Here is a 288,358-nt window from a genome sequence, read left to right as displayed (position 1 = left end):
GATCTTTGGCCCAGAACAGTGCTCCAACAAATACTCGTAAGTGATCAGCAGTAGAACCCAACGTTGGGTGTGTATTGAAGCAATAGGGGATTTGCCCTGTCCTCCCAAAGTGTCCCAGCAAAGGCTTGTATTCCATGAGCACTGTGAACGTGTGGCCATAAACGTACTGGTGAAACTTCTTGACTCCGAACACTATGAACGGACCCTCTTTTTCGACATGGGTGCAGTTACACCTGTTTTTGCCGAGTATCCTGGAGGCAAAAGCAATCGGGTGCTATGTCCCATTGTCCATGCGCTGGGCTAGGGTGGCCCCAACTCTGTATGGCGAAGTGTCGCACGTGAGCAGGAGTGGCTTGGCAGGGTCAAAATGGGTTAGCAAGCGTGATGATAATAGCTGCCTTTTAACTTTGGAGAAAGCTGCACCTTGTCGCGGATCCCATTCCCATGGCTGGCCCTTTTTCAACAACGGATGGAGGGGGATCAGCAGTGATGCTAGGTTGGAGAAGAATTTCCCATAGTAGTTCATGAGCTCCAGAAATGAACAAAGGTCCATCGGCTCTTCCAGGATGGGTGCCTGCCGGATTGATTGCACCTTGTCCTCGATCGGGTGGAGGCCGTGCTAGTTTATGCGCTGCCCCAAATAAGTCACTTTAGCAGCATGGAACACGCATTTCTCCCAGCATAGACGGAACCTAGCTGCCTCAAAACGTCAGAGAACCTCGGCCAGGTTCTGCAGATGTTCTTGGTCGGTGGCCCCTGTAATTAGCACGTCATCTAAGTAGGCCACTATGTGCGGTAAACACCACAGGATATTCTCCATAGCCTGCTGAAATGTAGCACAATTGAAGGAGACCCCAAAGGGCAAATGGGTGTTTTTGTACAGTCTCTGGTGTGTATTTACCGTAACTAATTTTCAGGACCCCGGGTCCAGAATCAGCTGGAGGTATGCATGGCTCATATCCAGCTTTGTAAATGTTCAGTCGCTGCTGAACTTTGCATAGAGGTCCTCAATTCGCGGGACAGGAGAACGGTCCAAGAGAGTTACGCTGTTCATGGTCATCTTATAATCATCACAGAGACGAAGGGAGCCAGCAGACTTCATTACGGGCACAACCAGGGCCACCCAATTGGAGAAATGCACGGTGTAGATTACGCCCAAGGTCTCCAAGTGGTCGGGTCCTGTGTCCACCTTCGGTCTTAATGCGTACGCAACTGGGCGGGCATGAAAATAGCACAGTGGCACCGACAGACTGACTCTGATCTTCACTGCCACCCCTTTGATGGTCCCCAGACCTTCTGGGAACTTAGCCAAAACACCCTCTGGTCCATTTGGGTATATGCAGCAGAGTTGCTGCCAGTCGATGCGGAGGTGCTGCAACCAATCATGGCCCAGCAAGCTTGGCCCGTCTTTGCGCACCACTACCAGGGGTAGACTGGTCAAATGTTGCCTGTATTTGACTGGGACCACCGAGGTAGCCATGATGGCCAATGGCTCCCCTGTGTACGTGATCAGCCTGGCATCCGTATCTCGCAAAATCAGGGCCTATATTCCCAATCTGATCTGGTCAAACATGTGGCGGCTGATCGCGAAGACTGCTTCCCTGGTATCTAACTCCATCCGGATGGGGTGCCTATTCACTTGGAGCGTTACTTAGATTGGCACTACCCTTGGAGCTGCAATGCAATGTAACTTCTGGTATGGGTCATCCTCACCATCCAAATAATATGCCTGTGCTCTGGGAGGGCACTGTGCCTGGCGAGATGGCGGGAGTTGGGCCCCCTGCTCTGTGCTTTGGAAACCTCAACTGCTCGCTGCAAATCCAGATGTGTTTCTGCTTGGAACTTCCATTGCGTTACTGCGTCGAGGATCCCGAAAACTAAACAATCTCTCAAAGTTTTGTTTAATGCCATCCATTTTGTTTAATGCCAAAAATATTGCATCCGTTCAACATATTGCCCCCAGTCACTTGTATCTGCATCAAATGGCTCCAGTTTCCCTATATGTGGTATGTTGGCTGGCTGAAGAGCAGCCTCCTGAGGTCTTTGAAAAGTGGTCTGAGGTGTCAGCACTTGGCAGTGACGGCAGCTCCACTTGATCCTCGTTGCCAGAGTATAAGTTGCACAGAGTGACCAAATGGAAATGATGGTAGGATGCTAAAACTGGGTTTATGGACATAGGTAAGCTAGACTACTCCACTCCCTGAAGGGTTCTCCTGCCTCAATCTTAGGCCAGGGTGTTTATACTGCACAGGCTCCCCTTGTTAAGAGGAAGCCCTAGCCCATTACTGGGGAAGTTTGTACTCAGCAGAGGTCACGAGAACCAGATGGTCCACACCCCGTGACCTCCGTGGGGGTATTAACAAATAGGTGGCCCTCTCTTTGTTTTGTAATGAATGCCTGTTGAGCTGGAGTTGCTTGGAATTAGAGCCGGCAGAGTGCTGGCTCATTTGCATGTCCTGACCCGCTTTCCGAATACCGCCCCCAACTGGACCGCACACAATTCAGTCCTGGCAACAACACTTGGGGCTGGATTCTCCGATTCTGCGGCTAAGTCCGCAGGATCTGTCTGGTCTTACGACCAAAAATACGTTGCCGCCCTCATGCTCCACCCGGTGGGGAGCTAGCAGCCGCGCCACGCTTTACCTGTTGATCCGTCACAGAATTGCTGGTCCGTGGCTGCGCACATGCGCGGCGGTGGCCTGTACCGGCCGTGATGTACAACATGGCACCGGCCAGGCGTGGACCCGCCCTGCCAAAAACTGCCCCCCAGTAACCCCCCTCGCCACCCCCGGACCACCACCCCCACCAGTCCCCCCAGCCCTGGCTGAGCCCCCCCTGCCAGTGGAACGATCCGTCCCCATCCCCCCCCCCCCCCCCCCCCCCCCCGACTGTGGTGGTGCTGCTGGACAGCCGCCATCCGAGGTCCCTGAAAAGTGAGAGGACACATGCCCTACACCGCTGGGGACTCAGCCCATTTGGGGCGGAGCATCAGGGGAGGGCCTCAGGTGACGTCCTGAGGCCGTTGCGATGGAATGGGACATACTCCTTGAGTACACTGGGCGGGATTCTCCGCGAACCGGCGGTGAGAGCCACTCCGGCGCCAAGGAGTGGCGTGAACCACTCCAGCGTTGGGCCGCCCCAAAGGTGCGGAATCGTCCGCACCTTATGGGGCTAGGCTGGCACAGGAGTGTTTGGCGCCACGCCAGCCGGCATGGAAGGGCTTGGCGCCATGCCAACCAGCGCCGAAGGGCCTTGGCCACCTGGCGCGAGTTGGTGCATGCGCGGGAGCGCCAGCGTGTGCTGGGGCCATCACAGCGCATGCGCAGAGGGGTTCTTCTCTGCACCGGCCATGGCAAAGGTTAACAGCGGCCACTGTGGAGGGAAAGAGTGCCCCCACGGCACAGGGCGCCCACGGATCGGTGGGCCCCGATCGCGGGCCAGGCCACCATGGGGGCACCCCCCCGGGGCCAGATCTCCCCGCACCCCCTCGAGGACTCTACTGGCCGCCCGTGGAGCTGGGTCCCGCCGGTAAGGACCTGTTGTGATTTACGCAGGCGGGACCACGGGCGGCCACCCGGCCCATCACCGGCCGGAGAATCACCGGGGTGGGGGGCTGGGGAATACGGCAGCCGGTGAGGGCGGAGCACTGGAAAAGCGATTCCGGGGTAAAAATAGATTCTCTGCCCGATCGCCAAACACAATTTTGACGTCGCCACTCAGAGAATCCAGCCCTTCATCTCCCAAACAGAAAATCCTGCCTCTTGTACAAGTTGAAGTTTGAACCAATTAGAGTGATATAGTTTCCTAATGTTCTGAAGCATGTTTTTAGATCGGTCCCTACCCTTCCATGTAACATTCCGAAGTGAGAACCTTGCTCCTCTATCAAAGCAAATACCATTTGTGAGCAAAGGTTCTTGAAAGGGACTGAGGTCTGTTATGCCCTATACTGTAGCTTTCTTCCCTGTAACAAAGTACATCGCCTGATATTTCCTCTGGCAGTGAAATTTACCAGAAGGTTCATTTGAGAGTTGACCCATATTCTACCTTCATATAGCGATGTGATGCTTTCTAATCTTTGCGTGAATGTTCTTGGTACAAACATGCTACATTTCATCACAAAACTGCAGAAATCAGTCTGACAAAATGTTGCTTTGATTAAAAGAGTCAATTCACTTGAGTTCCCCTAGCAACAGGCTTCTTATGTTATCAGTAAATTTCACCCTACCTCATCCATCATAATTAGTGAATCATTGCCCTGAGCTAGAAGGTGCGTCATGGAAAACTTAACTATCTCTTTGGTAAGACTTATGTTTTCTTCACATGTAAATCCATATCCCCACCCGATTTTTAAAAAGGTGAAATTCGAGTTGACGCTTAGAATGGGGCACAGCTTTCTCTAAAAGTGGCAATTTGGTTAATTTTGCGACAAAAAAGCACCTGCTGCTTTTCTCAACTGCTGTTTAATGATGTCTCGAATAGAAAGTTGACGTCTGTAATCCAGTTTTTCTTGCTCAACTTTTATCTCCACTGCCCATCCTCCAAAGCTGCTGCTGAGTTATTTTCTGGATGGGTTGCTAATGAGTTCTGTGTTGCTCTCCAGTCGATCCCTCATCTCTGTTTAAAAGTTTGTTCAAGACCCACGGCAAAATATTGAGCATGTAATTTTGGCTTCCACTTGAGCTCAGGACTGAGGAAGAGTGCTGCACTGTTGGAAATGCCACCTTTCAGATGAGACATTAATTTGGAATCCTGGCTGATATTTATGCCTCAAAACAGCATCACTAAAGGCAGATTGTCTGGTCATAACCACATTGTTGTTTGCGAGAGCTTTCTGTGCAGAGAATGGCAAAGCTGGAAGGTGGAACATGGGTAGAGTGTCCAGGAAGGGCAGGAAGGGTGGAGTCCATGGCATCCTAGGGGGAGAACTCAGGGTGATGATGGGAAGAGAGACCATTGACAGTTAGAGGAGGAAGTGGAATGCAGCAGCTGGTTCAGGGTGTGCGTTTGGGAGGTGTAGGTGTCATTGGATACGTCACATAGGAGAACAGGAAAAATGCCATGGATAACGGGAGTGGGCGTGGTCGGCTTGGGCATGGTAACAGGTGTGGATTGCGAGGGGAGGAAAAGTGAATACTAAAAGGGTCCAGAGTGATGGGGGCGAGGGTCAAGGGTGACAGAGGGGAGAGTAAAATGTGCCTGTATCTCCATGAACACATATGGTGGATTAATGATGAGAGGCCTAAATTGGTCAGTGATGGGGGAGGGTAAAATGTGATGGAGTGTTCTTCGAAGAAAACGCGAACCATCTCTCCAAGGCAACGGCCTGGATGTCAATCTGCAATACATCAAGGTGAAAGGAGAGTCTTTTCAGTTGGGTGGAGCTCAAGGGCAGTGCATTTGGCTGAGTAAAGGAACACCCCAAGAAACATGAAGAAACCGCATGAGAACATTGCTCAGTTGTGACTCTAAAAGTGTGGAGAAGTCGACATGCCGGGCGGGATTCTCTCGGGGCCTCCACCGTGGCCTGGCCCGCGATTGGGGCCTACCGATCGGCGGGCCGACCTCTCGTGGTGGGGGCCTCATTTGCTCCGCGCCAGCCCCTGTAGCCCTACGCCATGTTGTGTCAGGGCCAGCACGGAGAAGGGAGCTACCACGCATGTGCGCATTCGCGCTGGTCGCCTGCTGCACCCATTTGACGGCAATATCGGCAGCTGGAGCAGCGTGGGTTGGTTCAGTGCCGTGCTGGCCTCCTGTAGGGCTCAGGCTCACTGCTCCTGGGGGCCTGTTGACGCCGTTGTGAAGCGTGACGGCGTTTACGATGGCGTCAACACTTTGGATCAGAGAATCCCGCCTGATGTCTCAATACACAATTGTGTGTGATTTGCCTTTGCCTCAATGGAACAAATGTGGATACAAAACCTTCTCAGTGCGGTGAGATTGTGTGGGAATCAATGGATTTGAAGTTCCATATGGAGGGCAGGGTGGGGGTCCATGTTCCACCCCTAACTGGATATGCATCATATTATCACTGTAATATCCATTGAATCCATGAGACTTGGAGAAGGAATAGAGCAAAATATATTTACAAAAGTACACAATATATATAATGATTGAACACCTGTGCCACCAGTGTGAATTTAAACTTTGAACATTTCCCTACTGCACCGCTACAATTAGGTGCAGCACCAACATTTACAGCAGAGTTGGAGGCAGCCTGCTGGCTACTATACCTGCTGTCTGAGATGACTTTGGAGGGCCCAACCTGCTAAGAATGTCTTCCTCTGGGGCACCCTCCTCAACCTAACCTTCTAGGCCTAATCATCCTTAACTGGTTCACCAATGACCTTCCCTCATGCGGGAGGTTGTGAGTGGGGATGTTTCCTGACGAATGCATAATGTTCAGCACCTTTCGCGACTCCTCAAATACTGAAGCAGTCCGTGGCCATATACACCAAGGCCTGAACAAAATTCTGGCTTGGGCTGATAAGTGGCAAGCAACATTCATGCCACATGTGCCAGGCAAAGAGTATCTTCAACAAGAGAGAATCCAACCATCACGGCTTTACATTTAATGGCATTACTGTCACTGAATCTCCACTTATCAACATAATTAGGATTTAGTATTGACCAGAAACTGAACTGTACCAACCATATAAATACATTAAGAAGTCTTACAACACCAGGTTAAAGTCCAACAGATTTGTTTTGAATCACTAGCTTTCGGAGCGCAGCTACTTCCTTCACCTAAGGAAGGAACTACGCTCCGAAAGCAAGTGATTTGAAACAAACCTGTTGGACTTTAACCTGGTGTTGTAAGACTTCTTACTGTGCTCACCTCAGTCCAATGCCGTCATCTTCACATCATAGAAATACATGAGCAAGTTGAAGGCTGGGAATTCTGCAGAGTAACTTACCTCCTGTCACCAAACATTGTCCACCATCTACACGGTAGAAGCTAGGAGTGTGATGGAATACCCTCATTTGCCTGTATGAATGCAGCTCCAATAACAATCAAGAAGCTCAACACCAACCAGGACCAAGTACTTCTTTGCTTCTTTGACAACCTACCCACCCACCACCTTCAACGTTCCTTCCCATCACTGCTGATGCACAGTGGCAGCAGTGTGTACCATCTACAAAATGCATGCCAGAAACTCAGTAAGGCTCCTCCGACAACACCTTCCAAATCCAGGACCTTTACCATCTAGAAGGACAAGGGTAGTAGATGCACCACTACCTGAAAGTTCCCCTCCAAGCCACACATCACCCTAACGCGAAATCCAGTCAACTCCTGTTGCTTGTGGTTGTGGGGCCCATTTCCATGAAATCTCGCAAAGGGTGAAATTGCAAGCAGTGAACTTGCACATACAGAGAGACGGTGTGCATGTTCCATGTAGGAAAGAGGAGGGAAAGGTGGAGTTGAACAGTCAAACAGTTTATTATCAAAGTCAAAATCGCAGTTCAGCAAAGTTTGTTGGCCGCAAACCGCGATGTGGTGTACATACACATTCACGCTGGGGAAGGAATTCACAATAGAACGAGTCATGAATAATGGGGGTTGACTGTATATCATTGTTACTTCATTGTCGCTGGGTCAAAGTCCTAGAGGTCCCTCCCTTACAGCAATGTGAATTATCCATACTACATGGAATGCCATGCCAATCAAGGGCATTTAGGGATCGACAAAAAAAAATGCTGGTCTAGCCAGCAATGTCCATATCCTGTGAAATAATTTTTTTAATCAGAAATAGGACCTGCCGCCTTTCTGGAACTGGCTGGGGGAGAATTCCCAGGCAGGCATCGCTGAACTGTAAGGCCAAAGGTTGCTGCCTCCTCCTGGATATTCTCTTTTACAGGATCCTGAGGTTCTGGCGGGCAATGAGTGAATAGCTGTCCAGGGGCTGTTTAAATGTGGTGACCAAGCATTGGAGCCTATGAGGAGTTGGCCAGGTGCGTGGTTTACTGCCCACCCTGCTATGACATTTGATGTGCACCTCGTGGCTGCATAATTAATGAGCTGAACAGTGCAAGATCTTGATTTTCTCATTTTGCCTCATTTTCCAACGGAATGCACTATGGTTTCTGCACCCACTGCTCGACTTAATCTGCGGAACGGAAAATTCCACACATGATGACCTTCTCATTTATTGTTCTTGTGCAATAGTAATTATTTCTAGCTGAACATTTAACATCGTATATTAAATCATTGAGGAGATTTTTTGCTTTATGCAATTACTTATACATTTTATAGAATGCTGGAACAATTAATGGCCTATTTTGCTATAACTGATTTGGCTGGTGATGGGTTTCTTTTGCAAGCGTTGATGATTTGACTCCAAGGATTATGGGCGCGATTCTCCGCACGCACTCCCGACGGTGCGGAGAATAGCGTGGCTCGTAAACTTTTACGGCCACGCTGTTCCGACGCCCTCCCGCTATTCTCCCCTCCCCCACGCCCGACTCCCGACACGAATCGCTGCCGCCGTTTTTTTACGGCCAGCAGCGATTCTCAGCTGATCGATGGGCCGAGTTCCCAGCCCTTTACGGCTGTTTTTACGAACGGTAAACACACCTGGTCTGGCCGTTCGTAAAAACGTCCGTAAACTCTCGATTTTTAAAACCATGGCACCGATTGGCACGGCAGTACCACGGCCGTGCCAAGGGTGCCATGGGCCCGCGATCGGTGGGCACCGATCGCGGGCAGCGGGCCCGATGCCCGCGTACTCTTTGTCCCTCCGCCGCCCCGCTGTATCACTTCGCGGGGCGGCTGAGGGGCATCCCGGCCCGCGCATGCGTGGGTTTCGCGCAAATGCGCGATGACGTCATCCGCGCATGCGCGGGTTGGAGTCTTCCAATCCGCGCATGTGCGGCTGACGTCATATGATGCGTCAGCCGGCGCTAACTCTGGCAAGCGGGCTTAACGAAATTCGTTAAGCCCGCGATGCTGGAGTTTACGGCGTCGGCATGCTAGCCCCGACCGGGGACCAGAATCGGTTCCCGGTCGGGAAGGGGGGGGGCTGGCGTCAAACCCGCCCGGATTTGACGCCAGCCTTACGATTTCTCCCCATATGGGAGAATCGCGCCCTATGTCTTTCAGTTCCATTGAATGATTGTTTAAAATAAACAATACCATACCAGTAATGCATAGAGGGCTGATAGCTGCAATCATTGCGAAAGAGGAAATGGTGGTCTCCTACATGTTAGCGATTTGCATTCAAACAATTTCAACTGACTGTCCAGCTGGGGGTAGTTGAGTTTTGAGATTCTTGATGATTTCTTCAAAGAAAAGCATTTAGGTTTCGGGGACGAATTCTACAGAGGCTCTCCCAATCTGGTGAACTACCATGGCCAAGCTCAGCAAGGAGGTTGTGTACACTATGGCAAGATCTTCCGGCTGGTCACGCCACCGGGACTGGTGGCGCACCTCCACCACTGGCTTCCCGGCATCATGGGAAATCCCACTGACAGTGGTGGAACCAGAAGATCCATCCACCGGCCAACAGGGGGCCCGCTCTGCCGCTGAAAAACACGCCGGGGGATACCAGAGAATCAGGCCGTAAGCTCGGTCATTGGGCTTGAAAATATAGAACTGGTAGAATCCATAAACAGGCATTTCTGCTGCCTCCAGCCTCTGCAGGTCTGTCTGACATTTTACAGTGACGGGGGCGTCGGACTGCTCATTTGCCTTTTGGTCTATTGAGGCCCTTAAGTAGGCAATTAGTTGCCACTTAAGGGCCTCACTGCACTGCTGCCGATGTTATATCTGCGGCAAGTGAAGGAAGTCTGTCTTTGGGCCAGGTTGAGGGGTACTGCTTTTGAGGGTTCCCGAGTACCATCGGATACATTCCCACCCCCAACGTGATCCCCTCTTTAACCCTGCCCACTGACCTGTTGAATCTGACACCCTCCACAATTCCCACCCCCACCCCTGCCATCAACAAGCCCTCCAACACTTCTCTTTGACGTGGTCGGGCAGCCTATAGTCCCAGCACTGGCCATTGCTACCAGCTGGTGCTGCTGGGACCTCAGAGCTGCTGGTCATCTAAATAACTGGCAGCTCTGTCAGACGGGACGTTTCCTGAGAAAGAGGCAGAAGCCTCACCTTAAAGTAATTTGCTCCGTATCCTGATGCCTACTGGGTGTCGTACTCTTTGGTAATGTATCTTTACTCTTTGCTTTATATATCCGGAATGGTCTGATGGTGTGATTCTCAAGAAACCACCAATCTTCAACTTAAAGCAAAACAGATTTAATGAATAATGAATTGATAAATATTGAGTTTGCACATTTGTACAGAACTATAATTAGTGATCAAGTACTTCAGAATAGAATATTAACTAATTTAAACTGCACGTGCTAACTATGCTGTTATCTATCTCTCTCTGACACTCTGTTGTCTAGTCACTCCTGGTTCGAAGAGTCCCAAGATCCTTTGAGTTGTCATATTTATACAGGAATCTAGTGCTGCCATCTACTGCGAAAGGGAAAATGCTGGAAAATCTCAGCAAATTTGGCAGCATCTGTAGGGAGAGAAAAGAGCTAACGTTTCGAGTTTGATGACTCTTTGTTAAAGCTGCCATCTAGTGATTGTGTTACAAGAAAATGTAGTCATTAACCCTTTATATATCTCTATATATTGTAGCCACCGAAGTTGGCCATTCCCTAAATACAAAATGGAGGAACGCAAAGCTTGCAGGTTAAAATGGACAATGTTTACAGCACAAGCAGGCTGCAACAAGCCAATGTGTATTCTGTCTGCTGAGAGAGCAGACAGCATTGAAACGAACATTCCGCATACTAATGAGGCAATCTCCGGGATAGTTAACATAGTAATGGAACGATCCCAGGGACAATGGCCACAAATAGGGAAGTGATTGCAACAGTGTATGGGAAACCAGACACCCCGGCACCAGCGGGGTATGAAAACAAAGCACCTGAAGGCCTGCCCAGTAGCCGAGAGACAGCCTCAGTATTGGGGGGGGGGGGATTCAAACAAATCGATTGGGAAGAGACCCAATCGGTTCCGAGCAGGTAAAGGGGTCCGCCCAAAGGGGCGCGGAGCCCTGGGACCTATAAAAGACAGGTCCCACACTTAGTTCGTTCTTCTTAACCAGCCCTCCTCTCTGAACCAGCATTTCGACCAGCTTTTGCCAAAGAAGACCTTGAACGAGAGAGAGGAGAGGTTTGGGACAGCAGCCGCCAGCAAGTAAGTCTCACAACGATCGCTACCAGAGATAGACACTCCTGACCCCTTTTAACCCGTACCAACCTGAAGTCTGCAGACCAGAGCAGAGCAAGAGGCCTTGTCCCCTGATCCGGCAGTTCCCTTTAAGGATAAGTATTGGTTTATTTAGCGGTAGGAATAGTTCAATCCTCTTAGCGTGTGCATGGGTAGTATTATAATTGTATTATAATAAACTCAGTTGTTTGAACTTACTAATTGGTGTATGGTTTTATTGCTTTGAACTTGACCTTGAAACTTGTGGCAGTAGCTTAACGATACCTGGCGACGCCAGAGCTAAGTAACGAAACAGAGCCAAATTGAGTGTTAAGCACACTCACCCAGAACGACAACATTTAGTGGCGACTCCGCCGGGACTTGATTAGAAGTGCCCCCACCCATACCAAGAGAACCCAGAAATTTTAATTCGAAATCCAATTGGGAAAAGGAAAAACCACAAGTGTTCAAGGAGTTCAAATCAATAGTCATAATTCGGAAGTGTGTTTTTGCATGCGTAACTAACAGGGCTGTAATGTTAAACCGAGAGATTTTTGTTGCGACAAACTGTCGGGAGTTTTATAATCGGAACATAGCGAAAGCCGTATCCGTATTTTAAGCATTGCCTTATTATCCCTCGTTCCAAATTAAAGAGAGCATAGAGAAAAAGAAATGGCCATGCAGGCAATGGAACGCCTCATGAACCCAGAGCAGTTCGTGGTCGCAGTGACCAACAGCAGCAGAGTAGGTCAGTGTCCCGTATGGGAGCTGGAACTCAGAAAGTACCTCAAAGGGAAAGTCCGGCCCCTTTGGAGTGAGTTTTGTTTGAATGGGGGGACAGGTCCCGGGAGTATAGGACATACTTGGTGGGAGAACCTATCTCAAATTCATAAAAAGAGTTTATGTAAAGCACGTAAGCCGAAGGCAATTCTGTCCTGTTTGGCACAATTGCGAGGCACAGAGGAGGTCATTCGGACGCTCCGCAAAGAATTAGAAGAGAGGAATAGGATGAGCAAAGTGGATGTCAGGGACATCGAAAAGGAGAATCTAGAATTAAGAAGGAAGCTGGCAGAGAATGATAGAGAGGTGGATGATGCCAAGAGGGCACATCAGTCTTGTCTAGCCCATCTGAGCAGTTCCCAAACCCAGTATGAGAAAGCCTATCAGGATGTGCAGTGCGCAGTTCTGATCAGGGAAAATTCAGAGAAGCAGTTAGAGGCACTGCAAAGGCAATGCTCTGACCTAAAGGCAGCTTTAAGAGCACTCCATGCTGCCACCACTGAGCAAAGGCAAAGCAGAGTGGATCATGCGAAATGTAGGAAGCAGATTGCGCAGCTGTAATCTCTGCTTTCTGTGCAGGATGGGTTCCAAGAGACATTTGGAACCCAATTAGATGAGGAAAACGCCCCAATTGGCAAGAATTAAGCAAAACCGCGCAGCGCTATGTTCAGGGAACATGTGCGCCAGCAGCGCAACAGAAAAGGAAAGCGCCCCAACCCCCCGCAGATCAGATAGCACCCGCACCTATGAACCCAGTCACCACCCAAAGAAAGGCAACCACAGAAGGCGCACCCGAGGTCACCTACACCACCCCCTTAACCGTAACACAACTAAGGGACGCATGTGAGAAAATCACCCTGTTCCTCCCCACTGCAGACCCCCACCAATTTTTTGCAAGAGTTAAACAACAGGCGACCATGTACGGCCTGGATGAGCGAGAGCAGGTAAAGCTCACAGTGTTGAGTTTAGACTCATCGGTTGTAGCAGCCCTCCCTGACCCACAGAACGTTGGAGGAGGCACCCTCGAAGAGATGCATACATCTATTTTAGACGCGATAGGGTACAACAGAGGAGACCCTCGAAGGCCTAAATAAGTGTAGGCAGAAAAGGACAGAGCATCCCACAGCATTCGCAGGAAGTCTGTGGATTCATTTCACTGCAGTTTTTGGCAATTTAGACCGCGCTCATTTAACCCGCGATAATATGGTTAAATGGACGCGCACCATCATCTCCCACGCCACAGATGCAGGACAGAATGTCTGCAGCAGTTATGACCCCTCAGAAGAGGCCCATAATGAAAAATGGGTATTGAAAAGATTGTCCCGCGCTTGGGAACAATCCGACCAAGGCAAGGTTAAAGTAAAGGCCCCAGAAGAAGCTCAGGCTGCAGCTGATATCCAGGCAGTAAGAGTGCACCAAAACCCCGCATGGGTAAATGAAGGAAAGAACAGCCTCCCACAGAAGTCGCAGGAATGTTACAACTGCGGACAGTTAGGGAATTTTGCTAGGGAATGCAACGCCCCACAGAGATCACAATATACATATCACTACACTGGGCAGCTGTCGAGATCATGGGCAGACTCACTCCTGACTCTTTATCCAAGGTGGCAGGCACCATGGCACCCTGTAAAATCCAGGCCGATCTGGCAAATGCTAAGAGCACATTGTCTGATTAATTAGAGATTGAAGGCCCACAGAATTGTTTTACAAATTTATGTAAACCCAATCTTAGGACATAATTTCTCCTCACTTACCTTTCCACTTTAAATGTCCTGGCATCATTGCTGTAAAATTCGAGAGGTCAGCGGGGAATGTTAAAGCGGGGATGATTCAATGGAGACTGAGTTAAGACTGTCCAAACTAATTTCACAATGACAGAAAGAATACTTCCAACACCATAATCTGGGTTGATCTTGTCCCTGGCTCCTAGAGATTGACTGTGCTGTGTCACCTCACCATGCCACTTTAGCTCTGTGGTCTCTTATTTGAAGATAGCCAACGTACCTCCCGGAGTTAAATGGGTAGTTCCAATTTTGCAGTTAGATAAACAATCGTCTGACATAACTTTACATTACCACCAGTTATCAGCTTTGTTTTACGCTTTACCCTATTACACAAATAAAACTTTCATGATATTTATATCTTGCTGGAAACTGTTGCTGTAAAAATTCCTTTGAAAATTTGTTGGAAACAGTTCAGAGGAGGTTTACTAGCTCATTGCCTGGAATGGGTGGGTTGTTTTATCAGGAAAGGTTGGACAGGCTTCTATCCACTGGAGTTCAGAAGGATAAGAGGCAACTTGATTGAAACAGGAAATCCTGAGGGGACTTGACAGGGCAGATGTGGAGAAGATGTTTCCTCTTGTGGGAGAATCGCGTTTGCTGGGGGGTGGCTGCAAGGGTCCGGGGGAGTGGTGAGGCATGACTTGGTGACAAACCCATAGACTCGAGGTGCCCCCCCCCCCCGAAATCGCGGTGGCCTGCCACAGACCGCCATTGCTGCAGTATGTATTTTAAATGCACCCATTTGGTGCTACTTGCAGGCCCCTAGCCATTCACTCTGTTGACGACTTGCTGTGTCCTGTAAATGTTCACAGAGCCTCTGGTCATCTGGGAGTCCACCCAGGCAGCACCTCTGGAAACTCTCAGACCCCAGCAGTATCATCAATGGGATGGGCGTGGCCAAGCTCAATCAGCAGCACACCAGGTGCTGCCACTCACCCCTCATCAGAAGCGCAGCCCCACTGCACGGAAAGCAGGGGAATAGTAGAGCTCACCTAAACATAGGACACATGCGCCGTGAACTTTGGCACCGTCCCTGACACACTGCCCTTCTCAGGGCAGAGGTCTCACCAGTGACACCATCAGCTAGCCCACTGCGTAGGACCACCAGCTATCTCCAAGCCCTGCCTGCCCACTGTGCCCCTGCTCCCAGCCATCCTGTCCCCCGGTCAGGTTGTCACAACCTGCGTGTCACATCCAGGACCCACATCACATTGTACCTGCATTCCCAGCAGATGCACACTTTCCTCCCTCATCGGTGCTACTTCCCCACACACAAGCATCTAAACATGAACATCATTGGTGGCACATTGAGACCTTCTCAACCGCATAACCAGGTGCCACCCAGAGGCCACAGAGGAGGACAGAGGCCATAAAGTCCATCACTTATGATTGCCCCTGGGTGAGACGACAGATCGACTTCGGTGGCCCACCTATGGGCTCCATGTTCTTGCTTATCGTATATGCTCACTACAATTGGTTGGAAGTACACAATATAAAACCCACAACCTCATCAGCAGTGGTGGAGAAATTGCGACAGACGTTCTCCAGCCATGGGTTATCTGAGGTTCTGGGGCTGCTTTTACAAGTGAAGATTTCCAATCCTTTATGCGGACAAAGGACATCCAACATGTTTGAACAACCCTCTGCCACCCTCCATGAAATGGAACTGCTGATAAACATGTCCAAGGTCACCATTAAAAAGCAGTCATCATCCCCTTTGTACCTCAGATTGGCCTGATCTTTACACACCTTTGGGACGATGCCTCACACTACCATGGGTGCAATACCCGTCAAGCTGCTGGTGAGCAGACCAATCAGAACATGATTGGTCCTCACATTTTCAGGTTTTGCGGGGAAGGTGGAGACCAGGCAGAATGATCAGAAAAGACACGGCGATTCAAAGACTGTTGAAAGAACATTGGCGGTGGGTGATTTAGTTTGTGTGAAGAATTTAGGTGCTGGCCCAAATTGATTCCCGGGAACGTTTGTGGCCAAAGGAGCACCAGTGTCTGACGAGGTAAAGATTCTGTCATAATATCATAGAATTTACAGTGCAGAAAGAGGCCACTCGGCCCATCGAGTCTGCTCCGGCTCTTGGAAAGAGCACCCTACCCGAGGTCAACACCTCCACCCTATCCCAGTAACCCCATCCAACACTAAGGGCAATTTTGGACACTAAGGGCAATTTAGCATGGCCAATCCACCTAACCTGCACATCTTTGGACTGTGGGAGGAAACCGGAGCACCTGGAGTAAACCCACGCACACACGGGGAGGATGTGCAGACTCCGCACAGACAGTGCCCCAAGCTGGAAATCGAACCTGGGACCCTGGAGCTGTGAAGCAATTGTGCTATCCACAATGCTACCGTGCTGCACACAGGTATACGATGGTGCACAGACAGGGAGTGATTGACACACAGGATGACCAATGAACACACAGAACACAGCAGCCAATCACCAGACAGGACACGGCCACTATAAAGCCAGATGGCACTAGTTTTCCCGCTCTCTTGAGATCCAGCCTCTGAGACAGTCAGAGCCCAAGAGAAACAACTAGAACATCCACCATGTGGTAGTAAGATAGTCTGGTCAGGTTAGCCTCAGGTCTCCAGTCAACTCAGTACAGTGTCAACCCACAGTTAAAGTATGTATGATAGTTAAGAGTTCAATAAAATCAAATTGCATTCCTTCAAGTGTTGGAAACAAGTCTCTCCCACTGCTACAGTAAACGCAGTCCTCGCAGACCCAGCTTACCCAACACATCAGATTCAAGGGAAAATATAAAAAAAACATCGAGACCACTGAAAGAGGATTCAACCAAACACCGAGCTAGTGCCACTAAGTGGGCCTCGTAGACCTGTATGTCAACTGGATGTGGATGAAAGTAATGCTTCTGCGAGCTACCCCGAGGATGAACCCAGTATTGTTTTGGGGGGGACTGGGGAAACTACTTTAATGGAAACATCTTCAACTATCGAGAGTCATCCCATTGAGGGCCAAACAGCCGTCAGGTTTCGGTAACCCTGTTGACAGGGATGTAAGGTGCGGATAGTGGCTCCCCGCAGCACTGGTCCGCTACCACACTCAGATGGGGACAGGGGTGCAGTGCAGATGGCAACATATGGGGGGGGGGGGGGGGGGGCTGAGGGGTGGGGTTGGGAGGGGCATGCTGAGGGTGGCGCTGAAGTACAACTCAGGGTGACCATGCAACCTGGCAGTTTTGGATGGCAATGTTAGACTGATCTTTATAACATGTCTTCTCTTCTCCCACCCTTCTGCAGAGAATGAATTTTCGAGTACAGCCAGCAATGCTATCTACCTGGACGCAGCTGCTTTTGCAGATCTACGGAGGCTGGAGGCACGGGGCTTGCTCAGAGAGCACCCTGCACAAGAGGAGCCTGTTACAGATCCACAGGGGTCAGCCAGTGTGGCTCAAATGCTGGGCGTCCAGCAGGCTGAGGAGGAGGTGCAAAGGAGGCGCCGCATCAGGGCACATGTACACACCATGGTGTCCATCCTTTGAGGAGCTGCCGGATGGCCTGTGCCACCAAAGACTTCATCAAGGGGTGTCCTTCATCAATAGAAAGGAGTTCCACTCCCTGAATCTGCAGTTGGTGTATGACCACTAGGGCACATTATGCACATGTGCACCCAATACCCAGGCAGCATGTACAATCCATGCATCCTGGCGCACTCTGAGGCTCTCGGCACTTTCAAGGTGCTCCCTCGGGGTGAGTGGTTGGCTCATGGATGACAAGGATTACTTACTGAGGTCATGGCTGATGACACATGTGCGGAGTCCCCAGACCGATATGGAGACCCATTATAACGAAGCCCATGCAGCAACCACGGGCATCTTGAGCGGTACATCGGTGTCGTCACGATGTTCTTCCGATGCCTGGACCGCTCTGGTGGGTGCTCCAAGGTAGCCCAGGAGGGTTTGAGAATTGTGCTTGCTTCCTGTGTCCTGCACAACATTGTAGGAGGAGGAGGACGAACACTACGCCTTATCTGACGAGGAAGGGTGAGGAGGCTGTCCTGGACAATCCGGGTGTGTAGCCCGAGCTGGCAGGGCAGGCCGCCCAATGTGTGATCCAGGGCCACTACACATGGGACAACCTCATCACTTCCAAATTTACCAACTTGGAGGCCCAGCCACCTGCAGCTCCGCTGCATTATCCCACCTTTCCATGCCCCCTTCCCATAACTGCTGATCCCTTCCCTCTCCCTCAGTCCTTCACTACGTCTTCCCTCTACCTCAGCCCTTCACTTCATCATCCCCCTTGTGTTCCACTCCTTCCAACTACCAGAACGACCCCTCCCCCCCTCTGAGGGTCCTATCAGCATCACCACAGGTGATATGAGACACTGAGAGGTGAGTTCTACAGAGGGTCTGTAGCTGTGTGCAAGGCACCTGCCAAAGAGAACAGCACATGCGTTGGGTGAAGGTAGATGTAGGCAGGCAGGGTGCTGTTAGCCTTGAGGGGATTGAGGGGGTGATGTGAGGAATGAGGAAGAGGTATGATGCCAGGGGCACAGAAGTGGTGACTCACCCAAGCTGCTCTGAGGAGGTCATCCATCTTTTTTGCGGCACTGCTAGTGAGGCTGGCAGTACTCACCACCTCCAGCTTATCAGACTCTTCCGTGCTAATTCCTGCCCCGGCGAATCAGATACCAGGGGGAATGGGAAGTGCCCTCTATTCATGTGGGCAGAGTGCTGGCCCATTTGCATGTCCTGAGTCACTGAACGAATAGCACCCCCAATGGAAACGCGAAAACACGAATCGCAACTTATTCAGTCCTGACGTGATTCAGCGGACTCAAGTTAAAGTCAGCTGAGCGGCTACAGGACAGAGAAACACCCCGCTATCCAACGGGACTTTGCCATTTTTTTTGGCCTCAGGGAGTGTCGGGTGGATGTACCTTTAAGAAACGGGTGTTTATCAAATAGCAGCAGTGATGTCAGTGTGTGGGTGGAGCTGGGCTGTCTATCTTTCACTTTCTCTAAACTCTGGCCCATAATAGGGAGTTTCTCCCCGGTGAGGCCACACATAAAAAGGATTACAGGAAAGGCTGCTTGCAGATGGGTGTCTTGAAACGCAGCCCCGATCATCCCCCCATCCCTTTCAGGCCCTCCCACCCTGCTCTTTTGAACCCCTTCTACCTGGCAATCCCCTTATCCCAGGCCTGACCAAGTTCCAGGGTGTCCAGGCGCCAATTTGGCACTGCCATCCTGGCATCCTTGTAGTGCCATGCAAACACCCTGGCAGTGCCCCAGGCATCATGGAAGAGCCACCTGAGCACTGCCAGGGTACCAGGCTGGTAGTTACAACATGTCCATGTACCACAGTGCCAGGGTGAGCACCAGGGTGCCACCCTGCCCTGTCACCTGGAGGTCTCCAATGGCTTGCCAGGTCCCCCCAGGTGCCATTACGACTGGTCCACCTTTGTGTGGACCAGTACTAATCGGTACCCTGGCGCAGTCTCCCAGAAGTGCCAATGAGTCTTGGGCACTGGGGTGAAAGGCTTATTTAAATATTCAGATCAGGATCTCACCTGATATGGGGCTCGCGCGCAAGTCATCACCTTGATCCACACCAGCCGTAGCGTGGTCACTGAATCCCTGCCCAACGTCTCCCAGACGGAGAATCCAGCCCCGGATTTTGGTTTTCAGTCTTTTATTTCTTTTCCTTATTTAGCACATTTTTTAAAAAGGGGTGTATCTTTTGAGGACATCGGGCAAAAGCATAGTAAACGTGCCTTGACAAGAACAGTAAATGTATCTACAGCCTGGGGCAAGTATCGTTGCGCACACTGAGGCACGCAAACATTATTAATGTGACAGAAAATAATTGCCTTGTCTCTAATTGTTGCGCATGTTGCCAAAAAATCTGCTGAACACATTGATGTCACACTGCATCCTTGCAGACTAGTACTTTACTTGTTCTTTAAATGCCACATCTCCACATTGTTATTTACAGGTTGTTGGGTTCTAACTCGTTCTTGGACATATTTTGTTTGCTTGTTGTACAGTGAAACATACCAGTGATAAGAATTACAATATATCAGTTCCACAGAACTGTTTAACGTGACGTGCTATAAATCAAGTACAGAGTCACCTTATGTGCACTTAAGCAAGGGCAAACCCACCTTAGGGAGTTTGTCTCACATTAATAACTGCAGCCGCTGAGAAGCTAAGTTTAAAGAACTCTCAGATAACCATTAAAATGTCCAGGGGGTTCTCAAGCTCCAGTTTTGATATTGGTTCACGCCGAACATTAAAATTGAACCAGCATTCAGATTACCATGGGGCAGGAGGATTGGGGACATGGTGCTGCGGGGACCCGAAATGACAGGAGGACCAGGGAAATCCTCATTATCTCTAGATACTCCGAGGATGAGGCTGTGTCTGTCAGCTCAAAGCCCCCTCCCATATCCCCCACCTTCCCCCCCATTCCAGCCGCAAATCCCTCCCTCATGACATTGCCCCCTCCCCGACCACCCTGTTCCTCCCTCCAACGGTTTACGTAACAGCATGTCAGGGTGATGGGCCTGTATTGGCACTGCCAACAGTCAAGGCAGGAGAATGATGATAACTCGCTATGAGGAAATCTCTTGTGCTCTTCAAGATCTGGTACAGACAGCGACCCAAGCCGGGAATCGAACTTGGTACCCTGGAGCTGTGAAGCAACTGTGAAGCAACAGTGCTAACCACTGTGCTACCGTGCTGCCCATCTTGAACCACTGTGGTGCGGGGAAGTGGAAGGGGGGAAGCGAGGGGAACAGGGGAAGGGTGCAGTCAGGCCCGTTGTGAAGATTAACGTGACAGAGGCTTTGTATGTATCAGGCGTGAAAGTTTTAATGGTTTAATTGATTGATTGATTGACATTTATTATCACATGTACTGTGAAAACTATTTTTCTGCATCCAAGGGAACGTACACAGTACGTACATAGTAGACAAAAGAATAATCGACAGAGCACATTAACAAATGGTACATCAACAAATAGTGATTGGTTACAGTGCGGAACAAGGGCCAAACAAGCAATACGTGTTCTTACAGGGAACAGATCAGTCCAAGGGAGAGTCGTTGAGGAGTCTCGTAGTTGTGGGGAAGAAGCTGTTCCTATGGTTGGATGTGCGGGTCACCAGACTTCTGTACCTTCTGCCTGATGGAAGAGGGCAAAGCCTGGGTGGGAGTGGTCTCTGATAATGCTGTCTGCCTTCCTGAGGCAGTGGGAGGTGTATACAGAATCAATGTAGGGGTGGCAAGCTTGTGTGATGCGTTGGACTGAATTCACCACACTCTGCAGTTTCTTGAGATCTTGGGCTGAGCAGTTGCCATACCAGGCTGTGATGCAGCCGGATAGGATGCTCATCTGTAGAAGTTTGTGAGAGTCAAAGCAAACATACCGGATTTCTTTAGCTTCCATAGGAAGTCGAGACGTTGTTGGGCTTTCTTGACTGATGCATCAACGTGAGTGGACCAGGACAGACTGTTGGTGATGGTGACCCCCAGGAACTTAAAGCTTTCAACCATCTCCACTTTGGAGCCATTGATGCAGACGCGGGGGGGGGGGGGGGGGGGGGGGGGCTGTGCTTCCTGAAGTCGATGATCAGTTCCTTTATCTTTTCAACATTTAGAGAGTTTGTTTTTGGTACACCATGCAACCAAGTGATCTATCTCCCTTCTGTAGTCTGATTCATCGTTGTTTGAGATATGCCCCACCATAGTCGTATCATCCACAAACTTATAGATCGAATTGGAGCAGTAGATCAAGACCGTCTGGGAGGCTGGCAGTGATCCAATCCATCTCATAACTAGCCACTCGAAGCATTTCATGATAACAGACATTAGGGTCACCGGTAAATAGTCGTTGAGGCAGGCTACCTTGTTCTTCGGTACTGGTATTGTGGTGGTCTTCTTGAAGCAGGTGGGGACTTCGGAGCGGAGGAGTGTGGTGGTGAAGATGCCTGCAAATATACTCGACAGCTGGTCAGCGCAGGCTCAGAGTGCTCGCCAAGGGACTCCGCTGGGGCACATTGCTTTCCGCGGGTTCACTTCAAGAAGGCAGCTCTTACCTCTGAGGCTGTAATAGTGGGTATGGGTGTGTCAAGGGCTGTTGGGGCGGGTGGCACTGATGCATTGGCAGACTGTTCAAAGCGGGCATAAAACTTGTTCAGTTCATCAGGGAAGGATGCTCCAGCCCCAGAGATTCACTTGGCCTTGCTTTGTAGCTGTGATCTCGTGTAAGCCCTGCCATAGACATTGTGGGTTGTGTCATTGGCCTGGGACTCTAGTTTGATCTGATATTGACTTTTGACATCCCTGATGGCTTTCCGTACATCGTACATTGAACATTTTAACGTGACAGATTTCCATTTCCCCTAGCTGCGGACAGTGACACAACCCCCCTCCCATCAGTGCCCATTCAGTGCTTCACACTTCTTGATCCTCGTGGTGTAGCCTATTTCGAGATGTGCCACCCTGTTCTGCGCGCTGCTCTTGAGATGCGCCGGTGTCGAGAGCAGGGGGATGCCAATTCTAGAGGCTCCCATTGTCTGCATCAGGGTGTTGATGCCCTTAACAAAGGTCCTCAGTGACTGGGCTATGCTCTGGGGTACTTCAGCAATGTCAACCTGTGTCTGGAACATGTCCCTTCTTGAGTGGGAAACAATGTTGAGGCCCCCAGCCATGGGTTGCCATGGACACCGCCACTCAAGCTCAGAGGTCATGCTACAGATGTTCCACTGCGGTCATCACCCTAGCAGTGTTGGCCTGGGTTCCACGCATTGCCGGCACCATCTCCTGCTCCTGAAAGCTTTGGGACTCCTCCAATCGGCCCTGGAATATTGCTGGCATCCTCTCCTGAATGTCATGGTTCTGGTCTATCATCATCTATCAGCATCATCTCTGGGAGAATCTTGTCCAGAGGCTCGACATCTGGCTGGGACCCAGAGGAGTCCTGGGATCTAGTAGGCCTCAGACCTCTGTCCCCCTTGGATATTCCTGCTGCTACCTGATGTGCATCATCAGCCATGTGGTCCTCACCAGATAGTGGCTCCTGAAGCCTGTCCACTAATGTCACCCACCATGGTGTGTGTTTCTACATGGGTGGAAGATGTGGGTGAAAGCTGTGACGCATCGCTGGTGTTCTCCTTGGAACTCTCCTCCAAGGTGTTCTCTTGGGTGACAGGGGATGGCGGGTGGGGGTGAGGGGGGGGGGGGGGGTGGGGGCGGTGGGTGGGGGGAGGGGTGCACAACTCCAGATGGCCCAGCCTCATCAGATGGACAATGGCCATGTGGTCAGTGAAAGGGAAGAATAATTGTGCGCGACATGAACAACTCACTTGCGCCAGGTCATCTGGACGAAGCAAAAATGGATCCTCACCTGTCTGGTGCAGGCCGACCTCGCTGCCGGTCTCTGCTCTCTCCTCAGGAAACCCTGCGATCTCCAGGGCTCTTTCCTCATAGGGTGTGGACTCGGATCTCTGGGATACCTCGCCCTGTGTTCGCCCTTTTCCTCTTATTATGGACTATCTTCTGCTGCGGGGACAAAGACAGGGCATTGTGAGCCACAAGCTTGATAGGTAGGGGGTCTCTCGCAGAAGGCATGTGTGGGCACCGCACCTAAACATGACAGGGTTGCGCTGCTGGGTGCCGCGCGGGTTCAGAGGAACCAGCTTGAAGATCGGATGTAGGGAGGTTGCGAGATGTTAGTCAATGGATTGGGGGGAGGGGGTTTGGGAAACTGAGGGGTGGCAGGTGGGACTGTTGCCAGGGAAGAGGTGGCAACTTACCCCTGCAGCTCATTCAAGGGTGTCCCATCTCTCATCGATGTCATTGAGAAACCTGGTCAGGCTGGCATCTGCAAAGCGAGGAGCAGGTCTCCACTTGCCATCCTCATGCCTTAGCAGGGAGTGAGTGGTGAGGGAGAGTTTAAAAGCAGCTCCCCATGTTAGCGGTGAGTAGCAGAGGTCCGATTCAGGGAACCAGGCATGGCGAGATTCAAGTGGGGGCTCATTATTTTCATTAAGTGCAGTTATTCACCAATGCGGCCATCATGAAGCACTCTGCCACACTCGCGCAAAGTGACACTTTGATGTTTTTTTGCTGAATCATGCCCGAGAGCCCAAGATACAGTCAAGTTCCTACTACTTGGTCATGAGGTGTGACACGGTGGTGGGGGGAGTTTTGTTCAACCGTCATGTGCACTGAACACAGGCATCCATATGGTGGTCATGATGTCCTTGTTCCACCTGCTGTGGATCCAGCAATGTGATGTACTCACCAGATTTAGACCCAGAGGCTTGTCTAGAACTTGGTCCCACCAGGCTGTGTGTTTCTGGGCTGCTGGAGAGTCCACGTTTGTGTGGACCAGTACTAGACGGTGCCCTGGAGAGGTCTCCTAGGCACAGCCGGTGAATCCTGGGTGAATCAAGCGAATGCATATTTAAAAGAGTCTACTGGCTCATTTAAATATGCAGATCTGGATCAAACCCGGTGAGGGTGAAATCCAGATTGCAACATCTCGCAAGATTCCGTTAAATTGTGCAAGATGTTCCCCATCTCGTGAGAGGCCTCTTGTGGGATTCGACGTCCTCATCTAGACACCAAGTCAGGCGCAACATGGACATTGAATCACACCCCTCATTTGTTTCCAAGAGTGATACATAGAAATGTTTATTCATTTGACTGCCCCCCAACTTACTATACTTTCCACAAAGTAGTTGATGGTCTCTCCATCCCTAATATGATGATGTATTGAGCATCACCCCCTCCAGTAAGACCTCCAAGCTTTCATGAGTGAAAGGGAAGCACTTCTATCTCCACCACCGATCTTCTGAACACAACATTCATGCTCTATCAGAGGAAATGTAGCACGTTTAAACACAACAGCCTTTTAAGCAACTCCCAACAAGTCCTCCACCCTCCCCAGTCACCGTCTCCCATCAACCACTTCAATTGATTCAGCACCCCTACACACACATGAAAACATGCATGGAGCTTCAGGAAATTAATTCCACAGAATTGGCCACACTTTACTGAAGGTTCCCGCTTTCGCAAAAAGGGCCACTTCTCTTCAACAGGACTGTCGTGTATTCATCAATGTTCCAGAGTAGTTCTTGCAGTGGTGTCCATGACCATCAGAGTTGGCCAACCAGCTCTTTTGTCTGTCAGCACCATTGTTGGTTGAGCCAAATATGGTATCAGCTTCCATATCCTTGAAACGAACAAGAGTATTGAAATGGAATACTTCTCAATCTGTCAATTATCAAAATCTGATGTAAAGGCTAGAGCTGAATCAATCCAGTTGCAAGTGTAAGTGGATCCACAGTGTGACATTATGACACATGTGCAGAACTGTAAGGGTTAACGTTATGTCCAAATGAACCACTAGTGGAAGCTAGATGCAGAACTATATAAGGAATCAATGCCTTGTGGGTGAGAGGTTGAGGAGAAAGCTAGAAGATAGACTGTAAGAAAGATAATGTGAGTAAGAGCAGATCATAGTTAATGGGCTGGATTCTCCGTACCCTTGTGGCAAAATCGCGGCCGGCGAGGGAGCAGAGCATCAATGTTCTTGTAAGAAATAGGGACCGGTGATGGTTCGCCGATTCTGCGGGCCCCGAAAAGCGGCATATTCGGGGGGGGGGGGGGGGTAGACCGCGCCACCTGGAGCCATTGCCAGAGGCCCACTCAGCAATTCTCCATCCCCAACCGACCGAAGTTCCCACAGCGTGGAACTAATGTGCTCCAGCCGGTCGGGATACTCAGTCGGACTCAGTCCGCAGCCGCCCTGGTCGGGGGTGGGCGGATCGGAGGCTACGGGGGGCTAAACGGCGGTTGGCGAATGTTCGTGCGGAGTTTGAGGTTCGGGCGCACGGCCAATCAGGTGTCTCTTTCTTGGGTCTGGCTCCGCGGTCCAAGTCCGCCATGATAGAGCTGGGAAGAATAGGTTCTTTAAATATGCCTCAACCCAGAAACTGCTCTGATACTGTACAATTGTTCAATGCAATCACATCAAATTCCTCTGAATGCTTTCTGTAAGAATTATTCACCCATTTTGCTTCACACTTCTGTTACAATAACTGACAGGATTTTAGTAAGGCCCTGTTAAGCAATCGCTGTATGCCTTCATTCCAATTTATGATAAGTAAAATACTGAAAAAAAACGACTTTATAAACACTGTAGTTTATTAATCATTTTCCTGTTTTTTTCCTGCCTTTTAATGTAGGGGGTGTGAGGCGTAATAGAAAATTAAAGGATTACTTTCTGTACCCATAATGTGTATAATGTTGCCATGGTCTTATGCTAGTCGGTAGGTAGGTGTGGCTAAACAGAAGGCTAAACAGAAGGTGTGGTTAAAGTTATCAATATCAATGACTCCAGTTTCTTGCTACTTGCTTGATTGGTTGGAGCTGGTCTTTGCCAGAACTTTTCTCCTAATTGTGCACAATTCTTTTTGCCTCTGGTTTTGTTCTTCTACCAGGAAATTGTGTGGACTAAGTTGATGGATCGTGGAGTCAGCACTATGTCTGGATGGAACAGACTGAGTGGACCAGTTTTTAGTTCCTTTTTCAAATGTTGGTACATAGATTTCAGCTGCTGCTTGCATGCTGAGCCTTATAAAATGGAGGAATTGGAGGATAACAACTAGATGTGGAACAATGTATTGAAAGCCTCCGAGTCACCGCAGTATTGCAGTGTTGATCTGAAACCAGATTACGTTTTGGGCACTGGCAGAGTAAAGTTTTTTGTTGTGTTGGTATTTTAATGCCAGTGCGTAGACTGAACATGAGTGAATTTGATCACAGAAGTCGTGTACTGGTCTGTTCTGATGTATGATCCAGCATGGTACAAAATATTTGTGTAATAGATGGCACAATGATGGTGGTTGAGCATGACAACCAAATAGTGGAGACTTGTTTAATTTTTATTGCTTGTGCTAATCCTATGTTCTTTAGGGGAGGTTATCTTCAGATTAAAGGGGTGGGATTCTCCGCTCCTGAGAATAAGTGTTGACGCCGGGGCAGGATTCATGGAACTCCACGACAGTAAAACTGGTGCGCATCTGGACCACAGTGACTGGCACCACGTGGAACACAATCGATTCCAATGAAAAACAGTGCAGGATTCGCTGGGTCCGTGATTGACACTCGGGAAGCTGACAAGCTGCACCCGCACATACACATTACACTCCCCACACACACCATCCCAGCCAACAAGGTGGCACTGGTTGTGATGGAGCGTGCCAATCCCACTAATCGGTCGGCTGAGGCCAGAGGGCATCTGGGGAGGTGTCCTGGGGGGAAATCCATACGACCTGTGGCCCTACGTTCATAGTGGGTAGTCAGTAGTGTGCGCAGTTGCATGGCTGTCTTGCAGGCCGCAGCAAGGGTGCTCCATGCCCATCCACCCCAAACCCACAGTCCACCTCCTGAGCATCTCCCGATACTCCCCTCAGGCCCTGTAAAAAGCCCCTCGGCCAGTGGCACAACTGTCAGCAAACAGTGGCGATGCCGGACCCTTTCCGTACCTCTTCTCTCTCCCTCAGCAGCCTTGGTTCCTGTTTCTCGATTTTTAAAAGCAAAAGTGAACCTCGCCATCAGGAATTTGCCCGAGTGGAAGCGGAGAATCGGCAAGGCCCCAGAGAATACCGGGACAGGCCCGCTAATGATATGTCAACTGCATTTACTGTATGTATATTCTGGAATGTATTGACACCACTGTCTAGGCACCGGAGAATTGCGATTTGGTGTGAAACCGGTGCCCCTCCACAATTTTGGCGTCAAAATCGGTTCTCCGCCCAATCGCATTTCCCGATTCCGGCATCAGCCGATGGAGAATCCCACCTAAGGTGTTTGCACATTTTGAGTGGAATTCTACGGCCCAGGTCACAAAAGGAAAAGGGGCCAGAAAATGTAGAGAGTCTTTCAATCTTTCATTGACTTTGGCGGGACCGGAAGGTTCTGCCACCACGAGTGTCTGGAAAATTCCACCCTTGGTTTCCGAGAACACCACAATTGCACCATCAGATCATTATCCATATGAATCATCTTTACAATTCCTCAGAATGAACACTAGTTCGACAACATTTTGTACTCTGACCACAGACCCACTAGGAATTGGACTAAAATTCATAAGTTGTGTTATAACCTACATGAGAGCCACAGGGCCGGACCGATTAGGTTCCCTGTGTGTATCCCTCGCGGAATACAAGTTACCCTGCTGAGGGTCAGAGCTCCGTCATTAGCGGGGAACAAAACTGGACAAAAGAACCCTGGCCTGGTGTGGGCCGGTCACGGGAGTCCCTTCGGGGAGTGGTGGTGCATAGAGTTTTCATTTAACGTTTAAATAAAGCTTTGTATCTTTATGCTGCCTTGAATCCAACAAGTTCAGTTCGTTGAAGAACGTTTGGAGAAGGCGAATGCTTGATGTGAGATGAGCAATGGCATCACTTGTATTGAATTGTAATTCTGAAAAAGAGAGTTTGATAGATCTTTGGATGCTTGCTGGCAGTGGCGGACTGGCCAGGGTGTCAGCTTGCCCGATGGCAAGTGGGCCCCTGATGAGGTGGGCCCCCTATATCAAATAAAAATGCAATAAAGAAACAAACACAGACAACTGTTTTAGTAATAAAAAGGAATAAGGAAAAAAAGAGAACAGGACACAAATAAGCAGTGCATGAAAAGGAACAAATCAGGAGAGGTAGTGGAAGGATGTGGAATAGGGGGGCCCAGGTCGGGCATAATTAAGGAAATTCCATGTTTTCAGCAAGAGTGTGTGAATTTAAAGATAAAGTTACAATTCGTGATTTGAGATGGTCGGCATCTTCAAAGGATATTAAGCAGTAGTCTTGGTTCAGCCGGTACATCGGTCCGGGGCCCGGAGAGCCAGGAACGGGCCCGTGAATCTCTGAAGGGCCCTTAAAAATTATAATTAATTAGATAAATAAATCTCCAACTTCTTTCCTGAGATTAGAATTCTAACTTAATAAAATATAATTGTTTTTAAAAAGAGCAATACCAAATAAAAATGCAATAAAGAAACAAACAAATAATCACTCAGTGTATGAAGGAACGAAGCAGTGTTAAACGGATGTGAAAAGGAGTGGATGGGGGGGGGGGGGGCTGGTTCACCCGGGTCGGACATAGTGAGAAATCCACGTTTTCAGCAAGTGTGTGAATTTAAAGATAAAGTTACAGTTCGTGATTTGAGATGGTCGGCAACTTGAAAGGATATCAAGCAGTACATAGGGTCGTGAGGTCACCGAAAAGGAGAAGCGGTACCTTTGACCGTGAATCATGAGGTCAAAGATATTGAAGTGATAAGCCATGATCAGTAAACTCAAAGGGTTGCGACTTGTAACACTACACTGGTATCAAATTGGACATGTTAACTTTGGTCGTGGGACCATTCTTAATGTCTTACTATAGTCGGAGCAAACTTCTAAGTTTCAACAGTTGTCTCAGTTGTTTGCTGGTGTGAACACTGGACAGTGGATTGTCTCCTCTTCTGAAGCTGCATAGGCCACAGTAGTATTGACTAATGGACATAGCATATTGAAGTGTAAATGTTATTTTATATGTTTTATCAAGTAGGGGTTTATCTGGCGTTCCTTCAAGTTATTCTTGCAATCATCAATATTCATTTTTCCCAATGTGGGCTATTTTTAATTAAGTTTTTATTTCAGGAATATTACCCCTACCAGCATGGAAAAGAAAAAGTATAAATCTGGGTCACTAAAACGCAAAGAACAAAAAGAAGCAGAAAGGAAGGAATCAGCCAAGCGATGCAGGCCTATTACAGAGTTTATAATACCACAAGCACAATCCACATCAATATCCAGTTCTGCAACAAATAATCAAGAAGCAAGAAACAATGCTCATGGTGATGATGCAATGACATGCGAGTTACAAGAACAGAGAAGAGCTACTTTGAATATAGAGACAAATACAAGTTCATCCATTACTAATCAACCCAGGCCCAATATTTCTTCTGGCTTCCTTGTTCCGGTATCTGTTCTGCCTGTAGTTGCAACATCTGAACACATAGCTTCAACTAGTGACAGGGAATCAGATATTCCTTCAAGCATAAATGACTTGGTTTCTGAAGCATATCCTGTAAATGAACCGACGCAAGAAAATGAAAGATCAATTACTGGAATCTTCCAATATCCATCACGAGCTAAGCTAAAACAGTTTTTTGCTGAACATCCACTTCAGCCACTTGATGATCTGCCATTTGATGCTCGTTTGTATGAGAGGAAAATTATGAATGACTTAGTCCCAAGAAAATGGCTAACATATAACAAAGAAAATACATGCTTATATTGTTCATACTGCTTAGCCTTTGAGTTTCCCAACACTTGTAATCCATCGCCCTTTGTACATGGCTTTAGTGACTACAGGCGTATTAGCCAGAGCTTGACTTGACATGAATCGACAACAACACATGTCAGAAATGCTCACCAATATATCAGTGTGGTTAATGATGGCACCTCAGATAAATTTTTGCAGCATCGCTAATTAAAAGGAAAGAAGAAGTATTGAAGCAGAGAAGTATTGTCATGAGGATTATAGACATCATAAAGATGTTAGGCAAGCAAGCACTTACTTTTGAAGGTCACAGAAATGAACCCCCCCCCCCTCCACTCTAGATAATGATGTTCTGAAATTTGGCAATTTTTTAGCTACAGTGTAGTTGATGGCAAAATATGACCCCATTATGGCAGCTCATGTTTCTGCAGTGCAAAACAAGTCTAAATAAAGAATCAAACGATTAGAGCAACAAGGAAAGGCTCAAAGTAAAGGCCGTGGTGGATTTGTTACATACCTGAGTAAAACAACTATAAACATGTTAATCAAAATTATGAAGAATATGATACAAGAAAGAATTAGTCATGAAGTTTCTCAAGCAAAATATTCTATTCAGTTTGATTCAACACAAGATAATTCATCCATCGATCAGTTTAGCATTATTATTCGGTATGTGCTTAAAGGTATTATCTGTGAGCGACTACTTTCAGTTGTGCCAAGTAATGATGGTACAGGACAGGGACTTTTTGATCTATTGATTGAAACATTACAGCATCTTAGAATTGACCCCCAAAAATGTTTATGGATAGCACAGATGGCGCTGCAAGCTACCATGGCCAGTATAATGGTTTACAAAGTAAAATTGCTGATGTGGCTGATCAACATGTTCATATATGGTGCTATGCCCATGTCTTGAATTTGGTGATAACTGAAACAGCAAAATGTTGTGTGCCTGCAGTTTCTTTTTTCCGTTTGCTCCAGAATATAGCAACTTTTGTGAAAGCATCATACAAGGGAATGGCTGTATGGATAGAAGTTGTTGGAAAACATCTAGGACAAGAAAAAATGAAACGATTAAAGCTAATTGGTGAGACCAGATGGTCAGGAAAATCCAATGCAGAACAACTATATTTGGACGTTTTGATGATGCCGCTGCCAGTACTTTCGTAAATCTATTGACATGCTTATCAATGATACAAGATGCAGAAAAGTTTGATGCAAAAACAAAACATGAAGCAAATGTTTTACTTCAAAGTCTTCTAAAGTTTGAAACCATATTGACAGCATTTACTTACTTGTATATATTTGAAACTACAACCCCGTTATCAAGTTATCTACAGACAAGTGGTTTAGATATCTTTACTGCATGGAGTTTGGTAGATTCAGCTACAACAAAGTTGAAGGAACAGACAAGAACATTTGATAACGTCCACAGCAAGGCTTTGGAATTTGTAAATAAATGTAATGACAGGATTTCACAGATGAATATGGATGAAAATCAAACATTGGAAATTGATGTGTTGGAAACAGCATTGCCAGTTAAGAGGCAGAGGAAGAAGAAAAGAATGGCAGATGAGCTTATTGATGATGAAAGAAATTCCTCAGATTCTCTAGCTGATTTTTGAGTAAATGTGTTTAACCTAATAATGGATCGCATTGTCCAATCACTAGAATCCCGCTTTGTACAACACAAACAGTTGTATAAAGATTTGTCCTGCTTGGACCCAGCAAAGTTTAAAACTATTGCAGAGAAGGGCCTTGAAGATGAAGCATTGGAAGGTATTATTAAGTTGTTTCCACAAATCAGCAAAGATCAAATAATATTGGAATTGTTTTCTTTTGCTTCAAACTTTGATGTATTAAAGCTATTGCTTAATAATGGTGAGAATATGGATTCCAGTTGCAACAATTGTAAAATTTGCAGCACTTGCCCATCGTGTGTACTAAAAATTCTGGCATCCAACAGACTTCATGACAAGGCATATGATAACCTTTATGAACTTTATAAAGTCATCTGCACACTATCAGTTACTCAAGTCCAATGTGAGAGGGCATTTTCAAAGCTAAAGATCATAAAGACAAGGTTAAGAAATTCGCTGTCTGAGGAGAATTTGGAACCATACATGTTGCTATCCATTGAAAAGGAATTGTTAGATGAATTGGATGCAGAAGCAATTATTGGCAGATTCGCACAATCATCTAGCGAACACAAACGATTGCTCTTAATATAGTGGACTGCATGCAATGCTCTATTGTGCTTTTGAACTATCGGTTAATGTGTAAATTGTGCAGTAAACTATTTAAAAATATCAACTAATTACTTAAAATTTAGAAAAAAATTAAAAATTCAATTATAACATTCTGTATTTACATTTGGTATCTACTGCCAGTAATATGTACAGTACATGTACACTGTAATTACTAAGAAATACATTTTTTTCCACAAAAATTTTAATTGTACCCTTTTTTCCATATGTATTTTTTGAAAATTTTATTTATTCATTATGAAAATTAAATGATAGCATTGTAGTTGTGGGTGGGCCCCCTTTGTCTCCTGGCAACCAATATCTTTAGACCCAGTCCGCCACTGCTTGCTGGTGTAAAACAAGTGACAGCGAGTTAGCAACCCATTTCACATCTATCCCAATTTGCTCAAGTCAACTGGCAGAGAATCTGTGGCTTTGAGTGCAGTGCTGAGCCAGGTTGATACAGTTTTACAGCTGCACATGAGTGAAACCTGGGGCTGGATTCTTCCTCCCTGCCCGCCACAAGATCACTACGGGCGGGACGCGGACTATGTAAAGGTCCATTTACATCGGATGGAAGTTTCCGGTCGCCGGGCGGGCGCGGGTGGAGAATCCCGCCTCTGTTTTCTCTTTATACACTATCTCACAAAATCAATAGCTTCCCCAGAGAGAGAGAGAGAGAGAGAGAGAGAAACAGAGAGAAGGGAGGACAGATTACTGGAAATTAGATTCATTCAGAAAGGCCACTTTTTGGCCATTTGGTTTTGATCAGAAGCAATCAGTAAGTTTGAGTTCAATGCTGAATCAGCTTGGCATACGAGTGAAACACTCGACTGGAACCTGCAACCAGTGGCAAACATATGTCATGAACCATTCATTGCCCTTTTGCACTAGAACTCACTGAGATTAGAAAGCCATTTTGGTGATTAATCCTCTACAGTGGACCTCGGACATGTGTGCACAGGGCAAACAGTTTTGTAATTTCTTAGCCAATCAGGTTTAATAATTGTTACTGAAGCACACAGAGTCGGAACCAGGAAGTGTAAGCTAGTGTGGATAATTCAATACAAAATCTCGTATAGAAGCTGGCGAGGGAGAAAAGAAATATGGGATTAAGTGGGAGAGATAAAAGACTGTTAAAACTAACTCATTTTTAAAAAGCCTCCCAACATTTTTTTTAAATCTGAAGGAAAGAGATTGCTGCAGTTACAATAACCCAAGAGCTCAATATTCGTGACTTCTCCCATTAATTTCAGGGCTGAAAAAAATCATAAAAATAACTAAATCACAGCGACGGAAAGCTTGGTGTGGAACCATAATGAATAAAGGAAAATAAAAGCAGAGGACTTCAACTGTCTCTTCCCTGCCTACTTGACGTCTGGCAGTTGATCATGAAAGGGTCGAAGGGGCTGTTCCTTGAATGCTTAAAGCTAGCCTGATGTGAACTTCAAGGCCAGACAGGGGGCAGTTTGTACATGGAAACTGCTTCTCCATTGTTTGTAACACACTGTTTGCAATTTTCAGGCACATAGTTGTCGTGGTCTGTAATCTTGTCTTCCAATTATTCTACAGAACTGTTGGTGACTTAACCAGAATTATGTTTTATTGATGTGTGCTTGGTAAGGTAACGCTCAGACTGCTATACAGACCAAGTTATCATAGAGTATCGTTAGACTCTCCTGGAAGTACCCTTATCTGCGAGTGTCCTCATGTACGCCTTACTACCTTCTGCTGGTAGCCGGAAGTCACCTGACTGATGTATGATGCCACCTGCTGGTGGGAGTTTGCACTGCTGGGCACAAGTGATATTATCTACAGGCATATCACCACAATAGCTGCGCCAAAGATAGGGAGAAGCTGGGTATAGTGGCAGAAAGGCTAGTAACCAGAGAACACAGATTTAAGATTATTTCCAAAAAACGTTGGAGATGAGAATGGATGTTTTATATGCAGCAAGTTAGTATGATTTGGACCACACTGCCTTAAAACGTAGTGGAAACTGATTTAATAGTAACTTTCAAAACGTTCAAACGAGATAAATACTTGAAAAGGAGAAAATAAATTATGTGAAAATGGGGAAAGAAAGGAAAGTGTAACTAATTTGACAGCTCTTTCAAAGAATGGAGACAGGCATGGCTGTCCAAATGGCCTCCCTTTGTACTGTACAATTCTATAATTCTTTGAACAATGTTCAACATATAACAGTAATTACGGATTAAGCCAGTGTCATCATTAAATCTTTCAGAATCAATAAAGGTTCTTACCTTAAGCTATCTTTCAAAATTGCATGGCACAATAAAATCACAGAGTCAATCATCTTTGTATCCCATCTCAAAAGGCCCATAATTAGGATTGTTTTGGCGATCAGGTTTTTGAAGTTGTTGGGCAGCTTTTGTCAGTTTTCTGTGCTGCTAGTGCATATAATCAAAGTCCTTTCCACATTGATGTTGAGCAGCAGTCCAAAGCTGCTGTGAATGGCAAGTATCTGAAATGTACTGCAGTAAGAATTTAAATGCATTAAATGTAAATCGATATAACCTATGTGAGACATCTCCCCCCCCCCCCCCCCCCCCCCCCAACCCCCACCCCTGGTTCCTGGACTCAGACCCTGAGAGGATGCTTGAAGCAGTGGAGAAGAAGTGGGACACCCCTTTCCTCAAGGTGGGCAGGTGTCTGCAGCCTGCCATTGTGAACCGGGCAAAGGAGGAGGTGGCCGATGTGGTGAGTGCTGCCAGCCTGACCAGGTGGACCGGTATGCGGTGACATAAGAAGATGAATGACTTCTTTAGGGAAGCTCGGGTGAGTCAACACCTATGTGCCCCTGTCACCACTCCTGTCCCTCATATCACACCCCACTCCCCTAGAGGCCAATCTAAACCCTCCTGCCTGCATCTCACATCCCACCCTTCACCAAACCCTAACACCCGTATTGTACTCTTTGGCCAGGTGCCTTGCACACACATGCCACCAGCTCAGACCATCACCTCCCCACCCCCCCACTCCCCGCGCTCCCATGTAACTCACCTCTGTGTGTGTTACCATGTACTTTATGTGCACCATAAGAAGAGGCAGCCCGTAATTGCTGGGAGCAGGAGAAGACCGGAGAGGTCCCAGAACGCAACGCTCTCACCCCCGGGAAGCAGTATATGCTGGAGCTAGCCAGCGAACTTATTGAGAGGGCTATCTCTGATGCCAAGGTCAGAATACATCCACCAAGAAGCTTCTAATGCAAAATGGTGTCCCTATAGCAAGAGACTCACCCCTCTGCCACAAATCCCAAGATTTAAAAAAATTTATTTCAGGGATGTGTGCATCGCTGATTAGGCCAGCATTTATTGCCCATCCCTATTTGCCCTTCAGAAGGTGGTGGTGAGTTCCCTTCTTGAACACTGCAGGCCCTGAGGTGCAGGTACACCCGCAGTGCTGTGAGGGAGGGAGTTCCAGGATGTTGCCCCAGCGACAGTGAAGGAACGATGATATATTTCCTAGTCAGGCTGGTCAGAGTGGCTTGGAGGGGAAACTCCATGTGGTGGGGTTCCCAGGTATCTGCTGCACTTGTACTTCTAGATGACAGTGGCATGGGTTTGGAAGATGCTGTCTAAGGAACCTTGGTGATTTGCTGCAGTGCATCTTGCAGATGGTATTCATGTCTGTCACTGTTCGGCAGTAGTGGAGGGTTTGAATGTTTGCAGAAGGGGCAGCAATCAAGCGGGCTGCTTTGTCCTTGATGGTGTTGAATATCTTGAGTGTTGTTGAAGTTGCACTCATCCAGGCAAGTGGAGAATATTCCATTACACTCTTGACTTGTGCCTTGTAGATAATGGACAGGCTTTGGGTGGTCAAGAGGTGAGTTACTTGCCATAGGATTCCTAGCCTTTGACCTGCACTGATAGCTACAGTATTAATATGGCTAGTCCAGTTCAGTTTCTGATCAATGGATGCTGATTGTGGGGGATTTCGCGCTGGTAATGCTATTGAACTTCATTGGGTGGTGGTTAATCCTCTCATGTAGGAGATGTCGATTGCCTGACACTTGTGTGGTGCGAATGTAACTTGTCTCTTGTCAACCCAAGCCTGGATATTGCCCAGGTCTTGCTGCATTTGGACATGGACTGCTTCATTATCTGAGGAGTCACGATGGTGTTGAACATTGTGCAGTCATCCGCAAACATCCGCTTTTCTGATCTTATGATGGAAGGCAGATCATTGATGAAGCAGCTGAAGGTGGTTGACCTAGGATACTTCCCTGAGGAACTCCTGCAGTAGTGTTCTGGAGCTGAGATGATTGACCTCCAACCAGCACAACCATCTTCATTTGTGCCAGGTATGACTCCAACCAATGGAGAGTTTCCCCTCTGATTCCCAGTGACTCCAGTTTAGCTAGGGCTCCTTGATGCTATACTCAGTCAAATGCTGCCTTGATGTCAAGGGTAGTCACTCTCACCTCACCTCTGGCATTTAGTTTGTTTGTTTGAATCAAGGCTATAATGAGGTCAGGAGCTGAGTGATCCTGGCGGAATCCAAACTGAGCATCCATGAGCTGGTTATTGCTGAGTAAGTGCCGCTTGATATCACTTTGCTGATGTTGGAGAGTAGACTGATAGGGAGGTAATTGGCTGGGTTGGATTTGTCCTGTTTCTTGTGTACGAGACAGACCTGGGCAATTTTCCACATTGGCGGGTAGATGCTAGTGTTATAGCTGTACTGGAACAGCTTGGTTAGGTATGCAGCTAGTTCTGGAGCACAGGTCTTCAGTACTACTGCTGGAATATTGTCAGGTCCCATAGCCTTTGCAGTATCCAGTGCCTTCAGCCATTTCTTGATATCATGTGGAGTGAATCATATTGGCTGAAGACTGACATCTGTGATGCTGGGGACCTCCAGAGGAGACTGAGATGAATCATCCACTCATCACTTCTGGCTGAAAATTGTTGCAAATCTCTCAGCCTTTTGCACATATGTGCTGGGCTCCTCCATCATTGAGGATGGGAATATTTGTGGAGCCTCCTCTTCCAGTGAGTTATTGAATTATCCATCACCATTCAGGGTTGGATGTGGCAGGATTACAGAACTTAGATCTGGTGCACTTATTGTGCAATTGGCGGTCAGTGGTACAGTGGTTAGCACTGCTGCCTCACAGCTCCAAGGTCCCTGGTTCAATTCCAGCCTGGGGTGCATGCCTGTGTGGAGGTTGCACTTTCTCTACATGCCTGCGAGGGATTCCTCCGGGTGCTCCGGTTTCGTCCCACAGTCCAAAGATGTGCAGGTTAGTTGGATAGCCATGCTAAATTGCCCCTTAGTGTCCAAAAGGTTAGGTCGGGTTATAGGGATGGAAGCGTGAGCTTAAGTAGGGTCCTCTTTCGAAGGGCCAGTGCAGACTCGATGGGCTGAACAGCTTCCTTCTGCACTGCAAATTCAGATTCTATTATTTATTGCTGATGCTGTTTGGCCCACAAGAGGTCCCATGTTACAGCTTCACCAGGTTAACACCTCACTTTTGGTTTGCCTGATGTTGTTCCTGGCATGCTGTCCTGCACTTTTAATGAACCAGAGCTGATCCCCTGACTTAGTGGTATTGGTAGAGTGGGGGATAGGCCAGACTATGAAGCTGAAGAGTGTATTGAATACAGTTCTTCTGCTGCTGAGTTTCTAGGTCTGTTCAAATTCTATCCTATTTAGCACAGTGGTAGTGCCACACAACACAATGGAGGGTATCCCCAATGTGAAGGCGGGGCTTTGTCTTCACAAGGGTTGTGCAGCAGTCACTTCTATCGATACTGTCATGGACAGATGCATGTGCAGCAGGCAAGTTGGTGAGGATGAGGTCAAGCATGTTTTTCCCTCTTGTTGGTTCCCTCACCACCTGCTGAAGTCCCAGTCTAGTAGTATGTCCTTTTGGACCCAGCCAGCTCGGTCTGTGGTGGTACTACCGAGCCACTTTTGGTGATGGACATTAAAGTCCCCCACCCAGAGCATATTCTGCACCCTACCAACCTTAGTGCTTCCTCCAAGTGACGTTCAACATGGAGGCGTACTGATTCATCAGCTGATGGTGGCTGGTATGTGGTAATCAGCAGGAGGTTTCCTTGACTATGTTCAACCTGAAGCCATGAGGCTTCATGGGATCCAGCGTCAATGTTGAGGACTCCCAGGGCAACTCCCTCCCGACTGTATACCACTGAGCTGCTACCTCTGCTGGGTCTGTCCTGCCTGTGAGACAGGACATACCCAGGAATGGTGATAGTGCTGTCTGGGACATTGTGTGTAGAATATGATTCTGTGAGTATGACAATGTCAGGCTGTTGCTAAACTAGTCTGTGAAACAGCTCTCCCAACTTTGGCACAAGCCCCTTGATGTTAGTAAGGTGTACTTTGCAGGGTCTGCAGGGAGAGGTTTCCCATTGTTGTTCCGGGTGCCTGGTTCGATGCCGAGTGGTCCATCCAGTTTCATTCCTTTTCTGTGTTTTCATAATGGTTGAATACAACTGAGTGACATTTCAGAGGGCTTTGAAGAATCAACTACATTGCTTTGGGTTTGGAGTCACATGTAGGCGAGACCAGCTAAGGATGGCAGATTTAGTTAGTGAACCAGATGTGCGACAATCGACAATGGTTTCATGGTCATCGTTAGACTTTCAATTCCAGATATTTTATTGAATCTCAACCTGCCGTGGTCGGATTCAAACCCAGGTCCCCAGATCATTATCCTGGGCCTCTGGATTAGTTGTCCATCGACAGTACCACTCTGCCACCACCTTCCCTAAAGATCTCACCATGTGCCTTGCCTTTTGTCTTGCAGGATCACCATCAGAGCAGGTCGGCCTGTCCGGGATATCTCGCCCCCAGCCACAGTCCCAGCACACCCCAGAGGACCAGTCTGGGGAAGACACTGACTTCTCGGCACTGCATTCATCTGCATCCCCCACCATCACAGACATTGTCACCTCGGTGGGGAATTTTTGTGAAGAGGCTCGTGGTTCACACTATGATATGCACATCACATATGCTACGGCACATCAGGTGGAAGTAGATACTCCCAAGGGAATGGACAGTGGGAGGGCTGCCCAATCCCAGGAAGCAGCTGCATCCAAACAGATATCACACTTCTGGAAAGTATGGTCCAATCACTGGTGGAGATGCAGAGCCAGGATTTACAGAGGGGTGTGTCAGCAACTTTCCAGTGCCTTCAGGTGTGGGAGATCGTGCCGACAATACATGCTAAAGGGGAACCCAGTATCAGACAAATATGTATCGGGCCCACATGAACATTGCTGTGGTGTTTGGCCCATTCACAAAGGGTCATCGCTGAGGGCAGCGAGAGTATTGGCAAGATGCTGACTGACCTGGGTCAGTCACAGAGTGACATGACCGAGGCAGTTAGATACATGACTCACTCACCGAGGGACGTGGCCCAGTCTCAGTGCCCCATGGTTGAGGGCATTGACATCCTAGTTCAGATGAGGGCGGGCCTCCAGGCCTGGCAGCGGCAGGTGACAGTGGAGCCTTTGGAGCTCACTCGGCCTCCATCCTATGGAGTAGCCTGGGTCATTGAGCAGCCCGTGGGAGGAGGAAGTGAAGGGGCCCATGCCTCACGTTTTTTACACTGATTCAGCACCGGGCGTGAGCCACACTTGTTGCGGACACTTGAGGTGGGATTCTCCGTTCCTGAGAGGAAATTCATGAGCAAAACTGAGGCCAAACCTGGATCGATTCAGCAACTGTGGAGGCGCTAGCACCGGCGCCACGTGGAACACAATCGATTCCAATGAAAAATGGGGTGGGGATTCACCGGGTCCGTGATTGGCACTTGGAAGGCTGACAAGCCTTGGGCTGGGGCTGGGGCTGGGGCTGGTTTAGCACAGGGGTAAAGAGCTGGCTTTTAAAGCAGACAATGGCAGGCCAGCAGCACGGTTCAATTCCTGTACCAGCCTCCCCGAACAGGCGCCAGAATGTGGCGACTAGGGGCTTTTCACAGTAACTTCATTGGAAGCCTACTTGTGACAATAAGCGATTTTCATTTCAAGCTACAGCCGCATATACGCATTACAATCCCCACACACACTCATCCCAGCCAACAAGATAGCATTGGTTGTGCTGGAGCGCGCCCATACAACTGATGGATCAGCTGGGGCCAGCGGGCAAAAAGCCAGCCTGGGAGTAGACCTATATGATCCATGGCCCTAAGTTCATAGTGGACAGTCAGTGGCATGCGCAGCTGCATGGCTGTCTTACAACCTGAGGCAATGGTGTTCCATGCCCGTCTACATCGACCCCACAGCCCACCTCCTGGCCAACCCCCACTACTCCTCCCGCTGTGGTTGAAGCCCCCTGGCCAAGGGCAAACCTGTCAGTGAACTATGGAGATGTTGGATACCTTCTGTCATCCCACCTCTCCCTCAGCAGCCACGACGCCGGTTTCACGATTTTTAAAAGCACAAGTGAACCGCGCTGTCGGGAACTCGGCCCATCGGAGGCAGAACATCTCGGAGGCCCTGGAGAATATTGGAGGATGGGATTCTCTGTTCCAACACGTGCCCCCCCCCCCACCAGCTGTCAGCAGGATTTTCCGTCCCACCAGCCAGGCAGCCGTCAGGATATCCCCAGCATGGGTGCACTGCTGGCGCAACAGAGAATCCCAACTGCGGAGAATCTAGACCTGGGTCGGGCCCGCTAATGATATGCAAACGTTGTTTACTGTAAGTGCATTCTGCTCCGCATTGATGCTGCTGTTGAGGCGACGGAGAATCGCCATTTGGCGTCAAATCGGCATCCACCACGATTTTGGCATTGGACCTTGATATAAATCAACTTTTCTGGTTAGCTATAGATGAGAAAGATAAAAGGTTTAATTGAGAAATCATTAGGAGTAATTGACTAAATCATATTAACCATGAGAGTGAGGAAAGCCAACTAGCTGGGAACTAATTAGCTAAGACTCTAAATTTTCACATTTTGCAAGTTGCCAGAAACCAAGACCAGTGATAAAAAAAACTTCATTATATGTAGCTACCTTCCCAAGCCTGGACTGCTCCATTTCCTGTCAGCCTGGGTCATAATGACTTTTCGAAAACTGTGTTAATCTAATTAATGTTACAGGCACAATTGGCAAGCCAGGGTATGGAAAATTACATCAAGACATTTATCTCTTAAATTGACAGACAGACAGTTCGGTCAAATTGAATGAATTATAAATTAGTTGAAGCCAATCACAGCTGTAAAGAAGGCAAAACTTTAAGATAATGATCTTCTTACAAATCACTTGTCGGGATGGCAAAATCCATTCCAGAATCAATCTAACTTCTTTCTGAAACCTATGTCTTTGCTGCTTGCTTTTGCTAAATCACCATTTTTCTTTTGTTTGAATCAATCAGTAATTTTGTACTGTGTACCATGATTTGAAGAATTACCACGAGTTGTATTTTAAACTGAACCACTGTATTCGCTAAAGACAATCAATCTGACCTAAGTTTGTATTGCAACTAAGAGTTTACCAGTAGACACTAAAGCTGACGAATAAATTTCAACAAAACTTTGCCAAAAAAACACAGCCTGAATTTCTGTTAGTTGGGAACTAAGAAGGGATAACGCATATCCAGGGTTCCAAATAGATACAGAGATCCACCAGACCTATTCTTCACCCAATCGTGTTTTGTGATTTCGGTGTCTGCCATTGGAGAATCCAGCCCCTGATTCTCCACCCAATCATGATTTGCATTTATGGCGTAACAGACGGAGAATCCAGTCCAAAACCTGTGCTCCCTATTTTCACTGGCTTGGGACATATTCAAACATTCCTAGTTCATGAAGGCAACAATGCATTTAAAAGTGCATCTGCCTTCAAATAGAAGTCACTTTGGTCATCCAGGTTTCTCAAATTCTTCTTGTGCTTCAGACATTTGAGAGAAAGGCTTAAAACTATCTGAGTTATTTGGAGAGGAAAGGAATCCCTTTGGGAAATATCTGACATATTTTAGGAGGAATTAAGTACCCCTTGAGAAAGGTCAGGTTTCTCTTTGGGATTATTAAGAATAGGCATTCTAAAAAAGTGGATAAGGTCTTTAAAATTGTCAAGCGGTTTAAATATCCTGCCCTTTACATCTTGAAAAAATGAGCCAATCTGCAGTTAAAAAAATAGTGCTTGCAATTTCAATGACTGTTTGTTGTCATAAACCTGAGGGTTATGAGTATAGGATTCACAATTTATTATTGTGGGGAAGGAGGTGGGCAGCGCTGCAATTTCACAATTTAATTAGCAGATCAAAGGGATTTTTAAAGGGATTAGCTGTCTTTGATGTTGGGCTATGAATACAAATATTTGTTATAAGAGATTAGCTAATTGAAGGGATTTATTAAATGGGCTTTTAACAATTATAGCTTTTTCAATATTGTGAAATTTGTAAGAGATACTCAAAAAACCTTATTTAATCTCACCATGGCTCCTGACGTATGCCCATTGTAGACAGGTTGAGTTGGCATGGAGGGTGTAAGTAGAAAGGTTGGTGGGTGCGGGGCATGGGTTGACATGTCTTGGTACTAAGTTGGCATAAAGAGGTATTGGAATGAGTGGGGTATCATGGGTTGGCATCACCTAGCACAGTTGACAATGATGGTGTGAGGGACCATGGGTTTGCATGGAGGGACATATATTGGCATGGAGGATTTGAGGGGCCATGGTAATTAGTTAGGCTCATAAGATGGCAGGAAGGGTATAAGGGGCCATCAAGGTGCACAGGAGCTATGGATTGGCATGCAGGCTATGAGGGGCTATGGGGGTGGGTTGGGGGCATGAGGTGGCATGTGTTGGCATGGATGTGACATGGGAGTGTGTGGAGGGTGAGGGGGAGGTGAGGGCTGGGCTTTTTGGTTTTGCTACTTCTTTACAACGGGGTCAAAGTCCCAGAGCATCAAAGCAGGTATTTCAAACAGTTTGCCTTGGCATTGAGTAGCCCTATGTCTGTCTCCAAACACTTTACAGAGGAAGGGCCAGACTAGTTAAAAGCCGTGCCTTCTTTACACCTTTTCCAGGAATTTACACCTATGCTAAACATCAGCATGTGGTGCTTCCTCCTGCTCACTGTTCTCTGCCAGGCAATGTTCTGTGTGCTGCAGGAAGCATCACCTGACCCCCCCCCCCCCCCCTCCCCACCCACTCCAGATTCTGTTCTAGCACAGCATTGCCTCCCAGTACGAGACTGTAAACTGTCTGTGCTAAATTGAAATCTTAGAGGGAGGGTCAGTGTGCCCAGATAATGCGTTTTTCACAGGGCCCACGGGCAGGTGACACTAGGGTCTGAATTTCCTTGATGCCCAAGAATTCTTAATCTAGCTCTGGAAATAACTAACTTCACCAGACCTACACTTTCTCCTAAACACCGTAAATACTCCACAATACAGAGTTTGTGACACGAGGGTAAAAATGACTGAAAATTGCCCACACCAATACCATTATTTTATTTAGTAGTTCCTGCACCGAGAAATGTTTCACTTGATTCTTTACCTGAATCTGTCTTAGAGCTTTTAAGGAGTAATATTGTCGTGACATTAAGACATTATTGCCTTTAAACAGATGATGCCTCCACAGATTTATGGCCCAGTTTGTAAAATTACCATTTCCACATTTCTAGCAACATAGCAGACATTTCCAAATGAATACTTTGCAATCCCACAATCAATCAAATATCTGTCCAATTCTCCCTTAAATATTTCCACATTATCTATTCTCCTAGTCAGTACATTCCACACATTCATCGCCCTCTCATAATTTGGTTAACTATAAACTGTCTCTGTATTTTGCCTCTACTAAGCTTGAGATCATTTTCCTGTGGTCAACTTAAACTAAATTGATTTACTTCCTTAAGAATCTTGAATACTACTATATATTAATTTAGCACCAAGTTACTTCATAAAAAATAAGCTTACAGTAACAGTTATTAACCATATGAATGAGCCATAACTGGAATCCTTGTTGATGAGCATTGTTTTTTTTTAAAAATAATTTTTATTCAAATTTTCACATTTTCACAAAAAAGAAAACAATAACAGAAAATTCTAAGAACAAAAAAAAACAGAACCCTCCCCCGCCGTAAATACAAAAGAGAAACAATAAATTAACACCCGTCATTGGCAAAAAAACAGATATTCAACCCAAAACAAAAACAAAGAGACAACCTCCCCCCCCCCCCCCCCCCCCCCCCTCAACCCCCCGCGTTGCTGCTGCTGCTGACCTTTTGTTTTTACCGTTCTGCCAGGAGATCTAGGAATGGTTGCCATCTCCTGAAAAACCCCTGCACTGACCCCCTGAGGGCAAATTTCACCCTCTCCAATTTAATAAACCCCGCCATATCATTGACCCAGGCCTCCACGCTGGGGGGCCTCGCATCCTTCCACTGAAGAAGAATCCTCCGCCAGGCTACTAGGGATGCAAAGGCCAGAACACCGGCCTCTTTTGCCTCCTGCACTCCCGGCTCCACTGCAACCCCAAATATTGCGAGTCCCCAGCCTGGATTGACCCTGGATCCTACCACCCTCGATACCGTCCTTGCTACACCCTTCCAAAATTCCCCCAGCGCTGGGCATGCCCAGAACATGTGGACATGATTTGCTGGGCTCCCTGAGCACCTAATACACCTGTCCTCGGTCCCAAAAAACAGGCTCATCCTTGTCCCGGTCATATGAGCCCTACGCAGTACCTTAAACTGTATGAGGCTAAGCCTCGCACAAGAAAAGGAGGAGTTCACCCTTTCTAGGGCATCCGCCCACGTCCCCTCCTCAATCTCCTCACCCAGCTCCTCCTCCCATTTATCTGTTGATGAGCATTGTAATTTGTAATGCAATCCGTCAAAAGCATATGATGCTGACGAGAGGCATCTTATGTCCAAAAGGTCGAAGGAACCCTTTTATTATAGACCAGGAGGTAAAATTTATGATTTTAAGAAACGGCTACATTACATTTTGTTATGTAGTGAGCCTTTAGCTTCACGGTTGCATTTTCACTATTGAACCAGAAGGTGCAAGTTCAAACAATGCTCCACGAGCCCAAGTGAGTATAGACTGGATCTCCAACTCAAAGTTATGGATTTCCATCCAGCAGGATAATCATGGCTCCTGCTCCTTCTCACCCCATCCCACCATGAGGGTTGTGAAAGTCCATTGACACTCCTATTGTGTAGGACTAAGCAGGTGGTTAAAACAAGGTTACAGCTATAGAAGGACACTTGACAGCACAAACTGTTAGACTGCAAAAACATCCACTATGTTAGAGTCATTGTGCGCAATTTTACCCAATGGGAACAAAGTGCCATAGTGAGAGCGTTTAGCTGTGTGTTTCACAGTGCTCGCACAAGGGTATAAAACGCAACTCGCATTTGATAAGGCGCCTCAATGTGGTACTAACGGCCGAGGCCGCACATAGCCCCGGTTTGTACACTGAGGAGCTCCACTTGCCAGGGTGCCAGACTGGCAGTGCAAGTGTGCCCAGGTGGCACCAACAGTGCCAGGATGCCACCCTGCCCCAAGGGTATGCACCCTGTGACCTCCAATCCCCTAGCAGACCCACATAAGTGCCGTTCCATCTGATCCCCATTTCTGGAGACCAGTACTGAATGGTGCTCGCCCAAGGTCTGGGAGCGAAAGGAGATTGATCCCACGCCTCGGGTAACTTGGGAAACTGCACATTACAGTTAGACTAGCTGTTTCGCTGTAATATGCAGATTTGCTAAAAAGTGATCCCGCTCTCCTTACGTCTAACGAGATCGCATTAGATCTCGCAAGGCATTGCGAGCCAGGTAGATTCCGTGAGCGGGGTCTCCCAGCTAATCAGCCATCCTGCATCATGGCGAGCTGCTTTGCAGACGCAGTGTGGCCAGAATCATAGAATCATAGAATTTACAATGCAGAAGGAGGCCATTTGGCCCATTGAGTCTGCATCAGTCCTTGGAAAGAGCACCCTACTTAAGCCCACACCTCCACCTTATTCCTGTAACCCTGTAATCCCACTTAACCTTTTTGGACACTAAGGGCAATTATAATAATAGTTGCTTATTGTCACAAGTAGCCTTCAATGAAGTTACTGTGAAAAGCCTCTAGTCACCACATTCCGGCGCCGGTTCAGGGAGGCCGGTACGGGAATTGAACCCGCGCTGCTGGCCTTGATCCGCATTACAAGCCAGCTGTTTAACCCACTGTGCTAAACAGCTTGGCCAATCCACCTAATCTGCACATTTTTGGACTGTGGGAGGAAACCGGAGCACCCGAAGGAAACTCACGCAGATACGGGGATAAAGTGCAAACTCCACACAGACAGTGACCCAGCGGGGAATCAAACATGGGACCCTGGAGCTGTGGAGCAACAGTACTAACCACTATGCTACTGTGCCGCCCAAATAAAACTGTGGCCATCAAGTCATAGATTCATACAGCCCATCGATTCTGTGCCGGTCAAAAACAATCACCGACTAATCCCATTTTTTAGCACCTGGCCCATAGCCTTGCATACCTTGGGATCAAAGTGCACATCTAAATATTTCTTAAATGTCATGAGGGTCTCTGCCTCCACCATCCTTTCATACAGCGAGTTCCAAGATCCCACCACCCACTGGATAATAATTTTTCTCCTCACACCTCCTCTAAACCTCCTGCCACCTTAAATCTATGCCCCGTGGTCATTGATCCATCCATCAAGGAGAAAAGTTTCTTCCTGTCTACCCTGTCTGTATCCCTCATAATGTTATGCATCTCAATCATGCCCCTCTTTGCTCCAAGGAAAACAATCTCTCTTCATAACTAAAACTCTCCAGCCCAGGCAACATCCTGGTCAATCACCTTTGCAACCTTTCCAGTGCTGTCACATCCCTCCTGTAATGTGGATTCCAGAACTGCACACAATACCTAGCTGTGGCCTAACTAACGTTTTATACAGTTCCAGCATAACCTCCCTGATCTTAAACTCTGCTTCGGCTAATAAAGGCAAGTATACTATATGCCTTCGTAACCACTGTATCCGCCTGCTCTGCTCCCTTAAGGGACGGGTATACATGCACACCAAGGACCCTCTGATGCTTGGTGCTTCCCAGGTTCCTGCCATTTATTATGTATACCCTTGCCTTGTTTGTTCTGACCACGTGCATCACCTCACACTTATCCATCAGCCAATCTGAAGAACCCGTCTATATCCTCCTGCAATCGAGGCTATCCTCCTCACTATTTACTCCCCCACCAATTTTTGTATCGTCTGGAAACTTATTGATCAATCCTTCTACATTCATGTCGGAATCATTTATATGAGCCACAAACAGCAAGAGCCCAACACTGATCCCTGTGGGACCCCACTGGACACAGGCTTCCAGTCAGAAAAACAGCCCAGCCATCACCCTTTGCTTCCTGCCACTCGGCCAATTCTGGGTCCAATTTGCCAAATTTCCTTGGATCCCATGGGCTCTTACCTTTGCTGTTAGTCTCCCATATGGGACTTTATCAAAAGCCTTGCTGAAGCCCAAGTAGACTACGTCAAATGCATTTCCCTCATCTACAAATGTGGTCACCTCTTTGAAAAATTCAATCAAGTTGGCCAGACATGGCCTCCCCTTAACAAAACCATGCTGACAGTTCTTGCTTAATCTCTGCCTCTCCAAATGCCGATTAGGTCTGTCCCTCAGAATCACTTCCAATAGTTTCCCCACCACTGAGGTTAGGCAGACTGGTTTATCCCGTCCTCCCTTATTGAATAATAGTACCACATCCTCCAGTCCTCTGAAATCTCTCATGTGGCTAGAGAGGATTTGAAATTATTGCCAATGCCCCTGCTATTTCCTCCCTTGCCTCACTTAACAGCTTGAGATCAATTTCATCTGGCCCTGGAGATTTGTCTACTTTTAAGCCTACCAGACCACTCAGAATCTCCTCTCTGTCTATGCTAATATCTTTAATTTTATTACAGTTCTTCTCCCTGATTTCTATAACCACACCGTCCCTCTCACGACTGAACACCGACACAAAGTATTCATTCAGAAACCTACTTGCATGCTCCGGTTCCACAAACAAATTACCACTGCTCTTTCCCTAGTTATCCTTTTACCCTTAATGTGCTTGTAAAATAACTTAGGATTTTCCTTTATTTTACCTGCCAGTTTCCTTTCATGCCCCTGTTTTGAACTCTCAATATCTGTCATAAGCCTCCCTGTTTTCCTGATCAAATTCTGTATATCCCTCAATATCCAGGATTGCACAATTCTCCAAGGCAAATGACACCATTCTAAGTTCCCCCTCCCTCTATCCTAATGAAAAACTGGGAAAAAAAAAAGGAGAGCAGAAGAAGATTTTGTGATCCTGTACTGCCGGCTGGGCCCAACCTTCATCACTGTCCTCAGGATTCTGTCCTTTGCAACAACCATTTCCCACAGAAAACTGATATGACACTATGCCTTTTATTGAAAGTTGTGGGAATCTTGATGGATTGGGAGAGATTGTGTGGGTGGTGGGTGGGGGCAGGCCCATGTTGCCCTGGTGACCGGTGCTGAAATAATGCCTCCTTTGGTTTTGGTGCTAGTGTTCCACCCTTCTGGGTGTTTGAACTAGTAGAACAAGGTGGAAAAAAACAACACCCTAAAAACACGTAGATCTCTGGATGGATGCTAATATCATCAATTCTTTGCAACTCCTTTAATATCTTACACATTGAAAACATTTGAAGTTCAAAAGGTAAAGGGAGATGGCTCTCCCAAATCAGGCAAAGAAGCACCCACTCACATAATTAAAATGACATTTCTAATAACAGTAATAAATCACATAATCTCTGGCAATTAGATGCCATGGTAACCAGAATTAGTAACAACCTGTTGAATGAAAACAGTGCAAGCAATGTACCAAACAGGTTTTGAATGATCTCTTCAAATTTATTATAGGGCCTACTCAGTAGAATTCAGCTGTAATGTTAAACATTCTTGAATCTACTTTGCCTACTTGATACGTCTAGATTGTGGTGGGATATGTAGAACCTGAGCAGAACCTAGCTATGTTCTTGACATTTTCCTATGTGCTAATTCTCTGCAGTTAGAATAATATAAGAGCTTCAATAGACCAAATGGTCTTTTCTCATCCTTGACTTTCCTAATCAGTGGGAACTCCTTATAAATATTTTACGTTTTCTATTGATTTCTACTGTGGGTGGTGGCTTGCCGCAGTTCTGGGACGGGCGATGTATGTCAGTTCTTCAACTGCCTTTTCCTGGCTGACTACCGAAGCGTGAACGCCGGGACCTCGGTCCTGGATGCAATGTCGTCCGTCTGCACGGATATTTCTGTGTTCATTTCCAAACCAGATCCATCCACCTCCTGCTGGTCCGGGCACTGGGATAGACTGCTAGGTTCCATGGCTGAAGGGTGGTTCTCGGCATGGAAGAGGGGTCAATGTTGCTGGTTGGGCGGCATGTAACGCAGGCTCCCACTTCTTGAAGTGGTCCACATGTTTCCGCTGAACTCTCCACTGAATTTAAATTGTGTATTTGACAGGCCCTGTTTTCTTCAGCACGATACCTGGGAGCCAAAGTGCCCAGCCTTCAAAAGTGCCCAGCCTTCAAAAGTGCCCAGCCTCCAAAAGTGCCCAGCCTCCAAAAGTGCCCAGCCTCCAAAAGTGCCCAGCCTTCAAAAGTGCCCAGCCTTCAAAAGTGTGGGCAGAGACCACGTCCCCGAGTGAAACTGCCGCATTGACATCCGAAGGTCATGGTGCCACTTCTGTGATTCCTGCTGCACCTCGACTTTTCTGCCGAAGTTGGGAAAAGTGAGGCTCAACTGGGTTCTAAGCCTGCAGCCCATCAGCAGTCCTGCAGGAGCTATCCCCATTGTCACGTGTGGCGTTGTACGGTAGTTAAAAGGGAACCTTGCCAGTCACGTGACAACGGAGCCCTCGGTTTGGTTTTTTATGCCTCTTGTGAAAGTCTGGACCATCCTTTCTGCCAGAAAGTTAGATGAGGAATGGTACGGAATGTGCTGAAGTGCTGGATGACGTTTCATTTTTCAAATATGGCAAACTCCTCCCTCGCGAAGATCGTCCCGTTGTCCGTCCCCAGGTCCTCAAGGATCTCACGGGTGCTAAACGAGCACCTCAACTTTCAACGGTGGCCCTTGATGTTATCTAGGCCAGTTTATGCATGCCAAGCCACTTTGAGTGGGCATTCATGATGATGAGGATCAAGGACCCTATGAAAGGCCCCATAAAGTCTGCATGCAGGCTCACCAATGGGATGCCTGGCCATTCCCATGGATGAAAGGAGGCCACCGGCGGAAGCCCCTGATGCTCCTGGCATGCCGGGAAGCTGTGTACCATCCTCTCAATGCCCCAATCGATGCCGGGCCATAAGACATAACTGCAGACCAGCATCTTCATTTTAGAGGCACCCAGGTGACTCCTGTGTAGGTCCTTCAGAAGGCATTCCTGACCTTGGAATTGGATGATGATGCGAGCTCTCCACAGTGTGACACTGTCCTCCACGCTGAGCTCTGGGAGTTTGTGGCCAGACAGCTGTGGGGTTCCCTGCAAACCGCTGTTCAAAAGCATGTGGCAGAGTTTTGCCAGTTTAGGATTCGGCTACATCAATGCTCACACCTGAGTAGTCGTCACTGACAAGACATCCATAAGTTAAGGGCTGCTACCACTTTATTCACCACTGCTGGGGGTGGGTACCTCATGGGCAATTGTAGATGACTGAGAACATTGGCATGGGCAATCTGCATCCCGAACGGTGTTGAAACAAATACTCGTATGTAGCAAGTAGAAGCGCCCAACACTGAATTCTGGCTGATGCAATGGGTTGGAGCCCTTGGGCTGGATTCTACACTGTTGGGATTCTCCATTCCGCCCACAACCTGGGGATTTCCCGACGGTGTGCAGGGCTGCTCACAATGGGAAACCCTATTGGCTGGCTGGCGAAACGGAGAATCCCGGGGACGTGCCACAACAGAAATCTGGTGTGCTGGGATGGTGAATTGCGCCCTCTATCTTCCCTAAAAAGGCCGAGCAAGGGTTTGTGGTCAGTCAAATGCAGGAGAGCCTCCCATAAACATATTGGTGGAATTTATTGACTCTAAATATTATCGCCAAGCCCTCCTTCTCGATTTGGGCATTCCGCCGTTCAAGGTCCTCAAGGTCAAAGTGATGGGGTATTCCGTGCCTTCGTCCCATCTGTGGGATAGCATCGCCCCATGCCATTGCGGGAGGCATGGCATGTTGATATTAGCGGCTGACCTAAATCTGGGTGAGTGAGGAGCTCTGTGGACGACCAGACGCTTTTTTACCCCAGCGAATGCTTCGTCCTGTAAGACACTCCAAAATCACTTCTGGTCCTTCTTCAGCAATATGTAGAGTGGAGCCAATAAGGTGGCCGGGTTGGCGATGAACGTTCCGTAATAATTTACCAGGCCTAGAAATGACCGGAGTTCAGTGGTGTTCTTCGGATTTGGGGCCCCTTTTATGCCCCAAACCTTATCCTCCACAGGGTGTAGACCATCCTTGTCCACCCTGTACCCTATGTAAATCACTGTTTTTGCGCGGAACACACACTTGCTCCTCTTCAGCCGGGCACCCACTTGGAAAAATCACCTGAGCATTTCAGTAGGTTGTCCATGTGTTCTTTCTCGGTGACACCCGTGATGAGTGTTATCCTGGGACAGTAACAGATCAATGGCCAGTTTTAGTCTAGAATCATAGAATTTACAGTGCAGCAGGAGGTCATTCGGCCCATCGAGTCTGCACCAGCTCTTGGAAAGAACATCCTACCCAAGCCCACACCCCCACCCTATCCCCATAATCCAGTAACCCCACCCAACACTCAGGGAATTTTGGACTAAGGGCAATTTAGTATGGCCAATCCACCTAACCTGCACATCTTTGGACTGTGGAAGGAAACCGGAGCACCCGGAGGAAGCCCACGCACACACAGGGAGAACGTGCAAACTCCACACAGTGACCCAAGCAGGAATCGAACCTGGGACCAGGGCCGGCCCAAGGCACCGGCAACTCGGGCAGTCGCCCGGGGCGCCATGTGCTAGGGGGCACCAGAGACTCGGGTCCCGCGCATGCGCAGTTGGGCCGGTGCCAACCAGCGCATGCGCGGTGGCCGCCCTCCCCCAGGGCGGCCCCCTCCGCCCCACCTCCGTCCGCCCTCCCCTCAGCCCCGCCCCTTGGCCCCACCCCCGTGCCTCAGGCCCGCCCCCCCTGCCTCGACCCCGCCCCCCCGCCTCGGGCCCGCCCCCCCCGCCTCGGCCCCCCCGCCTCGGGCCCACCCCCCCGCCTCGCCCCCCCCCCCGCCTCGGCCCCCCCCGCGCCTCGCCACCCCCGCCTCGGCCCCGCCCCCCTGCCTCGGCCCCCCCCGCCTCGGCCCCCCCCCCCCCCTCGGCCCCCCAGCCCCGCCCCCCCCCCCCCGAAGGGCGCCGAAGTTCAGCTTGCCCGGGGCGCCAGCAACCCTAGGGCCGGCGCTGCCTGGGACCCTGGAGCTGTGAAGTAATTGTGCTAACCACTATGCTACCGTGCTGCCCAATGTCTAAAGTGGGCTCCACCTTCAGTCGGCCACATTCTTTATTCTACAAAGCAGCTTATCCCTTAACATTTTTGGAGCAGGACGGCCCAAACTCTCAATGCTCTGCCAGTTGCCAAGTGGGTCAAAAGGTCAGTGACCGATTCACCTGGAGACCACACCGCTCTGTTAAATCTATACCGCTGCATGATAACGGAAGATTTAGGATCATAATGTTCACCCAACACTGCAACCAATCTGTCAAACGATTTGGAGTCTGATGCAGCCGGGTTCATGAGACTCTTTATAATTCTAAACATCAGGGCCCCGCAGGTGGTCAGGAGCATGACTTTCTAATGGTCTTCCCCCAAAATACTGTTAGCCTGGAAGAAGTTTCTCAAGGCTTCAGCATTCTGGCTCCAGTCTTCCAGGCGTGCATTGAAGGCTTACCGAACAGCGGCAGCTTTAACTTTATTTCCATATGTTCTCTGATATAATTGTCCGGAGCAGCTGAGCAGTTCCACAAGCAGGCCCGGAGTGTCCTTTGTTCTCATTGCCAGTTTAGTAAGCGAGGAAGCCAGCAGTAGTGGAGCAAGGATTTATTTTAAACTGTGTACAATACTCTGCCCATGGCAGTAACTCTGCATAATCACAGCTCCTTTTGGAACAACCAACGGCTCCGGGTCCTGCGTGGGCCGGCTTTTATGTCTAGGCCTAACGAGCTCCAGCTGGGTGGCCTCCAGCCACTATCTGGGAAGCTTATACTCCTCGAGTCCCATGGGGAGATCATCAATGGTTTCCCCTCGATCCTCGAGGGGGGTTATGACAGTTTATATGAGTTAACCACCTGAAGGAATGATAATTTGGCCTTTTGTTTGCTACACCTTCTGGATAAAAGGATTGGCATTGGGTGGATTTAAAAACATTGATTTGTAGGTTCCATTCAGGCATAACCGTTTAGCATAGATAATAGAGTTGTCGTTTGTGGCAGTGACGTGTATAAGGTGCACATTAAAGAAATTAAACTGCATAATATTTCAAGTCAGAACACATCATTTATATGAAGGCTGAAAATAAGCTGAGCAATTCATATGCATTCAGTATGATATACTAGAATTAACCATCTGAATAGCTGATTTAGTCAGTTGAGTCAATATTTGTGACTTATTACAAGAAGCATTAAAGCAAAATTTCAAAGGTTGCTACAATACTAATATTGATTATCATAGAATTTACAGTGCAGAAGGATGCCATTCGGCCCATCGAGTCTGCACCGGCTCGGAAAGAGCACCCTACCCAAGGTCAACACCTCCACACTATCCCCATAACCCAGTAACCCTACCCAACACTAAGGGCAATTTTGGACACGAAGGGCAATTTATCATGGCCAATCCACCTAACCACCCCATCTTTGGACTGTGGGAGGAAACCGGAGCACCCGGAGTAAACCCACGCACACACGGGGAGGATATGCAGACTCCGCACAGACAGTGACCCAAGCCGGAATCGATCCTGGGACCCTGGAGCTGTGAAGCAATTGTGCTATCCACAATGCTACCGTGCTGCTCCATGCATATCATTGCTTCATTCTATATAATTCATTATAAGTGACTGAACCTCTTGTACTTCATTTTAAACCATTTACCTGGATACCTTGATAATGTTTCAAATAAAGCTTATTTACCTGCCACTTATGCAATGTGATAGATGGATCTCTGGATACTTGTATGTTCAGAAGAGCACTCAAGTATACTTCATGCTTAATAGGCATCTGTTTTGAGGTTTTGAGGGAGCGACCATACGAGAACGTAAGGAAAAACAAACAAGGATTAATAAACACGAGCAAACTCTATACAGACCACTCCCCGAAAGGATTCCCGTGTCCCGGCTTACATCCGGGCCGGGGATTTTATATCCGGGTTGATCCCGCTCATGAGAGAAACTCTGTCCTCTTAGAGGAGCAGTTCATATTCTTCAAGGGCCATAGGGAACCTGATCGGTCCGGTTCTGTGACTCTCGTATAAATTATAACACTCCTCCCCCCCCCCCCCGCTAATCTGAAACCCTGTCTGCCAAGAGGGGGCATGAGGGTGGAAGCCCTGTACTTTGTTGCCCGCTCAGGTGTCGGTGGTGCGGGACCCAACATTGTATAGCGATCGGGGGATCGACACTTCTGAGCCGATCGCCTCGGTAGAACTGCCTCCATGACCATTCACTTGGGCCATCATCTCCGGCCTCTTCCGGTGGCTGTGTCTCCATCTCGGAGTCTGAGTCATCGGCCTATGTCATCTCAGCATCAAAATGCTCAGTGACATGCAGTGGGGGTGGCAGTATTAGCGGCAGCAACGTTACCAAAGACTGCATCAGACCTTCTACCGAGGGGTCGTGCAGTATGACTTGATCCAGGTGTTAGTTCCACTCCCGGACATTATACAACACTGGCCCTGTCCGCTGAATGACAATGACCAGAACCTAAATAGCACCATCGCCAAAGTTATGTACGTGGATATTGTCCCCAGGTATGAAATGTCTGAGTAGCATGTGTCCGCCAAAGCCATGTTCCTGTCCGTGGCGAATCTTCCCAGCGATATCACGCTGTACGAAACCAGCTCTGCTGGTGCAATGCCAGTGATAGCACGTAAGGCACACTCCGAAAACAAAAAAGAAAACCTGCCAACCACGTATCGAGGGACCCTGTCACCTGCTTATTCATCATGTTTGAATGTTTGGACCGCTCGCTCGGCTAACCCGTTTAACACACAGTGATACAGTGGGGTGCAGGCATGGCATAACCCATTCATCTGCATGTCAACACCAAATTCCGCACTGGTAAAAGCTGTTCCATTATGGTCTATCCCAAAGTTCATTCAGCAGTATTAAAGCGGTGGTGTTGGACAACATTGGACAGCCAAGGGCTGAAATGTTCCCCTAACTGGGTGACTAAATCCACATATGACCATGAGTCCGGGGGGTCAGGGAACATGAAGTTTGATTATGCCACAGGTGGGTATTCTGCAAGCTGTTAGGACGATAAGGGTTTGCCATTCATGCCCGATGATGGCGTCCGCTCGAAATAAATATTGTATCCGTTCAACATACTGCGACATACTGCGAATCGTCGGGACCTGCACCAAACGCCTCAAGCTTCCCTACGTGTGGCATGTCTGCGGCTGGTAAGGCTACCTCCTGGGGCCGATGAAGAGGCATCTGAGTCCAAAGGAAATGGCGCCATCTGCAAGTCCACTTTACCCTCGTCCTCAGTGTTCGGTTTAAGGAAGCAATCACATGAGAGTATAAGGAAAAACAAACAAGGTTTAATAAACACTAGCAACCTCAGTACATACCACTCCTTGAAAGGACTCCCGTGTCCCAGACCACATCCCGGCCGGGGTTTTTATATCTAGGTTCATCCCGCTCATGAAGGATACTCCGCCCCTTCATGGGTAACCCAGTCCGAAACCGTTAAATGTGCTTCTGCCGATAACTGAGATGAAGGTGCCCATGTCCATTTCCATCAGGATCGGGTAACCGTTGGCACAGATTGTGATCTTTATTGGCACCTGTGGAGATGCAGTTGAGCTGCAGAATGGTGATTTCTTATTTTTCTTACATTGGTTTCAATTTGATTCTATTTTTGTGAGAACTGTGATGTCCAATAAGACAGCAGACAGGGTGATCATTCAATCAGACTGAAGAATTCTCACAAACAGTAAAGAAGAAAATAGATTGCATTTGAATCATTGTATAGAAAATGAATTAAGAACTGGGACATACACGTGGGAATTTAAACAACAATGAAAACATTTTTAATTGATTTTTTAAGTGTTCTACTGAGGGAATGTTACTCCACATTTGCAAAATTAGCTTTTCAAGGCTAGAGAGATTGTCCAACACTAATTCTGGCTTCCATAGTTACAATATCCAGGATATTCCGGCCCCGCTGCATTGTGTCATTCCTCCCCCCCCCCCCCCCCCATTGGGGAATTCAGAAAGCCATTCAAATACCAGTTGGCTTCAGAAGGACCAACAGATTCTGCCAGCGAGAGGGGCTAGAAAATGCCACTCAATGTTTAAAAAAACTCAGTTATTCCAGATCGAATGAGGCTTAACATGTTCATTGGTTATGAAAGCAAGGAAGCAAGCAAATAGCTGACATTCAAGGCATATCAGTGATTGCTAATGATTTCATTTGTGAAGACTGTAACAGCGTACTCTGCGGAGGGACAGGATATCAGAGTAACTTCTGGATTTCCACGGTTAACTGTGCATGAGTAGACACCAGAGAATGTCATCTGTTTTTGCAGAGGAAAAACAGTAAGCACTGACATCCTTGTTCTTATTGCTGCTGCCAACACTGGGTCTATCTGTGTGTGTATCACTGACAATGGCCAGTAACCAACTATCTTGCTACACATAAACAGACAGTATCAGAATAGCACCGGCAGAAATGCCACCCTCATACTTGTGGCATAAAGTAGGGTAATTTTTAACCTCAAAAAACAGTCAGATGTGATGTTAGAATGTAAAAGGATCTTAAACCAAAATGCAACCAGCCTCAAAACCGACCACTCACAGTTTTACCAGATTTGAATGGGGAGTTCTGTGCGACGAATTCACTCCCAGAGGACAAGTTGTTTATTTAAGTATTTTAAAGTGGTTGTATGCTTAAGATTTTATCTCACTTCTGGCTGGCCAGCTGGAAGACCTCAGTAGAGACCAGAAAAAGCGAAGGGCATCAAGGAGCAAAGTGCTTTACATTGATTTCACTTGTCTGCCCCGCATTCCAGGACCAACAGCAAACTATGCTGTACCCAGGCTCCCCCTTTACAAACTCTACTCCAAACAACTGGAGGCCATCTTGCTCCTGGGCTGCAGCCTCTTCTGGAGTATTCCATGGGGCATTCTATGCCCCACATAGAACCAAGCCTGTCAATGAGACTGTAGCAGGAAACCAGTTTAAAAAACATACACACACTGAAGTCGAAACTGCAGCATTCAACTGGGTTCCCAGTTTGGAAATGCCTCCCCAGTAAATAGCAGTGTGTCAGCCTTTTTGCAGCAGAGAGCCTGCAGTGCCTTTTCATTCGAACAACTCGACAAGTAGCAGGGCATACTGAATCAATTTTTCCTTCATGTGAATAACACAAGCTCCAATCTGGTGTTTGTGGCAATACTGGTGCTGGTGAAATTCTGATATGAAGATGGGGAATGCCACGGTGAATCTTGTATTCAGTCATCTCATTTTTTAGACACAAAGGTCTTTCTATCACTTTTCAGTCTGTGGAAGGGTCAATTGACTCAAAACGTTAACTGTGCTTCTCTCTCCACAGTTGCTGCGAGACCTACCGGGGGCAAAAAGTATTTGAGTAAGCTTCGAAGGACTGCTGGTTTGTGATGCAGAGCAAGGAAAACTGCACGAGTTCAATCCCGTACCGGCTGAGGTTATTCATGAAGGCTCAACCTTGCCCCTCGCCTGAGGTGTGGTGATCCTCAGGTTAAATCACCACCAGTCAATTCTCCCCCTCAACGAGGAAAGCAGCCTATGGGCATCTATAACTCCAGTGAGTTTACTTACTTTCTTTACAGGTGCGCCCCTGATATCGACAGTAGGACTGGATGGAAGCCTGCTCACTACAAATCAATGTCTTTGACGACATTGGCAGGCATCATTTTGAAACCTCAAGGCCTTGAGTACCTGGCTTGTTTGGGTCCCCTGTTTTGCGGCAGTGTACCAGCTGTGGCCCGAGGGGCCAAAGTTGATGGGGTCAGCATAAAAGAGTTGAGAGTGGAGGTCATGAGGTGTCCGCCTGACATTCCTCCTCCCTTTGCATAGCTGAGAGCCTCTCCTTGACTCCTTGAGGCAAAGGGCTGCCTGAAGCCCTCCTCTTGCATTGCCACCCTCTTATGCCACTGCAAAAGCTTGCCCATGGCTACAGTAGGGGAGTGCAGATCCATCAGCAACTGGGCGTTCTGCTGAACTAGGTTCTCCCAGGTATCTGCCACCCTCCCCATTGAGATCTTGATGCACAAATATGTTGGCACCACTTCTTCAGAGAGCAGGCGAACAGACTTGTCCACCTCACATGCCATTTCATTGAGGGCTGCCAACACCTTTCCCTGATGTTCCTCTGTCTCTTGTTCAGGATTGCTCCTACAGGTTCATCAGCTGACTCAGACTTTGCAGGAGCTTCGTCCCCAACAATCCTGAGTGCCATTGACCTTGGCTGACCCTGCCCCCTCTCTTGCATCCGTGCGGTGACCAGCAAAATGTGAGACCCAGGCTGAACTCGATCAAGTACCCACCGAGGTGTGGGTTTCTCGTCTAGTTGACAGTGCAGGTGACAGCTGTACAGAATTTCTTTGTTGTTCTCATTATTCTTGCTCCTCTGTGGGCTGCAGTTGGTACTCAGTTTCAGGGTCTCACCCTCTTCTTGATGCCATCTGTAATTGACAGGAGAGTGACTGACTGCATGGACTACCTCCAACATGGCACAGAGCTTGACCATTCAGGTTCTATATAAAATCAGTAAGTATGGTTCCTTACAGGATAGAAGCTAGACACCAACCTTGTTGTCTGCAAGTTAACAATCCCAAACCTCCCCTGTCAGCTCGAATCCAGCCTTCGAATGGTGTGTGTGTCCAGAGTTCAGTCATGTGGCCCCTGCCTTCTCTCTCCTGCACGTGTGCATTAACCTGCCCTGATCAAGGAGAGAAAATGTCTTGAGAGCAATTAGGATACAGGTGGCATTTGCATGATGCCAGTCTTCACCAACAGCTCACTTGCTATGTGTGCCATGTGACAGATGTACTACAGATAGTGTGTGAAGGTTCTTCAGCAACACTCTCCAGAGTGATGAGCTTTACAGATAGAAGGATACAGCCGACAGAGACATGGTGTTAGCAGCGAATGATGGTGCTCTCCATGCCAATGTGCACCCCCCCCAACATAATATGAGCTCTCTGTGTGACACAGCCAAAGACCCGCACTCCTTTCACTCCTTACAGACCACATGGACTGAAGTGAGACTGTGAGACATCATCTCATCAGGTTGTGACATGCTTTTAGTATGGACAGCACAGATGGTGGCCTTGCCACTGAAGCCCATGTCCCAGTTCCCATTCAGTGAGGTGATTATGTGGAGTAGAGGCCTCATTTACCCTGGCAGCGTGGAAGAGATCACACATCCTTTTCCTGCACCGCACGACTGTCCTTTGGTGAATTCAGTCGGCACACACCAGCCTGGTGACTGCCTCCCATGGAGGGTTGGTGGGCCGGGCAGGCCACCTCCTTCCATCCCTCATGTAGAGGATGTCCCTCCTCTCCTCCACTGTATTCAGCTGTACCTCCAGCACAGCATTGCTGAATTTGATGTGACGCTTCCAGCTGATTATACTACTGGACACGTCAGATTCCATAGGAGTCCTGGTTTGATAGATCCCGGGTGGAATTCTCCATCGGTGTGATCCTTCGCTTCATCGGGCGGCAGCGCACTCACGGCTACGGATTTCCCGATGACCTGGGGATGGCCATAACCCCATTGGCCAGCAGCCGGGATGGAGGATCCCGCTGCGGCGGAGGGGGGGGGGGGGGGGGGTTAGAAAATGGATCTGGTGGGACAGAGAACTATTTTTTTTTAACTATGAAGGAAACTTGCTGAACAAATTCACAGAAGTCTTCTGATAAACAAAGAAAAAAACATTCACTCAACAATAAAAGTGAATTATATTCCATCAGACATAAAGGATGGAAAGATCTCAATACAAACACAAGAAAATGATTCAAACATTCACCATTACTTCACCTCAGCTATATGTTTACAGCCACGTGCAAATTCAGAAAGATCTATGTTATTATGATCCGGGAGCAGATCCAAATAGTTTCTTGCATACTGGGCAGAAACCCCAGTATTTTATTTAATTTGTAAGATTGTGAGGAAAGGATACTTCGGTCCAGGCGTGGTTCCATGCTCAAATAGGGATATGGTAGATTAAAACAATCTTTATTATTGACACAATGGGCTGGATTCTTCACTTTGTGATGCTGGAAACACCAATCACGATGCGGCAGAGAATCGGGCATCCCTCAAAAATCGATGCTCGCGCCCGACATCGATTCGGGCACTGTGCTCCGGCGCCAACAAGAGGTCTGTGCGTCGCGACGGACGGTGCATTCAAAACTGCCATTTTCATGCATTTAAATGTAAATAGCAACTTGGACACTTGATGCCCTGCCATTCAGCGATGCTCCGCATCTTGCAGGTGGAGGTGTTGCGGACCCAAATTACTATAAGTACGTACAAATGGGGACTGGGCGCCATGGCTGCGGAGGGGGAGCCAGAAGCTAAAAAAACACTGAAAAACTGTTGAAAACTTTTGTGCTTTCTGGGGGCTGCCCATACCAGGGGCAATAGTGGGGAATGACTTGGTGCCGAGCCTATAGATTCGGGATGCCCCCCGTGGCATTGGGGTGACCTGTCTCAGACCGCCATTGCTGAAGCAGTCTTTTAAATGCACCCCTTTTGGTGCTACGTACAGGCTCCTGGCTGCCCACACTGCTGAATGCCGCCTGTCTCTTTTGAATGCTCGGGAGGCCTCAGGTCATCTGGGAGGCCATCCAGACCTCTGGACACCCTCATTCTCCAACTGTTGCATCAATGTGATGGACATGGCCAAGCTCAATCAGGGGCCCACCAGGTGTTGGCACTTCTCAGAGTTCTCAATGCTGCCCCATTGCAGAGGAAGCAGGGGATTAGCAGAGCTCACCCCCAACCAGAGGACACCTGCACTTTGGCCTTTGGATTCCTCCCAGTTTCTCTACCCCCATTGAGGCAGAGGCCCCAAAAGTGACCTCCATTCCTTTGGATCACCAGCTGTCTCCGCCTGGTGAGGCTGGCAGTGCTGACAGCCTCTGCCACCACCTTCCAGGCAGTGTGCAGGAGGGCAGGCTTGAGTCTGCGGCTCACCCTGGGGAAAAGGATGCCCCTCCTCTCCTCACTAGCATGGAGCTGAGGGCCCACCTCCGACTCCCAACCAATGGGGCAGGTCTTCTGTGAGCCATCTTGGTGGCTGCAGTGAGTGTGTGGTAAGTGGACAGTGACCCAGTGGGGAATCGAACCTGGGACGTTAGCGCTGTGAAGCCACAGTGCTAACCACTGTGCTACTGTGCAGACCCAGTGGTTAGAATGCCCGTTGGGCTGGGAATTGCTCTGAATTCATGCTGGCAGAGAGCTGGCTCATTTTCATGTGCTGGCTCTCTTACTGAATAGCACGCCCAGCCGGAACACATTTCACTTCTTCTTTTCTGTTGGGTAGGGCCAGTTCCTGGCCTGAAGGCATGAAAACAAAGGGACTTTGTGCCTTTTAAATATGAGGGAGGGACATACCAATTTCTGCCCCCCCCCCCCCCCCCCAATAACACCAGAGGAAACACTTGGTTGCATAATTAATGAGTCCAGTATTGTGTGTATTGACACAATTTGGATTTTCCACTGGGCTCCACGGCGGACCACACTCTTGTTTATTGCCCCTGCCATGGGATTTAGGCCTGGGGTGGAAAATCCCATCCAAGGTAATTAACCTTTTTACTCTCTCAGTCATTCACTTGAATGGCTTCCATTCTTCCAGGTTTGGTGAGATAGGAAAAAAACATTCACACCTTCAAGGTCGCCTTGTCAATGAGTTTCTGTTTACCCTCATGCAAATGTTCATTAAATCTCAAGCGTCTTGACGTGCCTGATATGTCTGTTTGCAATCTACTTGGAGCTTTCTAGAAGCGTGACAAAACTGCAGTTAGGTCAGAAAGGTCAGGTGACTTTTGGAGGCCATTTTTAAGACTCCTTGTGCCCAATTAAAAGAGAGGTTTAGCTTTTCTTGCAAAATTCATAACAGCATAACCATAAATTTGTGACACATAGCGCGGCTCATTTCAGGTGTCAGTACTTTCATTCTCTGCTGTTTCCAAACCAGATTAATGCTCCAGATATTAAAATAAAATGCATGCTTGTCAGACTTGCTGGCAATGTTCAGATAGGGAGAGCAGTTGAGATGGAAGACGTAAGAAAAGATTTACGAAAGGATTAGGTTTGGTATGTAGTTGTGAAAACACATGCTAAGTATAACACTTAAATGTAAAGCCTTGCACAATGAACAAAGATATGCATTGTGATTCGACAATAAATGGGACTGACTTGGCAGGAGGAGATTCGGAAAGAAGCCGGGCTGCGATGGTAGGCAGATCAGTTTCAATATGTGCACATTGTAAGCAGAATTTAAAAAATACAAACAGAATTCTGGGATTTAAAGCAAGAATCTGGAATGCAGGCGGCCAGATGCCATCGCAGAGCAACAAGATAGTAACCAGAATACTTGGAGTATTGTGTTCAATTCTGGTGTTTGGTCAGAATCAGAGAATATACAGAAAAGGATACACTTTTTTTTTTTATAAATTTAGATTATCCAATTATTTTTTCCAATTAAGGGCCAATTTAGCGTGGCCAATCCACCTACCCTGCACATTTTTGGGTTGTGGGGGTGAAACCCACGCAAACACGGGGAGAATGTGCAAACTCCACACGGACAGTGACCCAGAGCCAGGATCGAACCTGGGACCTCAGCGCCGTGAGGCGGTTGTGCTAACCACTAGGCCACCGTGCTGCCCAGAAAAGGATACACTGATTGTGTGTACCGATGCTGAAAATTGTCCGGTAACAAATAAAGAGAGCATTCGGGCGATGCATGAAGTTATTGCTCATGTTAAACTTTGGTGTTAAGGGTAAGATCCTGGCATGGATAGAAGATTGGCTGACTGGCAAAAGGCAGAGAGTGGGGATAAAGGGGTCTTTTTCAGGATGGCAGCCTGTGACTAGTGATGTGTCTCAGGGGTCGGTATTCGGACCACAACTGTTTACAATATACATTAACGATCTGGAAGAAGGAACTGAAGGCACTGTCGCTAAGTTTGCAGATGATACAAAGATCTGTGGAGGGACAGGGAGTGTTGAGGAAGCAAGGGGGCTGCAGAAGGACTTGGATAGGCTAGGAGAGTGGGCAAAGAAGTGGCAAATTAAATACAATGTGGAAAAGTGTGAGGTTATGCACTTTGGAAGGAGGAATGGAGGCATAGACTATTTTCTAAATGAGGAAATGCTTCAGAAATCAGAAGCACAAAGGGACTTGGGAGTCCTTGTCCAAGATTCTCTTAAGGTTAATGTGCAGGTTCAGTCAGCAGTTAGGAAGGCAAATGCAATGTCAGCATTCATGGCGAGAGACCAGGGATGTACTTCTGAGGCTGTATAAGGCTCTGGTCAGACCCCATTTGGCGTATCGTGAGCAGTTTTGGCCCCGTATCTAAGGAGGGATATGTTGGCCCTGGAAAAAGTCCAGAGGAGGTTCATAAGAATGATCCCTGGAATGAAGAGCTTGTCGTATCAGGAACGATTGAGGACTCTGAGTCTGTATTCATTGGAGTATAGAAGGATGAGAGGGGATCTTATTTAAACTTATAGGATACTGCCTAGGTAGAGTGGACGTGGAGAGGATGTTTCCACTTGTAGGGAAAACTGCAAGCAGAGGACACAAGCTCAGACTAAAGGGACGATCCTTTAAAACAGAGATGAGGAGGAATTTCTTCAGCCAGAGGTGGTGAATCTGTGGAACTCTTTAAGGGCCTCGTATCTAAGGAAGGATGTGCTGGCCTTGGAAAGGGTCCAGAGGAGGTTCACAAGAATGATCCCTGGAATGAAGAACTTGTCGTATGAGGAACAGTTGAGGACTCTGGGTCTGTACTCGGAGTTTAGAAGGATGAGGGGGGATCTTATTTAAACTTACAGGATATTGTGAGGCATGGATAGAGTGGACGTGGAGAGGATGTTTCCACTTGTAGGAACAACTAGAACCAGAGGACACCATTTCAGACTAAAGGGATGATCCTTTAAAACAGAGATCAGGATGAATTTTTTCAGCCAGAGGGTGGTGAATCTGTGGAACTCTGCTGCAGAAGGCTGTGGAGGCCAAATCACTGAGTATCTTTAGGACAGAGATACATCGGTTCATGATTAATAAGGGGATCAGGGGTTCTGGGGAGAAGTCAGGAGAACGGGGATGAAAAAATATCGGACATGATTGAATGGCGGAGCAGACTCGATGGGTGAGTGGCCTAAATCTGCTCCTATGTCTTCTGGTCTTATGTTTGAATGGCAGAGCAGACTCGATGGGCCAAGTTGCCTAATTCTGCTCCTATGTCTTATGGCACAGAAATGATTGGTGCCTATCATACTGTACTTCAGAGCTGCAAGAAAAATATCTTGCATGACTTACACTAGTGGATGTGACTCCATTCTCAAGTAGGAGTTACTATCAAACACTGCAATACTTGTAGATAGAATGATAAAACTATAATTATTTATATTGAATGATTTCTGCCTGTTCCTCAGTTGAAATCAAGCTGGGGCAATCAATTGAGTAGACTTGCCATTATACAATTGTACTGATATTTTGATGGAGTAAATAACCTGAAGTTACTTTTGTTTCTCAAGTGGACCCTGGTGCTGTGAAGCAACTGGTGCTAACCACTGTGCTACCGTGCCACATCAAGAAAGAAGAAAAGGCAAATGCAGAACAATGTAATATTTTAGCTGGTAGATTTTAAACATGGTAATTATTCTGATGCCTAACTCCACATTTGTGCAATTTGAATTGATTTGATTTAGATTTATTGTCACGTGTACCGTGGTACAGTGAAAAGTATTGTTCTGCGTACATTCCCGGCAGATCGCATCATACATGAAAAACAGGACATACGATAAATACATAATGTAAATTCACAGACATTGGAATTTTAAACGTTGTGACTTGACATGTTCAACTGAGCCCAAACCCGTGGGTTTTAGTACAAGCTCTCCAAAGGAAAAATGGCAGTGATATGTGGATATGCACAAAAATCACGGGTGGGATTCTCCGACCTCGCGCCGGGTTGGAGAATCGCCGGTGGGCAACGCGAATCGTGCCACGCCGCCCCGAAGCTGGCACGCAATTCTCCGCAGAGCGGAGAATCAGCATCATTGGCGCCGCATGGTTGGCGCGGCGCTGGTCGCGGGCCACTCTACACGGCTGGCCCACCGATTCTCCGGCCCATATGGGAGAAAAGAGCTGAGTCCCGCCGGCACCGTTCTAACCTGCTCTGGGCCGGTGGGGGTCCGACACTGGGGGGGGCCGTCTGGCCCGCGATCAGGGCTCACCGTTCGGCGGACCGGCCTCTGTGGCTGGGGGCCTCCTTTCCTACGCGCGCCGGCCCCTGTTGTCCTGCGCTATGTTGCGTCGGGGCCGGCGCATTGAAGGAGGCCACGGCGCATGCGCGTGTTGGCACTGCGCATGTCCTCATTGGCGCCGGTGCAACTGTGCATGCGCGGATCCCGCGGCGCACAGTTTGCGCCGGGATCTGCAGCTGGAGCGGCACAAACCACTTCAGCACCGTACTGACCCCCTGGAGGGGGCAGAATTAGTCGTGGGAGAGGCCCATTCACGCTGTCGTAAAACGCGACGGCGTGGACAGTCTGCCACGGGATTGGAGAATCCCGCCCCACAATGCACTTTCACCCTTGGATCCTTACAGAAGAGGAACCAAAGCTTGTTCCACATGAAAAACCTTTCTAAAAATTTTAAAACGTAAAATGCTCTCTTTTGCAATATGAAAAGGATAATGTTGAATGAAAGAACAACCCGGGTTGCTACTCTTTCCTGCTTTGATGGAGATATAATGGGAGAGAATTCCTGATTTTTGGAAATTTTAATGCCAGAAAAAAAAGCAGGGGGAGACGAAGGAAGAGGCCGTTAGGTAAATTGACCTGCTAAATGCCAATTGAGATGTACCATTTTCCAGCAACTCATTCGCTGCCGATATTAATTCAAACATGTGACAGCTCAATTTAAATGCTCAGTTCCCTTCAAGTGACATTATTATGAATCGTCAATCAGAATTGTGTTGATCTGATGGCAGAAACTGGGTAGATAGGCAGGTAAAATAACCCCAGTTACTTACTCACCCTATGGCTATCAGGATTCTATCACCACTGATTTTAACTTGCTCTACTGAGCAGGTGGCAAGAACATCCATCCAAAGGTAGCAGGTGTTATGCCACTCAAGGAGTCCAAAATAATCACACTTTTAGACACAAATGCTGAAGCTTGTATTTAGTATATTTTTTACAGATCTCCCCATGTGGGAAATCTGTAAAAAATCTTGTTGCTTTGGTGCACTGATTGTAGTGCAGTAGTGAGTGCTGTGGCACTCTAGATATACATGTGTACCTACACATAATAATATAGATCAAAAATAATTTTGGAATCGTATAACAACATAACAGCAGGATCCTTCATTTTGTTTGGATGTTGGGGCCAGTGCTGTAATTAGGACCTATGTCACGGGATCAAAGTGCAATTTTAGCTCAGATCTGCAACTTTGTCAGTATTATTTTTTCTACGGACGTGATTAAATGGTCTTGTCGTGCCGGACACGGTGGTACAACAAGGCCGTTGAATCTCACAAGAGATCTCATGATCTGGATCTCGCCATGAGTCTCATTTGAATATGTCTACGCCCAATTATCCCAAGGCCTGGGATAAATGGCTGCACGTGGGAGATCTCACCATGGCACAATTTAGCACTGGTCCAAACATGGACCAGGCATAAGGGCACCGGGGAGGGGGGGTTTCTCCCAGTCAATCAGGTGCCCCAGATGATCGGGTTTTGGGAACACAGGTGCCCTGGCACTCCAGCTGCCACCCGTGCACCTTGACAGTGCCAGCGTAGCATTCTTGTCAGTGTCACCCAGCTACTCTGGCACTGCCAGGGAGCCCAGGTGGCACTTCCAGACTGGCAGTGGCACGTCCAGATTGGTAATGGCACTGTCAGGGTGCCAGGCTGGCATTGCCAAGGTGCCCGGGTGCCAGGGATTGGGCCCGGGGGTGCCTTGCTCTTAAGAGGTGGAGTGATGGTGGGAGGGGTTCGAGCACCCGCTAAGAGGTGAGTTGGGAGTTTCTGGAGACTTCAGTGGGGTGGCTGAGGGGGTCGAGAGATCGGATATGGCATTTAAAAATGGTGCTCCGATCTCTTCCTGCACTGACAAGCAGAGAATTAGGTAAATCCAGCTTAACTGGCGAGTCTCTGTAGAAGTCCAAAAAAGAAAAAAAGTCCTGTTTGATAACGGGGTCGTTCTCAGAGCTGCAGGCTCCAAAAACACCCCACTATACATGTCCAAAACGGGACTCCTTTTTCATTACATCACGCCTTTTATCTTTACTGAGATCAATCCTGCTAATCTTGCCAATTACTTTCCTGCACTCTGAGCATTGGAATATGTGCTCATCAGCCGAATACTCTCCTTTCATAAATCTTTTCCATCCAAACTAACATCTCAGTCCTTTTCTTTCTTGTAACTGGTTAAATTTATCTTCAACTATTCCTGTTTTATTCTTTCTGATTTATTTTTATTGCTGAATGTTTTATTATTTAGGTATTTCCACATCTACGACTACATTCCTTATTTGCTCTTCCTTATTGATCGATAAAGATAAAATCAATTTTAAAATGATCAAGTCCTAAATGAGCTCCAAGTGTAAAAATAATAGTCAGTCATCTTCTTGGGGATCAGTTATTTTGGTCCAGTCAAGATCTGTCCCCTTTTTGGAGCAATCATCGGACATATACTCAGGCTTAGTTAGAGAGTGTGAGATTCCGATTGTGAGATACTCGGAAAAAATTAGGAATGGCCAAGTTATGTCTGCATCCATCAAGAGCCCAAGCCATGGACGTGTGGTGTAACAGATTGAAGATAGTCACCTCTCCGTTCTACAACACTGGACTTGCTGGCATTTTTACATCAGACATAATCAAAGTAGCACTACGTTTTGTGTCAAATTCCAATCTGAAGATTGTGGGCGCGATTCTCCGCTGCCCACGACAGGTCAGAGAATAGCGGGAGGGCCTTCCCGACATTTTTCCCGACCTCCCGCTATTCTTTCCCCCCTCTCCCCCCCCCCCCACCACGGCCGCCCCACGACACGAATCGCTGCTCGCCGTTTTTTACGGCAAACAGCGATTCTCCCCTGGCCGATGGGCCGAGTTCCCAGGCCTTTACGGCCGTTTTCACGAACGCAAACACACCTGCTCTCACCGTTCATGAAAACGGCCGCAAAGTGCCGTCCCGGACAACCATCGCATCGACTGGCACGGCCGCACCACGGCCGTGCCAAGGGTGGCATGGGCCTGCGATCGGTGGGCACCGATCGCGGGCAGCGGGTCCGATACCCCCGCATTCTTTGTTCCTCCGCCGCCCCGCAGGATCAGTCCGCGGGGCGACTGAGGGGCATGACGGCCCGCGCATGCGCAGGTTTGACGCATATGTGTGATGACGTTATCCGCGCATGCGCGACTGACGTCATCGTGCGCATCAGCCGCCGTGACGCTTGGCGCACGGGCTTAGCGACGGTCGCTAAGCCCGCGATGCCGTGCTTCACGGGGCTGCGCTGCTAGCCCCGCCCAGGGGGGGAGAATCGGGTCCCGGGAGGGAGCGCGGAGGCTGCCGTGAAACACGGCCAGTTTCACGGCAGCCTTTACGACTCTCCGTATTTGCGGAGAATCGCGCCCACTATCTTTCTCCAACATTGGATTCAATTAGAATTTTGGATATTTCAAAGTGTTATGATCCTGTTAGGCATTTAAAGTGTTGACATTTAAAGTGGATGTCCAAACACCCAGCAACTGACTGACCAAACTACAGCACAAGATTTCCTGTTTCTTTAAACAAAACAAACTTTATTGCGTACAAAAGGAATCAAACTAAGTAAGCACTATTAATTTAACACATAGCTTACAACTATTGTATATATATTATGGACTCAGTTTTAATTTTTACTTCATCCCAAAAATTTTGATATACATTACAACAACCTTGAAGATTTATTCACTTTTCTTGGGACTAACCTAAAGGAATGCCACAGCACCCCAGAAGTCACTCTGATTCTCTTCAGTGTTCCAGTTATTCTCCAAGGTAAGATTTTATGGAGTTTCTTCCATTAGCTTTTTGGCCACGCGACTTTCCACATTTCCTTATGGACCTCACAGCTGTGGACGTCTCAGCTCCTTGCTTGGGTTGCCAGCAGATGTCCAATCGCCTTTCCACAGCTTTCCAGTCTTACTCTGTTTACTGCTTTCTGCCACAAGGTTCTGTGAGGACAAATAAAGGTTTCATCTATGACCTGAAAGCTAGAGTAAATCTTTCAGCCGCTGTTCCCTCAAAAAAAAATCCAAATTGAGGACAGCACGGTGGCGCAGTTGTTAGCACTGGTACTAGCCGCTGAGGACCCGGGTTAGAATCCCGGCCCTGGGTCACTGTTCATGTGGAGTTTGCACATTCTCCCCGTGTCTGCATGGGTTTCACCCCCCACAACCCAAAGATGTGGTGGTTAGATTGGCCATGCTAAATTGCCCCTTGATTGGAAAAAGAAAATAATTGGGTACTCTAAATTTATTTTTAAAAAAGAGAATCCAAATTGATTATGACGCTACCTGCATGCCACATGGTGAACAATAAAGTTAGTATTTTCTATGCTTAAAGGGAAAGTTTAACTGACTATCTCTCTCTCTAGGCTCTCTCAATATAGTGAGTAATAGCCAACACCACAACAAAGCTTCAACTGCCTCTGCCTGTTCCCCAAACTGAACTGCTTGCTCTTGCCAGCAAACACACAGACAGATAAATTAAACAAAAAAAGCTTCCAGTCCCACATGATGACATGGAATGCTTTGGGATGATCTCAAATAGAAATGTAAAAAAATAATTATAGATTCAACACAACTCTTTGATTCTGTAACACATGCAATTTTCTACTGAATGTATTGCCCTCGCTCTAGACTCTTGGTCTACAAAGGCATTCAGAGATGGGTCGCTCATTGTTTCAGGTTTATTTTTCACCATCAACCCTGACATTGTAGGATAAACACAGATTGGTTTTTAAATACAAGAATACCCAGGCTTGTTTAGTTGTATTCAGCTGAGCTACATACCAATTTTCTAACTAAGCATTCTAATTATCTTGCATTTAATACGATAACCTCCAACCTAAAGATTATCTTCCCGAAACAAAATGTTATATTCTAAAACGTAACTAGATATTTGTAACCAAAACATCATAAAAAATTAAAAATTAGTGATTAGATGGTTTAATGTAAATATTTACGATGTCCACTATTCAGAAGTGATGAAATATTTGACTGCATGTGAGGTTTTGAACATGACAGCCCTGAGATCGGCACACCATTTTAGTTTGTTTCCAATCCATTGATTCCAGCTGATATCAGATTTGATTCCCATACATAAACTAGAATCATAGAATTGCTACAGTGCAGAAGTAAGCCATTTGACCCATCGTGCCTGCACCCACCCTCTGAAAGAGCACCCTACCTTGGCCCACTCATCCGCCCTACCCTCGTAACCCCACCTAACCTACACAACTGTTCACATAGAAGGCATAACATTCACATGTTTCATTGTTTTCAATGAGCAGGTCCCATGCATTATTGCTCAACCATTTTTTCTGTTTAGGTAGCAGCAGCAGAATGCTAGAGCGCACAATTCATAGGTTGTACTATAGAGATAACGGGAACTATGTGGAAACAGGCAACATGTAAACCTTTGCTGTCCACAGTAACTTCATTGAAGCCTACTCGTGACAATAAGCAATTTTCATTTCATTTCATTTCATTTCACTCTCCCAGCTCACTGAAGCTCATACAAATCAGAACATTGTGTTCTCACTCCCTTCCTTTTCTTATATTAGTACTAGTTGATTACAAAATAGTTTCCTTAATTGGTAGATCCTTTGGCATGCGCCAATTTTAATCTGGTAACTTCTGTAATGTAGAGTAATATTCAGAAAGGAAATATTTCCCTGAGGCCTCTAGTTAGTTGTATCTCTGATAAAAATTAATGGCTTTCCATCTATCTCCTTGGCAGGTTTTACATTCAGATAATCACATTTTTTACTTGTAAGGTAAAATTATAGAAGGCTCTGAATATTGCTCTGTGTTTTTTTTTCAGGAACATTTACAGATTAAGTGGTTTAAGATAGAACAAGTAGTGAATCATTCCATTAATCCTGACCTGGTATAAATCTTGATATGGAATTAACCTGAAATGAACTGCATCCGCTGGAGAGATTTTCTCTGTTAACCGTGATAACGCCATCTGAAATGGACTGGGAAGATTTCATCTGCTGGATTCTTTTTGAATGCTCTTATGATTTCCTGAGAACCAGGTGGCATTAGAAAATCTTCCCACCATATTTTCAAAGTCATTAACTTACTTACCTGAGGAAAATTCCTTCCACCGCACTTGCATTTGCAATGCCGAATCCTATGGAAAACTTGTAAAATCTTTGGTTGAAGAAAACATGAAAGAATAATGAAATGAAATGAAAATTGCTTATTGTCACAAGTAGGCTTCAAATGAAGTTACTGTGAAAAGCCTCTAGCCTGTTCGGGGAGGCTGGTATGGGAATTGAACCGTGCTGCTGGCCTGCCTTGGTCTGCTTTCAAAGCCAGCGATTTAGCCCTGTGCTAAACCAGCCCCTGGTTATAAAGCACAACAAGAAAATAATACTCCAAACACAAGCAAATTTCAAATACCGATTCACAACAGTCAGGTGGACTAGGGAAAGTGCTTCAAAGCAATCTCTGTGTTCTGACATTCAGGGTGCAGCTTCTCGAGAGGACTACCTGGCCACTTTTTATCTTGCAATAATATGAGAGCAAAATTATTGGCAATTATCGTGGTTGATCTTAGAGGATACATTGTTTTGTTTGCTGCTGGATTATAACTGTTTCACAAGCCCTAACATTAGATTGTCATCTCCAAAGACTTTCATATTTCCCCCTTGCCTCTGACTTTACCTCACCTGTACTGTCACTGATGCCCTTATCTCTTCTTGTTACTTACAGGCTCAACAGCCCAACACTTTCATTGTTAGCCTGCTAAACTCTCCATTCTACATGACTCTAATCTGTCCACTGCCCATATCTTGTCCCGTGCGAAGACCTACTCACCCATATCCCCTGTCCATGTCTGTCTTTATTGGGTCCCAAACAATGAATTCAGAATTCATACCCTGAATTAAAAAATTCCCCTTCATACACCTGACCCTTTGACCCCACTGTAAGCTGAGTCAGGAAAACTAGAAAAGGATGCAGTAAATTCTACCATTCAATTTTGTAATCCCTTGTTCATGACCTTTGATCGTTTTGTTCCAGACTCCTTTGCAATCTGCTCCCCTTATGGTTCCAATAAGGTGTTCAGCCATCTCAATCCCATTCTTTGGATCTCTTTTATTTATGCATCTGATCGTGAAGAGATAACATACACACTACAAACCTGTGAAACAGTATCGATATCAACATGAGAAAAGCTACAAAAGTTCAAGGTCAAACTAGATATGCAATTAAAAGTAATAGCATTCTCCCATGAAGTATGACAGTCTCTGTGCACTTTATCATGCCCATTGTAGCCACTACCAAAAAAGGCACAACTTAATTTATTTATCTCCCTCCTGACTTCAAAAAAATATCTTTCTCACCCTGCTTTCAGCCATTTCCTCTGACCTCAGTTACAACTCGAGTTGTGTTTATCTTCTTTGCACTTTAAGTCATTTTACTACTGTATGACATAAATTGATAAAACCTTCTGTTTGAGGAGATGCTGCATCACTCCTATGCAATGAGGCCTGCACTGCGAAGGTGGCGTCCACAGTGGAGACCTTGGTGCAGGATGTGCACTCCTGGTGGAGGATGTCCACTCCATGGCTGAGGGTATGATCTAAATGGATGAGGACATAAGCTGAGTGGCGCAAGGCTTCAACTGCATGGTGCAGGGACGAGTGGGAATCCACAAGTGTCTGCGCCAGAGGACAGCCGGGCTTCTGGATCTAACTCCAGCTGCCTCTGTAGCCCATTGAGAAGCTCAGGGGCCCCCAGGCACCTAGAGGAAGAGGATCGGCAGAAACATTGCCTGGTGTCTTCTACCCAGCAGGCCCTGGGAGTGTCCAGCCCATCTGACACCCGCCTCCCTGTGAGCGACACACCTCTAGCCCCGCACACCAAGGAGAGTAGCACTGCAATACCCGTGCTGCCCGACAGCAGGCCGGGACCCTCAAGGTCCAGGCCCCCCAGGGGACACCCACTGAGCACATCCCTGGAAACAAGGCGTGGAAGTTAGCAGACCGCCTCAACCTTAACAGTGGATCCAGGGGATACAGCTTGACATAGCGGGAGGGGGAGGAAGAGTAAGAAACTATAGGCACCTAGTGGGCACAATTGAATCTCGGGACTAGTGGAGATAAGTCACCATTTTAATACAGCACTTGTACTAACAATCCCCTTGTTCACCCATACAGATCCTCCATGATGTCATGCCATTGTGCCATGCTCCATAAACCCCTGCGCATGCTCGTCACTTCATTCCTGTGGAGTGTGGGAATGGCAGGGCCATATCTCCCCACCTCCCACACTAGTGACGCAGTAAAGCTGCTCCTGGCGCAGGGTCCCAACATCCCCCACAAACATCCATCCATGGAAGGTTCACCTTCAACTATATCAATGCTCAGGCCTCTCATGTCTGACACTATTCTTTAGTGATGAGGATGCCAAGGGCTGAAAACGTGTAGAGGGTTTTTCCACCTCGTCCGTAGGTGGAGAAAAACACCAGGGGCGCGATTCTCCGCACCCCACACCAGGGGGGGAGAATCGCGGGAGGGCCGGGCGAATCACGACACTCCGCCCTGGCACCCCCCGCAATTCTCCCACCCCCCCAAAATGGCGTGTCGCGTTTTGCGACAGGCCGCTCGGAGAATCGCCGGTCGCCGTTTCTCACAGTGACCGGCGATTCTCCGGCCTGGATGGGCCGAGCAGCCTGCCGAACTCAACCGGTTCACGCGGCGCCAACAACACCTGGGGCGAAATTCTCCGACCCCACGCGGGGTAGGAGGATCGGCCGGCGGCGTTATTCCCGCTCCTGCCGGGTTTTTAAATCTCCGACCGGCCAAAAACCGGCGTTGTGCAAATCCCGCCGGCAGCCTCTGAGAACAGCTGGCGCCGGCGGGATTTCATTATATTTTTAGTTTCACCAAATCTCCGGCCCGGACAGGCCGAAGTCCCGCCGACGTGGCCACGGGTCACGTAGGACAGTACCGGCGTTTGTGGGGTGGTGGGGGGAGAGTACCGGCGTTTGGGGGAGGGGGAGAGAGAGTGTCCCAGCGTTGGGGGGGGGGGAGTCCCGGCGTTGGGGGGGGGTCCCGGCGTTGGGGTGTCCCGGCGTTGGGGGGGGGATCCCGGCGTTGGGGGGGGTTCCCCCCCTCTGCACGCCGCTGCCCCCACCCCACCACCCCTACCCCGCCCCTCCTCCCCACCCCTACCCCCCCTCCTCACCACCCCTACCCCCCTCACCACCACCCACACCCCCCTCCCCCTCACCCACACCCCCCTCCCCCTCAGCCCCCTCCCCCTCACCCACACCCCACTCCCTCTGAAGGCCGGTACCCACACCCCCCTCCCTCTGAAGGCCGGTACCCACACCCCCCCCTCCCTCTGAAGGCCGGGATCCACACCCCCCTCCCTCTCAAGTCCGGTACCCACACCCCCCTCCCTCCCTCTGAAGGCCGGTACCCACACCCCCCCCCCCCTCCCTCTGAAGGCCGGTACCCAAACACCTCCTCCTCCCTCTGAAGGCCGGTACCCACAGCCCCTCCCCACGCTGGTACCCACGCACCCCACCTCTCTCCTCCTCCCCCCCCTTCCTTCCTCCTCCCCCCTTCCTTCCTCCTCCCCCCTTCCTTCCTCCTCCCCACCTCCTTCTTCCTCCCCCCTTCCTTCCTCCTCCCCCTTCCTTCCTCCTCCCCCCCTTCCTGCCTCCTCCCCCCCACTTCCTTCCTCCTCCCCCCCTTCCTTCCTCCTCCCCCCTTCCTTCCTCCTCCCCTTCCTTCCTCCTCCCCCCCCCCTTCCTTCCTCCTCCCCCTTCCTTCCTCCTCCCCCCTCCTTCCTCCTCCCTCCCCTTCCTTCCTCCTCCCCCTTCCTTCCTCCTCCCCCCTTCCTTCCTCCTCGCCCCCTTCCTTCCTCCTCCCCCTTCCTTCCTCCTCCCCCTTCCTTCCTCCTCCCCCCTTCTTTCCTCCTCCCCCCTTCCTTCCTCCTCCCCCCTTCCTTCTTCCTCCCCCCTTCCTTCCTCCTCCCCCTTCCTTCTTCCTCCTCCCCCCTTCCTTCCTCCTCCCCCCTTCCTTCCTCCTCCCCCCATCCTTCCTCCTCCCCCCTCCCTTCCTCCTCCCCCCTCCTTCCTCCCCCCCTTCCTTCCTCCTCCTCTCCCCCCTTCCTTCCTCCTCTCCCCCCTTCCTTCCTCCTCCTCTCCCTCCCCCTTCCTTCCTCCTCCTCTCCCCCCTTCCTTCCTCCTCCTCTCCCCCATTCCTTCCTCCTCCTCTCCCCCCTTCCTTCCTCCTCCTCTCCCCCCCTTCCTTCCTCCTCCTCCCCCCATTCCTTCCTCCTCCTCTCCCCCCCTTCCTTCCTCCTCCTCTCCCCCCTTCCTTCCTCCTCCTCTCCCCTTCCTTCCACCTCCTCTCCCCCCCTTCCTCCTCCTCTCCCCCCCTTCCTCCTCCTCTCCCCCCCTTCCTCCTCCTCTCCCCCCTCCTCCTCCTCTCCCCCTTCCTCCTCCTCTCCCCCTCTTCCTCCTCCTCTCCCCCCCTTCCTCCTCCTCTCCCCTCCCCTCCTCCTCCTCTCCCCCCCCTCCTCCTCTCCCCCCCTTCTCTTTCTCAACGCGCCACTTCTGCAGTGCATTAAAATGACGTGTATCGCATCGGTCCGATGCTGGCCCCTCCGGGAACGGAGATTAGCGGCCTAAAAGAAAGCCCCGACGCCGGAGTCATCTGCACCACTTTTGCTCGCCGGAAATCGGCGTCACGACGGTCCGCGGAGAATTTCGCCCCTGGTTGCTGCCAGCTTGATCAGAGCGCGACCGGTAAATGTGGGGCCTGTGGGGGGCGGAGGGAGGATCGAGCACCACGGGCATGCTCATGAGATGTCTGGTCCGCCGCCGTCCCACAAGATCAAGCCGCCATGTCTTGCGGGGCAGCGGAGGGGAAGACGGCAACCGCGCATGCGCGGGTTGGCGCCGGCCAACCTGCGCATGCGCGGCTGACGTCACTTAGACGCCGCCGGCCGTGTCATTATTGGCACGCCGCTTTGACGCAAGCATCAAGGCCCAGCGCCCGAGATTCACGCACCGCTGCTCCTAGCCCCCCGGGGGCGGGGAGAATAGGGGGCGAGGAGCGGCCTCCGACGCCGGAGTGAAACACTCCGGGTTTCACTCTGGCGTCGGCTGTTTGTCCCCATTTCGGGGAATCACGCCACAGGACTTTTGACCTCGTAGGAGGCAATAGCAGCTGCATTGTGTAATTCGGCCTTTCTGGGTTCCATGAAAAGCCCGTTCAGTGCAGATCGCATTCAGCTTCCTGTCAGGCAGGAGTCAGACATTTTGTTGACGATGTGAGGGTCATCACTCAGTCCTCACTGCAAGTCATCATTCTCCTGCAGCTTCCGGCCAATCACTTAAGTGTCCAGCCATCAATGTAGTCACCATCATGATGACCACCCACTGGCACCACAGTAGTGAGCAGATGTCAGACCCCATGGTGGGAGAGGTCTTCACAACTTAGGCCTGATTCTCAACAAATGGAGAGGCTGTGAGGTCATCCTTGCCCTGCACCACATGTGGGCCCGAACCATCACCTGAGATCCTTCCTCCTCCTCCGCAGATTGTCTCTCCCTGCCCTCCTCAACATCTTCCTCATCCAAGGAGATGTGACGCTGCTCCATCTCCTCCTGGTCCAGCTGCTCGCCCTGCTGCTGCGCTAGGTTGTGTAGAGTACAGCAGATCACCCACCCTCGAGATGGGCTCCCCGACTGGTCCAGGCACGAGATCCACACCTTGAGCAGTCCAATCGTCTGCTCAAGCAGCCCATACGTTGATGCATGTACCTCATTGTAACAAGCAACATCTGCAAACCAGCTGCCAGACCCCTTTAAACTTAAAGGCTGACAGAAATGATGGGCGACCCCAGCCTCTGAGATGCCGAGACTGAACTGCACTGGACCCGGGGTTGCAAGTATATGTGTCCCCTCCACATCCTCTCCATTGCCTCCTCTACATTTCGCACCCTGAAGGGTAATGGTGCCCTGAGCACTCACCTCAGATATCCACTTTAGAGGTGAGGTCGACAGGTTCCTGTTTTCACTGAGCTGTTGTAAAGAGTGCCGGCATGACATCACGGCGACGTCCAATGATTATTCAGAGAAGGAGGAAGTCCTGACAGGAGGCTCAATAATAAGATGCTAATGCATCTAAATGAGGTTATTGACATTCCTATGATGGATTTCTTGCTATTGCATGAGCAAGGGGCCTGGAAAATGGGAAAATGCGATCTCGCCCATAAGAATTGCGTTTCTCAATTCTCGCCGAATTTTACACCGGCTGAACACAGGCTGAAAGTAGCCCCTAATGGTAAGACTGTTATATAAATATAAGTTGTCGTTCTTGTCCCGTGTAACAATTTGGATATTTAAAGAGGACTATAAAGATGTAACTAGAGTCCTTGCTATCTTCTATTTAATTCCTGCAATAGCCTGATTGCATGGCAGTAAAAATCCTGATTCATGTATGTGGAGTTCTGCTCATGTTCTTGGAACCAGTCCCTTTCCTATAATTACCTTTAACAATTGATTTATAGCCTTCACTGGAACAACTGCCACATACTATGGAATTTGCACCATAATTTGTAAAAATGAATGAAAAATATTTAACATCGTTGCCATATCGTTATTATTAAATCGCATTTTATATTGAAAATTACTTTATTGAGTGGGCTGAAACAAAATAATATGTTTAAAAAGGATGAACAATAGCATTTTAAGTGACTTCAACTGTAGCTAGTAAGATGGCCAAATATTTACATGGTTGTACCCTACAAATTACAATGGCATCAGCCCAGAGACAAAAAACCAAGACAAGTGTGAATGACCCATCTTCTGAACCATTTACAAAGTATCACTTGTGTATTCAGCTGGTTCTGGACCAAGCCATTAGATTCAATCACATTGGCCAATGGATCCTGGCTGATAAAGGTACTCTATGGCCATACAATCCGAGAATTTTTGAACAAGGACCTGGAACCAGCCCACTATGACCATGTTTGGGTAACTGGCTAGTTTGTGAGAGGGCTTAATGTGAAGAGCAAGCTACCCTCTTTTGTGTTTTAAGAAACTGCTTCTTTCTGGGCTCAATCACATTGAGAGCAGAAAGTACTTTCACTCTTCAGCCAACCTGCAAGCTTATCCCCTGCCTGTTTTCTGACAGATAGCATTGAAAATATCAACTCAGCAGCTACGGACTTCAGAAGATAAGACAGAAATTGTCTGTCAACATCTCTAAATCATCTTGTGCAGAATTCAGAAGGACCATTGAGTCCATTCTTAAACCATCCAAGATAGCAATCTGCTGGATCTATACACCACTGACGTTTTTTTGGATTCTTAAACAATTTAACCTAAGCTCGCAATTTGGAACTTACTTCTGTGTGTGTGTGAACGCTTGATTGGATGTGACAATTTATTGGGGAAATCCCACTGAAGTAAAAGACATTTTGGGACTCCTGGGGTATGCCCCATCTGCTGCCCTCCCGCTCCGCTCTCCTACCCCCTCCCCCCCCCCCCCCCCCCCCCCCCCCCATCCCCCAAAAAAAGCCAGGAGTGGAAAACCTTTGCATTGAATCCAACTATGTTATAATCACAATTTCCCGTGCTTATTCCCTCATTATTTATATTACTTCATTTTCTGGAACTAACGTTTCCTTTGTTGGACTGGTAACATACTCATTTAGGCAGCTGTCTTGGATCTATTTTTAAAAGCATTACCCACTTTGACCACATGCGTAACATTTATTCCAGTATACAGTGGGATATTTAAAATGACCAAGCATCTTGGACTTGCTTTTTCAGACCTCTCAATTGTTTGCAGATCACCTGAATAGCCAGACACTGAGGCAGTCCATATACAGCCATAACTGGACAAATCAGGCTTGGACTGATAAATGGCAATAAAATTCACACCACACTAAAGCCAGGCAGTGATAATCTCCAATAAGAGAGAGTCTAATCATCTCCCATTGATATTCAATGGAATTATATTGGTGAATCCTCCACTATCAATATCCTGGGGTTACCATTGGCCAGAAGCTGAACTGTGCTAGCTATATTAATACCGTGGACACAAGAGCTGGTAAAAGGCTGGGAATTCTGTAGAGAATAACTCACCTCCTGACTCCCCAAAACCTGTCCTCAAGGCACAAGTCAGGAGTGTGATTTAATACTGTCCACTTGCCTGGATGAAAGCAGCTCCAATAACACTCAAGAAGCCCAGCATCATCTATAGGGAAGGAATTCAAGAGATTAAGGCCTAAACAGCTGAAGGACAATGATTGTCAGCAGGCTTTGCAACGACACAGTTAAATATCACAGCAGGAGCCAATCATTTACACAACTGATACCTACCGACAAATGCACACTTTCCAGCAGAGCTACTGAATAGTAACCAGGAATGAAGATGGATTCTTTATTCTCCTGTGTTTATCGTAGATGCATTGAGCCTCATTGTAACATCTCAGCTCCAACCCCAACTGAGTTCATCTGACTCAGCACAGACCAGAAACTAAATCTAGGTCTAGATTGTGTGGCTTGGGACTACACCTTACAATACATTTATCCATCAAGTCAGCAGGCAGATCTAACTTTGCTTAATATTAAATAAAAATAAATAATCTGTCACGCTACGCTCAAACGTCAATGCACAGGTATCATAAAATCATTACGGTCTCCTTGTTCTGACAAAGAATTCACCGTGGAGTCACCACCCTGTTAAATTCCATGAGGTTAGAATTGAAGATGAATGCTCACAATGTAATGTGTCTGATTAAAGTTTGCATTGTGCAGAGGAGTAATTATATGTCTGAAAATTGTCATCATTCTACTTGTTTTCAGACGAGACGTAGATGGAGATTATGGACTGGATCCTCCGGTCCCCAAGGTTTCTTGACGGTGTGCCATTCGCTGGTAGCGCCATTCTCTCTTCCTGCCACTTGTCAATGGGATTTTGCATTGAAGCCACCCCGCACCACTGGGATTCCAACAGGCGGGGATGTGCTGACAACGGGAAAAGACAATCCCAACGGTCGGAGAATTCTGGCTCACATCTTCTCATCCTATTTGCGTAACAACATCTCCACTTCTTGGACTAGACAAAGTAGAATTGATGCTAATTAAGGATGATAGATAGAGGGCGGCATCAGTTACCATTGTGTTTTAATTCATTCCAATCCTTTGTGTGGTTCCTGAAATTGAAAATAAAATAATTTGCCCAACAGCAGAGACAAAATATGAGACAATTAGATAATTAATTCCATATTTTCTCAGCTACAGCAGTGTTTTGCAAACTTTTTTCCCCGGGTCCTACTTTTGCCGACTGGTTGTGCTTTGGGACCACGTCACATTTCCTAACCCAGTCTATCCTGATTCAAGGCAGTGTTTGAGACATTAAAGGTTTCATGCCCCAGGCAAGGGAGGGAATGTAAAACATTCCTGTTTTTATTCACTATCCAGTAGCCTCTGGTGCATTGAATTTATGTCAACATTGAGTGAAGACAGGATTAGACATGCCTGTGATGTCCTCCCATCTATAAAAGTTCACTGTCCTGGGTCACACATGAAGGATACTTACTCATGAGAGATACTGGAGGGCTGCCAACAATTGTGAACCTGCATTCATAGTTGGATGCTGCCTTGAGGAAACAAGGAAGTAAAGGAAGAAGACTTGGGTGAGAAGAACAAATATCAGTTTGAGAGAGCCATTTGTGGTTCTTGTAAATGAAACCATCATGAACCTGAAGGTAGCGATATTAAAATTGATTTATAATTGGCTTAAGTAATTCAATTATTTGAGACACCTTTATTCAACTTTAAGGTGTACTATTGGAAATAATTTCACAAATATTGATTTATGCTGACAGCACAAAAATTGACCCACAGACAACTGACAAACTAGCTGTTGTCATTGTCATTAATTAATCAAAGAGCAGCACGGTGGCATAGTGGTTAGCACTGGAGCCTCACGGTGCCGAGGTTCCAGGTTTGATCCCGGATCACTGTCCGTATGTAGTTTGCACAATCTCCTCGTGTTTGCATGGGTTTCGCCCCCGCAACCCAAAGATGTGTAGGGAAGATGGATTAGCCATGCTGAATTGCCCCTTAATTGGAAAAAAAATTAATCAGACAAAAAGGACATTGAAAAAAGTTTTCTCAAATATTCATAATGTTCTCAGATATTCAATTGTGACATTGTGGTTTGTCCATGTCTCCCCACCCAGAAGACATGCCAGTGCAGTCACTTTATGGAGAATGTTGTCTCTAATAATGTAACTCTTTCCGCAATGGCAGCCGATTCCCTCCCACTGAATGTGCCTCCATGCCAACTCTGGCCCCTCAGCAGCAACCAAACTGCAGCAAGGTTTCAGAAGATTTTCCAGCTATTTCTCTGCACAAGGACATCAGAAACACACACAAGGGTTTCCTGTGCAGGTTTGTGCTCACTCACTGAGGGCTCTGACATACTCTGATTCTCCGGTCTGCTGAGCTCGGTGGTGAGTTCACTGATGGTCTCCTTCTGTTTCACGATGGCCTGTTTCTGCTTCAAGATGGTCTCCCCAGAGGAAGGCATGGTCCACTTGATGTCGGGTACCGGGCCATTGTTCTGCACTGGGGAATAGCACATGGGCCTATGTCCAGGGAGGCGGATGAACTCTTGGGCCATAGCTTCAGGCAGGAGATGTCGAAAAATCCACCAAACGTTTCACAGCACAAGATCTTTGAAGCGGAGTCGCCACGGGGAAGGGGTTGGTGGTGGTGGGTTGGGTAGGGGGCGGCGGAGAAGCGTGGCTTACAGAAAATCCGTCAAATAACTGCTCCCTCTAGAGGACTGAATTGACATTTCAGGCAGGATTTTCCCTGCAGGCTTCTGAATGCTGACGTTAGGAAACTCATTCGCGGCTGATGGATTCAGAACACCAGGACTCTTAGTTCCGTGACCTTTCTTATGCTCACCTGACCTTTTTTATGCTCACCGCGACCCACCTGTGGTCGCGACCCACTGTTTGAAAATCCCTGAGCTGAAGTACCGTCCTGAACTGAAAAGCAAGGGAAGATTTGTTTGAGATCTCGCTGGAGAGATTGCATTTCCCTATTATCCCCATCCCTCACTGGCAACGTCACTTGATTCACGGCCACACCCTGCTTTAATAACTTTGAATGAATTCCCCTCACTAAATATTCATACCTCACCATTGTGATGTAACATCGATGAGGTTTACATCAGGTTTGGCCAGGCGTGAGGCAGTCGAGGGGTATCTCCAGGAGGCAGAGCGGGTGGTGGGGGAGTGGGGGGGGGGGGGGGGGGGGGGAGTCATGCCTGAGCAGTGCTCTGGCACAGCCTCCATCACTGGTTAGCATAACCAACTTGGCAGTGCCATTAGCCTGATGGGAGCACCCTTTAAAGATGGCACCCCAATCTCTTTGGAGCCATTTCCTGGCTCTACGAGGCACTGTTCCACCAGAGTGATGGAGTAAACCGCGCCCACCCTGTTTTTGGCAAAGAGGCTCAAGATTCGTGAGAAAACTGGTCTGTGCAACTGGAGAGTTACACGCCAATTTTCTGTCTGAGCCTGACACTTTGCCAAATTCTGGTCAAATATTGTCAAGCACTTCACCTTCAACAAATTGTTTTGAAATGGTAATATATTAAACATTCTGCACAAACGTTCAACAATAATCCGCGATTCATCAAAATTAGGTGATGGTCAGGTGTTCCATTTTTGGTGGTGGCTGATTGAGGAAGGATTGTGGCCACAACATTGACAATTCCTCACTGTATTCAATTATTTTCATATTATTTTCAATATTGGCTTGTGTAGCCAAAGAGGATCTCAGTTTCACAATGTCTCCACTGATAACGTATGTTGTTTTATCTCCACTTCATATTTCAACTGAAGGATGCACCCTCAACAATGTTTGAACTCGCAAGTTTATATTCCAGAGACAAGAATGCTACCAAATGAATCAAGATCACACGTCAACTAATAAACCAAATGTGATGAAGAGAAGATCTTATGAAACAATTATGATTCCATCCGTATTTGCACATGCAAGATTCACAGCAATTCACCAAGGATTTTGTAGCTTTCATGCTAATATCCTTCATTTATTGATATGTTATTAATCAATACCATGATCTTAATAGTTAAACACTTTTGAATTCAAAATATCTTAACAATAATTCATTTTCTTGTCATAAATTTTAAAAACATCAACAATAATAACAACTTTTGGCTTCTTTAACACACCAAACATTTTGAGATGCTGCACAGCAAGGGTTGAACCCAAGCTGAAGAAGAGAAAGAAATTAGGAGACACAAAGATAATAATAATCTTTATTGTCACAAGTAGGCATACATTAACACTGCAATGAAGTTACTATGAAAAGCCCCTAGTCGCCACATTCCGGCGCCTGTTCAGGTAAACAGAGAGAATTCAGAATGTCCAAATAACCTAACAGCATGTCTTTCGGGATTTGTGGGAGAAAACCGGAGCACCCGGAGGAAGCCCACGCAGACACAGGGAGAACGTACAGACTCCACACAGACAGTAACCCAAGCCAGGAATTGAACCTGGGACCCTGGAGCTGCAAAGCAACTGTGCCAACCATTGTGCTACCGTGCCAAAGGGGGAATTTAAAAATGTGAAGGAAAAAGACGAAAAGGCAGAGTGGAATGTGGTGTGGGATGGTGGGGGAGAGAATGTGGAATACGCACTAGATTAGAATCAGATAAACTAAGCTGATTTTTAGCATTTCAGGGGACCAATGAGTTTCAATGCGGATTAGAATTTTAAAATCAAGTTGTTGGGGGAAAAGGGATTTGGGGGAGGTCAATGAAGACTGGGGTAGCAGAACGTGATGAAGTACAGGGCGTATCTGGTAGAGTTATGCAGGAGTTGGCATTAATGTAACATGGAGTTTGAGAGGCAGATGTAGAAGTCATTGGGAAGCTGATTTTGGATGTGACAAATACATGGATGAAATTTTCAGTGGCAATAAGAAACTTTTTATTTTGATCTTTTTTCTCGTTCTTCACATTGGTTTGTTAAGTTTCTGTGGCTACTTGTACATTATTTGGGTGATAAGATTTATTTGAAATTCTGGCACAGCATTGCTGACTAAATAGGCAGTTTGGAATGTGTATCTGCTAGGCAGCTCCAGGTACTGGAATGTTTCGTGGGTACTTATTTGCTCAATTTGAACATCCTAACAGTGAGAACACGTGAATAAAGTACTTTCTACCTGTTTAAAAATGCCTTGTAATCTGTCTTGTTGCTGTGTGCACATTTTTAAGTAGAATAATATAGCATTAAAACAGAAGAGATGAGATCACTCACACGGAGTTTGGCATAGTCTGCATTCGTTTTTGTGTCAGTAAAACAATCCAAGTCTTGAAAAGTTAATATTATTTTCCCTCAGATGTCTTGACCAACCAATTGCTTGAGGTCGAGAACTGTTGAATGTCTGTCAGCTATTGAACCATAACGTTTGAGCCAAATCGGATTCTGTCCTCGCCAAAATTCACAGAAAAACATAATCTGGCAGGAATCACCAGAAAGCAAACAAGAATGGGTACCCTTCCTGATATTTCTTCTCCCTCGTCTAGATATACCAAGATTAGTACAGCTGGGAGTCCAGCACGGCATGTAACTACATGAAGCAATGCAACTAACTGAACTACAGGTCTCCTCTTGCAGATCCCATCACTCCACATGAAATCAGGAACATTGGAATTCTTGCTGCCAACTGGAAAAGTGTTAGGAACAGTTGTGTATGCGCAGTCGACTCACATGCAGGTGCCTGCACATTTTCTTCATTCTTTCATGGAATGTGGGCATCGCTGGGAAAGCCAACATTTGCAGCAGTATTCTCCGTTCCTGAGACTAAGTATTGGCTCCACGACAGCAAAACTGGTGCTGCACCAGGACTGACTGACCAACCGTTGAGGGGATAGCACCGGCGCCATGTGGAACACAAACGGTTCCAATGGGAAATGGAACCGGGTTTCGCCACATTCGCAATTGACACTCAGAAAGCTGACAAGGTGGAGCTGCATATACACACAGCACTCCCCACACACACCATCCCAGCCAACAAGATGACAGTTAGGACAGCAATATCCCATTTTACAGACATCGAGCTTGAGGCCCAGTTAGGCGCCGTGGAGGAGAAACGAGCAACTCTGTACCCCAACCTAGGAACGAGGCTGCCGTGCTAGACTCCCATCTGTATTGATCTTGGTAGACCTAGACCAGGGAGAAGAAAAGTCAGTAATGGTACCCATTCTTTTTTGCTTTCTAGTGATTCCTGCCAGATTATGTCCTTCTGTGAATTTTGGTGAGGACAGAATCTGATTTGGCTCAAACGTTATGGTTCAATAGCTGACAGCCATTCTCCGGGTCTGAGTGCAGGTGACAGAGGTGGTCATAGTCGTGAGCAACACTTCCCGGGCCAGCCAACAGTGCCGGAAGAAACTGCACAACCTCCTCAGGGCGGCCAGGGTGAGTAGACAGCACTGTGCCCATGACACCAACCCCTGTATCACACAACCTAGCTCCCCCCCCCACCCTCCTCACCCTGCCCCAACCCAGAGAGTGGCCAAACTCCCTCCCTGCAATGCACGCTGGCACCTATAACAGCTGCCATAGCCAGGTGCTCAGGCCACTGAAGCCACCAGCTACCTGCCCCCTCGGTTGCATGAGCCAGGCTGTCCAACACTGTGTGTTTTTGCCCAGCCCCCCCACCCCAGGAGAAGGCCGCCCATAACCGCCAGGAGCAGGAGAACAGCTGGACCTGCGGCCCCTCTCCACAGCAAAGCAGAGGGTCCAGGACATGGTCAGCAGGCCTGATGAATGGGCAGTCGCTGGGGTGAAGGTGAAGTCGGCACCGGGTGAGGAAGTGAGACCCTGCTGAGTTACGGTTCTCCCTCACGTGTGTCACCCCACCTACCCCTTCCCCCACACCATCCTCACACCCACACCACACCCAACACCACCTGCACATGCACACCACACCCACTTCCCCGCTCCACCATTAGCACCACCCCTACTCCCCATCCCGAATACCCCCCCCCCCCCACCCCCCTCCCCCCCCGGGCCCATGGTCTAATCATGAGTCTTGTGTCTTGCAGAACCTGGTGGTGATGGGATGGGCCCTTCTGGTGTCCCCTGCCCCCGGCCCCAGCCACAGCCTGACCGCAAGAGCTGTCCAGCAATGAGGACAACACCGACACAGAACCCAGGACACCGTGGGACTTGAGTAGGAGGACGACACAGATTTTCCAACACGGCTCCATTCCAGAGACACACACCTCGGTTGGAAATGTTAGTGAAGGTGCTCCTGGGGCACTATCTGGTGCACACCACACACATGCTCCAATACAGCAGGTGGAGGTAGGAACTCCCGAGGGGGAGGACGGTCGGAGGGTGGGCCATACCCAGCAACAATCTGCCGTCCAGATGGGTTTCTGGTTTCTGGAACGGATGGTCCCTGCGATGAATGTACGTCACCTAATGCATGAGCTGTCTGTACTGCCTGTACAATAATGTGACCCATGACCTGGAAGTGATGATACGGGCTACTTCCAGGTACTGTACTGGAACCCGGTGGGCTCCGCCTGTGTCTCCGCCCTCACCGGGGCCATATATATTCCGGCCACCTGTGGGTGGTACTCATTTGTACAGCCGACTCTGGCAGGTGAGTTCATGGATATTAATGCCTAATGTTCACTCGTTCTCATGGTCTCACAGTGAATTAACAGTATCACAGTCCCACCGATACAGTCGCAGAGCCAGTGACTGCATGTGGGGTTCTCAGTGAGCATCCAGCACCTGCAGGTGCACATGGAGGAGTCCAACCAATTAGAGGAGCAGGAGGTACTGCCATTGAACTGAATTTGTTGCTGGGCCATTGCTGTGGTCTGGAGTCACATGTAGGCCAGACCTGGTAAGGGCAGCTACTTTCCTTACAACAAATGACAACGATTTTATGGTCACCAATACTGAGACTAGCCTTATGATCCTACTTTATTAATTGAAGTTAAATTCCACCAGCTGACATGGTGGGATTTGAACCCATGTCCCCAGCACATTTGCCTGGATCTCTGCATTACCATTACGCCACCATCTCCCCTGCACCATTTACAACCCTTTCTGATGCCCCTCCAGTCAGTGGCAGGGGTTTGGATTGGCAGAACAGAGAGAAAGATAATTTGCCATCAACAATTCATTCCAGTTCCCAATCTGTGATGGGATCTCAATCTCAATGAGATTTTATATGAGTGTTGCTTCCTTGAACTGGATCCAGTGTGTAACGAACAAAAACAGAGAATGCTGGGAAAAGTCAGCAGGTCTGGCAGCATCTTTGCTTGCACCCAGTAGATAAGGGCATTGTGCAGGGTGTTCCTGCCAGGCTCAGCTAGCTCATATGGTAAATATTAGGTCATCATTTTGAGTCCCATATTGCAGAATTTTATACTAAATGTTCAGTCAAAATATTTTTTATTGCCCATTTATTTACCAATAAGTGTACTTAAACTAATTGTTACAAACAATTCTCCATAGTGGAAATTGAGACTCTCATTTCAGGTTGCATTATGTTCATAATTTTTTTTAAATCATCAGAAGCACGTTTTACAAAGGGAACAGCTGATAAATAATCCATGGAATACATACAAGAACTTGTAATTGGTTAAAGACTGTACAGACCTTAAAATTAGTAACTTGAACTTTATTGTTTGTCTGTGTCAAGTCAACTTGGCAGGCCGCTGGCGCTCTGGCATTCACACTGAGAGTGCAACTGCTTAGGTGTTACAGCGCAAATAAACACAGCCTCTCAAGGAAGAGCTGAAAGAATAGGATTCAGCAAAGGCTATGGGCCCTGCTAAAATCCTGGCAATAATACTGATAGAACTTTGTTCTCATGCTTACATTTCTGTCTGCATGTTCCAGTGAAATCTGACTCAAGCTGAAGGAACACCACCTCACCTTCTGATTAAGCACTTTTCAGACCTTTGGTCTCAATACTGAGTTCAACAACTTCAGATCATGAACTCTGTCCTCTGCTTTCTATCTTTTTCCCTTGTGCAAATTTGCATCTTGATCTCATGTTTTGCTTTCATAGAATTTTTAGCGAATTTACAGTGCAGAAGGAGGCCATTCGGCCCATCGAGTCTGCACCGGCTCTTGGAAAGAGCACCCTACCCAAGGTTAACACCTCCACCCTATCCCCATAACCCAGTAACCCCACCCAACACTAAGGGCAATTTTGGACACTAAGGCAATTTATCATGGCCAATCCACCTAACCTGCACATCTTTGGACTGTGGAAGGAAACAGGAGCACCCGGAGGAAACCCACACACACACGGGGAAGATGTGCAGACTCCGCACAGACAGGGACCCAAGCCGGAATCGAATCTGGGACCCTGGAGCTGTGAAGCAATTGTGCTATCCACAATGCTACCGTGCGTTGGCCTTTTATTCTGCTTTTAATAAATACACTGAACCAATGCTTTGTTCATTGATTATTACCATTCCCAGTCGCTTTGCCATTAGCTCCATGGTGTCTTTGTAATTTGATCTCCACTGCCCTTGTTTGAGGTTGATCATCTCAATCCCAGGGCAACACTTCCTCAGGGAAGTGCCCTAGGCCAACCCTCTTCAACTGCACCAATGACCTGCCCTCCAGCATATGGCCAGAAGTGGGAATAATTGCCGATGATTCCAAAGTGTTTATTGACATTCACAACTCCTCAGATACTGAAGCAATCTGGACCCACATGCAGCAAGACCTGGATAGTATTCAAGCTTGGGCTGCTAAGTGGCAAGTAACAATTGTGCCACACAATAACCATTTACAGAAAAAGATATTATAAACATCAACCCTCTATGAATCTCCACCATCAACATCCTGGGGGGGGGGGGGGGGGTTAGCATTGACCAGAAACTCAACCACACCAGCCATATAAATATTGCAACTACAAGAGCAGGTCAGAGACTTGGAATCCTGCAGCAAGTACTTCGCCTCCTAACTCCCCAAAGTCTGTCCACCATCTACAAGGCACAATTCGAGAATGCGATGAAAGCTCTTGTCCGATGCACAACATCACTCAAGAAGCTCGAGATTGCCCAGGACAAAAGAACCTACTCAATCAGCACCCCATCCACCTTAAATCTCAAATGATCAGTCTCTCGACCGCATGCACGCAGTGACAGCCGTGTGTGCCATCTACAACATGCACTGCAGCAACTCACCAAGGTTCCTTAAACAGCACCTTGCAAACCTGCCACCTCTACCACCTGGAACCCAAGGGCAGAAAGGCAGATGGGAATACCAACACCGGTAAGTTTCCTTCCAAGTCACATGCCATCCTGGAATAATATTGTTGTTTCTTTACTACCACTGTGTCAAAATCCTTAAACTCCCTCAAAACTAGCACTGTTTTGAACCTATACCACAAGCACTGCAGTAATTCAAAAAGGCGGCTGATCACTACCTTCTCAAAGGTAACTGGGGGTGGGCAATAAATGTCAGGAATCCACATATCCCATGAATAAATATGAAAAACTCCCAGCCAACTATTAACCGGTTAAAAGACGAAACCTAAAATCTAGGTCCAACATGATTCTAAAAGGAACTGCCTCCCCTTTGGGCCGTGCCTCCAGGTTCAAGCTGCAGCTACATCATTACCGAATGCAGCTGCCTATCTTGTGTTGTGAATTAACCTTCAAATCACAAAGAATTGAGCTTTAATCCCTAAATGGGGATCCTGGGAACAGTTTTTACCCTGTGACCAAAAGCAACTTGTATATCCATCAGTAAACCGATATCACAGTGACACCTACTGGGGAAAAAATGAAACAAACCAATTAATTGTGAAGAAACTTATCACGTCAATTAACTTTTAAAAGTAGCTGCACACACTGATTATCTCCACCCAATGTGTACTAAATGCCTGGTCCAAACTTTCAGTCATCAGGTTTGAGCCCAGACAGTTAAATGTTCCTCTATATTGAGGAGGACTGCAATAAATTACAGAAGGATGTGAATAAAATTGAAGAAATGCAAATAATTGACAAATGAAGCGCAATGCAGATAAATCTGAAGTTGTCCATTTTGGTCCAAAGAATATTACTGGGAATGTGCAAACTTGTTTGGATAGAGAACCAAAGGACCCTCGGAGTACAAATACACCAAAGTTGCGCGACATGTTAGTGAGCCCATCAAAAAGGCAAATCAAGCAGTTTTATTTCCAGAGAGATAGAACTGAAAGGTGGCAAGCTATACTAAAACTGTAGTGAACCTTGGTGAGTTGCTGGTCTGGTTGCTATATTATAAGGATATAGTGGCACAGAAAAGGGTGCTGAGAAGATTTACAAGGTTGATACGAGTGATACATGGCTACACGATAGCACAGTGGTTAGCACTGTTGCTTCACAGCTCCAGCATCCCAGGTTCGATTCCCGGCTTGAGTCACTGTCTGTATGGAGTCTGCACGTTCTCCCCGTGTCTGTGTGGGTTTCTTCCTGGTGCTCCGGATTCCGGATTCCTCCCACAGTCCAAAGATGTGCAGGTTAGGTGGCCATGCTAAATTACCCTTGTGTCCACAAATGTTAAATGGGGTTACGGGGATAGGGTAGAGGTGTGCTCTTTCCAAGGACCGGTGCAGACTTGATGAGCCGAATAGTCTCCTTCTGCACTGTAAATTCTATGAATGTGTGGGTTTACATTATCAGGAAAATATTCACACGCTGGATGTCTTGGTCGGTCAATGGGGTTGCCCATTGTGGGGCAGCCCCACGCCGTCGGGAAATCCCGGGTTGCCGGCAAAACAGAGCATCTTGCCGGCGGAGAATCTAACCCAGAATGTTTCCTCTTGTGGAGAAGAGCATAATGAGAGGCCATCAATATAAGATAGTTACTGAGAAATCTAATAGGATAGTTAGCAGAAACTTCCTTACCCCAAAGAGTGGTGAGAATATGGAACACTCTATCAGGGGGAATAGTTGAAGTGAAATTGTATGGAGGCATTTAATGGAAAGCTTGACAAGCATTTGAGGAATGGGGAATAGATGGTTAAGATGGTGTTATGCCACCCTGGGCAAGTGTGCAGTCAATTCCAGTCCCACATGCCCTGGAGTCACAACACAAGTGAATTAACCAATAATGTTTATAAAAATACCCAAAGTCTTTGGCCCTTGGCTGCCCAATAATTTCAGTCACCAGGTTTGTAAGTTAAAACACAATTACTGTTTATTTATACCAAGAACTGTCATGAAATATGCAGTAAATACAACTGGATATCAAGTTAACATGTACCATCCCTTTAACTATCCCATCCTCTAACTACACACACATGACAGACAAACACAGACGGCGGCACGGTATCACAGTGGTTATCAATGTTGCTTCACAGCGCCAGGGACCAGGGTTCAATACCCTGCTTGGGTCACTGTCTGTGTGGAGTCTGCACGTTCTCCCCGTGTCTGCGTGAGTTTCCTCGGGATGCTCCAATTTCCTCCCACAGTCCAAAGATGTGCAGGCTAGGTGGATTGGTCATGCTAATTTTGCCCCTTAGTGTCCAAAGGTTAGGTGGGGCTGCTATGTCACGGGGATTGGGTAGAGGTGTGGGCTTCGGTAGGGTGCTCTTTCAGGGGGCAGTATAGACTCGATGGGCCGGATGGCACTATAAATTCTATGAAAAGGAGACTGTAGTCTCTGGATGGGAAGGGGTAAAAATAATAAGGATAAAGGTCAAAAGATGAGTCTTTTGCTTCAAATAATGGTTCGTTAGCACACTTTCCTCTCAGCATACTGGTTGTTTAAAGTCTCTGGCTTACAGCTGGTAATGGTCTTCCTTGCTGAGTCACTCATTCAGAACAACACTTACAGGCAGCACGCTTTCTGGAGAGATGCTTTATTCCTTATCAAACTTTGCTTTCAGCTCAAGCCTATATCTTTCTAGACACTTTATATAGACACTTTATTTCACATCAGACCTTGGTTTAAGCTCGTGGTTTGACTTCTAGCCTTTGCAGTCTCAAGAGAATGATAAACAGCCTAGCTGGCGAGAGAGAGAGTCAGCCCACACAGTGGCCTTAATGAGAGAGTTTAGCTGGATCTTTTGGGAGAGAGTTACAACCCTCCATGCAGACTACAGAATCAAAAGTGAAACCAAAATGGACCCTCGTGACTTTGAAAATATCCCAGTGGGGTCAGATTCAATCACTACCTATTACCAGGCAGAACACAGCCTTTTGGGCTAATTCATTGGCTGCCAGCCAAATCAATCACGCTGAGATATCGCTGATGTAAGCTGGTCTAAAACAGCATATCCTTCTGGCTCCTTCTGTTTGAATTAAAGGCACAGGCTGCCTTAAAGACACATGTACACAAATCATCATGGATCAAAAATGTAATAGCAAAACTAAGAGAATGAGGAAATATGGGAATAAACAGGGAGTTAGCAGGAACAAACAGGAAGGGCCCTTACAATGGTAAATTTAAATGAAAAAGCTTGGAGGCGACTCGAGAATGGGGCATAAACACATGCATGGACTGGTGGGCTGAATGTGCTTTTTCTATTCCATATATCCCATGTAACCCTATATAATTTAAAAGTGAGTAAAAAACTTTCAATTTGACTTTTGCGTGACAGACGTCAGCTGTAGAATCATAGAATTTACAGTGCAGAAGGAGGCCATTCGTCCCATTGAGTCTGCACCAGCCATTGCAATGAGCACCCCATTAAGCCCACCCTATCCACATAACCCAGTAACCCCACCTCACGTTTTTGGACACTAAGGACAATTTATCATGGCCAATCCACTTAATCTGCACATCCTGGGACTGTGAGAGGAAACTTGAGCACCCGAAAGGAAACCCACGCAGACACGGGTTGAACGTGCAGACTCAGCACAGACAGTGACCCAAGCCGGAAATCGAACCTGGGGCCCTGGAGCTGCGAAGCAACTGTGCTAACCACTGTGATACCGTTCTGCCCAGTACCCTTGGTTAGTTTGGCTGCTGAACAAGTGAAGAAACGGATCACAGCATGCATGACATAGACTAATTTAATAAAAGGTCCTCAAAAAAAGTGTTAAACTCCTGAATTACACATGCCTACTTGGTAGCTCCAGTCAATATGATGGGCAGCTCACTTCTGGTGCAAAGTGAGAACATGCACACTGCCTGCAAAAATTATGGTATGTAAATTTCCCATTTTTAAATGTTATTTAGTGAAGGAAATTAGGCCACGTTTCACAATTGTGTGTTTTATGCTACTGGCTGGCCATGTCAAATTATACCCCTCATCAATCTAATTTGCAAATTCAGTGTTTGGGTGTTTGGGTTGGCCATATACAGGTCATTCGTCTTTCAATGTATCATCTTATGGACTTTAACTACTTTACAGGTCAAAGAAAAGTTACATTCTAAGGGTCAGCACTAAGTTGCCAGCTAAGAGAAAGTGGTAGAACAAAGAGAGATACTTTCTATTGCTACGGTCAAAATTCTTAACATCATAAAGGTTCACATAGAGTTATAAGTTATTTATTTAAATTGACTACCATAAGCAATTAACCGTGTAGTATTTGGCCCTTGGATCGTTCTCTTCCATTTCAAAAAATAATTTATAAATACCTTTTTTGATGTTTGTCAATACCCCACAATATATTACTAAACATTTATATGTTTAAAGAATGCATCTGTAAAAACTGTCAAATATATCGATTTGTTGCCCCAACACAGACCCAGTGAAATTCTACATGTTTTCCATTGGTAAATTAGGGGAGCTACCAGAATGCAGACCTGTGCCCAAACAGTGAGGCTCCTAGTTCATCACTCCTCTCAATTATGCAAGAGAATTTAGCCTTAAATCTTTAATGACTTGACTTTGTTCATTTGTAGATGATGGGCAACTTGTTCTATTAGCATTGAACACAACAGACCACAATCCCACAATAGGGTTGCAGACATAGTTCTTTCATGTGAGCATCTTTATTATTTTACACAGTAACCTTGATCTGATGAAGCTCTCAGTTCCTTAGGTGTGTACTTAAACATATGATCTCAAACATTGTCGTCTGATTACAATTGATTGAATTGGTGATTTTAAAGAAAGCAGAGAAATTATATGAGAAAGGAGGAAGGTAATAACCGTGGGCATTGAGAGAAGCAGGTTCAATGGGTCAAATAACCTTCGCTTACTCCATGCGTTCAAAAAAAATCTGTTTTTATAAACTAACATTAAATGAGAAGTGTTCTCAAGTGAGGTTCTGATTGGATTTTAGAAGTTTCTGGATCAGTAAACGTTATTGAGCTGTCTTGTGTTGCCTTTAATCATATTCGATGGGATACATGCAGATGAATGGAAAGGGGGTCCAGCCACAATACTCATCACTCCATAAGCCAGGATCTGAAATATAAACATTTCATCAGAAAAAGTGTTACGACATCTCTAGAAAATCCATTTTAGTCTTCTTGTGCTTCACCTACGGGCAAATTTCCCTTTGGGAGACTACAGGTTGGACTCTCCATCGGCGGGATCCTTTGTTTCGCCGGCAGCACACTCCCAATGGCATGGGGGTGCCCACAATGGGAAACCCCATTGGCTGGTTGCTGCAACGGAGAATCCTGCTGCCGAAGGGTGCGCACCGCACCAGAAAAGGGGTGCGGCGGGACGGAGAATCCTGCCCCATGTTCTCCCACTAGAGGAGAAATGCTACCATGAGTTAATAAGACCATAAGACATAGGAGCAGCATGAGGCCATTCAGCCCATCAAGTCTGCTCCTACATTCAATCATGGCTGATATGTTTCTCATCCCCATTCTCCTGCCTTCTCCTCATTATCCCTGACCCTCTTATTAATCAAGAACCTATCTATCTGTCTTAAAGACACTCAGTAATTTAGCCTCCACAGCTTTCTGCGGCATTGAGTTCCACAGATTCACCATCTTCTGACTGAAGAAATTCCTCCTCCGCTCTGTTTTAAAGGATCATTCCTTCAGTCTGAGGCTGTGTCCTTGGGTTCTAGTTTCTCTTACTAGTGGAAACATCCTCCCCACTCTATCTAGGCCTTGCAGTATTCTCTAAGTTCAAAGAGAGTCCCCTCATTCTTCTAAACTCCATCGAGTACAGACCAGCGTCCTCAACTGCTCCTTATATGACAAGTTCTTCATTCCCGGTATCATTTTTGTGTACCTCCTCTGGACCCAATTTATGGTTCCCCTGGGAGCGCAAATCGGGAAGCAATTCCACAGCCCTTGTAATGCAAATTTATCCATGGTGAGGAATAGGCGCAATTCTCAATGGAATCCCACTGTCGGGCCGCCATTTTGAGCGGGTAGCCTGATAGTCCCGCGGCCGGCCAACACCCCTGCACCGCAAATCAGCACTTCCCCACCCCCGCTTCGCAGAGCAGTCCCCCAGATCAGCCATGACCTTGTTGAAGGGCAGAGCAGGTTTGAAGGGCCAGATGTCAACTCTGCTCCTACTTTTCACGTGCATGTTTCCCCAAAAGTTTGTTGAGGTTAAGTATCCTGAAAATTTCAAAATTGGGATTGGTGGCTTTTTATTCGGTTAAGGCATTAAGAATTACAGAACAAAGTGAAAGAATGGCTTCTGTTTTTACTCCATTCCTCACAACTAGACGTCTCAAAGCACTTTGCAGTCAATCAATGACTTTACAAGTGTAATCATTTTTGTAATGCGGGAAATGTGCCAACCAATGGCGCACACAGTATAAAGCAAGTGTTAATGACTGGAAAATCTCTTCTTGTGATGTTGCTGAAAGGATAACCACTGGCCAGGACACGATAACGCCCCCAACTCTTTGTCAAATAGTTCCATGGAATCTTTTACACCTAGCAAAGGAGTGGGTCTCACTTTAATTTTTCATACACAAGCTTTCAGAGCACTGCTCCTTCCTCACCTGCGGAAGGAGCAGTGCTCCGAAAGCTAGTGTTTGAAACAAACCTGTTGGACTTTAACCTGGTGTTGTAAGACTTCTCACTGTGCTCACCCCAGTCCAACGCCGGCATCTCCACATCTTAATTTTTCAACTAATAGATGGCACCTCCAACAGTGCAGCACCTCCGAAATACTGCACAGGGGTATCAGTCTTGATTTTTGTGCTCAAGTCCTGGATTTGAACCCAGAACCTTGAGACAAAACTGCTACCAAGCGAATCACAGTTGACACCCAATTAGGAAGGAATAAGGTGAAGATACCTGAACAACTATGAACTAACTGAGCAGTAGAATGGCTTATTCCTGTTCCTATCTTCATATATGTTGTTTAAAGAATTGGTATCTAGTCCATTGACAGCAGTACACAAACAAAATTAGGGGCGGCACGGTGGCACAGTGGTTAGCACTGCTGCCTCGCAGCTCCAGGGAACCAGGTTCAATTCCGGCCTCGGTTGACTGCGCGAAGTCTGCACGTTCTCCCCGTATCTGCATGGGTTTCCTCCGGGTGCTCGGGTTTCTTCCCACAGTCCAAAGATGTGCAGGTTAGATGGATTGGCCATGCTAAATTGTCCCTTAGTGTCCAAAAGGTTAGGTGGATTACGGGGATAGGGATTAAGTAGGGTTCTCTTTCCAAGAGCCGGTGCAGATTTGATGGGCCAAATGGCCGCCTTCTGCACTGTAAATTCTACGATTCGAAGTTACGCAAAGGTAAACAAAGCCAGGCTGTCATATCTCAGCAGGAACCAGCAGCGTCGTGAGGAGTAAAGCAAAGAATGAAAAAGCAGGTGGAATTCCTATGTTTTTCCAATGTCATGTTGTAACTTGGATGATCAGGAGAGACACCAGAGAAATAGAGTAAATTGCTGCTTATTTTTCTCAGGTTTTTGCCTTTCTTCTGCCAAAGTTAAAATAGGAGTTCGGAGAATCAGCATAGAAACTTAACCCCACTGTAGTCAGGCACACCAACTAACAAAAATAAACAGGCAGACAGAGACACAGAATGTCACAGAGTTAGATACTTAATTTAATTAGCAGTGTTGGAACCGTGCATGAGGGCGAGCAGAAAGTCTTCATTACTTTTTTAATGAGAAATATCCTACCCTCATGTATCAGCATTGTATTGCAGAAGATGCCTATATAAGGTCTTCCTGCAAGCCAGTTATAATAATCCCATTTAGATCCATCGGTCCAAAAACGTACACCATCCTGAGATAAAATAGTGGAGCAAAATAAATATTATTTTGAGAAATTATCCTAGAACTTTTGGTGGAATTTAGAATTGAAATTTTCCGTAGGAATTAATTATATTTACTTGGTATATATCAGAGCTCCCAAGCCAAACCCGAGAATGTGTTATATTCTCCTTTTGTAATAAATTCAAAACAAAGTTGTTATTTTGCTTGCTGTGTATGGAAACCAGGTGACCACCAGGCACAAGACTTTGACAGTACAACTGAAAAAGAAAAAAAGGTTCAAATATTAAACAGGAATTATACATTCATTAGATCTTACAAATTACACCCATTGGCAGTTTATTTGCGAGGATATTTATATTTGCTGCAACCTTTGAAGGGCTATGAATTGGCAGCTTCTCTCATGCAGATTCTGACTTTGGAAGTGCCTTCTCTAGCCTGAATGCGAATTGAGACAATTACATTTTCAATATCTCAAGTCTAATAAAATGAAGGCTGCTGTTGTACCGCTGTTCTGCCACTGTTGTAAGTCTGGTGGAGTCTGACCACAGATGCGCCAAGCACCAGCAATTGCTGAGGTACAAAGCCGATTTCAAAATTTGCAAGGAGTAGGATAACTCTATTTTGCACTTTTGCTTTACTGATACACACTTTTTTTTTATAAATTTAGATTATCCAATTATTTTTTCCAATTAAGGGGCAAGTTAGCGTGGCCAATCCACCTACTCTGCACATTTTTGGGTTGTGGGGGCGAAACCCACGCAGACACGGAGAGAATGTGCAAACTCCACACGGACAGTGACCCAGAGCCGGGATCGAACCTGGGACCTCAGCGCCGTGAGGCGGTTGTGCTAACCACTAGGCCACCTTGCTGCCCTACTGATACACACTTGTGCACACGCACGTGCAAAATGGGAACACACTTTCAAATTACAGCCCACGGTATTCACACTTTGAGAGGCTGAGAACTGTGATTTGACATCTGTGTTAAAACTAAAAACTATAATCAGGGTAGTGCAAATTCCTAATATTACCAAGCTGCTGATCTCAGCTACATAATAATGGGGAGGTGTTGGGGAGAGGGCGGGTCTATCCTCATAACTGGACAAGAAAAGATTTATTATATATTTCCTCTCAGCTCGTCCAGAATACTATTGGAAACAGCTGGCTGCAGGCATTTACTCTCAGGTTGAAACAGCTATGAGTATAGATTAGGAAACTCTTAAAATAGAGTAAAACAAATCTTTACTAAAAAGATTTAAAGAAAAATCACTACCCCATTCTCCTGCAAAAAAATCCAGCAGTGGGATTCTTTATTCCTGAGATTAAGCGTTGATACCTGGACAGGAGTTGTGGACTTCTACAACAGCAAAACTGGCACTGCACCTGGACCAATTCCGCTACCTTTGAGGGGCTAGCACCAGCGCCGCATGGAACACAATCGACTCCGATGAGAATCAGTGCGGGAATTGCCGGGTCCATGATTGACACTCGGGAAGCTGACAAGCTGCAGTTGCATATACACACTTCACTCCTCACACACGCCTATCCCAGCCAAAAAGATGGCACTGGTTGCGCTGGAGCGTCCCCATGCAGCTGATGGGTTGGCTGGGGCCAGACAGCACCTAAGGGATGCCCTGGAGGAACATCCATGTGACCTGTGGCCTTAAGCTCACATGTGCATCTGCAGGTGCACGGCTGCCTTGCAGGCCATGGCAATGGTGCTCCATGCCTGTCCATTCCCCACAGCCCACCTCCTGAACACCCCCTCTACTCCCCTGGCCCTGGCAGAAGCCACCTGGCCAGCAGCATGACTGTCAACAAACTATGATGATGTTGGACACTTTCTGTACCTCCCTCTCATTCCCTCAGTAGCCACGGCACCTGTTTCACGATTTTTTTTGTTTTAATAAACAATTTTATTGAGGTAGTTTTTGGCTTTATAACAGTTACAGACATCATCAGAAAGAAAGCAAAAAAGGCAAAAATGTGCAAACATCCACGTACTTTCAATACTTCCATCGTAACATATTGCACAAGCCTGCTCCCCTCCCACCGGTACTACCCGCCATATTTTCCCTCCTACTCTACTCTACCCCCCCTCCCTCCCCCCCACCCCCCTGCTAACGCTCACTCTCCCGCAAAGAAGTCAATAAATGGTTGCCACCTCCGGGTGAACCCCTGCACAGATCCCCTCAAGGCGAACTTAATTTTTTCCATCCCCAGGAAACTCGACATGTCCGCAAGCCACCACTCAGTCTTCGGGGGCTTTGAGTCCCTCCTCGCCAATAATATTCGTCGCTGGGCTATAAGGGAAGCAAAGGCCAACACATCGGCCTCTTTCTCCCCGTGGACGCCCGGGTCTTCCGAAACCCCAAAAATTGCCACCCCTGGACTCATCACCACCTTTGTTTTTAGCACCTGGGACATGATCCCTCCCAGTACCCCCTCAGCTCAGGGCATGCCCAAAACATGTGAACATGGTTCGCTGGTCCTCCCGCGCACCTAGCGCATTTGTCCACTATCCCGAAAAATTTGCTCATCCGAGCCACCGTCATATGGGCCCGGTGAACGACCTTAAATTGGATCAGCCCGAGCCTGCCACATGTCGCGGTCGAATTTACCCTACTCAGGGCCTCTGCCCACAGCCCATCCTCCATTTCCCCGCCTAGCTCCTCCTCCCATTTAAGTTTCAGTTCCTCTGTCTGGGACCCTTCCTCCCTCATAAGCACCTTATATATACCCGAGACTCTGCCCTCCCCTTCTTCCCTCCTAGAGACTATTCTGTCGAGGATCCCCATTGGCGGGAGGCGTGGGAAAGATGGGACCTGTCTACGAACAAAGTCCCACAACTGTAGGTATCTAAAATCATTTCCCCTTACCAACCCAAATTTCTCCTCCAAGCTCCTCAAACTCGCGAAGCTCCCTTCCGGGAACATATCACCCACCCTTCCCGTCCCTGCTCGCCGCCATACTCGGAACCCCCCATCCATACTGCCGGGGGCAAACCGATGGTTGTCGCAGATTGGCGCCCAGACAGACGCCCCCATCTCCCCCACATGCCTCCTCCACTGGCCCCATATCCGCAGGGTCGCCACCACGACCGGGCTGGTGGTGTACTTGGCCAGCGGCAGCGTTAGAGGAGCCGTGACCAGGGCTTCCAAGCTGGAGCCCCTGCACGAAGCCGCCTCCACCCGCTCCCAAATAGACCCCGTACCCACCATCCACTTCCTTATCATAGCGATGTTGGCCACCCAGTAATAATTGAGCAGACTCGGCAAAGCCAGCCCTCCCTCGCTGCGATTCCTCTCCAACATCGCCTTCTTCACCCGCGGGGATTTTCCCGCCCAGACAAAGCTCATGATCAGCCCGTTAACTCTTTTGAAGAAGGACTGTGGGATAAAGATCGGGAGGCACTGAAAAATAAACAAAAATCGAGGGAGGATTGTCATCTTTACAGTCTGCACCCTCCCTGCCAGCGACAGCGGGAGTGCATCCCATCTCCGAAACTCTCCCTTCATTTGCTCCACCACCCTGGCCAAATTTAACTTATGCAGCCTGCCCCAGTCTCGTGCCACCTGGATTCCCAAATACCGGAAATTTTCCTCAACCAGCCTAAACGGTAGCCCTCTCAATCTGTTCTCCTGGCCCCTTGCCTGGACCACAAACATTTCACTCTTGACCGTATTTAATTTGTATCCTGAGAACTGGCCGAACTTCCTCAGCATTCCCAGTATAGTTCCCATCCCGGCCACCTGGTCTGACACGTACAGGAGCAGGTCGTCTGCATAAAGAGAAACCCTGTGTTCAACCCCGCCCCTCACCATCCCCTTCCAACCCTCTGTGGCTCTCAGCGCAATCGCCAGCGGCTCTATGGCCAGCACAAACAGCAGCGGGGAGAGCGGGCAGTCCTGTCTGGTCCCTCGGTACAACCTAAAGTACTCCGACACTTCTCTGTTAGTCCTGATGCTGGCCCTCGGGGCCTGATATAATAATTTGATCCAATCCACCAATCCCTCCCCGAACCCAAACCGTCCGAGCACCTCCCATAGATAGTCCCACTCCACCCGGTCAAAGGCCTTCTCGGCGTCCATTGCCACCACTACCTCCACCTCTCTACCCGCCGGGGGCATCATTATCACATTGAGTAATCTCCTCAAATTGGCCGCCAGCTGCCTACCTTTCACGAACCCCGTTTGATCCTCCCCAATCATCTCCGGTACACAGTCCTCCATTCTACCCGCCAGTACTTTTGCCAGGAGCTTGGCATCTACATTAATCAGGGAGATTGGCCTGTAGGACCCGCACGCCTCTGGGTCTTTACCCCGCTTCAATATCAGAGATATGGTGGCTTGTGACATTGTCGGCGGCAGGGTCCCTCTGTCCCTTGCCTCATTGAAGACCCTCGCCAAGACCGGGCCCACCAGCTCAGAGAACTTCCTATAAAACTCTACTGGGTATCCATCCGGCCCCGGGGACTTCCCCGACTGCATGGCCTTTAGGCCCCCCAATACCTCCTCTACTCTAATCGGGGCCCCCAGCTCTTCCACTCGCCCCCCACCAACTTTTGGGAATGTTAACCCGTCCAGAAACCTTTTCATCCCCTCCGGTTCTTCCGGCAGCTCCGAAGTGTACAGCTTACGATAGAAGTCCCGGAATACCCTATTCAATTCTGCCGGGTCCTCCACTTTGCGCCCCCCCTCGTCCCTCACTCTACCTATTTCCCTGGCCGCCTCCCTCCTCCTGAGTTGCTGCGCTAACAGTCTGCTAGCCTTTTCCCCATACTCGTACACCACTCCCCTCGCCTTCCTAAGCTGTTCCACGGCCCTGCTTGTGGATAGTGCCCCCAGTTCCGCCTGTAGCCTCTGCCTCTCCCTGAGTAAAACCTCCCCCGGGGACTCCGCGTGCTCTTCATCTATCCGACCCATTTCCCTGACCAATCTATCCATCTCTGCCCGGTCTGCCTTGGCTCTGTGGGCCCCAATTGAAATCAGCTCCCCCCCGCACTACTGCCTTTAGCGCCTCCCACAAGGTCGCCGCTGAGACCTCCCCCGTGTCATTCACCTGCAGGTAATTTTTTATGCATTTCCTCAGCCTCTCGCAGACCCCCTCCTCCGACAGCAGTCCCACATCAAGCCTCCATTGAGGGCGTTGATAGCTCGCTCCCCCGAACTGCAGGTCCACCCAATGCGGGGCATGGTCTGAAATGGTAATTGCTGAGTATTCCGTGTTCTTTACCTCCCCCGTACAGTCCCTGCTTAGTACAAAGAAATCTATCCTGGAATATACTTTATGGACGTGCGAGTAAAACGAGTAGCCCCTTCCTGTTGGCTGTCTATCTCTCCAGGGGTCCACTGCCCCCATTTGCTCCATAAACCCTTTCAGCTCCCTTGCCATTGCTGAGAGTCTACCCGTTCTGGGACACGACCGATCCAAAGTCGGCTCAAGGACCGTGTTAAAGGCCCCTCCCATTATTAGCCTGCAAGAATCCAGGTCCGGGATCTTCCCCAGCACTCTTTTAATGAAGTCCACGTCATCCCAGTTCGGGGCATATATATTCACCAGCACCACTCTTCTCCCCTCCAGTCTGCCCCGTACCATCAGGTATCTGCCCCCCCTGTCTGCGGATATGCCCTCTGCCTCAAATTGCACGCGCTTGTTGATCATGATTGCCACCCCTCTGGACTTCGAGTCCAAGTCCGAGTGGAAGACCTGGCTAATCCAGCCCTTCCTTAGCCTGGTCTGGTCCGACACTTTCAGATGTGTCTCCTGCAACATAATTACGTCCGCCCTCAGGGCCCGCAAGTGCACGAACACCCGCGCCCTCTTAACCGGCCCATTCAGTCCCTTGACGTTCCAGGTGATCAGCCTGGTCGGGGGGCACATCCCACCCCCCCCACCCCGCCGGTCAGCCATAGCCTTTCTCGGGCCGGCCCCTGGCCCGTGCGTCGCGCCATTCCTGGCCCGCCCTTTGGCTGCCTCCATCCTCGACCTCCTTTCCAGTGCCTATTTCAAGTCCCTCTCCCGTCAGCAGAACAACCCCCCCCTCCCCTAACCCTATCCCCCGATACCCCCACCCCTGCCATCTACTGGCTGTAACTTCCCCCCCCATCTGACTCCCTTGACTAGCCAATCTGCTAGCCCGGTGACTCAACACTCCGGCGCCTTCCTGTCCCATTCCCCTTGTTTCCCCGTCCTCCTCCCAACCCACTGGGGCAAGCCGGCTCCAGTGTCTTCCGCGAGCTGCACAAAAAGCTCAAACCAGCCCAAACAGGAAAAAAAACCACAGAAAAAAGAGAAAAAACACATAAATATATACCCCCCCCCCCCCCCTCCCATAAGAAACAAGAGAGACCACAAAAAAACCCAAAAACCAAACAAAAAGGGGGAGGGAAAAGGGGGGGGTTAACCCCCCAAACCAATGCCCATGAACAAAGGAAAGAGTCTCAAATGTTCCGCTTGGCCCAGTAAACCGTTGAGCAGCAGTCCAGGCACATTCGGCGTTCCTTCCCACAGAAATCCTCAGGCCCTAACTCGCGTCCTTGGGGCCTCCTTTCGGGACCAGCCCCAGGTCCCTCACAAAATCCATCGCTTCTTCGGGCTCGGAGAAGTAGTGGTGTTGACCCTGGTGCGTGACCCATAGCCGAGCTGGGAACAGCAGACCAAACTTCACGTGCTTCTTGAACAGCACCTCCTTGACATTCTTAAAGGCTGCTCGCCGCCGAGCCACCTCCTGGCTTAGGTCCTGATAAATGCGGAGAACACTGTTGTTCCACGTGCTGCTCCTGGCGCTCTTTGCCCACTGCAGCACCCGCTCCTTGTCCACGAACCTGTGGAACCTAATCACCATCGGGCGGGGGGGGGTCCGCCCGGCCGCCCCTGCCTTGCCTGCACTCTGTGCGCCCCCTCCAGCTCCAGCGGTCGCGGAAAGGCTTCGGCCCCCATCAGCTGCTTCAGCAGGTCTGCTACAAACGCTGCAGCATCAGCTCCCTCCGCCCCCTCTGGGAGGCCGACCATCCTCAGATTGTTCCTGCGGACTCTATTCTCCAGCTCCTCCACTCTGTCCAGCAGTCTTCTCTGCCGCTCTTTCAGGCCGTCCACTTCTAGCGCTGCAACCGTTTGCGCATCCGCCTGCTCCTCCACCGCCTCTCCCAGCTCCTTAACTTTAACATCCTGGGCGTCCAGCCTCTGGTTCAGCTGATCCACCGCTTTCTGGATTGGGGCGGGTATACGGGTTACGTGGGTTTAAGTAGGGTGATCATTGCTCGGCACAACATCGAGGGCCGAAGGGCCTGTTCTGTGCTGTACTGTTCTATGTCTATGGTATGGCCGACCCTATCTGACGGGTACTGAAGGGCCCCTCCAGAGCGGTCCAGTCATCTGAAATGCATCTTCAGCAGCCCAAAGCACCTCTCTATCACACCCCAGGTCGCTGCATGGGCATCGTCGTAGCTGTTCTCCACGTCAGTCTGTAGCCTCCGTACAGGCGTCATCATCCACCACCGCAATGGGTACGCCTGTTGCCCAGCAACGAGCCCCGTACCCACACATACACCCCACAGCCAGGTGCCATGGGCTGCATGGTCGTGACATTTCGAAGCCAGCACCTGGCCAGGCGGACAACCTCCCCAACCCACCCTCTCCTCCCCGGCACTCGTCCTCTCCTCCCTCCCCGGCACTCTCCCTCCTCTCCCTCCCCGGCACTCGCCCTCTCCCCCCTCCCCGGCACTCGCCCTCTCCTCCCTCCCCGGCACTAGTCCTCTCCTCCCTCCCCGGCACTCGCCCTCTCCTCCCTTCCCGGCACTCACCCTCTCCTCCCTCCCCGGCACTCGCCCTCTCCTCCCTCCCCGGCACTCGCCCTCTCCTCCCCGGCACTCTCCCTCCTCTCCCTCCCCGGCACTCACCCCCTGCTCCCTCCCCGGCACTCGCCCTCTCCTCCCTTCCTGGCAATCGCCCTCTCCTCCCTCCCCGGCACTCGCCCTCTCCTCCCTCCCCGGCAGTCGCCCTCACCTACCCGTCACTCTATCTCCTCTCCCACCCCGGCACTCACCCTCGTCACCCTCCCCGGCACTCTCCCTCCTCTCCCTCCCCGGCACTCGTCCTCTCCTCCCTCCCCGGCACTCTCCCTCCTCTCCCTCCCCGGCACTCGCCCTCTCCCCCCTCCCCGGCACTCGCCCTCTCCTCCCTCCCCGGCACTAGTCCTCTCCTCCCTCCCCGGCACTCGCCCTCTCCTCCCTTCCCGGCACTCACCCTCTCCTCACTCCCCGGCACTCGCCCTCTCCTCCCTCCCCGGCACTCGCCCTCTCCTCCCCGGCACTCTCCCTCCTCTCCCTCCCTGGCACTCACCCCCTGCTCCCTCCCCGGCACTCGCCCTCTCCTCCCTTCCTGGCAATCGCCCTCTCCTCCCTCCCCGGCACTCGCCCTCTCCTCCCTCCCCGGCAGTCGCCCTCACCTACCCGTCACTCTATCTCCTCTCCCTCCCCGGCACTCACCCTCGTCACCCTCCCCGGCACTCTCCCTCCTCTCCCTCCCCGGCACTCTCCCTCCTCTCCCTCCCCGGCGCTCACCCTCCCCTCCCTCCCCAGCACTCGCCCTCTCCCTCCCCGGCACTCGCCCTCCCTCCCCGGCACTCGCCCTCTCCCCCCTCCCCGGCACTCGCCCTCTCCCTCCTCGGCACTCGCCCTCTCTTCCCTCCCCGGCACTCGCCCTCTCCCTCCTCGGCACTCGCCCTCTCTTCCCTCCCCGGCACACGCCCTCTCCTCCCTCCCCGGCACTCGCCCTCTCCCTCCCCGGCACTCGCCCTCCCTCCCCGGCACTCACCCTCCTCTCCCTCCCCGGCACTCTCCCTCTCCTCCCTCCTCGGCACTCACCCTCCTCTCCCTCCCCGGCACTCTCCCTCTCCTCCCTCCTCGGCACTCACCCTCCTCTCCCTCCCCGGCACTCGCCCTCTCCTCCCCGTTACTCTCCCTCCTCTCGCTCCCCGGCACTCACCCTCTCCTCCCTGCCCGGCACTCACCCCCTCCTCCCTCCCCGGCACACCCTCTCCTCCCTTCCTGGCACTCGCCCTCTCCCTCCCCGGCACTCGCCCTCCCTCCCCGGCACTCACCCTCATCTCCCTCCCCGGCACTCTCCCTCTCCTCCCTCCTCGGCACTCACCCTCCTCTCCCTCCCCGGCACTCTCCCTCTCCTCCCTCCCCGGCACTCGCCCTCTCCCTCCCCGGCACTCGCCCTCCCTCCCCAGCACTCGCCCTCTCCTCCCTCCCCGGCACTCACCCTCTCCTCCCTCCCCGGCACTCACCCTCCCCTCCCTCCCCGGCACTCGCCCTCTCCCTCCCCGGCACTCGCCCTCTCCCTCCCCGGCACTCGCCCTCTCCCTCCCCGGCACTCGCCCTCTCCTCCCTCCCCAGCACTCGCCCTCTCCTCCCACCCCGGCACTCGCCCTCTCCTCTCTCCCCGGCACTCAACCCCTCCTCTCTCTCCCCGGCACTCGCCCTCTCTCCCCTCCCCGGCACTCACCATCTCCTTACTCCCTGGCACTAGCCCTCTCCTCCATCCCCAGCACTCACCCTCGCCTCCCTCCCCGGCACTCACCCTCCTCTCCCTCCCCGGCACTCGCCCTCTCCCTCCCCGGCACTCGCCCTCTCCTCCCTCCCCGGCACTCACCCTCTCCTCCCCGGCACTCTCCCTCCCCGGCACTCGCCCTCTCCTCCCTCCCCGGCACTTGCCCTCTCCTCCCTCCCCGGCACTCGCCCTCTCCTCCCTCCCCGGCACTCGCTGTGGTGGTATGGATATGAGCACTGCCATTGGTACAGAGCACTGGCTTCCCATTCGTACAGAGCACTGGCTTCCCATTGGCTCTGGCTGGTCATGTGCCTCTCGTCCGATTGGTTGGGACTAGTCATGTGACTGTTCTCCAATTGGTTGAGAGGCAAGTAGCCCCCGCCTCCAAGGCGGGGTATAAGTACCCAGAGTATCCGGCGGTCGGCCATTCTCTGTAGTCGACCACCGGGCTAACAACCAGCTGATTAAAGCCACAGTTCGGATCCTAAATGTGTCTTGAGTCGAATTGATGGTACATCAATTTAATCAGCTAGAATTTTGGAATGGAGCTTCGCATCAAGCCTGACTGCCTCCGCACCAGCCCGCATGCTGCAAATGCGTCTGCAATTTTTAAACACTGGCAGACGTGTTTTAATAGCTACCTGACGACTGCAGCCGGCAAGCCCACCAAGGAGCAGGAACTCCACATCCTCCACTCATGCGTGGAGTTTTCAAAAACTTCAAACTCCTCATTCTCCCCCGTCTATGCGCTCCGGCACTCTTGGGCCTGGACTTCCAGTGCAACCTGCAGAGCTTGACCTTCCAATTCGCCGGCCCTATTCCCCCCCTTACTGTCTGCAGCCTCGCGTCCCTCAAAGTAGATCCCCCTTTCTTGTTTGCTAATCTCACCCCAGATTGTAAACCTGTCGCCACTCGGAGCAGACGATACAGTGCCCAGGACCGGACCTTCATCGGGTCCGAGGTCCAGAGGCTCCTTAAGGAAGGAGTGATCGAGGCCAGCAACAGTCCCTGGCGAGCGCAAGTGCTGGTATTTTGGACTGGGGAGAAAAACCGGATAGTCATTGATTACAGTCAGACCATCAACAGGTTTACGCAGCTGGACGCGTATCCTCTCCCCCGTATTTCCGACCTCATTAACAGGATCGCGAAGTACAAAGTCTTTTCCACGGTGGACCTCAAGTCCGCCTACCACCATCTCCCCATCCGCGCGAGTGACCGAAAGTACACCGCGTTTGAGGCAGATGGGCGCCTCTACCACTTCCTCAGGGTTCCATTCGGTGTCACAAATAGAGTCTCGGTCTTCCAACGGGAAATGGACCGAATGGTCGATAATCACGATTTACGGGCCACCTTCCCGTATCTCGATAACGTCACCATCTGCGGCCATGACCAGCAGGACCATGACACCAACCTCCAAAAATTCCTCCAAACCACAAAACTCCTTAATTTAACTTACAATAAGGATAAATGCGTGTTTAGCACCGACCGTCTAGCCATCCTTGGCTACGTAGTGCGTAACGGAGTGATAGGCCCCGATCCCGAACGCATGCGCCCCCTGATGGAACTCCCTCTCCCCAACTCCCTCAAAGCCCTCAAACACTGCCTGGGCTTCTTCTCCTATTACGCCCAGTGGGTCCCCAACTACGCCGACAAAGCACGCCCCTCATCCAGTCCACCTCCTTTCCCCTGTCGTTGGAGGCCCGCCAGGCCTTTAGCCACATCAAAGCGGATATCGCAAAGGCCACGATGCATGCTATCGATGAGTCCCTCCCATTCCAGGTCGAGAGCGACGCGTCTGACGTAGCACTGGCGGCCACCCTGAACCAAGCGGGCAGACCCGTGGCCTTCTTCTCACGAACCCTCCACGCTTCTGAAATCCGCCATTCCTCGGTAGAAAAGGAGGCACAGGCTATAGTAGAAGCTGTGCGATATTGGAGGCACTATCTGGCCGGCAGGAGGTTTACCCTCCTCACAGACCAACGGTCAGTAGTTTTCATGTTCGACAATGCACAGAGGGGCAAGATCAAGAATGACAAGATCTTGCGGTGGTGGATCGAGTTGTCCACGTACAACTACAACATCTTGTATCATCCCGGGAAGCTCAATGAGCCTCCTGATGCCCTATCCCGCGGTACCTGCGCCAGCGCGCAGATTGACCGCCTCCGCTCCCTCCACACGGACCTCTGCCATCCAGGGGTCACCCGTTTTTACCACTTTATTAAGACCCGCAATCTGCCCTACTCCGTTGAGGAAGTCAGGACGGTCACCAGGGACTGCCACGTCTGCGCCGAGTGCAAACCGCACTTCTACCGGTCCGAACGAGCGCATCTGATCAAGGCATCCCGCCCTTTTGAACGTCTCAGTATAGTCTTCAAGGGCCCCCTCCCCTCCACCAACCGTAACACTTATTTCTTGAGTGTTATCGACGAATACTCCCGCTTCCCTTTCGCCATTCCCTGTCCCGACATGACCACAACAACCGTCATAAAGGCCCTCCTATCCATCTTCTCCCTGTTCGGTTACCCCGCGTACATCCACAGTGACCGGGGGTCCTCTTTTATGAGCGACGAACTGCGTCAATTCCTGCTCAGCAGGGGCATAGCCTCTAGCAGGACAACCAGTTATAACCCCCGGGGTAACAGTCAGGTCGAGCGGGAGAATGGCACCATTTGGAAGACCATCCTGCTGGCCCTATGGTCCAGAGATCTCCCTATCCCCCGTTGGCAAGAGGTCATCCCCGACGCCCTTCACTCAATCCGGTCTCTCCTCTGTACTACCACTAATCAAAAACCTCATGAACGTCTTCTTGTTTTCCCCAGGAAGTCGTCCTCAGGATCCCCTCTCCCGACGTGGCTGGCCACTCCCGGGCCCATCTTGCTCCGGAAGCATGTGCGGGTGCACAAGTCCCACCCGTTAGTGGAACAAGTCCAGTTACTCCACGCCAACCCGCAGTATGCGTACGTGGAGTATCCCGACGGTCGGCAGGATACGGTCTCGCTCGGGACCTGGCACCTGCCGGCGTGTGGCTTACTCCTCTTCCATCAACACCTCCTCCCCAACCCCAATTCCCCCCAGCGCCCCCCGCGCCCCCACTACCCAGCGCACATGCCCCCTCTTCCCCGATTACAGCGTCTCCACCACCGGCCCGGGGTACGGAGATACATCTACATCCGACGCTCCCGGAGGCAAGGACATCGGCCCGACGTCACCGGCTCCACTGCGACGGTCCACCAGAACATCACGGGCACCCGACAGGCTGATCGTGACCATCTGATGCGGCCATGGGACTTTTGTTTGGACATTTTGTGTTATTCTGTTGTTAGTAGCAGTAGTATTGTTTTGCCACGAGCCAGTGGGCAGTCCATCTTTATCGATTTTCGCTGCTCATACCACTAATCCTTGGACACCCCCCCCCCCTCTCTCCCACTTACACCCCCCCTTCTTTCTCCACAAGGGTTGAATGTGGTGGTATGGATATGAGCACTGCCATTGGTGCAGAGCACTGGCTTCCCATTGGCTCTGGCTGGTCATGTGCCTCTCGTCCGATTGGTTGGGACTAGTCATGTGGCTGCTCTCCAATTGGTCGAGAGGCAAGTAGGTCCCGCCTCCGAGGCGGGGTATAAGTACCCAGAGTTCCCGGAGGACGGCCATTCTCTGTAGTCGACCACCGGGCTAACAACTAGCTGATTAAAGCTACAGTTCGGATCCTAAATGTGTCTTGAGTCGAATTGATGGTACATCACTTGCCCTCTCCTCTCTCTCCGGCACTCGCCCTCCTCTCCCTCCCCGGTACTCGCCCTCTCCTCCCCCCCCGGCACTCGCCCTATGTGATAAATGTTATCAGTAGATGATATAATGGTACCTTACCTTTAATGCATTGGCCTTTTAAGACCGGGCTTGGAATCCTGGGGGACTCTGCCTCTGGCTCCGCCCCCAGGAAACGGTATATAAGATAAGGCTCTCTCAGGTAACACGTGATGAGCACACTTCTCGGCTGCTGTGCAGTTCTCAGATGATTAAAGCTTTTGAATCATCTATCTTCTCTCCTGTGTCGTGATTGAGGATATCTCAATTTAATCATCTGATACATCAAGATGGACAGCGCTCTAAAGCCGGAGAAACTCAACCTGGACGCCCGGTCTTCGGAAGCCCCGGAAATTTTAAAATATTGGCTGCGGTGTTTTTAGGACTATATTGACTCCTCAGCGACTGAGGTCGACGGCGCTCGCAAGCTGCGTTTACTACATGCCCGGGTGGGCCACCGACTCTCCTCCGCGATCGAGAACGTGGCAAATTACGAAGCTGCGGTCGAGATACTGACGAAACGCTTTGTGAAGCCGATTAATGAGTTACGCCAGATATTTTCTCTCAACCTGCAGCCAGCGTTCCGGGGAAACTCTGGACGAGTACGTGGAGAGACTCACTGTGCTCGCGAGAAACTGCAACCACAAAGCAGTGACGGCAGAAGACCACAGGAACTTGCATATTCGCGATGCCTATGTGTCCGGTATCAGGTCCTCGTACATCCGGCAGCGGCTCCAAGAAGACGGGGCAAAGGATCTCCAGGGCACGGTAATGCTCACCTCCTCTCTAGAAATGGCTAACCGTAACCTCTGTACTTATTCCGCGGACCTTGCGAACCCCTCTCGATCCCCTCCAGACTCGGCCACGCTACAGGCCTGCGCCGCGCAGTGATCCGCTCACTCCGGGGATTCCCCATGCTATTTCTGTGGGCAAGGTCAGCACCCAGGCAGCGTTGCACGGCCTGCTCCGCGATCTGCAACGACTGCGGTAAGAATGGGCACTTCGCTAAAGTCTGCCTGGCTGGCCCCCAAAGGCCACAAACAAAATTCTCACCAGGCCCAGAAATCAAGCTTCCGGTCTCACAGGCCCTGCAACGCGGCCGCGCGGTGGCCGGACACGCCCACTTCCGGTGTGTCATCGACCTCGTGCGAGTCATGGGGGCGGCCATCTCGGTGACGGCCATCTTCGAACCCCGACACGTGTGACCGACGGCAGCGACCATTTTGTGGCTCCAGGTGGCCATTTTGTGAGTCCGACTTAACCGAGGACTCTGACTACCCGCAACTAGGAGCGATCACGCTCGATCAATCGCGGCCGAAACACCTGTGTAACTCGATGATGCGAGTGCGAATCAACGGCCACGACACTCCCTGCCTATTCGACTCCGGGAACACGGAAAGCTTTATCCATCCAGACACGGTAAGGCACTGCTCCCTGTGCACCCACCCCGCCTCCCAAACTATCGCCCTCGCCTCTGGGTCCCATTCGGTCCAAATCACGTATTGTGTCGCTGACCTCGCAATTCAAGGCGCTGAATACACCCGCTTTAAACTTTACATCTTTCCTCAACTCTGCGCCCCCCTGCTGCTCGGTCTGGACTTTCAGTGCAGCCACCGGAGCCTGACACTGAAGTTCGGCGGACCCCTGCCCCCACTCACGGTCTGCAGCCTGGCGACACGCAATGTTGCGCCACCCCCCCTCTTCGCGAACCTCACTCCCGACTGTAAGCCCGTCGCCACCAGGAGTCAACTGTACAGTACCCAAGATATGACTTTTATCAAGTCAGAGGTTCAGCGGCTACTAAAAGAGGGGGTCATAGAGGCCAGCAACAGCCCTTGGAGGGCTCAAGTATTGGTAGTCCGCTCCGGGGAAAAGCAACGAATGGTAGTGGATTATAGCCAGACCATAAACTGCTTTACGCAACTCGATGCTTACCCACTTCCCCGCATAGCAGAAATGGTGACTCACATTGCCCAGTATCGGGTATTCTCCACGGTCGACCTAAAATCGGCCTATCATCAACTCCCTATCTGCCCAGAGGACCGCCCCTACACGGCTTTTGAAGCAGCCGGTCGGCTGTTTCACTTCCTCAGGGTCCCTTTTGGTGTTACAAACGGAGTCTCCGTTTTCCAGAGGGCGATGGATCAAATGGTGGACCAGTACGGCTTACGGGCGACCTTCCCGTACTTGGACAATGTCAACATCTGCGGCCATGACCAGCAGGACCACGACGCAAACCTGAGGAAGTTCCTCCAGACGCCCGGGCCCTCAATCTGACCTACAAAAAAGAGAAATGCGTGTTCCACACAACCCGGCTAGCCATCCTCGGCTACGTCGTGGAAAATGGGGTCCTAGGCCCGGACCCTGACCGCATGCATCCCCTTAAGGAACTCCCTCTCCCCCGTAGCCTCAAGTCACTCAAACGGTGCTTGGGGCTTTTCTCCTATTATGCCCAGTGGGTCCCCAGATATGCGGACAAAGCCCGGCCACTCATTAAGACCACGGTTTTTCCCCTGACGGCTGAGGCCCAGTCGGCTTTCAACCGTATCAAGGCCGGCATCATTAAGGCCGCCATGCACGCGGTGGACGAAGCCATTCCCTTCCAAGTAGAAAGCGACGCATCAGACGTCGCCCTGGCTGCTACCCTCAACCAGGCGGGCAGACCAGTAGCGTTCTTCTCCCGAACCCTCACCGCCTCGGAAATTCGGCACTCAGCAGTCGAGAAGGAGGCACAAGCCATAGTGGAGGCCGTGCGACACTGGAGGCACTATCTAGCCGGTAGGAGGTTCACCCTCATCACCGACCAACGGTCGGTCGCCTTTATGTTCGATAACGCACAACGGGGCAAAATAAAGAATGACAAAGCTCTGAGGTGGAGGATAGAGCTCTCCACCTACACGTACGATATTAAATATCGCCCGGGGAAGCTCAACGAGCCCTCAGATGCCCTGTCCCGCGGCACGTGCGCCAACACGCACAAAGACCGCCTGAGAGCCATCCACGATGACCTCTGCCACCCGGGGGTCACCCGGCTTGCCCACTTCATCAAGTCCCGCAACCTACCCTACTCCACAGAGGAGGTCAAGGCAATGAATAAGGCATGCCAGATCTGTGCGGAATGCAAACCACAATTCTATCGACCAGACAGGGCCCGCCTGATAAAGGCCTCTGGGCCCTTTGAGCGACTAAGTGTGGACTTCAAAGGGCCCCTCCCGTCCATCAACCGCAACATCTATTTCCTCACCGTGATCGGTGAGTTCTTCCGCTTCCCTTTTGCTGTCCCCTGTCCCGATATGGCCTCGGCCTCCGTGATCAAGGCACTGCGCAGCATCTTCACATTGTTTTGTTTCCCCGCTTATATCCACAGCGACCGGGGTACATCGTCCATGAGCGATGAGCTGCGTCGATATCTGCTCAGCAAGGGCATCGCCTCGAGCAGAACGACCATCAATACCGACCGTATCCACGGCACCACCACCGGAGCAGAGAAAGACAGCACGGACAGTAAAACCACCCGCAAGACTGAACTTGTAACTCCACTTCACCCCCGACGGACTATGTGTTTTTTTTAAACAGGGGGTGAATGTGATGAATGTTATCAGTAGCTGATATAACGGTACCTTACCTTTAATGCATTGGCCCTTTAAGACCGGGCTTGGAACCCTCGGGGACTCCAACTCTGGCTCCGCCCCCAGGAAACCGTATATAAGATAAGGCTCATTCAGGCAATTTGTGATGAGCACGCTTCTCGGCTGCTGTACAGTTCTCAGATGATTAAAGCCTTTGAATCATCTATCTTCTCTCCTGTGTCGTGATTGAGGGTATCTCACCCTGTCCCTTCCAACTCTCCACACGCACCCCCCTCCGCACACACAGCCCCCCTCCGCACACACAGCCCCCCTCCGCACACACAGCCCCCCTCCGCACACACAGCCCCCCTCCGCACACACAGCCCCCTCCACACACACAGCCCCCTCCGCACACACAGCCCCCCTCCGCACACACAGCCCCCCTCCGCACACACAGCCCCCCTCCGCACACACAGCCCCCCTCCGCACACACAGCCCCCCTCCGCACACACAGCCCCCCTCCGCACACACAGCCCCCCTCCGCGCACACAGCCCCCCTCCGCACACACAGCCCCCCTCCGCACACACAGCCCCCTCCCCACTCACAGCCCCCCTCCGCACACACAGCCCCCCTCCGCACACACAGCCCCCCTCCGCACACACAGCCCCCTCCGCATACACAGCCCCCCTCCGCACACACAGCCCCCCTCCACACACACAGCCCCCCTGCGCACACACAGCCCCCCTCCGCACAGACAGCCCCCTCTGCACACACAGCTCCCTCCACACACACACACTCCCCCTCCACACACACACTCCCCCTCCACACACACACCCCGCACACACAGCCCCCCTCCACACACACAGCCCCCTCCGCACATACAGCCCCCTCCCCACACACATCCCCCTCCGCACACACAGCCCCCTCCGCACATACAGCCCCCTCCACACACACAGCCCCCTCCGCACACACCGCCCCCTTCCACACACACAGCCCCCTCCGCACATACAGCCCCCTCCACACACACAGCCCCCTCCACACACACAGCCCCCTCCACACACACAGCCCCCCTCCACACACACAGCCCCCCTCCGCACACACAGCCCCCTCCACACACACAGCCCCCCTCCACACACACACTCCCCCTCCACACACACAGACCCCCTCCGCACACACAGCCCCCCTCCACACACACACTCCCCCTCCACACACCCCCTCCACACACACACTCCCCCTCCACACACACAGCCCCCCTCCACACACACACTCCCCCTCGACACACCCCCTCCACACACACACTCCCCCTCCACACACCCCCTCCACACACACACTCCCCCTCCACACACACAGTCGCCCTCCACACACACACTGCCCCTCCACACACCCCCTCCACACACACACTCCCCTCCACACACACAGTCCCCCTCCGCATACACACTCCCCCTCCACACACACACCCCGCACACACAGCCCCCTCCACACACCCTCCACACACAGCCCCCCTCCACACACACACAGCCTCCACATACACACTCCCCCTCCACACACACACCCTCCATGCAACCCCACTCCACACACCCCCCTCCACACACCCCCCTCCACACACACACACTCCCCCTCCACACACACACACCCCTCCAGACACACACATACACACACACACCCTCCACACACACCCCCCTCCACACACACACACCCCTCCAGACACACACATACACACACACACCCTCCACACACACCCCCGTCCACACACACACACACACACCTCCGCACACAGAGCCCCCCTCCGCACACACAGCTCCCCTCCGCACACACAGCCCCCCTCCGCACACACAGCCCCCCTCCGCACACACAGCCCCCCTCCGCACACACAGCCCCCCTCCACACACACAGCCCCCCTCCGCACACACAGCCCCCTCCGCACACACAGCCCCCCTCCGCACACACAGCCCCCCTCCACACACACACCCCCCTCCACACACACACTCTCCCCCTCGACACACACACACCCTCCGCACACACACCCTCCTCCACATACACCCCCCCCTCCACACACACACTCTCCCCCTCCACACACACACACACCTTCCACACCAACTGCAGCCGCGCCATCATTTCTCCTGCGGTCACCCCACGCCGAGATCTCCCTCCGCGCTGGCTGGCGTCAGCCATCAGAGCTGATTGACGCCATTAAATAGGTGTTTTAATTTACGCCGATGCGACCACGGGACTTCGGCCCATCCGGCCAGCAAATTCGGGCAGCCCCGGGGCCCATAGCGTCGCGCCGGTCCCCACCATTCTCCGAGGCTGGCGGCGCGATTCACGCCGGGGCAATTTTTGGGGTGTCGGAGAATTCGGGGGACGGCGGGGGCAGGATTCACGCGACCCCCGACGATTCTCCGACCCCACGCCGAGAATCCCGCTCCTTTCTTTTCAATTTGTGTGCTGTTCACTCCGCTGCCGCCAAGGTTCAGGAAGCAAACGCAATAGGTCGTTCTGTTCCGTCATCCATCCCCTGTGCCAAGACAGCCCCAACACGGTGAGGTGAAGCATCGCAGGACAGGAGCAAAGGGTTAAATGGGTTGAAAAGAGATGGACACAAGGATAAAAGCTTCTCTTTTACCTCATCAAATGCATCTGCTACAGCGGGTTCTGAAACCTGCGCTGTCCCTTTTTCAGCATCAGATGCAGTAGAGCCGGAACGGTCAGCAAATTGGGGATAAACGTCCCATAATAAATTATCCGGCCCAGGAAAGAGCGGAGGTCTGTCGGGTCCTTTGAGACGGCGGCCTGCCGTATTGCCTGCACCGTATCACCTCCTGGGTGTAAGCCATCTCAATCCACTCTGTAACACAAGTAGGTCACCTCTTTGAAGTGAAAAACACATTTTTCCCTTCGCAGCCCTAAATCAGAGGTCTTGAACCGACATAGCATGTCCTCTAGGTTCTTCATATTGTCTCGGTCGGAGGACCTGGCGATCAGTACATCGTTGAGATAAACTGCGACCTGGGGAACTTCCTGGAGAATATTCTCCACCACCAGTTGGAAAATGGTACAGGCAGAGGAGATTTCAAAAGGCAGCGTAGTATACTACTGAAGACCCTGATGGGTATTGACAGTCACATATTTTCATGAGGCCGGGTCGAGGACTAACTGAAAATAAACATGGCTCATCTTGAGCTTGGTGAAAGTACACCGCCACTGAGCCTAGCGTACAGGTCTTCAATTCTGGGCACCGGGTAATGGTCCAAACTGGGAGCCCAGTTTACTGTCATTTCATTATCTCCATACAGACGGACGGAGCCATCAGGCTTCATGACAATTCGCGCCGCCCAATCCCCAAAATGTACAGGTCGGATGATCCCCAATCGTTAGGTGGTCCAACTCTGCGTACACCTTAGGCTTCAACGCATAAAGGACAGGGTGGGCCCAGAAATATTGTGGCTGGGCCTCGGGTCCAAAAGAAACTTGGTGGAGGCTCCTGGGATGGTTCCCAATCCGTCCCGAAATACACCGGGAATCATGCCAGCACCACGTTCGGGCCATCGAGGCACATGCCTGCCGTCAATTCAGTCGGAGACGTTTCAGCCAATCTCGCCCCAGCAATCTGGGGCTTGAACTCTGCGCAACCACCAATGGTAGATTGCAGTTTGTGCCTCATATTCCATGGGGAATGATGTTGCAGACCCCGTGGCCTCCGGCCGGTTTATAATAGTGCTGTTGAAGGATCCTTGGCAAGATGCTGCAGTGAACCTTGCTGGTTGTACATATGGCTGCCACTGTGTGCAGGGGTGGATGAGGTGTCAATCAAGGGAGCAGCTTTGTCCTGGATGGTGCCAAGCTTCTTCAGTGTTGTTGGAACTGCACTCAACCAGGCACGGGAAGAGTATTCCATCACATCCCTGACTTGTTCCTTGTAGATGGTGGACAGGGTTTGGGGAGTCAGGAGGGCAGTTACTCACCGCAGAATTCCCAGGCTCTGACATGCTCTTGACAAGCATTTATATGGCTAATCCAGTTCAGTTTCTGATCAATCACAACCCACAGGATGATAATATTGGGAGATTCAGAGAAGGTAATTCCACCAAATGTCAAGGAGAAATGCTTAGGGGCTTTTCACAGTAACTTGATTGCAATGTAAGCCTACTTGTGACAATAAGATTATTAATTTTTTTTAAATAGATTCTCTTATTGAATATTGTAAAGTGCTTTTAGTGCTTTGGGATGTCCTTAACTTCTGAATGACTATATAAATGCAAGTTATTTTTTTTGCTACTCTCAAGACTAAGATGAATTAAATGGGTACAATAAACCATGAAAGGTATTCCATTTGTGGGCTTCCATTCTCTTAAGACAATGGTATTACGTTCTTGCATTGATGAATCTTTTCATACCTCTGCCTCAATCCAAATCATTGTTGTATTGATGACCTGGAGACAGGTTAAGTTATAATAAGCCCAGCCAGAAAGGCAATTCACACTGCACAGGTCTTGGGCAAGCCGAATCATGCGAACATCAATCCGTCTAAGGGCTGAAAACAAAGAACATGCTGGTAATCCAAAATTCAATAAAGCAAAGTTTGATCAGTTAATTAAGTGAATCATTTCTCATCAACATTTTAATATATTCAATATATTGTTTTGCAGATATTTTTACTGCACTAGACATGTTTGCTTGATACAGTAATGCTTATTGCTCTATTATAATGGAAAACCTAAGCATATTAACTTGAGGCAGACCACTGTCTTTATTGAGATAGCAGTAAAAAAACAGTACGCCAATCTATTAAGTGTGTGCTAATGTGAACTATTTTCAGATTACATCAACATACTCTTGAAACTGGAAAATACTAATTAAGTTAACGTGCTTGGAAAATGTATTTATTGAGCTGAGAATTTGAGAGCCCAAACATCATTATGAAGTGAAGACAGGTTAAATTATAATCAAACCAGTCAGAAGGTTTCGCATTGGATCAGTGTTAATAAACCTGGCTCGAATTCGGAAGGTTTTTGGTAAAAGAAAATGGTGGGGGTGGGGGGGTTGGTTTGAATATGGGATGGTGGGGGTGGGGGAGTGGTTTGAATATGGGATGGTGGAGGTGGGGGAGTGGTTTGAGTATGGGAAGGTGGGAGTGGGAGTTGGTTGGAGTATGGGAAGGTGGGGGAGGGGAGTGGTTTGAGTACTGGAAGGTGGGAGAGGGGGAGTGGTTTGAGTGCGGGAAGGTACGAGAGGGGAGTGGTTTGAGCGCGGGAAGGTGGGGGTGGGGGTTTGTTTGAGTGCGGGAAGGTGGGGTTGGTTTGACTACGGGAAGGTGGGGTGGGGGAGGGGTTTGAGTGCGGGAAGGTGGGGGTGGGGGAGAGGTTTGACTATGGGAAGGTGGGGGTTGGTTTGAGTACGGGAAGGTGGGGGTTGGTTTGAGTACGGGAAGGTGGGAGGGGAGTGGTTTGAGTGCTGGAAGGTGGGGGTGGGGGGTTGTTTGAGTATGGGAAGGTGGGGTTGGGGGGTTGTTTGAGTACGGGAAGGTGGGGGGGGAGTGGTTTGAGTGTGGGAAGGTGGGGGTGGGGGAGTGGTTTGAGTACGGGAAGGTGGGGTGGGAGTGGTTTGACTGCGGGAAGGTGGGGGTGGGGGAATGGTTTGAGTACGGGATGGTGGGGTGGGGGACTGGTATGAGTACAGGAAGGTGGGGGACTGGTTTGAGTAAGAGAAGGTGGGGGTGGGGGAGTGGTTTGAGTGTGGGAAGATGTAGATGGGGGTTAGTTTGAGTACAAGATAGTGGGGGTAGGGGAGCGGTTTAAGTATGGGAAGGTGGTGATGGGGAGTGGTATGAGTACAGGGAGGTGGGAGTGGGGGAGGGGTTTGAGTACAGGAAGGTGGGGGACTGGTTTGAGTAAGAGAAGGTGGGGGTGGGGGAGTGGTTTGAGTACGGGGAGGTGGGAGTTGGGGTTGGTTGGAGTGCGGGATGGTGAGAGTGGGGGTTAGTTTGAGTACGGGATGGTGGGGTAGGGGAGTGGTTTGAGTATGGGAAGGTGGGAGAGGGGTTTGTGTATGGGATGGTGGGTGTGGGTGCGGGGTTTGAATATGGGATGGTGGAGGTGGGGGAGTGGTTTGAGTATGGGAAGGTGGGAGTGGGAGTTGGTTGGAGTATGGGAAGGTGGGGGAGGGGAGTGGTTTGAGTACTGGAAGGTGGGAGAGGGGGAGTGGTTTGAGTGCGGGAAGGTGCGAGAGGGGAGTGGTTTGAGCGCGGGAAGGTGGGGGTGGGGGTTTGTTTGAGTGCGGGAAGGTGGGGGTTGGTTTGACTACGGGAAGGTGGGGTGGGGGAGAGGTTTGACTGCGGGAAGGTGGGGGTGGGGGAGAGGTTTGACTATGGGAAGGTGGGGGTTGGTTTGAGTACGGGAAGGTGGGGGTTGGTTTGAGTACGGGAAGGTGGGAGGGGAGTGGTTTGAGTGCTGGAAGGTGGGGTTGGGGGGTTGTTTGAGTATGGGAAGGTGGGGTTGGGGGGTTGTTTGAGTACGGGAAGGTGGGGGGGGGGTGGTTTGAGTGTGGGAAGGTGGGGGTGGGGGAGTGGTTTGAGTACGGGAAGGTGGGGTGGGAGTGGTTTGACTGCGGGAAGGTGGGGGTGGGGGAATGGTTTGAGTACGGGATGGTGGGGTGGGGGACTGGTATGAGTACAGGAAGGTGGGGGACTGGTTTGAGTAAGAGAAGGTGGGGGTGGGGGAGTGGTTTGAGTGTGGGAAGATGTAGATGGGGGTTAGTTTGAGTACAAGATAGTGGGGGTAGGGGAGCGGTTTAAGTATGGGAAGGTGGTGATGGGGAGTGGTATGAGTACAGGGAGGTGGGAGTGGGGGAGGGGTTTGAGTACAGGAAGGTGGGGGACTGGTTTGAGTAAGAGAAGGTGGGGGTGGGGGAGTGGTTTGAGTACGGGGAGGTGGGAGTTGGGGTTGGTTGGAGTGCGGGATGGTGAGAGTGGGGGTTAGTTTGAGTACGGGATGGTGGGGTAGGGGAGTGGTTTGAGTATGGGAAGGTGGGAGAGGGGTTTGTGTATGGGATGGTGGGTGTGGGTGCGGGGTTTGAATATGGGATGGTGGAGGTGGGGGAGTGGTTTGAGTATGGGAAGGTGGGAGTGGGAGTTGGTTGGAGTATGGGAAGGTGGGGGAGGGGAGTGGTTTGAGTACTGGAAGGTGGGAGAGGGGGAGTGGTTTGAGTGCGGGAAGGTGCGAGAGGGGAGTGGTTTGAGCGCGGGAAGGTGGGGGTGGGGGTTTGTTTGAGTGCGGGAAGGTGGGGGTTGGTTTGACTACGGGAAGGTGGGGTGGGGGAGAGGTTTGACTGCGGGAAGGTGGGGGTGGGGGAGAGGTTTGACTATGGGAAGGTGGGGGTTGGTTTGAGTACGGGAAGGTGGGGGTTGGTTTGAGTACGGGAAGGTGGGAGGGGAGTGGTTTGAGTGCTGGAAGGTGGGGGTGGGGGGTTGTTTGAGTATGGGAAGGTGGGGTTGGGGGGTTGTTTGAGTACGGGAAGGTGGGGGGGGAGTGGTTTGAATGTGGGAAGGTGGGGGTGGGGGAGTGGTTTGAGTACGGGAAGGTGGGGTGGGAGTGGTTTGACTGCGGGAAGGTGGGGGTGGGGGAATGGTTTGAGTACGGGATGGTGGGGTGGGGGACTGGTATGAGTACAGGAAGGTGGGGGACTGGTTTGAGTAAGAGAAGGTGGGGGTGGGGGAGTGGTTTGAGTGTGGGAAGATGTAGATGGGGGTTAGTTTGAGTACAAGATAGTGGGGGTAGGGGAGCGGTTTAAGTATGGGAAGGTGGTGATGGGGAGTGGTATGAGTACAGGGAGGTGGGAGTGGGGGAGGGGTTTGAGTACAGGAAGGTGGGGGACTGGTTTGAGTAAGAGAAGGTGGGGGTGGGGGAGTGGTTTGAGTACGGGGAGGTGGGAGTTGGGGTTGGTTGGAGTGCGGGATGGTGAGAGTGGGGGTTAGTTTGAGTACGGGATGGTGGGGTAGGGGAGTGGTTTGAGTATGGGAAGGTGGGAGAGGGGTTTGTGTATGGGATGGTGGGTGTGGGTGCGGGGTTTGAGTACGGGATGGTGGGGGTGGGCGAGGGGTTTGAGTACGGAAAGGTGGGGGTGGGGGAGTGGTTTAACGTGCTTGGAAAATGTATTTATTGAGCTGAGAATTTGAGAGCCCAAACATCATTATGAAGTGAAGACAGGTTAAATTATAATCAAACCAGTCAGAAGGTTTCGCATTGGATCAGTGTTAATAAACCTGGCTCGAATTCGGAAAGTTTTTGGTAAAAGAAAATGGCGGGGGTGGGGGGGTGGGGGTTGGTTTGAATATGGGATGGTGGGGGTGGGGGAGTGGTTTGAATATGGGATGGTGGGGGTGGGGGAGTGGTTTGAGTACGGGAAGGTGGGAGTGGGAGTTGGTTGGAGTATGGAAAGGTGGGGGAGGGGAGTGGTTTGAGTACTGGAAGGTGGGAGAGGGGGAGTGGTTTGAGTGCGGGAAGGTGGGAGAGGGGAGTGGTTTGAGTGCGGGAAGGTGGGGGTGGGGGTTTGTTTGAGTGCGGGAAGGTGGGGGTTGGTTTGACTACGGGAAGGTGGGGTAGGGGAGAGGTTTGACTGTGGGAAGGTGGGGGTGGGGGAGAGGTTTGACTATGGGAAGGTGGGGGTTGGTTTGAGTACGGGAAGGTGGGGGTTGTTTTGAGTACGGGAAGGTGGGAGGGGAGTGGTTTGAGTGCTGGAAGGTGGGGGTGGGGGGTTGTTTGAGTATGGGAAGGTGGGGGGGGAGTGGTTTGAGTGCGGGAAGGTGGGAGTGGGAGTTGGTTGGAGTACGGGAAGGTGGGGGTTGGTTTGAGTATGTGAAGGTGGGGTTGGGGGTTGTTTGAGTATGGGAAGGTAGGAGGGGAGTGGTTTGAGTGCGGGAAGGTGGGGGTGGGGGGTTGTTTGAGTATGGGAAGGTGGGAGTGGAGTGGTTTGAGTGCAGGGAAGGTGGGGGTGGGGGATTGTTTGAGTATGGGAAGGTGGGGTTGGGGAGAGGTTTGAATGTGGGAAGGTGGGGGTGGGGGTTGGTTTGAGTACAGGAAGATTGGGCTGGGGTTGGTTTGAGTACGGGAAGGTGGGGGTGGGGGTTGGTTTGAGTACGGGAAGATGGGAGTGGGAGTTGGTTGGAGTACGGGAAGGTAGGAGTGGGGGTTTGTTTGAGTACGGGAAGGTGGGGGGGGAGTGGTTTGAGTGCGGGAAGGCGGGGGTGGGGGTTGGTTTGAGTACGGGAAGGTGGGGGGGGAGTGGTTTGAGTGCGGGAAGGTGGGAGTGGGAGTTGGTTGGAGTACGGGAAGGTGGGGGTTGGTTTGAGTATGGGATGGTGGGGTGGGTTGAGTACGGGAAGGTGGGGGAGTGGTTTGAGTACGGGAAGGGGTGGGGGGGGGGAGTGGTTTGAGTATGGGAAGGTGGGGCTGGGGGTTGGTTTGAGTATGGGAAGGTGGGGGTGGGGGTTGGTTAGAGTGCGGGAAGGTGGGGGTGGGGGAGAGGTTTGAATGTGGGAAGGTGGGAGTGGGAGTTGGTTGGAGTGCGGGAAGGTGGGGGTGGGGGAGAGGTTTGATATGGGAAGATTGGGCTGGGGGTTGGTTTGAGTACGGGAAGGTGGGGGTTGGTTGGAGTACGGGATGGTGGGGGAGTGGTTTGAATATGGGAAGGTGGGGTTGGGGAGTGGTTGGAGTGCAGGAAGGTGAGGTTGGGGGAGTGGTTTGAGTACGGGATGGTGGGAGAGGGGAGTGGTTTGAGTACGGGAAGGTGGGCTGGGGGAGAGGTTTGATTACGGGAAGGTGGGAGTGGGAGTTGGTTTGAGTATGGGAAGGTGGGAGTGGGAGTTGGTTTGAGTACGGGAAGGTGGGAGTGGGAGTTGGTTGGAGTACGGGAAGGTGGGGGTTGGTTTGAGTATGGGAAGGTGGGGTGGGGGAGTGGTTGGAGTGCAGGAAGGTGGGGTTGGGGGAGTAGTTTGAGTGCGGGAAGGTGGGGGTGGGGGTTGGTTGGAGTACGGGAAGGTGAGGGTGGGGGAGTGGTTTGAGTGTGGGAAGGTGGGGGTGGGGGACTTGTTTGAGTACGGGAAGGTGGGGGGGGGAGTGGTTTGACTGCGGGAAGGTGGGGGTGGGGGAGTGGTTTGAGTGCGGGATGGTGGGGTTGGGGGAGTGGTTTGAGTACGGGATGGTGGGGTGGGGGACTGGTATGAGTACAGGAAGGTGGGGGACTGGTTTGAGTAAGAGAAGGTGGGGGTGGGGGAGTGGTTTGTGTGGGAAGATGTAGGTGGGGGTTAGTTTGAGTACAGGATAGTGGGGGTAGGGGAGCGGTTTAAGTATGGGAAGGTGGTGATGGGGAGTGGTATGAGTACAGGGAGGTGGGAGTGGGGGAGGGGTTTGAGTACAGGAAGGTGGGGGACTGGTTTGAGTAAGAGAAGGTGGGGGTGGGGGAGTGGTTTGAGTACGGGGAGGTGGGAGTCGGGGTTGGTTGGAGTACGGGATGGTGGGAGTGGGGGTTAGTTTGAGTACGGGATGGTGGGGTAGGGAAGTGGTTTGAGTATGGGAAGGTGGGAGAGGGGTTTGTGTATGGGATGGTGGGTGTGGGTGAGGGGTTTGAGTACAGGATGGTGGGGGTGGGCGAGGGGTTTGAGTACGGAAAGGTGGGGGTGGGTGTTGGTTTGAGTGCGGGAAGGTGGGGGTGGGGGAATGGTTTGAGTACTGGGAGGTAGGAGTGGGGGTTGGTTTGAATATGGGATGGTGGGGTGGGGGAGTGGTTTGAGTACGGGAAGGTGGGTGTGTGGGAGGGGTAGAGTACGTGATGGACAGAAGTAAATCTTCGGCTATCCTGCGGCCGAGCAAGTGTCAAGGTGAGCTGTATAGAAGCATCCCGCACTCAAACCAACCCCCACCGCCAACTTCCCGTACTCCTGTTCTCTGGAACTTCAGCCCGGTTGTGTTGGAAGATTTTAGGGGCTCTGATCCTCACCTTTCACATCCTCTCACCCACCACCCACCCACACTCCATGTCAATACAATGCTAATTCCTGTCTCCAGTCACTCCACATGGAACCTCGTACTGTCTATGCCAATTCAATGCCTACTCATGTCCCCCGAGTATGGCCCGTCATGCCATCCATGTCAGTTTAAGCCCCTTCCATGCCTATTCACTCAGTACGTACTATTTATGTAACTAATGAGCCATGTAATAAAATTGGCAAGTATGGACCTGCTAAGGAACAAAACAACACTCATTCCTAAATCTCTGAACGACAACCCTATAAAAGAGTCAGTCAGGTAGACCATTAAAATGTCAATAATAGCGGCTTCAAACACCATCCCTTTTAATCATGTCCAAATAAACACTGAGACATTGACAAAAGGGATCAGAAATAACTTAGTACAACAACATAAAGATGTCAATCAAGTAAAGTCAACAATTCACTTTAGTTGTCAAACCCTCTGTTTGGTTAGTCATTTTACTGTTCTGGGCTCACAGCAAAGTCTCATGGAATCATAGAATCTCTTTAGTGCAGATGGAGGCCATTCAGCCCATTGAGTCTGCACCAACCCTGTGAAACCCTACCTCGTTTCATCAGATGTGCTAGTGTAAGGTCGGAGGTGGGAGGGATTCAAAAGCATTGAGGTGTTCCAGCACCTCCCCTGCTGGAGGCACGGCATGGTCCTGATCATTTCCTCCTTTCTCAGGGTGCTCAATTGGCCCTGGGCTACTCCATGGGATGGAGGTGAGGCAGGAATCAGCTGCGGAGGCTACACTGTCATCTGGCGTTGCGAGTCCTGGAGGCCCGCTATCGTTTCAACCAGGCTCTCGATGCCGTCAACCATGGTTCACTGGAACTGGGCCACATCCATCAGCGAGTGAGTTATGTCCCTCTGTGACTGGCCCAAGTGAGTCAGCGCGTAGCCAATACTCTCAACGCCATCACCCTTTATAACTAGGCCAAGCTCTGGAATGCTGCAGTAATGTCCAGTACATGGTTTCCTGTGACTGAGCTCCCCCATCCTGAGCTTCAACCAGCAACCCCACAATGTGCTCCAAGCCTTGGACGTCTTTACCCCGTGTGCGGACAATTCGCCGAAAGACAATTAGCCGACAGACAGTTGGCCGACAGACAATTGACAGACAGGACAATTCACAGACAGGACAATTGACAGACAGGACAATTCACAGACGGGACAATTCACAGACAGAACAATTGGCCGACAATTGCCTCGCCATTCAATAAGATCATAACCCCATAACAATTCCTACTTCCAGCTACTTGTCCCGGTGCCCCCTGAATGGTGAGACCAGGAAAAAAAATCTCACAAACGGGGGTGGAAAATCAAAATGGCAATAAGAACGGATCCTTATATCAACAAATATGTGAGTTCCAATGTCATGTACAGAAGAGTCTGCATTTCTTTCGTTTCGGTGAAATTTATGCTATTAAAACATTCAACAGAAAACGCAGCTAAAGATATTTCCACAAACCCACAGCAGCCAATACATATTAAACATAACATTGTCGCTCATTTTGCAATCAAACTGAAGCACCTGTAAAATGGAGAAAATAGCTCAGTCAAATTTGGCAAGTAAATACTGCGCCCCACCTGAATCCTGACGGATATAATTACAAGTGGCATTAAGAAAACAAAGTGTGCCGAATTATTTTGGAGTAATTCATGACACATTGGCACATCCGAGGGTTTGCTGCAATGAGATATGAGAAATGAGAGGGGACACATTCAGGACATGGTGAGATGCATGGAAGCAGGTTACATGGTGGTGTCTGTAACTGGTGTATGTGTGTGAACGGCACCTGGCCAAAGAGGACAATACACGTGTTGGGGTTGGTGCAGGGTGGGATGAAAAGAAGATGCAGGCAGGTGGGTTTTGATTGATCTCCACGGGAGTAAAGGTGTGATGTGAGGAGTGAGCGATAGGAGTGATTCCAGGGCCAAAGAGGTGACGCCTCACCCGCATTGCCCACAGAAATTTGTTCATCTTCTTCCGACTCTGCATGCTGATCCGCCTGGTGAGTCTCACAACACCGGTGGCCTCTGCCATCTCCATCTAAGCCCGGTTGAAAATCGTGAACAGCAGCCTCCTGTCCACCCTGGGGAAGAGGGTATTCCACCTCTCCTCCACCACATCCAACATTGTATCGAGCTCCAAGTCATTGAAACTTGGGTGCTACTCCTCTCTGGGCCATCTTCTTGGCTGAATAAACTAGTGTGGGCAGTGGTGTGCTTACAAGCAACTCCAGGGGCGGGATTCTCCCCTACTCGGCGGGGCGGGAGGGGTCCCGGCGGGATGGAGTGGAGTGAACCACTCTGGCGTTGGGCTGCCCCAATGGTGCGGAAGTCTCCGCACCTTTAAGGGCCAAGCCCTAACATTGAGGGGCTAGGCCTGCGCCGGAGTGGTTAGTGTTCCGCCGGCCGGCGGGAACGGCCTTTGGCGCAACACCAGCCGGGCTGAAGGGACTTCGCCGGCCGGCGGAGGTCCGGGCATGTGCCGGAGCGTCAGCGGCTGCTGACGTCATCCCCGCGCATGCACAGGGGAGGGGGTCACTTCCGCCTCCGCCATCGTGAAGACTATGGCGAAGGCAGAAGGAAAAGAGTGCCCCCACGGCACAGGCCCGCCGGCCGGTCAGTGGGCCCCGATCGCGGGCCAGGCCACCGTGAGGGCACCCCCCGGGGCCAGATCGCCCCGCGCCCCCCCCCCCCCCCCCCCAGGGCCCCAGAGCCCGCCCGCGCCGCCTGGTCCCGCCGGTAAGGTAGGTGGTTTGATTTCACGCCGGCGGGACCGGCATGACAGCGGCAGGACTTCGGCCCATCGCAGGCCGGAGAATCGCCGGAGGGGGGGGCCGCCGACCGGCGCGGTGCGATTCCCGCCCCCACGGAATCGCTGGTGCCGGCGACTTCGGAACACGGCGGGGGCAGGATTGACGCCGGCCCCCGGCGATTCTAAGACCCAGCGGGGGGTCGGAGAATCCCGCCCCAGCTTGTCAAGGTCTTCTGCCCCAATTCCAGCCTCAGCAAATCCGATGCCGGTGGGAATGAGAGGTTCTCTGGATTCACTTGGCAGAGTGCTGGCTCATTAGCATGTCATGAATTGCTTCACAAATAGCTCTCCCAACTGGAACACGAACCGCAAACAATTCAGTCCCAACGTCAACTCTTTGTCTCCCAAACGAAGATTTTTGCCCCATTTACTGCTTTTTAGGGTGTAATATATTGATGTATTGAAGTGAATACCTCCCATAATAGGAAGTACATTTGGACTTTGGCAGTGGTACATATTTTATTTCTGATAAATGTACTAAAAAGAAAATGTACAAAATGTCTAAAACAAAACTAAATGTGTGAACGTGAAATAGTTTATTAACTCCCAAACTGTAAGCCTACACTATGGGCGAAACATTCTCTTGCATAACATCGCCTCTTTTTGAAAGACCTTAAATTGGCACTACCCTGATGTTACACAATCTAACCAGCTAAAATGACACCAGTTCCCTACTTTGAACAATGCAGTTCCAAGCAGTGCTTCTTAGATCATTCCACAAATTTCCAACATTCTCTGTAAGAATGACTCTACTCTAACATTATTTCGCAGGTCAGGTATGCAAACTGCAAGTAAGGTGAATTGTAAGAACGTGTACTGCAAAGTGTCCGGAACCATGGCAGATGGAGTAGAGGCTGCAGAGGGGGGAACGTTCTGCGTGATGCCCTTGAACCAGACTCCTCCTTGTTACTTGACAACAATAGAATGTTGTCGGTTAGGCGCCCAATGCACCCAGCATCTTGGTTTGCCCATCTGTGCTCTCGTGCACGCTATTCATCAAGGTTCACAACGCAGTCCTCAGCAAGAGATCTCATATGCAACCTCTCTCTCAAAAACCTGGCACATGAACCATTCTCTCTCCCCCCCCCCCCCCCCCCCCCCCCCGGCTGTAAGCCACTTGTCCCGACATGATTCGCCACATGTTGATTCCAACTCTATACTGGCCTGCAAGGCACATGCAATGAACTGGTAGGTGTGAGTGTTCGATCAAATGATGAGACCTCTTCATCAACGCTGAGCTGTTGTTCTATCTCTTCCTCTTTGGGCAGCTGTGGCAGTCCTTGGGTATTTGAGAACAGGACTTCAGAGATGGAAATTTAATGTGTGTGAAGTGAAGTGGGCAGCAAGGGTCTCATGGTCATGCCATCAACAGTTTGCTCATCATGTCAGATTGTAAAATGAGGGTGTACTGGGATTGAGAAAAAGCGCCTCAATGCTCTCAGCTATACTCGATGGTAGGAGCCCCCATTGCAGCCAGCCCCATTATGGTGGGAACCTTGTGCCAGGTTCTGCAAGACAGAGGAAAGAATATTCGTGATTGTGTTGCACTATGTTTGGATGATGTGCCTGTCACAGCTGAATAGCTGGATGTATGTGGAGACAGCGAGATAGTGTGTGAGGCTGGTAGCATTGGAATGTTTGCAAGTGTAAGATAGAATATTTGGATCTCTGACGTGAGCCCTGAGTACCAGATGATGGCTGAGTGATGGGAGGAGGGCATTAGAAGCAGCATGAGCGGTTGGTGGGGTGGAGATATAATGTGACGATTCATTCATTGACCTTCACCACTTACATGAGTTCATCTGACTTCTTGTGATGCTATTGCCAGTTAGGCTCGAGACTCCTCTGTGGCCACCCGCTCCCACTCCAATCTAAGGGTGGTCCTTGACGGTCTCCTGAGCCCCTGTGAAACTGCATTGTCTCTCCTTCTGCCCACTTCTACCATAATGCTTTCAGTGTCACATCCTTCATCCTGAAATTCTCTCTCTGAACTGGTGTTCACTTTGCCATCAGTAAAATTGCAGCAAATGTTCTTCAATTGGCCTCCCTCTAGAGTGTCAGGCTGTCTGTAAGAATTGCAAGATGGCTGCGTGACTTTGTTCGGGCTCTGCTGATGAGAGTAGGTGTTGTTCACAACAGCACAGATCCATGTTTATTTAGCTGTTACAATTATTCAGATGAGGTGGGTGCACCAAATCTGCATGCTACCCACCTTGATCTGAATGAGCAGGTTACATCATACACCCTGTGTTTGAAAATCAAGGCAAACCAATTTCGAGCCCAATAAGTCTTTCATTTGCTTGGAAGTAAAGGATATAACATTTTTAGTCCCACTAGTGTATATTGCAGTCTAAGGAATCTTCCAAAGCTATTCTTCCCTGAACAAATCAATTTGTCCAATTGGGCGCAATTAGACTCTGTACATCACCAATGGATTTGCTCGTCATTTGGGAGTCCTTTCTGATTTCATGGTTTTTTTCATTAAAGATTGACCTAGTTACCAACAAGATAACTCAGGGAAAGCAGATAATCCGGTGATACACTTGATAATCATTTCACTCAATCGACTTCTGAGTCTTAATTCTTGAAAAATTTGCAAATTATTATTTGGAGCCACAGTCAGTCTTTGTGTGAGCACTTTATCAATCAGCCAAGTCTGATCTTGTCTTCATGTGATAGGGCGGCACAGTGGTTAGCACTGCTGCCTCACAGCGCCAGGACCCCGGTTCAGTTACTGTGAAGGCTATGGGTCCTGACAATATCCCGGCAATAGTACTGAAGACTTGTGCTCAAAAATTTGCCGCACCCCTAGCCAAACTGTTCCAGTACCGCTAAAACACCGGCATTTATCCGGCAAAGTGGAAAATTGCCCAGGTGTGACCTGCACACAAGAAACAGGACCAAGCCAACCCAGCCAATCAGTCTACTCTCCATCATCAGCAAAGTGATGGAAGGAGTCATAACAGTGCGATCAAACAGGACGTACTCAGTAATTACCTGTTCACGGACACTCACTTTGGGTTCCGTCAAGGTCACCCACTTCCTGACCTCATTGCAGCCTTGGTTCAAACATGGACAAAAGAACTGAATGCCAGAGGTGAGATGAGACTGTCATTGACATAAGGGCAGCATTTGACTGAGTATGGCATCAAGGAGCCTGAGCAAAATAGGATTCAAAGGGAATCAGGAGGAAATTTCTCCGCTAGTTGGAGTCGTAGCTGGCATAAAGGAAGATGGTTGTGGTGGTTGGAGGTCAGTCATCTCAGTTCCAGGACATCACTACAGGAGTTCCTCAGGATAGTTTCTAGGCCCAACCATCTTCAGCTGCTTTACCAATGACCACCCTTCATAAGATCAGAAGTGGGGTTGTTGGCAAATGACTGCACCATTTGCGACTCCTCAGATAACGAATCAGTCTACGTCTAACCGCAGCAAGACCTGGACAACATCCGGGCTTGGGCTGACAAGTGGCAAGTACGTTCACGCCATACAAGCATCACACTCTCTCCTAAAATACACATGTGGCAGATCCATCTTGAGGAGTCAGAACAATGGCATTATGCAAAAATGAAAGTAAGATTGGTTCTGTCTGGGAGGGGCGTGAGGCGCAATGTGGGAGGACTGCTACATTCAGCTATGGGATTCCTTCTTGGGGCGCACACTCACTTGGTGCTGCTACATTGGATAGGATCCAGGTCAGTTACAATTGAAAGAGAGCTCATTGCCCAGGAAGCAACATAGAACCAATCATTTCATTCAGCACTGTTAAAGGAAAAGGCAAAACTCAATGGCCTCACATCAAAGTTTCAACATCGACAGAGTCTGAGGTAGGAATGCAGTATTGCAGAGTGAAGGCAATAGTAAAGGGGGCTCAGCTGTCATCCCATCAGTCAAGGACAGTCACAGGTTGTCAATGAACTCCAGCCCTCAATGGCCAAATGGATTCCACTCATTGACCATGAGCAAGTGTAAGGTCATTGGTTCGCCATTTCAGAAAATGGAGTGCAGAGCTTGGGCGGGATTCGCCCATCCCTGCGCTGGGCCGGAGAATCCCCGCAACCGCGCCACACTGCCCCGACGCAGATTCTCCATGGAGGGAGAATCGGCGCCATTGGCACTGGCATGTTTGGCACAGCGCTGGTCGCGGGCCGCTCTACGCGACCGTGCCACCGATTCTCCAGCCCGGATGGGCTGAGCGGCCGTTCTAAAAAGGAAGAGTCCCGTCGGCACCATCCACACCTGGTCACAGCCGGCGGAAACTCTGCGCGCAGGGTCGGGGGGCTGCCTGTTGGGGTGGGGAAGGGGGCTCTGACCCTGGGGGGGGGGGGCTCCGATGGAGCTTGGCCCACGATTGGGGGCCTACCGATCAGCCCGCGCACCCCGGGGGTCCCCGAAGTTACTTCTGCGGCCAGCAGAAGCACCCTCGCCAACACTGCCCAGCCCGCGCTACCCTTTGCAAGGCCTGCGGCAAAAAGGGGCACTTTGCCACAGTGTGCTAGACCTGCGCAGTTGCCGCTATCGCCCCCACCCCTCTAGTCTACACACAATGGGCGCCGCCATCTTCACCTCCCCGGACCACGCGCGGCCAGTGGACGCCGCCATCTTCACCTCCCCGGACCACGTGCGGCCAGTGGGCGCTGCCATCTTCAGCCCCCCGGGGCCGCGTGCGGCCAATGGGAAGATGCCGTCATCTTCTCCCCCCAGTCCACGTGTGGACTCTAGTCTTTGTACAATTGATCGTGCATCAGCCCTGTTGTTTATAAACATTAGGGGCTACTGCTCAGGAGCCCATATAGTCACATGGATACAATCAATTGTACCCTGGGAAGCCTCAAATGGCAGCAAAGCTGGTGAATCTTTGAGGCTGGCTATCTTTGTCCAGAATAAATCTGATTTAATGTTGGACTTTCCTGTAAAGGGCATCGGTGACCTCCTTTATGCAGCGATGTGTTGTGGACTGAGAGATGCCACACAAGTCCCCTGTTTATTACAGGAAAGACCAAGAGGCAAAGAAATAGAATGCTGCCATCATCTTCAAAGTGATTAAAGTCCTTTCTGGCGTTGCTTGATTGTGGATCCAGCTGCAGGCGATCCGGTTTGATTCGGAGGTCAATCTTTTATTAAACCTTAGAGCAATAAATTGATGCACGATCAATTTTAGAAAGACTAGAGTTGGATACAACTGAGGCTTTATTGCTCTAAGATGTGTGGCCTCCCACAGCAGCTGGCGAAATGGCTGCTGAATGAAGGACACGCATATTTATACTCCGCCTACTGGATGGAGCCAGCAGGCAAGGACTACCGGCGAACCTGTAGTACAGGTCCTACCTTACATCCCCTAATACAAGTGTGACAATGGTTTACCACAAGGGCTACCATTCCATCAATGTGAAACTGGTGTGTGACCATCGCAAGGTGTACAAAATGATGAGGGATATAGATAGGGTATATAGGAGGGATTGCACAGATATGATGGGCCAAAGGGCCTCTTTTCTATGCTGTATACCTCTATCACTCATTGACATCTGTACTTGTGTGCACGGTATTCTGGGAGATGCCATGACCACTACATCCTCATTCACCGCAACTGTCTGGGATTTTGAGGGGCTGAAACGTCAGTAGCGATGGTTCCTGGGGAGTTATGGCTGCCCACTTAAACACTGGCTGATGATTCCAGTGTGCCATCCTGAAACCAGTGCTAAGGAAATGGACAATGCTGCTTTCAGCTCCACACACTCCCTCCTAGAGCCGACCATGGGGCTTGTGAAGATGTGCTTCAGATGCCTGAACCGTTAGGTGTCTCTCTGCAATACAGACCGGAAAGGGTTTCCTGCATGATTACCGTCTGCTGTGCATTTACAATCTGGCTATGCAAAGAGGGGGAACTATCAGAGGGGGAACTGGAGGAGGATGAGAGCTCGTAGGACGACGAAGATGAGGAGGTCCAGGAAGCCCAAGGGGCTGCTGAAGGGCAGTATGAGCACGTTGATGCCATATGGAGGAAGGAAGAGGTGGGCAAAGTGCCCATGATACTTTACTTACTGACAGCTTCCAGGAAGAGTAAAGTTACGCGAGGCCATCTGTTCACATCTCCCATGTGTCCAAGCTACTCCTTTTCATCGCAGGAGATAGCCGAACCATCGCTGAGCGAACGAGTCCTGCATTCTGACTTGCGTGTTCTAAGCTCATGACTTGCTAGGACATGGTCTTAGCTTTGGTCAGCGGTGGCCTGCTAATCCGCTCACTCTTGTGAACTTCAAGTCCACTGAGGAACGACAGTGATGTGAGACAAGGCTTGATGCGTTTGATGCCATCTAATGATGCAAGCACTGCCGTGATTGAGGTGCAGACAGCCAACTGCTCCAATCCAAAAGTCCATGCCTTGGGTACTGAAGAAATCCAAATGCTGTGAGAGTATCATTGCTGATCAGCTGCCCTCAACCACTGCTGTCCCTTGAGGAATAAGGATTCAAAACTTTCCCATAATACTTTCCCACTTAAGATTTAAACACACACCTCCCTGACAACAGTAGAGATGAATTCTACTGAGGTTAACATCACATGAATGTTTATCTGACAATGGAACACTGTCACACGACTGGTAGAATGGCCAAACCTCAAGATAAGAGGATTCCACAGTATAAAATCACAATGTTTTCAGTTAACCAGAACATTCAGTATACCCATCCAATGACTTTCTATAAGTAGATTTACAGAGATAGCATAACCTGTGAACCAGAAATGGCTTCAAAAATGTTTAACCTTCTTGACCCTACCCCTACACCTTGGTGTGGTCGGACATCCACATCAGGGATTGAGGCAGCCTGCTGATAGTTACTGCGCGGGTTTAAGTAGAGTGCTCTTTCCAAGGACCAATGCAGACTCGATGGGCCGAATGGTCTCCTTCTGCACTGTAAATTCTATGATCTATGATATATCCTGATAACTTATGATGACATTGGCAAGCGACCTGGAGGGCCTCGGCCTGACATGGATCTCCTGCTATAGGAACAGAAGAACCTTCAGGGCCTGGGTTGCTAGAGTGGGTGCGGACACAGGCAAAGGGGACTGTGAGTGGTTATACACGTGTCCTGAGTGAAGGCCCTGGGCAGTCCAGCTGACATTCATCCTCCCTGTGGGTGACAGAGGGGTCCTGGTCTGACTCGTGCAGGAGATTCGGTACCTGGAGGGAAATCAAGGTGCCTCGTCTTCCATGTCACCTACATCCCGATGGTGCCCAACTGGGTGTGTGGCTATAGAGTGCAGGGCCGAGCGCGAATCCAGCAAAACCTGCTGGACCAAGGTACCATTGTGTTCTTGAGGCACTGGCACGTTGGAGCTACAGCATCAGACAGAACATGGATTAATTCCTCCATCGTTCCTTCTAGTTTGCTGAGAGACTCACGAACCCCTGCTTGATGTTGTGCTGCATGTGGTTACATCTACACCTTTGAGCTGGTAGCCACTTCCAGAGGCTCATCATTTGGCTGGGGCTGAGAGGGTGATTGGGCTTCAGATACCTGGGCTGTCCCTGCCTCAGATAGATGTAGGGATGTGTCTGCAAGGTGGTGTCCAGAAAGTGATCCCGAGTCTAATATTGAGTTACACCTCACCAAGGTGTGTGTCGCCGTGCTGGTGGTGGATGCAATTGAGTGCTATGATTGTTCTTCATGAGTTCCCTCATCCTCAGTTGTGCTTTGGGGGCTCAGGCTATAGTTTGCTGATGCCTGAAAAAAAGAAAGAAGAGTTTTTAGTGGACGAGCTTAAACTATAATCAGAGTACATTTGACTCACTTTGATTGTCAGGATCTGATGTGATGATGTTGAGATCCGTACTAGGTTGTTGGGAGAGGTCAAGCTCCCCTTTCCCATAAGAGCAATCCCTATCCTCCCCAGAAAGGTCAGCTGCAATGTCAGTAAATGTCAGTATCTCAGCCGTCCCTCTCCCGATTTGGGCTTGCTCTCACTTGTTGTGTGCCAGCTTGGCCTGCATAAAGATTTAAGAAAGGCATGTGATCAGAGGGGATGGGGCAGAGGTTGGGTTAAATGCATGACCCCTGTGCATGGAGTGCTCTCCACAGAAGGAGCAGAGGACAGAGTGTGAGCAACATGATAGATGGAATGCTCTGATGTGAAACATGTCCATGAGAGAATGAGTGTTGATATATGTCCCCCACTAATGGATGTGTGAAATCTGTGGAGAGAGAAGCTATTTGGGTACATGATCCCATGATGAGAGTTTAATGGTGGAGCAAGCTGAGAGAGGACTTACACCGGTGGAGCACTGCACTGCGCTTCTGGCACGGTTGCTAGCCTCGCTGACCACCTGCGTGATATTCCGGTGCTTCCTGGAGCCAGCCCATGGGTAGAATACATGCCTCTATGCCCGGGCTCCTCAAATCAAGGCATCAAGGGCTTGGTGGCTGAAACAGGATGCTGCTTTCTTGTTTTGGGAAGTAGCTTTTTTGTTTCTGACTTCCAGGCATTGTGGACGGCCTTCTGAGGACAGATGGGCTGGAAAGAGTGAGGTGCATGTGTTGGTGTGACTTTTAAATATGGCGGCGAGACCTTCAAACCTGTTAGCTGATGGCGGGAAGATAAATCAGCTCCCAATCCGTAGGTGACTCGGAGGGATAACCACTCATACATAATTACTTAGGCTGTAACTGCGGAGGATGTAACTGTGGATTTGAGTGTGAGTTCACGCCATTCCGGCCAGTATAAATGGCGTTGTTGGAACTGCCTGCCACCACACTTAGACAAAAGAATGGAGAATTCTACCCATAGAAACTGGAGCAAGCCATTTTGTTCCTCGAACCTGTTCTACCATTCAATGAAGCTCCTGATCTGCCCCATAACTCCATACCTGCCTTTACCAGATCCCTTGATACCTTTGACTCACAAATAAGTATCAATCTCAGTTTTAACATTAATAATTGATTCGGCATCAATGGCTGTTTGCAGAAGAGAGTTCAAAAGTTATGCCTCTGTTTGCACAAAGGAGATTTTCCCAATTTCACTCTGAAGGGTCGGACTCTAATTTTCAGACTATGCCCCCTTACAAACGAAGTATGTACAAGAGATTTTTAAATAAAACCGAATTAATAGTGAAGATATAACAGAGAAAGAGATGGTGAAAGCAGAAAGGTGCGATATTTTTCATTTTGGTTTTGATTAATATGTTTATCACTCAACAAGTCTCCCTGTGAAAGGAAAGAATCGAAGGCAGCATGGCGGCACAGTGGTTAGCACTGCTGTCTCTCCTGGCCCTGGCTCACTGTCCGTGTGGAGTTTGCACATTCTCCCCGTGTTTGCGTGGGTTTCGCCCCCACAACCCAAAGATGTGCAGGCTAGGTGGATTGGCCACACTAAATTGCCCCTTAATTGGAAAAAAATGAATTGGGTATTCTCAAAAAGAAAAAAAAAGGAAAGAATCTAAACCTGGAGCCTATCCACTTTCGCTTTTCCCCCATGAAATTGATGCTGTGCTTCATTTTTAACCATCAGATTAGTTGCTAATTTTCTGCATGGCTGGATTGTTTAACACTTATGCTAATTGACAGCATGAAATTCAGTTTAGAAGTAATAGCATTCAGAAGTCTATTTAGAATCCATAAATATTGCCTTGTTATAGATCTTTGACAGGAGAAAACATTATTTGTGAGAGGACAAACTACCCTCCCATTAATGTTGAGCTTCTGACAGCCAGCTGGTGAAGGAGGAGACCTGAAGTCAGTCTTTACTCAGTTTAGATTTATTCACAAAATGAAATATTACAAATATACAGCTCCTAACTTTACAACCCACCACCAGTGTCAGTAAGTGTCAATAACTATCCAATGAGTGCCCCCAATCTGTCCGTACTTAACCTTAATTTATAAAATTAACAATTAAGCTAGGGTGTTTCATCAGGTTATGGCTATTCAGTTCCCTCTAACTGCAGGCCTCAATAACTCCTCCAGGTTTGCATTCCCCATTTAAACCATAATGTCAAAAGCCCATTAGATAGACAGAAATACACAAAAGAATACTAAGTTAGGGGCCTCACGGTAGCATGGTGGTTAGCATCAATGCTTCACAGCTCCAGGGTCCCAGGTTCGATTCCCGGCTGGGTCACTGTCTGTGTGGAGTCTGCACGTCCTCCCCGTGTGTGCGTGGGTTTCCTCCGGGTGCTCCGGTTTCCTCCCACAGTCCAAAGATGTGTGGGTTAGGTGGATTGGCCATGTTAAATTGCCCGTAGTGTAAGGTTAATGGGGGGATTGTTGGGTTACGGGTATACGGGTTACGTGGGTTTAAGTAGGGTGATCATTGCTCGGCACAACATCGAGGGCCGAAGGGCCTGTTCTGTGCTGTACTGTTCTATGTTCTAGTAACAATTCCCCTTTTAGGTTGAAACTGTGCAATATTAGTCACAAATGAATTAAGATATGCATATGAATTCCACTACCCACTATTTAAGTTAAGGTTTAAATGTTTTCCATGAAGAAGCACATTAAGTACATTCTTTACCCAATCGGGCAGCACAGTTTCAAGTTTAAAAAAAATATTTTTTCAAACAAAATATTAATCTGTGTGTTTAAAAAATAATAATTTCCCCAAATTCTCGATTTACATATTCTATTCTAAGGAATCATCTGCAAAAATAAATTTTTTAGCGACCTGACCCCAGCTGCATTAACAGTAAATCAAATGCTACAAAAGTTTCTGTTCTTGTAAATGCAGATGATTCTCTGCATTTTTCAATACAGGGATACATTTCCATATTTCAGCATGAAAACATGCAGAATTTGGACTAACTTTTTTCGTCTGCATCCACTGCATGCCTGATTGTTTGGTATTTTTTGTAACTTAAAATGCGCTGATTGGAAATACAATTTTTACAAACCAGATTTTACACATCAACTTTAGATGAAAAAGGTGCATTAGCATATTTGATCTTATTCTTCCTGAAACTGCTACCCGACAGTCTTCCCATCACAGTATCCAGCTGTTTTTTTTAAAGGAGACCAATATTCTGGAATTACCCAGGATTCCTGGCAAACTGTCCCACTGGTTGAAGACCAGGGAAGGGATTCTCCGCGAACCGGCGGGGCAGGCAACTCCAGCACGAAGGAGTTGCGTGAATCACTCCGGCGTCGGGCCGCCCTGAGGGTGCGGAATCCTCTGCACCTTCAGGGGCGAGACCGGCGCCGGAGTGGTTTGTGCTGCGCCGGCCGGCGCAGAAGGGGCTTGGCGCCACGCCAACCGGCGCCGAAGGCCTCCGCTGGCCGGCACGAGTTGGCGCATGCGTGGGAGCGCCTGCGTGTGCTGGCATCATCCCAGTGCATGCGCGGGGGGGGGGGGGTCATCTCCGCGCTGGCCATCGCAGACTGTTACTCCGGCCGGCGCGGAGGAATAGAGTGCCTCCACGGCACAGGCCAGCCCGCGGATTGGTGCGCTCCGATCGCAGGGCAGGCCACCATGGGGGCACCCACCGGGGCCATTTCCCCCCCCCCCCCAAGGACCCTGGAGGCCGCCTGCGGAGCCAGATCCCGTCGATAGATACCTGTTGCTACATACGCCGGCGGGACCGTCCAAAAACGGGCGGCCACTCGCCCCAGCGCGGACTGGAGAATCGCCGGGGCGGGGAGGGGGAGCTGCCAACGGCTCCCGACCGGCACGGCACGATTCCCGCCCCCGCCAAATCCCCGGCGCCGGTGAATGCAGCCGGCGGGGGCGGGATTGACGCCCCCCCCCCCACCCCAGCGATTCTCTGAACCGGCGGGGGGTCGGAGAATCCAGCCTCATATGTCATGGGTGTAAGTTGTCATAGACTGCACCACATTTTAGTTTTTTGCAAAATCTTTTATTATAGATTTGTTTGCACTTTCGCCCCCATCTCCTGATCTATGTACACCCGGTGTAAAGAGGGGCAGGGAGGAAAGAAGATCTCCTCGCGAACCTGGTCAAACTTGCCGTAAATACGTCCAGGCAGAGGGCGACCGTGGTGGTCATCCAACCTGACTGTCTTCCCCTCTACCACAGATACATTGGCAGCTGGGTGTCCCTGGAGGGGGGCATGCGGTGTCCATGGGCACCATTGAGGCCTTCTGTGCCAGTGGGCACAAGCAGGGTGTGAGGTGTTTTATTGACCATTTTAATCACATTTCAGTTCATTTGTCCCTCAGTTTGTTTAATTTAGTTTATTTGGATAATTGAAGACCTCTGCAAACATGCCCTCATCTCTTACTGCCTCCAGAAGTATCATACCTGGTTTACTTTTTGTATTTTCATTTTATACCAAGTGGGCACAAGCAGGGTGTGAGGTGTTTTATTGACCATTTTAATCACATTTCAGTTCATTTGTCCCTCAGTTTGTTTAATTTAGTTTATTTGGATAATTGAAGACCTCTGCAAACATGCCCTCATCTCTTACTGCCTCCAGAAGTATCATACCTGGTTTACTTTTTGTATTTTCATTTTATACCAAGTGTTTCAATATAACTGAGATTCTAATTAATGTTCACCTTTGATTGGTAGACCTAATCTATTTATGATAAAGCCTGAGGGATAGTTTTAGATACATTTTAAATAGGCTTAGTTATAATTACTCAGATTGATTACCTAACAGAATGCCACCAGAAAATAAATTAACATAATTTGCAAAAATCAGTTATATTTTTGCCTAATGTAAAGCCAAATCTTTCTTGAAATGCTATTAACAGAGTCTGAAGAGCTGAAGTAGGTAGTTGTGAAATATTATGAATCAACACAATCCATCCATAGTTATTGGGCGTGATTCAGCAACGGCGTTGCACCTGGCGCGGATCCAGGCGCTACGGGTGAATCGCGCGAGCCCCAAATCGGGCTCCGTGCCGGGCCGATCGTGAGTCACTCCACCCAGCGTGATCTGGATCACGCCCTTGCTGGGTGAGATCCAGACCTGAATATTTCCATTAAGCTCACTTAAGTATCTGGATGCTGGATTCACCGCGTGCCCGGGGGTCAACGTCCACACCAGAATGCCTTTTAGCACTGGTTTCCACAAATGTGGACCAGGCGTAATGGCATCTCGGCAGGGGGGGGGGGGGGGGGGGGGGGTCCCGCAGGCTATTAGAGGCCCCCGGGTGGTCAAGGACAGGGCAGGCTACTACCCATGAACTCCCTCTGGCACCCAGGCATATTGTCACTTCCAGGGTTCCAGGCTGGCAGTGTCAGGGTACCTGGGTGCCAGGTTGGAACTACCAGAGGTTGGACCCAAGGGAACCTGGGGAGGCGAAGGAGAGGGCTCCAGAAAATGATGGGAGGGGTGGGACTGCCGGACAAAATGGCGTCCGGCTCGCCAGCAGGAAATTTCTCTGAGTGTGGCCTCGGCGGAGAGAAACACTCAGCAGTCGAAAGAAAATGGCAAAGTACCGGTGATTAGCAGGATGAATCTCTGCACTGCGGCTGTCGAGAAGCACCCAGCCAACCGTGCCCCAAAGCGGACTTTAACTATTGTCCGCTGAATCGCACACGTTGTTTTATTCAAATCGTATTTTATGTATGAGAATAATTTCAAGACTGTTTAGAACTTGGAGCCAATGTATTTAATTTAAACAGTGATTGATGATAATTGGCACAGCATTGTTCATTTAACACCAGAGCCCCAAATTTTAAATCCGGAGGGTTTTGGATGGATGGGACATGCTGTGCATTAGAGATTCCACCTGCTGCTGCAGTAAGCTCAGCTATTTTAACTGCCAGGCCTTGTTCGATATTGCAGGCCAACATCCTGCCGGAACCTGCTGAACAATTTGCTCTCCAGAGCAAAACTGGCAAGTTCCTTCTTTATTTATATTTGTTGGATCCTGATTTTCTGACTTTACTTTAACTAGTGGGCCGAGCACAGAAACCAATTATAACTTCTCACAGACAGCTGGGAGAGGAACTAGGGCTACAAAAGAGCCAAATAGAGAAGTACTTTCCTCATGGGGACACAAAGGGGTTGCGCAAGGAAAGCATAGATGATCTCTAACTTCCCAGTCTGGAGACATCATTGAGATGGCCCCTGAAGCTTACTATGCCACCTCACTACAGGAAGTTTCCAGGCTGTGCAATTTTCTGCCTCTTACTTTGCTAATAAAGTAAATTTCCTTCATTGTAGCCATATGAAAATTAATTTCTATTAATCGAAAATTACAAATGAAAAATATACTGGCCGTGATCCAACAGAAATAAAACAGAGTCCACTTAAGAGCGCATTTAGCCAGGTGTTTCCCGGTACTGGCAGCGCTGAGAATGACCCTGCTATTGAACGGAACTTTGTTTTGTTTCGGGGCCTCAGTGGGGACGCCCTGCCAATGCAGCATTTAATCTAATTTCCTGCCCAGAGGAGTTCCGCTCGCCAGTGCAGGAAGAGATCACACTTCACCTAGTATGGGCAGGGCAGCCCTGGACCCGATCCTGATGTGACCTAAGTGCCACTTGGGCACTTTGGCATTGCCAGCCTGGCACATTGACAGTGCCCCTGCCAGGCCGACAGTGACAGGATGCTCAGAGGGCATCAGGGTGCCAGGAGACCACCCTGCTCAGAGCCCAGCCACCCAGGCCCCCCCCAATCTCCTGGGAAGGGAGACCTCTCTCCCCCCTCCCCCTCCCCCCCTCCCTCCCTCCCCCCTTCCCTCCCTCCCCCCTCCCCCCCTCCCTCCCCCTCCCCCCCCTCCCTCCCTCCCCCCTTCCCTCCCTCCCCCCTTCCCCCCTTCCCTCCCCCCCCCTTCCCTCCCCCTCCCTCCCTCCTCCTTCCCTCCCCCCCTTCCCTCCCCCCTCCCTCCCTCCTCCTTCCCTCCCCCCCCTTCCCTCCCCCCTCCCTCCCTCCTCCTTCCCCCCTCCCTCCCCCCTCCCCCAGTGCCATTCCTCCTGGTCCCTGTTTGTGGAGACCAGTGCTAAACGGCGCTTGTCTGGGGTCTTCGAGGCAAAGGAAGTCGATCTCAATGCCTTGGGTGATCAGCCGAGTGCATTTTAACGTGAGACTAGCTGTTCACTTAAATATGCAAATTTTCCAAATACGGATCCCACCTATTGTGGGTGGGAACCGGATCGCAACATCTCGAGAGATCCCATTAGATCTTGCGAGGTATGGCGAGCCAGGTAAATCTCGCGAGAGGCCTCTCGTGAGAGTTTTCCCGGCTGCGGGTGCCTCGAGCTGGGCGTGGTGCGGCCGTTAGATCTCACCCACTAATTTTACCTTATTAAAAAGAATAGAAACAATTAATCTTAAATAATTGTACTTGCAGCAAAAGCATAATTGCAGCCCAATCATACTTTGCCGCCAGTCGCAAGCAAGTATAAGGCAACAGATTGGCATTGTATTCATCATTCACACATCACTTTCACCAAGCAACAACAGATCTCTATACAAGTGCTGTTGCTTGTCTCATGCTAAAAATAACTTAATATTAAGGTTGAGCTAGACTGGATGCAATTAGACTGCAACCATTTTAAAAACCAAACAGTTGTGACTGCCTTTTGGAGCCAGGCTCACTTTTCTGTACTTTAAATAAGTGCTCCGTCATCAGATCGTCATGCCATCAGTTTTTATGTGGGCTGACATCTGAAACTGCTTTTACATCAATGCAAAAGCAGAAGGTATATCCAACCTATCACATCATCCAGAAGAAAATACATAATTCTAAGAAATTCTGTACTTTAAATAAGTGCTCCGTCATCAGATCGTCATGCCATCAGTTTTTATGTGGGCTGACATCTGAAACTGCTTTTACATCAATGCAAAAGCAGAAGGTATATCCAACCTATCACATCATCCAGAAGAAAATACATAATTCTAAGAAATTCACCAAATTTACAATCTAAGTACTGTACTGACCTTGAATATCATTGCAGAGTAATCCCCCAACTAATAAAAGAGTTTTCAATATAGAATTCATTTTGTGATGTAGATGCTGTTAAAGTGTAAAATGTTTGGAGCAAAGGTAAAAAAGCACCAGCTGAAACTATTGTGGCGTCCCTTGGTTAGCTTGTGTAATTTATAGTGTGATACTTGAAGCCACATTCACAGCTGAGTAAATCTAATGTTGTGAAAAGGCTTTTTGTTCAACATGGCCGTATGTTTCCACCACAAAAGTTTTAATCATGGATTAAATATGATGATATGATTTGCACATCTTTGCATATTGCTTCACACACTTGTGGCTATAAAGCTAAACTATGATCCTGCTATTCTACAGTATCTTGACAAATAGAACCTGTAAATATTGATGTTGAGCCTCAAATCTTTCCTTTCATTAATCTCAATCACCCAAATCTTGCGCATACATGCCAACTATTGATGGAACATCCAGCTGACTGCTCTATTGAACTTCAGCAGATCAAAAATAAATTAATTTTAAAAATCGCAGGTGTGTGAAGAAGATAATCAGCCAAGTATTAACACAATAGATTGCGATCAGATCAAAGACCAGGGTAACTATAGAGATTGTCTGTAGACAAAGAATATGCAACGCTGAGATAAATGCCTTCCCTCGACAGGTCCCAACATTTAGCAGAATCCTTGAGGTGATTCAATGTGGAAACAAAACATAATTGATGGTCTTTTCTTCTCCCACCTCCAAAGAAGCTTTCATCACAGACCTTGGACTAAATTACCGTAGTTTTCGGCATATAAATTAACCTTTGGACCTTGAATAAACTCTTCAAAAATGGTGGGTGACTTACATGTCAAGTATAAAGGGAAACATTGTCGTGGGTGTGGGTGGTCGCCATTTTGAAATGTCACCTGCTTCCAATGCAAGAATGGATGTGTCCTGTCCAGCTTCACAACATTGCTGGCTTGATCCTTTAGCCCCAGTTATAAAGTATCGGTCAATAAAACATGCACTTGTGGGGTGCAAAGTTCAGGTTGAGTATAGCATGTCCTGGCTGAAAAGGGTGATTGAATCATAAGCCAAGTGTATGCAAAATATGGGGCTGGATTCACCGCTGTTGGGATTCTCTGTTGCGCCACCAGTGTATCTGTATCCGGGGATTTCCCGGCTGTGTGGGGCTGCCCACAATGGGAAATCCCATTGGCTGGCTGGCGAGCCGGAGAATCCCGCTGCTGGCAGGGGTGCGCTGCATTAGAAAAGTGGTGCAGCAGGATGGAGACACTCGACCATGATATTTAGGGCTAGAATAATGGGATTATTTTATACCCAGCTTGACATATATGCCGCAGTTTACACTGGATCTGGACCATATCAGAGACATAGAGCACGATTCTCAGCCCTCCACGCCGGGTGGGAGAATCGCGAGAGGGCCGGGCGAATCACGCCACGCCGCCCTGGCATCGCCCGCGATTCTCCCACCCCCCCCCTCAAAATGGCGTGTCACGTTTTGCGACAGGCCACTCGGAGAATTGCCGCTCGCTGTTTCTAACGGCGACCGGCGATTCTCCGGCCCAGATGGGCCGAGCGGCCTGCCAATCCCAGCCGGTTCACGCCGGCGCCAACCACACCTGGTCGCTGCTGGAGTGAACAGCGCGCGACTTCTGTGTGTGGGGCCTGTGGGGGGCGGAGGGAGGATCGAGCACCATGGGCGTGCTCAGGAGGTGTCTGGCCCGCGATTGGTGCGCACCGATCATTGGGCTGGCGTCTCTAAAAGACGCACTCTTTTCCCTCTGCCACCCCGCAAGATCAATCCGCCATGTCTTGCGGGGCAGCAGAGGGGAAGGCGGCAACCGCGCATGCGCGGCTGATGTCACTTAGGCACCGCCGGCCACGTCATTCCTGGCGCGCCGCTTTGACGCAAGTGTAAAGGGCCCAGCGCGCAAAATTCACCACCGCCGCTCATAGCCCCCTTGGGGGGGGGGGGGGGGGGGGGGGATAGGGGGCTATGAGCGGCCTCCGACGCCGGAGTGAAACACTCCGGGTTTCACTCCGGCGTCGGCTGTTTGTCTCCCTTTGGGAGAATAACGCCCATAGAGTTTTAATCAGCTTGCTGTACGATACAAATAGTGTTTTCTATAAATCCACTGGCCTCACTTTATAATAAGTAAGGTGATCATAATCAACAAGTGATTTACTGACTAAAGGGACGCATATCCTTGTGGCTTCCAAATTGTTCTGGAAACTCCAGAAAAACAGCATAAAGAGCTCTGTTACATAGCCACCAACTCCATCCCTATTTCTGGGAATATCTGAGCTGAGGCTAGGCCAAGGGTCTGGGTTGCCACTCAGTGTCCCCTCATCCCGGTTAGTGCCGTTAGTGGGGTTCACTTTGGGACAGAGGGGCAGCTTGTTTGAGCCATGGCTGCCCCTGCATATCTAACTCTGCCAGCCCTAGCAGCTCACCAATGACTGCACCATTTTGTCAACGCCCTCGGTGATTCTCCTCAAAGCTGCAGTGCAAAGGTGGTGACACAGGTATACTTAGTTATAACACTTAGTTATTTGGCCTTTTTTTGGAGTTTTATTACTGTGTGCTAAGTGGTGTGCAGAACCCAGATACAGAAGCCTCACCCCCAAGGTCTGCTTAAATGTCATGTCTGAAGCTTTTAAAATTTGCTTATCTTTAAACATGGGGATAAAAATCCCATGCTCTTTAAACATAGGGGAGAAAAAGCTGAAACTGTCAGTGAGAGTTTTGAAAAACCCTCCGTTGAACAACATGTCATCTGGTGTAGGTTAGAAAACAATTTACCATCTGCTCATGCGGTTTCAATAATCAATAATCAATTATCACTCCCCCCAAGGACTATTATTATGACTGCATCCCGCTCCTTTCATTCTTTTCGTCTCTCTTGAGGGTGTTATTTCTAATCATGGTGCACTCTGTTGGTCGGGTTAGTTTCCCGGGGTCCCCCTGGCTGGGGCTGGAGTGATTATCCTTTTCCTCTTAATATGAATGGGGACAGTACATTTTCCCTGCTGGGACGGGAGAGGTTTGGATTTGGATGGGGTGCAGGTCCAATGATATGGCCAGTATCCTGTTGTCCCTGGGTACTTGGGATGTTCCTTCTGGAGGATGCTTATGAGGGGCAGTTCCCCAAGGTCTTGTTTTTCCTGCTGTATGATTTTTTTTTTCTGGTGCTGAAATGTCCTGTCGCTGAAAGGTCCTGGCGCTGAAACGGCAGCGCTGAAGCGGCGGCGCTGAAACGTACCGCACCCCTCCCCCAGGGCGCCCCCCCCCCCCCCCGCACGCCCGCCCGCCCGCGGGTCTCCCCCGCCCCCCCCCCCCCCCCTCCTCCCCGGCCCCAGGCCCCGCCCCCCCCCCAAGGGCGCCGAAGTTCAGATTGCCCGGGGCGCCAGCAACCCTAGGGCCGGCGCTGGCTTTAACACTGACACTTTGGAGAGCTTTTCACCTTTAATGATGCTCTGCCGCTGACTCGAAAGGGGGTGGTGGGAGGAGTCATAAAACAATTGCGCAAACTTCAAGCTGTCCGAGTCCACATGCACAACCATCCCAAAAACATTTCCAGTCAGTCGTAGGTGTTACAATGTTAGAAAAGCTTTTAAGACACTTGAAAACACTGAACTGAAGGTCGACTCAAGGGTCATGTCCTTAATTCTTGACAAGTGTGCATGGTTCTGTTTCAACCATTAATTTGTCACTAGGCACGCTGGCCCATCTCACCAATACACCCATGCGGCAGGCCGGACAGGAGGTTCCTGGTAAAAGATAAAAGCGTAATTTAAAAAGCAGTAAGTGGTGTAAGCCACAGCTTTAGCCAGTGACAGGAAGATACGACCTTTACACCAGTAGCGCAGCTTTAAGATTGCGGGTAGAAAATAGGAAGAGTAAATCGACCAGCATGAATGAAGGTCTCAAAGAGGGCACAGACAGGGCAGATGTCAACATTATTGAGAAGGTATGTAGTCTTTGATGGAGAGCTCGTGAGGTTGGATGCTCAGCTCAGGGTGGGATTGGATGCCAAAGTTGAGAAATTGACACAATTTCAAAGTATCTATTTTTATGTTTCATCACTCCCATTGGGCAATCTTGCCTAATAGGAGCACATATTGGGAAAGAGCAGCCATGGAAATTTGCGAAGGGCACAGCTGTGAGGGCTTAGATGCTTTATCACAACTGAAAGCTGTAATTATTCTTTTCTCGTAACATATTCAATTACTGACGAACACACGGGCACACATTGCAAAACAGCTGCATGCCTCACAATATACCGACAAGTCATTGCTGTTTGATTTATTTGCATAACCATTGTGACATATTTTTCTGTTCCATTGCTAATCAAATGTAGTCAAACTAAACATAAAGAAATGAAGAGTGAAGTAAAGTGATGGGAGAGATGGTGTGGCATAGTGGCATAGTAATCCAGCGGCCCAGGCTAATGCTTTGGGGACATGAGTTCAAATCCCACCACGGCACTGGCAGAATTATAGAACGAAAACTAGTCACAGTCATGGTGACCATGTATCAATTGTCATAAAACCCTTCTGCTGTACTTAACCGGTGGGGCCTACACACTCACAACAATGTGATTGACTCTAAGTTGCCCTCTGAAATGGCCTAAAAAGCCACTCCATTGCCGGCAAAGCTCACTTCCTAGGAAAGAATAAAAAATATTTTAGTGAAGGGAAAATAAAGACTGCAGGGATTTGCAACATGTGATTAAGGTAAGGCTAATTGTGATGAAGGCAACCTTTTGTGCTGGCTGCTCATTTATATGAGTGCAGCATCAAGCCAGTACTAAGTACACTGTTGAGTGATTCCACACTTGAGCAGGGGATGCAGAATTGTGAGGGGTTAATAGCTAGTCTGCACTATTCAAAGCCAACTTGCACTTCAGGGAGGGATATTTTGGCTGGAGCAGGTGCTGGGTTTAATTTTACTAGTGACTTTGATCTGTAAAAGACTGAGGAATGGCACAACACGGCAGAGAGCAGGTGCTAGGTTTCTCCAACACAGCACTGAGCAAAGAACAAAGAACAGTTCAGCATGGGAAACCTGTGCCAATCATGATTGTCATGAGAATGACACTTTAACAAATGTTTGGCTGCTCATGTTACTGCAGTGATGTCAGAGTGTGGGTGGAGCTGAGCTCTGGCTCTGCTTTTTAGTTTCACTTTCAGAAAAGCTTGGGTGTGTCTGTGTTTTTTTTTTGTTTCGTTTTTCAGTGTTGGAGCTGAAGCCAGACAAAGCAGGTGTACTGCTGTTCTCGCTGCCATGAAAAGACTATCTCTTGATAATTTGGTGAATTCAGAATGATAAATGTTCTCAGTAGTGACTTTAACCTGATGTGCTTCCGTTTAAAGTTTTTTAAAAAAGTCTTCTGGATGTTAAAAGGACAGTTTATGGGTTACTTAGTGTATTCTTTGGGGGTTGTATTTGAATTAATGGTTGCTAAGATGTTCACTGTTTGTTTTAAAAAGGTCAATTTGAGTTAATAGAATAAACATTGTTTTGCTTTAAAAAATACCTTTTCCATTTCAGCTGTACCACACCTGTAGAGTGGGTCGTGTGCTCCCCATACCACAATCTATTAAAAGTTGTGGGTCAGGTGAACTCTATGATACTCTTTGTGGTTCTCTGAGCCCTGGTCCATAACAAATTGGGGCTCGAGGGGGGTAAAAGTCTACCTATTGGATTGGCTCAGTGAACTTAAAGACAGTGAGTGGTGAACATATTGTGGTTGCTTTTCAAGTGTGGTATTCTAGTTTAGGTAGGGAGTGTGTTGTGGACAATGGCACTTTCAGAGGCTCAGAAGTTTTAAGGGGTGGAGACGGTCACACGCAGTACCTTACGGACAGAGACTAAAAGCAGACTGTTAGATTTGGCAAAAACATTGCCTGACAAAATGCGAAAAGGTGAGGTAATTATGGCGGTGGCTAAGCATTTAAAGTTGCCTGAGATACAGTTTGACTCATTGGAAATGGCAAAAATTCAGTTACAAATTAAACAAATCCAACATGAGAAAGAATTAAAGCAGCTTGAATACGAAAGAGATAGAGAGAAAAAAGAATGAGAAAGAGAGATACAGATCAGGGAAATAGATAGAGAGAGAGTTTGAACTTCAGAAAATGGCCATGAAACATGAGTCAGTTAAAATTGGCAGGCGTAAAGGGAAACATACAGTTGGATGATAATGATGAGGATAGTGAGAAAGAGCGTCATAATCGAAGGCTTGGTGGGGATCTATTTAAATATGTCCAAGCATTGCCAAGGTTTGACGAGAAGGATGTAGAAGCCTTTTTCATTTCATATGAGAAGGTAGCTGAGCAAATGAAATGGCCATAGGACATGTGGGTATTACTGATTCAAACAAAGCTGGTAGTTAGGGCTAGTGACGTGTTTGGATCACTATCAGTGGAGGTATCTGAGACATATGAGGAGGTGAAAAAATCCATCTTAGGTGCATATGAACTAGTGCTTGAAGCCTACAGGCAAAGGTTTAGAAATTTAAGGAAAGAACCACGTCAAACGCACATGGAGTTTGAAAGGATCAAACAGAGTAATTTTGATAGGTGGATAAGGGCTTTGAAAATAGATCAAACGTATGAAGCTCTCAGAGAAATTATACTTTTGGAGGAGTTTAAAAATTCAATTTCTGATGTAGTGAGAACTCGTGTAGAAGCGCAGAGGGTTAAAGCTGTGAGATTAGCAACAGAAAAGGCAGATGATTATGAATTAGTTCATAAATGGTTTCCAACATCAGTTTCAGCCTGTGAGGGATAGAAACTTGGGACATGAGAAATACTCAAGTGGTAAATGTAAAGGTGATCTGATAGGACATAATAAGGAAAGTGTATTTCAGATTAAAAAATAAATCCAGGAGGGTGGAAAAGACGAAAAATTTCAAATGTTTTCACTGTAATAAACTAGGCCATGTAAAGTCACAGTGTTGGTGGTTGAACAAAAGCATTGGGAAGGCTGATGTGGTAAAACAGCATAAAACAGTGGGGTTTGTTAAAGTGATAAAGGAAAGCCCAAGTGAAGCGAAGGAGGTGAAAAAGATTGTAAAGCCTGATCAAGAGGTAATTGATAAGAAGGTGCCAGATCTCTTTCAAGAATTTACTTGTGTGGGTAAATGTGTGGGTAAAGTTTACTCATGTGTATCAGGAGCAGCAGGTAAAGAAGTCACAATTTAAAGAGCTACGGGAGCTAGACAATCTTTAATGGTAAGAGATGAGGAGTTATGTAGTTTGGGAAGAATGTTGCCAGAAAAGGTGGTAATATGTGGAATTCAGGGTGAGAGGAGTAGTGTTTCATTATATAAGGTAAGGTTGGAAAGTCCAATGAAGAGTGGTGAAGTGGTAGTAGGAGTAATAGAGAAACTATCTTGTCACAACTCATACCTCACATTCTTAGCTTCACCTCATCTTCACACACTTTTTTTTTTTATAAATTTAGAGTACCCAATTATTTTTTCCAATTAAGGGGCAATTTAGTGTGGCCAATCCACCTATCCTGCACATCTTTGGATTGTGGGGGTGAAACCCACGCAAACACGGGGAGAATGTGCAAACTCCACACAGACAGTGACCCAGGGCCGGGATTCGAACCCGGGTCCTCAGCGCCGTAGGCAGCAATGCTAACCACTGTGCCACCGTGCTGCCCGCATCTTCACACACTTAACAGTTCTCCAAGCCTCACAACCACATTCCACATCTCACAAACTTTACCAGCTGTTCAACTACAACAGGCATATCACCTAAGTACATTGCATCACACTCACCAACAAACTTCCCTCTCCCTTGCAGGAAAAGGTGCCGCACAACTGGAGGCAGCAGCTAACCAGTGGTAGATTGGCATGGTTGCACATCCTCACCCTGATGTAGAGAACCATGCTCGCCATCACTGGAGTGTGCATGGTGAGGCCATGAACTCCTTTTCTCATCCCACTTGGCCCCTCATCCCACAATTCCTTCAGATTTCCAAGCTGAACATTCTGTAAGCACACACCTCTTACTTGCCCCCATTCCCACACCACAACCTTCCCTTTTAGCTTTTTATCCTTTAGACACTCTGAGGCTGTCATCTGGACAATCAGCATCACAGGAATAAGACGTGGAAGACGAAGAGGCTGATGAAGATGAAACACTTTCCCTCAGTCTCATACTCGCAGCCAGCAACGCAGATACTGACACTGTGTATATCTTACCATATGGTATAAAGTGTGGGATCTGTAGGGGCTGATTCCTGGGTCATGGGTAACAAGAGCAGGGGGTAGTGATAACTCGGTTCACTGGAAAACAAGGTTTCACACTTTCACACGTGTTCTTCTGCAGAGGACTCAGATGAGGAATTCACTGCATTGGTTACCAACAAGGTTGATGAATATGAACACTGAAATACTTGCAGCATTGGCATGTCAACCAAAAATCCTGCAGTCATTATCAAGAGGCATGGAGAAGTCCAGCACTAAATTGGCACACGGCAGTACACCCACAGAGGACGCCCGCCCACTGAGCTTGGAGCCATTTTGTTTCAGCATGGAAGTGATGGCCAACCACATGGGAACATTTGTGAACCCAACCATGAAGTGTCTGATGGTTATTGTCTGAGCTTTCATTTCAGCATAGGCAGAGGCTGCCTGATATCCAGTGACAGAGTGGAAGCTCAGACTAAGGCCCTGAAACCTCAGCTTTTTGCCTTGCAGGCTCAGGCTGCTGCCATCTTGGCTGTGGATAACAGTGTTCAAAGGGGCTCGTAGGGTCTCACAGTAGTCCAGCATTCTATTCTCCAAAGGTTACTAGTATTGCTGAGGTGCCACACCGAGAGGCTTCGTTTTCAGGGTAATTGCTCTCTGAAGACCCTGGGTGCAGAAGACCAGCTGCTGAGAGCTTATCTCCCCCTCATCCTCCTGCACCCCCTTCATCCTCTGCGGGAAGCTTATCCTCCTCTGTGGTGCCTCTGCTCATTCCCCTTGTCTTACTGCAGAGCAAGGCGGACGAAACTACCCATGACATGCAAGCGTCCTGAGGAGGACTCTTAAAGTTAGCACCACGGCGTTCGCCACAGGACACCACTCCTTGCAGATTTCATCAACCTTAAATGGCAGTATAAGCTACAAAACACTGCTGCTAACTCAGTAACAGCTAGTAGAAATCAATCAGTAGCTAACCTGAAGGCGACTATGATCCCAAAGAGTGCTGTTGGCGTTCTTTCCTGTGAGACTCAGAGGGGACATCAGCTGCAGTGTTGATAAAGAAAATGGCACATCTATAGCCAAAGCAGTGTGACTGATATCACAACCTATCTACTCTGCATACCCCTAGCACACAATTTCATCAACTGCACTAACACCCTCACCAAGATGGCATCTGCTGTGACAAGTAGCAGAAGTGTTCAACTGGGCGCAGGCACTTTGGGGGCGATTCTCCCATATGGAGCCCAAGTCTTCGTGCCATCCTGAACACCGTCGGCGTGAAACGGGCACGGGGACGACCGAGCACACACACACACACACACACACACAACACACACACCATTCCCTTGCAGCGCACTCCTTTATGGAAGGAGTCTGCTAATGATTTCTCCGCCCCCCTCATTGGGAAAGCTCATACTCCCACAGGATTGTGGGATTGTCATTAGTCCCCAGCCAGTGGTAAGCAGGCAGGTTATAACATCCCTCCCCCCCAAAGTCCAAGGAATCCACCGAAGACCCTAGCGAAGGAGGGCGTCGGACTCGTTTTGCCGCAGGCCGGAGCCCATTTGCACGAGGCGCTGGATTGGGCGGCATGTAATGAGATGGAGACCGGCGCTTCCGTGATGAACGGCGTAACGGTTGTCCATCCACGGCCCGTGGGCCCGAGGATTCCCCCTCTGAGGTGTCTTGTGTCTCCATCTCAGAGTCAGAGTCTGCTGCCTCCGTCATCTCGGTGTCTTTATCTCCACGTGGTTCTGTCACGACCTGCGCAGGCTTTGAGTGAGGCACCAGAGGAAGATTGTGAGGAATACTTTCCATTGTGTTTGGTCTCTGTGGCTGTAGAAATGAGCTCCTGGAGCGGGTAATCTTTGGAAGGGATAGTCTTCATGGTCTACATGTTTGCGCTGGAGACGACCCTGGGCTTGCACCTGGTAAGAGATAGAGCCCGTTTGGCGAAAGATTACGCCAGGGACCCACTGGGCACCACCAGCAAAATTCCGAATGAACACTGGGTCACCGGGCGTAAACTGCCGAATCGGCCGATGCCGAGAAAACCATGTCCCTGCCATTCTTGTGTGCAGCATAACTTTGCGCCAATGTCCGGGGAAACCATGCCAAGGCGGGTGCGAAGTCTCCGGCCCATTAGGAGTTCTGCAGGAGCTACCCCAATCACCGCATGGGGGGTGGTCCTATATGAAAACAAAAAACGAGCCAGTCTCGTGTCCATCGACCCGGAAGACTGCTTCTTGAGGCCTCGTTTGAATGTCTGCACTGCGCGCTCCGCCAACCCATTTGAAGCCGGGTGGTAAGGGGCAGTGCGGATGTGGCGTATGCCGTTCATCTTCATGAACCTCGCAAACTCCTCACTTGTGAACGGAGTGCCATTGTCCATGACCAGCACCTCTGGGAGGCCATGCGTACTGAAAGACAAATGCATCTTCTCGATTGTTGCGCAGGACGTTGTGCCTCCCATCTTATGCACCTCTAGCCATTTAGACTGGGCATCGATTAATAGCAGGAACATGGATCCTTGAAAAGGGCCGGCGAAATCTGCATGCAAGCACGCCCATGGCCGCCCTTGCCATTCCCAGTGATGTAGGGACACGGCCGGGGGAAGCTTCTGATGCTCCTGGCAAATGGGGCAGTTTTGGGCCACCTTCTCAATGTCGGTGTTGAGGCCATGCCACCAGACATAACTCCGGGCCAACATTTTCATTTTGGTCGCACCTGGATGCCCATTGTGCAAGTCTCTCAGTATCAGCTCCTGTCCTTTCTCCGGGATAATCACACGCGTCCCCCACAAAAGGATGCCGTCTTCCACGCTGAATTCGGACAGCTTGGAGGAAAATGCCCGCAACTGGCCTGGGAGCTGTCTATGCTGCCCACCATACAGGACTATGTGCCGAACCTTTGACAGGACTGGCTCCGTTTGGGTCCAATCACGGATCTGTGATGCCGTGACAGGCAAGGTGTCCATAAAATTTAGGGTTGCAACTACCTCACCGGTCATGGGGATCGACATGGGGCCGGTCGATAAAGGCAATCGGCTCAGTGCGTCGGCATTCCCTATCTGGGTTCCTGGTTTGTGCTCCAGAGAATACTCGTATGCAGCGAGTAACAAAGCCCAGCGCTGGATCCGTGTGGAAGCAATGGGCGGTATTGGCTAATCCTCTCTGAAAAGTCCCAGCAGAGGCTTATGATCAGTCACGATAGTGAAGTGGCGGACATATACTTACTGGTGGAAACGCTTCACTGCAAAGACCACTGCCAGGCCCTCCTTCTCGATCTGTGCGTACTTTTTTTCCGCTGCAGTCAGTGGGTGGGAGACGAAAGCTATCGGCCGCTCGGCCCCGTTCTCCATCTTGTGGGACAGGACGGCCCCAATACCATACGGGGATGCATCACATGTGACGAGCAAAGGCTTTCCAGGATCATAGTGGGTTAGTAACCCAGATGACAACAATTGTTGTTTTACCCGCCGGAAAACGGTTTCTTGCGACTGACCCCAAACCCAGGTGTGATTCTTCTTTAGCAGAAGGTGCAATGGGGCCAGTGTAGTTGCCAGATTGGGGAGGAACTTTCCGTAATAGTTTACGAGGCCGAGAAACGAACGAAGATGCGAAGTGTCAGTTGGGGCGGGGGCCTGTTGAATCGCACGCACCTTCTCTGCGACGGGGTGCAAACCTTCGCGGTCCACCCGATAACCCAGGTAGACTACTTCCTTCGCCTGAAAAACGCACTTTGTGCAACGTAAACGGACTCCAGCCTCCAGAAAGCGTCTAAGGACAGCCTCCAAATTTTCCAGATGTTCCTGCTCCGACATCCCTGTGATCAAAACGTCATCCAAGTAGACAGCAACACGCGGTAAACCTCTCAAAATGCCCTCCATAACGCGTTGAAAAATAGCGCAGGCAGAGGATACTCCAAAGGGCAAACGTGTATATTCATACAGGCCCCGGTGTGTATTAATTGTTACATATGTCCAGGAGGCAGGGTCCAGCTCCAACTGCAGGTAGGCGTGACTCATATCTAATTTTGTGAACGAGAGTCCGCCTGCAAGCTTCGCGTAGAGATCCTCTATGCGAGGCATTGGGCATCGGTCAAGTCGGGAAGCCGTATTCACTGTAAATTTATAGTCGGCGCACAAGCAAACTGTGGCATCTGGCTTCATTACAGGTACAATTGGTGCTGCCCAGTCAGCGAAACGGACGGGCCTGATGATACCCAAAGTCTCCAAACGAGTGAGCTTCCCTTCTACCTTCTCGAACAAGGCATAAGGCACCGGGCGTGCCCGGAAAAAGCACGGTGTGGCTCCTGGTTCGACTTGGATATGGGCTACAGCCCCTTTTATTTTCCCCGAACCGGGCTGGAATACATCTGGGTATCGTCCTAGCACCTCAGTCAACCCTCCAGAAACTGTTTGGAGGATATGCTGCCACTGCAACCGCAAATGGCGCAACCAGTCCCGACCCAACAGGCTGGGCCCATGGCCGCGCACCACGATAAGTGGGAAACGCCCCTCCTGGCGTCCATAAGCAACAGGGGTCATCGTAGTTCCTGCAATGTCCAATGGTTCCCCCGTGTAGGTGGCCAACCTGGCCTGTGTGTCGGTTAATGTAAGGGTCTGTATACCCTGCTTGATGCGGTCGAAGGTCCTCTGGGCGATCACAGAGACCGCTGCGCCAGTGCCCAACTCCATCTCAAGCGGGTGACCATTGATCCATACTGTCACTTTAATGGGGGCCACACGGGGAGCTGCCACACAATGCAGCTGCAGGCAGTCGTCCTCCGTCTCCATGTCCTTGGTAGTAGTCGCCGCAGGTTCATCCAAATGAAAGGTATGGCCACTGGGCTGGCCCCAGTTTCGGTCGGAACAATGGCACCTCTGGCGTCCCAAGGACCGGCGTCCGCAACGGGGTCGGCACCTACAAGTCTGACATGGACATGGCTCCTCATCCATTGGTTCTGGAGAAGGCTCCCTTCGGGGAGGAATGTCCGACGGCCACTGGTGTCGATCCGGATGTCGCCTCGCTCAAGGTACCGCAGGGGTGCAGGGGAACGCTTTCGGACGGTAGGGGTTGCACCCCAAGGCATGTACCTCCATTCCCTGTAGCTCCTGCACTCCTCGTTCTGCGCTCTCTCGGGACAATACTATTTGAATGGCCTGCGGAAAAGTCAATGTTGGGTCGGCTAACAACTTTCTCTGGGTGGCCGCATTGTTAATACCGCAAACCAAACGGTCGCTAACATTTCTGATAAGGTCTCACCATTGTCACAGTACACCGCAATCCTGCATAGCCTGGATAGAAAGTCGGCAAGGGATTCTCCTGGGTCCTCTCAGCGGTATTAAACCAGTAACGTTAGACTATCGTGGATGGGGTTGGGTTAAAATATTGCCCCACTAAATTCACAAGTTCATCAAACGTTTTGGTGTCCGGCGCAGCTGGGTACGTAAGGCTCCTAATCACCCCAAACGTATGCGGGCCACAGGCAGTGAGCAATATGACCACCTGGTTCTCGTTTTCGGTGATATTGTTTGCCCGGAAATAGTAACGCATCTGTTGTGCGTACTGGTTCCAGCTTTCCAGCGCAGCATCAAAAACATCCAAACGTCCATACAGAGGCATGGTGTGATAGAAAACAACTTCCAACCTGTATCCAACAAAAATCCAGGGAGGTGGCTTCAGCAGTGTAGACAGCTATTTACTTTAACCCTCGTCGCCAGTTTTGTGAGGGCCACGAAGAATTCAGCACGAGTCTTCAGGATTCAAAAGAAATAACATTTATTTACAATAACATATATAAACAGCAGCAGCAACTTCCCTTGTTGCTCACTCCTTTCTCTCTCTGCTGGTGCCAAACTGGCCAGCTCTATTTATGCAGGGAGTCTGCTAATGATTTCTCCGCCCCCCTCAGTGGGGAAGCTCATACTCCCACAGGATTGTGGGATTGTCATTAGTCCCCAGCCAATGGGAAGCAGGCAGGTTATAAAATTGCCCCTTAATTAGAAAAAAAAAGTTACAAATTAAATACCGTTGATTAGACGACATTCAGTTGATGCGATCCTGAACACAGCAGGCCAACTACACTCTGGGCAAGGCAATTTCTGGTGAACTGGATGTTAAGTGCCTTGTTAGTATATTCAAGGTGCCTAACACTTGCTGGAGTCAGCCTCAACTCACATGTTTCCATTGTTGTCAGGTAAGGGAGGTTGACCACCAATCCATGTAGGGACCTCTGGGCACCTGTTTTCCACCTGGGCAAACAGAGCTCAGTTTCACCCTCGATCAGCTGGTAAGGTCAAAGGGAAAAGCTGTCAGGGACAGCTGGGAAAAAAATAACTGGCTGTTATCAAGAAACAGGAATGGAGTGGAAGGTGGGCATGAGGGAGATAATGCCAGGCAGGTAGCTATACGATAGAGAGGGGGCCTAAAATTTGTAAAGTGCCCAAAATTTTCATTCATTATTCAGCCGATGAGTAAAATCAGGGGTAAGAGAAGGTGGTGTGCCCATGTCATTAAAAAAAAACAGATCTGTTTAATCCATGTATGGATTGAATCTACACAGTTGCAGTTCTGTGGTGGAATCTGTCAAGTGGGATTAGATAGGTGGACCAGATATTTTTCATGTGGCAGGGCAGACTCGATGGGCCGAATGGCCTCTTCTGCACTGTATTTTTCTGTGATTCTGTGTTATGTCTCAGCAAAATAATATATTAATTGTAATATGGCTTCTAGCCACTTGATGGCGATGATTCACAATAAAAGAATATAGGAACACAGGAATTAGGAGCAGAAGTTGGCCATTCAGCCCTTCGAGCCTGCTCCGCCATTCAATCAGATCATAGCCGATCTTAAGGTCGGCTCATCTACTGATTTGAAAGTGCAAAATCCCTGAGTGTTGCTGAATGAATAAGTATTAGCGCCAGATGGACAAGGGGATTGATTCTCAGTCAATGCGGATTAGTTGATCAAAAATCTCTAAAGTGCAACCGGTCTGAATTGGGAAGGTAGAACCAGCCTGGCTGCCCACTCATCAGAATCAGGTGGACCCTGTTGGAAAGCTCACCTCTAGGATGGCAATGTGAGAACAGGATTAGGTCCAGCAGTGATGTCTCTGGACTCAAATAACTTGGCGATACTGACTTTCCACACACAGCGGAAAAGGGAGATGCTGCAGGGGAAATTCTGAGTTCATTTGGAACTACACCCCAGACTATACTTTGTAAGGAGAACGTTCGACACTGGGAAAATTCATCTCAGCTGAAACTGTGAAAATTATTATTTAATCCCAGGGGAATTCCCCAGAGTTGGTAACTGGATACTTACCCCAAAATCAAATAGTATATGACATACCGAATTGTCCTAAAAGATTGGAAAGGTCGGCCAGTTGTTTTCAACCCTGAGAAACCTGTTGAGTTCCAGCTTTTCCCGTACACTGCCCAACGTTTTTAGAGTCATAGATGTTCGCAGCATGGAAACAGGCTCTTCGGCCCAGCTGGTCCATACCGCCCAGTTTCTATCACTAAGCTAGTCCCACTTGCCTGCATTTGGCCCATATCCCTCCATACCCACCCTGCCCATGTCACTGTCTAACTGCTTTTTAAAGGACAAAATTGTACCCGCGTCTACGGCTGCCCATTCCAGATCCTCACCACCCTCTGTGTGAAGTAATTTCCCCTCTGGTCTCTTTTGAATCTCTCCTCTCACCTTAAACCTATGCCCTCCAGTTCTGGACTCCTCTCCTTTGTGAAAAGATGTTGACTATCTACCTTATCGATGCTCCTGCTCGCTTCAGCACTTGGAAATCTTTCCAGAGAATTGCGCTCTAAGAGTCATACCTAGTCAACATTCCTGAGTCCTTGTTTCAGGTCATGACCTGTCATCAAAGGCCACGGTGTTAAATGTTAACTTTGTTCCTTTCTCCACAGATATGGGCAGCACGGTAGCACACATGGCTAGCACTGTGCCTTCACAGCGCCAGGATCCCAGGTTCGATTCCCCGCTGGGTCACCGCCTGTGCGGAATCTGCACGTTCTCCTCGTGTCTGCGTGAGTTTCCTCCGGGTGCTCCAGTTTCCTCACACAGTCCAAAGATGTGCAGGTCAGGTGGATTGGCCATGATAAATTGCCCTTAGTGTCCAAAAAAGGTCAGAAGAGGTTATGGGGATAGGGTGGAAGTGAGGGCTTAAGTGGGTCGGTGCAGACTCGATGGGCCGAATGGCCTCCTTCTGCACTGTTCTATGTATCTATGCTGTCAGACCTGCTGACCTGTTTTTATTTCAGATTTCCAGCAACTGCCATCCCAGAGCCCTCCATCACTGTGCCCTGTCTCATCAGCAGGATAGACCCTCCATCACTGTGCCCTGTCTCATCAGCAGGATAGACCCTCCACCACTGTGCCCTGTCTCATCAGCAGCATAGACCCTCCATCACTGTGCCCTGTCTCATCAGCAGGATAGACCCTCCATCACTGTGCCCTGTCTCATCAGCAGGATAGACCCTCCATCACTGTGCCCTGTCTCATCAGCAGCATAGACCCTCCATCACTGTGCCCTGTCTCATCAGCAGGATAGACCCTCCATCACTGTGCCCTGTCTCATCAGCAGGATAGACCCTCCATCACTGTGCCCTGTCTCATCAGCAGGATAGACCCCCCATCACTGTGCCCTGTCTCATCAGCAGGATAGACCCTCCATCACTGTGCCCTGTCTCATCAGCAGGATAGACCCTCCATCACTGTGCCCTGTCTCATCAGCAGGGTATACCCTCCATCACTGTGCCCTGTCTCATCAGCAGGATAGACCCCCCAGAGCCCTCCATCACTGTGCCCTGTCTCATCAGCAGCATAGACCCTCCATCACTGTGCCCTGTCTCATCAGCAGGATAGACCCTCCATCACTGTGCCCTGTCTCATCAGCAGGATAGACCCCCCAGAGCCCTCCATCACTGTGCCCTGTCTCATCAGCAGCATAGACCCCCCATCACTGTGCCCTGTCTCATCAGCAGGGTAGACCCTCCATCACTGTGCCCTGTCTCATCAGCAGGATAGACCCCCCAGAGCCCTCTATCACTGTGCCCTGTCTCATCAGCAGGATAGACCCTCCATCACTGTGCCCTGTCTCATCAGCAGGATAGACCCTCCATCACTGTGCCCTGTCTCATCAGCAGGATAGACCCCCCAGAGCCCTCTATCACTGTGCCCTGTCTCATCAGCAGGATAGACCCTCCATCACTGTGCCCTGTCTCATCAGCAGGATAGACCCTCCATCACTGTGCCCTGTCTCATCAGCAGGATAGACCCTCCATCACTGTGCCCTGTCTCATCAGCAGCATAGACCCTCCATCACTGTGCCCTGTCTCATCAGCAGGACAGACCCTCCATCACTGTGCCCTGTCTCATCAGCAGGATAGACCCTCCATCACTGTGCCCTGTCTCATCAGCAGGATAGACCCCCCATCACTGTGCCCTGTCTCATCAGCAGGATAGACCCTCCATCACTGTGCCCTGTCTCATCAGCAGGATAGACCCTCCATCACTGTGCCCTGTCTCATCAGCAGGATAGACCCTCCATCACTGTGCCCTGTCTCATCAGCAGGATAGACCCTCCATCACTGTGCCCTGTCTCATCAGCAGGATAGACCCTCCAGAGCCCTCCATCACTGTGCCCTGTCTCATCAGCAGGATGGACCCCCCATCACTGTGCCCTGTCTCATCAGCAGGATAGACCCTCCATCACTGTGCCCTGTCTCATCAGCAGGATAGACCCTCCATCACTGTGCCCTGTCTCATCAGCAGGATAGACCCTCCATCACTGTGCCCTGTCTCATCAGCAGGATAGACCCTCCATCACTGTGCCCTGTCTCATCAGCAGCATAGACCCTCCATCACTGTGCGCTGTCTCATCAGCAGGATAGACCCTCCATCACTGTGCCCTGTCTCATCAGCAGGATAGACCCTCCATCACTGTGCCCTGTCTCATCAGCAGGATAGACCCTCCATCACTGTGCCCTGTCTCATCAGCAGCATAGACCCTCCATCACTGTGCCCTGTCTCATCAGCAGCATAGACCCTCCATCACTGTGCCCTGTCTCATCAGCAGGATAGACCCTCCATCACTGTGCCCTGTCTCATCAGCAGCATAGACCCTCCATCACTGTGCCCTGTCTCATCAGCAGGATAGACCCTCCATCACTGTGCCCTGTCTCATCAGCAGGATAGACCCTCCATCACTGTGCCCTGTCTCATCAGCAGGATAGACCCCCCATCACTGTGCCCTGTCTCATCAGCAGGATAGACCCTCCACCACAGTGCCCTGTCTCATCAGCAGGATAGACCCTCCATCACTGTGCCCTGTCTCATCAGCAGGATAGACACCCCAGAGCCCTCCATCACTGTGCCCTGTCTCATCAGCAGCATAGACCCTCCATTACTGTGCCCTGTCTCATCAGCAGGATAGACCCCCCAGAGCCCTCCATCACTGTGCCCTGTCTCATCAGCAGGATAGACCCTCCATCACTGTGCCCTGTCTCATCAGCAGGATAGACCCTCCATCACTGTGCCCTGTCTCATCAGCAGGATAGACACTCCATCACTGTGCCCTGTCTCATCAGCAGGATAGACCCTCCAGAGCCCTCCATCACTGTGCCCTGTCTCATCAGCAGGATGGACCCCCCATCACTGTGCCCTGTCTCATCAGCAGGATAGACCCTCCATCACTGTGCCCTGTCTCATCAGCAGGATAGACCCTCCATCACTGTGCCCTGTCTCATCAGCAGGATAGACCCTCCATCACTGTGCCCTGTCTCATCAGCAGGATAGACCCTCCATCACTGTGCCCTGTCTCATCAGCAGCATAGACCCTCCATCACTGTGCCCTGTCTCATCAGCAGGATAGACCCTCCATCACTGTGCCCTGTCTCATCAGCAGGATAGACCCTCCATCACTGTGCCCTGTCTCATCAGCAGCATAGACCCTCCATCACTGTGCCCTGTCTCATCAGCAGGATAGACCCTCCATCACTGTGCCCTGTCTCATCAGCAGGAGAGACCCTCCATCACTGTGCCCTGTCTCATCAGCAGGATAGACCCTCCATCACTGTGCCCTGTCTCATCAGCAGGATAGACCCTCCATCACTGTGCCCTGTCTCATCAGCAGGATAGACCCTCCATCACTGTGCCCTGTCTCATCAGCAGCATAGACCCTCCATCACTGTGCGCTGTCTCATCAGCAGGATAGACCCTCCATCACTGTGCCCTGTCTCATCAGCAGGATAGACCCTCCATCACTGTGCCCTGTCTCATCAGCAGGATAGACCCTCCATCACTGTGCCCTGTCTCATCTGCAGGATAGACCCTCCATCACTGTGCCCTGTCTCATCAGCAGGATAGACCCTCCATCACTGTGCCCTGTCTCATCAGCAGCATAGACCCTCCATCACTGTGCCCTGTCTCATCAGCAGGATAGACCCTCCATCACTGTGCCCTGTCTCATCAGCAGGATAGACCCTCCATCACTGTGCCCTGTCTCATCAGCAGGATAGACCCTCCATCACTGTGCCCTGTCTCATCAGCAGGATAGACCCTCCATCACTGTGCCCTGTCTCATCAGCAGGATAGACCCTCCAGAGCCCTCCATCACTGTGCCCTGTCTCATCAGCAGAATCGACCCTCCATCACTGTGCCCTGTCTCATCAGCAGGATAGACCCTCCACACTGTGTCCTGTCTCATCAGCAGGATAGACCCCCCAGAGCCCTCCGTCACTGTACCCTGTCTCATCAGCAGGATAGACCGTCCAGTGATAAGGGCACAGAGTTAAGGTGAGGGTGGAATTCTACGTCAAAACATTAACTTTTAACTCCATGAATTCTCGTGGGTAAAACTCAAGTAAAGCTAATGAAATCTGCTGCTAACTGCCATTTACCTCCTCCCTTCAATAGATCAATTAGTATTGCTTCACGTTGATCATGCTGGAAGCACTGAGTGAAGCAAAAGAATATAATATATTCCAGGTTAAGGAACTTCAACCCTATCACAGACCTCACTGAATATCACAGAGTAAAGGGATGTAGGATAGGTTTGGAGGCAGATCCGCAATGCCCTGAATACCCCAACAATGCTCACATCAGAGGATAACAGTGTTGGGGCCCACCTTTTGAAGAGGAATGTGAGTGTTTCCAAGGAATCCCTTCCAAGGGAAGCTACTTCACACTGTCCCCCAAATGTTTTGCAATCTCATCTTTGGTGGTCCAGTTTCTGGTCAGCTTACTGATGGCCTTGGAGCAGAGCCGCCCGAGTGTTGGACTATCTACCCTTGGCCCTGTCTCCCTTTATGCTGAAGGCTTTAATTTGGGTTGGTTGAGCTCTTCCATTTAGCCCATAAGACGCACAGGGAAATCTGACTTAGTGCCGGAACCCAGTACATCCAGGTCTCAGTATATTGGCTACGGGTTGTGTTGAAATGGAGTTAGCAGTTAGGCATGGACAATTATGGTATGGAAGCTGTGAACAAACAGCCTTCACTTGATTCTATGACAAGAACTGTGATTTATTTGCAGAAGTGATTCTAAACATGAACCCGCAGCTTCTGGAATCCATTTCAGTCAGTGTTTGTCATACAAATGATTTTGTAAATATTTCACTTACACTTTGTTGCCACAGTGACAAATTATGTCTACCCATTATTGAAGGATTTTTCCATTCCATTGGATAGAAACCCAAGTTTAATTTTCCATACTTCAGACCAGCTCTGTAAAAGTATATCAGGATGAAGGCTGCTGAAGCCCCTTGCCTTCATTACTTCTCAACTCAACTATTCCAACACAATCTTGACTCGTCTCCTACCTGCTACCCTAATGGGCCGGATTCTTCCGCCTTGCCCACCGCAAGATCACCCCGGCCGGACGCGGACCATACAAAGATCCATTGACGTGGGGCAGGAATTTCCGGTCACTAGGCAGGTGCGACTGGACATTCCTGCCGTATGTAAACATGAGGTCACCCAAAACCCTGCTACCCATCTCTTAACTCGCATCAAGACCCATTCGTCTCTCACCAATGTGTCCACTGGCCTACCCTGGCTCCCAGTCATGCAATGTCTTGATTTTAAAATTCTCATCCCTGTTTTCAAATCCCTCCATGGCCTTCCCCTTCCCCAGCCCCTCCAGCTCCACAGCCCGCTGAGATATCTGTATTCATCTAATTCTGGCCTCTTGGGCATCCCTGACTTTGATTTCATCTCCACTGGGGGCTATACCTCGGCTCTAAGCTCTGGGATTCCCTCCCCACATCTCTCTGCCTCACCTTTCTCCTTTAAGACACTCCTTAAAAGCTATCCCTTTGACCAAGTGTTTGGGCACTAATGCAATGTCTTGTTTTATAATGCTCCTGTGAAGGGCTTTGGAACATTTTATTACATTAACGGCGCTATGCAAATGCAAGTTGTTGTTGAGACATCAAGGAAACCAGTGGGGCTAAATTAGACAGACCCTGAAAATAGCACAAAGCTAATGTTGTGCCCCGTGAATTAGTTGTGGTGTGTACAGCATGGCCGTGCTGTGCTGCCTGATCATCAGATTGCAGCACATAGCCACTGCTAACTGACCTAGCTTTTTAGGCCTTGTACTGTTGGATGCCATATCCCAGCAACTGCACCTTAGCCTCAGATACTGCTCAGTTCACCACACTCCCATCACTCACCTGCCAACAGTTTCTATCGATCCTATAAAACATTCAAAGCTTTACACCCCACCCTACGTGGGCAGTATGGTAGCATGGTGGTTAGCATAAATGCTTCACAGCTCCAGGGTCCCAGGTTCGATTCCCGGCTGGGTCACTGTCTGTGCGGAGTCTGCACGTCCTCCCCGTGTGTGCGTGGGTTTCCTCTGGGTGCTCCGGTTTCCTCCCACAGTCCAAAGATGTGCGGGTTAGGTGGATTGGCCATGCTAAATTGCCCGTAGTGTCCTAAAAAGTAAGGTTAAGGGGGCGGTTGTTGGGTTACGGGTATAGGGTGGATACGTGGGTTTGAGTAGGGTGATCATTGCTCGGCACTACATCGAGGGCCGAAGGGCCTGTTCTGTGCTGTACTGTTCTATGTTCTATGTTCTAACTCAGCGCCTGTCCTTACTGCCAACTATTGTGCAGGTTGGGTGGGGTTGCGGGGCAGTGGGCCGAGGTAGGGTGCGCTTTCAGAGGGCCAGTGCAGAATCGATGGGCTGAATGGCCTCCTTCTGCCTGTAGGGATTCTATGGATTCTGTTCAATCAAGACAGACAACTCAGCCAAGCAGATTTTATCGCACTCAATATAGGACAAGATGCTTTACAGCCAGAGGAAGCAGGATTTAACCAGTAGTGGATAAATACACGTGCATCATCCCCTCATGGAGGAGATGGTGTTCATCACCTTTGGAGTGAACTGGTAGCGGGATCTGAAACCACAGATGATTACAGTATCACCATGCTGAATCCTCCTTCTCATAAGCACTGGACCCTCATTGCATAATCTCTTCTGATTTATAAGTGCAGATGATGGTGCCTTTTTTTATGCCCCTCACAAGTTACCCTTTTTCCTTTCTCCTTTCACATTCCAAAGGACTGCCAGCTGGTTAGCCGGTTGTGATGAACGGTATTAATAACTGCCGTAAACGGTACCTGACCTTTAATACCTTGCCCCTTTAAGAGGCTTGGAACCCTGGAGGACTCCGCCTCTGGCTACGCCCCCAGGAAACAGTATATAGGATAAGGCTCCATGTGGCGAGCACACTTCTCTCGAATGCTGTCCTGTTCTCTGTAGATTAAAGCCTTTGATTACCGACCTCGCTCTCGCGTCGTAATTGAGTGCCTCACCGGTAGTGAGAGATTAACAGCTGGAAGAACGATACAACACTGTTGATGAAGAAACACTGTCACTCAATTTAACACCAACTGACATTGTGACACAGCACATAATCTTAGAAATGACATAGTGGCAGGATCTGAGACACCAGACATGTGAGACCAGCAGCCAGGGAAAGAGGCATGAGTTATACAGGTACCAACTGGTTGGAAAGCATGGGTTCTGCTGCAGAAACCCAGATGAGCACTTTGATGCCTTCTGCAATTCAAGCTCAGATTGCTGGCATCATGGCTTTGGATACCGGTGTTCAAAGTTGGATAAGAGGTGTAGATTGGCTTTACGTCTTGCAGGCTAGTTTGAACTCATGCTGGCTTCTCTGATTGAGAGTCCCCTGCTTCGGCAGCACTTTTAGTCAAAAGCACGATTAATACTGGTTGCACGCAACAATCACTTAACTCAGTAAACAGAATGAGGTTTGCCTGCTATCTACATTAAAAGGAACAGGCATGGGGGAATCTGGTTTCACAATCTCCGCACTGGTATTTTGAGTCCTGTCCAAATAATCATAGAATCATAGAATCTACAGTGCCGAAGGAGGCCATTCGGCCCATCAAGTCTGTAACGGCCCTTAGAGCACGCTACTTAAGCCCACACCTCCATCCTAACCCCGCATTCTAGCAAATCCACCAAACCATATTGGACACTAAGGGCAATTTAACATAACCAATCCATCTAATTTGCACATCTTTGGACTGTGGAAGGAAACCAGAGCACCCGGAGGAAAGACACAGACACGGGGAGAATGTGCAGACTCTGCACAGAGAGTGACACAAGCTGGGAATTGAATCCATGAGGAGCTTGGAAACTATTTATTGCTGAACCCATGTGAACTCGGGTTGAACTGCCTACTCTATATACCTTCAGTGGGAACTTGCCTCGACATACTAATTCTCTCACCAATGTGGTGTCTGCCACAGCTCATATCAGTGGATGCATGTTGCTGATGACCTTTTGGATCTCTAAGAGCACTCGTAGCTCCCAAACAACTGGCACCATGAATCTGAATTTTGGACCCCAGGGGTCATTTTTGGCTGACTCTCATCTGGGAAGGCCTTAACTTCTTTTATGATTTCCATTTCAGTACAGAATCTAGAAGTTTGGGAAGCAATCGCAAATATGCATTTTGTTCTCCTGCGGCAAGACATGTTGGTACTGGAGAGAAAGATGATTTATTTTGCCTTTTGCTCCCAGCGCTAAACTAGAGCAATCACAGGTCACATACTGGTAAATGTAGGGTAAGGTTCAGAGAGCCAATAATAACTCAGGCATTTGGGCCAGATTGTAACTGTTATCTTCACCCAACTATGGAATAAAGGACCTGGTGATTTGTATAGAGTTTTGACTTAGCTGAGTGAAAGCCTGAAGCCTACATCATCGGGCCTGGTCGGTATTCTCCACAACCACAAAGTGACCAGGGTTGTGTGTGTGTGTGCGGGGGGGGGGGGGGGGGGGGGGGGGGAGGCGGGGGGGGGGGGGGGGAGGGTTGGTTTAGCTGTTCAGTGGGCTAATTAGGCCCCCGTTAACTAGTTAAATAAGGTCTGTCCATGGGGGTGGACTTTACTAACACTCCCGCCACTCAACACATGAAGTACATGATTAAAACAATTAGTGAATTAGAAGGGGGATGTTCTACCCTATTTTCAGCAGGCGGGAAAGTTGGTAGGGACGGACAATCCAACAAGAGTTTCCAAATGGCTTTTACAGCGGCAGGATTTCCCGTTGTTAATGTCCCTGCACCCTCCTCGCACCCCCCCACTCCCCCCCCGCCAATGACATAATGGGGTTCCCGCCATGAAAGGTCAGGACCCAATCACCATACATTTAAATATCATAGCGGGCTTCTCCACTGTATTGTCCCTCACGTAAGGAGTTCGGCCTTGACCATTGCCTCCATGACCTCAGGTCGGCAGGCTTTACAACCGATCTGGACCAACGGGAACGTGACAAATGGTCCCCACCAGGGGTGAACAGGTAAGTACAGCCCCAAGGGAGAAAGAGGGAGAAGCCCAGGCAGTACCTCTGGACTTTCCCCTGGGCTGCTCCTGGTAGTGCCTGGGCATTGCCAGGGGTCAGTGCCAATGGAAATTATCCAGGCAGTGCTAGGAGGAGGGGAGGGGGGTTTGGGGGCAGTGAAAGAGAGCCTTTTTTTATTTTTATTGTTTTCAGATCAGGCCGCTGGGGGCTAAGGTTGCACAAAAGTAGCACTTTTATCAAAGTGCTTGAAAAGTTGGTGGGAAAAGCCACAAGGCAGCTGGCGGGCTGCTCTTCGCTTTACTCGGTTGAGATAACACTTTGAAAAAAAAATCATGAAATTCAGCCCATAGTCAGTGAGGCAGGAGCCATGGCAGCTAATTTGCATAGAGCAAACTGCTACAAACAACAATGTTACGACGACCAGATTACCTGTTTTCGTAGCCTTGAATGAGAGATAATTCTCTTATTGTATTTAAATAAATGCCACGGAATCTTTCATGCATACTCGAGAGGGCAGACAAAGCTTCAGTTAATGCCTGAAATTTCCAGCCCTCTTGTGGCAGGACCGGCGAGCCATTGATATCTCCATTCATTTCGGTGGGATTGCAAGATCCTGCCAGCGTGAAGGGCTGGACAATTCCAGCTAAATCTGAAAGGTGGATGTGTGTTTGCATTTTATCTCATTCAGTTTTCTCCTCCCTGCTTCTGAAAGTGTTGAAATGGATAAGTCGAAGACACGCCAGACATTGAGTCATGGGACCTCGTTCACACCAAGCTTGGTGAGCTGCATCCACCTGCTGCGTAGTCCCAGGCAGCTCACTGGTGAAGAACATCTGCATTTGTGGCCCCTGCATCCTAGTGGGTCTAGTCAACCTGTTGGGAGGAGAGGAGTGGGCCAGGAGAGGGAAATGGTGAGGACCAAGGGAGAGAGGTAATTGAGAGATGGAAGAAATCAGGAGAAGGGGTCAAAGCAGTGATTTATTTTATTATTATAGAAAATATTTCAAGAAGTTGATGGGCGGGATTCTCTGGTCACCAACACCAAAATCGTACTTGGTGAACGGCTGGAGAACCACGTTGCCGCCAAAATCGCGGGTGGTGCCGCTTTTGCGATGCTCCCCCCCCCCCCAAAATGGTGTACTCGCAGAGTAAGCTGCACGCCGTCGGGACGGCCTCAGGACATTACCGGAGGCCCTCCCCCGATGCTCCGCCCCCGATGGGTCCCAATGGCATGGGGCATGTGCGATGTTTTGGGGGGGAAGTCGGCGTGGCGGCTACGGATTGAGTCCTGCGCCGCCACAGTTGGGGTGGAGCCGATCCTCGGGCAAGGGAAGTTTTGGCAGGGGCTGGGGGCACTGGTGGGGGGTGGTCCGGGGGTGGCGAGTCTGGCTAAAGGGGGGCATTATTTGGCAGGCCAGATCCGCGTGCGATCACTGCCAAGTTGCACAGCGCAGTCTCTGCAGGCCGCCACCGAGCCAATGCGTGGCCACGGACCCTCCAGTTCTCCGCCCGTACCGCAACTAGAGCTGGGGGCTTTACGCTGCGTGCCTGCTAGCCCCCCACCAGACGGTGGGTCGGTGGAGGTTTTGCATCGTTTTTTCGGGCGTAAAAAGCCACTGCTCCCACACCGGCATCAGCACATAGTCTTCCAAACGGAGAATCCAGCCCGATATTCTTGAGTCAGAACAATCTATAATTATGTTGTCCAGTGAGAATATTTAATATTACACTTTTATAGTAGAGAAGGTTGATGTAGATTGGCTCATTTCTGTCAGCTAGGAAAATTAATTTCCTGAGGAATGAAGCACAACAAAAGCAGTGAATTTATTTTCATAATTATTCTTAACAAAGAAAATAAAGGATATACTCAATGAAGCAATGGTAGTATTTTACTGCCATTTACATTGTTCCACCCACCTCTGTATTCAGGCATAGTAAGGGCACAGCGCAGTTTTTCCATGATAGCAAAACCCTTTTAAATCAATCAGACAATGCACAGTAATCTCAAATGCAATCATTTGATGGTGTTTGCCCAGCTACCACTGAAACCACTATGTGACCTATTCAGATTAACCAAGCTTCTTGATTTAATAACATAAGGTGTTGTGGTTTAGTATCAAGTACTTTGCAAGTTTTAGAATAAAACATGTTTCCATTATCACTGCTGCTCTCTCTCTCACTCACTTGCTTGCTTTTTCCATTGCTGCCCCCATCCGAGTGTGCAACATTGACTGATTTCTAAAATATTGCTATAAAACTAATGCCATGTTAACATTATTAAAGTGCAAATGGTCCAGCGAGTTTGTGGGAATAAGAGAAATGCCGTGGGTTGTGATTCTCCAGAACTTGCTGGTCAATTTACACAATGTTCACTTCACACTCGCAGCACGTTGTCCATTGCCTCCCGTTATGAACTTTCTGGATTTGCATATTAATTTCTCATTTAACTTGCCACATAAAGTTAAGCCTGTTAATTAAACGTGTAAGTACCCTTTTGACCATGTGATCATTATTAAATGACTGTCAGCTATAATGTTGAAGATCTCATACATGTACTTTGAACTCTCTCTGGTACCGTATCCAAATGATCCAGATGTATAAATCTTAATGAGTGTGGGGGTTGGGGGGGGGGGGGGGGGGGGGGGGGGGGTAGGGCACAGTTTAGTTGGTCTCATATCCCGAGCCAATGTCTACAGAGTTGTTCAACAGCAATCAGGAGCAGGGGTCTGTCCAATTTATTTTATAGGACACTGAAATTGATTTACCATTGCTTCATTGAGTATATCCTTTATTTTCTTTGTTAAGAATAATTATGAAAATAAATTCACTGCTTTTTTTGTGCTTCATTCCTCAGGAAATTAATTTTCCTAGCTGACAGAAATGAGCCAATCCACATCAAACTTCTCAGTTTTCCTACCACTACCCTAATTTAGAGCAGTTAAATTGAAACCAGAAACTACCTCGTCTGTGTGGCATTTGCTGACTCTTACTTCAGCTGGAGTATGGGGAAAGGTAACACCGTCAAAAATAATGTGCACCACAAAAGTGAAACGGTAAAACATGATTTCTGTAAAATATTGGTTGGCGGCATCCTAGCATCTGATCGTTGCGGACTCAAACTCCACTTAATCTAACTTGATACATCCTATTGTCCCCTGCATGGAATGTTAAATTAACAGACCTGTCTCTGATTTGGCTAAGCATTAAAATTGGCTTTGCACTGTTTGAGAAGAACCTAGTGCCCCAGTCAATATTCCAACTTCAGTCCATACCAGCATAAACAAATTAATTAGCCAATCACCCCGTTGGTGTCTGTGGGAACTCACAGTGTGGAAACAGCATGAATTGCATGCTGCAAAGTAATTAAAGGACTGTGAAACATTTTGCACTGTTCCAAAAGAGAAGATAAGGTTGAATGAGTGCAAGCATTTTTTTTCAATTACTTATCCCATCGGTTGCCCACCTGAGCTTGCCAAACCTTTTTTGATGTAAGTTACAAACACCAACCTGTCTCCTCGCCTGTTGCCATCTGGGTGGCACGGTAGCACAATGGGTAGCACAGTAGCACAGTGGTTAGCACTGTTGCTTCACAGTGCCAGCGTCCCAGGTTCGATTTCCAGTTTGGGTCACTATCTGGGCGGAGTCTGCACGTTCTCCCCGTGTCTACGTGGGTTTCCTCAGGGTGCTCCAGTTTCCTCCCACAAGTCCCGAGAGACGTGCTGATAGGTGAATTGGACATTCTGAATTCTCCCTCTGTGTACCCGAACAGGCGTTGGAGTGGGGCGATTGGGGGATTTTCACAGTAACTTCATTGTAGTGTTGATGTATGCCTACTTGTGACAATGAAAATTAATTTTTTTAAATTAACTCACTTTGTTTCTCTTACTTAATTATAGATTTGGATGAATGTCAGAGTGCAGGTTGGGTTAATTAAGTGCCTAAATTTCACCCCGGTCCAATGCGCAAGGCAACGGTTGCACAACCTCCTCACGAGCAAAATTACATTGCAAACGTGATTTCACGCTGTGTAGCCAATTAAGGGCTGCCCAACGTGAAACGGGTTGTCCAGTTGGCCTGATGGGTTCCAAGTTCAATGAGGGCTTTAAAACAATGTCCAATGAGGGTTTCAAAACCATGAAGGCTGCCAGGGATTGTGGGGAAGGCTATGTGAACTGCCAGCAACAATAAGAAGGAGGATTCTGTCAGCACCTCGTAGGGATGGAAGAAAGGAGGGAAACTCCAATGGGCAATTTTGCCCCCATTTCTCTGACAAGTGCTTGGGCATACTTATAGAGGAGGGCGGTGCCAGGCATGAAGTTCTGCATCAGGGGTGGCAAGTGGAAGCCACCACATACAACCAAGAAGGCACTGGCACAGATGATCGCCAAGGTCAGCGAACACAATGGGACACGTCGTACCTGGATTCAGTACCACAAAAGGTTCAACAAACTACTGTCATCAAGAGTACAAAGTTGGCATGGAATTGCATGGAGGTGTGTATTTGAGTGGCTGTGCCTCTTCAGGCTCAGGGGCGTAACAGTGAATCTGCAAACTGGCATTGAAATCTGCAGCAGTCAAGGCTGGGAGGTTGACCAACTTGGCCTAAGGGCATTGGAGGGTGAAGTGTGCACCCCATATGGCTGTCAACATAACAATCTTTATTAGTGTCGCAAGTAGGCTTAAATTAACACTGCAATGAAGTTACCATGTAAAGCCCCTCGTCATCACACTCTGACGCCTGTTTGGGAACACAGAGGGTGATTTCAGAATGTCCAATTCACCGAACAAGCTCGTCTTTCAGGACTTGTGGGAGGAAACTGGAGTACCTGGAGGAAATCCACGCAGACACGGGGAGAAGTCCAGGTGTCCCTCATCCTGGTCATATTCTTGTAAATCCTCTCTGTACCCTCTGTACGTCCTTCCTAAGGTGCAATAACCCTATTATTAGTTGATGTTGAATCAGAGGTTTAAGACCATAAGACCATAAGACATAGGAGCGGAAGTAAGGCCATTCGGCCCATCGAGTCCACTCCACCATTCAATCATGGTTGATTTCAACTCCATTTACCCGCTCTCTCCCCATAGCCCTTAATTCCTCGAGAAATCAAGAATTTATCAATTTCTGTCTTAAAGACACTCAACGTCCCGGCCTCCACCGCCCTCTGTGGCAATGAATTCCACAGACCTACCACTCTCTGGCTGAAGAAATTTCTCCTCATCTCTGTTCTGAAGTGACTCCCTTTTATTCTAAGGCTGTGCCCCCGCGTCCTAGTCTCCCCTGCTAATGGAAACAACTTCCCTACGTCCATCCTATCCAAGCCATTCATTATCTTGTAAGTTTCTATTAGATCTCCCCTCAACCTCCTAAACTCCAATGAATATAATCCCACGATCCTCAGACGTTCATCGTATGTTAGGCCTACCATTCCTGGGATCATCCGTGTGAATCTCCGCTGGACCCGCTCCAGTGCCAGTATGTCCTTCCTGAGGTGTGGGGCCCAAAATTGCTCACAGTATTCTAAATGGGGCCTAACTAGTGCTTTATAAAGCCTCAGAAGTACATCCCTGCTTTTATATTCCAAGCCTCTTGAGATAAATGACAACATTACATTTGCTTTCTTAATTACGGACTCAACCTGCAAGTTTACCTTTAGAGAATCCTGGACTAGGACTCCCAAGTCCCTTTGCACTTTAGCATTATGAATTTTGTCACCGTTTAGAAAATAGTCCATGCCTCTATTCTTTTTTCCAAAGTGCAAGACCTCGCACTTGCCCACGTTGAATTTCATCAGCCACTTCTTGGACCATTCTCCTAAACTGTCTAAATCTTTCTGCAGCCTCCCCACCTCCTCAATACTACCTGCCCCTCCACCTATCTTTGTATCATCGGCAAACTTGGCCAGAATGCCCCCAGTCCCGTCATCTAGATCGTTAATATATAAAGAGAACAGCTGTGGCCCCAACACTGAACCCTGCGGGACACCACTTGTCACCGGTTGCCATTCCGAAAAAGAACCTTTTATCCCAACTCTCTGCCTTCTGTCTGACAGCCAATCGTCAATCCATGTTAGTACCTTGCCTCGAATACCATGGGCCCTTATTTTACTCAGCAGTCTCCCGTGAGGCACCTTGTCAAAGGCCTTTTGGAAGTCAAGATAGATAACATCCATTGGCTCTCCTTGGTCTAACCTATTTGTTATCTCTTCAAAGAACTCTAACAGGTTTGTCAGGCACGACCTCCCCTTACTAAATCCATGCTGACTTGTCCTAATCCGACCCTGCACTTCCAAGAATTTAGAAATCTCATCCTTAACGATGGATTCTAGAATTTTGCCAACAACCGAGGTTAGGCTAATTGGCCTATAATTTTCCATCTTTAGATAGGTTTAGATAGGTTTATCATAAGCTTCTTGCTTTTGTACTATACTTGATCAAACGAGGGGAGTCGAACGGGTTTCTTCAAAGTCTTTTTATTCACCAACAGCATTATCTCTCACACACAGGGCCTGGTTATATTTTACCAGGTCCGCAATCCTTTTTAGTTGGCTCTACAGCTGCAGGCCGTTTATACTAGTACTGGGTTAACTCAGTACAATGAGCACGGGGAAACAATCATCCCCAGCTGGATGAGTCCTCTGTAGGTTATTACACTATATGCCTTTTATGTATAAAGCCCAGGACTGTAGATTACTTTTTAACCAATTTCACAACCTGCTCTGCCACCTTCAAAGATTTTTGCAAACATGTCCCCATGTGTAGTAATCCACGGGAGGCAGGAGTTCCTTCACCACACCAATATTTATTTACAATAACGACATTACAGGAGCAGCTAAAAACAGTGCTGCTAGCAGTCCAGTCAACTTAAGACTGGCTCAGAAAGCCTACTAAGGTGCTTATATGGGCCTCCTCAATGAGCTATCATTGAGGGAGTTCATAATTTAATTGGCCAACCAATAAAGCCAATTGGAGTTCATTACACACCTCCCCCCCAAGGTCCAAGTAATTCCTGCCAGCTCGCATTCCTCTGAGCTTCTTCCTGCTCCTCCTGTCTGGGTCTGTCACCTCTGTGTCGTCCGCCGGATTGTTCTCTGGTGGGCAGGGTGTACCTTATAGGTGCCCGTCTTTTCCTTGACGACCTCCTTGGAAGTTGTTCTTCCTCCTCCTTGGGGAGAGGTGTCGCGGCGGCCTCGTCGAAAGTGTCCATCACCGACTCTGACGACTGGATGATGGGGTCTGGAGAAATTTCTCGGGGCTAGGGTGTGGGTATCCTTTCCGTCTGGGCTATCCCAGCTTGAGGCGGTCCTGCTTCGCCTGCCTCCAGGTGTGGTTCCGCTGCCCTTATTTGGTCTAGGAATTTCTTCAGCACCTTACCTCCTATCGAAACCTCATAGGATATGGGCCCTGTTTGGGACTACCGTGTCTTTGACCCACGTTGGTCCATTCCCATAATTATTGACCCAAACCGGTGCCCCACCTGGAAATGTCTCTGCTGCCGACTATTATCATGCCCTCTGCGTTGGGCCTCCTGTTGTTTCTCCACTTTTCCCATTAAATTTGGGAAAAGGAGACTCAGCCTCGTTCGCAGCCGCCTTCCCATTAAGAGTTCAGCTGGCGGTATGCCCGTTGTGGAATGCGGTGTGGTCCTGTAATCAAACAGCCAGCGGGAGAGCTTTGTGTCCATTGACGCTGCCGGCTGCTTCTTGAGTCCCGCTTTAAGTGTCTGGACCGCTCTCTCTGCCAGGCCGTTGGTCGCTGGATGGTAAGGGACCATTTTGATGTGACGGACTCCGTTTTCCTTCAGGAATTTTCCAAATTCCCCACTTGTGAATGCCATTCCATTGTCCGACACCAATACCTCCGGAAGTCCATGTGTTGCAAACGAGGCCCTGAACTTTTCAATTGTTGATGCTGTGCTTGCCGCGTTCACCCGGTGGACGTCCAACCATTTGGAGTGGGCGTCCACTATCACCAAAACCATTGAGCCCATGAAAGGGCCGGCGTGGTCAATATGCAGGCGGGTCCACAGTCTGCTTGGCCATTCCCACGGGTGCAATGGCGCCGCTGGTGGCACTCTTTGCCCCTGTTGGCACTCCTGGCACCGACGTACCAAGGCTGCTTGTCTGTGTCTAAACCTGGCCACCAAACGTAGCTTCGAACTAGCATCTTCATTTTAGACACCCCTGGGTGTCCGTGATGTAACTCGGTTAAGATTGCCTGACGGCCCTGAGCTGGGGCTATTACCCGGGTTCCCCATAATAGGATACCGTCTTCTACAGTTATTTGGTCCCTTCTGCTCCAGTATGGGTGCATCTGGGGCTCCACTGGTCTTTCCAGTTCCCCTGTTAGCAGTAAATGCTTCATCTTGGCTAAAACTGGGTCTTTTTGCGTCCACAACCGAATATGTTGAGCGTCTACTGGTAGGGTGTCCAAAATATTTAGAGTCATTACTGCCTCCTCTACTTTTGGTATTTGCGGCGGAGTGTCCGGGAGGGGAAGTCTGCTCAAAGCATCTGCATTTGCTGCTCGCGTTCCCGGTCTGTGCTCCAGAACGTATCTATACGCCGCCAGTAGCAACGCCCAGCATTGGATTCTAGCTGATGCAATCGGGGGTATTGACTTGTCTTATTTAAATAACCCTAATAATGGCTTATGGTCCGTCACTATGGTGAATTTCCGCCCGTACAGATACTGGTGAAATGTTTTTACTGCGAATATCACCGCCAGTCCTTCCTTCTCGATTTGAGCGTACTTCCTCTCAGCCATCGCCAAGGTCCTCGACCAGTACAGATACTGGTGAAATTTTTTTACTGCGAATATCACCGCCAGTCCTTCCTTCTCGATTTGAGCGTACTTCCTCTCAGCCATCGCCAAGGTCCTCGAAGCATAGGCTATTGGCCGTTCTTCCCCATTCCTTCCACTATGGGCTAAGACGGCTCCTACCCCGTAGGGGGATGCATCACAAGTGACCACCAACTCCTTCCTTGGGTCATAATGCTCTAGGACATTTTCGGATGACAGCTGTTCCTTAATGTCCCTAAATGCTCGGTTTTCATGGGCGGACCATTTCCATTCTTGCCCCTTTTTTAGTAGCTGGTGGATGGGTTCTAGGATGGACGCCCTATTTTCAATAAATTTTCCATAATAGTTTACCAACCCTAGAAATGATCATAACTCCTGAACCGTGGTGGGAGCTGTGGCTTCTTTTATTGCCCTCTGTCTCCAGTTAGTCCTAGCAGACTTGGGGGCAGTTCTGTGGTTTTCCTTTGGCCCTCTATTCCTCAGGCTTTTCCTGAGCGTGGCTATCTGGTAGCTGGACCCGTTTTGGTAGTCCCTCTCACAGGTATCTACCTCCACTGGCGTGCCCTGTAGTTCCTGCGCCCCACTTGCTGCCTTTTCTAGGGACAGTGTGAGCTATAACGCCTGCCTGCAGTCGAGCTCTGTTTCCGCCAACAGGCGTTTCTGTATTGTGAGGTTATTTATACCACACACTAACCGGTCCCGAAGCATTTCATTTAGCGTCGGGCCGAACTCACATTTTTCCGCCAGCCTTCTCAGGCGGGTCAAGAAATTCGTGACTGACTCCCTGTCTTCCCACTTCGCTCTGTAGAATCTGTACCTACGCAAAATGAGGGGTGGTTTTGGGTCGTAGTGCTCTTTCACCAATTCCGTTACTTCTTGGAAAGTTTTTGTGTCCGGCGCATCGGGATACGTCAGACTACGTATAATGGCGAAAGCTGAGGGTCCGCACGCCGACAGCAGGATAAGCCGTCTCCTTTCGTCCGTCAGTATATCATTTGCCCGGAAGAAGTAACACATTCTCTCCACATACTGAGACCAGTCCTCAATACCCGGGTCGAACGCCTCTAATCTCCCAAAAAACGGCATTTTTAAAATGCCAAGGCTTACCCTCCGAGTGCGGCAGCTGGTCTCCGCAAAATTCTTAGTTTACCTCGTCGCCACTGTAGTAATCCACGGGAGGCAGGAGTTCCGTCACCACACCAATATTTATTTACAATAACGATATTACAGGAGCAGCTACAAACAGTGCTGCTAGCAGTCTCGTCAACTTAAGACTGGCTCACAAAGCCTACACAGGTGCTTATATGGGCCCCCTCAATGAGCTATCATTGAGGGAGCTCATACTCCAATTGGCCAACTAATATAGCCAATTGGAGTTCATTACACCATGTCTCTCTGTTTTTACTTTAGAACTGCACCTTATATTCTACATGGCCTTTCCTCATTCTTCCCACCAAAATATATCACCTCACACTTTTCTGCATTAAGTTTCATCTTGATGTTTATCACTGTCCTCCTCTCTTCCTTTAAGGGGTATGGAAATAAATTCTATCCATATGAGAAAAATAAGAAGGCCAAAGCAACACCAGCTGATGTAAAAAGTCAAAACCAAGAATATGAAGAGTTATTTTAAATCATGCAAGAGTAGCGAGTACCCAATAACTGCAAATGTTTGTGCAAAATAGCCAAAGTGATTGGTTATCACTCTCATCTGCCTCAGAAACAATTTTCTTCATCATGCAGCCCTTCATTTGGTTAGAAGCATCATAGGGCAGCACATTCTGTACACAGGTGTAGAATTTCACCACATGACTTAGAACATAGAACATAGAACAGTACAGCACAGAACAGGCCCTTCGGCCCTCCATGTTGTGCCGAGCCATGATCACCCTACTCAAACCCACGTATCCACCCTATACCCGTAACCCAACAACCCCCCCCCCTTAACCTTACTTTTATTAGGACACTACGGGCAATTTAGCATGGCCAATCCACCTAACCCGCACATCTTTGGACTGTGGGAGGAAACCGGAGCACCCGGAGGAAACCCACGCACACAGGGGGAGGACATGCAGACTCCACACAGACAGTGACCCAACCGGGAATCAAACCTGGGACCCTGGAGCTGTGAAGCATTTATGCTAACCACCATGCTACCCTGCTGCCCCTACTTGTCCCTACTTGTCCTTAACGTAACTAAAATGGCATTTACCAGTACCTTTCCTCATGTAAACAGAACATTTTCTTTCCATAATCTGTATTATTTGCACAAATTACAATTATTTTTCTATATCTGTAACTTTTCTAACTTTCTTACAAAAAGGGCAAGAATGGGAAAAGACCATTTAGGCTATCGGGTTTACCCTTGTGGTATTCCAGCTGAGCACTGAGTTGCATTTTAGAATTTGCTAAGGTGTTTGACTCCTGGTGGAATGTCTCAATGTCTCCATATGCCTGTAGTGGTTGATTATCTTCCTTATAATTGGTAACCTCACTAATTAAGACTGATAAAATTAACCAATCATTTTACCCCCAAACAAGGTCTCCTGCCAACTCCATTCCACTCCCTGGAAACAGCCTGAGAAGAAGTCAATCTGTTTGCAACCGGGGTGTCATATTTGGCCCCGGGATGAGTTTCTGACCTCATGTTTTCTGTCATCATTAAGATAATCTATTTCTACCTCCGTACCATTGCTCGCGTCTCAGCTCATCTGCTGCTGAAACCTTTTTCAGGTTGTTATTGTCATGTCATTTGCCTGTAAAGCCTATTGGAAAATGGAAACATTACTTTTAAAATGCAGCATGAAATATGGACACTGCACCTTGACAAGGCAGACTCCAGAGGGATCAGGTAACTTATTTTGTAGTTTCTATAAAGGCAGGACATGTCTTGGAAAAGTCATTACAATGTAAATGGCATTCCCACATGTTGACAACGACCCAGTCAATTTCAATAGAAGAGACTTCAACTAACAAACAATATTGCTAGGCCCCATGAAGATGAAATTTCAAATAAATGCATTCAGGCGACTACGCATGGCTGGAATATTGATGGGATATCATCAATTCTCCATTGTGTATCAATTACATCTGCCATCAATCCATTGTCCAGATAGGGGCTGGTTTAGCACAGTCGGCTAAACAGCTGGCTTTTAATGCAGAACAATGCCAGTAGCGCGGGTTCAATTCCCGTACCGGCCACTCCGAACAGGCTTCGAAATGTGGCGACTAGGGGTTTTACACAGTATCTCCATTGAAGCCTACTTGTGACAATAAGCAATTATAGTTGAATACATTGATAATGTTGTTACATGACTGAAACTGGCTGGTGGTTGCCAATATCTCATTAATCCACAAGGGTAGCCCAATAGATCAATCTGGGTTACAAAGACCAGAGCCAAGCAAAACCATAAGACCAAAAGACATAGGAGCAGAATTAGGCCACTTGGCCCATTGAGTCTGCTCCGCCATTCAATCATGCCTGATATTTCTCATCCCCATTCTCCTGCCTTCTTCCCATAATCCCTGCTCCCCTTATTAACCAAGAATCTATCTATCTCTGTCTGAAAGACACTCAGTGATTTGGACTCCACAGCCTTCTGCGGCAAAGAGTTCCACAGGTTCACCACCTTCTGACTGAAGAAATTCCTCCTCATCTCTGTTTTAAAGGATCATCCTTTCAGTCAAAGATGGTGCCCTTGGACTTCCGGTGGCAGCCATGGAGTAAACGGTCGCACATTCAGCAGCTCTCGCCCTTAGTGTTTTTTTTTAATGGTGATTAAGCCGGATTTTTCAGAAAATCTCTCAACATAAGTTGATCAAAGGGAGAGGAAAAGGAGTTGACCCTCAATTTATGGAATCGTGTCCAAATAAGAGTCGAAAAAGGAGAAACCAAAAGATGAGTGAAAGCAAGAATCAAAGGTCATCGAGCTCAATGGTAACGAGACAAAGCTGGTCTACGCCAGCTCACTGGTCGATGGAGCAATGGGTTGAGTACCTGGATGAGAAGTTCACCCAGCATCACAAGGAGTGTACAGAAGATGTAACCCAGATGATAGCCTCGGTTAAGGAGGTGTTTGACCGGGTGGAGGAGAAAATGACGACCCAGGGACAGGAGATTCTAAAGTTGCAGGAGCTGGCGACTGAACGAGAAGAGGAGTCCACTGCAATGATTTTGGAAATTAGCATACTACAGGACAGCCAGAAACGACTGCGAGATAAAGTGGAAGACTTGGAGAACCGGTCTCGCAGGCAAAATATCCGAATCATCGGGCTGCCAGAGGAGAAGGAGGGATCAGATGTGGGAGCTTCTGTGGGGAAGATGTTGCAGGAGATGGTCGGGGCCGATGTGTTTGACAAGCCGCTGGAGGTGGACCGGGCGCACAGGGTGCTCGTACGTAAGCCCCAGAGTCGTGAGTCCCCGAGGGCCATGGTGGTGAGGCTACATTGATTCCTCAACAAGGAGCGCATCATGAAGTGGGCCTGGCAGATGAAACGGTACATGTGGGAAGAATCAGAGGTCCGGGTGTACCAAGACTGGGGACCAGAACTCGCAAAGAGGAGAGCAAGTTTCAACAAAGTTAAGGTGGCCCTGTTTGAGAAGGGCATTAAATTTGGAATGTTATACCCGGCGCGTCTTTGGGTGACCTAAGAGAACCGGGAGCTGTACTTTAATTCTCCGGAAAAGGTGGTTACTTTCATGAAAGACAATAATCTGGCTTCTTTCATGAAAGACAATAATCTGGCTAAAGGACTTTTAAATTCTAACTGTGGTGGGCTGAGTTTGAGGGATGGGATGGAGTGGCGGGGAGGAGAGAAAAATGGTTCTCTGTTCTGCTTTGTCTTGTTTAAGATTTCAGTCTTTGAATTCTGTGAGTAAAGTTGCAATGTTTGGGAAGATAAGGGTTTGGGTGTTTTATTTTTGTTTAAAAATGTTTTTCTCTTTTCTTTTCTTTCATCTTGTGTAATTTGATTTTGATTTATTCTCTGTAACAAAGATGGTTGATTCTTGCATGCATAATTTTGAATAAGCTGCTTGAAGCTTCTTCTATTATGTTTGATTTTCTTTGAAGCTGATGTAACTGATAAGAATTGGTCAAAGGGGAAGGGGTAGAACTTGGCAATCTGGTGTAACGACTTTTAAACTCAAACTGTGGTGGTCTGAGTTTGGGGGAAGGGACAGTCTTGTTTAAAATTTCGGTCTTTTAATTCTGTGAATTTCGTTGCGATGTTTGCGAAGGAAAGGGTTTTGGTGCTTTAATTTTTTTTCTCTTTCCTCTCTTTTTGTGTAATTTTATTTTGATTTATTGTTTTATGTACTGGATAGAGAGAAGAACTTTTAAGATGCGATGGGGTGTTTTAGTTTCTGCAGGAAGGATGGTTGATTGATTTTTGCATGCATAATTTTGCTTAAGCTGCTTGAAGCTTCTTCTTTTGTGTTGGATTCCGTTTGAAGGTGACAGGACTGATAAGAATTGGTTAAAGGGGGAGGGGTTTGCTTCGTTGCCTGCGCGTTGGGGGATGGTATGTTTGCTTTTTGGGATTGATGTTTTTGGGAGTGCTTGTGTTATTGCTAGGTGTGATAAAATCTGGCTGTCAGCAGGCATTTTGACGCCAGAGGGTGGGAGATGCTGAGCTAGCTGGATAGCTGGTTCATGGGAGCAAAGTGGGGGGAGAGCTAAGGAAAGACAAAGTGGGGGGGGGGGGGAGAGGGGGCAGGAGTGGGGTACTACTGACAGGTAAGGGACAGTTAGGAGACTGGATATGGAGGTCAGATGGCGGTCACCGCCGAGGGGCGGATCAAGTGAGATGTGGAACACGGACTAGGAGCTGGCCTCGGAAAGGTCATGGTTGACCAACAGGGGAGGGGGCAAAAGCCCCCCCGCGCCCCCCCCCCCCCCCCCCCCCCCCCCCCCCCCCGGGCAGGCTGGTTACATGGAATGTTCATGGACTGAACGGGCCGGTTAAGAGAGGTCGTGCGTTTGTACACCTGAGACAGTTAAAAGCGGACGTGGCTATGTTACAGGAGACACACTTGAAGTTGGGAGACAACATTAGATTAAAGAAGGGATGGGTCGGGCAAGTGTTTCATTCAGGTCTGGACTTTAAAGCAAGGTGGGTGGCTATCCTGATTAATAAAAGGGTGACATTCGAGGTGGGGAGGATAGAGGTAGACCCGGGGGGCAGATTTATTATGGTTAATGGGAAGCTAGAGGGATTGGCAGTGATGCTGGTGAATATATATGCCCCAAACTGAGATGATGTTGCATTGATCAGGAAGATGCTGGGGAAGATCCTAGACCTTGACTCACAATGGCTGATCATGGAGGGTGACTTTAAAAGGTCCTGAACCCGTGGTTAGACCGGTCGAGTGCGAGGTCGGGGAAGCTATCAGCAATGGCAAAGGAACTGCGGGGGCTCATGGAGCGCATGGGAGGGGTGAATCCATGGAGATTTGAGAGACCAAGGAGCAGGGAATATTCATTCTACTCCAATGTACATTAGGCGCACTCCAGGATAGATTTCTTTGTGCTAGATAAAACACTGTTAGCAGGGGTTGAGGACACTGAGTACTCAGCAACTGTGGTCTCAGATCATGTACCACACTGGATAGACCTACGGGCAGACACGGGAATGTCCCAGCGCCCACAGTGGAGACTAGATACAGGGCTCTTAGCAGATGAGGAGATCTGTGAGCGAGTAAGAGAAGCCTTTAGGGGGTACATAAAGATCAATGACATGGGAGAGACTGCAGCTGGGGTGGTCTGGGAGGCACTAAAAGCGGTCATTAGAGGGGAATGTATTTCGATTCAAGCCCACAGGGATAAAACTGAGCGGTCGGAGCTGGACAGCTTGGTAGGAGAAATCTACCAGGTGGACAGGAGCTATTCGGAGTCTCCAAATGAGGAGCTCTCGAAGGAGCGTCAGAGACTTGAAATGGAGTTCGGGCTCCTTTCCACAGGAAAGGCGGAGGGTCAGCTGAGGAGGGTAAAAGGGGCAATATATGAACATGGGGAGAAAGCTAGCAGGATGCTGGCACATCAGCTGAGGAAACAGGAGGCAGTGAGAGAAATAGGGAAAATAAAGGATTTGAGGGGGAAGACAGTGACGGACCCGGGGGCGGTGAATGAAATGTTCCGGGAATTTTATAGCCAACTATACGAGTCGGATCCCCCGGTTGGGGAGGAGGGCATGAATCTATTCCTGGGGAGGCTAGAGTTCCCGAAGGTAAATGAAGAGCTGGTGGAGGCCCTAGGGGGCCGAATTGGGCTTGGGGAGGTGATAGAGGGACTGGAGGCAATGCAATCAGGGAAAAGCCCCAGGACCTGTTGGGTGCCCAGTGGAATTTTATAAGAAGTTCTCTGGATTACTAGGGCCGCTCCTGATTAAGGCTTTCAACGAGTCCAAGGAGCTGGGAGTACTCTCCCCAATGTTATCACAGGCATCAATTTCTCTCATCCCGAAGCGTGACAAGGATCTGGAGAGCTGTGGATCGTACAGGCCAATCTCCCTCTTGAAAGTAGATGCCAAATTATTGGCAAAGGCCCTGGCCACTCGAATAGAGGATTGTGCCCTGGAGATAATTGGGGAGGATCAGACGGGATTTGTAAAGGGCAGGCACTTGACATCCAACATTAGTCGGCTTCTTAATGTAATTATGATGCCAGCGGAGGGGGGCGAGGTTGAGGCGGTAGTTGCCATGGACGCAGAGAACGCTTTCGACCGAGTGGAGTGGAAGTATCTATGGGATATTTTAAGCAGGTTTGGGTTCGGGCAGGGATTGGTGGAGTGCGTCCGGCTACTGTACCAGGTACCGGTGGCAAATATAAGAACTAACCGAGTTCTGTCAGAATACTTTAGTCTTTGTCGGGGGACAAGGCAGGGATGTCCGCTCTCCCCATTACTTTTTGCCATGACCATAGAACCCTTAGCAATGGCCCTAAGAGCAGCGAATACCTTGAGGGGTACAGTGAGGGGGGGGGGGGGGGGGGAGGGGGTTGGTGGAGCACAGGGTCTCTCTGTATGCGGACAATTTGTTGCATTATATCACGGACCCCGTGGCGGGGATAACTGAAATCGTGGAGGTATTAGGAAAATTTGGGCGATTTTCAGGCTATGTTAAATAGGGGACAAAGCGAGATGTTCGTGATCAGGCACGGGGGCAGGAAAGGAAGCTGAAGGAGCTACCTTTTAAAGTGGTTGGGAAGAGTTTTAGGTATCTGGGGATTCAAGTGGCCAAGGATTGGGGACAGATTCACAAGTTAAATTTGGGTAAAGCAATGGATCAAATGAGAAGGGATTTTTGTAGATGGGTCATGCTCCCACTGACGGGGAGGGTTCAGACGGTGAAGATGACTGTCCTTCCGAGACTGCTTTTCTTTTTTCAGTGCCTCCCGATTTTTGTCCCAAAGGCTTTTTTTCAGAAGTAGGAATGTGGCTATATTGAGGTTTATATGGGCAGGTAAAACCCCGAGCGTAAAGAGGACACTCCTGGAACGGGCCCGCGGGGCAGGGGGATTGGCTCTCCCGAGCGTTATTAACTATTACTGGGCTGCCAACATATCAATGGTCAGGAAATGGGTAATAGGGGAGGGGTCGGTCTGGGAGTGGATGGAGGCAGCATCCTGCAAAGGTATGAGACTGGAGGCTTTACTGACGGCGCCCTTGCCGATCTCACCGGCTGGGTACTCCACAAGTCCTGTGGTGGTGGCAGCCCTGAGGATGTGGGGGCAATGGAGGCAGCACATGAAATTGGAGGGGGCGTCAGTGTGGTCTCCGATCTGTGACAATTACCGGTTTGTCCCGGAGGGGGGGGGGGGGGGGGGGGGGGGGGGCCTGGATGGGGGCTTTAAGGTATGGCAGCGGGCAGGGATTGAGAGGTTTGGGGATCTATTCATCCAGGAGGGCTTCCCGACCTTGGAGACATTAGAGGAGAAGTTTGATTTGCCAGGTGCGAACGGTTTTCGGTACCTTCAAGTGCGGGACTTTGTACAGAGACAGGTCCCAAGCTTTCCTCGCCTCCCCCTGAGGGGACTACAGGATAAAGTGCTGTCAAAAACAGGGATTGGAGGTGGGAAGGTTTCGGACATATACAGGGAATTCTTAGAGTGGGAACGGGCCCCTATCAGAGAGATGAAGAGGAAATGGGAAGAGGAGCTAGGAGGGGAGCTAGAAACTGAACTGTGGGAAAAAGCCTTGAAAAGGGTAAATGCATCCTCGTCCTGCGCTAGACTTAGCTTGATTCAGTTCAAGGTGGTCCACAGGGCCCACATGATGGTAGCTCGGATGAGTAGGTTCTTCCAGGAGGTAGAGGACAGATGTCGGCGGTGTGGGGGTAGTCCGGCCAACCATATTCATATATTTTGGGCATCTCCGAAACTGAGGGAATGTTACGTCGGAAGTCCTGGAAGGTAGGGTAACTCCGAGTCCAGAATTAGCAATAGTTGTGGTGTCGGAAGATCCGGGGGAAAAGGGGGGAGGGAGGCCAATATTCTGGCCTTCTCCTCCCTGGTGGCCCGGAGACAGATCTTGCTGAGATGGAGGGACTCGGAGCCCCCGAAATCGGGAGTGTGGGTCAGCGATATGGTGGAGTTTCTCAGTCTAGAGAAAATCAATTTCGCTCTAAGAGGCTCAACACAGGGATTTGCCCGGAGTTGGCAGCCGTTCATCAATTTCTTTAACAAAAACTGAACGTCAGCAGGAAGGGAGGAAAGGGAAAAAGTGTGGGGGAGAAAATTAGGAGCCATCATAATGTTAAATAAGGACAGGGAATTTAGTATACGGGTAATTGGGGATAGGGTGGGAGAAGTGGGGTACGTGGTTTATTGTTTGATGTTATTTTAAGGGGTATTTTGTGCGTGGCCCACGCGGTTGTTTTAGAAATGTCAATATGTTAAATTATGAAAATTAAAAATGCTTCAATAAAATATTTTCTAAAAAAAAAAGATGGTTCCCTCCGGTTCTAGTTTCACCTACAAGTGGAAACATCCTCTCCACGTCCATTCTATCCAGGCATCGCAATATCCTGTAAGTTTCAATAAGATCCACCCTCATCCTTCTGAACTCCAACGAGTACAGACCCAGGGTCCTTAACCATTCCTCATACGCCAACTTCTTCATTCCAGGGATTATTCTTGTGAACCTCCTCTGGACCCTTTCCAAGGCCAGGACATCCTTCCTTAGATACAGGGCCTAAAACTGCTCACAATACTCCAATGGGGTCTGGCCAGAGCCTTATACAGACTCCGAAGTACCTCCCTGGTCTTGTATTCTAGTCCTCTCGACATGAATGCTAACAATGCATTTTCCTAATTAACTGCTGACTGAACCTGCACATTAACCTTAAGAGAATCATGAACATGGACTCCCAAGTCCCTTTGTGCTTCTGACTTTCTAAGCATTTCCCCATTTAGAAAATAGTCTATGCCTAAATTCCTTCTTCCAAAGGGCATAACCTCACACTTTTCCACATTATATTTCATTTGCCACTTCATTGCCCACTCTCCTGGCTTGTGCAAATTCTTCTGCAGCCCCCTTGCTTCCTCAATACTACCTGTCCCTTTGCAGACCTTTGTATCATCTGCAAACTTAGCAACAGTGCCTTCAGTTCCTTCTTCCAGGTCATTAATGTATATTGTGAAAAGTTGTGGTCCCAACACAGACCCCTGAGGCACACCACTAGTCACCGGCTGCCATCCTGAAAAAGACTCCTTTATCCCCACTCTCTGCCTTCTGCCAGTCAGCCAATCCTCTATCCATGCCAGCATCTTACCCTTAACATTATGGGCTTTTAACTTATTTAAAGTCTCCTATGCGGCACCTTGTCAAAGGCCTTCTGGAAATCTAACTAAATCATGTCCACTGGTTCTCCTTTGTCTAACTTCCTTGTTGCCTCCTCAAAGAACTCTAACAGATTTGTCAGACATGACCTCCCTTTGACAAAGCCGTGCTGACTCAGTCCTATTTTACCATGCACTTCCAAGTACTTTGTGATCTAAACTTTAATAGCAGACTCTAAAATCTTACCAATGACCGAAGTCAGGCTAACCGGCTTATAATTTCCCATCTTCTGCCTCCCTCCCTTCTTAAACAGTGGTGTTACATTAGCCACTTTCCAGTCCTCTGGGACCCTTCCTGCTTCCAGTGATTCCTGAAAGATCATCACCATTGCCTCCAATTTCCTCAGGTATCTCTTTTAGGACCCTGGGGTGTAGTCCATCCGGTCCAGGTGACTTATCCACCTTCAGATCTTTCAGTTTCCCCAGACCTTCTCCTAAGTAATGTTTACTGCACTCACCTCTTCCCCCGGTTCTCCTGGAGCTCTGGCATCCCACTGGTGTCTTCCACCGTGAAGACTGATGCAAAGTAACTATTCAGTTTGTCTGCCATTTCTTTGTTTCCTATTATTACTTCTCCAGCCACATTTTCCAGTGGTCCAATGTCTAATTTTGCCTCTCTCTTACCTTTTATATATTGAAAAACACTCTTCCCATCTTCCTTTATATTACCAGCTAGCTTGCACTCATATTTCATATTCTCCCCCTAATTGCTTTTTTAGTTGTCCTCTGCTCGCTTTTAAAGGCATCCCAATCCTCTGGCTTCCCTCTAATCCTTGCCACCTTATATGCTTTTTCTTTAGCTTTTATGCTGTCCTTGACATCCCTCGTTAGCCATGGATGCCTTGTCCTCCCCTTAGCATGTTTCCTCCTCCTTGGGATGAATTTCTGTTGTGCCTCCCTAACAATCCCCAAAAACTCCTGCCATTGCTGTTCCACTGTCTTCCCTGCTAGGCTCCTTTTCCAATCAACTCTGGCCAGCTCCTCCCTCAAGTCTTTGTAGTTACCCTTATTTAATTGTAATACCATTACATCTGATTGCAGTTTCTCCCTCTCAAACTGCAGGGTAAATTCTATCATATTGTGATCACTGCTCCCTAAGGGTTCCTTCACCTTAAGTTCCTTAATCAAGTCTGCCTCATTTCACATCACCAAATCCAGAATTGCCTGTTCCCTAGTCCGCTCTGTCACAAGCTGCTCAAAAAATACATTCCACAAATTCCTTTTCTTAGGATCCACTCCCAACCTGATTTTCCCAGTCCCCCTGCATATTGAAGTCCCCCATGATTATTGTAAAGCTGCCTTTTTTACAAGCAATCCTTTGAATAGCCAAGATTGGACCCTGCCTAAAAATGAAAGTCATGTAATGCAGTGAGAGGCTAATTGATTTACCCGCAGTTTTATAAATTGTTACTACAGGAGCTCAACCGCAATTACAACTGAAATGGCAGAAATTTTAAAATGCCATTGTCTCAAGTGAACTAAGAGATAATCCTTCAGACCTGCAACATTGCAACCACCTGTGGTGATATGATTAACATAGCTGCCTGCCATTGGTGCAGAACACCGGCTTACCATTGGCCCTGGTCGGTCATGTGCCTTTTGACCGATTGGTTGAGACCAGTCATGTGACGGCTCCCCGATTGGTCGAGAGGCTGAGTTAACCCCGCCTCCAGGGCGAGGTATAAATACCCAGTACTCCCGGCGGTCGTCCATTTACTGTAGTCGACCGCAGGGCTAACATCTAGCTTATTAAAGCCTTACTTTTGTACAGCAACTCATCTTGCGATCAATTGATGGTTCATCACCACCATCTTAAGGACTGTATAATGAAGTGCCCTGTTTCTTTTACACTTTATGTAATTTAAGTGCATGTTACACCTTTAGAAACATCAATTCTTGCGTGTGTTTGAGGAGCAAGTGTTTGCTTTGATTAAATTTCAGGTATTGTGCATCTTTTCTTTTGATTTAACCTGACAAGAAAGCCTGTTTTGTGTCTATATCTTTTTTTAAGACGCAGCACACAGAACACAATGTTCAGCATCATTCATAACTCCTCAGATAATGAAGCAGTCTAGTCCAAATGCAGCAAGACCTGGACAATTTCGAGACTTGGGCTGGCAAATGGCAAGTTACATTTACGCCACACAAGTGACAGGCAATGACCATCTCCTACAAGAGAGGATCTAACCACTACCCCTTGACATTTAATGGCATTACCATCGCTGAATCCACAATTAACATTCTGGGTGTTACCATTGATCAGAAACTGAACTGGACTCGCCATATTAATACTGTGGCTACCAGGGCAGGTCAAAGACTAGGAATCCTACGGCGAGTAACTCACCTCCTGACCTCCCCCCCCCCCCCCCCCCCCCCCCCCCCCCCCCCCCCCCCCCCCCCCCCCCCCAAAGCCTGTCCATCATCTACAGGGCACAAATCAGGAGTGTAATGGAATACTCTCCACTTGCCTGGATGAGTGTTTCCCCAACAACACTCAAAGGGCTCGACACCATCCAGGATAAAGCAGTCCGCTAGATTGCTCCTCCTTCCACAAACATTCAAACCCTCTACCACCGACAAACAGTGGCAGCTGTATGCACCATCTACAAGATTCATTGCAGTAACTCACCAAGGTTCCTTAGACAACACCTTCCAAACCCACGACCACTACCACCTAGAAGGACAAGAGCAGCAGATACCTGGGAACCTCACCACCTGGAGGTTCCCCTCCAAGTACACACCACCCTGACTTGGAAATATATCGCCGCTCCTTCACTGTCGCTGGGGTAACATCCTGGAATTCTCTAACAGCACAGTGGGTGTACATACACCTCAAGGACTACAGCGGTTCACGAAAGCAACTCACCACCACCTTCTGAAGGGCAACTAGGGATGGGCAATAAATGCTGGCCTAACCAGTGATGCCCACATCCCGGAAATGAATTTTTAAAACACTCAAATGATTAAAACACTAGTTATAAAAAATACATCTTGTTGCAGTTAGCCAAGATGTGATAAAAGGAGAAATTATCCTACATCTCACTCCTCCTTAACAATTCCTTTGTTACCTCTAGACTTGCCAACACCAATGTTCTCCCACATTCTATCCTTTGTAAATCTGTGGTCAACCAAATCCCTGCTGCCTGTGGCCTAATTCTCACCAATCCCCTTCATCCTTGTGCATGCTGACCTACATTGGCTACCAGTCGAACAACAACCAGTTGAACAACATCTTGTTTTGAAAATTCTCATTGTGGTTTTCAAATCAGTTCATGGCCTCTCCTTTTCCTACTTCCACACCCTGCTCCAGCTCCACAGCTCTCTAAGGTATCTGGCCTCCTCTAATTCTGACCTCTTGAGCTTCAGTTATTTTAATTGCTCCATATTTGGTAGATGCACTTTCATAGGAACATCGGATTAGCAGCAGTAGTAGGCAATTCAGCCCCTCGAGCCTGCTCCACCATTCAATCAGATCATGGCTGATCTCTTCCTGGTCTCAAACCACCTCCCTACATGTTTCCTAGACCCCTTTAATCCATTTTTAAAATCAGAAATATATCTATCTCCTTCTTGAAACCATTAATGACTGAAAATCCATGGCACTATGGGCAGCAAGTTACACAAATTCACCACCCTCTGTGAAAAATAGTTCCTCCTCATCTCAGTTCTAAATCTACCACCTCTCAATCTATACCTGTGACCTCTCATTCAAGATTGCCCCACAAGGGGGAAAATTTGGTCTATATTTACTTTATTAATCCCTTTTTATTATTTTATATACCTCGATCAGATCCACTCTCATCCTTCTAAACTCCAGCGAGTGTAAGCCTAAATTATTTAATCTCTCCTCGTATGTCAACCCTTTCATCGCCGGAATCAATCTGGTGAACTTCCTCTGAACTGCCTCCAATGCCACCACATCCTTCCTCAAATAAGGAGACAAAAACCGGACAGAATATTCCAGATATTGTCTCACCAACACTAGATACAATTGCAACAACAGCAACAATACTTCTCTAGTTTTACACTCCAGTTTTATTGCAATAAACGCTAACATTCCATTTGTCTTTTTTATTACATGCTGTGCCTACATATCGACTTCTGCGATTCATGAACAAAGACACCCAGATCCCTCTGTCCAGGTGCATTTTGAATTTACTTTCCATTTAGATAATAATTTGCCTTTCTATTTTTTTGGCCAAAATGGATAACCTCAGACTTATCCACATTAAACTCCATCTGCCAGATTTTGGCCCAATCTCCGAGTCTATCTATATCCATCTGTAAAATCTTTATCTTCACTTCACTGCCTGCTTTTCCATCCTCAAATTTTGCTATGTTACACCTTGACCCTGCTTGCAGATCATTTATATCAAAGAACAAAGAACAAAGAAAAGTACAGCCCAGGAACAGGCCCTTCGGCCCTCCAAACCTGTGCCGATCAGAGATCATAGATCATAGAATTTACAGTGCAGAAGGAGACCATTCGGCCCATCGAGTCTGCACCGGCTCTTGGAAAGAGCACCCTACCCAAGGTCAACACCTCCACCCTATCCCAATAACCCAGTAACCCCACCCAACACTAAGGGCAATTTTGGCACTAAGGGCAATTTAGCATGGCCAATCCACCTAACCTGCACATCTTTGGACTGTAGGAGGAAACCGGAGCACCCGGAGGAAACCCACGCACACACGGGGAGGATGTGCAGACTCCGCACAGACAGTGACCCAAGCCGGAATCGAACCTGGGACCCTGGAGCTGTGAAGCAATTGTGCTATCCACAATGCTACCGTGCTGCCCTCATGATGCCCTAACTAAAAACAAAAGCTTCTGCCCTTATTCGGTCCGTATCCCTCAATTTCCTCCCTATTCATGTATCCATCCAGATGCCTCTTGAATATTGGTAATGTGCCTCCTTCCACCGCATCCTCTGACAGCGCGTTCCAGGCACCCACCACTCTGCGTGAAAAACTTATCCCGCACGTCTCCCTTAAACTTTCTCCCTCTCACCTTGAGCCTGTGCCCCCTTGTAATTGACACTTCCACCCTTGGAAAATGCCACTGGCTATCCACCCTTTCTATGCCTGTCATAATTTTGAAGACCACCATCAGGTCTCCCCTCAGCCTCCATCTTTTCAGTGATTGTAAACAGTTGAGATCCGAGTGAGGACTGACCCCTCTGGCACTCCGCTAGTTATAGTTCGCCAAGCAGAGGAGGACCCATTTATCCTGACTCTCTGCTTTCTGTCAATCAGCCAATCCTCAATCCAATCTAGTACTCTACTCCCAATTCCTTGCGATGTCACCTTCTGGATCAGTTTTTTATGTGGTGCCCTGTAAAATGTCTACTGGAAGTCTAGATATCCCACATCCACAGGTTCTCCACTATCCACCTTGCTGATTACATCCTCAAAGTACTCAAGCAAGTTTGTCAAGCATGCCTTAGCCTTCATAAAACCATGCTGACAATGGTGGTTTGAGCTTTGCCTTTCCAAATGTTTAGTCATCTCCACTTTAATGATTGATTCCAGCATCTTCCCCGTCACCAGCTAACCGGTGCATAGTTTCCTATTTTTTTGCCTCTCTCCCTATTTGAATAGGGGCATCACGTAAGTGTGTTTCCAATCCACCGGGACTCTTTTAGAACCAGGGAGTTCTGAAATATCATAACCAATGCATCCACTATCTCCGCTGCCACCTCCTTTAATACCCTTGGGTGATGGCATCAGATCCCAGAGACTTATCTGCTTTGATCCCATTAGTTTATTCAATACCATCTCCCTAGTGATGGTTATTGCACCAAGTTCCTCTGCATTAACTGCAGTTTTTGGAAAAATGTTATTATCCTCCACCGTGAACACAGAGACAAAATATTGGTTCAGTGCCTCCTCCATCTTTGTGTTCCCCTTATTACCTCACCAGTATGGTCTGAAAGGGTCAACATTTACCTTAGCTATTCTCTTCCTCTTTATGTACTTATAGAAGCTTTTGGTATCAGTGTTTATGTTTTCTGCTACTTTCCTTTCGTAGTTCATCTCAGCTCTTTTTATTTAATTTGAATAGCTTTTTGCTGAACCTTAAAGTTCTCCCAATGCTGCAGCTTACCACTAGCTTTTGCAATGTGGTATGGCCTATTTTTTCAGTGGTTTTTGAGCCTCTGCTCTGGAATTTCCTCCCGACGCCTTTCCACCTCACTCTCCTCCTTTAAGGCACTCCTTGAAATCTACCCCTTTGACCAATCTTTGATAATCTAACCTAATAGTGCATCGAATTGTTGTTGTGTAACCATTCACATTCTACAAAAGGACAACTAGCATGTCAGATCTCTGTCCAGCTGAACGCCATCCCTTGGATCCGGCTTAAAAAAGAGAGACGCTGCTTTCACTGGCAGGATTAATCCATACAAGACTATGTGCAAAATCTATGTATTTATATATTGGCTTACAGCCTGAACCTCATCTTAGTAAAAAAACAGTTCCTACTCATGTAATTTGTTCCACTACTGCCAAAATTTGCCCCACGCCAAACAATCCCCACTGAACTTTTTAAACAAACATTTTAAAACATCATAAAAAGTTACTGGGCTCTCCTTTGTAGAAGGGAAAACATTCTTTGTAGCAGAGAACACAAGGTCTTAGCTTTCAATTCAAAGCCATGTTGTGTTTTCTGATTGTATCTTCGGTGAAATGGGTGAGTGATGCTTCTGAAGGGCTCCCAGCTGTTGGATTAGTGGAGGGCATAACAGAGTAAATGCTGCTGCCATTGATAGCAATCCAGTGAATGATGCTGGAAACCACAGGTTGAATTTTCACTTTGAAGGTGGGAAACAGGAGCCAGGTTTGTTTCAGCCAGAAACCAGCTTCAAGTGAGAACGTGACCAAAGCTAAGATTTTCACAGAGGTGAACCCTTAATTCCATGGAAAGAGGTGTCTTATCCAATTAGTGCTACTGAGAATGGAGATGGGTCAGATGAAGTCTGGCATGGATTTAGACTCCCAATGGCATCCATTTTGGGCACCTCTCTATTCAATGTCATCTCCCACCACCTCCATTTCCTCTTCTTCCCTCACCTCATGCCCCAGCTCCTGCACAAATGAACTGTCTTCTTTCATTATCTCATGGTACTCAAGGCCTGCAACTCTCTAGAGGGTTATGTTATGGAGAACGCAGTAAACTACCACAATGAATGAGACCCATGCATGAGGGTATTGACACGCGTCATCTGGTTGAGACATCAGAATCACATTTACAGAAACCTTCTCAATAGTTGCCCTCCTAAGCAGGATGCATTCGGTGTATCGCCTCTGTGCCTTTGTCTAGGAGTCCAGTAGAGGGTTCAGTATCCATTTCTCTAAGTGATTTCCTTTGTCTCCTCGGATTGATCCATCTTGAAGGTTGGAATGAAGATCTGAAACAGCTTGGACACGTAGACGAGTAAGGAATCATGATAGATGCTAGGGTGGCGCAGTGGTTGGCACTGCTGTGTCACAGTGCCAAGGACCCAAGTTCAATTCTGGCCTTGGGTCACTGTCTGTGTGGCGCTTGCATATTCTGCCCCTGTCTGCATGGGTTTCCTCTAGATGCTCCAGTTTCTTTCCACAGTCCAAAGATGTGAAGGTTAGGTGGATTGGCTATGCCCTTTAATGTCCAAAAATTATGTTTAGGTTAGGTTAAGGGGTTATTGGGATAGGGCGGAGTAATGAGCTTGGATGGAGTACACTTTCAGAGGGTCGGTGCAGACTTGATAGGCCAACTGGCCTCCTCTACATCATAGGGATTCTATGAAAGTGACCGCAAACACGGAGGAAGCACTTGTCGTGGTTACAGACCTTCTGAATGTAGAGGTAATGGAAACCCTTCCACTGTTAATGGGTCTCACTGGCTAATTACTGAGTGGCTTATGGCCACAACAGTGGAATTGATGGTGCCTTGCACCTCAGTGAGGGGGGTGATGAAATATAATGCCCACTGTCCCTCAGAGGCTCTGCCTAACATCAAGTAAATGTGCTGTTCAGTTCGGCAAAGAGGGCATCAGTGACCAGTTGCAATGATGTTCAGCCGCTTTCAAGATGTCACTGAAGCTCACAGCTGATTATTGGAAGGTGGAAGGAGCCAGAAGTGAAGATGTTCAAGGCCACAGAGGCATTGATGGCTACTGGCAGGGTATGGTGATCATGTGATGTGATGTCTTCACTGATAGGGACACAGGTGTCTGACCATCTGCCTGGAGAGTCTATGCTTCCAGCAGAGGATTTTTCCATTACTACCAAAATGTGCAGATGAGCCCATATTACCAACTACGTCCTTCCTTCACAGGTGGCCTCCCTATTGTGACCTTGCGCCCTTCTCTTCTATCCTCTTGAGGAGAAGTGTGTGGTCTTTATTCAATGCCTGAATGCAGACTGCTCGCTCTCCCTGCTATTTGTGTCGTCTGAAAACACCTCCTTTTCAAATAGCAAGGGTTGGGGTGGGATGTGGTTGCGGGGATGCACTGAGAAGCTATGGCTGACTTCCCACTCTGTACCTGCCTCCCTGTCATTGATCAGAAACTCATAGCTCCTGAAACCTGTGCAGCCCCTTCAAAATTTCACTCTCGCCCTCCAACAAGTCTTTGAAGTGCATTTTAGCCTCAATAGGGTGCTCTGGGGGTTCCCTGTAATGTTCCCTCCCTGCCCTGGTTTATATTGCTCCAACAGGCAACTGCATCTTGAAACTGACACATTGGTCATCCAGGTATCATTAGGGACCTGAAAATTCAAATAAGGTGCTTGGGAATAGAGCTTGGCTGAACTGCCCATCAGATTCAAAATAGCTAACCTACACATGAATAATGTCCACTTAGGTGAGGTGCTGCATGCAACCAGCCTACACACTGTGCTTGTGTAATAACGCCATAACTTCCAAGATTATTCTCAAGATTTAGTTTAAAAAAACGTACCCAAACCATTTTCTGTATTCAATTTTAATTTACTTTGAAGTAATCAAAAAGACTGATTACCCTAATGGTTTAAATATGCATTCATCAAAGCACTTCATGAATTAAATACTAATTTACTCAGAGTTCAGTGTTAAAACCATTCAAAAAATTATTTTTAACTTGATTGTTTTTTCTCCCCGTCAGCTGTACAAATGGAGACAGCAGATGGTGCAACAAAGTGGTGTCTCCACACATTGTACCAGAAAGCAGGAGGATGCCAATTCTCCACATGGCGAGTTTGAAACTTCTGCTGTGCTCTCTGGAGTGGTGCAAATGGTAACCAGTTATTTCCTTTATGGGACTGAAAATGAGAAAGCAGGAACTTTCACTCCCAATTACTGATAGTAAAACTGATAGTAAAACTGATAGTGTGGCAATGGCAGGCATCTTGAACCAGCTGTCTGCTTTACCTTACCGGCTCAGCGGGTTTGTCATACGAGGACAGATTGAACAGTTTAGAAGAATGAGGGGAGATTAAATCGATAAATACAAGATGCTAACAGGTATGGATAAAGTCGATGCTTCCTCTTGTGGGGCATTCTAAAACGAGAGGTCACAATCTAAGAATAAGAGGGAGCAAATTTACAACAGTTTTGGGGAGAAAGTACTTCACCCAAAGGATTGTGAATCTGTGGAATTCGCCACCCCAGAGTGTGACGGATGCGGGGGACATGTGAGTAAATTTAAGGAGGAGTGAGACCTAATCTGAGCATCTTTGGACTGTGGGAGGGAACCGAAGCACCCGGAGAAAACCCACACAGACATGGGGAGAAAGTGCAAACTCCACACAGTCACCTGAGGCTAGAAATGAACCCAAAACCCTGGAGCTGTGAGGCAGCAGTGCTAACCGCTGTGTCACTGTATCAGAGACTTGCCTGGTTAGAATTGGTAATCATAACTTTATGCGTTTCATTTAGTTCTAGGGGGCAACAAATCAATACAAATAGGATAAGGAAATTACAAACTTGCTATAAGTGTCACATTGCTGCTCAATGTCATCATTTAGACTGTTGTGCACCTGATTCTCCAATTGTGATTCAAACTAATCTCACCACTGCATTTAACGGATGGGCACGGGAGCTGTCATAATTAGCTGTTCAACTTTTAGCAATGCTTTCTGTGGACTGATGCAAAAGTCTCAACCAGTTCAAGATGGCATAAGTAATGGCAGAGGTCAATCAACAAGAACAGCTTGTATTTACATACCGCTTATTGTTATGTATTGGAACCAATACCCTCTGTATAGTGTGTCACATGATTACATGGAAACATTGTTAGGAGCTTTTCCCTTTCTTTCAATTTGTGAGCAAGCAACACCTCTGTAAATAAAGTCTGACAACTGGTTAATTAACCTACGGTGTGTCAACCCGATGATCCTTTGTCTCTTCTGAGAAGTAAAAGAAAACCCCTTAAAACATAACAGTGAAAGACAAAGCTGATGGGGAAGTGTTTTTCTGAAAATAAAAGTCAGAGATAAAAATAGCTCAGACCTGGACCTCTAGGTGAGGATGGATTTTCAGACCACTCCACCATCCATAAATGTGCGGTAAAACTGCCTGTCAGGAACAGGGTTTTTAGCCTTGTTAAGTGTGCATGTTAATTTTAGAAGTGATAAGAAGCACTCAGAGAGTCAGAATCAAGAAAAGAGGATGTTTTTTCAGCCAAAGATTTGACTGTTATGCCAGTCAATTTGCACAATCAGTGGGCTCATAAGGAAACTTTTAACACAGTCAGCATGGAATTCAGAAGGTGATGATAAACTAGCCTTACTGAAAAAATGAAATGATAAATTGCTTATTGTCACGAGTAGGCTTCAATGAAGTTACTGTGAAAAGCCCCTAGTCGCCACATTCCGGCACCTGTCCGGGGTGGCTGGTACGGGAATTGAACCGTGCTGCTGGCCTGCTTGGTCTGCTTTAAAAGCCAGCGATTTAGCCTGGTGAGCTAAACCAGCCCTGAATTAGTTGATGAAGTAACAAAAGAGGAGTCAAGGTTAGTGGCCCAGATGTAACCTATTTTGATTTTCAAAAAACCTTCTGTAACCTAATGCTTAGAAAGCTGATGGCTGAAGTCAAAGGATGTAAAGTTAGGACAGGTAGCAGAATGGATAACATACTAGCTCCAAAAATAAAAAGCAATTGTTAAGGGTAGCTACTCAGACTAGCAAAAGGTGGTGGTCCATAGGAATTAGAATAGAGACCACTGCTGTTCACTATTTATATATACAATTTGGATTTGGAAATGTGTTAGCTGTGGACACAAGCCCTGTAATAGCTGCTAAATCTTGCGAGGGTCCAAAAACGGGATTTGTGCCAGTGAGATCTGTTTGCCTGTCCCCGCCGGTGACATGATCAGGTTCATGCCTAAAAAGGCAATGGACGGGATTCTCCGACTCCCCGCCGGGCCGGAGAATGGCGTGAATCCTGCCCCCGCCGGCTGCCTAATTCTCCGGCGCCGGGGTTTCGGCGGGGGTGGGAATTGCGGCGCGCCGGTCGGCGGCCGCTAGTAGTGGCCCGCCCCCAGCGATTCTCCGGCCTGCGATGGACCGAGTGGCCGCCCATTTTAGGTCGGTCCCACCGGCGTCAATTAGATCTGGTACTTACCGGCGGGACCTGGCTCTGCGGGCAGCCTCCGCGACCTCGGGGGGCCTTGGGGGATCTGGCCCTGTGGGGTGCCCCCACGGTGTCCTGGCCCACGATCAAGGCCCACCAATCCGCGGGCAGGCCTGTGCTGTGTGGGCACTCTTTCCCTCCCTGCCGGCTGCTGTCAACCTCCGCCATGGCTGGTGCAGAGACGAACCCCCCCTGCGCATGCGCTGGGATGATGCCAGCACACACTAGCGCTCTCACGCATGCGCCAATTCGCACCTGCCGGCGGAGGCCCTTCGGCGCCGGTTGGCGTGGTGCCAAGCTCCTTCCGCACTGGTTGGCACAGCACCAACCTTGCCACCGTCGGCCTAGCCCCTGAAGGTGCAGAGGATTCCACACCTTCCGGGCGGCCCGACACTGGAGTGGTTCACGCCACCCCTCGGCGCCGGGACCGCCCGCGCCGCCGGGTAGGAGGGAATCCAGCCCAATGAATCAGAATTGAATATATTGACATAATTTATATGCCATTAAAGGGTTTGATACTTTAGTGTCAAACCACGGCGCATCCTCCCTTTGCAGCGCGAGATCATGCCAGCACGAATTACTGCTGGTTTTCAAAAGTGAAAACCAGTCATGATGACCATGCCGGGAACGCATAGGTGCCTGTAGGCTCTGGGGATTGAGGGACATGGCTGGGCATTGCCTCCCCGGCACAGTCAGGGGGCAGGGCCAAACAAGTTATGGTATGGATGTTACCCTCCTTCATTAGCGTGGAGGGGTTCCACTTCTGTACTGGGGGGAGGGGAGAAGGAAGAACCTCGATTTCTGTGAGGGGGGTGGTGGAGAATGGAGAGCTCCAATGACTGCAAGGAGGGCGGTGGGGGAGGGGGGAAATGGTATAGGTGAGAGCCCTTATCCCTGTGAACGGGGTGGAGTGGGGGTGGGAGCCCTGATGTTGGCATTGTGATGAGGAGGTTCTCCAATGTTGGTGTTGTGGTGGTGGAGGGTGGGGTGCCTCAATGCTTATGGGTCATCAATGAATTTGTGGAATGGGTGTCTAATTGGCAAATTAATTGCATTATTGGTAACTGTGAAGTTGTGAGGCATTTTAACAAGGAATAAGAAGAAGGCCAGTTGAATAATAATAACAATAATCTTTATTAGTGTCACAAGTAGGCTTACATTAACAATGCAATGAAGTTACTGTGAAAATCCCCGAGTCGCCACATTCCGGCACCAGGTACACTGTTCAGGTGCACTGAGGGAGAATGCAGAATGTTCAATTCACCAAACAGCACATCTTTTTGAACTTGTGGGAGGAAACCCTTGCAGACACAGGGAGAATTTAGTGAACCTTCGCTGCGCTGCCTCCAATTTAAGTAAAGCCTTTCTTAAATGTGGAAGCCAAAACTGCACACAGCATTCCAGATGTGGTCTTAGCGAAACCCTGTACAATTGCAGCAAGACTCAATTGTACCAGCAAACCCAATTCTCCCTTAACATCAACACTTACAGGTTTCACACCTTTAAAACAAAAGCTCATCTGCTTTTTTATTCTTAAAGATCAAAGTGAATAACTTCTCAAGTTAGGCATGATCTGGTAGACATCTTTAAAATGCGGACTGAGAAGGTAGATGCAGAGATGTGAACAAGTCCAAAACTAGTCACTAATAAATCTAACAGGGAATGGGGGGGGGGGGGGGGGGGTAAGCTTTGTCGAGTGGTCAGGATGTGGACTGCATGACCACATTAAGGCAAACAGCACAGTTGTACTTAAAGGGAAAGCTGGATATGCACAGGAGGGAGAAAGGGATATAACGCTGTGCTGGTGGAGATTCTTCTAGCACATTGGCGAGTGTGGAGGTGTTGGGCTCAGTGGCTGAGCCTGTGCTGTACACTCTCGATGTGACACGCAGGGTAAATTCACTTCATCATACCGAACCTGACTCACAACCGCTCTCATCGCTTCAGTAGATTGTCTTTCAAGTGGAAAGTACACTTCTGAAATAATAGTCACATGCCTCGGAAAGTACACATTTTTTCCCGGGGGGCGGTGGTTTGGGGGGGGCACAGCAAGTCATCCTCACACCATGAACTGACCAAAAAGACAAGGTCAATGGAGTGGGCTGTTGGCCAAGGAACATTAGACAGTCACACTTGCCATATGTGTGGTGTGTGGATTGGGCCGGGTTGTCCCTGAGGGGGGAGGGGGAGGACAGCAGCAGCGCACTGTGAGCCGCAGCAACACCGCCCAGTTCAGTCAGCAGGCACTCAGACCCCAGGATCAGCTCAGTCTGCAGCTACTGCTGCGGATTGGACCATCATTCTTCCGCTTTCCTCGCTCTTTGGAAAGTCCCGGGGCAGTTTTCTGGAAACCACAGAGATCACATCCGCCCGACGCTTGGAGTCTGTGTCCACGTGGTGAAAAGTTACCTTTTTAATAACATAGACATCTCGCGCGTCAATGATAACACAGCGTGTTGTGGGAAGGAGTGAGGCGGATTGACTGAACATTTTGGCTTCCCATTCACAGCTATTCGGCTAGTGCGCGCCGGTTCTCGGTTATTCTGAAAAGGTCTGCTTTGCTCTCGCGTGTTTGAATATAATACTTGCAGAGCTGGGACACCGGCTTACCAGCTGCTCTCTGCAACATTGCACCTGACGCTGAGTAAAGTTCTTCCTGAAACTTGAACCAAAGCCACTTCCTCTTTTTTTTATAAACCAAGTAGGTTGAAGGTTCGGTCACGAGGACTGGGACCTTCATCAGGGGAGACTGAAACCTGACTCTTATCATAGAATTTACAGTGCAGAAGGAGAGCATTCGGCCCATCGTGTCTGCACCGGACTTTGCCATTGAAGGATGGAGAGCCAAGCTGTCCTGCTGCCCCACGCCACTCACAGCCTTGAGCTGCTGCCAGCATTCGACAAAGCTTCCAACATTCACCAGGAGGGCAAAAGCAAAGGTGTCACTACAGCTGGAGTTGCTTTTGGGTAAGTTCCCTTTGAGTTACAAAACTTCCAAGATCTGGGTGTGACTTTTGGCTGAGCACAGGGTCAGCTTTGGCGCTGAAGCCTATATGGCCACATGGTTTGCTGTCCAGGTTTGTGCCACTCGAAGAGTCCAGCAAAGTACCCATAGCAGAAGAAAAAAAACTTAGCAGGCAAAAAATTGGCAAGAGTAAAATATTTTCCAGAGTTTAATTATTTAATCAGTTTAATTACGATTAAGCTGCCTCGTTTAAAGAGGACTCACCTGATGAAGGAGCTGTGCTCTGCAAGCTAGTGATTCCAAACAAACCTGTTGGACTTTAACCTGGTGTAAGTCTTCTTTCTGTGCCCATCCCAGTCCAACATCGGCATCTCCGCATCCTTGTTAAATATTAAAACCAGGTATCGCAAGTTTCAGAATTCCATTTCAGAGCGTCACTGCCAAACTTTTAGAAATGCTGCACATTTAAAGTCATTTCTGCTGTGTGCTTTTTATTGAAACACGTCTGGGTAGTGGATTTTACTTTTATCTGCATGATATTTCAGTCATGCAGAAAGCTGAAGAATTTGCATCTACTCTATTTTTTGACATTTTGTTCACCCTTTTTGTAGAGTAATACTGTAGCATGATATACATTGAATCCCCTCAACTTCACAACACTTCAGGTGTTCTACAGGCAGAGGTGCACTCACTCATTCCCCTGAATGAAACAGAAGGGTCAGTAGCATTAAGACACAGGATAGTCCTGCTTATTACGAAGAATTAGGACAGCTATGAAAAACATTGGTGAAAAGATAGGCTGCCATTTCACAGTGTTTGTGAAGCTGCCTAAACCTGTATATCTGGATTCACATTCCAGTCACAAAGTTAGTATCGAGTAGCATATAATCCATGCCTCTGTCAATTAATTTATTAAGGGGTAATCGGTCATCTCCATGATTCTCTGATCTAATGTTAATGTTACTCGTTTCCTACAAAAACTAACCAGTTGTAAGTTTTCAAATTCCTTTCTCTTTTGATAATTAACCATAAAGTCTCTTCAAATCTCTTTCACCTTTTGTCAGCCCTCATGGTCCATTTATAGAGCTGACTTCAACAAAAATATTCTCACAGGTAGAGAACTAATATTAAAGATGTTTTAACCAATTGAATTTGCAGATATTCATGACTGACGTAGTTGAAACAAAGGTTATTATACAGCAACTCTGGTCCTTCAGGAATACCAAAGCCTCACATCTCAATAAATAATAAAAACAGGGATGAACCAGTAGAGGAAACTGTTCAATATCCATTTTTGAGCTTATTCAAACTTTTCAAGCATATTAAACCTTTGATATTTGCATATTAAAATACCTACCGTTGGAAGTTTAGTTATAGTTGGTATGACAGAGAAGTAATATATATTTTTTGTTTTTACACCCTAATGAATTCTGGCAGTCAGTTCAAATGTATGGATTGAAATTCTAGCCAATGCATTGAAATTGCACTGTGAAAATTAAGTAACAAATTTTAATCTATTCGCCTGACATTCATCTATGGTGTTATAACAAAGGAATGAACCCATTGAAAATGAATGGATTCACACCTTTACTATAATATTGCATGGAGCTGTTTAACTTCAGTAAAGACAAGAAGTGAATGAAATTATGAAGCCAATAGGGATGAAAATTAGGAATTGATTTGCCATTTATGGAAAAGAGTTCTGAATTTCTGTCACCTTTTGCATGTAGAAGAGGTACCTCACATCACTCCTCAATGTCTTGGCTCTAACTTTTAGGCCACGTTCCCTCGTGCTAGACTCCCCACCAAAAGATTTTTTACTGCCTGCAATATTAATTTCTGTCCAGTGAATTGCCGCAGCTGTCGCCATGAGAGGTAACAGCAACCACTGGCAGCCATCCAGTGGAGGGGGCACAGCTAAGGCCACTGGCTGTCCAGTGAAGGGGTCAGAGCTATGACCATGAGCTGGTGAATGGAGGGAGTCAATATGTGGCTTCGAGCTGTTGAATGGAGGAGTTGCAGTTTGTGGCCACTAGCTGTCCAGTGCAGAGGTCACAGCTGTGGCCACTGGTTGCAAAGTGGCCCAGTGGAGGGGTCACAACTGAGGCCACTAGCCGTCCAATGGAGGGGTCACACCTGTAGTTGCCAGCTATCCAGTGGAGGTAGTAATAGCTGTAGCTGCTAGCCATCCAGTGGAAGGGTCACACCTTTAGATGCCAGCCATCCAGTGGAGGGGTCACCGCTGTAGCCGCCAGCCATCCAGTGGAGGGGTCACAGCTGTAGCCTCTAGCTGTCCAGTGGAGGGGTCACAGCTGTAGCCTCTAGCCGTCCAGTGGAGGGGCCACAGCTGTAGCTGCCAGCCATACAGTGGAGGGGTCACAGCTGAGGACACTAGCCATCCAGTGCAGGGGTCACAGCTGTAGCCGCTAGCTGTCCAGTGGAGGGGTCACAGCTGAAGCCACTAGCTGTTCAGTGCAGGGGTCACAGCTGTAGCCGCTAGCTGTCCACTGGAGGGGTCACTGCTATATCCACTGGCCATCCAGAGCAGGAGTCACAGCTGTAGCCGCCAGCAATCCAGTTTAGGGGGTCACAGATGTAGATGCTACCTGTCCAGGTTAGGGGTCACAGATGTAGCTGCTAGCTGTCATGTGGAGGGGTCATGGTTGTGGCCGCTGGACTTCCAGTGGAGTGGTCATACTTGTAGCTGCTAGCTGCCCATTGGAGGGGTCACAGCTGCAACCACTAACTGTCCAGTGGTGGTCCACATCTGTGGCTGCTGTTCTTCCAGTGGATTGTTCACAGCTCTAGCCTCTAGCCGTCCAGAGGAGGGGGTCACCGATGTCAACCTTGTAAATTGCTCTGCCTACATTCCTTTTTACTGTCACTACATAGTAGCAGACTCTGACCACTGGATGGTCTGGTAAGGTGTTTTATTTTTATGTTTCTCGCGAAGCATCATTGACACAGTTTTAGAGAAAAAATGCTTTTGTATTCAACTGAATGTGGGCAATTTCATGAAGAATTTACTGATATTGCTGATATAAGCATTACATCCACGCGTTAAATCAAGAAGACTTGCTCTGGTCACTTTGCGCAGCTTTATGGACACCTTTCTGATTTTGCTTGAAACCTTGTCAGAATAAGTCTTCATGAATTATTTAAGATATTGCTCTACATATAAACCAGAATAACCAAGCTCAAGTTATGCTGCTTATAGAAGGGAGATACTTACACTTGCTAATACTTGTATCGGAATGTTCGAAACTGTATTTGAAATACAGTTGCTTTCTCAAAGGTGATGTGCCAAAATGGCCCAACTATGATGTGACTAATGTAATCGTTCAACAATATGTTGCTAAGAGTTTTCGTAGCCAGAGAAGCATGGCATTGCACCATTAACAAAGTGATTCCTTCAAAAGGAAGCAAACATTTGTTGTCTGTTCCAGACAGTATTTAAATTAAAATTGTTGTTTGATTTGCTACATAATCTTGGAAAAGTGGGAAAGGTATTTTGAGAATAGTTGTGGAGAAAAAAATACAAATTGAGGATTTAGAAAAACAACAAGATGGTAATTTTTTTAAGGGGAAACTATTGTTAAAAAGCTTTATCATGCAGTGCATCACCTAAATCGAACAGTTTGACATAGTTATTTTCATGTTTAGATTCAAAGATATTTTCTTGCTATGTGCAAATGAACATTTAGGTAGTTTTACTGGAAGTATATGCATTGCACTAAGGTGAGTCTCTGTTCTAATCTTAAGAGGTGCTGAGATGCTATCTGTGGTGTTACGGTGATTGGATATTTGCTCTTTATTTTGCATGGGCAACTTACTAATTGACAGTGAAGTATTACTGACAATGTAAAGCTAAAGGAACTCTGATATTCTGCAAAGGATTGTACTGGGGATAAGTTGGAGCATGCAATCAACTGATTTGTGAAGTCAATGCATAATGTCAACCACTAAATTATTTCTGTTTTATTGAACATTAAAGGAACATAACTGTGTAAAAACCACAACAAAGTAGCTGCTGCTGCAGCTGTTGTAACAGGGATGTGTCACACTTGCGTTGCGGCAGAGAATATGATGGCAATTAATTTTTGTAAAGAAATAGTTTCAAAAACTGACAGCTCCCAAAACAGCCTTAAGTTTAAAGATGCCTCTTTGTCAAACGTCGCGATGAACCACATATAGGTGATACGTAAATGTTTGAGTTCCCAATTTATAATTTCCTGAATTGCACAGGAAGCAGCAAGCACCACAAGCAGCAGAAGACAATTAGAAAATAGTGAAAACAAGTGAATATTTTGCTAGCATTGTTACGCGTGAAATATGGCTCATTGCCATGAAACAAGCATCAGCCGTGGTCATTAGGGTTGAGAAACACACAAGGGATTTATAGAATACTTTAATTAGCTATCGCTCCTTTTTCTGCCCACAGTGTAAATGTGTAGAGGTGTTGCAAACTACTACAGTCTGATATGATTAAGATCAGGTGATTGTTTCCAGTTCTTTCATGTCTCATTTCACTTCATAACTTGGAGTGCTACCATCAATAAATCAAGAATAGTGTATCTAGAAAGATACATTGCCATGCCGAAAAGCACAAAGCTCACAGCAAATGCCTCTATTATAGAATCACTGAACACTGGCTTTCCATGTTTAATGTCACATTATGCAGCACTATCTGAATTAATTACATAATGTGCCTCACTACCAAAGATTGTGTTATTTTTTAAAAAACCACAGTACTGGAAAATCTCACACACACACAAGATACTTCCCTCTCCCTCTTTCTCTACACGGCTGAAAAATAGTGTGTCAAGTGATATCATTATTCTAATTATCCACTCTCTTCATCTTCTGTTTCCCAACTTTGTGTTACACTTAACCCTTTGAAGCCTGTTACAAATCTGTCCAACCTGTGTACCCAGTACTCAAAACCCGGTGGTATTTACTACCTCCTGCGTAATTCAGAAAATTACAAATTATGAACTGAAACATTCAAGTAGCACCTTTTTGTGGTTCATCCAAAAGTTTTTCAAAGGGGCACCTTTAAACAATTGGCAGCACAGTGCTACAACTGTCTGAAGTTTGCACTTTCTCCTCGTGTCTGTGCCAGCTTCCTCTAGGTACTCTGGTTTCCTCTCACAGTCCAAAGATGTACAGATTACCGTACTTTCCGGACTATAAGCCGCGACTTATTTCACACGTTTCGAACCTCGCGGCTTATACAACGACGCGGCTTATTTATGGATTTTTCCCGCTTTCTTTTCACTAAACCAATGAAATTGCGTAACGGGTCAAGGTAAAACAATGTAACTTTTTAGTTTACTGTTTAGATTAAATCGAGCGCGCTCAAACATCCCATCATTCTGATTACGGTAGTCATTTTGTCACCCTCATCATGGCAAAGACACGGAGAAATGCATATGATGCAGCTTTCAAGTTGAGGGCGATCGATCTGGCTGTTGGGAAAGGAAATAGAGCTGCTGCACTAGAGCTTGGTCTTAATGAGTCGATGATAAGACGTTGGAAACAGCAGCGTGAGAAATTGACTCAGTGCAAAAAGACAACTAAAGCTTTCAGAGGGAAGAAAAGCAGATGGCCCGAACTAGAAAATGAGCTCGAAGACTGGGTCAACATGCAGAGAGCAGACGGCCGAGGTGTTTCAACTGTACAGATCCGACTGAAAGCCAAAACAATCGCCACCGCAATGAAGTTTGAGAATTTTAGAGGTGGACCATCGTGGTGTCTCAGATTTATGAGACGTAAAGGCCTGTCCATCAGGGTACGGACGAGTTTGTGTCAGCAGCTCCCTCCCGACTACGAGGAAAAAATTTCAAACTTCCGCAAATTCACTGATGCAATGATAGCAGAGCATTCCATTGGCCCACACAATATCATAAATATGGATGAGGTTCCTCTGACATTTGACCTACCTCTCACTCGGACTGTCAACAGGAAAGGTGAATCATCCGTCATGCTGAAAACAACTGGGCATGAAAAAACGCACTTCACCTGTGTTCTGAGTTGCACGGCATCGGGAGAAAAGCTTCCACCGATGGTGATTTTTAAACGCACGACGATACCAAAAGAAAAATTCCCTACAGGAATTGTTGTGAAAGTCAACAAGAAAGGATGGATGACGGAAAGCCTAATGCATGAATGGCATACGGAGTGCTACGGCAAGCGACCGGGAGGATTCTTTCACAGGAACAAGGCATTGCTCGTTTTGGACAGCATGAGGGCCCACATAACAGATTCTGTGAAAGAAGCCATCAAGAGGACAAACTCAATTCCAGCTGTGATTCCTGGGGGCACAACAAAGTATTTACAGCCACTCGACATCAGTTTAAATCGTGCATTTAAGGTGGCGCTTCGTGTTCAGTGGGAGGCTTGGATGACAAGTGGGGAGAAATCCTTCACTAAAACGGGCCGCATGCGAAGAGCAACTTATGGTCAAGTCTGCCAGTGGGTCCTGACAGCGTGGAGCATTGTTAAAAAATCCACTATCATCAACGGGTTTCGAAAAGCTGGATTGCTGCGTGTTGAAGAGGGCAGCATGAGCTCAGCGGGAAATTTGCCTCCGGATGAAAGTGATGAGAGCGACAATGAAAACAATCCAACATCGGATGAAGCAATTCTGAGGCTATTCAACTCTGACACTGAAGGAGATGACTTCAGTGGTTTCAGTGCACAAGAGGAGGATAGTGACTCTGATCACCTGGGTTGGTGATATCTTGATTACGATCAGTAATAAAATACTTCTTTTTACACATGATTTATTTATTTTTAATGTTTCAAACTGATGATTCTATGTTAATCTTAAGAGCTTAATCGGATTGATTTCGCTCCACAGTGACCAATGACTTTCTTGGTAGGCTATTCTTTACCGCTAATTTTTTATTTTTGTTACAAGCCGTATTTCGTTAAAGCCTGTGTAAAGCTCATTTGTTTCAATGTACCGGTAAGCACCTGCGGCTTATATACGTGTGCGGCTTATTTATGTTCAAAATAAAAAAAAATTTCAAAATCAGTGGGTGCGGCTTATAGTCAGGTGCGCTTTATAGTCCGGAAAGTACGGTAGGCGGATTGGTTGTGCTAAAATTGCCCTTAGTATGTCCAAAGATGTGCAGGTTAGGTGGGGTTACGAGGATAGGGCGGGGAAGTGGGCCTAGTTTCGGGTGCTCTTTCAGAGGGTCAATGCAGGCTCGATGGGTCAAATGGCCTTCTGCACTACAGGATTTCTGTGATTCTATGGATAGATCATTGTTTGTGAAAAGAAAAGCTTGATTCTTTCATTTCGGATTTATTGATTACTGGTAAGGAGAAATAAATAATACTGATATTTGTTTTGAAGAATTAGAAGCACTTTTAGTCAATTTAAATTCAAGTTAAAAGCTAACAACAAATCTTAGGGCAAAAGTAACTTTTGAAAACATTTGTTGAATACCAGGGTGCTATATTGCTGAACTCTCATACCCACATGTAATGATCAGATGACCTATTTTTGTGATGTTGATTGAAGAGTAAATATTGGCAGGATACAGGTCTTTAAAATATTAGAATGGAATTTTTTATGTTCAATAGATGGGGTCTCACTTAACACCTCAGCAGTGCAGCATACACTCAGTACCTCACACTTTCAGAACCTCGGACCACTCGCACGACATCATAGATTTTAGACCTCAGGCTTTGGAGTAGAGTTTGAACTTGGAACCTCCTGATTTAGGGGCAAGAGTGCGACCAACTGTGCCGCAACATTGAATGGAGAATATTGTAACATTAAATCAAGAGCAATACTCACAGATATGCATCCTGCAAGCACAACTCCCCAACAGCAGTATAATAAAAATCAAAATACTGCAGATGATGGAAATCTGAAATAAAAACAAAAAATGCTGAAAAACACTCTGGGAAGAAAAAAACAGAATTTAATGTTCCAACTCCGAATGACTCTTCTGCCTAATTACAGTGTCGATTGCAGAATCTCCCTGACGTTTTGTACCGTTCCAATTCTGGGGGAAAAATATAGGGCTGGAATCACCATTTCAGTGGCTAAATGCCAGTTTGAATGGAGAATTTGTAGGAGGTTTACGATGAAAAAAAATTGGTGCCAACGCTGCACGGATTCCAGGGCCGGTGAGGGGCTAGCAGCAGCGTCGGGTGAAACTCCCGGCACCCACACCGAAAACAGTGGAGAATGGCCAGGTCCCTGGCTGCACTTGCGCATGGCTGACGACTTGCAGTGGACCCAACCCGCCATCTGCACCCCACAAGTCACTCCCTGACCACCCCTCAACAGTCCCCCAACCTCGCAGAAGCCCCCCGCCCAGCGGCACGGATCCCGGCCAGGTGTGGAGGCGCTGGACACAGTCCTCAGCCGCCACGCCAGGTACTCGACCACTCAGACCACACATGTCCCACCCCATCGGGAACTTGGCCCATTGGGAGGGGGGGGGAGCATCGCAGGAGGTATATGTAGCAATGTAACAATATAACGATGATGCTGCAATGGCGCACTACGCGATTACGCCGTTTCCAAGGAGGCGGAGCATGGTTGACCAGTGTCAAATTGGCGCCCGCCTATGATTTGGGCATCAGTGTTGTTTCTCCGCCCGATTGCTGATTATGATGTTGGCGTCGGGCAATGGAGAATCCTGCCCATAGTGTTTGATTGACAGCAAGGCCATCCCTTATCTTTTTGAAGAGAAAAGGTACTTGAAGAGCTTTTAAAAAATGCGATACTATTTCTTTGTTAGAAAAACAATTAATATTTCATAAGAGTGCAGAAGAAGGGCGTGTAACTTGCACTTCCACTGCCTGGATAGTGATCTGGTAAAGTGGATTATGCAATAGGATGAAAATCGGTGGATTCTACAATGACAGGTGACCCGTTCCACCGGATTCATGCCCAGTCAGTGAAACCAAAAATTAACCTGAAAGAATTCAACTAAAATTAACTTTTTCAAAAAACACACTTGCCTTGCAAAGTAGCTTTACACGTGATTGCTTTTAGGGAGAATAACACTGCAAGGAAAATCACCTTTGTCTAAATCCATAGCACGGGCTGATTGCCAAGCATTATCGGCCTCAAAGGACTCCATATTGCTGCGCTTGATCTGTCATTGCAGTGTAGCCTATTTCTACAAGTAGCCATTACGGTGTTGACACCACATTCTGCATTCCCCATGCTGCAATAAAGTCACCATCTGCATCATAAAACTACAGGACATAGATCAATCATTTTCTCTTACTACAAGTGGAGCTATTTAACTCCTGGCCCACTGGCTACATTAGATATTGACTGTTTAGGATATTTGGTCTCTGCCGTCTATATCCTCTACCTGGCAAGGATGAAGAGTTTCTGAAATATTATTAATGTAAGATATGCATTATTAAACAAGAACTATTCTGTTCATCAGGTTAATTTGATAATGATGGCGGTCTAACTTATGAGTGATTACATGTGACAGTGAGACGATTCCTTTAACAATCAAGTTAACCTCCTCTATTGAGGAAACTCGTCTTTAAATGATTTGATGGCTCAGTCTGGACAGAGCAGAGTGTGTTATTCATATGCCATATGCATTCTACTTCATAATAATCTCTATTGTCACAAGTCGGCTTACATTAACGCTGCAATGAAGTTATTGTGAAAAGCCCCAAGTCGTCACATTCCGGCGCCTGTTCGGGTACACACACCCGTGGGAGAATTCAGAATGTCCAATTCACCTAATAAACATGTCTTTTGGGACCTGTGGGAGGAAACGGGAGCTCCCGGAGGAAACTCACGCAGACACGGGGAGAACGTGCAGTCACCGCCAATACAGTGACCCAAGCCGGGAATCGAACCTGAGACCCACTGTGCTACCCTGCCGCCCAGACTGTGTGAAAGAATTTGAGAGCAAATTCAGCTTTGAAATAATAAAGAAATTGGGAGTTCTAATAATGGTAACATAATTGGATGAAATCAAGTGAAAATGAAAATACCTTAGTTGGGGATTCTGAAATATTATTGCATAATAAAGTAGATCATAATTCGCAGGAGATCAAGGGATAGAAAATGCAGCTTCTTTGTGATCCACCCGAACTGCCTACAAAATGGTTTCCACTGACACTGTATTCTTCTGGAGCTAACCACACCAGGCAACATTTTGGAGAGGGCAGCAGCACATGCACAGGGAGTGCCTGCTCAAAATATGCAGATTGTGACATTAATCAATATATAATGCTGGTGTGATGCCAGCACTCCCATCACTCCACCTATAACCTTGCACAGCTAAACATGCATTCAACAGCAGGAAAGTCCCCCCACCAGTTCTATTTAAAGGGATGATCAGCCATTTTCAAGTCTGGTTTGCTAGCTGTTGCTGTGATTGTCAAGTGTTTGGTGGTTTCCAGATATGGTTAAAGTTGCTGAAGTCTAATGATGTGACATGTCTTGACTGCAAAGATTCTGCAAAAAACGCTCGCTTCAGGACGTGGGTGCAGAAAGTTGTATCTCCTTGAACAAAAGCATGGCAGGGAGTGGCATCAGAGAGCAGGATAGGCCGCTGGAAGAGGGATGGGAGGGAGAACTCTCAGCAGGAGGCCACTTACGCCCCGGGATTCGGAGAACAATTCCCCTCCCTCAAACTCGCCCAGGAACAGTAAAGGATATCACTAAGAATATCCTTACTGAAAGTTAACCCATGCTGCAGAACCAGGTGAGGAAGGCATCACCAGTGACTGATTTTTATGCATCGGGCTGCTTCCAGAGTAGAGAAGGTGATTTTTAAAAATTAATTTTAAGGCATGTGGGTAACGCTGGCTTGGCCAACATTTATTGCCCATCCCTAGTTGCCCTTCAGAAGGTGGTGCTGAGCTGCCTTCTTGAGCTTCTACAGTCTGTGAGGTGTAGGAACCCCTATAGTGCTGTTCGGAATTGAGTTCCATTATTTTGACCCAGCTACACAGAAGGAAGAGTTACGACACCCTGGGCTAGTACATGGTCAATTTCAGCCCCACTTGACCAGGGTCGCAACAAATAATTCTTAGAAAAATACTCAAGGTCTTTGGCCCTTAGCTGACCAATAACTACAGTCACCAAGTTTAAACACAATTACTCTTTATTTATAACGAGAACTATAATGAAATATGCAGCAAATACAACTGGTAATTATTATCTAATTCCTAATCCCCACTTTAACTTGACCCTACCCTCTATATACACACATATGCAGGGCAGACAAACAGAGGGGAGGAGCGGGGAGAAAATAATAGGTAACAGGAAAGGTAGTCCTTGTTTCAGATGGTTGTCTTTAGGCACATCTTTCTTCAAAGTAAGCTTTCAGATCCAGGTCGCTGTTTGCGGCCTGTAATGGTTTCACTGTGGATTCATTCATTCAGGTTCTCTGTAGGTTCAGAAATATATAAACACAGCCTTTCTGGAGAGAGAGAGAGAGAGAGAGAAGGCCCTTGTCCCTGTGCTTCCAGGAGTCAAACTCTACTTTCCTTGGGTCTCTGGAAATCATCCCACTCAGGCAGGATCCAATCACAACCTGTTACCGGGCAGAAAACGGCCTTTTGGCCAATTCATTGGCCACCATCCAATCAATTTAACTGAGTCTCACCCCATCTCTCGGGTGCTGCAAAGTCTGGGTCTTCTTGCCCAAAGCTAACAGCACCATATGCTATGTCGCAACTTCTTGAATTCATCATTCTCTCTGCTGCTTGACTTGAAGATACATTTCCATTAAGCCTTCATGAATCAAAAATGATAACAGCAAAATAAAGAAAGGGCAAATAAGGGAATCAACAGGAAGGACCCTAACAGAACATTGATATATTTCCAAGTCAGGATAGTGAGTGATCTGGAGCGAACCTCCAGATGATGGTGTTCCATGTATCTGTTGCTCTCATCCTTCTAGAAGGCAATGGACATGGGCTTGGAAGGTGTTGCCAATGGAATCTTGGTGAGTTCCTGCAGTGCATCTTGGAGATGGTATACATGGCTGCCATTGTTTGTCAGTGGTGAAGAGTTTGAATGGTTGTGAAAGGAGGAGAAATCAACTGGCTGCTTTGTCCTGTATGGTGTTGAGCGTCTTGAGTATTGTTGGAGCTGCACTTATCCAGGCAAGTCGGGAAAATTCCATTACACTCCTGACTTGGGCCTTGTAGATGTGGGTAGGCTTGGAGTGGGGTGGTGGGGGTGGGGGGGGGGGGGGGGGGGGGGTGGTGGTCAGAAGTTGAGTAATGCGCTGCAGGATTCCCAGCCTTGACCTGCTCTGGTAACGACAGTATTTATGTAGCTAGTTCAATTTGTGGTCAATGGTAACCCCCAGGATGTTGATAGTGAAGAATTCAATGATGGTAATGTCAAGGGACGATGATTAGATTCTCTCTTGTTGGAGATAATCATTGTTTGACACTTGTGAGGTGTGAATGTAACTTGCCACTTTCTAGCCCAAGCCTGGATATTACCCAAGTCTTGATGCATTTGGACATGAGCTGCTTCAGTTCCTGAGGAGTTGCAAATGGTGCTCAACATTGTGCAGTCATTTGCGAACATTCCCACTTTCGACCTTATGATGAAAGGACGGTCATTGTTGAAGCAGCTGAAGATGATTGGGAGTAGGACACTATTGTGAGGAACTTCTGCAGTGATGTGCTGGAGCTGAGATGATTGACCTACAACCATCACAGTTATCTTTTTTTGTGCCAGGTACGACTCCAACCAGCAAAGAGTTTTCCCTCCTGATTCCTTGATACCATACTCAATGAAATGCTGCCTTGATATCAAAGGAACCAAGGTTGGAATGTGGTCAGGAACTGAGTGACCCTGGTGGAATCGAAAATGCACATCCGTGATCAGGCTGTAGCTGAGTAAGTGCCACTCGATAGCGCTGTTCATGACCGCATCCATTACTTTGCTGATGATCGAGTAGACCAATGGGGTGGTAATTGGCCAGGCTGGATTTGCGCTGTTCCTTGTGTAGGGAACATGCCTGGGCTATTTTCCATATTACAGGGTAGATGCCAATGCTGTAGCTCTGTTGGAGCAGTGTGGTTCAGGGTGTGGAAAGTTCTGGAGCACAAAGCTTCAATATTATTGCCGGAATATTGTCAGGGCATTTGCAGAATCAAGTGCCTTCAGCCATTTCTTGGTATCCCATGGCATGAATTGAATTGGCTGGAAGACTGACATCTGTGGTCCTGGGGTCCTCCGGAGGAGGCCGAGATGGATCATCCACTCGCCATTTCTGACTGAAAATTGTTCTACTTCAGCCTTCTCATTTGTAATGATGTGCTGGGCTCCTCCATCATTGAGGATGGGGATATTTGTGGAGCCTCCACCTCCAGTGAGTTGTTAAATTGCCCAACACCATTTAAGTCTGGATGTGGCAGGACAACAGAGCTAAGAGTTGATCCATTGGTGGTGGACTTGCTTGGCTCTGTCTATTACCTGCTGCTTCTGCTGTTTGACAGACAAGTAGTCCTGTGTTGTAGTATCACCAGGTATGCCTGGTAATGCCCTGGCATGCCCTCCTGCACTCTTCGTTGAATCAGGGGTGATCCCTGCAACATCTTGCAGCTAAACACTCATTGTTGTATAAGGGACGCCACTGAAACTCTGTATGCAAAGACAGATGAATGCATTTCATTCTGTCTTGCCAGAGAGGAGCTGGTCGAGTGAGCACATAGGTTCACCAGGATAGCTGGATGTTGCTGACTGCACATATGTTACTTTGCAAACACCGCATGTCAACAATGAAATTTACTGCAATTGGAAAGAATTCAACTTTCTCCAAGTCCAGCAGCTCTGTGACTATAAACAGTGCACCAGGTAGGTCAGTGCCTGGTAATTGGGCAGCAGTCATGATGCCTTCGTTCTAAGGAGTCTGCCTCCCCATCTGCACTTGTGTCACCACGAAAAAACAGAGGTTGTCTTCTGAGTGAGAATTGCTCTCCTTTAACGACAAGATCCCGACACGTGAGCAACATGCATAAAATGAAAGCCCTTGCATGAAATATAATTGGGATTCTTAATATTTCCATTAAATGGCCAACTTTGGAAGAGTCCTTCAGATTGTGTCAAGACACGTGGCGGTCTGAGCTTGTGTGGCAGTAAGCTGAATTTGCTGACCTCACTCAACCTGAGCTTCCACCAATTCACTTAGATATTTGAGTGGCTTTTGCTTATGCTGCACTGGAAGCAGGAACATTAGCTATCAGAGCCTGCATCATATTTGTGTCCACATGAGTTTCATAGAATTTCATATAATTTATAGTGCAGAAGGAGGCCATTCGGCCCATCAAGTCAGCACCGGCTCTTGGAAAGAGCACCCTACCCAAGGTCAACACCTCCACCCTATCCCCATAACCCAGTAACCCCACCCAACACTAAGGGCAATTTTGGACATTAAGGGCAATTTATCATGGCCAATCCACCTAACCTGCACATCTTTGGACTGTGGGAGGAAACCGGAGCACCCGGAGGAAACCCACGCAGACACGGGGAGGACGTGCAGACTCCACACTGACAGTGACCCAAGCTGGAATCGAACCTGGGACGTTGGGGCTGTGAAGCAATTCTGCTATCCACAATGCTACCGTGCTGCCAATGGAGTTTCACATTGGAAAGGAACGGCTCCAAGCTCTGTGCATGGACCTGTACCAAGATGGTGCCACTCTTCCAGACTTCTTGACAGTGGCTGCAGATTTTCGTGCGTGCCTGGCAGTCCACTAAGCATTTCATTGCCCATACAAGATACACTGCAGAAACTCACTAAGGCTCCTTTGAACAGCACCTGCCAACCCACAACCTCCATTAACTAGAAGGACAAGGGAAGCAGACACATGGGAACACCACCACCTGTACGTTGACCCCAAACTCACTCACCATCCTGACTTGGAGATATATCGCCATCCTTCACTGTCACTGGGTCAAAACTCTGGAATTCCCGCCTTAACTGTGGGTACCTACAGCACATGGATTATAGCAGTTCAAGGCAGCAGCTCTCCACCACCTTCTCAAGTGAAATTGGGAATGGACAATAAATACTGGCCTAGCCAATGGTGTCCTAATCCCATGACGGAACTTTAAAACCACCACCAGCGGTTTTATGTATGGACTGCCTGTGCAAACCCTCCTCCCTCCACCCCCGCCCCATCGAAGTCCCCATCTGAGTCCTCTGCAGCATGTCTCACCTTCCAGTGAGCTGATACCAACATTACAATTTATCCCTGCTCTGGCTGAAGGCTGCTTTTACCCTGTGCCTCACTGCATGCAAATCCTGTCTCCATGCTATCCTCTATATAAGGTATCCACCATGTCACTCTGAGAAGGTGGCTGCTGGTCTGAGAGAAAGTGATGTTGCTTCTTTTTCATCACTGTCTTCTGGCTCTTCCACCACTGTTGACCAAAAGTAAGAAAAATATAGTGGCTTTCATGAACGCTGGATGTCTCAAGTGCTTTACAGCCAACAAAGTACTATTGAAGTGTATTCACTGTTGTACTGTATTAAGTGCATCAGTCAATTTGCACACATCAAACTCCCATAAAGAGCGATGTGAAGCTTTTTTTTTAGTTGATTGACCAGGTGGCAGTTTCTGAGTAAATGAAAGGAGAAAGGCACAGGGTAGTGCTGTGGTAGGAAATAGATGGCGGGAAAGAAGGAGGTGTGCGCTTACACCACGTGCAGCTTGTAAATCAGAAGAGATTGTCGGGTGAGGGAAGCTGGAGGTGAGAAGGGGGGATTGGGTATGAGGACATGATCGTCTTTGGTTTCAGCACTGCTGCTGTAAGCGGCCTCAGCCCTGGTTGCTCCAGCAATGGCGAACACCATCTCCTGCATGAGTTAAGGAAAGCGGTGCCCACCTCCCGTGGACTAGATAGTGCTTCCTCTGTTTATTCATGACCTGTCCTGGAAGAGAGAGAGGAAAGCGAGTCATTGAGGGTGTTGCAATCTGTTTGAACGATGGTTCAATAGCTGGCAGTGTGTGCAGGTTGCCAGATGTGGGTGAATGTCTTAGAGCAGTACAAAGCGTGTGAGCATGAGATGAAGCTATGAATATAAGGTACACGTCCTGATTGATAGAGATTGTTGAGGGGTAAGTAATGAGTGTGGTGCATTGGAGCAGTACATAAAGGCTAGTGCTGGTGGGATATGCCGTTGAAAAATACCTTCACTCATCTTGACCACTCCAATTAGATCAGTGAACCTCTAGGGGCCTGCAGCCAGATCCTCATTCCTGGCATTGAGGACCATGGATAACTGATTCCCACTGCCTTTGAAAAGTTAGTCTGCAGGATCTCTGGCCCCTTTAGAGAGATGACAGGTTTTATAATCTCCACCGCCTGTACTCTGGTGCAGGCTGCCTTTAAATAAGAAAGGCTAGCTTTAACGTGTGGTAACCTCTCCAGATTTTTCAGCATTTGCTCAGACATGCAGCCCCTGAATGGTGTGCTCAGGGTTGGCTACATTCTGCAATCTGTTTAAATATTGCTGCCTATAATAGAAGCACTGGATGTGGGGTAAACCTGTATTGCCTGTTTTTGGGCCCTGTCCAATTTAGTGGCCAAGATGTTTTTCTCAAGAATAGGGAAGTGCTGCATTTACACTCCACTGCCTTTGAGTTACCCTGTGCTTCAGACGAATGTTGGTATCCAAACCCAAATAACCTACAAGAAGCAGAGCAGTGTGCTGATTGTGCGATGCGATTGTCTGACTGCAATGCTCCAGGTCTCTGAGCACTGAGAGTAAACAATATTTTTTGTTTTTTTTTAGAGACAGTATCACAAGAACATCAAACGAACCATTCCAACTGGCCCAAAATATGAATGAGTTTGGAACCGAGGAGAATGTGACTTTTATCACAGAGAGCATGAGTGTAACTACTGCAGATGAGGAGAAACTGCTGCTGCTGAATAGGAACACTGAACTGAGGCGTATGAACAAAGAGGTATTTGGTTCCCTTCTGCATCTCTATTTTTCAAAAGCAATTTGAGCACCAGGTGATTTACCTATGCAAAGTCTATTAAGCAGCACCCTGCTGGAACTTCCCTCCTGACCCAAGGACAACTGACAATCTTTTATAATTAACTCATCTTCCCTGCAAAGCAGAATCAGTGAAGCATGTAGTTATTGAAATGCCTTGAGAAATGTATCTTTTGGTGTAGAAAGTTACCCACTTGCCCTTGAGATGCAAGTGGTCTGTCCAGCATCAAATCATGCAGCACATATCATCGAACTGTGAGCCACATTGTCACAAATGTTATTGTGGGAGAGATTGCTTACGTTGATCGTCAAGACATTCCGATCATATTGTGGCTTCATTCCATTCTATAATTAAATGACAATCTATGTACTTTTCAGAGTTATTTTTTTAAAAACCTGCGCAATGAATATGACTCTCAAATGATATTGTAGGCTAGGTGCACAGTGCAATTGAAAAACTGCAGTGACTCATGTTAAGTTTATTAGAAAGAAATAAGAAAGAACTTGTTCATATAGACAATATATAATATATACATTTATGTAACATTTATATGCAAAGCACCTTTCATGACTTTAGGATGCTAGAAAGCCTGTTGCAGACAATGGAGTACTTTTGAAGTCCAGTCACTGTTGTAATGTAGAAATCAACAGTCAATTTGCACACATCAAAGTCCCACATACAGCACTGAGATGACTACGTAATTAGATTGTTGATTTTAATTCTTTATGGCAAGGGAAATATGCTCTTCTTTGCATATTTCAAATGTTGTCAAGTTTGAATCATTCTGAATTCTGCCCCTTGTATGTGCAGAGGGATAATGAAATACCAACATCATTTCATGGTGGATTTCCTCGGGCATTGCTGCAAATGAGTTGGAAGAATGTAGGTTGTATTGAGCGTGCTGTTGTTTTAAGTCAAAGTGGTACTTTCAAAGTTTGTGACCCACTGCAGAAGCTTGTGACAGAGTAGTGTTTATTTGGTCATTGGATGCATTCTGCTTGCTTGCTTGGATATATTTTTTTCCCTGTAGAGGCAGACAAAAAAGATTACATATTGTCAACAAAAGGAAGGAAAACAGCCGAGATACAAAGCAGTTGATTGCAGAGCGAGTGTGCTCTTGAGTTGGAAGACAGGGCAGAAGGGAACAGACCCGATGCATTTCTTGCCAGCGTATGCCTGTACGGGTTAGTCAAAAGCACTGCTTTTCACAAATGTCAGTTGTTGAATGGTTGATGCATGTGACATATCCAAGCGTTTATGATCACACAAGTCAAGCGCAATGAAATCCCCTTTGCAAAGAAATGACAGGTCGGGAGGATCGAACCGGTTAATGCCAGCTTTGTTTTCAAAAGCTGTTGTGTTTTATTTTATAAATTGTGCTGTAACTGTTCTATGTTAGATTTGTTGTAATGTGGTTATAGGGTAAAATCAGGGGATAGAGTTTCTCTGGGTGTGTTGTATCCTTGGATGAGGAGCAATTACTGACATAGGCAGTAACTACTGAATAACATGGAAAATTACCACTGATAGAAGGGAAGCCATAATAAATCGAGGGGAGCAATTTATCATATCTAATACAAGTAATAAATGATATATAAGATAGATAATTCTCTAGGACCTAATGATTCGCACTCCAGGATATTAAAGTAATTACAAAAGCAATGTTCTATGGATGCTGGAAATGTGAAATAAAAACAAAAGTGCTAGAAATATTCAGCAGAACAGGCAGCGTCTGTGGAGAGAATTAGCGTTGACTTTTCAGGTCAATTACCTTTCAGAACACAGGTGAAAGGTTATCAACCAGTAGTGTTAATTCTCTTTATCATGGATGCTGCCTGACCTGCTGACTATTTCCAGCATTTTTTTGGTATTAGTGAGTGAATTGCAAAAGCATTTGGTATAATTTTCCATAGTGCTCTTGGTTTGACAATTGTGCAAATTGGAAATTTTCTAATGTCATTTCATTATTTAAAAAAGGTAGGAGTAGGAGACAGAAAGTCTACACTTTAAGTTTAACAACATTTATCTTGAAGCTGCTTAAGAAATGGCATTAGAATTGTAAAGTGTTAATGTTGCTTTGAGGGTAATTACTGTATGAATATTGAATTTTATTAGGTCACTAAAAGGTAGATAAATGTATATGGATGTTATCTTAAGGGGGCCAGTTTAGCTCAATTGGTTCATGATGCAGAGCAGGGCCAACAGCGTGGGTTCAATTCCTGTACTGGCGGAGGTTATTCATGAAGGCCTTGTCTTCTCAACCTTGCCTCTCATCTGTGGTATGGTGATCTTCAGGTTAAATCACCACCAGTCAGCTCTCCCCTTAAAGTGGAAAGCAGCCTATGGTCATCTGGGACTATGGCACGTTTATAGACTTCTCAAAAGCACTTAAAGTTCTACTGCTATCAAAAATGATAGCATTTTTAATTGGAGAGCCTTTGATTTGAGACAAAAATTGGCTTGGAGGTGGGGAACAGAGAGTGACAATGAAAGGTAGGTACTCTGGTGGGATGTGACAAATAGGGCGGAATTCTCCGCTGGTGGCCAAAATCGTGGAGGCCGTCGTGAACTCGGCCAAGGTTCACGACGGCCTCGGAGCCTGCTCCCCGCACCTAATTCACCCCCACCCAGGGGGCTAGGAGCAGGCCCCCGTCGTTCCCGGCCGCGACCTCGGCCGCTTGAAATTACGCCCGAACGGCGCTTTGCGGATGTCATCCGCGCATGCGCAGGAACCCGCGCATGCGTGGATGACATCAGCGCAGACGACGTGAACCTGCGGTGCCGTCTTTCTCCACCGCCGCCCGGCAAGACCTGGCAGCTTGATCTTGCCGGGCGGCGGAGGGGAAAGAGTGCGTCCGTTTTGGACGCAGGCCCGACGATCGGTGGGCACCGATCGCGGGCCTGTCCCCTCCGGAGCACAGTCGCGGTGCTCCCGGCCCAATCGAGCCCCTGGATGCCCCAAACGGGCATCCGGCGCCCGTTTCACGAATGCAGCGACCAGGTGTGGTTGCTGCCGTGGTGAAACGGGTGTGAAGGGCCGGCCGCTAGGCCCATCGGGCTCGGAGAATCGCCGTTCGCCGTGAAAAACGGTGAACGGTGATTTTTCTGAGAAGTGGGTGGGAGGGGGGAGAATCGCGGGGGCGCCAGGGGGCGTAAATAATGTCAGGAGGCCCTCCCACGATTCTCCCACGCCACGTGGGGAGCGGAGAATTCCGCCCATAGTGTTTCGAAGAGATATGTTCAGGAGCCACAAGCTTTCAACACATCAATTAGTAGCTTGAATGAGTTGTGCATCCAAGCTAATGGATGACACATATTAAGTGAGGAGCAGCAAGCTACAAAGGAACATCGATGAAGCAAAAGGGCAAAACTGTGGCAAGTGACGTTAAGTGTGAGCAAGTGTGAGGCTATTTATGTTAAGCCCAAAAAAGATGTAGATAAATTGGATTATTTTCTAAGTAGTGAGAAACAAGGAACTCTGGAGGAGCAAAGAGATTTGGGAGTCCAGGTAAAAGTTAGTAAATGGCTCCAAATGGTAACCAACAAGGCTAATGAATTTTTCTTTTTCCATATCTCAAAGGGTCTGAAATATAAAGAGAGGAAGTTCAACTTTACTTGGGTGGGATACTTCAGTCCCCCAGCTGGAGATTCCTCGGCCGCACGCCGTTTGCTGGCAGCGGAATTCTAACTTCCCCCCACTTGTTAATGGAATTTCCCATTGTAATCACTCCACTCCGAAGGGAAACCTGTGGGTGGGGGTGCACACCTAGGGGAAAAATGAATCTCAATGACCAGAGAATTCCGGCCATGATCTGGAGTACTGGATTCAGTCGAGGAAAGATATATTGCACTTGGTGGGGTTGCGGTGCAGATTCACCAGAATTATACTGGCACTTTGAGGGTTAAATTAAAGTACACTAACTCGACTTGTAGTCCCTTAAGTACAGAATATTAACCGTGATCTAATTGAGGTCTTTAAGATGTTAAAAGGATTTGACAAGATAAAGATGGAGAAACTCTAGACACAACCTGTGTAATCCATGTCCCTAACAAATGATAAAGAGGTACTGTTCATTATCAAAACTGTTAGTTTACTGAGACATAATGACCAATTGATCAGGAAGTTCTCTCTAGAACCAGATGTAATCCAATAAAAGTAAAACTAGAGAATGTGGCTGTCGCTGAACACCAACTAATGTGGAATATCTGCTTCCATTCTTGTCATCTGATCTTTCTTTCAGCTGATGAAACTCAACCAAGATTGGGACCAGGTCTATCGAGCAACTACAACAGGACTTCAGCAAAGAGTGGCAGCACTGCAGATGGAGGTTTCAGATTCCAATCAGCATGCTAATGCACTTTCCAAGAAACTGGATAATGAGCAGGTATAGATAGCACCAAGAACCAGAATTACTGATCAATGACTGTTCTCCCCTTTTTTCTTATATATGTCAAGCATTACTGCTTTTCTCTGACATTCAGCATTTTGGGCAAATCAATGTTTGGTGCGGATGAGTGTCATTGTTTAACCTGCTAGCCAGCTAGCTCTTCTAGTATATTGGCTTATACACCAGACAGTTCTGCTCCTCCCAGTATTAATAGCTCAGATTGTTATATGTGCACACTCTAAACAGGAACTTTTTCAAGAACCAGAACTCCTTCATAGCTGGCAATTCCAATCACTATATCTGTGAGAACATTGACGGAAGGAATGAGACCAAACCAGTCTGTGAACTTAGGGGTAGATTAGGAACAATGTCAACCAATGGAAAACAAACAATATTTGAAGAGGACAGAATGCATGGCATGAAGGGAAATGGATGCAGAGGGAAATTAAAGAATGGATGCACTTGGGAGGGGTGTGGATAGCAGTGGAGGATGGGGAGCGACAGCAAATAGCTGGAAATGAAAGGGAACTGAAAAGAAAAATTGAATGAAGAGGACGGTGAAGAAATTGCCTCAGAAGTAGGTAAGAATTTAGGAAAAGGCAAAATGAAGGCAACGAAGTGGAAAGAGAGCGGACATTAATGCTAGGAACAAGAAAGGAGAACGGAAGGGTTAGACCTTTGAGCTTGTGGAGAAGGAGAGTATCTGCAGGAGCTGCAAGCAAATGGAAAGAGAGTTTTCCAACAGGAGTGCGGGCTCAAGCCAGTACTGTGGACATATTGGAATTGGAAGTACCAGATGAATTAGGTCAGTGAAGGTGAAGAATGATGAACCCTTTATAGAAGGTGAAAAAGGAAAGAGAGAATTGTGCCAGTCTCTAAACTAGAAGGGTTAAAGAAGAGAGAATCTCCCTAAAAAGGTGGGGAGTTGAATGAGGTCTAGTATCTCTGTGAATTGGATCTGGAGCAGGTTATGTGTTTTTGTGAACATGTGGCAGAGGTTACATGTGAAGCAACGACAGTTGGGGGACTGTGTGTGGATTAATAAAAGTTGACATAATTCTTGGGTAGGTACTACCCAAATACAATGTCCCATTGATTTTCACTTATTGTTACCTTAAATCTATTAATTTGTCAAAAATGTAAGTCTTCAGTACAGAATTCCTCCAAGGTTCTACCGGTTTTGTAATGGCGATCCACTTGTAGTCATGCTGACACCTGCCTGGTCTATGCAAGTATCTGTGCTGCTCAGCACTGACGGGTGCAATCTGGGTCGATATGAGAAATTTTGGCCTGCTTAAGATTAGCCATCAAACCTGTAAAAGACTATTCCTCAACTCAACATTTTGTGAACTGCCAACTTTTGCTATTTTCCTAGATTGTCTCCAATGTATCCTTGCAATGTGACCAAGAGCGCTTTTGTTATAAAGGTGTAAAATATACCCTCTTCCCAATATGTGACACGGGAATTTTATTGTAAACATTTAATGAGGGCCTAAAATCTAATGGAATTAGTAGACTGAAGGAGTAGGAAGAAGGCGGTCAGGTGTTACTGTGGAGGAGCATACACTCATACAAGTAAATAAGCCATGTAATATCCTCAGGAGCTTTAGGAACCTCACCAAAGTGACTCCATTGCTTTGGATGCCATTAGGAGTCCCAAATAATATTGCAACCGTAAACATTTGTCCCAGTTCTTCTGAAAAATACATTTTCTCTTTCAATTATTGCAGAATATCTTGAAAGTCTGCATGGAAAGAATTTGTTTCTGTGCTGTAACGATGGCCTCTACTGATGATCCTATTTCACAAGTCTGTGCCAATAATTAGAATCCAAATGCAGAGCTACTTTATGTTTGTTACATGCAAAATCAGAAGCATCACCTTATCATTGTAGAATTAGTGTGCAGTTCTCTTAGTACCCTCCTACAGTTATGGACCCACTCATTTAGAGGGGAGTTATTCTTCCTTCAGAATGCAGTCATATTAACATGACCAGTTATATTTTCTGAAGGAAAGTACATTGTAAAGGTAGTTAATTGAACACAATGATCTTTGGAGCTGCTAATGAATTCAAGCCCATCATTTGTTTTACGTTTTGCTAGATAATAGTAAATTACTGCACAGTAAATTGGTAATAGAAGACATACAGAATCTACATTTTTTAAAGTATCATTTGAATAAATTCAATGGTGAATTCTTTATCTCAGTTGCATTGTTTTTGAAGGTCACATTACTGATTCTCTGGAGAATGCCAGCTGTAATTGTAACATTGTGGCCAGTTGGATTCATCGCTGTATTGTCGCTTCTGTCACCAGACTTGATGTTGCAACAGCGGCAAAGGCTACAAGTAATCCAGTGATTAATCTCAATTCCTTATTGAAGGCAGCACACTTACTATTGCATAGAACCTTGGATGAGAATATAATTAACCAAACATCCAAGAGGAGAAACTTGTCGATTCCTCTGGGACAGGCAGCACCATGCGCCACTTCCCGTGTGATCTGCTTCATTGATACCACTGGAGACCAGCTTTCCCGCCCAGAACCGTGCTAGAAGCGGTGCCAGTTCTCTCTGGATGGATCTCTTCAGCAATTTAAAGAATTATAATTGTGCGATCCACAGTGTACCTTCTTGGGACTTGACTTTCAGGCACCTGTGCCAAACCTGGGTCAGTCTTGCCTCCAAGTCAGAAACTTGTAGGTTTCAGCAGAATTCCAAAGGCTTCCGTATAATTCCATATAATCAGAATTCCATATAATCTCAGTCGATGCTTCAATGCAGTCCTGAGAGTGTGCTGCATAGTCAGAGATACCATCATTTAGGTGAATCGTTCAACCAAGGCCCACCTGATAGCTCAGATGGTTGTAAATTATATGACATTCAATGAAGGACCCATGGTGTTTAGGCAAACGTTTATCCCTCCATAAACATCGATAAAATGCATTTTTTCCCCAGTGAATTACCATGGGCGTGATTCAGCAGACTCGAGTTAAAGTACACTGAACAGTGCGTTTAACGGGATGTTTCTCGGCGGCTGCAGCATTGAGGAACATCCTGCTAGCCAGCGGCACTTTGCTGTGTTTCTTTGGCCTCGGAGAGTTTCTCCCTGCCCAGGCCGTACCTGGAGGGATTTCCTGCCGGGGAGCTGAAGTTCACCAGATGGAAAGGCTCCTCAAAGATCGGGGACCCTTTTCGACCAGCAGCCCCGATCTTCCAACTCCCAAACCCCATCAATCTTGGGAAGGCCCCCTCAACCTGGCACCTTGGCTCTGCCGAGGTACCCGGGTGTCAGCGAAAGTTCCAGGGTGCCACCCTGTCCTGTCCCCAACCACCCGGTGGGGCCTTCAGTGGCCAGAGGGACGCCCAGGTGCCATTGCGACTAGTCCACGTTTGCGGACGTGAGATGTTGCCATCTTGATCCCACCCACAGTGGGTGGGATCTGTACTTGGCAAATCTGCATATTAAACTGAGCAGCTCATCTCAAGTTGGTAACTCATCTGATTTACCCAAGACATCGGGATCAAATCCCTTCGCCTTAGAGGGGCCCAGTTAGTTCCGGTCACCACAAATTGAGACTAGGCATACTGGCACTTGGGTGGCTGGGCACTGAGCATGTTGGTATCCTGTCACTTCTGATGCCAACCTGGCAACCTTGCAATGCCACCCCCCCCCCCCCCCCATATGCCGCCTGGGCATTGCCAGGGTGCCCGGGTGGCATTGCCAGGCCAGCAGGGACACTACCAGTGTACAAGGTTGGCAGTCCCAAAGTGCCCAGGTGACATTTTACCCATGCCAGGGATCGGGCCTGGGGGTTGTTGCTCGTTCTGGGTGAGTGTGCTTAACACTCACTTTGGCTCTGTTTCTCGTTCTAAGCTCTGGAGTCGCCAGGTGCCGTTAAGACACCGCCACAAGCTTCAAGGTGAAGTTCAAAGCAATAAAACCGTACACCAATTAGTAAGTCCAAACAACTAGAGTTTATTATAATACAATTATAATAACTACCCATGCACACGCTAAAGGATTAAACTTACTCCTACCGCTAAACAACTAATACTTATCTTGAAGGAACTGCGAGGTCAGGGAACAAGGCCTCTTGCTCTGCTCTGGTCTGCAGACTTCGGATTGTTATCAATTGCCAAGGGTGTCAGGAGTGCCTATTTCTGGTAGCGGTCGTCGTTAGGCACTTACTTGTTGGTGGCTGCTGCTCGACGGCTGGAGTAGAAGACAGGAGACAGGAGACTGAACCATGTGTGGGACCTTTCTTTCATAGGTCCCAGGGGGTCCGCGCCCCTTTGAGCGGACTCCCTTACCTGCTTGGAATCGATTGGGTCTCTTCCCAATCGATATGTTTGAACCCCCAATCGTAGGGCAGTTCCTTGGTTGCTGGGGCGGTTCTTGGGACCTATTGTTTTGGGCTTCTCTGGCGCCACTGGGTCTGGCCTTCCATAGAATGTATCGCTTTGTGCTTCACTTGTGTCCATTGTATCTGGGACTCGCCCGGTATTGCCTCATTAGTATGTTAACGGGTTTTCTTTCACAGTACTGTCTGGTCTCTGCAGCAGTCAAAACCGGTTTCTGCAGTCGTCCCAATACACAATCGCCTTGCAAGCTGCTTGCTTTCCAACATGTCCATTTTCCCTGCATTCCTTGCAATCTTCCATTTTGTGTTGGGCAGTGGCCACCCCAGGTGGCTACAGGGTGCCTTGCCCTTATTCGGTGATGGACTTGATGACTACCTTCCAGGTGAGTTGGTGCCTTGGGTGTGGGCATTTAAAAATGGCAGTGCCGGTAAATACACGGCTAAGTGTGCTTAACATGGGACTCTTTCATTTCTGTTTAATCATGTCCTTCATTACTACTCTGTGCCCATGTTCTCTGAAACTGAGCAAAATATAGAAATCCTTTCTTGTCACTTTCTCTCATATTAGATTCGAATGTTGACTCTTCTGCTTTTAATGATCCAGAAATCTAGCTGTAGATCTGAAATATCACACAGGAGAATTGGTGAAGCTTTGCTACTATTTGCAGACCCCCAACCCACCACTGGCTCAATCTCACACACTGACCACCAACCCTCCCACAGCCTCATAAACACACACACACCCAACCCTCCCACAGACTCAGTCACACACACACACACCCAACCCTCCCACAGCCTCAGTCACACACACCCCCAACCCTCCCACAGCCTCAGACACACACACACACACACACACACACACCCAACCCTCCCACAGCCTCAGGCACGCACACACACACCCCCAACCCTCCCACAGCCTCAGTCACACACACACCCCCAACCCTCCCACAGCCTCAGTCACACACACACACCCCCAACCCTCCCACAGCCTCATACACACACACACACACACACACCCAACCCTCCCACAGCCTCAGGCACGCACACACACACCCCCAACCCTCCCACAGCCTCAGTCACACACACACCCCCAACCCTCCCACAGCCTCAGTCACACACACACACCCCCAACCCTCCCACAGCCTCATACACACACACACACACACACACACAACCCTCCCACAGCCTCAGTCACACACACCCCCAACCCTCCCACAGCCTCAGACACACACACACACACATACCCAACCCTCCCACAGCCTCACACACCCAACCCTCCCACAGCCTCAGTCACACACACACACCCCAACCCTCCCTCAGTCTCACACACACACATCCCCAACCCTCCCACAGCCTCAAGTCTCTCACACACACACACACCCCCCCAACCCTCCCACAGCCTCAGGCACACACACCCCCAACCCTCCCACAGCCTCAGGCGCAAACACCCCCAACCCTTCCACAGCCTCAGACACACACACACCCCCAACCCTCCCACAGCCTCAGGCACACACACCCCCAACCCTCCCACAGCCTCAGACACACACACACACCCCCAACCCTCCCACAGCCTCAGACACACACACACACCCCCAACCCTCCCACAGCCTCAGTCTCACACACCCCAACCCACCCACAGCCTCAGACACACACACCCAACCCTCCCACAGCTTTAGTTACATACAACCTTCACTGCCGCAATCACACACCGACCCCTCAATGCTCATTGCCACAGTAACACACAGACCCCAACCTTCACCCCCTCAGTTACACATAGACCCACCCATCCCCACCACTCAGTGTCTCAGTAACACACAACCCTGCAAACCTCGCACCGCCTCGGTTACACACACAGCCCTTCCAACCCTCACACTACCTCAGTCACCACCCCCTCCGCCTCTTTCCTCCCCCCCCCCCCCCCCCCCCCCCCCCTCTCTGCAATGTGTGATTAAACCCAGCTTTCAGGTTGCCAGAAGAGGCGCCAACAGAATCCGTACAAACCAGGAAGCTCATTTTACATTCTATTAATGATGATGCTTCAGCCTTGAATGCTTATGTTGTTCAACTTGCTGTTGTTACCAAAGACTTACGGTGTGGTAGTGTCATTTGACAACCAGTATCATTTTGTTTTATTACTTTGAAAGTATTGCAAGATTTAGTTAATAAAATGTGCAGTCACTGGCAGCAGACTGCTAGAATAATGGAGAAATGTATCCCTCTTACTTGCTTAGAGCCTTCAATTAACACTTGCCCAGCACTACCTCAGTCACACAAAGACCAGATGTGGTTACAGCAGCATTTAAACCAGTCAGAACAAAGCTGTGCTAAACTCTACTGTGGGAAGACTTTAGCACAATGTAGGAAGTTTAATTCCCCTGTTCCTGTTTCTGTCAGTAAGTATTGACAAGCAGGCAACAGAATGAAAACACTGAGGGTTGCATTGCATGTTTACTTCCTAATTTACTTCTTCAATTTAGTTACAATTAAATCCAAATTTGACCATTAATGCATCACCGGTACAGACAGTTCCCCCCAATTAACCTCTGGGGAGTTTTAGGCGTTGCTGTGAGTCAGTAGAACAGTCAGTTGATTAGTTTAGAATTCTGTGTTTTCGCTCATCTCCCAAGGAGTTTAATTATATACTTGCATCCTAGGCCAAAATTAAGAATTTTAATCTCTTACTTAAGTCTCTAGAATCATAGGATCCCTACAGCACAGAAGGAGGCCATTCGACCCATCGACTCTACACCGACCTCTGAAAGAGCACCTTGCCTAAGCCCACGCCCCCACCTTATCCCGGTAACCCAGCCTCACCTTTCTGGACACTAAGGGACAATTTAGAAAGGCCAATCCACGTGGACTGTGGGTGGAAACCTGAGCACCGGAGAAAACACACACAGACACGGGGAGAAAGTGCAAACTCCACACTCACCCAAGACTGCAATCGAACCCAGGCCACTGACGCTGTGAGGTAGCAGTGCTAACCACTGTGCCTCAAGTGGCAACAGTTTCTCCTGCCGTTCATTTGTATCAGCGCAGGATAACTAGCCTTATGATTTGAACCAGTGTATGTCAAAAATTTGATTTGTTCATTTATGCTAAGCAGGTTCACATGACTAGGCTCTCAACATTAGCTAAAAAATGTCACCTTTAATCAATGCACCAAAATGTATTTAATACTTTTGTTTGTTTTGAAATTAGCGCAAAAGGGAGTATTATGAGCAATCCTTAATCCAAGAGATGAAGAGAAGTCAACAGCTCCAGGAATATGTAAGACAGTTGGAAAGTAAATTACACAGCATGAGAGAGACAGTCCAACCACCCTTGGTAAGTCATTACACCCATATGAAGTTGGAATAGAGTTTACCATTGTGCGCCGGGCAATATTTATTCTCCCTTTATTGTGAATGGCTAGTAACCCTTGCTTCCAAGTCGAGGACAAAGACCTTTTTGTCCATCATAGCTTGTTCACTCCAGCATTGCAGTTCATCGATAATTGTTTCCAACAGCATTTTAATTCATCCCTAACTTTCTCTAAGTGAATTAGTCCTTGCAAAGGATTTGGTGCAGTGTGGCTTCCTGCAAATTTCTACATTTATCATCGGAACAGGATTTGCTGCCCCATCACTGCAGTAAAATCCCAGAGGCAATGAAAATGCCAATATTTCAACATTTATTCACAATACTAAATCACATCCTATTAATGCCAAACATTTATCACCGTTTTAGCAAAGATTAATTTTATTATTAACCAACGTAAAGTTATATTTCACCAATTTAAATTTATGTTCTGTGCGTCAACTGACCTGGCTCAATGTGAATCAATGATCTGGGTTTGCCTCACCTATAAAATTTAATATTCTACGTTTGTCAAGAAGTTCGTCTGAACACTGTAATGCTTGCATTTTACTAACTGTTCCCCTGGCTTACTGCCTTCACACAGATCATTCTTACTGAGGCAGACATGTTCGTATTGATGCTCTTGACTGAACAATAAAATGCACTGGTCGGAACATAATTGGAGTAAAGGGAGCATTCAGAATGCGACTCCCCCTTACTGTTCATGAAGCAGTGAAACACTTGAAACTGGAACATGAATTTGTTCTAATGATGATAGGATGTCTGTTCTGTAAGCCTATTGTTACAACCCTGCAGTGCAGTTGTTAAAGAAATGAAATGAAAAAAAATGAAAATTGCTTATTGTCTCGAGTAGGCTTCAATGAAGTTACTGTGAAAAGCCCCTAGTCGCCACATTCTGGCGCCTGTCCGGGGAGGCTGGTACGGGAAGAGCACTAATCTTGTAGTTATATACACTAGGATGAAGCTTTGAATAATTTGGTTGAGGGGAGAAAATTATATTCTTTGTTTACCTTGCAACAAAAGGCATGCTTAATTATACTTTTAACAAAAGAAGAAATAACAATTTATAAACTGCAGGATGGGGAATTCTTTGTTCTATCATTTCCAGCCCATTTCGCTAACCTATCTACAATGAGCAATTTCAGATTATGCTTCCGATGTGACAATTAACACATATTTGATTGGGGAATTTGAGATGTTAATTGGCATTAACAAGCAAATAATTAAGAATGCTGCGCAGTATAAATAAAACATTGCCATATTTACATGGTATTTACACTGAATTAGCAATTGGGTGATAGTTAGGAAGCCAGCTACTATTACTGGTGGAAGCATGCCATGGGCTTTTCACAGTAACTTCATTGCAGTGTTAATTACATATAGAACATTACAGCGCAGTACGGGCCCTTCGGCCCTCGATGTAGCGCCGACCCGTGAAACCATCTGAAACCTATCTGACCTACACTATTACATTTTCATCCATATGTCTATCCAGTGACCACTTAAATGCCCTTAAATTTGGCGAGTATGCTACTGTTGCAGGCAGGGCGTTCCACACCCCTACTACTCTCTGAGTAAAGAAACTGCCTCTGATATCTGTCTTATATCTACCACCCCTCAATTTAAAGCTATGTCCCCTCGTGTTGGTCATCACCATCCGAGGAAAAAGACTCTCACTGTCCACCCTATCTAACTCTCTGACTATCTTATATGTCTCTATTAAGTCACCTCTCAGCCTTCTCCTCTCTAACGAAAACAACCTCAAGTCCCTGAGCCTTTCCTCGTAAGACCGTCCCTTCATACCAGGCAACATCCTAGTAAATCTCTGAACCCTTTCCAAAGCTTCCACATCCTTCCTATAATGTGGTGACCAGAACTGCACGCAGTACTCCAGGTTCGGCCACACCAGAGTTTTGTACAGCTGCAGCATGACCTTGTGGCTCCGAAACTCAATCCCCCTACTGATAAAGGCTAGCACACCATATGCCTTCTTAACAACCCTATTAACCTGGGTGACTCAATAAACCTTGAGACAAAGACACTTCCAATTAAGGAGAAATTATACAGGATTGTTGAGTATAAATATCTTTAATCAATATCTGTTTGTTTATCCAAATTGTTATTAAGGTGGAATAAAAAAAATGTTCATATCTTAAGTAAGATTGGTATGTTATGATTAGCTTTAGTTACCATCTATTCTATCATATAATCTTTTATAAACTAATCCACAATTGGTTTCAATAATTAAATAAGTATACAAGGTTTGTAGTCTCACATTTACATCATCACAAGCCCATATATATAACAATATCCTAGAATTCTAAGAGCCAATATTGGGAAATGTAATAATAGTTTAGTCTGCTACAATATACCTAAGCTAGACGCCTGGGGTGGGGACCTTTTTATTTCAGGACCAGTCTATAGATGACCAAGCAATGTTCCTTAACTGATTGGAAATATCTTTCAGTTGATATTCTAAGCTAACAACAAGCTTGAGGGAATAGGTTTCATTTGCTTGGGGGGGGGGGGGGGGGGGGGGGGGGTAAAGATGGTAGAACCATTAATACCTACTACACAGTATGTGGCTGAGTCAGATGCCTGTCACTTGAATTTCACTCATCCAAGAGGGCAGATATCGCACACATGAGGAATTGCAAAATTGGATGGCGTCACTGGTTACTGATGCCTCTAGAATGCAAAACAATTCTCAAAGGGACAAGCGGAGAGCTTCAACTTCGGAAAAACTTGAGCTCATTAACAGCCTTTGGAGCATTTTTAGTTTGGAGACATGGAAAGATGGAGTGCCCGTGTGGCAGCTGTCATGAACAGGGTGAAGGAGTTATGGCTGCTGATTAATACATTGTTCAAGTGTGGTGACAAATGGGAGATTCGAAGTCAACTGTTCATCCAGTGGCACAGAGTTACTATCATTGGTGCTGAGGGGTTTGTATTGATGATCAGTGAGTGGTTGGATTCTTGAGTGTAACATGAATCTGCCAGCATCACTTGGGCATCAGAGAATAGTACAGGAAGTCCTGGTGAAACAATATGTGGCAGGTGACGGAGCTGAGATGGGAGCATGCTATTCTGACATTGGACAGAGCAGCGAGGAGAAGCTAAAGTCGATGCATCCTTCTGGTCAGGAGATGGCTAGAGGTGCATATTGAGCGGCTGAAAAAGGGAAGAAGGTGCGATTCATCACATTGGGTTGTCTGCCTAAGAATTGGCTACATTGAGAGTGTGCCTGTGCTGTAGGAGACTGCACCCACACAGGCAGATGGTCTTGGACATTTCTGCTCTAGTCCACAATTCCATGAAGCCTTGAGGCTTCTTAGCACTCTCCTACCAGCAGCCATCAAGGCCACAGTGGTTCGGAATTTTTCTACATCTGGGTCATTCAAAGAGCCAGCTGTGAACCTGGGTGTCATTCTTCATTCGGCAGCTGTTCACACCATCAGACCGGTCTTGCATGTCTCTTCCAGAGGGCCTGGAACAAAGCCTATTTATTTAAACAAAGGGCCACTACAGGCACAGATGACTTGGGATTGACCGGCTTTGATGAATTCCCTGAGGTGCAGGAGGGTCATTGATTGTACCAACAGAATTATCAAGGCACCAACAGACCAGCTAGCCACAGAAAAGGCTTCCGTGCATTGAACAGGTTGCTGGTCTGTGACCATGTGGGCCTCGTCTTGCAGGGCTGTGCTTGCTTCCTGGGCAGCTGCCATGATTCTTTTATCTTAACCCCTCTTCAGGCCAACAGTCAAACTCTGTGGATTGCTGCTGGGATCCTCTGAAGAACTTGTTCCTGACAGAAATCTGGTACACAGACACAAAGAGGAGAGAAGCTCCAACCAAAGCCATCTCCTGACATGAAGCTGCATTGAGTAAACCATTGAGATCTTGAAAATGCATTTTCATTGTCTTGACCCATTGGGTGGTGCTCTCCAGTACAAGCCAACACAGGTGTCTCATATTGTGGTTGTTTGCTCTGTGCTAACAATATGACTGCACAAAGAGGCCTGGGCAGCACGGTAGCATTGTGGATAGCACAATCGCTTCACAGCTCCAGGGTCCCAGGTTCGATTCCGGCTTGGGTCACTGTCTGTGCGGAGTCTGCACATCCTTCCCGTGTGTGCGTGGGTTTCCTCCGGGTGCTCTGGTTTCCTCCCACAGTCCAAATATGTGCAAGTTAGGTGGATTGGCCATGATAAATTGCCCTTAGTGTCCAAAATTGCCCTTAGTGTTGGGTGGGGTTACTGGGTTATGGGGATAGGGTGGAGGTGTTAACCTTGGGTAGGGTGCTCTTTCCAGGAGCCGGTGCAGACTCGATGGGGCGAATGGCCTCCTTCTGCACTGTAAATTCTATGATCTATTATCTGGATGAAAACTAGGCCCGGGAATGCTACTCTTCCTCAGAGAAGACAATTAAGGAATAGGCAATTGGGGATAGGTAACAAAAGCTGGCCTTTAGGGAGGAGGAAGAGATAGATAAAGGGGTGCTCCACTGGAGTCTTATACCCCGGCATTGGAGGAAGTCGGCCCAGTCCATCCAGCTTCCTGCCGATCAGCAGTCTGACATGGCCACAAGGATCATTTTAATTCAGCAATGAACAGCTCCCAACCCTTATGACAGATGACCCTGTAACTCACCTTTCATCAGAGAGAGGAATTACATGGAAAGCACACACATATATATACACACACACATCTGAATAATCGCTTTGCCACTCAAATAGATTGAAAATCAGGTCTCCCCATGGATAGGATCATAGAATTTACAGTGCAGAAGGAGGCTATGTAGCCCATTGAGTCTGCACTGGCCCTTGGAAAGAGCACCATACTTAAGCCCATGCCTCCACCCTATCCCCGTAACCCAGTAACCCGACCTAACCTTTTGGACACTTCAGGGGCAATTTAGCATGGCCAATCCACCTAATCTGCACATCTCTGGACTGAGAGGAAACCGGACCATCCGGTGGAAACCCACGTACACACGGGGAGAAAGTGCAAAGTGCATGACCCCATAGGAAAGCCAGCCCCCCCCCCAACTATCCCTGGTTCTTTATTCCATGCCCCTTTTGACAACAAGCTATGATAACAAACAAGTCATTCTTGTATAAGTAAATATATTCCTACACCAGTGAAAATGTAGGTGTTACTGGCCTGTGAACCTGATTGTACGTTCCAACATCATTCCACACTGTGTAAGATGGATGAAACACTGTACCTAGTCTCTGTTATGTGAGTCTGCATGCATGCATATCTAACAATGTAAACTCGTAACTAAGTTAGTTAAATTTAAATCTTCCTCAGGTAATACTCTATCTTTTACTTTTCCATTCAGTTCTCAGGCAATATTAACAATGGGCCCGAATTAGCTAAAATCTGGATGTGGTAGGGTCTGTATTATCTGAAGACTTTTGCTTTATCCTTGTTTAGAAAGATGAGCCGTGGAGACAAATTCGACACAATGAAAAAACAAATGGCATCTATCACCAATTACAGTCAGGTTATAAAGACACAATACCCTCCTCACCAAAACATATGCAGAGCTCAGAGAAGCCAAGGGAGCACACCCTGTGCTGGCAGAAACTAGAAGGAGCCAGATATGTAACCAACAATGGAATCTCACAAATGGAGTGTAAGGAGCTGCGGGACCAAATGCACGCTCTCGTGTGTCAGGTAAGGTGTCACCTTTCTCCTCGGGATCTTGTTTTCTTCCTTCATATCAGTCTGTGATAGGACGATACTTCCTGCTGATCTGAAGGGAAATTAAAACCAAAAGCTGTCCAACATCTGTAGAGAGCGCACCTGAGCTAGCAGGTGGAATATTCTGAGAGGATGGGACTAAAAGTTGGTCCCAACCCAGCTGGTAGATGCCTGGATGTCTGTTGTGTTCTTACTGGAAGCAAGTAATTGAGAGGGCACTTCCAGGAGCACTATGCAATTACGATCAGCAGGCAGGACATGTATTGGGCCTGGCCAGTGGGAGGAGCTGCAGAGTTGTCATGTCAGCAGCCCCATTGGGAGAGCTGGGCACTGCTGCAGGGCGCAATAACGTGAAGATGGAGTCACCCTCTGAAGATGAAGGACAATTTAAAAATTATTTGTGGTATCAGCTGCCACTTTGCTGAGGGACACTCTCCACAGAAGTGGCTCCGTGCTGTGAGGAGAGGGGAACACGTAAATAAAGATGGTCTCACTGGCTTGCTAGACTGCTGCCAGGAGGCGGCTTCCACAGCATGGGCTCTGCCCCTGCGTTCACTACCAAAACCACCTCCACGCAGCTGGAAAGATTGAATGTCGATGAATTTACATTTCCAACTTTCCCCAATTCTGATGCAATAGGTTTTAGGCAAGTGAAATCGGAGGGTGGGGGGGAATGACAGTCCCTTCAGAATACTAAGATGGGTGGGGAGGTCAATATTGGTGGTGGCCATCATGCTGGAGGTGCTGGAAATGACGGTGAATAATCTATTGATTATGAAGGTTAGTGGAATGGAAGGTAAGAACAAGGGGAATCCTATTATGATTCTGGGAGGAGGGGAAGGGGCGAGTTCAGGAAATGGAACCGAGATGGGATCAAGGGCCCTTTCAACCAACATGGGGGCAATCTTGGTTATCGAAAACTGAAGATCTACCAGATGTGCTGGTATAGGGACAGGCTATTAATGAATATTTACTTTAAGCTCCCACAGCTATCTGGACTGTATTTCTTCACTCTCCACTTCCTGTAAGGACCCCATTCCATTCTCCCAGTTTCTCCACCTCCATCATATCCGTTCTGATGATGCGACCTTCCACATTCATTCAGCTGTGGTTATTTCAAAGCATACCTTCTTGATACTTTGCAGTCCCAAGATCTGTTTTTGCTGATTGAATCTAGTACTGCTAGTACTGGCACGAGCCAGCTTCCTCGGGGTAAACCAGTCTTGTAATGGGGGTTCAAACAAGCATTACGTCCTTTATCTGCCAATGAAAAGACATAATGCCTCTCTCCGATCTGGCCGGAGGTCCTGGATAACAATTTTCTGTCTTTTCCCAATATGGTAGGAAATATGCATGTGCTTCAGGCCACCATAATGAAACCTTAACTATGGCAAGAATGAATCGGGTTTAATCTTGAATCTGTCCAAAGTTTGATTGATAATTTTCTTAAATATAGACAAAACTTTATGAGTCTGATTATAAGACTGAACGCAAAGATCGACAGCGCACTCAAGCTGAAAATGAAAAGCTGAAGAAGAAAACAGATGAAATGCATTTGCAGATGAACCTTCTTCAGCAACAGGTTAGTTACGCTTTATTATTCCAACCTTTGTATCGTGATTGACCTTGAATTGAGTTTCTAACCACACATCTGTACCATCACCAAGACTGCCTATTTCCACCTCTGCAACATTGCCTGAATTTGCTTCTGCCTCATCGCATCTGCTTCTGAAACCCTCATTCATGTTGTTCTAACCTCAAGACTTCTATTTAAATGCTGTCCTGGCTAGCCTTCCACCTTCTGCCCTCTATAAACTTAAGATTGTTCAAAAACTCTGCTGTCCGTATCCTAAATTTCACCAATCCCTGTTCGACTGTCAAACCTGACCTAAATTGGATCTCAGTCCAACAGTGCCTCCGTTTCAAAATTCCCATCTTTGCTTTCAAAATCTTCCCCTTCTCTGCAACCTCCTCCAGCCCTACAATCCTGTAAGATTCCCTGTGCTCATCAAATTCTGGCTTTTTGTCGAAATGATCTGCTTAAGGGCGGATCCTTCACTCATTTCTTCAAATCTCGCGGTGTAAGTGGACCAGTCTCCTCTTCCACTGCTTGTAGGAGATTCCCATGTTCTATTTCAAATGTGCAATAAGACTAGGTGAAGATTATGTGGTGGTTTCTTGTTGCCTCCTCCTGTATGAAGTTGTCCTCCTAAGTTCTTACTCTTCTGCTATCACCACTGAAAATTCACCACCAAGAATTCTGCCTTTGTCCACGGCTCATACTCTTACCTGCACCTATCGCGCTTCCTTAATTTTTTTTTTTAAATTTAAGAGTGCCCAATTCATTTTTTCCAATTAAGGGGCAATATAGTGTGGCCAATCCACCTGCACAACTTCGGGTTGTCGGGGCAAAACTCGCGCAAACACGGGGAGAATGTGCAAACTCCAGATGGACAGTGACCCAGAGCCGGGATCGAACCAGGGAGATCGGCGCCGTGAGGCTGCAATGCTAATCTCTGAGCCACCGTGCTGCACACGCTTCCTTAATTTTAATCACTTTGCCGTTGATAGCTGTGTTTTTAGCTGCCTTAGTCCTAAACCTCCTCAACATCTCTGCCGCTCTCTCCTCCTTTAAGATGCTTCATAGAACCTCATTTGTTCATCTGTCTTTGTATCTCCCTTTGTGGATTGGTGTGAAATTTCATTTGATAATGTCGCCATCAAACACCTTGGGATGTTTGCAAATGTTAAAGGCGCTATATAAATGTAAGTTGTTTAACTTGTTTAAGACGGTCAAGGTAATTTTGGGGAATAGTTCAACGATTCATGCGCTGGAGGTGACTTGATCTTTTATGATCATAGTGGGGAGATAAATTCATAATCAGTCAAAATAATAGAGGATGCTAACTGTAAGATATAGTTGGAGATGTGATTACAGCAATTAAAATGTTAGTAAGGGTTTTATTTTGCTTAATTTATTAATTAATGTATTGAACAATTAACATGCAATGAAATATCCACAATGAAAATCTCATTGGAATAATCAAATCAGAGCAGAAATGTTTGCTTTCGTGTTTTGTTGCTTAACTCCTGTGAGGATTAGCTTGCTTTTCATTTTTTTGGGGCGTCGTAAAGCATAAGCAGATTAACAATTTGGTTCTTCCTTTGGTTTAATTAAACCTTCCACATACAAAGGCCTCTAGAAAGAGTTAGAGCACAACTCTGTGTAATATCTGCAGGTTGTTACGATACTGAGAACACAGAATCACAACCACCTCAGTACCTGACCTCATTCAGGAGAGCTGATGGGAATTTCCACCCAGCAGCCCTAGTTTACTGGAGACGTGCCCTGAAGCTTTAATGTGCTTCTTCCTGGTATCCTTGGCAGGTTTTCTCTTGGTTCACGGTGGCGTTACTTCCTTTCTCGAAAAGTTGTCTTCTGAAGTTTTAATTCTCAGCAGCTTCTCAAGCTTCCTCTATTGTGTGTTACAACACTAGAAAACATAATAATAATAATTGCTTATTGTCACAAGTAGGCTTCAATGAAGTTACTGTGAAAAGCCCCTAGTCGCCGGAAAACGTATTGTAAAAGAAAGCTTTCCTTATCTTAGCCATGGTTGTTAAAGAAGTCTTCCTATACCCACAGCCTGTCATTTGAAATGTGTTCTCCTGTACCAGCAGTGCTGAACCTGAGCATAATGGTAAACAGCAAATTCAGCCCCAACACAAGTGAATTAACCAATAATTCATATATAGTTTCTGAGATCTTTGAACCTTGACTGCTTCAATGACTTACGGCACCCGATTTGTAAGTGTAACACAAAAAAACTGTTTATTTGTAACAACAATAGAGATAATAACCTTTTATCAGTGTCACAAGTAGGCTTACATTAACACTGCAATGAAGGTACTGTGAATATCCCCTAGTTGCCTGTGAGGAAGAACTCAGAATGTCCAATGCATCCAACAGGAAGTCTTTTAGGGCAGCACGGTAGCATTGTGGATAGCACAATCGCTTCACAGCTCCAGGGTCCCAGGTTCAATTCCGGCTTGGGTCACTGTCTGTGTGGAGTCTGCACATCCTCCCCGTGTGTGCGTGGGTTTCCTCCGGGTGCTCCGGTTTCCTCCCACAGTCCAAAGATGTGCAGGTTAGGTGGATTGGCCATGATAAATTGCCCTTAGTGTCCAAAATTGCCCTTAGTGTTGGGTGGGGTTACTGGGTTATGGGGATAGGGTGGAGGTGTTGACCTTGGGTAGGGTGCTCTTTCCAAGAGCCAGTGCAGACTCGATGGGCTGAATGGCCTCCTCCTGCACTGTAAATTCTATGTAAATCTATGACTTGTGGGAGGAAATCAGAGCACCCGAAGGAAACCCACGCAGACACCGGGAGATTGTGCAGATTCCGCACAGACAGTGACCCAACCAGGGATTTGAACCTGATGATTATCAAAGAATATCAGTCAGCTAATCTATTAATCCCCTCCTTTTACCATCCCACCCTCTACCTAAACACACACAAGGCAGACATACACACTGAAAAGGGCTAAAATGATAGGGATTAAAATGGAAAAAAGAGATTAGTGTCCTTGCTGTTGACATCAAAGTTATTGTAGCTGGCTATCCTCCCAGAACATGGAGTGTTGAAACCACCAGTTGGTTTGGATCTTACAGCATGTGCATTCAATCAGAACTCTCAGGCTGTAAGACTTCCTTTGGGGTCCACTTCACTTTTATTAACCTGAGCCTTCAACCAAAAGAACAGCTCAAGGCCTGTGTAATTCTCATTTGTCTCTAGCTCCCCAAGAATGACTTAACATCTTTTCCACGAAGTGAACAGAGTTCCCCACTCGAGATTTGAAAAAGGATTCTTTGAACCACTAACCTGCCTGCAGCTGATGCTGGACTGAACTTCCTTGCAGGTCAATCTGACTGTAGAGAGAGAGAGATGTATACTCCCCTTTCAGGGAGAGAGAAAGCTCAAAAGTCTTCTGCAGCTCTGTCCAAAACTAAACTAACTTCAGTATCGGGTCTGCCTGCTTGTGCAGAACCTGCTGGATTGACAGCCCCAATCAGCATTAAGTGTTCGGTAAGACCCTGGAATTTAAAACAGCTTATTGGCAGTCAGCGAAGTCCATCAAATATGTTTACTAAGGCCAAACCAAGTGATACATCTCACCAGGGGTTTCCTGAGGCCAGACTAAATAGCACATCTTGCTGGATAGGACAGTGGGGGGGGGGGGGGGGGGGTGCTGCTTTCAGTAATCGTCGAGATGCAAAAGTTAAAATGCCAAAATAAAAGAAAATAAAACGAATACAAAGGGGAAACCAGGTTTGAGCAGGAGGATCCTTAGCTTTGCTGTTGTAGTTGCAGTTGTACAAAACTCTAGTACGGCCGCATTTGGAGTATTGCGTACAGTTCTGGTCGCCTCATTATAGGAAGGACATGGAAGCTTTGGAACGGGTGCAGAGGAGATTTACCAGGATATTTCCTGGTATGGAGGGAAAATCTTATGAGGAAAGTCTGATGGACTTGAGGTTGTTTTTGTTAGAGAGAAGGTTAAGAGGTGACTTAATAGAGGCATACAAAATGATCAGAGGGTTAGATAGGGTGGACAGTGAGAGCCTTCTCCCGCGGATGGAGGTGGCTAGCACGAGGGGACATAGCCTTAAATTGAGGGGTAATAGATATAGGACAGAGGTCAGAGGTGGGTTTTTTTACACAGAGTGGTGAGGTCGTGGAATGCCCTACCTGCAACAGTAGTGAACTCGCCAACATTGAGGGCATTTAAAAGTTTATTGGATAAGCATATGGATGATAATGGCATAGTGTAGGTTAGATGGCCTTTAGTATTTTTCCATGTCGGTGCAACATCGAGGGCCGAAGGGCCTGTACTGCGCTGAATCGTTCTATGTTCTATGTTCTAGCATGACAGCAGGGTTCCAAATGCAGATCGCGGCTGCTTCCAAGAAACAGAGCATTATGGTATACTTTTAAAATGAACTACTTCTCAACTGTTGAGAGCAATTTTAAACTTAGCTGAAACAAAACGATTTAACAGTTCAGATACAGTAGTGCATTCAGATTTGAGGATTTGCTTCCCATACCAAATTCTGGGATAAATGGAGCTTACTGTTCATTGGAACTGCTGAGCGAGTCAGTTAATGGATTTTGTTTCTCTCATGCCTCTGTGGAGTGCTTCCGGATGCTTTTTGTGGTCCAGGCACTATATTAGTCCAAATTATTGGTGTACTGAACCAGTTATATTGTGTAACCTAAAACTGCATTAAAATCACTGTCAAAGTGAAACTGATCCCCAGATTCCCTGATGATGCACACTGCAAATTGGTAACCAAAATACGGCGGGTTTATGAACAAGCGTGATCTGTCATTTAGGCAGGGCTTAGGATAGAAAACAAGATGAAAGCACACGTGCCTGCATTTTAGTCGTCACATATTTTCTAATAGGCACCAGTTTACAAGTCACAGCAGGGCTGTGAAATACTGATGTCGCACAAGGAATGCATTGGAGTGCAGTTGATGCTTAACATGGTTTTCAGTAGACATTCTTCCCGATTAATTTCACTTGCACCGCAGCACAGCCAGATATGAATGACATTTGCCATGATGTTGCCATGTTCCCATATGTCCATCATGCGGATGGAAAGCTGGAAGGGGAGTTTCACTGAGACACTTGTCACTATGAATCATAAAAACTGTAGGACAAAGAAATGTCACTTTAACTTGCGGTAACCAAGTAAAATTCTTTCATCTCCTCCATTTCTTCAGAAGTTACAGGAAGCAGGGTGAAACATTGTATCACGAGGAGCCTATTGAAATATGAAGTTCCCTTTAGGCAAATGTATATTGCCATCAAAAATATCTGAATGAACCAATGGTTATGGCTTGTGGCTGTACTTTCTCGGTTTTCAGACCTCACAAGTGATCGATTGCTGCTCCTTTTTCCAGGCACAAAAGAGGAACTCCATTGAATTTCTGACCTTGACTCAGGTCACCTGTGTTGACGCAGTGTCAAATTCCTCCTCTCATTTTTAGCCAGATGGCGGAAGATTAACCTTTTCTTTTCATTACTAAACAGTGACGTAAACCGATCAGAATTACTGGACTATTAATTAGCTATTTATTTTAACGCTTTAAATATTATTCCAGCTTTCCCCCTTAGGCTGGACAGATGCCCTCGTCCAGCCCCTACATAAGCAGGGAGTAAACGACAAGAGCTTCTTCGAAATATACATTTTCGATATTAGTCTCATTCTCCTGTCATAAGTGTCTGCTGGCCCTCAGCATTTTTCTAAGTTAATCTGACTGTCATCTATAATCCATCACAAGGAAAGAACTTGTTGCCCACTAAGTTGGAAGTGGAAACAATCAAAGATTTCAAAGGAAAATTGGATAGAAACTTGAAGGAAATAAGCCTGCAGAACTATGGGGATCGAGCAGGGGAATGGGAATGACTGGATTTCTCTGTGGAGAGCTAGCATTGACTTAATGGACCAAATGACCTCAATCTGTACAGGGTTTGACTCTATGCAAACAAAAATGCACAGTTATGTTACTTTAGTATGTAGATGATACATTCTTCTGATGGGACAAACAATAGATATAAACGTCATGAAATAATTCTTCGGTACACCGATGTTGGCAGAGCAGTCTTAGTTATTTTATGGTTTGGGGAGTATTTCTTAAAGAATGCCTGATTGTTTTCTGTTCGGTACCAAATGATAGTAGTGCCCACCCAAGTAAAATAATTTGCAAGGGTGTCTTTATGGTCAGTAATAACTCACCAGTGTGGATGGAGTATTGTATGGGGGGAGGTATCAGGTTACGTTTAAGCATTGTTGCAAAATATTTATTTTATGAGAACTACCTTCTTCACATGGGGGTCATGACGTCAATGAGCACATTTCATGATCAAATATCTTGTGACTGTTTGTTTCTTATGTGAAGATTCATGGATGCTGGAAGGCTGTCAGCATCTGTACAATCTACCGCCGTAAGAGTCAAATCTTCAGAAGAAGAGGGGATAAAGTGGATCAGGCACGTGAAATAAAATGCTGAACTTGCTCTGTATCGAAATGCTAATGCTGTGCTTCACTGCTTTCTTAGCTCAAGATTTACGAGGACGACTTTAAAAGGGAAAGATCTGATAAGGAAATTCTACAGCGTCTTCTAAAGAGTAAATCGGAAAGTAAGGAGCCAGTCCTGGTTCACCGATGTAACAACACTCCCCAGAAATCTCCAGAGAACAGGAGAGTACAATGTGGCAAGCACTGCGTTGAACGACACACCGAGTGTTCAAATCACCATCGGTGCAGAGGTGCAGAAATTCAGGCAGAGCCATACGCAATAGATTATCATTAGAGCAAACACTTGGAAGAAGACAGGCACTAACAAGAGCACTCTCAATACTTTGTAAGACCTGCCACACACTTATGCCTTTATTCAAAAATGGAGAAAATCTATGACCATAACATATAGTGTATAATTTACACCTCTGTATGAGTTTCATGCCCTCTTAAGTATGGGTGAGCAACTTAAGCACGTGAATGCATTAACACGTTTATATAAAACTTAATTGTCTCTCATTTCATAAATGGGTTCATATAATGCTTTAGTTAAAATAGCAGTCAGAAGTATGTTACATGAACACAGTCATATGTTTGCTACTAATATCCCTCCGTACATTTAAAGCCAAATGCATGGCTTCAAAATCATGTATTTTTCAGCAAAATATATGATAAAAGTAGTAAATGTTTTTTTTACATATGTAATGTAAACCTAGATTTTGTTGTTCTGTCTTTTCATTGGATGAGAGGTCAACAGAGACCACTCCTGAATGTACAGGATACAGTCACATTTCCTCTATTGGTCAAAAGGTTCTTCTTTCTCGAATGGGTAATAAATACTGAGTATACATAAATATTACAGGTAGATTAACATCTTTCATTTTGGCCCAGTAAAAAGATTTGTGACTTTCTTTGCACCACATCAAAATGGTGACATCACAGTGCTGCTGATTTTCATTTGTTCTTTACTCTTGGAGTGAAAATATTGGAATCAGACTTTGCCAATGAATTGCGGCCGTACACAATTCAGTGAGAACAGACGCATGACTTGATTCAGATAAAGTGCAACATCTGAACTGAGTAACAGACAATCGTGATGCAGTCTCATCCACAATGTCCATTATTCCTGACATACTTTTTTTCACAGAATATGTTAAGTATGATACGCTCTTCAAATAGTGACCTCTGGAAACCAACACATGGTAACTTTGGACACAGGTGTAGAATTTGAGTTTCAAGCCCAACCTTCGCAGTCAGATTGTGCATGGAGTGGAATTCACCAGCTTTGGCCAGATTGCTAAAACTTGTGCCTGGGGCGGCTCTGAAATTAAATTGGCTAAAGCCGCATAACTGACTTGTGCAGTGCAAGATTCCCTTGGCCTGTTCAGGAAGGAGCATCCTAACCATTAGAGTAATCATTTTCAGTGTTAACTGGAGCAGGATTTCAGCCCCCACTGATACAGCTACTGTCAAGTTAATCAAAACCACAACCTGGACTACTTCAGACCTGCCTGGCTCATTCATCTGATTTTCAGAGTTTTCCACAGCGAGTTCCACCTCCTGTCACCAGACTTTGCAAAAGACTCGCACAGCATAATCATTTTTCAGTTATTAAACAACTGATGAGCAACGGTTGAGCTTTGCTAGGTAAATAACGGATATTAAGATGTCAGGATAACCAATACAACTCACCATAAGATGTTTAATGTACAGTGCAATTTCTACCTAATCCAAGGAGGCTGTATTGTTTTCTGGTCATTCCTCCACAGTTGTCTCCCGGCATTTCCTCACCACATAAGTGAGACATCTGCCTTAAAAGTAATATGCAAGATAGTTTATGACGTGCCATCAATCTGGATATTCTAAACCTTGGTCTATATTTCAGGCATCCTTGTCACCAGCAAGGTCCAAATTGAAATGTTTTCACAAAGAGATATGCCAGCTATGAAGCTAAATCAGAGGTTCAATGCTGATCTTTCAATATTGATTTTTTTTTTAAATGGACACATTATATGGTCATACGGGCAGCACGGTAGCAGTGTTGATAGCACAATCACTTCACAGCTCCAGGGTCCCAGGTTCGTTTCCGGCTTGGGTCACTGTCTGTGTGGAGTCTGCACATCCTCCCCGTGTGTGCGTGGGTTTCCTCCGGGTGCTCCGGTTTCCTCCCACAGCCCAAAGATGTGCGGGTTAGATGGATTGGCCATGATAAATTGCCCTTAGTGTCCAAAATTGCCCTTAGTGTTAGGTGGGGTTACTGAGTTATGGGGATAGGGTGGAGGTGTTGATCTTGGGTAGGGGGTAGGGTGCTCTTTCCAAGAGCCGGTGCAGACTCGATGGTCCGAATGGCCTCCTTCTGCGCTGTAAATTCTATGTAAAAAATAAAAATTATCATTTGCTGTTTGTAGAACCTGGCTGTAAGCAAATTCATAAAATCCCTACAGTGCAGAAGGAGGCCATTCGGTCCATCGAGGCTGCAGTGACCCTTTGAATGAGCACTCCACCCCACCCTCGCCCCATAACTTAACTGCACATCCCTGGACACTAAGGGGTAATTCATCATGACCAATCCACCTAACCTGAACATCTTTGGACTGTGGGAGGAAACCGGAGCACCCGGAGGAAACCCATGCTGACACGGGGAGAACATGCAAATTGCACACAGTGACCCAAGGCGGGAATTGAACCTGGGTCCCTGGTGCCTTGAGTCAGAAGTGCTAACCACTGTGCTGCCAAATTGATGCCACATTTAGTACATTTTAACCGTGACAACACTTCAGACTTCACTGGTGACAGAGTACTTTGCGATGTCCTGATATCAGGAAATGTGCCATACAGACGTGACAGGCTTTCTTTGTCGTGTGAATAAGCTGTATATCTTATATTGCCAATATTGAAGTGTGCTTTTACTATTCATTCATTCATTTACACATAGATTTTAAAATTATCTGCATTAGGAGGAAGGTTAAAAATGTAAAGAAATTAAGTTGCATTTGTAAAAGTCCTGGTTTATTCGGTAGCCTTTTTGTGTATCATTTTAGACTAAAGAGGTTAATGATAATTACAATAGAACATGAGAACATTTTCCGATCATGTTGAGAATTGCGCTGAGAAATTTATCTTCCATAATTCTTAACAATCAAGCAGGGCAAAGTTCTGCAGGACACAATGTTTTACGTTATAGGGTTGTTCGCAGAGTAAAGTTTGTAACTTATAGCCAATAAGACACCATTTAGAGTAAATGCAGATTTGGTTTCTTCCAACTGCTAATTTGTTCTGGAACCAGTTGTAGTACCACTTAAGAGGAAGAATCAAGGAACTCTGTCATAATCTGGTGACTATGGAAAGTAGACAAACAAGATACGTATGCCCAGTGTTTACTCAGCCAAATGTTTAAAAAAACAATATGCTTGGTCTTTGCATAATGTACAAGGGTGCGTAATTTAGGGTGTAAACCCTGATGTCATTTGTAAGGTGCTCCAGGTAAATATTTTGCCTTATCGAGGCGTGTGCATCCACACAATAGATATCTCAAAATAAACATGTGCTGTATAAACATCCTGTGATGTAAATGGTGATCAACAGACATTCCACATTGGCCGAAGAATAGGGGACCCATTAAGCCAGTAGATCTGATATATATTTTTTAAAACTTGAAAATAATATACTTTAGGCAAATCACCTTTGGCTCATTTCAATTCTACGAGGAGATCAACTTGCGTTCTTATCTGTCCTTGTTCATTGGCTCATTTAAATTCTTCGAGGAGATCAACTTGCGTTCTTATCTGTCCTTGTTCATTGGCTCATTTCAATTCTACGGGGAGGTCAACTTGCGTTCTTATCTGATATCACTGTGAGGATGATATCACTGAGGATGATGTCACGGTGAGGATGATATCATTGTGAGGATGATGTCACTGAGGATGATGTCACTGTGAGGATGATGTCACTGTTTAATATAATAACTTGATATCAACTTTACTCGCAAAAAGGTAAATAAAAAACTAAAACTCATGAGCATTATTAGATTCTGAAACTGCAAAATTAATTATATGTTGAAAGATTTTACTTAGATAACGTCAAAAATTTTATATTTTAAGAAATGTACTTATTTTTGAGTGGCTGAAGCTCTGATTTCGCTCTCCCCTACTCTCCTGTCCCAGTATAGTGCAAACATGGTGAATGAGAGATGGGTTATTTCACTATTTAATAGGAAACATTGAAGTGTTATACTCTGTGTGTTGCCACTAACCTAATCTTCCCATCACAATTGAGGTGGAGGTGGGGGAGAACTGCAACTTAGTTAAATTGAATAATTGTTCCATATATGTATTATCTTTCTGTAAAATAATTGTCTTAAAATGTTTCTGTACCTTTATTGAATACAATCATTGCAATATAAAAAGCCATTACTCTGATTTTACAGTTTTGTTACAATAAAAAGCTATTGTCTGAAGATCTGATTTTTGAAATGTTTGTTTAAATGGAAATGCAAACAACAAAACTTTTAATTCAATTTTTTAAATATTTGTCAGATTTTCCGATTTTCTTTCCCCAATTTCCGTCCATTTATTTACACACAGAACAACCACGCTATCAAACAGGACTTTGTTGTTTTGGGGGGGGGCTCTGCGAGGGGCGCCCCACCAAGGTCGCACTTATTAATTCCCTGCATTGGGTGGCACTGCCAGGGTGAGATTGAAAGAGATTTTTAAATGCTGCCCAGATCTCTCGACTCCACCCGGACCCTTCCCAACACCCCGAGCTTGTCAATTAGCAGGTCATCGAGCCCATCTCATGAGGGTAGGGAATCCTGGGACCAGTCCCCGGCATGGGTAACCTGCCACCCGGACACCTTAGCATTGTCAGCCTGGCAGTGCCCTTGCCAACCTGGTATTGCCACCTGCGAACCCTGGCCAGGCTGGCAGTGCAGAGGTGGCATTGGGGAGTGCCAGGGTACCACTCTATGCAGAGCTCAACCACCCGGGAGCTTCCGATCTCCTGGGAGAACACCCCAGTTGCAGTTAGCACTGGTCCACTACTAAACGACGCCATGGTGAGGTCTCCAAGGCATGGTCATTCAATCCTTGGCCAGGCAGCATGGTGGCGCAGTGGTTCGCACTGCTGCCTCACAGCGGCGAGGACCCGGGTTCGATCATGGCCCCGGGGCACTGTCCGTGTGGAGTCTGCACATTCTTCCCGTGTGCATGGGTCTCACACCACAACCCAAAGATGTATAGGCTAGGTGGATGGGGCCTTAATTGGAAATTTGTATTTTAAAAAGTCAATAGGATTTCCCATTGAAGAAAAAAAAAATTCAATCCCTGGTCTTTCGAAGACTCCAGTGCGAACAGATTTAAATGAGCCTAACTGTAGATTTAAATATGCAAACTGGATCCCGTCCAGTGTGAACGAGATCCAGATTGCGACGCCTCACAAGATCTAGTTAGACCTCGCGAGGCGTTGTGAGTGTTGTAAATCTCTTGAGAGACTTGTCGCAAGATTCGTCAACCACGTCACGTCACCAAGTCGAGCACGACGAGGCCATACGATCACGCCCAATAGCCGAGAAGCAACTCTCTTTGTATTCCCACTCCAGGACATGACCACAGAGGCGAGGCTGAAACATCAGCACTGACGGGGTGCTGCACTGATGGAAATGTCGTCTCATCAAGAGCAGGTTAAAGTACAGCTTTTACTTATTCGGGTCAATACAAAAGATCCCATGGAACAATTTGGAGAATAGCAGGGGAGTTCTACTCTCCTGGCAAACATGTATTCCTCAAGTGATATTACCAGAATAGATTGTCAGATTAACGACGGAACAGATTAACTGCTTTTAACTGATTGCTAATTTTTTTGGGACCTTTTACAAATTGGATCATGTGATGGCCAAAAGTGATTCCACTTCAGATTAATTTAGGAGTTTTCAATTGGGACATCGTGAGCAATGAAAGGCACTGGGCGGGATTCTGTGATTCTGAGGCGAAGTATTGATGCCATCGGAAACGCCATCACGTATCCCGACAGCGTCAACATAGCCTCAGGATCAGCAATTCTGGCTCCTACAGGGGGCCAGCATGGCATTGGAGTGGCCCACACCGCTCCAGCTGCTGATCCCAGCGTCAACTGGATACCGCGGGGTCCACGCATGCGCAGTGGCACCGGCGCCAATGCGCGCATACACAGTGGCACCCTTCTTCGCGCTGGCCCCAACGCCACATGGCGTAGGGCTACTGGGGCCGGCACTGAAGAAAGGAGGCCACCAGCATGAGAGGCCGGCCCGCTGATCGGTGGGCTCCAATTGCGGGCCAGGCCACAACAGAGGCCTCCCCCCATGGGGTTGGACTGCCCCCCCCCCCCCCACCCGCCCCCAGGCTGCCCCAGACCCTTCCACGCCAAGGTCCTGCTGACTGAGAGCAGGTTAGAACGGTGCCGGCCCCGGGCCGAGAGAATCCCGCCTAGTATATAAATACAATTCTTGTTCTTTGTTTTTCTTGATTGTTTGCAATCTTCCTGTGAAGTTATCCATTTTGGAAGGGATGCACGATCAATTGCACAAAAGATGCGTGGCCTCTTACTGCAGCTGGCGAAATGGCAGATCAGTGGAGGACACGCATATTTATAAAGCTCCTTGTGGGCAGAGCCAGCCGGCAGGGGCTACCGGCGAACCTGTAATACAGGTCCTACTTTACATCCCCTTTTACAGGTGCACACAGTGGTTCACCACATTCACTCCCTGTTAAAATGAGTCCGGCGGGGGTGATGTGGAACTGTATACAATGTTGTAAATTATGTACTGATGAACCATCAATTGAACGCGAGACGAGTTGCTGTACAAAAGTAAGGCTTTAATAAGCTAAATGTTAGCCCTGCGGTCGACTACAGTAAATGGACAACCGCCGGGCGTACTGGGTATTTATACCCTGCCCTGGAGGAGCAGTTAACTCAGCCTCTCGACCATTCGGGGAGCCGTCATATGACTGGTCTCAACCAATCGGTCGAGAGGCACATGACCGACCAGGGCCAATGGTAAGCCGGTGTTCTGCACCAATGGCAGACAGCTATGTTAATCATACCACCACATGTACTGTGGGGAGGGACAAAATGGACAGCAATGTCCATTTTGACGGTCTGGTGCCCGTCAGAGGTTCAGTCGATCCGGTGCTTTGACGATTCGCTGGGAGCGACGTAACGGTGGCGGCGATGTCGGTGCTGGCGGTGCTGGTGTCGCCGATGTCTGTGTTGGTGGTGTTGGTGCTGACCAGCAGTCAGATGACCCTGGGAGCGTGCCAAAATCTTCTTCATCCCCTTGCTTGGGCAGGGGAAGGAGGGATGGGCCTGTTGGGGTTAATGTTGGGAGTGCCGGGGGAGGGGAGGATGGCACCTGGGCGGGGAAGTGTGTTTGGTTGGAACCTGATGGTGCCAGGTCCCTGAGGGAGACAGTATCTTGGCGGCCGTCCGGGAATTCCACGTAGGCATACTGGGGGTTGGCGTGGAGCAAGTGTACCCTGTCCACCAAGGGGCCCGCCTTGTGGAGTTGGATGTGTCTACGGAGAAGGACCAGTCCTGGAGCTGCGAGCCAAGTCGGGAGCGACACCCGGGATGTGGACTTCCTGGGGAAGGTAAAATCACGTTCATGGGGTGTGGTATTTGTGGTGGTGCACAGTAGTGACCGTATGGAGTGTAGTGCATCAGGGAGGTCCTCCTGCCAGCGAGAGGCTGGGAGGATCCTGGACCGTAGGGCCAGCTGGACGGCCCTCCAAACCGTCCCGTTCTCCCTCTCTACCTGCCCGTTTCCCCGGGGGTTGTAGCTGGTCGTCCTACTGGAGGCGATACCCCAGCTGAGCAGAAACTGACGCAGCTCATCGCTCATGAATGAGGATCCCCTGTCACTGTGGATGTAGGCGGGGAAACCGAACAGAGCGAAGATTGTGTTGAGGGCCTTGATGACGGTGGCAGACGTCATATCGGATGGCGAAGGGGAATCTGGAGAACTCATCGACCACACTGTGGATATATGTGTTGCGGTCGGTGGAGAGGAGGGGACCTTTGAAATCCACACTGAGGCGTTCAAAGGAGAGGGAGGCTTTCACCAGGCGCGCGCGGTCTGGCCGGTAGAAGTGCGGCTTGCACTCCACACAGACCTGGCAGTCTCTGGTGACTGTCCGTACTTCCTCAACTGAGTAGGGCAGATTGCGAGCTATGACGAGGTGATACAGTCGTGTAACCGCCGGGTGACAAAGGCTGTTGTGTAGGGCCCGGAGTCGGTCTACTTGTGCGCTGGCACATGTAACTTGGGAGAGGGCGTCGGGGGCTCGTTGAGTTTGCCGGGGCGATACACAATCTCATAATTATAGGTGGAGAGCTCGATTCTCCACCGCAAGATTTTATCATTTTTGATCTTGCCCTGCTGCGTGTTGTTGAACATGAAGGCTACCGACCGTTGGTCAGTGAGGAGAGTGAATCTCCTACCGGTCAGGTAATGTCTCCAATGCCGCACCGCTTCAACGATAGCCTGGGTCTCTTTTTCGACGGATGAGTGCCGAATTTCGGCATGAAGGGTGTGGGAAAAGAATGCCACGGGTCTGTCTGCCTGATTTAGAGTAGCGGCAAGGGCGACATCTGAAGCGTCGCTCTCTACTTGGAAGGACAGTGTCTCGTCTACTGAGTGCATCCCGGCCTTGGCTATGTCGGCTCTGATATGGGCGAAGGCCTGTTGTGCCTCGGCTGTGAGGGGAAATTCTGTGGACTGGACGAGTGGGCGGGGCTTGTCCGCATAGTTTGGGACGTAGTAGGAGAAGAACCCCAGGCAGCATTTGAGGGCCTTGGGGCAGTGGGGGAGGGGAAGCTCCATGAGAGGGCGCATGCGGTCGGGATTGGGCCCCAGAAGTCCGTTTTGGACTACATAGCCGAGGATGGCTAAGCGGGTCGTGCTGAACACACACTTCTCTTTATTATACGTAAGGTTGAGAAGAGTGGTGGTGCGGAAGAATTTAGCGAGGTTGGCATTGTGGTCCTGCTGGTCATGGCCTAAGATGGTGACATTATCTAAGTACGGAAACGTGGCCCGCAAACCGTTCCGGTTGACCATTCGGTCCATCTCCCTTTGGAAGACCGAGACCCCATTAGTGACGCTGAAGGGAACCCTAAGGAACTGACTAAGCCGACTGTCCGCCTCGAAGGCAGCATATGGATGGTCCGATTTACGGATGGAGAGCTGGTGGTATGCGGACGTCAGGTCGATTGTTGAGAAGAATCGGTACTGCGCAATCTGATTGACCATATCAGATATGCGAGGGAGGGGGTACGCGTCGAGCTGCGTGTACCGATTGATGGTCTGGCTGTAGTCCACAACCATCCTGTGTTTCTCCCCAGTTTTAACTACTACCACTTGGGCTCTCCAGGGGCTATTGCTGGCCTCGATGATACCCTCCCGAAGCAGCCGCTGGACTTCGGACCTGACAAAGGGCTTGTCCTGGGTGCTGTACCGTCTGCTCCTGGTGGCGACGGGCTTGCAATCCGAATTTAGATTGGCAAAGAGGGAGGGGGGGTCAACCTTGAGGGTCGCGAGGCCGCAAACGGTGAGTGGAGGTAGGGGAGATGGAAACGGCTGAATTCTATGCCCTGGGCAGTAAGAGTGACAGTGCAGAACCCTCGGATCGGGCCGGAATGGGATCCGGAGGCCAGGGAGATCCTTTGATTGGCGGGGTGGACCGCGAGGGAGCAGCACCTTACCGTATCCAGGTGTATGAAGCTTTCGGTGCTCCCGGAGTCCAGCAGGCAAGAGGTCATGTGGCCGTTGATTTTCACCATCGTCGAAGCGGTGGCCAGGTTCTGAGGACGAGACTGGTCCAGTGTCATCGAGGCAAGCTGTGGGTGGCCGTCGGAGGTCACGGATGGTGAGCGTCGGTGGCCCAGATCGTGATGTGTAGTTGGCGTTCCAGCCCCATGGGGAAGACAAGATTGTGGCATCCAGAGGTCCTGTGGGGAACAAAATGGTGGTGCCCATGGGATGTCCTGGATTAATGGGAACACGCTGGAGCTCAACCTGGAGTACAAGACCTGTATCTTCTGAGCTTCCGTCGGAGTATGGGTCGCAGCATTGATGTAACCCTCAAAACAAGCTAGCCAGTGATTAACGTCCTTTCTGGCATCGGGCAAGTGCAGATTCAGCTGCAGGCGATCTGGTTTGATTCTGATGTCCATTTTGTAGAAAATCTGACTGCAATAAATTGATGCACGATCAATTGCACAAAAGACTCAGATTGGCACAACTGTGGCTTTATTGCAGTCAGATGCATGGCCTCCTGCTGCAGCTGGCGAAATGGCAGATCAGTGGAGGACACGCATATTTATACGGCTCCTTGTGGGCGGAGCTAGCCGGCTGGGGCTACCGGCGAACCTGTAATACAGGTCTTACCTTACATCCCCTAATACAGGTGCACACAGTGGTTTACCACAGGAAGGGAAAACGGAAAGGAATAATATTATTTAAATGGTGATAGATTGGGAGGTTTAAATGTGCAAAGGGATCTGGGGTCCTTGTACACCAATCAATGAAAGTGGAGAGGTAGATGCAGCAAGCAGTTAGAAAGGCAAATAGTATATTGGCCTTCATTGCAAAAGGATTTGAGTTCAGAAGTAGGGATGTCTTGCTGCAGTTAAACAGGGCCTTGGTGAGACCAAAATGGAATATTGTGTGCAATTTTGACTTCCCTGCCTAAGAAAGGGTATACTTGCCATAGGGCGAATACAGCATAGGTTCACTCGGCGAATACCGGGGTTGGCGGGACTGTCCACACAGCCAGTGACCTGGTGAGGATGAGGGGAGAATGTATTGAAACGTATAAAATTGAAACAGGATTGGACAGACCAGGGCCGGGATTCTCAGCACCGACTCGCCGATTCTCTGGCGCCCATGGGATCGCCGCTGCGCTGGACAGGGGCTGTTGAAAGCGCCCCCCCGGCAATTCTCCGGGCCTCGACGGGCCAAGTGACCGCCGAGTTCGGCCGGCCAAGTGACCGCCGAGTTCGGCCGAGTCCCGCCGGCCTAGGTCACGTATGGTCCCACACAGCGGGGCCTGGAAGTTCTGTCTGTGGTGGCCTTCCTGGTTGGGGGGGGGGAGGGAGGATCCGACCCCGGTGGGGGGCAGTGAGGCCTCCACAGTGGCCTGGCTCACGATCGGGGCCTACCGATCGGCTGGTGGGCTATTTCCGTGAGGCCTATGTTCCACCGCAATGGGCCCTGTAGGGCTCCGCCATATTGCCCGGGGCCGGCGCGGAGACAGGAACCCATGCGCAAATACGCGCCGCCGTAGCGCGCATGCACAGACTTGCGCTGGCCATGCCACGCCGGCTGGAGCAGCGGAGACAACTCTGGCGCCGACCTAGCCCCCCAGGAAGGGGTGAATACCTGACAATTGAGGACCCTTGATGGCGGAGTGGTTCACGCCGCTTTTCATGCCGGCATCAAAACTTGGAGAATCCCGGCCTAGGTGCCTGGTTGGGGAATCTGGAACCAGGGACACAGTTGAGGATATGGAATGGACCATTTAGGACTGGGATAAGGAAAGTTTTCTTCACTCAAAACCTGTGAAATTCTCTATCAGAAAAGTCTGTAGAGGGCAAGTCACAATGTATTCAAGTAACAGATAGATTTTTTTAGATTGTAACGGCATCAAGGGATATAGGTAGAAAGCAGGAATGTAGCATTGAGATAGAGGATCAGTCATGATCATATTGAATGCCAGAGTCGGTCGAATGGCCTTCTCCCAGTTTCTATGTTTCTCCAGCAGCTAGAAGAATGATGCAACCATCTCCTGCTGAGATAAGGGTAATGCAGCCAAATTGATAAAGGGATTGGTATATATATTCAATGCAACTTGTTCTCCCTGCTTTATCAATTCCCAAAAGAATGAGGCTCCCGTATTGCACTGGCACCAAGTATAACAGTTCTTTAAAGGATATATCGGGGCCGATTCTCCAATATTGGGCCCAACAATTAGCGCCGTCGTGACCGCCGTCGCGTTTTGCGATGGCGCGAACCGGGCCTGGTTATGTACGATTCTGGCCCCCACAGGGGGCCAGCATGGCGCTGGAGCAGTTCACTCTGCTCCAGCCTCCTTGCGCATGCGCAGTTGGGCCGCGCCAACCTGCTTATGCGCGGGGGACTCCTTTCCCGAGCCACCCCCGACCAACGTGGGGTTGGTGTTCATGGGCCGGCCGCACCAGGAAGTAGGCGTGTTGGGGGGGGAGGGGAGGTGGAGAGGCCGGCCCGCTGATTGGTGGGCCTCGATCGCGGGCCAGATCCCATCGGAGGCCCCGCCCTGGTGAAGGAGCCCCCCTCCCCCCCCCCCCCCCCCCCCCCCCCCCCCCCCCTCCAGAGGCCATCCCCCCGACTCTTCCCGCAGAGTTCCTGCCGGCAGCGACCAGGGGTGAACGGCGCCGGCGGGACTCTGTCGTATCGGAGCGGCCACTCCAGCGGCCCGCAGCTTGTGCCGCTCCACGACCCGGCGCGTGGCTCGGAGAATCGCCCCCATAGATACCCGAAATAGTCAAGTTTAAAGAAATCATTGATTGCAAGGTCCATGACAAGGTGTATTTCTTTGAACAAAGAATACTGATAACATCATGTAGATCGGTTTTCAGAAGCTCGTAGATAAGCAAAGGGTTTTCCCTGCATTTTGTCAGTAATTCATCAGTCATGATCGTTTCTGTTGACTGCATTACAATTTCCCTTTAAAGATTTCCCCAAATGATTTATTTTGTTACAAAGTGAAAAGCCTACTATCGATACAATAAAATGCTGAAAGCAGTTCAGTAATTGAGGACACTTTGCTTGTGCTGTTTGTGCATCATTATGTCACACACTGTGAAATCTACAGCAATAAATTCTGCTTACTATGAAACCTGACTCCTACTTGTCAATTCTTGCACACTTCCACCTTTTTCTTACTTAGCGTTAATTCTGTGTGATTGTCAATGTAAGAAATTGTAGTATCATGACAGACTGGCAGTCACCAAATAGATTAACAAATAATGGTTTATTAAGGCAAATAACTATCTACAGAGAGTGAGATAAACGTTATGGTACTCCACGATTCCAAATGGCTAACTAGCATTAAAACCCGTACTCAGCTCAGCACACATAACTCTCCGACAACCCCTAAACAGGGACCCCCCACCCCACCCACCACACACACACGCACACACACAGGGCTCCCCTAACTCAGTGTTTTTCAAACTTTTTTTCGGGGACCCATTTTTACCAACCACCTAACCTTCGTGACCCACGTCGGCCGACCTTCGTGACCCGCGCCGGCCGACTTACGCGACCCACCATTTTCTCTTACCTTGTTTGTTGCTCACAAAAATGGAGGAAATAGTTTTGGGTCCCTTTAGCCCCCATGGTCCCTTTGTCCCTATGACCCCCGAACTTGAAAAAAAAGGCTGCGATGATCGGGCGCGCATACGCAGTGCGGCCAAATTTTAAAATCTGTTCCTGCCTATTTTGAAGGCCGCTTGTGGCTGGAATTATTAAAAGCTGGCTGCTGCGCGCGGATTTGTGCGATCGGGAGCGCTGCATTGGACGGCTCCACGACCCTCCTGACACCCGCCCGCGACCAACCCGCGGGTCGCGCCCCTGAGTTTGACAATGCCTGCCCTAACTAATGGAAGCTAGAGAGTAGTCCAGCCAGGTCAGTGACAAAAATTACCGTTGTCATATTCCCCTGGAAGCACCACTTGTCCAGTCCCGGAAAGAGAACAGCTGTGACCTATGATTCAATAGCTGCAAGCCATTCATTCAACCCTGGTACTGAGCTGTGATTGACAGCTTCCAAAAACCAGCAGTTAGCCTTGCTTCATTCATCTTCTTCATGGATGAGTAGATCTAAGTGCTGGAACTGCGATGTTTACAAACATCAACCACTTCAAAGAGAATTAAGTGTATTCTAATCACGACTTTTCACGCTTGAGTGATTTCGAAGTACGGAGTTGTAAATTGACAGCACTTAACTCTCTATTTAGTGAGTCTCTGGGATATCCCTCTAGTTAGGGATGTCCCTGTGGGGAATTCCTTTAGTTAGGGGGGTCCCTGTGGAGATTTCCTTTAGTTAGAGGGTCCTTGCGGGGGCTTCCTCTAGTTAAGGGGTCCCTATGGGAGTGTCTCCTTATTTAGGAGGTCCCTGGGGAAGTCCTTTATTTAGGGCATCCCTGTGGGGGATCCCTCTTGTTTGGGGGTTCCTGCGGTGGGTCGGCCTATTTAGGGGGTCCCTGGGGGGGGGGGGGATGGGTTGGGACATCCCTACACTTGGGACAAGGGGGGGCACGCAGAAAATCCATTTGTCAGGGGCTGCTTCGCTGGCAGGTCACATGATCAAAATTGCGACCTGATAGTGGGATACCCTTGAGAATATCTTGGTGTTCCTCGTCATGCATGAATTTGAATGGTAGCCATGATGTGAAGATACCAGCATTGGACTGGAGTGAGCACAGTAAGAAGTCTTACAACACCAGGTTAAAGTCCAACAGGTTTGTTTTGAATCACCTGAGGAAGGAGCAGTGCTCCAAAAGCTAGTGATTCAAAACAAACCTGTTGGACTTTAACCCGGTGTTCTAAGACTTTTTAACTATGAATTTGAATGGCAAGGGACACTGAACTGCTCAGTGATTTGCGATAATCATGTGCAATTCAGCTCCAGCAGCAGAACATAGTCTCCCAAACGAGGATTCCGCCCACTATATAGAGGAGGTCAGAAAGCAGAGCTGTCAATCAAGTAATGTTTCCCCTATGGGTCAGGTGTTTCAGTATTCTAATGGATTTCGTGGCTCTAAACATAGTTAAATATCTTGGCAATGAGGAATGAAGAGCCATAGGTGTGGGTGAGGTGGGCATACCTAGTTATGATGGGCATGAGAGGCTTGAAGTGCGGGATGGGGGTCATACCTTGGAATGGGAGACATAAGAAAGATCTTCTGAAGTTATCTTTCAAAATGTTCCCCCATGCAGTCCATGATTCGCAACTCATTGAAAAGCTGGTTTGACTCCACGAACATTGTGAAGAGCTCCGATATGCCTAACCCTGCAATGGAGCTAACTAGATAGAGAGTGTAGGATGTGGGCTCGCGATCCAAACAATTCCTGACCCTTAAAATGCACTCCTGAAAATCAAAAACCCTATGTAATGGGGTTAGGAATCCTGGAATTGGATCCTGACTACCATTTTCAGCCCTCCACTGAGTCTTCCCGTCGACATGAAAATCCAGCCCATAAACTCTGCTTCTCTCCACAGATACTGTCTAGCATGCTGAATAATTCTAGCATTTTCTGTTTCTATTCGAGACTTGAATTTTACTTTTCTAAACTTCAGGTTGTGTTTGTTTGCTCCACAGGATGGAGCTGCGGTGCTTAACATTTATGGAGAAGATAACTTTCATCAACAGTACAACCAGGTAGATTGCAATACGCAGAGGACAGTGTTACATCAAGGATAATAGTGCACATACCAACACATTGACCTCAATGCAATGCATAAATAACACATTACATAGTTTGTATAGAAGGCAGGAAAATTTCAGTACACATCACAAGTCTGGGAGGCTTGCCTGTAATTTATCATATCATGCACTGTGATATTCCTCAATAAAGACAAGTGGAGTTGTGGGCAGTGAAGTCAAGGGCAGCATGGTAGAACAAGTGGCTAGCACTGTGGCTTCACAGGGTCCCAGATTCAATTTCCCGCTGGGTCACTGTCTGTGCGGAGTCTGCACGTTCTCCCCGTGTCTGCATGGGTTTCCTCCGGGTGCTCCGGTTTCCTCCCACAGTCCAAAGACGTGCAGGTTAGGTGGATTGGCTATGCTAAATTGCCCTTAGTGTCCAAAAAAGGTTAGGAGCAGTTATCGGGTTATGGGGATAGGGTGGAAGTGAGGGCTTAAGTGGGTGGGTGCAGACTCGATGGGCCGAAAGGCCTCCTTTTGCACTGTATGTTACGGGCAGCATGGTAGCATTGTGGATAGCACAATTGCTTCACAGCTCCAGGGACCCAGGTTCGATTCTGGCTTGGGTCACTGTCTGTGCGGAGTCTGCACATCCTCCCCGTGTGCGTGGGTTTCCTCCGGGTGCTCCGGTTTCCTCCCACAGTCCAAAGATGTGCAGGTTAAGTGGATTGGCCATGATAAATTGCCCTTAGTGTCCAAAATTGCCCTTAGTGTTGGGTGGGGTTACTGGGTTATGGGGATAGGGTGGGGGTGTTGACCTTGGGTATGGTGCTCTTTCCTAGAGCCGGTGCAGACCCGATGGGCCGAATGGCCACCTTCTGCACTGTAAATTCAATGAAATTCTATGTTCTAAGCCATTTTGGCAAGTTCCTCTTTGGCGGTGAATTTATCACAATAGTGATAGAAAACAGATGTTACCATTTCCGTGACTGGAAGGCAGTAAGATCAGAATCGATACAAGAACAATACACCCTTGTATATGCAACAAAACTTTCAGAATCTCCTTGGTTTAATCAAATGCAGTTGCAAGTGCTGAGTTAAATCTTCTGGGAATAGGGCATCTCACCATGCACAATGTTAGTTGTAATTCTCTTGCCTCCTTCAGCTCCATATATCTTTGCAGTTTTCTTGCAAATTAATAATGATACAACAGTGAAAGCAATGGGCCATCTGGAAACTTAGTGAATGGCAGGTCTAACACTCTTTCCCCTTAACCAATGCGAAAGAACAATGTAGGAAAAATGGAGGAGAGCGAATTAGAATAGAAGCAGGTCATAGAAAGATTGGATTAAGAGATTGTGAGAGAAAGAAGAGAGATGATAAGGAATTTTTTTTTTTAAATGATGTAATTGTAAAATCACGAAGAAGAATTTATGACATGCAAAAATTTATTTTTATTATAAATTTAGAGTACCCAATTCATTTTTTCCAATTAAGGGGCAATTTAGCATCATCAATCCACCTACCCTGTACATCTTTGAGTTGTGGGGGTGATACCCACGCAGACACGGGGAGAATGTGCAAACTCCACATGGACAGTGACCCAGAGCCGGGATCGAACCTGGGACCGCGCCGCTGTGACGCAGCAGAGCTAACGACTGCGCCACCGTGCTGCCAGCGACATGCAGAAATGAGACTCAACAGATTAAACAAGTCCCTTTCTGGGCTGGAGAGGTTAATTGTCACTGCATTAATAATGATCCCATCATTATAAAGTAATTTTCTGCAGAAATTATTCTAGAAAAAAGAACAGGCAGTTTCTTTTGAAGAAAGCATTAAATTGTGAATGTGTTCATTATTGGCTGTATGCATTGCAAATTTTATTTTTCCAGGCAGACTGTTGAAATTAAGGCTCTCTCACTTTGAAGAACGTAAGGTTGTCGCAACCAGTATAAAAAAGTAAATCTGTATTAGTATGGGATCTGACTTAACATCTGCTGAGAGGGAAAGAGACTTGGCTGTTACACTGCATGAATCAATGACAAGACAATAATTGTAAACGGTACACAACACAACCTGTGTGTTCTGAACATTGGAATTTCCCTCGCTGTCCACACATATCTAATTTCCTCAATTCTACTGCTTCATTTTGACAAAATGTGACGACCATGATTGTGCAAAGTGATTTGTTCCTCATGCAGGCCTTGTCTCATGGCAGCCTGCACCTCAGGGAGACACTTCTGGCTGCAGCTCTGGGCCTTGTTCTTATGTATCCTGATATGGCTTTGCATGTTTTGCATGTTTCATTGCTGTGGTGATCAGTGGGGACATGCCTGGCATGTGCTACTATAGGGAGAGATATCTGAAACTCTAGGCTAAATAGCTGGCTTTTAAAGCAGACCAAGGCAGGCCAGCAGCATGGTTCAATTCCATCCTGGAACAGGCGCCGGAATGTGGCAACTAGGGGCTTTTCACAGTAACTTCATTTGAAGCCTACTTGTGACTATAAGTGATTTTCATTTTCATCTGTATCAGGCTAGCTAACACACGTCATTGCCATTCCACCAAGCCCAGACCTTTGGTCCCAGTTAACAATGGAATGGTTCATCTAATGCAGTTAACAGGTCATAAAAACTTTTGGTAGATGGAACATGCATCATGGACACAATGGAGGCTGTTATTGCAGATTGCTCTTTATTGACCCTTCTATTTCTTTTGAGCAGGATATCTAATGCAGCTTCCATTGAAGCTGGCATTTTCTCCATTGGTTCTTGCGTTTGAGATGTTTATGGAACAAGCAGACTTGTAAGCTTGCATCCTTAAAGTTAGACCTCAGATACATGTCATTTTCCTTTAGCATCCTTCTTTTCAGGTGAGTACCAATCAATTCTCAGACTCCCAACTCCAAAACCATGGAGCCTGCTATTCAGCCTCTGCTGTGAAGGTGAAATATCCTCACTTACTTTTTAATCCTTATGTTATCTCAATCTCTGTGAATCACGCAGTGCCATCTACTCACTGACAATGTCCAGTTATGCCCAGGTGATCTGAGCTGCTGCCTAGGTATGAAGTACTCAGAGTCACAGGGCATCATGAAAGCATTGGGGGAGAGCTTTAGGGGGCAAGATGATTGGCCAGGTACACCCACGTGCCCTAGTTCTCATCATAATAGTCAATGTTAATGATGTTATTGTTAACAAGACGGTAGTGTCTTTCCAGCTGCTCCTCCTCTTCTGCGTCCTCTGTCCCTCCAATACTGACATGGATCTGCAGGAGAGGAGGTCATCAGTTAGGAATTGGTGAACACCAACAAAATTTGAGGTACAAATATGTAGACAGATTATAGAACAATGTAGGAGCAATAGGGTGGTTGTGGTGGGAGATTTTAACTTCCCCAACATTGAATGGGACTCATGTAGTGTTGGAGGCGTAGATGGAGCAGAATTTGTAAGGAGCATCCAGGAGAGTTTTTTAGAGCAGTATGTAAATAGTCCAACTCGGGAAGGGGCCATACTGGACCTGGTATCGGGGAATGATCCCGGCCAGGTGGTTGACGTTTCAGTTGGCGATTACTTTGGGAATAGCGATCACAATTCCATAAGTTTTAGAATACTCATGGACAAAGACGAGAGTGGTCCTAAAGGAAGAGTGCTAAATTGGGGAAAGGCCAACGATAACAAAATTCGGCAGGAGCTCGGGAATGTGGATTGGGAGCAGCTGTTTAAGGGTAAATCCACATTTGAAATGTGGGAGTCTTTTAAGGAAAGGTTGATTAGAGTGCAGGACAGACATGTTCCTGTGAAAATGAGAGATAGAAATGGCAAGATTAGGGAACCATGGATGACGGGTGGAATTGTGAGTCTAGCTAAGATGAAAAAGGAAGCATACATAAGATCGAGGTGACTCAAAGCTGATGAAGCTTTGGAGGAATATCGGGAAAGTAGGACAAATCTCAAACGCGCAATAAAGAGGGCTGAAAGGGGTCATGAAATATCTTTGGCTAACAGGGTTAAGGAAAATCCCAAAGCCTTTTATTCGTATATAAGGAGCAAAAGGGTAACGAGAGAAAGGATTGGCCCACTCAAAGACAAAAGAGGGAATTTATGCATGGAGACAGAGGAAATTAGTGAGCTTCTTAATGAGTACTTTGCATCGGTATTGACCAAGGAGAGGGACATGATGGATGCTAGGGATGCATGTTTAAATACTCTAGGTCATGTCGGCATAAGGAAGGGGGAGGTTTTGGGTATTCAAAAAGGAATTAAGGTGGACAAGTCCCCAGGACCGGATGGGATCTATCCCAGGTTACTGAGGGAAGCGAGGGACGAAATAGCTGGGGCCTTAACAGATATCTTTGCAGCATCCTTGAGCACGGGTGAGGTCCCGGAGGACTGGAGAATTGCTAATGTTGTCCCTTTGTTTAAGAAGGGTAGCAGGGATAATCCAGGGAATTGTAGACCTGTGAGCTTGACGTCAGTGGTAGGCAAACTGTTGGAGAAGATACTGAGGGATAGGATCTATTCACATCTGCAAGAAAATAGACTCATCAGTGATAGGCAGCATGGTTTTGTGCAGGGAAGGTCATGTCTTACAAACCTAATAGAATTCTTTGAGGAAGTGACAAAGTTAATTAATGAGGGAAGGGCTGTAGATGTCATACACATGGACTTCAGTAAAGCATTTAATAAAGTTTCCCATGACAGGTTGATGGAAAAAGTGAAGTTGTATAGGGTTCAGGGTGTACTAACTAGATGGATAAAGAACTGGCTGGGCAACAGGAGACAGAGAGTAGTAGTGGAAGGGAGTGTCTCAAAATGGAGAAAGGTGACTAGTGGTGTTCCACAGGGACCTCTGCTCGGACCACTGTTGTTTGTGATATACATAAATGATCTGGACGAAGGTATAAGTGGTCTGATGAGCAAGTTTGCAGATGATACTAAGATTGGTGGAGATGCAGGTAGCGAGGTGGACTGTCAGAGAATACAGCAAAATATAGATAGATTGGAGAGTTGGGCAGGGAAATGGCAGATGGAGTTCAATCCAGGCAAATGCGAGGTGATGCATTTTGGAAGATCTAACTCAAGAGCAGACTATATGGTCAATGGAAGAGTCCTGAGGAAAATTGATGTACAGAGAGATCTGGGAGTTCAGGTCCATTGTACCCTGAAGGTGGCAACGCAGGTCGATAGAGTGGTCAAGAAGGTATACAGCATGCTTGCCTTCATCGGACGGGGTATTGAGTACAAGAGTCGGCAGGTCATGTTACAGTTGTCTAGGACTTTGGTTAGGCCACATTTGGAATACTGCGTGCAGTTCTGGTCGCCACATTACCAGAAGGATGTGGATGCTTTAGAGAGGGTGCAGAGGAGGTTCACCAGGATGTTGCCTGGTATGGAGGGTGCTAGCTATGAAGAAAGGTTGAGTAGATTAGGATTGTTTTCATTGGAAAGACGGAGGTTGAGGGGAGACCTGATTGAAGTCTACAAAATTATGAGAGGTATGGACAGGGTGGATAGCAACAAGCTTTTTCCAAGAGTGGGGGTGTCAATTATAAGGGGTCACGATTTCAAGGTGAGAGGGGGAAAGTTTAAGGGAGATGTGCATGGAACGTTTTTTACGCAGAGGGTGGTGGGTGCCTGGAATGCTTTGCCAGCGGAGGTGGTAGAGGCGGGAACGATAGCATCATTTAAGATGCATCTGGACAGATATATGAATGGGCGGGGAACAGAGGGAAGTAGATCCTTGGAAAATAGGCGACAGGTTTAGATAAAGGATCTGGTTCGGGGCAGGAGGGCCAAAGGGCCTGTTCCTGTGCTGTAATTTTCTTTGTTTTTTGTTCCTTGCTATTAAGGAGACAGAGCAAGGGAGCCAAAGGTACTGGATGCGATGCTAAGGTGACAGTGCAGGTCTTCAATCACAGACATGACTCCAACATCATGCCAGTGACGTTACAATTGGCTGTCAGAACTGTGCATGAGAAGTTTCGGAGTGAAAATACCCCCTCTGCTGGCTGATCGCTGTCAGGCATTGGGCACTGTTTCCTCCCTAAATAGAGGAGTGTAAGGCTGACAGTTGAAGAGTATATCATTCGGCCCATCGAGTCTTCACTGGCCCTCTGAAAGAGTAACTCACCGAAGCTCAGTTCCAGCCCTATCCAATTAATCCCTTAATCTAACCTGCACATCTTTTTTGGGCATTAAGGGGCAATTTAGCATAGCCAATCCACCTAACCGGAACACCTTTGGACTGTGGGAGGAAACCGGATCATCCAGAGGAAACCCACGCAGACATAGGGAGTACGTGCAAACTCCACACAGATGGTAACTCGAGGTGGTAATTGAACTCGGGTTCCTGGCGCAGTGAGGCAGCAGTGCTAACTTCTGTGCCACCAGGGCGCCCATATGTATGTACGTGAGAAAGCTGAATTACGAGATGCAGTGATGTGATTAAGAGCCTGATAAAGTGGAGGAAGTGGTGTTCGAGTTGTGCACATAAACGATCGCTGTTAGGGGTGTGGTTAGCTATAGAACAGGATGCCAATTTAAATCACCCATTAACCAGGGTATGTTATGAAAGACTGGTTGCTAAAGTGGTGTTTTAAAAGGATGAAGAGTGTGTTCGTGCCCAGGTGGGCAAAGGAGAAAAATGTTAGGTGTGTTACCTCGCCAGCCTGATAATATTGTTGATCATCACTCAGCAGTGTTTTGCACTCTGAAGGAGTTGGCACTCAGTGTCTGCTCTTGCTCAACATCATAAGTGATATTCCAGCTGGCTTGCCAGCACACACTCAGGAGTCTTTGATTCCTCCCAGTCCGCCTGGAAGATAGTTGTAAAGCTTTACTCTCTTTCCCTGCTTACTGTCCAGCTCTGTTGCCTCCCCCGGCTCTTTGGTGAATGTATTCCTGACGGAAATATAGTTCTTGAAAAGCATGCTGAAACAATTGATGAGACATGTACCGAAGTTACTGGAGAGTGAAATGAGTGAGGTTGAGAGCTGTTCCTTCCCCAGCCAAGCGCGTGCAGGCTGAACTGCCTTTTGAAAAAAAAAACTGCACGCCAATTTCTGTGCACTTCGTTACATCTGCTTTACACAAGATCTACACGATGATTACGCTAATTTGTATGCAAATCAGTTTAATCAGGATTTCAGTGTAAACAACTCTTTCGGGGCCAAAGGGTGTAAATGTATTTTTCATTGGCATGGCAGGAGATCAATTTGCTTGGGGAAATTCAAACCCCCACCACAGCATTCAACGGGAATAGAGATTCATTATTGATCAAGGGCAGATCAAGTCAAAAATTCATGCAGCATCGTGCAACGCATTCCCACTATATCCCTTTCATCCTCTGGTGAATCAATCTTCTGCAGTCCTCTGTGCAAAAAATGATAATTTGTATAGTACCTGCACCATTAACAAGGTAAAATATTAAGGTGCTTCACAAGATCACAATCAGACTAAACAAAAGCAGGCAACAAAAGCAGTGTTGACTAAAAATTTGATCACAGAGTTGGGTATTGCAAAACATGTTCCATGGAAAACTGAAGACCTACACAGTGATCAGAAAAAATTCTCCAGAGAGTTCTGGATAACAGTTGCAGATTTCCACTGTAAGCAAAGAGAGTTTTTGCTGACAACCCTACATTTTGTCTCGCCTATTGCCAAAAATATTTAATTTGCTGATTTGAGGTCCTGTTGTGCAGAACAATAAGTTGTCTACATTAGCAAAATTACTGATGCACAAAACAGGTTCACAACACAATCATTTCTAGAAACTGTTTGTCAGTTCTGGCCAATGTGAGGTATTTAATTCAGTGATTTATTCAAAACTATGAGACGTATAAAACAAAAACCTTAAACCTTTGTGAATCTGTCACTATCCTCTGGTACAAATTAAATCAGCATTCAGAGCTTTCCAAAATACTCACCATTTTCTGCTGCCGTTTTGAGAATGACTGCGATGTCCACATGTATCGCAGAAAGGTCCACAGGAGGTGCTGTAGGTGTTTGAACAGTGACTGGATTCATAAAGGAGGCCAGTTGCAGATTACAATAGTAACAACTGTGACAATATTGCATCTTTATCATAACAAAATTCAGAGTACTTCATGAGGAGAGAAGAAAGATGTGCGATTTACCAGCTGCGTCCCGCCGGAATCGAGACAGGATGCAGCCGGTAAATCCCGCAAGAGGCCTCTTCTGGGATTCCCAATGGTCGTTACACCTCGCAAAATCTAACGAGATCTCGTGAGGCCTTGCAATCTGGTCCCGCCCATCCAAACTTGCATAGTTAAGTGACTGATCACTTAACTATGTTTACGCCAAATCTAACCGGCCCGGGGGTCTACCAGCTTTGCCAATGAGACCCCGTCCGGGCACCGATCAGCACTGGTCTCCACAAGCGGGGAGCAGGTGGAATGGAACTTGGGGGGAGGGGGGAAGGGAGGTTTCCCAAATGATCGGAGGCTCCCAGTTGGTCGGCTTCTGGGCAGGGTGGCACCCTGGCACTGCTGAAGGATGCCCAGGTGACACTGACAAGCTGGCGGGGCACCTCCTGGGTGCCAGGTGAGTAGTGGCAAGGTGCCCAGGAGGCATTTTGCCCATGCTGGGGATTGGGCCCTGCCCATATGAAATGGGGTGTGTGGGGGCAGTTCGAGGACTCCCCCCAACAGATGAGTTGCAGCATTAGGGGGTTGGGGGTGACGTTGGGGATCGGGAGATGGTGCCCCGATCTCTTCCCTCACTGGTAAGCGGAGATTCTCAGTGCAGGAAATGCGACTGACTACGGCCTTGGGGGCATTCCCTGTGGAGGCATGGCAAAATATTCGAGTCCCGTTCGATAGCAGGGTTGTTCCCAGTGCTTGATCTTGCTAAGCCCCCGCTAAACGGGACTCTTTTTTTTGAGAGATCACGCCCCAGATATTGAGTAGGAATTAGGAAATGTGCTGCAGGAGATAAAGAGATAGGGTTTGAGGTAACAGTGATTAGAAGTTATTAGAAAGAAGTTATTTGAAGTTGAAAAAGTCTGTAGCAGCAGTCTTCGAGATTGAAGTTGGGGCCATTCAAAGACGGCTGGAAAGGCCAAGGGAAGGAATATCATAGGAACAAGACTGAAGGTGAATAAAATGCGGACGTGAAGCTGACTGATTCGGTTAAGAGTATTTGTTTTCTACTCTGCACAACATCTAGGCTGCTCCATGTAACACATTAAAACCTCGTCCTATTATTCCGAGACCCGATTTTCATTCTTTGATTAAGCTGAACATTTTTGTATTGGTTGCTATGAGTCCCAAGGCCAGTTTCTAGTTTATTTTGAAGCAAAACTCTGCCTCTAACTTTGGAATTATTTAACAGAATTTGAGTAATCTGACGCACTGCACATGGCACCAGATTAGATACTGCTGGAGCTTTTCTGATCTAATGAAGCTAATCATTTTGTGGTTGATTGAACTCGATGTATAATTTGGGATATGCTGAGCAGATATTTCCACTAAATTAAATGATACTTAGAATTCAGACAATATTATTACCCATGCAGAATGACCTTATATTTAAATATTTGAAAGGCTTCAGGGTCCAGCAAAAGGGAGATGAATTGATACACTAAAGGTTTATGTCTTGTCTGTCTATTCATTTATTAGAAGTTGATTATTCTTCACTCTGTTGCACCATTTTATGATATACACAACATTTATTATTACTCAAATTCAATGTGCACAAAGTACTGACCTTGAGGGAAGGAAATCTGCCACCCTTGCTGATCTGGCCTACATGCGACTCCAGATCACAGCAATGTGATTGACTCTTAACTGCCCTCTGAAATGGCCTCTCAACCCACTCAGTTCAGAGGCAATTAGGGATGGACAACAAATGCTGCCCTTGTGATATGCCTTGACTAAACACACGCCGAGTGATGAATGTAACTGAGGCTTTAATACACTAAACAGCAAGCCTCCTGGCCTCTGGTCCCGAACTGGGGTGGAGGCAGAGACTAGCCACCTTTATACATGAGCCCGAGGGGAGGAGCCACAGGCGGAGCCAGCCGGGACAAGCCCAGGCATGTACAATACAGCACAATGCAACACAGTGGTTTACCGCACCTTGCCAGCGAAACCCACATCCCATGAAAGAATTTTTTAAAGCGTGGCTTTAATGGAGAAATTGATGGAAATACTAGTTACATAGTGAGTTATGTGGGTCTGTTAGTCTGAGTACTACCCAGATTAGTTTAAATTCACATCCTGCCGCAAGTGCAATGGTGAGAAAGCTTAAACTCAAAGCACAGTCTACTTCAGCCTTTCTCTAATTTGGAGCCTATTAATGAGTGTAGACCTGTTGCTTCCTCAGCCGATCAAATATATACAAAAAGAGTACAATCTATTACAACTATATGGAAAAAGAATTAATTTGCAATGACAACTCAATGCACCAATAACTCTATCCAAGTTCTGGCAGAGATTTTTTGTCTCTGAGGGGAGATTATTTTTTCTCCTGGTCTGAAGCTTCCTCTGCAGTACTGCAGTTCCCGGCCCAGTGCTTTTTTGGCCAATGACCACAATTAACTCTGGCCTCCCCCATTCCCAAGATATACTATGATGACTTTAATTTTATTCCTAGGGTCTATTCTGTGTCCCAGTCAGCTTCTCAGACTTTCACCCCAGCACTGGACAGACCCACTGTTCTCAGTTGCCCCTCAGTGCTCCCAAAATCCATTTCCACCTCAATATTCCAAGTCCCAGATTTCCATCACAATGTTCCCAAAACCTATCTCCACCTCAGTTCTCTCAGGCCACAACAATGCAATCAGTTTTCTCCCTGTGGCCATTTAATGGCTGATTGGCTGTTATTAGCCTTAAGGCACTGTTATAACACGGATGAGACCTATGAGGTTAGAGCAATTAGTCTCCTCGTGGAGCCTCGTTGAGTACAAGCTTCCCTGTTGAGGGGCGGGAAGCCATGGACAGGGTAATAGACTTTGATATAAAAGTCAGCCAGACTTGAAACCGACACCTGGGGCGAAATTCTCCGCCCCCCACGACGGGTGGGAGAATAGCGGGAGGGCCTTCCCGACTTTTTTGACGCCCTCCCGCTATTCTCCCACCCCCCCGCCGAAATCCCGACACGAATCGCTGCCGCCGTTTTTTTACGGCCGGCAGCGATTCACAGCTGTTAGAAGGGCCGAAGTCCCAGCCCTTTACGACCTTTTTACGAACGGCAAACACACCTGGTCCTGCCGTTCGTAAAAACGTCGTGACTACCTGGAAAAAAATAACCATGGCACCGATTGGCACGGCAGTACCACGGCCGTGCCAAGGGTGCCATGGGCCCGCGATCGGTGCCCACCGATCGCGGGCAGCGGGCCCGATGCCCGCGCACTATTTGTCCTTCCGCCGCCCCGCAGTATCAATACGCGGGGCGGCTGAGGGGCAGCCCGGACCGCGCATGCGCGGGTTTCGCGCAAAAACGCGGTGACGTCACCCGCGCATGCGCGGCTGACGTCATATGACGCGTCAGCCGGCGCTAAGTCCGACAAGCGGGTTTAACGATTTTCGTTAAGCCCGACTTGTCGGAGCCTCCGACGTCGGGCTGCTAGCCCCGACGGGGGACCAGAATCGGTCCCCCGTCGGGAAGGGGCGCGATGCCGTAAAACCCGCCCGGGTTTTACGGCGGTTTGACGATTTTTCCCGTTTTGGGAGAATTTCGCCCCTGATACCTCAGACCCGGCTGAGATCAGAAGGGTATTGTATATATTATTATTTTGTAATAAAACTAGTTTTCTTTATCTACTTGCCTTGGACTTCTCTGTGGTCACTGACTAAAGCAGCATTTTCATCCCTCAGGGACAGATAGACCTGCAGAGGGATTCTCCCTTCCGGGCACTAAATCCCCACGCCGGCGAGAAAACTGGCACCAACGACTCCGGCGTCAACAGGCCCCCAAGGTGAGGAATTCTCACCTGTCTCGGGGGCTAGGTGGACACCGGAGGGGTTGGCACCGGTCCAGCTGGCACCGATGGGACTGTGCGAGTTTGGGCATGCGCGCAACCGACATCGTGATCTCGCGCATGCGCGGAACCACCGGCGCGATTCCTCGCATGCGCAGACTGGCCGTCGTGTTTTGGCGCATGCGCTGGGGATTCTCTTCTCCGCACCAGCCATGGCAGATTGAAGAAGTGCCCCCATGGAACAGGCCTGCCTGCAGATCGGTGGACCCCGATCGCAGGCCAGGCCACAGTGGGGGCCTCCTCCGGGCTCGGATCCCCCCCGCCACCCCCCCTGAGGACCGCCCACGCCGACTTACCTGCCAGGTCCCGCCGTGTGGGACCATGCGTAACCCACGCAGGCCGGACTGGCCAAAATCGATGGCCGCACGGCCCATCGGGGCCCGGAGAATCGCTGAGGGGCTGCTGCCAACGGCCCCCGACTGGCATGACGCGAATCCCACCCTGTCCGAAAAACGGCGCTAGAGAACATGGCAGTTGGCGTCAGGGCAGGATTCAAGCCGCCACCCACAGATTCTCCGACCCGGCGAGGGGTCGGAGAATCCCGCCCCTGACCTTAGAGAACTCTAGGGCAGAAGTTGGCAGCTTTCCATTACCAGCAACATCACTGGAAGTGGTGGAAAAAGTCAGAACTGCACTTGCAGCTTGAACTCAGCGCTGGATCAGGACTTGGTCAGTGTTTAGGGGTGTCTCCAGGCCATGCCAAATAGGAGAGGGGTTTTGGGGTCTGGGAGACTATGGGATCTACTGGGGAGGGAGAAACAGCTTGGGGTCTCTCCAATGTACCCAGGAGATTTGTTAAGGAGGATTGCCCCTAACCTACACAAGGATACCCAACAGATCGGTTGCTTGGTTCTATCTTCTCCTTCCACTGATGCAATCCCGTGAGTGGTAAGTTGAAATCCTTAAGTGGGCATTGATTGTCCACACAAGGTCAAGTCACTCAGTGCACCTCCACTGCTAGTGAAATTGCACAGGGCTGGGCAGGTAGGTAGGTAGCAGCAGGTTACCTGCTGGATTTTATGTGACCCCCCTGCCCTCAGGGCAGCACGGTAGCACAAGTGGCTAGCACTGTGGCTTCACAGTGTCAGGGTCCCAGGTTTGATTTCCCCGCTGGGTCACTGTCTGTGCGGAGTCTGCACATTCTCCCCATGTCTGTGTGGGTTTCCTCCGGATTTTGCGGTTTCCTCCCACTGTCCAAAGACATGCAGGTTAGGTGGATTGGCCATAATAAATTGCCCTTAGTGTCCAAAAAGGTTAGGAGGGGTTATTGGGTTAAGGGGATAGGGTGGAAGTGAGGGCTTAAGTGGGTTGGTGCGGACGCGATTGGCCGAATGGCCTCCTTCTGCACTGTATGTTCTATGTTCTATGTTCTTCGCCTTCAAACCCACCAGCAGGGGTGCGTAAAATCAAGCCGCAATACGGAACATATATGTGACTGGCAGAGGGAAACATAGAACATAGAACATAGAACAGTACAGCACAGAACAGGCCCTTCGGCCCTCGATGTTGTGCCGAGCAATGATCACCCTACTTAAACCCACGTAACCCGTATACCCGTAACCCAACAATCCCCCCATTAACCTTACACTACGGGCAATTTAGCATGGCCAATCCACCTAACCTGCACATCTTTGGACTGTGGGAGGAAACCGGAGCACCCGGAGGAAACCCACGCACACACGGGGAGGACGTGCAGACTCCACACAGACAGTGACCCAGCCGGGAATCGAACCTGGGACTGCGAAGCATTGATGCTAACCACCATGCTACCATGAGGCCCCTAGATAGAAAGATGGATGTCAAACAAAAGAAAGGGACACAAAAAGATTTAGAGAATAAGAAAGAGGCACAAAAACAGATTATGGAACAGAGATACAAGTGTAAATTCATCACTTTTACGTGCTCAGCAGAGACTTGCTCTCAAGTGTATGTTAAATAGTGAATTGCCTTTGTGCAACAAACATTGACCTTGAGCAGTATTTGCTTTTCACAGTGTAGGATTAGTGCAGATCTTTGATCGTTCTTTTGTTCTTGGGGAAGACTAATGATATTATAAAAATAGTCTGGTGTATAGTATAGCATTTTGATCATAAATAGAATATTCTCTCTCACCCAAGTGTGACATTGGTTTGGGATTACCACTGTGTTATGAATTAAGAATGACGTTTAGAACATAGAACATAGAACAGTACAGCACAGAACAGGCCCTTCGGCCCTCAATGTTGTGCCGAGCCATGATCACCCTACTCAACCCACGTATCCACCCTATACCCGTAACCCAACAACCCCCCCCTTAACCTTACTTTTATTAGGACACTACGGGCAATTTAGCATGGCCAATCCACCTAACCCACACATCTTTGGACTGTGGGAGGAAACCGGAGCACCCGGAGGAAACCCACGCACACAGGGGGAGGACGTGCAGACTCCACACAGACAGTGACCCAGCCGGGAATCGAACCTGGGACCCTGGAGCTGTGAAGCATTTATGCTAACCACCATGCTACCCTGCTGCCCCAAAAATTGATCATGCAACCTTGTACGCTATTCTTTTTTTTAAAAATAAATTTAGATTAGCCAATTATTTTTTCCAATTAAGGGGTAATTTAGCGTGGCCAATCCACCTACTCTGCACATTTTTGGGTTGTGGAGACGAAACCCACGCAGACACGGGGAGAATGTGCAAACTCCACACGGACAGTTACCCAGAGCCGGGATCGAACCTGGGACCTCAGCGCCGTGAGGCGGTTGTGCTAACCACTAGGCCACCGTGCTGAAATGGGTTCACATCCAGAGGGAGGCGAAGATATTATGAGTCAAGTGCCTAGAGATATTATAGTATTTAATCCAACAAGTGGGTATATTGACGTGGGCACATCATCAAAAATGATGTCTGTAGGCCATCCAACCAACAAGCGCATCCAATGAAAGAGAACGATAAGAGAGACAGAAAGATAGGGCAGCTGCTCGAGCCAATTATCAGCCACCACTTCAACCGGCCAACAAACAAAGCCCTCAGCGTGGCAGAGCCTGGATGGTTAAGATTGGGCTCATATGCCAACTGCAAATCCACAGGGCTGAATTTTTCATTCTGGAGTTTGGTTGTAATTGAGAAAGTCGGTGCGATTCCCGCTGGGACGGAGTTTTGCATCCAATTTTCTGCTTTGTTCAATAATTATGCATCAGCAAAGAGCTTGTGGAAACTCATGCAAGGATGGGCAGGGATTCATCTGTCAACCATTACCTCATGACATCAATGACCCTGCCGCCTTATTTAAATGGCGCAATGTTTAAACAGTGCCTGTACTGCCATTCACTCACTGCATCCCAGGTGTACTGTGAGCTTCTGCATTACCACAGTGCCAAAGAAAATAAACCTTCAGCTCAACAGCTCAGCAAAACCTTCCTGATGATTCTCCTCCTTGACGCCAAAGAAAGGCAGGAGGTCCTCCTTCCAAGCGATGAGAACAGGTGGTCCTCCCACCTGACCACACCAGCTGGGAGGGGGCCACCAGGAAGGTCAATGTCCATGGCAGCTGTCATGGGAATGTCCCTTTAAGAAATGTGTGTTTATCAAATCGCTTCAGTGATGTGATTGTGTGGGTGGAACTGGGATGTGTTTCGGTCTTTTACTTTCGGTTTGAGCTGGGAGCTGTTTGTGGCTTTGTATTTTACTTTCATTTTAGACAGTTGGGAGCTGTATTCAGACAAAGAAGGTTTATTTTGGTTGAAAGCCTGTCAACTGGGTGTACCGAGTAAGGATGTCTTGCCTGCAATTACAGAGTGACAGTAGAGTGACAGTTTGACACACAAAGATTTTGTGTATCGAAAGAGACTGTTAGAGGTAGCACAGTGGTTAGCACTGTGGCTTCACAGCGCCAGGGTCCCAGGTTCGATTCCCGGCTTGGGTCACCATCTGTGCGGAGCCTGAACGCTCTCCCTGTGTCTGCATGGATTTCCTCCGGGTGCTCCAGTTTCATCCCACAAGCCCCGAAAGACATGCTTGTTCGGTAATTTGGTCATTCTGAATTCCATCTCCGTGTAACCGAACAGGCGCCAGAGTGTGGCGACTAGGGGATTTTCACAGTAACTTCATTGCTGTGTTAATTTAAGCCTATTTGTGACACTAATAAAGATTATTATTATTAGTAGTAGTCTCTTATCAGAGACGGCTCAGCGGGCACAACAGGCATGCATACTTCTGAACTGCTCTCTCAGCAGTAACGTGAAAATGATGGATGGACAATGCACATCTAACCTTACATGTAGACAGATATTCTGTGACTGCATGAGAATTGTTGATCAAAATTTCATTATCCTGATGCTGTCCCACTGAAGTCTGTAGTTTGTGGATGTTACAAGTATTTGTCAAGACCAAAGTTAGAGTAATTTCACCCAAGTGTACTTTGCAATAGCGTTTATTTAAAAAAAAATATTTTAATGCAACTTGTCTGATTTTATATATAATACAAAAATAAAACAACACAACCAAACAGCATAAAAGCCCCCCTATTCCTCCCTGCCCTAGCCGGGCAGCACGGTAGCATTGTGGATAGCAAAATTGCTTCACAGCTCCAGGGTCCCAGGTTCGATTCCGGCTTGGGTCACACAGACTGTGTGGAGTCTGCACATCCTCCCCGTGTGTGCGTGGGTTTCCTCCGGGTGCTCCGGTTTCCTCCCACAGTCCAAAGATGTGCAGGTTAGGTGGATTGGCCATGATAAATTGCCCTTAGTGTCCAAAATTTCCCTTAGTGTTGGGTGGGGTTACAGGGTTATGGGGATAGGGTGGAGGTGTTGACCTTGGGTAGGGTGCTCTTTCTAAGAGCCGGTGCAGACTCGATGGGCCGAATGGCCTCCTTCTGCACTGTAAATTCTATGATAATCTAGCCTCACCCCTCCAAAAACAAATTGCATTTATTTTATGACTGTGAGGTTTTGTTTAAAGTATTATTCATCGTCAAGCACCATAGCCTTTCAAGCCTCCCTGCAGCATTACGTGGTCTTTTCGGTTAAGGCTGAACATTATTCTTTTATTAGTTCCCACTCTTGCCAGGCATGATGCTGAGTGATCGAAGTTGGTTCCACTCGGTGTCATTTGAAATGCCTCTTGATGAGAATGAGTGTGTGTTGATCTTAATGAACCTGTCTACTTACCTGTAATGATCTTTTTTTGTTCTCAATAGCTGTCCAGAGGTACTTCATGGAATCCTTCTGTGACTTGACCTGTAATTCATTGCCTGTGCACGCATAAACGATGCTCCGGCACATCTCCTGATTGCACAGCAGGATCTATGAAGAGAAGAAGTTATCAATGACCGTTGTGCCGAAACTGACTGGGTCATGTGTCTCCCAGATGTCAAGGCATTGCAAGACATAAACTTGGCACACACATGGCAAATGTCTGGTAATGAGTGTTTCTCAATAATCATACAGTGGACCTGCTGAGGACAAGGCCAACATAACTTACAGCTTTGGGTGCAGGCTGTAGAGTAGCAGACCAGTACATCCTAATGTTCAATGGCATCCTGGGGCTCAGTATCAGGATGAGTCCTCGGTATTAATCCTGCATAAGAGCTGGTATTTGGACAGATGGTGCTTTCCGAGTGTAGCTCCCTCTTGAGACAGCCAAGCGCTAATCATTGATGAATAATTTAGAGTCATATTGTCGGGCTCGTTGGCATGAGCACATTGGTGTGTGCAAATTGCTGCTTTATGGAGGCTGCCATGGCCACTGACATTTTTGCATCATGGTTGAAAAGACTGCACTATGCTTAGGGATGAGCGCTATTGGAGTGCTTATCCCATTATACAGCAGCCACATGCTCCCTAGGCTATTGCACCTTCCAAAGATGATACTATTGTTAGGTTTAAATGTGACTTCTGCTTCCTCAGTGATCGTTGTGAGAAAACCTTTCAAAATATGTTAAAGATGAAAATTAAGGTGTTATAGTGTCCCTGCATCAAAGCGTGAAGAACAATGCATTGTACCAACGTGGCTTTACCTTATTCCTCCTGGAATCTTGTAGCTGTCTGATTATCAAGTGCACAGATTGTGTCTGCTCAGGCAATTTCATTCTCAAGTGGCTCGGCTGGACCCTTGCCCTTTTCACATTCATCCACTTCAATGTCTGAGTGCGTGCGCGTGCTTGTGCCCATGTCCGATCAGTTTGAACATTGGAAACGTATCTTTAAGAAGCCAATCATATGCTCTTTCAAAGACTTATTGAAAATGAAATGAAATGAAAATCGCTTATTGTCACGAGTAGGCTTCAAATGAAGTTACTGTGAAAAGCCCCTAGTCGCCACATTCCGGCGCCTGTTCGGGGACTGAACATGCAGCATTGTTTCTATCCTCAGATGACAATGAATGGGTATTATCAGCAACGTCTTTAGGGGGTACCCCTTAACACTGAGGAGCCAACCCTCTTGTGAATTGTGTGAACTCCCTGGTTACCTAGCACAATCATGCTTCATTTGCCTTTTGTGATCACAAATTAGCTGGACGTTCAGAGGATGAAATCCTTCTCTATTAATTAATCTCACAGGTGCTGCCAGGAAGCTCTCAAGGCTACATGTGTTTGTAGTCAATGGCACCCTGTACTAGCAGGTAGCCTGACATGCAGCATATTCCACAGCTCTGGCAGCCTGGCTTGCTTCTTCCAGGCGGAACTGCATGTAATCGGGTGCTTTATTGAAACAAGCACCGGACACCTCCCTTATGCATTTGTTAGTCGCTGCTTGTGACATTCTGCAAAGATTCCCAGTCGAGGCTCGGATCCACCGGCAAATAAGTTCAGTGTGACAGTAACTTTAAAAGCAACTGGTGTTTGATGCCCTCCAAGTCCATGTGGCATGTGTTTCACACATATGAGTTCCCAAATCCCTGGATTAGGGAAGGCGCCTGCGGCACTGGGTGTGATTTAACTAAATGGAACAAAGTCCATAGCAAGCGCGTTTGGCCGCGTGTTTGCCGGCACTCGCAGCCCTGAGAAACAAAGCTATTAAACGGCACTCGCGTTACGTCGAGGGCCTCATTGGGGAACGTGCGGCCCAGGCCGCACAGAGCCTGATTTGTGCACAGAATAGCTCCCGCGCCAGAACTACTCAATGCAGCAAGAGATCAGGATGCCAATTTTAAATGTGGTCCTGATCTCTGGACCCTAAAGTGATCCACCGGCAAGCTCCAACATACTAGAGGAGTGTTCCCGTCAACTGCATCCCCCACACACGCACAGGGCACCACTGGCCCAATTGCCACTATGCAAAAAAATGTCAGCTTGGCATTGCCAACCTGGCATTGCTCCTGCCAATTGGCAGTGCCAGGCTGGCACCCAGGTGCCAATTCCTGGGAGCCAATCCCTGTCAACATCCAATCCCTGGGAGACCCCCAAGAGTGCCATTCTGTCTGACCCCCATTTGTGGAAACCAGTGAAATTGTACATTAAAGTGAGACTAGCTATCTTGCAAATATGCAGATTTGTTAAAAAGTGGTCCCATCCTCAAGGGGCAGGATTAACATCGCAAAATCTCGTGAGATCACATGAGACCTTGTGATGTGTTGCGACCTATAGATACCTGGAACAGGGTCTCCTGGCTTCTATCGACCATGCTGTGCTGTTTTTCAGGCACAGCATGGCTGTAAAATCACGGCCAATATCTTTTACTCATCTCCACGTAATGCACCTTCTGTAGACCCTTGTTTACGTGCACCATCTTTGTGGATTTGGCCCCTCCTCGTCAGCATCTGAGTCTTCCTGGGCCCGCTGGCTTTTGCTCCTCAGAGCGATGGTCTTCCCAGAGCTGTGAAAATTGGCGACCAGCCCTTCTCCTCACTCTAATTGTCGCCATCAGAAAGGCAGCATTGCCTGCAATCTGCAATCTCCACTCTTTGTATCTGTGAATGGATACAATGGTTGCTGCTGGTGATGGTCTTCCTTCATAACCAAGCCAGGAAGGCAGTCACCATCCCTTGACTTTTCTTCAATCTGCACATTGCATTTCAAGGTCAGTTCTTTCAGGCTGATATCATCCTGGAGGACAACACAGAGCTGAGGTTTCCCCTCAGACATAACGGCGCATTCACAGTGAGGGTCTTAATTAGGGTGTAAAGATCCAAGACACAGAATCCATGGTCAGCCTTGTGTTGGGTGTCCTCCAGAGGCTTTGACAATAACTATGGATACCCAATCCTTGCACTTATGCCTGAATGTAAGCATGGTGCCTTGAATGGCCAGTGCACTGGGAACATGGAGGCTTGTTGGGTCCATGCTGCTTCTGCGCAGATAATGTGACGCTTGATTTTTGATCCTACATCCATTTAGACATGCCTCGGGAAGGACCAGATGCCAATTAAGACTGTGCAGCTGCAGCATTGAAACGTAATGGGCTCTCACCTGAATGTTCGCCATTAGTAAAGCAGCCAAGCGAATTCATTCTGCATTAGACCCTTGAGACCTGCACTCAACTAAGCCAAGCTCGACATGGTTTGGCAGGACAGTTATCGGGTGTCCCTTCAATCAATCAAGAATTGCTGCACAGCGGCACTCCCAAATACCCAGTAACCCTCCCCATTAAATGTTTTTTCCCGGTTTGTTTTTCGGCCTCCGCTCAAGAATAGTCTCTTCAATATGTCCCGAACAGCATGACCTCTGTTCCAGAATAGTCTCTTCAATATGTCCCTAATAGCATGACCCCAGCCCCAGGACAGTCGCGTCAATATGCCCCTGACAGCATGACCCCAGCCCCAGGACAGTCTCTTCAATATGTCCCTAATAGCATGACACCAACCCCGGGACAGTCTCTTCAATATGTCCCTAATAGCATGATCTCCACTCCAGGACAGTCTCGTCAATATGCCCCTGACAGCATGATCCCAGCCCCAGGACAGTCTCTTCAATATGTCCCTAATAGCATGACACCAGCCCCGGGACAGTCTCTTCAATATGTCCCTAATAGCATGATCTCCACTCCAGGACAGTCTCGTCAATATGCCCCTGACAGCATGATCCCAGCCCCAGGACAGTCTCTTCAATATGTCCCTAATAGCATGACACCAGCCCCGGGACAGTCTCTTCAATATGTCCCTAATAGCATGATCTCCACTCCAGGACAGTCTCGTCAATATGCCCCTGACAGCATGATCCCAGCCCCAGGACAGACTTGTCAATATGCCCCCTGACAGTATGATCTCAGCCCCAGGACAGTCTTGTCAATATGCCCCCTGGCAGCATGATCTCAGCCCCAGGACAGTCTCTTCAATATGCCCCCAGACAGCATGATCTCAGCCCCAGGACAGTCTCTTCAATATGCCCCCAGACAGTATGATCTCAGCCCCAAGACAGTCTTGTCAATATGCCCCCTGGCAGCATAATCTCAGCCCCAAACCATCTTGTCAATATGCCCACTGGCAGCATGATCTCAGCCCCAGGACAGTCTTGTCAATATGCCTCCTGGCAGCATGGCCTCAGCCCCAGGACAGTCTTGTCAATATGCCGCCAGACAGCATGATCTCAGCTCCAGGACAGTCTCTTCAATATGCCCCCTGGCAGCATGATCTCAGCCCCAGGGCAGTCTCTTCAATATGCCCCCTGGCAGCATGGCCTCAGCCCCAGGACAGCCTTGTCAATATGCCGCCAGACAGCATGATCTCAGCTCCAGGACAGTCTCTTCAATATGCCCCCTGGCAGCATGATCTCAGCCCCAGGACAGTCTCTTCAATATGCCCCCTGGCAGCATGATCTCAGCCCCAGGACAGTCTCTTCAATATGCCCCCTGGCAGCATGATCTCAGCCCCAGGACAGTCTCTTCAATATGCCCCCTGGCAGCATGATCTCAGCCCCAGGACAGTCTTGTCAATATGCCCCCTGGCAGCATGATCTCAGCCCCAGGACAGTCTCTTCAATATGCCCCCTGGCAGCATGATCTCAGCCCCAGGACAGTCTTGTCAATATGCCTCCTGGCAGCATGATCTCAGCCCCAGGACAGTCTTGTCAATATGGCCCCTGGCAGCATGATCTCAGCCCCAGGACAGTCTTGTCAATATGCCCCCTGGCAGCATGATCTCAGACCCAGGGCAGTCTCTTCAATATGCCCCCTGGCAGCATGATCTCAGCCCCAGGGCAGTCTCTTCAATATGCCCCCTGACAGCATGATCTCAGCCCCAAGACAGTCTCTTCAATATGCCCCCTGGCAGCATGATCTCAGCCCCAGGACAAATATGCCCCCTGACAGTATGATCTCAGCTCCAGGACAGTCTTGTCAATATGCCCCCTGACAGCGTGACCTCAGCCCCAGGACAGTCTTGTCAATATGCCCCCTAGCAGCATGACCTCAGCCCCAGGACAGTCTTGTCAATATGCCCCCTGGCAGCATGATCTCAGCCCCAGGACAGTCTTGTCAATATGCCCCTGACAGCATGATCCCAGCCCCAGGGCAGTCTTGTCAATATGCCCCTGGCAGCATGATCTCAGCCCCAGGACAGTCTTGTCAATATGCCCCCTGGCAGCATGATCTCAGCCCCAGGACAGTCTCTTCAATGCCCCCAGGCAGCATGATCTCAGCCCCAGGACAGTCTCATCAATATGCCCCCTGGCAGCATGGCGTCAGCCCCAGGACAGTCTCGTCAATATGTCCCTGGCAGCATGATCTCAGCCCCAGGACAGTCTCGTCAATATGCCCCCTGGCAGCATGATCTCAGCCCCAGGACAGTCTCTTCAATATGCCCCCTGGCAGCATGATCTCAGCCCCAGGACAGTCTTGTCAATATGCCTCCTGGCAGCATGATCTCAGCCCCAGGACAGTCTTGTCAATATGCCCCCTGGCAGCATGATCTCAGCCCCAGGACAGTCTTGTCAATATGCCCCCTGGCAGCATGATCTCAGACCCAGGGCAGTCTCTTCAATATGCCCCCTGGCAGCATGATCTCAGCCCCAGGACAGTCTCGTCAATATGCCCCCTGGCAGCATGGCCTCAGCCCCAGGACAGTCTCATCAATATGCCCCCAGGCAGCACGATCAGCCCCAGGACAGTCTTGTCAATATGCCCCCAGGCAGCATGATCAGCCCCAGGACAGTCTCGTCAATATGCCCCCAGGCAGCATGATCAGCCCCAGGACAGTCTTGCCAATATGCCCCCAGGCAGCATGATCAGCCCCAGGACAGTCTTGCCAATATGCCCCCTGGCAGCATGATCTCAGCCCCAGGACAGTCTTGCCAATATGCCCCCTGGCAGCATGATCTCAGCTCCAGGACAGTCTAATCAATATGCCCCCTGACAGCATGATCTCAGCTCCAGGACAGTCTAATCAATATGCCCCCTGACAGCATGATCTCAGCCCCAGGACAGTCTCTTCAATGCCCCCAGGCAGCATGATCTCAGCCCCAGGACAGTCTTGTCAATATGGCCCCTGGCAGCATGATCTCAGCCCCAGGACAGTCTCTTCAATGCCCCCAGGCAGCATGATCTCAGCCCCAGGACAGTCTCATCAATATGCCCCCTGGCAGCATGGCGTCAGCCCCAGGACAGTCTCGTCAATATGTCCCTGGCAGCATGATCTCAGCCCCAGGACAGTCTCGTCAATATGCCCCCTGGCAGCATGATCTCAGCCCCAGGACAGTCTCGTCAATATGCCCCCTGACAGCATGATCTCAGCACCAGGACAATTATGCCCCCTGACAGCATGATCTCAGCCCCAAGACAGTCTCTTCAATATGCCCCCTGACAGCATGGCCTCAGCCCCAGGACAAATATGCCCCCTGACAGCATGATCTCAGCCCCAGGACAGTCTTGTCAATATGCCCCCTGGCAGCATGATCTCAGCCCCAGGACAGTCTTGTCAATATGCCCCCTGACAGTATGATCTCAGCTCCAGGACAGTCTTGTCAATATGCCCCCTGACAGCGTGACCTCAGCCCCAGGACAGTCTTGTCAATATGCCCCCTAGCAGCATGACCTCAGCCCCAGGACAGTCTTGTCAATATGCCCCTGGCAGCATGATCTCAGCCCCAGGACAGTCTTGTCAATATGCCCCCTGGCAGCATGATCTCAGCCCCAGGACAGTCTTGTCAATATGCCCCCTGGCAGCATGATCTCAGCCCCAGGACAGTCTCTTCAATGCCCCCAGGCAGCATGATCTCAGCCCCAGGACAGTCTTGTCAATATGCCCCCTGGCAGCATGATCTCAGCCCCAGGACAGTCTTGTCAATATGCCCCCCTGACAGCATGATCTCAGCCCCAGGACAGTCTTGTCAATATGCCCCCTGGCAGCATGATCTCAGCTCAGGACAGTCTAATCAATATGCCCCCTGACAGCATGATCTCAGTCCCAAGACAGTCTAGTCAATATGCCCCCTGGCAGCATGATCTCAGCCCCAGGACAGTCTTGTCAATATGCCCCCAGACAGCATGATCTCAGCCCCAGGGCAGTCTCACAATATGCCCCCAGACAGCATGATCTCAGCCCCAGGGCAGTCTCATCAATATGCCCCCTGGCAGCATGATCTCAGCCCCAGGACAGTCTTGTCAATATGCCCCCTGGCAGCATGGCCTCAGCCCCAGGACAGTCTCTGAATCTTCCTTAGGCAGATTTATAACTCTTGCCCCAGGACAGTCTTTCACTCTTCCATTCAGTTCCTTGACCATGCCCTAGATCTTCCTCTGTCTTCCCCTTCCCCTTCTGTGTTTCACCTCCCATCTCAATTCCCGCACCACTCCAGTCCTGCCTCGGTCTCCCCCATCCGAACTTCATGGATTCTCATCTGAATGTGCATCATTAGTAAAGGAGTCAAGCTCATTCATTGTGCATTAGACACCCCCTGATTGTTACCCTCTGTGCTCAGCCTTGGTGCAGCTTGGATACAGGTGCACGATATCTCACGGCAGGGGCTGGTTTAGCACACTGGGCTAAATAGCTGGCTTTTAAAGCAGACCAAGGCAGGCCAGCAGCACGGTTCAATTCCCGTATCAACCTCCCTGAACAGGCGCCGGAATGTGGCGACTAGGGACTTTTCACAGTAACTTCACTTGAAGCCTACTTATGACAAAAAGCGATTTTCATTTCATTTCATTTTGCATTTCATATGCTTAAAGGTAGGCAGAAGCCTCAAATGTTCTTGATGATGTGAACCTCACCGGGTGCATGCCTCTTATATTCAGTTGAGAAACAGACCTTTCTCATAATCTGCTGACGGGCACTGAATTTGGACAAGGCAGCACGCTAGTGCAGTGGTTAGCACTGTTGCTTTACGACTCCAGGGTCCTAGGTTCGATTCCCGGCTTGGGTCACTGTCTGTGTGGAATCTGCACGTTCTCCCTGTGTCTGCGTGGGTTTCCTCCGGGTTCCTCCCACAAGTCACAAAATACGTGCTGTTAGGTAGTTACATAATTTGGACATTCTGAGTTCTCTCTCTGTGTACCCGAACAGGTGCCAGAATGTGGTGACTAGGGGCTTCCCACAGTAACTTCATTGCAGTGTTAATGTAAGCCTACTTATGATGATAAGTAGAGCTGTGACAATTAGAGTTGCTTTAGCTCAGTGAGCTAGACAGCTGGTTTGTGATGCAGAACAAGATCAGCTGCCCGGGTTCAATTCCTGTACCAGTTTACACGAACAGGTGCCGGAATGTGGCGACTAGGGGCTTTTCACAGTAACGTCATATTTGTGACTATACAAAGTTAAAAATAAAGATGATTATTATTATTTATTGCCCATCCTTAATGCTGAGCCGTCTTTGAAGTTCCTGTGGTTAAGGTACAGCTCCCGTGCTGTTAGGAAGGGAGTTACAGGACTTTCACCCTATGATGATGACAAAATGGTTTGTATTTT

General features: G+C 48.2%; 2 protein-coding genes and 2 long non-coding RNA genes across 4 annotated transcripts; 2 read left to right on the top strand and 2 right to left on the bottom strand.

The window, feature by feature from the left end:
- Window positions 1-69,797: 69,797 nt before the first annotated feature.
- Window positions 69,798-73,251, bottom strand: LOC119951723. Its single transcript, XR_005457668.1, has 2 exons — window positions 73,109-73,251; window positions 69,798-70,077 (listed from the first exon to the last, which is right to left on the bottom strand). It is a non-coding gene; the product is annotated as an uncharacterized LOC119951723 (long non-coding RNA).
- A 21,863-nt stretch (window positions 73,252-95,114) lies between these two features.
- On the bottom strand, window positions 95,115-244,161 carry LOC119951950 (lectin-like). Its single transcript, XM_038775348.1, has 6 exons — window positions 243,890-244,161; window positions 242,291-242,501; window positions 119,627-119,763; window positions 98,417-98,557; window positions 98,205-98,310; window positions 95,115-95,551 (listed from the first exon to the last, which is right to left on the bottom strand). The coding sequence occupies exons 2-6, from the start codon at window positions 242,298-242,300 to the stop codon at window positions 95,472-95,474; spliced, it is 474 nt and encodes a 157-aa protein (XP_038631276.1). The 5' UTR covers window positions 242,301-242,501; window positions 243,890-244,161; the 3' UTR covers window positions 95,115-95,471.
- si:ch211-153b23.7 (TNFAIP3-interacting protein 3) lies at window positions 203,478-248,673 on the top strand. The gene is made up of 7 exons (XM_038775347.1): window positions 203,478-204,203; window positions 220,977-221,151; window positions 225,429-225,572; window positions 233,137-233,262; window positions 238,738-238,980; window positions 240,464-240,589; window positions 247,133-248,673. Exons 1-7 carry the CDS (start codon window positions 204,073-204,075, stop codon window positions 247,385-247,387), a joined length of 1,200 nt encoding a protein of 399 aa, XP_038631275.1. The 5' UTR covers window positions 203,478-204,072; the 3' UTR covers window positions 247,388-248,673.
- A 13,822-nt stretch (window positions 248,674-262,495) lies between these two features.
- Window positions 262,496-279,930, top strand: LOC119952318. Its single transcript, XR_005457825.1, has 2 exons — window positions 262,496-262,548; window positions 279,720-279,930. It is a non-coding gene; the product is annotated as an uncharacterized LOC119952318 (long non-coding RNA).
- Window positions 279,931-288,358: the final 8,428 nt, after the last annotated feature.

The sequence above is a fragment of the Scyliorhinus canicula genome, chromosome 17 (genome assembly GCF_902713615.1).
Source record: "Scyliorhinus canicula chromosome 17, sScyCan1.1, whole genome shotgun sequence".
Classification (NCBI taxonomy): domain Eukaryota; kingdom Metazoa; phylum Chordata; class Chondrichthyes; order Carcharhiniformes; family Scyliorhinidae; genus Scyliorhinus; species Scyliorhinus canicula.
Note: the sequence above shows the minus strand (reverse complement) of the source record. Positions and strands in the feature narration are given on the sequence as shown.

What these genes read in the sequence shown, in the direction of transcription:
- si:ch211-153b23.7 (XM_038775347.1), top strand. Translation starts at nt 204,073, where the DNA reads ATGGAGAGCCAAGCTGTCCTGCTGCCCCACGCCACTCACAGCCTTGAG. An exon ending in TGAGGCGTATGAACAAAGAG is followed by an intron (nt 221,152 to 225,428) that starts GTATTTGGTTCC and finishes TCTTTCTTTCAG; the next exon opens with CTGATGAAACTCAACCAAGA. An exon ending in AGACAGTCCAACCACCCTTG is followed by an intron (nt 233,263 to 238,737) that starts GTAAGTCATTAC and finishes ATCCTTGTTTAG; the next exon opens with AAAGATGAGCCGTGGAGACA.
- LOC119951950 (XM_038775348.1), bottom strand. An exon ending in GGAGCTCTGATATATACCAA is followed by an intron (nt 98,311 to 98,416) that starts GTAAATATAATT and finishes ATTTTATCTCAG; the next exon opens with GATGGTGTACGTTTTTGGAC. An exon ending in TACAATGCTGATACATGAGG is followed by an intron (nt 95,552 to 98,204) that starts GTAGGATATTTC and finishes TTTATATTTCAG; the next exon opens with ATCCTGGCTTATGGAGTGAT.